General features: G+C 39.6%; 9 protein-coding genes and 1 long non-coding RNA gene across 19 annotated transcripts; 7 read left to right on the top strand and 3 right to left on the bottom strand.

The window, feature by feature from the left end:
• Positions 1-7,958: 7,958 nt before the first annotated feature.
• Positions 7,959-25,729, top strand: myzap (myocardial zonula adherens protein). 4 transcript variants are annotated; one of them, XM_074618257.1, is made up of 14 exons: positions 7,959-8,424; positions 9,168-9,248; positions 15,873-15,965; positions 16,712-16,876; positions 16,979-17,071; positions 17,180-17,293; positions 17,380-17,544; positions 19,311-19,436; positions 19,719-19,847; positions 19,932-20,026; positions 21,143-21,248; positions 22,528-22,611; positions 24,532-24,593; positions 24,697-25,729. In XM_074618257.1, exons 1-14 carry the CDS (start codon positions 8,347-8,349, stop codon positions 25,592-25,594), a joined length of 2,289 nt encoding a protein of 762 aa, XP_074474358.1. In that variant the 5' UTR covers positions 7,959-8,346; the 3' UTR covers positions 25,595-25,729. The 4 variants fall into 4 exon arrangements, with proteins under 4 accessions (XP_074474358.1, XP_074474349.1, XP_074474342.1 ...); XM_074618248.1 differs by having other exon boundaries at positions 17,392-17,544; positions 24,487-24,593; positions 24,697-25,728; XM_074618241.1 differs by having other exon boundaries at positions 24,487-24,593; positions 24,697-25,728.
• Positions 25,730-31,221: 5,492 nt separating this feature from the next.
• On the top strand, positions 31,222-38,113 carry polr2m (RNA polymerase II subunit M). The gene is made up of 4 exons (XM_074618281.1): positions 31,222-31,605; positions 33,790-34,371; positions 34,477-34,699; positions 37,399-38,113. The coding sequence occupies exons 1-4, from the start codon at positions 31,496-31,498 to the stop codon at positions 37,540-37,542; spliced, it is 1,059 nt and encodes a 352-aa protein (XP_074474382.1). The 5' UTR covers positions 31,222-31,495; the 3' UTR covers positions 37,543-38,113.
• A 44,593-nt stretch (positions 38,114-82,706) lies between these two features.
• On the bottom strand, positions 82,707-108,914 carry aldh1a2 (aldehyde dehydrogenase 1 family, member A2). The gene is made up of 13 exons (XM_074618228.1): positions 108,589-108,914; positions 100,481-100,585; positions 99,191-99,331; positions 98,654-98,783; positions 95,563-95,624; positions 94,739-94,867; positions 92,765-92,878; positions 88,224-88,326; positions 87,401-87,585; positions 87,130-87,294; positions 85,611-85,768; positions 83,892-83,966; positions 82,707-83,652 (listed from the first exon to the last, which is right to left on the bottom strand). The coding sequence occupies exons 1-13, from the start codon at positions 108,703-108,705 to the stop codon at positions 83,580-83,582; spliced, it is 1,557 nt and encodes a 518-aa protein (XP_074474329.1). The 5' UTR covers positions 108,706-108,914; the 3' UTR covers positions 82,707-83,579.
• Positions 108,915-113,675: 4,761 nt separating this feature from the next.
• Positions 113,676-127,968, top strand: aqp9b (aquaporin 9b). The gene is made up of 6 exons (XM_074618157.1): positions 113,676-113,918; positions 114,713-114,839; positions 119,512-119,649; positions 119,890-120,008; positions 121,025-121,242; positions 125,944-127,968. The coding sequence occupies exons 1-6, from the start codon at positions 113,817-113,819 to the stop codon at positions 126,104-126,106; spliced, it is 867 nt and encodes a 288-aa protein (XP_074474258.1). The 5' UTR covers positions 113,676-113,816; the 3' UTR covers positions 126,107-127,968.
• A 4,260-nt stretch (positions 127,969-132,228) lies between these two features.
• On the top strand, positions 132,229-142,245 carry lipca (lipase, hepatic a). 2 transcript variants are annotated; one of them, XM_074618216.1, is made up of 9 exons: positions 132,229-132,513; positions 134,484-134,668; positions 134,979-135,158; positions 135,320-135,437; positions 135,534-135,767; positions 137,691-137,933; positions 138,654-138,768; positions 139,171-139,389; positions 141,522-142,245. In XM_074618216.1, the coding sequence occupies exons 1-9, from the start codon at positions 132,432-132,434 to the stop codon at positions 141,634-141,636; spliced, it is 1,491 nt and encodes a 496-aa protein (XP_074474317.1). In that variant the 5' UTR covers positions 132,229-132,431; the 3' UTR covers positions 141,637-142,245. The 2 variants fall into 2 exon arrangements, with proteins under 2 accessions (XP_074474317.1, XP_074474324.1); XM_074618223.1 differs by having other exon boundaries at positions 132,231-132,513; positions 134,490-134,668.
• Positions 142,246-142,508: 263 nt separating this feature from the next.
• Positions 142,509-180,685, bottom strand: adam10a (ADAM metallopeptidase domain 10a). Its single transcript, XM_074618203.1, has 16 exons — positions 180,186-180,685; positions 171,920-172,070; positions 162,588-162,706; positions 160,951-161,109; positions 155,402-155,502; positions 154,961-155,119; positions 153,472-153,564; positions 153,035-153,218; positions 148,272-148,435; positions 147,961-148,144; positions 147,722-147,872; positions 147,423-147,606; positions 147,193-147,304; positions 146,782-147,002; positions 146,545-146,671; positions 142,509-145,216 (listed from the first exon to the last, which is right to left on the bottom strand). Exons 1-16 carry the CDS (start codon positions 180,235-180,237, stop codon positions 145,098-145,100), a joined length of 2,280 nt encoding a protein of 759 aa, XP_074474304.1. The 5' UTR covers positions 180,238-180,685; the 3' UTR covers positions 142,509-145,097.
• Positions 180,686-187,106: 6,421 nt separating this feature from the next.
• Positions 187,107-212,495, top strand: mindy2 (MINDY lysine 48 deubiquitinase 2). 2 transcript variants are annotated; one of them, XM_074618128.1, is made up of 9 exons: positions 187,108-188,116; positions 190,604-190,661; positions 193,126-193,190; positions 202,419-202,577; positions 203,780-203,882; positions 205,020-205,162; positions 208,535-208,708; positions 210,398-210,607; positions 212,162-212,495. In XM_074618128.1, the coding sequence occupies exons 1-9, from the start codon at positions 187,223-187,225 to the stop codon at positions 212,348-212,350; spliced, it is 1,995 nt and encodes a 664-aa protein (XP_074474229.1). In that variant the 5' UTR covers positions 187,108-187,222; the 3' UTR covers positions 212,351-212,495. The 2 variants fall into 2 exon arrangements, with proteins under 2 accessions (XP_074474238.1, XP_074474229.1); XM_074618137.1 differs by lacking the exon at positions 212,162-212,495 and having other exon boundaries at positions 187,107-188,116; positions 208,535-208,726; positions 210,398-210,535.
• A 983-nt stretch (positions 212,496-213,478) lies between these two features.
• LOC141757574 (uncharacterized) lies at positions 213,479-213,917 on the top strand. The gene is made up of 2 exons (XR_012591672.1): positions 213,479-213,620; positions 213,697-213,917. It is a non-coding gene; the product is annotated as an uncharacterized LOC141757574 (long non-coding RNA).
• A 4,056-nt stretch (positions 213,918-217,973) lies between these two features.
• sltm (SAFB-like, transcription modulator) lies at positions 217,974-231,882 on the bottom strand. Of its 2 annotated transcripts, XM_074618116.1 has the most exons (21): positions 231,668-231,882; positions 229,120-229,207; positions 228,979-229,034; positions 227,800-227,827; positions 226,316-226,467; positions 225,678-226,267; positions 225,048-225,091; positions 224,823-224,932; positions 224,069-224,218; positions 223,835-223,947; positions 223,595-223,755; positions 223,396-223,496; positions 223,231-223,287; positions 222,993-223,132; positions 222,708-222,888; positions 222,429-222,553; positions 222,028-222,201; positions 220,738-221,049; positions 220,464-220,620; positions 219,473-219,627; positions 217,974-219,236 (listed from the first exon to the last, which is right to left on the bottom strand). In XM_074618116.1, the coding sequence occupies exons 1-21, from the start codon at positions 231,800-231,802 to the stop codon at positions 219,125-219,127; spliced, it is 3,141 nt and encodes a 1,046-aa protein (XP_074474217.1). In that variant the 5' UTR covers positions 231,803-231,882; the 3' UTR covers positions 217,974-219,124. The 2 variants fall into 2 exon arrangements, with proteins under 2 accessions (XP_074474217.1, XP_074474208.1); XM_074618107.1 differs by having other exon boundaries at positions 225,678-226,467.
• A 5,072-nt stretch (positions 231,883-236,954) lies between these two features.
• rnf111 (ring finger protein 111) lies at positions 236,955-272,208 on the top strand. 4 transcript variants are annotated; one of them, XM_074618185.1, is made up of 16 exons: positions 236,955-237,092; positions 237,421-237,490; positions 241,693-242,652; positions 247,266-247,398; positions 258,775-258,929; positions 260,533-260,727; positions 260,976-261,367; positions 262,812-263,064; positions 264,207-264,570; positions 264,663-264,788; positions 265,123-265,240; positions 266,634-266,714; positions 267,578-267,673; positions 267,941-268,024; positions 268,425-268,528; positions 270,652-272,208. In XM_074618185.1, the coding sequence occupies exons 3-16, from the start codon at positions 241,776-241,778 to the stop codon at positions 270,767-270,769; spliced, it is 3,096 nt and encodes a 1,031-aa protein (XP_074474286.1). In that variant the 5' UTR covers positions 236,955-237,092; positions 237,421-237,490; positions 241,693-241,775; the 3' UTR covers positions 270,770-272,208. The 4 variants fall into 4 exon arrangements, with proteins under 4 accessions (XP_074474286.1, XP_074474271.1, XP_074474294.1 ...); XM_074618170.1 differs by having other exon boundaries at positions 267,938-268,024; XM_074618178.1 differs by having other exon boundaries at positions 237,023-237,170; positions 267,938-268,024.
• Positions 272,209-278,690: the final 6,482 nt, after the last annotated feature.

Genomic DNA, 278,690 nt, shown 5'->3' with positions numbered 1-278,690 from the left:
AGCCGACTACAGCAGAACAAGGAGGTGAATAGACGGCTTTCTTATTCACACTGGCTGACTGGCTATTGTTGGCAGGGCACGACCTTCATTTGTTGCTATTCTGTGTGGAACAAACAAATCAACCTTTCGAGTGCCACAGTATTATCTCTCTCTCTCACTCTCTCTCTCTCTCTTGTGTCAAGCCAAGCAGTAAACTAATAGGGGCTGCAGACTGGACGGCTTAAGAGGGGAAAGTTGTGTTTGTGCTTAACAAGGTGATCATTCCTGGGATTCCTTTATGTGCTTGAGTGACTTCAACCAGAGTGACCTCTGGGAAATAAAGAGGTAGACAGCTGACAGAGAGTCGTCTCAGAGGGAACTGTGAGAGTTTTCTAATGTACAGTCTAGTCTTTGTCACACGGAGCTCTTTATTTCACAGTTCTAAACAGGAAACATACAAGTTGAACAAGTCTTACTAGAAGGATCAACTCTGGCGGTTAAGTGTAGGTGGACAGAAAAATAACAACAGCTTGTGATCATTTCTGTTAAAATGTCACAGTGCCATGCTGCCCCCTAGCTGTAGTGATGGTACCAGGTTTCATTGTTTTGGTTCCCTGAGTAAGATTTCCTACAAACTATAAGAGGCATGGAAAAATTATATTAATAAAATAGAGATCTGAGCAGTATTTTGTCAGTAAATTGAGGTGAATTTGTACATTTGGAGTTTTGTAAAAGGTCCCATATTGTGCTCCTTTTCAGGTTCAAACTTGTATTTTATGTTTTTAGAACATGTTTACATGCTGTAATGTTAAAAACAACAACTTTATTTTCCTCATACTGTCGGCCTGAATATGCCTGTATTTACCCTCTGTCTGAAACGCTCCGTTTTAGCTCATTTCAATATAATTATGTTGCTAGGCAACAGCTTGGGTCCATGTTTACTTCCTGTCAGCTGATGTCATTCACTTATGGTGCCTTCAAATGGGGTCGTGTTTACCGTGTTCACAAGAAGAGTCCATATGAACGCCCCCCTCTTGTGGTTTTCACAACCTCGTAAGTGGAAAGTTTCTGAAAGCTCAGAGTTGTGACGTGTTTGTTGACGTTGTCAGAAATGGCTGAGGCCATGGAAGTAAATTTTTCGGTGCATATTAAGTGAATATATTGTCATTTTAGTCGTATATTGTTTTTCTTCGTAATTTTATAACATGTCTGTGGAAGATGTTGATATTCCCAATGGCCTCATCTTTTTCCTCTGTCATTATGGCTTTGCATTTCCTGCATTATGTTATCCACTTGCTAACTTACTAAATTGTTAGCCTCCGTGGCTTCTAGACGCCAACAGTAACTTTAATATTGCCGTTGCTTAGCAGCGGTGTTCTCACGACTTAACCACCTGAACGCAAAGCATATTGTGTACACGACTTCCCATGTTGTAAACACAAGCTCACGAGTTCCACTGAAGGCCCCAATACTCCACAACCGGATATAATTCAATGTTAAAATGTTTACATGTAAAACTGTGTAATTGTCTATGTATTGTAGATTTGTGACATCACAAAATTACAGAAATCCTGACGGCTCATTTTAAGGCAGAGTTTCTGAATACGAGCTGTGTGTATTTCTCTGTGGATTGAGCGTTTCGATTCTTTCACAATATTTATATAGCACCTAATCCTGCTAATTAATCAAAAAGACACAAAAAGCTCACTTTCCACAATGTGGGACCTTTAATTGCGTGCAAAAAAAGTGGTCACCATCAATGGGAAGGCCCGTTTCTGTGCTCCATTTCTTTTCTACATGTGTGAGCATTAATAATGAAGTGGTAAACAGTAAAAGGTCGGTAAGTGGGAGTGGAGGCAAGTTTTTATCACCGAGTCCAGCTGTCAGACCTCTGCAGACCCAGAGGGACATAAAGGGGAAGTCTCCCACTCCAACAACCTGTAACTCCCAAATACTTCAATCTGGATGATGAATAGTTGCTATGAGACTTTTGTGAGTCATTATTATGATATTTATGGCTGAATGTAGTGCGTAGGTGAAAGGTAGATGATCTTTTTGTATGTTTACATGCCGTGGTCTGACCTGCTTTCTGAGTGTAGTCATCATATTTTCAAATCTTACTGTTAGATCAACACCCGCATGAGTTTTTGCGTTGAGAAATACTAGTAGTAACACTAGTAATGCTGCTCAGGTTTTGTAGAATAACACAAGGTAAACATCCGCTGGACGCCTCGAGCGACGAATACCTCAGTACAGCAGGACAAACCTGCTTTCAGCGCTTGTGTCAACTCATTTATGATCAACACGTAGTTTTAATATTTAACTCGTATGTATTTTACACAGCTGAGTCCATTTCTGTGAAGTAATGCAGGGAAGCTATTGTTCAGAAATGTAGTCAGTTATGTGTAGGAATCATATATATTGGTATCATACATTTCAGTAGATTCCTCCAGCCAAGCAAATTGATCCATTATTATATACGATTATCAGATTATTAGTGTCAGATTATTTTTGCATTGATATGATTTATTGCAATGTTCTACAATCTACACAATATTGGCACAGTATCAATCATCATAGGCCTGAGCTATAAAAGAGATAACAGAGAGGGGGTAATTACACAGTGATAATAAAAAAAAGGCACTACTACTGTGCACAGGCAAAGCCACTTGTGATGTGTATTTCATTGAAACGTCAACAGCCAGCCAGTCCAATGTGCCCCTTCCCCTTTGGGATTAGGTCACTTAGATCAGTGGACAAGTGATTTATCAGAGGCTATAGATCCGTAAAGCTGTTGTCACTTCCTGCTATTTTGGCATCGAGCCTTTCCATTGGAAAACACTCTAATTTCTCTACACCATTGTGCTACAGTAGAAGGTTTTTCAACGATAAGTTTACATTTGTTCAAGTCTGTCTTAATACTTTAAGGGGAGACACCCCAGGTGAATAGGGTAAACAAAATGTACTAATGGATATTACCATGAAACCTCCCTAGTTGATTACTAACATTAAGACAATCATTTTTTGTATTACAAGTTTTCTGAAATTTTATGTTTAAATGTGCAAATTAGACATTATTGAATGCTAACTTTGGGTGAATTTAGGAGAAATCTACAGACACAAATAGACAAAGTAGTAAAATAAACACCTAAATGTGTATTTTGGATGTTTTCTCTCCACTAATCTGAAAGAAGACATGTTATGGGAGCAAAATAGCCCAACATCTCACAAATGACCAATGCATTGAAAATCAATGTTTTTGCCTTGGGTGTCTCGTCTTAAGGGGGACAAAATCTACAGTCCCAATTTGGTGCAAAAACACTTCAGCCAAAGATAATGAGGCTTCAGCAGTTACACGACTGAAGTAGGGATCTTCAAAATTGACTGTGTTTTCAGTACCAAATTCCCTCCACCCTTGTTCAGCAAACAAACTCTGTTTGTGGATACACAAAGAGGGAAAGTCTTTGACTAAATCTTCATATCAGCTTCAGCTGAACTTTAGAAGTAATTTTCACACAGAATGAGGACTGTGGAGTTTTTCCCTCACTCACTTACATGATACATTACTTTTAGAGGGAATCTCTTTGCAGCCAGTATGGACAAGAGAACCAACAACACTTTCAATGTACATATTGGACATAGTTAGTTTTGTTTTAAGACAGACTTTAAAAAACGTGAACCTATCCTTTAAAGAGTACACATTTGTTTGTACAGTAGTAAGTAAAAATATTCAGCCTCAAAATTGTATAATCATTCTGGCTATACATGTACTGTGCTATTTGTGTGCAACTGTCAAATAAATGTCGGTAAGTTACAACTGTCTGTTGCTTTGTAAGTTTGCCACACATCTGACAACAGTGCAGCATTGTGAAGCTGCGTCATTTCATCACAGACTGCACATTCGTCCATCAACAGTTGTACACTCTGCCAAGCCGTCGCTAAAACACAAATCAACCTGAATTCCACGGCTGCAGAGAGACAGACCACAGCTATTGTTGTTGGTTTCAACAGCGAAATCCTACACAAGCAACTGAACCCACACAATCTCAAACACCTGTAACCTGCATGCAGCAACACACAACACACGCAGCTCATTACTGGGACAAAATGAACTCCTAATTGTCTTCCAGTGGTGGAGAAAATACTCAGTATTAATAGTGTCACAGTAAAAATAAATTTAAAGAATTTAAAAAAAATCTTGTGAAGATTTGGACTTAAGGGAACAATGAGGATGGTTGGAAGGGTCGTGTGTGTGCGTGTGCGTGTGCGTGTGCGTGTGCGTGTGCGTGTGCGTGTGTGCGTGTGTGCGTGTGTGTGTGTGTGTGTGTGTGTGTCCTGTTAATTGTAACAGGTTAGATAATGCCACTCTTCTATGTTTGTATACACTTTCATTTATAATATATGCATAATGTATGATGGGTTTAATGGAAAACCAATACAAATTGCTAAATAAAATAAAAAAATACTACATTATAAGTAAAAGTCATGCATTGAAAATGTTATTTGAGTAAAAGTACTAATATTATTTGCATAATGTACATACAGTTAAAGTATCTAAAATGTTCCCTGTGAGTGTCGTACTATTATATATGACATTATTAGATTTTTAGTACTGATGCATTCATTAGCAGAATTGTACTGTTGTAGTTGGTCGCGCTAATTTTTAACTTTCTATATACAGTAGGGCTGCAACAATCAATTAATTATTGAAATAGTGAGAAATGCCTTTCATCATTACCCAGAGTCCAAAGTGACACCTTCAAATATCTTGCTTTGTGCACCAAATAATCCAAACCCCCAAATTACTATAGGTTACTATTACTTAATTACTATACATACTTTAGCATGAGGAAAAGCAGCAAATCATCACATCTAAGAAGCTCTAATGAGATCTAACGGTCAGTTTAATCTATAACAAAGCGTCATATCTTATAAACCCATCACATGTTATATATGTAGAATCTTAATATGAAAAGTAACTAGTAACTAGAGATCATTTCACAGTTATAAACATCACATTATAATGTGACCCAGTTTATTTCCTCTTGAAGTGCATGTGAATAACATCAGCTGACAGGAAGTAAACATGGACCCAAGCTGTTGCCTAGCGACACAATTCGGTTGATACGCTCTATAGCTGTCAGATAATTGTAGTGGAGTAAAAAGCACATTATTTCCCTCGTCGAGTAAAAGCATAAAGTGCCATGAAATAGAAATACTCAATTAAAGTACAAGTACCTCCAATTTGTACTCAGGTACAGTACTTGACTAAATGTCCTTAGTTACCTTCCCTAATTGCTGTTTGCATGTTGTTTATCAGCTTGTTTGCATGAATTAAGATGACACACAATAGTTCTTTTCAGTCATAAATCTGGTCGTTCTTGTAAGACCGGACCTGTGGAGTTAATCTGATGCTGAATCAAGATCTCATCACAAAACAGTGAGAGCACAATCACGACACGGAGTGAACATATGTTTATGGGAGAGGATTGTCCACATGACATTGGACTTGGACGGAGGCCAGGCCGAGTGACCGGCTCACTGATTGTAGGAGTAAAGAAACACCACTTGTTTGTTGTCTGGTTACTGATTAACCTCTCGGACCTGTAGAAATACCTCTTAAACTTTTTCTTTTCATATTTACTGACGTAGTTTGACAAAAGCTAACGGCTGAGCTTTGTTGTAAAATAATGTTTGGCCGAACGAGCTCTTGCTTGGCAACTTCAGCCTTTAAACTTGACTCTCCTTTCCTGTGTGACTCTAGTGTGTCTCTAGTTTCTATTAAGAGGGAGTGACTGCAGGCCATTCACAGAGGAATGTGATCTGGCTGTCAGGAGGATCGTCTGTCTGCTCCTTAAACATATTTGACAGGACGAGTGTGAGTATAAACTGATGATTGTGTCAAACCGAGTGAAGATGTAGTTGTGAGGCAGAAGGTAACAATAACATTAAATAATAATGTTGTCTTCCTTTTCATCACTATCCACTATCAACAGTATTAATAATGTATTGGCTGAAACAACTCCTGTATTAGAAAACAACTGACTGTATTTAATTGGAAGAAGAGGTTTTCATTCTCACAGCGGTAGTGCTGCAAGACGTATTCAATCCATTTTCTTAAGTAAAAGCACTAACACCCCGGTATCAGTGGTAGAAGAAGTACTCAGATCTTTTTCTTCAGTAAAAGTGTAAAAATACTCCGTTAAAAGTAAAAGTCCTGCATTCAACATTTTACTTAAGTAAATGTACAAACGTTTTAGCATCAAAATATAGTTAAAGTACTCATTATGCAGAATGACCCATTTCAGAATCATATCACTGGATTATATTTATTTATGCATTAATGTGTTCCTCACTAATGTTGCGGCTGGTAAAGGTGGAGCTAATTTCAACTACTGTAAATACTGCTGGTTAGCGTGACCTATAATAATACATCATAATTATTAGTTGATTATTTATTAACAATCTAAATCTGTAAAGTAAATAGTAACTAATGTTGTCAAATAAATGCAGTGGAGTAGAAAGTACAATATTAGTTTACAAAATGTAGTGGAGTAGAAGTTTAAAAAGTAGCATAAAATGGACATACCACTGCACACAATGCAAATACTCCATTATAAGTAAAAGTTATGCATTTAAAAGTGAAATAAGTATTAGCAACAAAATATATTTAAAGTATCAAAAGTAAAAGTACTCATTATGCAAAATGATCCCCGCAGTATTAGTTTTATATTATTATGTAACTGGATCAGTATCATTGGTGTATTATTATTATGTAATTATTATTACTGTAAGCAATACTTCTAATTGGTCAGGCTGGAGCTCATTTTAACTACTTCATAGTGTTGGGTAGTTATGTTATAATATTATGATATGTTATTTTTATAAAACGGTCACTATATCCTGACAGTAGAGCATGAGACAGGTAATCTGAAAAAAAAACTCCGGTGCTCCTAATGGCATCTGCAAGATTTCACAGACCGGAGTAAACCAACCAATCAGAGCCGAGCTGGAGTCCTCAAATGTTTTCAGAAACATCTTGTAGTGTACTGTTTAGCTGTAAAATGAGAAAGTTTGTGAACCAGCAGCCATGTGGAGATAAATTGAGGAAATATCAAGCACCGCCCACCAGCCGGAGCACAGCCAATAGGAACGCTCTCTCTCTCTCTGAAATGACCTTTGATTGGCCAAAGTCTCCCGTCACAGGCTAGATGTTTTAAAGCCTTAAAACAGAGCCATGAGGAGGTGCAGAAGTCTAGTTTTCTCTTAGAACACTTGAATTACAATATGCTGAAAGGTTATTATGGATTTTTTGCCAATGATTCCGAAAACGTTCTGCCTACTGCAGGTTTAATATGTAAGTAGTACCTGTAATTGATCAGGGTGGAGCTCATTTTAACTACTTGGGTAGTTTAATTCTGATATAAGATTAGCATATGTTTTGAGTGTAAAATCCTATCCTGAAAAGTGATCAGAAACAATAGCTGTAGTACAGTTCCCTCTGAAAGGTGGTGGTATTAAAAGTATAACGTAGGATAAACTCAAAAGTAAAGTATAAGTACCTCAAAATTGCACTTTAATACAACATTTGAGTGTTAGTTACTTTCCATCACATCACTGCACAGTGGTTGACCAAGCTTTTGATAAAAGAGTAAAAATCAGATATTATATAGCCTATATCTTGCAGATTTTGGGCATTATTAAGACTTTAAAAAGCTTTGCATGTATAACAGGTGGATATATATGTCCAAGTGTGACAAAGTGAGCAGTAAGTACCAGCTCCTCATATTAGCCACTCCTGTTGATAAGAGGGCCCCACCTGTCCTAGCCCCAGTAGAAGGCCCCGCCCTGTGAAAGTCCTGCTCTCAGGCCAGGAGGCACAGACCAGGCAGGCAGCTGAAATGTGGCCCGACAGGTCTGATGGGAATGCAGAGACACACACGCACACACACACACACACAGAGAGAGAGACAGAGAGAGAGAGAGAGAGAGAGAGAGAGAGAGGCAGGGAGGGAGGTTGCTGAGTGACTGACAAGCCTGTCAACCAGGTGCAGTTAGGAGCAGTCTGGCTGGAATTAAGACAATGACACAGTTGTGTTTGTGTTGCTGAGTGTGGAAGTGGACTGCACCTGATCATTTCACTGGCAGAGAGGGAAGTTCAGGATCCTGTGGACTTCCACCAGCACCACTAGCACCACCAGTCTTGACAGAGTGGAATTTCCCTCGTCTTCCCAGGCTGCATCAGCCGGGGGCAGATGGTCGCTGTGAGAGTCTGAGCAGAACTCAGGAAGGAGCAGAGAGAGGAAGGGTGGGAGGAGGTCCGGAGAGGGAGAGGAAGAGAGACGAGGAGTGGACAGAAGAAGAGACATGCTTCGCTACGGGTCAGGACGAACTGTTTCCACCACCACCACAACAACAGTGGACTCTCCAGACTCTTCAAGTGAGGTAAGAAGTCCCAGAGAAGTCTGTGAAGACACTGAAACTGCCTCTCCCCTTTTCTCTCTCTCCCTTCCTTCTCCTCTGTGTTTTGCAAAAAACAATCCAGTGTTTCGTCCTCCTCCCTCTTCTGTTGCTTTCCACTCTGTATAGCCACTTGTTTCTTGATACAATTCCTCAATCCCAGCTAACATTTTCTGCCCCCTGATCATCTGAAAGTTTGTTATATGATGTGTTCACTTGCAGGAGCTGTAATGGGAGCTGAGTGTGCAGGAGGCAGGACTGTCATGTTTATTTGAACAGCTCTCTGATAAAACAGGCCTTTGTACTAAACCGGCCTTTAAACTTATTCCCATTGTTTTCTAGGAAGGAAAGAACCCAGTAAACTGAGCATGATATGGGTTCATTTCTGCAGGAATGTTTTATTTTATTTTAAATAATGTCTTAAAATAAGATATCTAATTGTACAAATGTTTTTTTTGTTGCACAGCCAAACAAAGCACTCATTGTGGTGTAAATACGACGGTGTATCCGTAAGCACAGTTCGGTTTTGAAGTAATTTACATGAGCTTTGTTTGCAGCTCTGTTTCCATTGACTATAAATAAACTGTGGGAGATTTATTATATGCTTCAGTTTCACTGCTGTTTCAGTGTCAACTCTTCCATATCCTCTCATGATGACATGATCATGCAAACAGCCATTTGCGTGCAGAACATCATTTATTTGCTTTTTGTCTGTTTGTTTTGCTCAGAGGAGGATCAGACGCCTCAGGTTGACTCTACATGCGGGAGATCATGGAAACAAGGAGCCAAAAAGCACCAACTCAGACACAGTAAGTCTCCCTTTATTGCAATTCTGCAATTAACCATGCTACATCCTGCCTATAAGTCTTCCCTGACAGCCGTATTTAGATAAAGGTTTAATGAATAGAGTTAAACACACACCAGGGCGCTCAAATAAATAATGATGTGGGTGAATAATCTGAAAATACAACATGAATTCATCATATAATACAAATACAAGAAAGATGGTGGATCCACTGAGATTTATGTGTGTTTTATCATCTGGACGAGTTACGCAATCATGACAGGAGGGTGTGTGTGCATGTGATAATACACACACACACACACACACACACACACAGCTGTTTCACATTTACTTCAAAGCTCAACTCTGTTATAAATCTATTCCATACTACGGAAAGTATTTAAAATACTTGCTGAACAGACTTGATATCACACCTGAGACACAGTATGAACTCAAACACTGGGACCTAAACAAACAGTTTCTTACTGAAGTGCACAACTACACTCTGCACAGTCTGTTGGAGCGCATTATGATCATGAGTACATGCTGCAGGCAGTATGGCTGTTTGCTGTAGGTGTAGCTTTGTTTGTGTTCAGGACATGAAGTGGTGCCGAGGCTGATTGACAGCGAGAGTGTGAGAACTGATTGTGACACTTTGCTTATTGTTGGCACTGAGGAAGGTTTCTGGCCCCTTGAAGCGCTAAATCCTTGCAGAAACATGGCAGTTTGTTTTGTATGAACCTTGGCCAGGGAGCGTGGTGTTCGTCTAGTTACCACACCTCCACGCACTCCACTGATAGCACCGCCGCCACCGTAATCTCTGAATGTGTGCTCCCCTTTAGGAGGGTGTGACCAGGACTATTGGAACTGACAACAGAGTAGTGTCTGGTCAAGAGTGAACACAGAGTGGAGAGTAACGGACATGTGCTCGGTGATGACGTGTACTTCAGTGTGTGTTAAGTGAGGAAGCACACACCTGCAATTGTAACAGCAGAGCTGCACAACTGAGGTGCAATGAAACTGGAAGGGAGGAAATGAAGAGAGTGAAAACACAATAGTAAGAAAAGGCCTTAGAGGAATAATAATGGGAAAATCACTTATTCACTTTCTTGCCAGGAGTTAGCACAAAGACTGGAAACAAGGGGAAACAAGCTGGCATGGCTCTGTCCAAAGGAAACAAAATCGAAAGGAATGTTTTATCTTGTTTCCTTAATACTTACAAAAACTTGTAAAAATAACAATTTGTTGTTTTATGGAGGGTTAGGTGTAATTAATAAGCTTTAGAGTTGCTCATAGGCTGATTTTGTTACTTTTGGACAGAGCCCGGCAAGCTGTTTCCCCCTGTTTCCAGTCTTTATGCTAAGCTAAGCTAACCAGCTGCCGGCTTCATATTTATCTTACAAATGTGAGAGTGTTATAGAGAGGCGAAGAAGACCACCATGGGACCTTAATTTGGAAAAAATATGATATACAGCCAACGGCGAGAGGCAAATCATTTTTTTGATCCCGCTTCAATTGTGCCATGAATCACACATATGATGTTTGTCAATTTAAAACATAATTTTGCAAGTCAAGAAAGTCGCAGTTTGTTGTAGAACTGTTGAAGTATAAGACTGTGAAAATTCGTAATTAGAACGACGACACACACAAAAGTTGGGTAAGTAACGTCTCTCTCTCTGAAGCTACGATGCCTGTGCGTTTCGTACTGGGATGAACTCTTACAAGCAACGGGTGTCGCTCGTTCTTTCACTTCCTGGCTGATAAAAAGACCAGGAGTCGCTGGATAAAACACATCAAGATAACGTGTGTGGAACAAAGCTAAGTTAGCTAGCTAGTGTTAGTCAGGTATATTGTGAGAGAGATTCAGTGAGCGGTTTCACACAAAACGAAATGATACTACGACAAACTGCGACTTTCTTGACTTACAAAATGATGTTTCAAATTGACAAACATCATACGTGTGATACGTGACGTAGTTCAAACGGGATCATAAAAATATTTGTCTTTCGCCATTAACTACCGTTCCTATTTTTTCCGGAAAAAGGTCCCATGGTGTCCACCGGAAAGGGGAAGGACTTCACCTCTCTATTAAAAAAGATGCTTTATAACAAAGGTGACGCATTATAAGCTCTGCCAATGGTTTGAAATGATATACACTTCCTGTGGGTGTGGTCATGGCGTGTTCGCCTCTCCCTCACAACCCCATCCTCGTTTGGAAGTGTTGTGAACGTCGTGTGGATAGACGAAAGCAGACTTGGTTATATTTGCATAATGTGAGAGTGTGTTGCTGAGACAGAGAAAAGCCTAAAACAAAGTGAATTTTCTCCTGAATTGTCCGTCTGAAAAATGTAATTTCAGTGTCAGAATGTTGTGAAGACATGTGGCTTGTGAAAAATGTGTCCAATATATACTTTGGTGACTACTGAATCATCATAATCTACGTCCACGTTCACTTCTCCAATTGGAGTTTATAGACTCAGGACATGCCGCTAGCCTCCTAAAGGTGACTAACTCCAAGTGCACCGTCTCCTTTCTGACCTGTCTCCTGGATCCATCCTCTCATCTAACTCTCAGCAAGAAAACATGTTGAACTATAGGGGCATATAAGATCCAAAAGTTTCCAAAAACACAAAACTGTGATGGTGCTGGCCTCAAAACGTTTTTTTTTCACTCAATATAAGCCAATATTAATTCAATGAAGTGCTAAAACAAGCTAATATATAATTTGCCTGTGATACTGTGGTACAGTGTGGAAAAACATAACTTTGAAGAAGCGCTGTGACTACCTTATTGTTTTGATTGTTGATTAATCTGACGATTATTTTCTAGTTTTATCGATTAGTTGTTTGGTCTATAAAATGTCAGAAAATGGTGAAAAATGTTCACAAAGCCCAAGATGACGTCCTCAAATGTCTTGTTTTGTCCACAACTCAAAGATATTCAGTACTGTCATAAAGGAGTAAAGAAACCAGTAAATATTAACATTTAAGAAGCTTGAATCGGAGAATTTTGACTTTGTTTTTCTTAAATAATTACTCAAACCAATTAATAGATTATCAAAATAATTGGAAATTAATTTAATAGTTGAAAACTAATCAATTAATCGTTGTAGCTCTACTTTGAAGCCACTTCAAATCGAAGAGTAATATCAGGGTTGAAGAGGTTAAAGTGTCACCTCTCTGTGTCCTCTTCATGAGCTCATTATGTATTCAGCAGCGCTGAGCTCGGGGCTCTGTGCAGGTGCTGCTGTAATTGCTGTGACACGTAACTCTGCTGTTGTTGCAACAGCATTTAGTTGAAATACCAGCTCAGCGTTCAGAAGTGACACAGTGTTGAGAAGGCTTGACTTAACTTAGTTTTTTCCATTTAATTTATTTAAACATGGAGCGTCCGTGTCCTTTTTTGTAGCCAATGTGGTCAAATAAATTTCCACTGAAGTTGAACTTTGGTCTTAAACGTAATCTGGAGGGAAGGTCAGATGTAGGCCAGTTGCATCTTTTTGAGCGTGTATTTTTGTGACTGTGTGAAAAGAAAGGAAAAAGGGACGTTAATCAAGGAGGAAGGAAATGAGGGAAACATCCTCCGCCAGAGATATCCAGTGATGTTATGTTTCAGTCAGTGGGAACACTGGCTAAAGTGGTTATTCACCATAAAATTAGAACGGGTGTATCTGCAACCTGACACATCATGCACACAATCCAACCTGTGACTATGGCCTACATGAGATGAAATACATCTGCACCATGACACACACACACACACACACACACACACACACACACACACACACACACACACACACACACACACACACACACAGAGGACACACAGTTGGTTCATATACAATGATTGATGATGATTCAGCCCATTGAGATACATGAGAGGGTCTTTGTGTTGTGACTTCAAATACAACTTTCTTCTTTTGTGTCGGAAGTAAGGAGCTAATCTAATCAGTGGAGTCCTTCACAATGCAGTCTTATGATAAAGCAGTCAGTTAACAAATGACTGAGTAAACTGTTTGACAGTGCACTGACATTTAGTTATTATACCCAAGCGACAACGTAGTCGGGGGTATATAGCGCTCCGCGTGTCCGTCCTTCCGTCCTATTGTCCGTTCGTGTGTTACACTTTCGTTTCCGGAGCAGAACTTGGAAACTATTTAACTTAGGAACTTCAAATTTGGTATGATAGCTGACAGTGTGGTCTAGTTGTGCCTTTTGGGAGTTAGAAGTCCAGGGTGCCCACATTTTTTAAATTTTTCCAAAAGGGCAAAACCTTTGGTCCTACTTTAGTAGGGGTCAAGCAGTGAGCGGGGCTATGTGAACCATGCTCACGTTTGCCTTTTTTCAAAGCGGCGTTCCTCAAGGCAACAAAACAAAAGAAACCCTGCGTGCTCCTTCCAACTAAATCAGCTAAGCAGGTAAACATTGTCCACCAGTGTGCTGAATTATTGGCATTGTAAAATTCAAAGCTGAAGCGACAGCACATAGAGCATTGTTATTCTGAGGCTGAAGTGTTGTTAAAACATAAACATGGCTGTTATGTTCTTCCCTTCCATCTGCTGGAATTCACATCCGCCTATTAGAGCAGGCCTTCGCCATTTCTCAACAGCACGTCCTCTGTAGATGAAGTGGTGCAGAAATGTGAGGCTCGGCTCTGTTCAGGAGACAACAGGCGTCTTTGTTCTAGTTCCTCCTCACTCTTATCTCTGAGAGATGTGGAGATTGACGCCTCTTTCTCTGGGAAATAGGTCTATCTATCTATCTATCTATCTATCTATCTATCTATCTATCTATCTATCTATCTATCTATCTATCTATCTATCTATCCATCTATCCATCCATCCATCTATATATCTATCTATTAGTGCTGTCAATCGATTAAAATATTTAATCGCGATTAATCGCATGATTGTCCATGATTAATCGCAATTAATTGCAAATTCATTGCAAATTAATCACACATTTCTTATCTGTTCAAAATGTACCTTAAAGGGAGATTTGTCAAGTATTTAATACTCTTATCAACATGGGAGTGGACAAATATGCTGCTTTATGCGATGTATATATTTATCATTGGAAATTAATTAACACAAAACAATGACAAATATTGTCCAGAAACCCTCAAAAGTGCTGCATTTAGCATAAAAAATATGCTCAAATCATAACATGGCAAACTGCAGCCCAACAGGCAACAACAGCTGTCAGTGTGTCAGTGTGCTGACTTGCCCCAAACTGCATGTGATTATCATAAAGTGGGCATGTCTGTAAAGGGGAGACTCGTGGGTACCCATAGAACCCATTTTCATTCACATATCTTGAGGTCAGAGGTCAAGTAAGGTTTTCCTCGCCAAAATTGAGCACAGTTTGGAGCATTATTTAAAGTCCTTCGCAACGAGCTAGTATGACATGATTGGTACCAATGGATTCATTAGACGACACTGCTGTCTTTGTTCCAGTTCCTCCTCACTCTTATCTCTGAGAGATGTGGAGACTGACGCCTCTTTCTCTGGATAATAGGTCTATTTATCTATCTATCTATTTATCTATCTATCTATCTATCTATCTATCTATCTATCTATCTATCTATCTATCTATCTATCTATCTATCTATCTATCTATCTATCTATCTATCCATCTATCCATCTATCTATTCTAGCTATCTACCATCTATCCATCTATCTATCTATCTAGCTATCTAGCTTTCTATCTCTATCTATCTATCTATCTACCCATCTATCTATCTATCTATCTATCTATCTATCTATCTATCTATCTATCTATCTATCTATCTATCTATCTATCTATCTATCCATCTATCCATCTATCCATCTATCTATCTATCTATCTACTGTATCTATCTATCTATCCATCTATCTATCTCTTTTCAATTCAGAGTCTTCAACAGACATTGCATCACTGGTGGAAAAGACAATAAAGGTCCTCTCCCCATACTGTCCCTCCCACATGATCTCTAAATAACTAAGTCAACATTGTTATAGTTACACAATAAACAAACAAGTTCAGCTCATACAGCATTCCTCGGATGAACACACAAAAAACATTTTTGGAAATCTAAAAATATAGATACTGTATATCTAAAATATATAAAGACTCCAGACACTAGATACGAAATATAATATTCACATACATGTAGAAAACTATGCAACATAATCAAATTAAGACAGAATAAGGGCAACAACTAGGGCTGCAACCAACGATTATTTTCATTATTGATTAATCTGTAGAATATTTTCTCAATTAATTGATTAGTTGTTTGGTCTATAAAATGTCAGAAAATGGGGAACAATATCGATCGATTGTTTTATCGGGATCACATCATATTTGCACAACATCTGAAAGTACAAGCATGTTTAGTTTTATATTTTGTTCAAACAGAAGCAGAGGTATACATACAGATGAACAAAGGAAGACAGAAATAACATAAAAAATAAGATTGTAATCAAAGTAAAAACCACCACAAAGATGAGAAAAGAAACTTTGCTAATTAGAAGCTATCAATGCTGTGGAATGTTTGCACAAAATAATAACACTTATTTTGTACATTTTTTTCTTTCCACACCTGGAATGAATTATCCTCAACAGCAATCTTGAATATTTTTGTTGTTGTTTTTTGTTTGTTTCTGTAGTCTGAGAGAGAGAAGGACGTCAGTGGGACGTGGAAGAAGAAGAATGGGCTGATCCTGAGAGAGAGGCCAGCTGGCAGGGAGTCACCTCAGCAGGTAGACAGCCGCATCCAACACATGAATAATAGGCATGACACTGCTACTGCTTCAGCATGTGTGTCACTGACATCCCTCTGTAAAAACACGCCTCTGTGCATGCACCTTCAGGCTGTCATTAATAATGTATCCATGGATATTCAACATGAGCAGATGCTTGTAGACGACTGTGACAATGTCAATGTCTCAAGTCGAGCTGTACTGTATATAATTTATATATATACAGATAATTCTTTCTGATTTCCAAACAAAACATTGCACTGAAATATTTATAGAAACTGAATCTCTAAGTTTCAGTTCTGTAATTTATCTGCGCCCATGACTGTAACTGTCATTTGTTATTTAGCTATTGCTTTGTTTAAAATGCTGCCCTGCTGGTGTGCATCTGTTTTCATCGGTCGCCTGGCTGCTAGCGGTACAATAGGCCAACACGGCAGCAGCAGCTCATGTACTGGGTTGCAGAAACATGACACCTTCAATACACCCTGCTGCACTTTTTTTTTTTTAGCTGTTTGTTCCCAGCCTCCTGTTTCCAGTGCTCAGCAGCAGTAGTGCTGGAAATACCTGATCAAGAGTACATATGCAGGCATGTGCATCCACACACAAACATGTGATGCACTTAAAAGTGTGCATGCATGCACATACTGTAAGCGAGCACACGGACAAACAAACACAATGACAGTAGAAGTCAGCCTCATTGGAGGGTGGCTACAGAAACCTGACCGGTGCAATCCTGTCTCCCTCAGCACCTCAGAGACACGACCAATGGGGCGCCAGAGACCTCGCAGCAGAATCATGGGCCCAAAGTGTACGGCGTAGTGCAGAGGACGGGTTCGGACAGGCAGCAGGAGGTGATGGCGCGCGAGTGGACGGTCAATCACCTTCAGGATGAGATGAAGTACATCAGGGAGGTGAGTGGAAACTAAGCAGCCGGGCCTTCAGGTCAACACATCCTCTGTGCACCACTGTGTGGGATGTTGGGTAGATAATATGTGTATGTTCTGTGTATACAGGTGAGAGACTCCTTGGAGAAGGTGAGAGAGCGGATGTACGGGCAGTTCGGTGGAATGCAGCAATCAATGCAGAAGCTTTCACATGAAATCAGGGTAAGGAGTTATGTAACGCCGGGTGACCGCTCCAAACTCCCTCATCAAACTCCAGCCTGTGAAGCTGTGAATAAATCTGAACATGCGGTGTGCCATGTGTGTCTGCAGTCTGCCAATTCACACCGGAGGAGTCTGGAGTCAGAGGTGAAGGTGCGGACGGCGGCCATGGAAAGCTTCGATCAGATGAACAGCTCCCTTATATCTTCCAACATCGGCCTGCAGGTAACAAACGATTATAACTGAGTCTGTGACGGCCCGCTACACGACAGCTGCACGCCAACACAGGCTGGCTTGATAAGTAAAAGAAGCTTCCTTTGCAGAAATCCCTGCTGGAGAACTGTCAGAAACGAGTGGACACGAGAGACGAGGTGAAGAGTTTGCGGAGCACCTGTGAGAAAACACAAGAGAAACTCAGAGACAAGGAGATGGAGCTGGCGGCCGCGCAGGTTGAAAACCAGACTCTGAGACTTCAGGTAATCACTCAATCACACAAACCTTCAGGCATCCACAAAATATTACAGTGGAAGTACCTGCTCTGGCACATTCATTGAGATACAGGTCACCCAGATGGTGTGACAAGTGGGCTGCTCCAAAAGTTTTTCTCAATTGCTTTGGCTCATTTTGTCGAAACAGTCTTAACATTCTCTAAACTGTAAGTGCAACTGTCACAACTGTTTGATGTGACATCAGGACTCTATTGCATGTCTGCAAAAGGTAGTAACTCACCCAAAACACTTCATTCATGCTTCAAAACCTAGTTATTGTGTCAGTAAACTGGCCAATGCCACCAAAATGAAAAGTTGTTTTGTCATCATGTAAGCCGAATTGGTCAAAATGTTTTGACGTTTATTCACCAGTCAACCCTGGAAATGTTTCTTATATGCAAATCTCTGTTTTGTTCATTTTGTGAACTGACTGCTTACTGTAGCCACTATAACAGAATGTCTATTTTGTCTAGCTGAAGGCTATTGTAGCAGGTAAAAGTTTACTGGGAAAAGTCAATACTGTAGAATACTGTATACACAGAAACAGCATATGCAAATTTGTGTGTACTGTAAATGTATTTGTGTAGCAATGTGTTACATGTATTATAAACAGAAAATTCACCTTTGAGCTTTCATGTAAAGTCATATAGAGTGAACAGAAAATTTGCCACAAAATGACATCCGTGCCAAAACACAAACCCTGCAAAAACGAAAAAACCTGCTGATGTTCAGTAAAAAACAACTAATCGTACCTCCTCACAGTACATAACACCATTTCATAGGTATTTATGGAATATACATGTATATCTGACAGATTTTGATAATTTAATGGATCATTTTGCATGTGATGGTTCAAACTATGAGAGAATGCGTAGAAGTTGTGATGAGGATGGAGATTTCACTGAGAATCAGCAAATCATGCAAGTGGTTATTGTGCAAATTGTACTTACTCTTTTACACACATGTGCCAAAACACGTGCAATTTTCTAAAATCAATGAGAAATTCAAATCTGTCTTGAACAACAAACTACTTGTTCAGATATTTGAGCTAATATTTTGAAAAAGAATTTCAAGAAAGAAAAAAAGAATTGAGCCAAAGCGAATACCAGTGGAGAGGGTCAAGATGTGTCGGGGTGGCACGGTGGTCCAGTGGGTGTTCTCTGTCTTCTTCCCACAGTCCAAAGACATGCAGGTTAGGTTAATTGTTGACTCTAAATTGCCTGTAGGTGTGAATGGTTGTCTGTTTCTATGTGTTAGCTCTGTGATAGTCTGGCGACCTGTCCAGGGTTTACCGTGCCTTTGCCCAATGTCAGCTGGGATCGCCCCCCCCTCGCCCCCCTGCGACCCTGAACAGGATAAGCGGTTACAGATAATGGATGCATGGATGATACCTTATCAGTTTAGCATCTGGGCACTTCCTCCCTTATCTACAGCAGGTTAGAGTAAAATCAAAGGTAGAAATACAGTATATAACTGATCATCTAATCTAAGTAGTCCCAAACCCTCTGAGAAGTCATCGGTTCCTGTCTGTGTAACGACAGAACTGAAAAATGGTTGCTTTCCATTAAACAGCAAATAACCCCAATTTCAAGGAATTAAGACATATGAGAAACAGCAGATGAAGCACATTGATCCAGCAGATTTCATAACAGATCACTGCACTGCAGCACATTAACACATCAGCTGCATCTCCTACTCTACTGTCAATATGGAATAATCAGCCTCATTTTGTTGCTGTGCTGTGAATGGTCCAGGTGGAGTCTGCACGGGAGGCCAACACTCAGGCGGTGCAAGAGCTCTCAGCAAAGCTACAGAAGGAGTACGACGAGAAGCTGCAGGAGGAACAACGGAAACACAGGGAGGAGATTGAAAAGCTACAGGTCTGCATTCTTTACTCCTTATTCATTGACTCATCACATACAGTTTCAGTGTCAGTAGAAACCAGTACCTATGTGTCATTAGAACAGGATAGACGTGTGAGGATTAATCCTCAATGTTTCAAATGTTTTTGTTTTTGACACATTTTACAGAGATTATGATGGAGTGAAAATGTTTCTCTAAAGCAAATTCAATCTAACTGACAAACAAAAATGTAGATGCAGTTACATTCTTGATCATTTGATGAGCATCGTCTAAACCGAGATGTGTTGCTGCTCACGCAGGCCCAACTCGATGAGTATATCAGGCGACTGGAGGAAGCAGAGAGTAACATCAGGATCGCAGAGGCCAAGATTGCTGAGAGGGACCAGAGGATCATTGAATTGGAGCGTCTACTGGACTGTATGGAAAAGGTAAGGAAACATTTTTATAATAACAAAAATCCATCCACACTTCTTGCAGATAATAAACCTTTTAATGAAAACATATTTTTACAGGAAAAGAGTCAACTCCACAAGAAGCTGCAGGAATGTGAACAGCGTCTCCGCTTGATGGAGCTGACAGACAGAACGGATGGAAATGTGGCCAAAAGGTACAAAAAGAACAAACACCAGTGTGATGAAACCATCCCAACTCAAGGTCCACTTACTAGCTTTTAACTGTATCACGCAGACTTCATCAGCAGTTGGATTTTACTATGTTGGATCTGAAGATGTTGAAGCAGCTGAACAAGTAGAAAGCTTTAGAAACACTGACAAGAGGACCTTGAGTTGCGATCGACTATTTCCCATAAACTTTCATGCTTCAAAAAATAGCAGTTTTGTTGATGAAAGTGCAGTACAGACACTAGAGTAATAACATGAAGCCCCAGTAGTACCAGAGCATTTGTACTATTAAAGCAGCAGTTGGTAGAAATGGAGCAAATATGATTAAAAAAAGTTATTTTTTATGAAACGGTCACTATATCCTGAAAGTAATGCATGAGGCAGAAAATCTGAAAAAAATAATGTGCCTCTGTGTCCTCCGGTGCTCCTAATGGCATCTGCAAGATTTCACAGACCGGAGGAAAACAACCAATCAGAGCCGATCTGGAGTCTGCCGTCTCTGAGCAGCTGTCAATCACTCGCAAACTCTGATCAAACGGTCAAACTAGGCAGCGCTGATCAAATATGAATCAATATTCTGTTACTGTAATGCCTATTTCACGCCTCAAATGTTTTCAGAAACATCTTGTATTGCATGGTTTAGCTATAAAATGAGAAAGTATGTGACCGGCAGCCATGTTGAGAACAGTTGAGGAAATACCAAGCACCGCCCACCAGCCAGAGCACATCCAATAGGAACGCTCAATAGGAACGCTCTCTCTCTGAAATGACCTGTGACTGGCCAAAGTCTTGGGTCACGGGCTCGTTATTTAAAGCCTGAAAACAGAGCTATGAGGAGAAGCAGAAGTCTAGTTTTCAGTTTTACAATATGCTGAAAGGTCATTATGTTTTTTTTGCCCAATAATGTCAAAAATATTCTGCCTACTGAAGCTTTAAAGGCTGCAAATTAATCAGTGTGCTGCAATTCTGTTTTCCCTCTAAAGTTTGTTATCCTTGATCTGACAAGCATCTGAATTGGCTGCACATATTTGGAAAAGATAACCCCTTTTGACCAGCATGATAGATTTATATGTTTGGTGTAACTGTTTCCTGATGCTGCTTAGGTCCAAAGAGCTGCAATCTGAATCTGTGGATCTCCGTGAGAGAATCAAACACTTGAACGACATGGTGTTCTGCCAGCAGAGAAAAGTCAAAGGAATGATCGAGGAGGTGAGGAGAGTTTATTTATCTGCGGTCTTCTGTTCTACTTGTGTTTTGATAATGGATGTGGATGAGATCCAACGACAGCTGACGTAGTAGAAGTTTGTTTACCAACCAGAGTATCGATGAGTTCATTGCACACGAGGAATATTAAACTTAATCTGGCCCAGAGTCAATAAAGGGTGGGGCGTCATGCATGCCGAATGGTTAACATGCATACTCATGATTTAAAGATAAAGGGTTTAGTGATTAAAAGACATTATCAGAGTCTTAACGGGCCCCTCTTGAGTTCATAACTCCAAAAGGTTATTCCTTGTATTCATCATACTGTATCTAGCAGGATTGTTCTTGAAGTGTTGCATGGACTGTTTTTTGCCAACGGTAATACTTTATTTTATGGGTCAGTAATTTCTGAATAATTTCAAAGAACATTCCTGGAAATAACTAATAACTAACTAACTAAATAAATGTTGTAGTATATAAATGTTGTAGTAAATCTTGAAGTCGGTGCACAGCAGGTCAACCGGACATGCAACAATGTTAAATTTGTCTGCAGGCAAGCACACAAGTTTCCAATCATAAATTAATAATGAATGAAACTTGAAGGTACAATATGTAGGATTTGGCAGCATCTAGTGGTGTGGTTGCAGATTGCAACCCATTGAGTACCCCTCCACTCACTCCTCCCTTTTCAACACTGCAGTAACGTGAGCCACGGATTGCAAAATCGTGGTAACGTTGTTCGCCTCACTCAGAGGCCATCCTTACCTGGCGGTACCGCAGTTTTGCACTCTGCAGCTCACATTACCGCATTTTCACAAGCTTGTGGTCTACGGTGGCCTTCAGGTAACGTAAAAACGTGAAAGGCTCTCTCTAGAGCAGTGTTTGGTTTGTCAGTTCCTGGCTACTGTAGAAACATGGCGGAGCAACATGACTCTTTGTGATAAGGACCCGCTTCCTATGTAGATATGAAGGGCTCATTCTAAGGTAGCAAAAACACGATTCTTAGTTTCAAATGATTAAACACTAATGAAAACATAGTTATGAATATTACTCTATATTCCATTTCTGCTAATAGATCTAAATGTTACACACATTTAACTAATAATATAATATAATATAATAATTAGCACCAAATCACATAGTTATTTCCAGGAAACGTCCAAGAAATTTATTAGGAAATTACGCCAACAATCCATTCATCACAATATTGGATTGAATAAACTGATCAGAGAAAATATCTGGCTGAAAACTCATGATAATTGTTTTCAATCTTTGATTTGTGAAGGTTGGATCACTGCGAGCTCAAGTGGCTCAGAAGGACATGTTCATCTCAGAGCTTCTGGACAGAATTGCGATAGTGGAGTGTGAGGTAAGACAAATCCCTCTTTTAATTATGGTGTGGTGTGGAAATCTGCTGCATTGTCTGGGCTGCTGAGCATTCAAGATCCTGAGCTTTCAGCCATGTCTGTGTGGTTTGCTTGTGTCAACTGCACCTATCTATACTGCTAGAAATAAAAGGGTTCTTCCTGAAGGGCTGAGGTTCCACCCAGAACCATTCACTTCTGAAAAACGCTCTTTTGAAGAAAGGGTTCTTCGAGGGTTCTTTGTAAGACTAAAGACACGGTCAAACATGTGCAAAATTTACATTTGCCTCCCTTTCACTTCCATTTTATGCGAGCGAAGAGATGAAAAAACATTTGCTTCCAGTTGCAAAGCAAATTTGCATCTTCACATTCACGTAGAGTTCAACTTTGGTGAACTTTCAGGCAAATATCACCTTGGCAGTAGGCTTGCTGCGGTAGTCGGTGTTACCGGTGTTGCACAGTGGTCGGGCATACACCGATTACATAACGTACCCGACGCCCCCACTATTGTTTTGCTTTTTTTATAGAAATAAAACCCATTTAGTTCATTTTTGCATATCAGCGCCGTATTATCAATACATAGTCGGATGACGGACGCTACAATCTGAAAGTGAAAGTGTCTGCTCTGTACGGAGTCCCAGCTCAGAGTAGCAGGAGTTAGATTTAACACACACGGGACGAGAGAGAGTGGACAGACAAGACGATGGCGGAGGATTTAGTGTCAAAGTGAAAAGCAAAAGCCTATCGCCTATTTGGCAATATTTCGAATTAAAAGCCAATACTATAAGGGAACCATAATGTTAATGAGGTAATCGCCGTGCGGAAGACGGTGCGGTCACAGCCGGTGTGTGTGGCGCAGCGGCGCCGGGTGGAAACCTGCGGCCCTGCAGCAAAAGCTGGACCGGACAGGCCAGACACACAGCAAACCGATGGTAAAGATAAAAGTAAGCACTCTACAGATATTGAGCGCCAACTTTTCTTGTAAAATGTCCGGTGTAATCAGTAACACCGGTGTTGTCACTTGTTTATTAACCAGTGAGAATATTTCCTAACCGTCACATCCCGACTTGGCAGGAGATGGTTACTTGCCTGCATTCGCGCATGTGTGAGCCTGCCTTTTCATCCAAAGAACCCTTTTTGAAACAAAGAGTTCTTCAAGAATCGATCAAATCATTGATTCCCTCAGCCCACCCACCCCAAAAAAAACTATGATGGTGCACCATGATTGTTGCGGGTTGCACTTCTCACATCAGCCTTCCTGTATGTGGGTCCAACGGCCCCAGGCTAACCTGTTAAACTAAAACCAATGTTAGGATGGACAAAGATCTATGGGTAATGTAGTCAATCCTTGTAAAACAAGTTAAAATTCTTAGTTTATAGGCCAAGACTTCTCTGTCGACCCTTGGCTTAGACAGCAAGAATTCATCTTAATTTGACTGTATAATATAACTGAACAGCCTGGCAGAATTGAAATCCACTGCACCACTGAAATAGTTAATGCTGTAGTAGAACTAGATTCATGAAATCTCCACCTCAAAAACCGTGATCGTGAAACATGAGTGTTGTGGGTTATGATGGTCTACACCTTTAAAGCCTAATGGGCCTTTCATACAAAACGCAGTAGTACCACCACTTTGCTCTGAAACTCATTATTTCCAATGGTTTGCGCGGCACAACGACAGCTTTTCGCTGCGCCAAATGCACTGCCCCCAAAACTGTCACTGTGACCCCCTGGATGGGTTCTAGATGAAACCCACTCATAGGGGGTTTTGGGTGGAACCTTTATTTCTAAGAGTGTATTCACTTTCATATGTTAAGTTACCTCAATCCTTTGCATGAACCTGACCTGACAGCGTTGTTTCCTGTTTCCCTTTTCCTAGAATAATGAATTAGAAGACAACCTGAAGTATTTTATGTCCACACAGAATAGGCCGCGAGAGGTTTTGGAAACTAGGGAGATAGGAGTAGGCTGCGATCTGCTCCCCAGGTAAGAAGCAAAGTTAGACAAACATATTTAGTAGCATCGGGTTATATTTGGTGCTTTATTTGGCGGTGGTTTCTCACTCTCATGTCTGACTGTGCATCTGCAGACGTGAAGCAAAAAAGCATGATGTTGAAGCAACTCATCTCTATCCCATACATCGCCCACCACCTGTTCAAGCTCCACCACCAATGAAACCTCCATCAACCACTCTACCTCCATTCCCAACACAACCTTTATTCCCGACACAACCCCCATTCCCAACACAACCTCTATCCCCCACACAACCTACATCACCGACAGAACCTCCATTCCCAACACAACCTACATCCCCGACACAACCTTCATTCCCAACACAACCTCCATTCCCAACACAACCTAAATCCCCGACAGAACCTCCATTCCCAACACAACCTACATCCCCGACACAACCTTCATTCCCAACACAACCTCCATTCCCAACACAACCTAAATCCCCGACAGAACCTCCATTCCCAACACAACCTCCATTCCCAACACAACCTAAATCCCCGACAGAATCTCCATTCCCAACACAACCTACATTCCCAACACAACCTACATCACCCACTCAACCTTCATCCTCCATGCAACCTTCATCCCCTACATCTCCCAGTCAACATCCATTCTACTACCTAACAACGCCCACTAGACCAAGGACGTACACGCCTAGTAACCCTCCACCCAGCAGGTTGGATTCCAGTTTACTGAGGTTCACTCCTGTCCAGTACAGCCGCTTCCTGTCGTACAACCCCACAGTACCGAGTGGGACGTTACCCTACGACCACACGTCTGAATCTGAGCCTCCTGTGAATCCAGTCCAGTCCGGGAGGAATGAGGTGGACGCACAAACAAACAGAGGCATAGGATCAATTCCCAAGGAATCCACTTCTTCCCTGTCCTCTGCTCCACCAAGATCAAGAGCACCTCAAGTTTTTACTCCGTTCATGAAACTTATGGAAACAACACCAAAGATAAACACAGAGTGATCCTGAAGTGATAGTCTGACATTTAGGGAACTAAATTGAGTCGCTTTCTCGACGAGAGTTAGAAGAGAAGATGGATACCACTCAAATTTTTGAATGCAACTATGAAGCTACAGCCAGCAGCTGATTAGCTTAGCTTAGCATAAAGACTGAAAACAGGGGGAAAGAGCTAGCCTACAGGATTTGTCCATCAGTAACAAATTGCCTACCAGGGCTGTCGTATTTTTATTCAAAATTGTGTTCGAATGTCGGAAGAAATTAAATATTTCAACCATAATAACTTGTACAAATTCAAAATTTACAGTCTATAAGCACAGAGGTAGAGGGTGCTCTTGAAATTCACTTGACCGATTGTATGCCCCATTGACCTATTGGTAAACTTAACTAATAAATGAAATGGAGGACACTAGTGAGCAAAGCTGTGCTGACAACAATGACGTGGCGTGTTGAAGTTTTTTGGGCTCTAAACCGTAATTACCCAGAAAGATAAGTGTTTGCCGGCATTGTAAAGAGCAGCTGCCTACAATGACAACAAATCTGAGGACTCACCTGCTCGCTGCAACCCAGGTGGCAGTGGAGGCACCAGAAATGAGTGGAGCAACATCTACCACAGAGTAGTGTTGTCATGACACTGGAATTCCTAACTTCGATACCTTGAACAATATCGATATTTGATACCATTTTCGATACCACGGGGAAAAACTGACACGACATTGAGGGCATTACATTTTAGATTTTTCTTAAAAGATGAATAGCAGTGTGTGTGTCAATGCGCTGTCGGAGAGAAGAGAGAGCAGAAAGCGCAGCTGGTACTCGAAAATTTGATTGAAACCGTTTCAAATATGCAGTACCGATATGTATCGATACTTCGATACTTTTGACAACACTACTACACATCTTGCCAGACGTTCGTGAAAAGGCCACCACCGATAAGATAGCATTATTTACATACGAGTCCCATTGGAATTGTTTTGGGTCAAGGTTTTCAGGATAATGACAGAGCTGAAATCTCACAAGACACATAGTGGGGATGCATTACACTATATGAGTTGTGTTCTAAATAATTCAAACTAATTACGTGTTAGTTCTAATTCGCTCAAACCTGACCTTTTGAAAAAGTGTCAGTCCTACTTAAATTTATTACAATCCTCATATACATACAGGTACATACATGAAATTTGACCTCTGCATTTAACCCATCCTAAGCATTTAGGATGCAGTGGGCTTAAGGTCACTTTGACAGGCTTGACAATAGTAATCGGGGATCGAACCGCCAGCCTTGTGGTTACAGGACAACCCACTCAACCCACTGAGGTACAGCCGCCCACTACTTCCTACCAACTGAAGTGTAAAATACCCCAATTCACCATGTTACGGGAGTTATTGGAGCAACTGTGGAGAGTTGAGTCACTGATCTCAGCTCCAGAACCCCCCCATCAAATAGCAAATTGACGTTCAGTTTTTGTACAAATTACAAAATGAAGAGCTTAGGTACTGGTAGGCAAATTTTGATAGCTTTTGACAGATCAGTATATGCAAGTAATTCCCCTGTTTCCAGTCTTTATGCCAAGCGAAACTAGCTGCAGTAATATTAGCATAAAGCAAAGTTAATCTGTAGCTTGTACCATCATGACTGTACAGTAACATGTTGCTGCGGTTAAACTGCAGTTACCTTTTTATCATACAGTCATTGGTATTGATCCTCTCTTCTAACTCTTGGCAAGAAATCAAATAAATGTAATTCCTAAAATGTTGAACAATTCCTTTAAAACTCAGTTGTCTTTGTTCTTATTTTCACAACTAGTTATGTTTTTTAAAAATTACCATTTGTGACACAGATGAATATTAGTCCTTTCTCTGACACTTATGTTGGAGACCATGATTCTGGTTGATGATGTAAAAAGTCTTATGTAGGTTTTCAGCCTATACGTAGCACTATTAATGATAATAACATGTTGCTTGCTGTATAGGGTGTAAATAATCTGATGCTCTGTAAAAATATTTTGTAAGTAATGTATACTGAAGGATTATTTTGTTTACACTGAATGTAGCCTACTTATGTTGCTCACAGAGCTATGAGCATTCAGTCCTACATGAAGGTTGATACGGTTATTGTGTGCACATTCCTATCATTTTATATTGGCTCTGTACAAATTAAATTAATATCATTTTGTTATTTTCACATTATGTACAAAATATTTATTAACATGCTTGGTGCCTTTTGAACAGCCTACTATCTGATACTGGTGATGGGAATGAATCTCTTTAAATTGGCAACAGGGTAATATAGTAATATAATGTAAAGTAACTTTCTGTGCTATTGATAAGACTGTTCAATCACTTTAAAGATGTTATTGACCTTACTGAGGTGACTGCCATTCCTGAGCCACAGGCACAAGTATTATCCAGCTGTTATCTGCACTGCCACAACTGTGTTTGGAAAAAGCTTTATGATGTGCCTTTTCCTTAACGATACATATCATAACTGCGACTAATGATAAGAGGCCAGCGTAAGTTTGGATAATAAAGACTTTACTGTATACGTACCCCGACATCCTGATTGTGTTACACACCGTGCAACCTCATTCATTTCCTAAAGCTTGAAGCCTATATATGACAACTGCATTGTTCACTGATGTGGATCACTCTGTCTGCATTTATCACAGCTGGTAAGAAACACAAAAGGGGCTTTAAAAAATAGTTTGTATTCCTTCCATTTCTAATGATTCAATTTCACACGTAATGTCACTCATAAACACTGAACTCCAGATAAACTTTATGTCAAAATGAAAACCTCAGTGAGTATAGGAACTGTCTTCTGTATAGTAGGAAGAGTTCAGATAACTTACAGTAAATCAGTGATTCTGATCGTGAAATAATTTGCTGTAAATTATAAAACTGTGCTGTATCTTTAAAAAAGTCCATATCTACGGATGGGGGAACAAGCATATTGTGTCATTACTCCCACCCAAGTTAGCATTGGGCCAATAGAAACTCTGATATAGTTGTGACACAGCAATAAAGTCTGAAAGTCAGCTTTAGACTGGTAAGTTTAAACATCTGGATTTATTAGGACTATTCCTGTCCTGCTATTGTTCATTTTCTGAACGTTTTTAAGATCAATTACTTGAAATGTACATTATAGATGCTGTCAAGTTTAGTCCAAATGCAATCTGAATAAAATCACCTTCTGTTTAAAGGTATATACGTGGTATAACATTCAATAACATTGCAAATTTCCCAGCTGTGGGACTAATAAAGGATTATCTCATCTTATCGTAACATGATTCAAATTGAAATGTGTTTCTGTTTATCACTAAACAGAAACAGGTCTGAAGTATTTAGGTTGAAAAGTTTTAGAATACAAATAGTTCCAATGACCTCTAAGAGTACAAATGATAGTAAGCGTTATGCTTAATCAGTGTTACGATTGTGAGGGGATCCTTGGAAAACTTTCTCCCCTGAAAGGGGTCTTTGGCCACAAAACGTTTGAGAATCCTTGCAGTAAATTATATACATAGGCTTCACATTGCAAACCTGTAACACCTGGTAAAAACTCAGCTATTTCACTAAACCAAATATTATTTGTTATTGTAATTTTTACATGTTATGCAATGAAGATAGACTAATTCAGAGTGAGGCAAGACAAGGTGTTGCAAGAATTTGTTCATATCAGTGATGTTGCAAGAAAATTTGTAGATTGACCAAAAAAGCTCTCCAACATCTCCAAAGCTGTGTGTAGTACATTAAAACAAAGAGATAAAAAAGAGACATTTGGCAGATTTAGGATCAGGATTACAAGGACAAAATCTAAAGTGTGCAGTCAGTGATATTATCAGTAAAGTTCTTTCAATCCTGTGCTTCAGGTCACACTATCATGAAGAACACAAGTTAAACCTGTATTATTAGCTTGTGGGATTTTGATTAGAAGACAGAATGAGGGTACTTGTGGAGAAAACTACAAAATGTAAGAGAGCCATCAATGTTTCACAGTGTCTGGTGAGATCTGACTTGGTACACATGAGACGTAGATGCCTAATACAGAGTTGCAACTTAAATATAAAGATATATTTAAAAAGACATATCCATCCATCCATTATCTGGCTGGAACTGATTCCAGCTGACATTGGGTGAAGGCGGGGCACACCCTGGACAGGTCGCCAGTCTATCACAGGGCTGACACATAGAGACAGACAACCATTCACCCCTACGGGCAATTTACAGTCAACAATTAACCTAGCCTGCATGTCTTTGGACTGTGGGAGGAAGCCGGAGAGCCCGGAGAAAACCCACGAAAAAACCTGTGACCCTCTTGCTGTGCAGTAGTGCTAACCACTGCACCACCCTGCATAACTAAAAAGATATATATATAAGATATAAATTGAGAATAAGTCTACTGAGATTTAATTCCAACTGTGCAGCTGCAGCCAAACGTTGAACTGACTTTGAACTCTTGAGAGGGGCTAGAAAGGACACAGCTGTAACCTCTTGGTTGAAGTTGGGGTCATTGTTTGTTGCGCTCAATGACAAATGGGTTGGCAGAGTGGTTGGGGAACATCCGGACTGAAATGCTGCTATGGAAAATCTGACACTCTGAAGCCTGTTCAGGCTCACTGCATTGATTAGAAGAAAGAGAACAAAGAAATATCTTATATAAAGAACTGTCAGAAGATTACACACAACTCTTTGAAATCTAAACTAGTGATGTGTCGGTCTCAAACGAGCCGTTTCAAAGAGCCGGCTGTTTTAAGTGAACAATAAGAGCCGGCTCCCGTCCGAGAGCCGTTTTTTTTTTTTTTTTTCTGTAATTAATTTAAGGTAGTATGATAGAATGATCTTCTCCTCGCCACGGGTCACTGACTGTGACTGAATGTTGTGTTAAAGACGTCCGTGCGACCAATCAGGTGATGACAGACAAGAATCACACCATCAAGCAGGGAGGGGCAGGGGTGCATGGCGCGCTGACGGTCTACAGGTACAGAGCACGAGGGAGAGGAGGACAGAAAGAGAGAGAGGGGAGTGTGGTGCGCGAATAGCAGACAAGATGAGTGACAGTCGGAAATGAAGCAGCATGTAAAAGTATGGTATTCTGGAAATTATAAGGTTTAGTATGATTATATTGAATAATTTAAGTGATATATGTGCACACATACTAATCATAGGTCAAAACCGTTCTAAATTTGGCTGAATTATAAAAGGCAGAAGTGGTAAAATGAAGAGCCGTTTGGGAGCCGAAAGAGCCGGCTCTTCTTGGTGAGCTGAGCCAAATGATCAGGTTCACTAAAAAGAGCCAGAATTCCCATCACTAGAGTGGAGTTGGGCGCGTATTCTTCTGGTAGCTGTATTTCTAGTAAATTAAATATTAAATCAAATCTCTATTAAATAACAACTATTGCATACAATGATGCATAAATGTTATATGCTATAGCCCTCTGAAAATACATAAATCTTACAGGTTTTGAAGATTACACACAACTCCTTGAAATCTAAACTTGCTGCTGATGACTACATTTGACCTGCAGGGGGCAGCAAATCACCTCCAGTGGCTGTGACATGAAGCAGAGGTGCAGTACCCTGCTCTGACCGGTGGGGGCGGTGGGCGCTAGAGAGACACCTCACATGTTTCACTTCCGCTCACGAAGAAGGAGAAGAAGACTTTGAAATGTTGTTGTCTCATGTGTTGAAGAAGTGAAGCTGTCCTCTTTAGAGGTTTATAAACTCTCTAACTACACCAGAGTCATCTAACAAGTAAAGCTTTGAGTCGGTTAACATGTGAGTACAGTTTGTGTGTAACATTAGCGTGTTAAACTGAGAGGTTATCTATCTCACGGTGTTAGTGGATGGCTGTTAGCTATCTGTAGCTACATGTAGCTATCTGTAGCTAGCTGTCACTAGGTAACAGACATGTCCTCGTCGGGGACAGAGCGCCAGGGACAAGTGGGAGACCTGAGACAACGCAGCAGAGAGGAGCTACAAGAACTGCTCCAGCGACAGGAGAAGATCCTCTCTAACAAGTAAGACCACACTATTAGACCCAGGATGTAGGATGTTGAGTAACAGTGTGACACATAACTAAAGTCTGATGAGTTGTTATGAGAGCAGCTCCACCGTGACTCAGCTAAAGATACACTGATGTATTGTTGTCCATCAGTAGAGGACAACATGTCTGAGAACAAGACAAGAACTCCCCTCTTCATAATACTCCAAAACAAACCACCATAACTATCAAACCCCCACCAATATTAACCCATGATTACATTTAACTCCAGTTACAGTCCACACACCACACACAACCACTTCATCCTTTTATACATCATTCTTTTACTTCTATCTATCTACCTATTTATATTTGTTTTACGTTATTTTATCTTATTCTTTTTAATCTTGCATTAATTTGATTTGCACCCTGACTGACAGCCAACCCCACCCATCTCAAGCACGCACACTGTACACAGTCACATGATATTGATCTTGCCCAGTCATGTTGGCTTTTTTAAAGTTTTCTTTTCTTTCTTTCTTTCTTTCTTTCTTTCTTTCTTTCTTTCTTTCTTTCTTTCTTCCCTTCTTTCTTTGATTTTATTTTATTTTATTATGAGGAAAAGAAGGGAAAAAAAGAAAATATATATATATATATATATATAAAAAACAGGAAAAGAAACCCCCCCCCCCCCCCAAAACTCCTCAACTGGCCGGGTATGGGCTATGCTGCCTCAACACCAACTTGGCTCCTCCATCTCCTCTCTCCTCCCTCCAATGATTGCCTATGGATAGAAAAGGGCATAAGTCCCGAGCTATCAAACCAGGCTCACGAATTTACGATACAAGATATCTGCTCTCCCTACAATATATGTTTACAAAGCACAAATCTACAATTATCTATATATGTTTAATAATATGAACTAAAATATTGTTGTAGAAAAGCTCAAGGCTCTGTCATATGTACATTTACTGGTTGGTGATGAGGTCTACAAGTTTATCTCAGTCCTTTTTGGACTAACTGATGGCAGAAATGTGCTATGTTTATGATGCAGAGCCTATACTACCACTCTGCTACAACATAGCTAGACTCAAATTTGACTTATTACCTCTCTGGTTGTAGCTTTAAATTGAGTTTTGTTCAATGTGCTATGATGATTAGTTTTTTCCTTTAAAATGTACACAAAGATGTCAAGCCGGTTTCAAATGTGACTAATTATGTCAAACATGTCAACAATATATAATAATATTATTTTTATACAGCAGTATTATATATCAGATAGCAGGAGAATATGCAATACTAGTATGATTATACAACAATTTGAATGTTGGTTGCGACGTGACATAATTTAAGCCAAAATACAGATGGGTGAAAAAGAAAAAAAAGCTGACCAAATGAATGGAGAAACATAAGAAATGCAAATAATTTCATACAAGGTAAGTGAATGGTTTCATGAATAAGAAAATTAGGTGAATCAAATGCTACATCAACCCAACTGAACACCTATGGGAGAGTTTGGAGTGACTCCACCACCATCATCAAAACAACAAAATAACTATTACTTTTTGAAGAATGGTGGTCATTCTTTAGTATGTTAGAGATGCACCTATCGATCGGCCACTGGTTGAAACTGGCCAGTTGTCAGTTGATCGGCCATGAACAGTGACCGGCCGATCAGTCTCATATATCCGATTTATTACCGGTCAAATTTACACACGTGCTTGCATGATGGTTTTATGTAACGGCACAGACAGTAACGTCACAGCCACTCACACATCATGTCGTCGGTGTGGAAGTTCTTCAGCGTGAGTGAAGAAGACAATTTGTAACACCTGCTGTGGAGGAACAACCTTAAAACCAAGGTTTTGACAACAAGAAGGTCCTGTAACTTGGTGCAGTTTTGGAGAAAATGTAAGTTATTTAATAATTAATGTTTTATTATGAACATACATTGAATATCAATTTTCCATGAAAGAAAAGATACAGAAATATTTCTGTACGCTGTCAATTATAGTTCTTAGAAAGAAAGTAAATCAGCAGGTCAGAAATTGGCCACGGAAATTGCAATCGGTGCATCTCTATATTAGACTTAAAGAGACTTTTATCTATCTGTCGATCTATTAAAACATGTAATGTTTGTTTGTTTGTTTGTTTGTCTCCCATCTGGAATGATTGTTTTGAATATAGCATCAAATAATGCATTCATTTGTGTTGTCCGTAGGAGGTTTTTACAGAGTCTTCCTGACAAAGGGAAAAAGATAAAAGAATTTGCGGAGAAAGTGCGCTTGGCCATCGAACACCACGATGAAGAGGAGAAGAGACGGAGCTTGGGGTTTGCTGCGGGGACAGAGTTACAGTCCAAGTATCGGCAGGCTTTCACTTCGCAACAACGTGCCTCGCACCAAAACAGGCAAAGTGAGGCTGCTGCAGGCGATGCGGTGCAGGAGATGCAGACCTCACCTGTCTCAGCTCATGTGCAGGAAAACAACACTTTAGACAAGCAACAGGTCCAGTTAGCCTCCGGAGCAGCGGCTGGGGAACCCATGAAGATGGCTGCTGCTGCTGGGGCCTCTCTGAACTCTGATGAGACAAAAGAGGGTGACCTTGTGGAGGCCTTGGAACAGGTCAGACTGTCTGAAACTAGTACTGGTTTCAGTAGAGAGTCCACAGACCCATCAAACAGCCCAGCAAGAGACAATTACTTTCTCAGAAAGCAGATACCAAAACAGCCTCACTATGTAACTGTCCTGGAAAGAACAGAGATGACTTCAGCTCCCAGGAAGCACAAATTCAAACCAAATCAGTGAGTAGACTTTGTGTCATGATGTGATGATTACTCTTGTAAAAATGTATACCAAAAACACTTTCAGTCAGTAACAATAAATATCATCCTCCCAACTGTTTCCAGGTTGCCCCACAGAAGTGACATATCTCCATCAGGATCCTCGTCACCCAGCCGGTCGTCTGAAGGCTCATCACCGCTCTCTGCTCAGGCCAGGAAGGAGCGGGACAGAAAACACCTGGATGACATCACTTCAGCTAGACTCCCTCCTCTCCACCACAGTCCGGCCCAGCTGCTGTCTCTGGACGAGTCGGCCGTCCTCCTGAAGGATCAAGCCAAGAAGCAGCAGGTTAGTGTGGCCGAGTCCTGCACACACACTTATCCTGTACGTCAACTGGATACATTAAACTGAAGGCAGGCTGACGGGGTCAGAAATTTCCACTTGCCAAAAGCAAATTTTTTCTTGAATAAATGTATAAGGCTCCTGATTATGTTGGGCGGTCACATGTTGAGGTAAGAGCATTTGAATGCTATGGTGAATTACAAACATTTGGCAGGCATTCAGACCAAAACCGGCCCTTTGTTATAAAAATGCATGAAATCACGCTCCAGGAAATCCAGTTTGAGGGACAGATACACATTCTTTTGAAAGTATGTGTGCACTAGCGGTGTAAATCACAAGGTTTATCACGATACAATATTATATCGCTTCTTTAGACAATGATTCGATATTTGCTGATATCACAAAATTTGCCACGATACGATTTGATTCAATTCAGGGACCTGCGATTGATATGAGTCGATATCATATAACACACATTTAACACAATCAGTTACATTTATATTAACTCACAAAATGCAACTAAAGTATGATTTGTCAATTTTATTACTTGGCTCTTCCAGACTTTTTATCTTTTTAATAAAAAGAATAAATATAAAGTGGGAATTTCAAAATGAAGGCACATCTTAAAGATTCAATTCAATTTATTTGTATATAGCGTCAAATCAGTTATCTCAAAATGCTTTTCATATAGAGCAGGTCTAGACCGTACTCCAGGTCGATGTATCGTTACACACCTGGTGTGCACTTACAAAGAATTTGACCGTTTATGTTTTTGTGTCTTTCTCGATGTACTTACAGAGAAAATGTTTTCTATTGTGATAAAGGGTGTTACTACTCTGTTACTCACAGAGGTTTTATCAGAATGATTTTATCTTTATAACAATCACACTATAAACAATAGAAATCCGACAGTCGCGTTACTAAATAATTATGAGTAATTTGCACTTGCACATATTTGATTGACCACCACAGAGCCTTGCCGAATGACATGGCATTGCGGTCTAACAAAAGTTGAGCAGGTTCAATTATTTTGCAGGATCCTGCTTTATTGTGCCGGAGAGCCCTCTTCATCGACAACCCTGGAGAATGAGAGGTTTTTTCACATAGTGCCAAAGTTGTTCTGAACACGGCCTTAATTTTATAAAGTAAACAAAATACATTTAAAAATACATAAGGTGAAATATTTCTTTGAAAAAAAACAAAGCCATATAAATATCACCAGTAAAAAGTATAATTTGCACATACAGCTGTTGAAATTATTCCATCCACGATTGAGCTGCAACAATTAATCAATTAATTGATTAGTAGTCAACTATAAAATTAATGTTCAATTATTTTGATAATCGATTAATCGGTTTGAGTAATTTTTTAAGAAAAAAAGGTCACATTCTCTGATTCCAGCTTCTTAAATGTGAATATTTACTGGTTTTCTTACTCCTCTATGACAGTAAACTGAATATCTGTGAGTTGTGGACAGAACAAGATATAATTTTTCACCATTTTCTGACATTTTATAGACCAAACAACTAATCGATAAAAGCCTCAGTAGGCAACAATGTTTTGGCATCATTGGGCAAAAATTCCATAATAACCTTTCAGCATATTGTAATTCAAGTGTTCTGAGAGAAAACTAGACTTCTGCACCTCCTCATGGCTCTGTTTTCAGGCTTTAGAAAATCTAGCCCGTGACGGGAGATTTTGGCCAATCACAAGTTATTTCAGAGAGAGAGCGTTCCTATTGGTCGTGCTCCGGCTGGTGAGCGGTGCTTGGTATTTCCTTGACAAATCTCAACATGGCTGCAGGGTCACAAACTTTCTCATTTTACAGCTAAACAGTACACTAAACTATAGCGAACATTTTTTTAAAAATAACTTTTTAAAATCACATTTGCTCCAATCTCGCCAACTGCTGCTTTAATCGACAGATTAATCGACAGTGAAAATAATCATTATTTAATAGATGAAAATAGCAACTCTCAGTTTCTATGGAAATGTTATTACAACAAACAAATGTATTTGACAGTAGTGAGTTGGTGTTGATATTTCACCTGGATGCAAAATCTCAAAACTAATTTATTTTTTACAAAGGTGACTTGTGACATTTTCTCATCTAATCAAATGTGGAATTAATTGAGGCCGTTAGTCAACTAATCGTCAGTTTGGTCTTAGACAGCTAAGATTTCTTTAGTCAATTGGTCATTTTTTATGCTTTTTTCTAGCTGAATGACTTATTTCCAAGAAACTTCTGAGCACATCTCTGGTGAACACCTGATGATTTAAAGTGGTGCTTTTGTGTGATTCTTTGTGGAGAACCTCAGTTTTAAAGATCTGTCCATTAAATCCACTAATTGACAGAATTGTACGAGTGTTGGTCGACTAAGAATCTCTTTGGTTGAGGAGAATTTATTAATTATGAATCCAAGCTTGAATTGTATTAGAGTCTAAATCAGATCCCTCCTTCAGCTCTAGAGGGCAGCGTTCAGGCAGCGTAGTCTCTGTGAATCACTTCTCATCTAAAGTAATGACTTTAGAGCCAAACGTCAAACAGTGTGCTGTTGTCAACTTACGGAGGCCTGTTAAGCTCATTATCAGTCCTACTTTTGTTGAGGGTTTAATAGCTGTGGCTGTGCTGCTTTATAATAATGTGCTTGTTTTCTGTTTACCAGCCTATTCATGTCAACTTTCTCCTCTGTGTTTAATTTCAGGAGTTGCAGGCCAAGCTGGCGGCCCAGAAACTGTCTGAGGGATTGAAGATCTCTATGGGGAGCTACACTCCTGACAGCGGCCCCATGGCTGCCTACAGAGAGGTTCACGATGAAGCAGCCCAGCTCTCCTCAGAGGAGGACTGATCCGGGAAGGCCGGAGCTGGGGAAACCAGTGTGGCCTTGGCCCTGTAGAGAAACGGGCTTTGGACCTCGCAATCAGGACCCATCACACAGGATTTTCACTCCAAGGACAAGAATTCTTAAGAGAGGAAAAGAGTCTTTGCACCGTGTGAAGGCATAGTTGGTATCCCAGACTCGGCTCAGGAAACTGAATGGCGGGTTGTGAAACTAGCTTACTTAATTCTCATTCAGTTCTTAACTGGGTTCAGTTGTTTCAGTGTCCTGCAGGAATAATAATACCTGCTGTTGAGGACTCTTAAATGCTAAATTTGGAGAATGTATCATGAGGGAAACGTTTCCTGTCAGTTTACTGAAACTGATGATGTCATGGCTTTTTGAGCCTGAGAGGGTTGTTCAATGAAATTTCTATTTAAGTGTGTTCATTTTTATGCACTTAAAGCTCATAACCAGGTAGAGCAGACTGTTTTGGCACAAAGATGACTGTTTACAGACTTGTCTAGAAACATAAGCCTGCAGATTGTTGTGTCAGAAATAAAGTATTACAGAATTTAATAAATGCATCTGATTTCCCAAATGGTTGTAAAGTCAGGAGGTGATAATCATTTTTCCCTGAATTACAGACAATGTGAAGTGCCTCATCAAAATTGATCTATAAGAAATATTCTTTAATTTCTCTTAGAATGCTCACCGATGAGAGCATCAGGAAAACTGTTTCATTGTCTGGATGTTAAATTTACTGAACAATGTAGTTTCTTTAGTTGTTCGTCTTTCGGCTGCTCCCGTTTGGGGTCGCCACAGCGGATGAAAATAGAGAAAGAGTGTCAAGTCTAAAAACATTTAAGACAAAATTGTGCTAAAGTACACGAGCTGTGTATTTTGTTACTCTCCTCATCTGGTTAAGGAAATATCAAGTAATTTCACATGAAAAGTGCTCCTCATATATTTTCTGCTTTCTATAAACTGAATGAATATTTGAAAGATAAACAGTCTTGCCTTCAGATTCAGAGTATTAAATACATGCAGACTATTTTATTTTTGGACTTCCAGCCTCTTTTCATTCATTTATGTGCAACATAAATCTGCGAGGTGATATCAGTTTCAAATGAAGCTGTGGTCAGCTGCAGGCACTGATTTTCTAAAATCCTGTGCGATGTTATCGAGCAGGGATCTGTGACACACTTGATAAGATTAATGCAGCGGTAGTGAAATATTGAAGCTTGATGGCTGAGACATCTGGACTGCATTTGGATCATGTTGTTGCTGGGAATGGCAGGCGATGATGGGGACGGCAGCGAGCTAATGAAACATGGCAAATACCATTTCTCAACTTTACTAATACTGTATGTGGTAGATAAGAAGTGCCAGCTACGTTCAAACTGCCTTTCCCATCATCTCTCTTCAAGCTCTCACAGAACACTGCAGGCCATCTTAACTTAAACAGCCTGATTTAGGAGTTTTAATGAGGGAAAAATGAGGCCTGTTTTGGGGGAAATGAGGGTGGGTTCATGAAGGTCAGAGTCTGGTGGGAGATGCCCCTTGATAACCTTTGAGTTATTTTTGCTGAGGCATTGGTGGGAGATGTTTTAGGGGGAAAACACCCATCTGATTGCTGTGTATTTAGACACTGTATCTGATGGGCTCCAGAGTGGCCCTGTGGTGACGTCCAATAACAAATACATGAGCACGCTGCGCAGAAGATCCTCATTGTGCTGGGATTAATTACGGCCTACCTTGCTTACATAAATTCAGAGACTGTTACCAATTATGGGGCACATTTTTTGCTGCAGCTTTTCTCTGTGGTATCTGGCGTCAAACCTAACTCTGAACGTATGTTGATGTTGTTGAGGTGGAACCAAGCACACACTCTCTCTAGTCAAAGCTTTTCTTTTTCTTTACGTTGTCCATTGATGATGAGGTTGTTTATACTTCAACTTGAATCCCAGACCCCTTGTCTCAGATTAATAAGCTCCTCGTGAAGTAGTCTGCAAGTGATTTGCTCCAACTCTGAGTCCGAAATCACACGTCTCGCGGGAGTAGAAATAATTTGCTGTTTGGGAGGGGAAACTGGAATGTGATTTCAAAACTGCCTCTTCAAAGACCAGTCAGCTCAGCCTTAAATTAGATATACAGTATGATGTATAGACTGGCGTTAAACACGAGTTGGGCCCTCAGCAGAATGATTGGATTATATCTGCCAGGTTACAAAGTCTGAGGTCATGCTTTTTCCATTCTCTGATGCTTTTGTCATATTTTTTCAGGGCACATGAGGAGATGAAATAATGCAGCACACAGCAGCTTTCTGCAGATAGGGTTACAGCCTATCTCCTCATCCCAATTAGAACCAGCTCTCCCTCCTCTCGCTGCACTGGAACCAGTGGTGGAAGAAGTACTCAGATCCTTTACTTCACTTAAAGTACCATTACAACAATGTAAAGATATTGTTACAAGTTAAAGTAGTGCATTCAAAATCCTATTTAAGGAATAGTATAAAAATATTGTCATCTAAATGTACTTAAAATATTAAACATAGTTATACTTCTGCAATAAAATAATTAATCGCCAACTATTTCGATAATCTATTAAATCAGTTTGAGTACATTTTTTAAGAAAAAAAAGTCTAAATTCTCTGATTCCAGCTTCTTAAATGTGAATATTTTCTGGTTTCTTTACTCCTCTATGACAGTAAACTCAATATCTTTGAGTTGTGGACAAAACAATATATATGAGGACGTCATCTTGGGCTTTGGGAAACACTGATCTGACATTTTTCACCATTTTTTGACATTTTATAGACCAAACAACTAATCCATTAATCCAGAAAATAATCAACAGATTAATCAACAATGAAAATAATCGTTAGTTACAGCCCTAATTAGATTGTTAATATTGATGCCATAATGTGTAGCAAGTAGCATTTTACTGTTGCTGGTTGAGGTGGAGTTAAATACTTTATATACAGTTAAATAGTTTAGTCCAGCGGTTCCCAACCTAAGGGTTAGGGCCCTCTAAAGGGTCACAAAATAAATCTTCGGGGTCGTGAGATAATCAGTGGGAGAGGAAGGAGGAAAAAACAGTTCCGCAACACACATTTATATTAATTTTAATATTTCTTTTTGGGAAATATTGTATAATTTAACCTCTTTGGGCCTCAATCGGTTATTTAGGAAACCGCATGAGAAGGAAAAATGTCTCTTTGCAGAGCTGCTAACAACTCGTAGACATCTGAAACTTGACAATGAGACTCAACTGGACACCAGTTTTACATAAGTGGTCACAAGCCAAAAAGTTTGGAAAGCACTGGTTTGTATTTTATAAGATTATCATCAATCTGACAAGCAACTAGTAACTATAGCTGTAAGGAAAGTGCAGTGGAGTAAAAAGTACAATATTTCTTTCTAAAAAGTCCTGGAGTAGAAGTATGAAGTAGTAGTACAGTACTTGTTTAAATGTGCTTTTCAGCACTGACTAGAACTGAGTCAAGTGAAACTTCTTTTTCACTTAGTGTTTTTCTAATCTTAACATGTGGAAGACAAACCTCACAGCAAGTTGGAGAAACACAAAGCGGCTCATTTGTGTTTTTCTCAAGTGTGAAAGTTGAACAAATGTTTTATATGCAAATGATGCCCAAACAGCTGTGAATGAGAAACAAACTTTTGCATGTGTGTAACTTCAGTGTGTGTGTGTGTTCTCTCGACGCAGCGGCGAGGAAAGTAAATAGTTTCCTGACAGGCCTGTGCTGAGGTCTCCACTTATCTCAACGTGAAACGTGTGTGTGAGAGGAAGCTCGCACATAGTTCATGTCATGACTGTTGACTGCCAGAGGAAGCATGATATGTGGCTGCAACATTCATGAGAGTCCTGCAGCTGTCTCACCAGCCGATAGGAAAATATTCCCTGACTGGTGGGTGAATCTGTCGAAGGAAAGAAAAAGACAGAGGTGCCGGTTGTAAAATATAGTCAGGGGAATGATTTATTGCATTTTTACATTCTTAAGATTACGTTTTCTCATTCATTTTGTTTTACACTCACCAGACATGGCTAGTTTATTGCATATGAATGTGGTCAGAGCTTGAGTTTGACTGTTAAATACTGCACTCAGACACGGGCATTATAGTATATTAGAATCAGACCATGTTGTGTGCATTGTAGCTTGAACTGTGCCCGGTGTTTTACAGAGATTTGGTACATGTTGGTGTGGATGTTTACCACAATTTGATCAGATTTGTTTGCTAAATGTGAAATATTGACCTTCTGGATCTTAACCATTTTTATCTTGTCGGTCCCTCTCCACAAAGACGTCAGTGTGGAAGGTTTTCTACAGAATTTTTGCTTGATTGTAAATGGACCTCCAGCAGCAGAGCAATATTTGTATTTATTTATTTTATCTGTATTTGCCCAGATAAGTCGAGTAAGAACCAATTCTCATTTACAATGACGACCTGGCCATGAGGCAGCGACAGAAGGCAAGTCAATACAAGACATTCAAACATAGATACAACTAGTGCAATAAAACAACATTGGACACAATTAAAACATCACAATATATACAGTATACAACAATAGAGATCTATGCATTGTGTTCCAGAACAGTATATATTATATATACTGTATAGCTGGTCAGTCTCCTTGTTCACTAAATCATCCTGCAAATACATGTTGTTATCTCCATACACTATTCCTTCCATGATTGATGCCAACCCATACTACCTAGTGGTAATTATTAACAATTACTACATAGTGGTAATGTGTGCAGTAATTCCCCCCCGAAGAGTTTCAGGTAGTTTCAGTACCACAAAATTGTGCTAATGCAATTTTACATTTCAGTAAATGTCCCTTGTTACCTTCCACATCTGGATAAGGAAAAGTTGCACATATCATATGTGATTTATTGTAAACTAAATAAGGGCTGCACAATTAATTAAAATTGTATCAGTCGCAATATGGCCTACTGCAATTTTCAAATCGCAGTATTTGTTAAAATCACAATATTTGTTAAAGCCAAAATGTGTGTCAAAATACCATTTTAAATTGAATATTGTGGTGATGCAGAGATGTCCTGGCCTACACATTATATTCTACAGACTTGTACGACTTGTTTGATTCAGATCCCCACAAAAAACACACCAAAATATTTTTTTCAATAAAGATGAGAATAATGATGTAAAAATGATCATACCCACTAATATCTCAAATCATATCGCAATTACAGTATCAGTCAAAATAATCACAATTAGATATTTTCTCAAACTTTTGCACCCCTAAACTAAATAATTACTATAAACTAAAATATGCATAAGGTTAATAGTTTTCTGTTGTAGCCCCTCGTGGTTCCTACGCATACATAGATCCATTAGACAAACTCATAGTTTTCAACCATCAACTATCTGTGAACACAGTGAAAGTCTGTGTGGTCACTGGCAGCCGTATCCAATGTGTGTGTTTTTGTTTTTACACATGGTAAACTGTTGAGTGTGAAAAACTCAGCAGCCCTGCTTTATTTCACACTTTCAAATGTTGTTTGGAGTCCAGGCCCATTTCTCCGTCCCTAATAACAACATCCTTCTCAACAGAGCCTCCTTCATCTCCATCCACCTTTAATGAATTGGATTTAATGGGTGTAATCAATAAGGAATTACAGCTTTAAGTGGATTTTCTTTCTGTTTCAGAATGAGAACATGTGCTTCTAATAATCTGTAAAGCACAATAAAATGCACATGCACTGTTATTTTATTGTACACACTGCGGTTTTGATTATAAGACAAAGTTTAATCTGTTTTTTTCCCCCCACCAATACATTTTTTCCCCCCAAAAGTTAAGCGAATATACTATCTTAAATATAAGCGCAGTGAACCAGCCCTCAGTGAGATAAGAATGTCACAACACAAGCGTGATGTGTTTCCTTTTCCTTGGAACAATGTTTACAGTTCAAAAGCCATAAAACTGACCACAAATGGAAAAGGCATGGCATAGCTGTAATGAGTTATCCTTGTGTAGTCACGTCTTGCAGCAGATGGACTACATGTTTATTTGAGCTCTCTGCAGGTAGTACTCATAGTTCAACACTGGATGGCAGTAGTGTATCGTTCTTTGTCTGGGCTTTTATTCTCATGTCAACTTTTCATGCTAGATCTTTAAAAAACTGTTGTTTTACTGACATCATCGAGGCCGTTACTTTCTCCTGTGGATGTTTTTTAATTTGTCGTTGTGCATATTATCAATCGCCGTGCAACTATAAGGAACTTGTGTCAACCAAAAGATTGTAAAACCAGAGTCACCATCTCTGAGGGAATCTGAAGGATCAACAGCTGTCTTATTTGCGACAAAGAGCAAAAGTTACTGTTTGGTTCCAGATAGTGAGTCTCATAGTAAGTTTCAAAGGTGAGGCCACAGCCTCGCACCTGGCTGCCTCAGCCACAGATAACAGCCCGGACACTACATGACAGGAGATTGTGCAGATATGATTTGGATCTGTGCTCCAAAAGAACTCCCACATCTCTGCTTTGAAAGCTTTGCATAACAATACTGAGGCACTAGAAAGAAAGAAAGGGTGGACAGAGAGAGCGAGAGAGAGGGAGAGAGGGGGGTAAAATGGGTTGAGGCCCGTGATGCATGGTGTGGGCCAAGAAGCTGCCAGCATCCCAGCCGCTCCATGTCTGGCCTGGCACAGCATTAAGCAGGCTGTGTTGGGGCCTGTCAAAAGCTCATCATGGCAAGGAAGCCGTCTCTGTGGGGATGCTGCGGGGGTGCCAGGGCACGGCAGGGGGGAGAAACCAGAGACCCTGCCCGGCAGCTTGGTCATAATGAGGAGGAAAAATTCTTATTCTTGCATCCCCATTAATGTTACAACAACAATGCACTTTTGTCCAACTTTTTTTCTCTCTCCTGGAGCATTTTTATACTACACATTTTCTTTGTTTACGCCCGTCATCTTGCATTTAGTGAAATTTGAGTCCTGAATCATTTTTTTTTATAGTTGAATTATGCCTTCAACATTGTGATAAAGGTACCTCTTATATAATTAAAGGTATATATCTTGATACATGAATCTGCTTGTTCTCAGTGAACTCTTTAGCCATCCTTTTCCAACACAAGTGGAAAACACCGTTGATTATCTCAGTGTATTGTATTCAGTAATCGCCTGGACGAAGGATTATGAAACTCTGGGTAATGTCAGCTGTGGCAATCAAGCAGAGTACCAGTGTGTTAAGGTATAATTTCTTGGCCAGTTTTGTTTGTGACATCAATCTAAAGCTCTCCAGGAACAAGGGCGGACCAAAACAACCTAATTTGTCGTTACTGCTCGAGTGAAATCATGCCCCTTGATTTAAGAACATCCCCAACTAACAAGCACCAGAAGTGTAAATTCAGCCATTCAGAGTGCTGCCAAATCTCAGTAAAATATAATAATTTTAAAAAAGGATTCATGCCAAATGCTTTTTGTGGTGTGTTGCAGGTATGACACGGATATGTGTGGGTGTTGGAAATCACTTAAAGCTGAAGGACAGTTCACTTTACTTCCCAAACCAGGCTCACAGCCCTGGTGAGTCAGCGTAGAGCAGCTTTCTAGGTAATCCCTATTTGTTTGTAAAATGATGTCCATAAAGTCTGTGTTGGATGGTTAAGTTTGGCCTTGGGTCTTGTGTCGTACAACAATAGTAAAACGGTGCAGTAAAAAAAAGCAGAAATCCTCTTCAGTCCAACAATTATGGGGCCTCTATATGGAGTAGTTGGCTCGTTTATATGCTGTAATGTTGTGACCATTCCAAGCCCCGAGGCCAGGTGTTTTTGATTGCAGTACAGCACGTTGAAGCAGAGACTCCGCAGCACGGCTCTGGCCCCACAGGATGGTTGTATGATAAACCAGAGGAGACTGAGTGGGAGTGGGAGGCCCAGACTGTTTTCCTTATTTATTTATTAATGTTTTGTTTTCTCTGAGAGAAGCTGTCAGACGGACAGGCAGCTACACCCTCCTATTAGATGACTTCCTTCACTGTGTAAATATATTCCAGCTGAGATGTAACATTTCTGTGTGCAAAGTGTTTTGGATAAAGTACAGACAAGGACAACATTTGGATTTTATAACAAAAACAGGCAAAAATCTGTTTCAGGGGCAGAAACATAACAGACTAGACACAGCAGTGACTTCACTTTCACTCCATTAAAAACAATCTGTACATTTTCTCTGTATGTTCTAGTTCAGATCAACAACTTGATGGATGTCGGAAATTCTTCCTTCTTGCTCCACTCCTGGTTGTGTTTTCTGTAAACATCTCAGATGTCACTGCAATAGTTGTGTTTTATGGCTACATCCAAAATCCTCCTCTGAGAAATATACAGTATAAAAGTAAAAAGATCCAGTGAATGTTTAAGAGTTAGTGTTAGCTGTGTGGAGATAATGTGATAGTGTCGCCCTCTGGTGGTTGCATTTCCACCTCAGGGAGGGGTGGTTTAAACCCTCCATGAAATTTTATTTAGAGAAATATATCTTGTGCAACATTTTAATATTCAGGAGTAAGAGTCCTGTTTTCATAGATTCAGCCATTATTCATACATTCCTAGAGATTACTGTATGTTAACATTTTACTACCAAGTTTTGCAGAGTTGTAGAGATGCAATGTCACTGCTAGAACAAAGTCCAGTAGAGATGATGATGACAAACACACAGTTTTTAATCACGTCTAAATCACTGACATGGAGCCAAAAGTCAGCACATCTGAAATATTTGTCATAATCTTCCGTGCATTTAAAAACTATAATCTCAGCCACAAAAGAAATCAGCAAAAGAGCAGTGATACTGAACCGTACAGTAAATGTGTAGCCATTATACCAAAACAATCAGCTAAAAGAGGCTAAAAAAGATCCATTAAGCTGCAGAGTTGATTGGATGGTTTCCTGTTAGTGCGTCAATACGAGTGACGCTTTCATATAACATGTATTAATTACACCATAACACCATAGATTAGAGGCCATATGCTGTCAAGCAAGCACACTTAATTTATATAACACATTTAATTCCAGTTGGAAGCACAATGTGCCGTACAATGTGTGACCAACCATGGACGTGTGCAGCCACAAACACTATATTGACAGTGTTAAGATAAATCATTGTTCATGAGTAAACACAATTTAAACATGCACATAAACGATACATGTGAATTAAAACCCTTTAGAAGTAGGGATAAAAATGAATTATAATTAAGATCAGCAACCAACTAGTAAGAAGTAATAAGACATCAAATCAAATTTTTAAAAAATCAAATAATAATTTAAACCAAAAGTTAAACAATACAAAAATAAAACACGTAGGTTTAAACCAATAAAGAATAAGAATAAAATTAAATAATAATTTAGGCTACTAATCAAGCTACAGGTAAAATATGAATTTATACCACTTTTAATGAGTTTAAATTGATTAAAACATGATAGTGTAATAATAAAATAATAACACATTGTATTTGGTATTTGGCCTTTCAGGACACCCAAGGATATCTTACAATGCATAAAAAACATACTAGTTTGTTGTTGTTGGATGCGATTAGAGGAGGTTCAGACCACTGGTTCTGGACATGGAAAATAGCCAACAAAATGATTCACTTCTTCAATTTTGTCATTCATTATAGTGTAATATACGCTATGCATATACTGTATAATAAAAATTAATTTGTCCACATTTCTTTTGACCTTCTGCACTAGGAAAAGGGAGAACATATGTAAGGTCTGTACAACCTTTACAGCTAGACTTAAATTAAAAGTGACACTGGCACTTTGATACTGCCATTACACATCCAAAGTACAGATCAGAGGGTGTGTTCCATGTATTTGAGATGAAATGAAAAAATGATCTTTACATTACAAATGTCCCACCAAGTTACCAATCAAATACTGAAATTCAAAACATCTAGACCCCATTTACATTTCTTCTGACATAACAAAAATAACATCTGTGTGATAGCGGGCAGAAGATTATTCATTACTGTTGAGGGTACAGTGTCATCCACGCAGTCGCTTAACTAAATTCATAAAGGCTGTTTGTCTTCCTGTTGCTCTTTCTTCTCTGTCAGCATAAAACATAACAACATTACAAAGAGGGCCATGACCAATGAAGAATGTATCACACTCTGGCAAACATTTACAGGCTGCAGATGGTCCTGGTTGACTTGTGTATACATCCCTGTCTCAGCCCCTACAGGTGCCACGGCACCGGGTAATAAAAAGCAGAGTGTGGAGGAGTTGTGGGTGGAGGAGAGAACAAGGCTGTGCTCCTCTGTGACATGTTTTACATGCTGCATGGCGTGCTTCTTCAGACAGGTGCTGGTAGTCAGACTGTAGACATAACACCCATACTCTCTTAAAGGAACAGTGTGTAATATTTCAGGGGATCTATCTATTTTGAATGCAGTCACACAAATTGTTTTTAGATCATATATAAGTATGTCACATCAGGACATCTGCCTTCCATTAGGGATCAATGATGATCTGGTGACTGGGAATTATGGAAACAGTTCGAGGTAGTGGGATACAAATACTAAATATGCAAAAAGATTTGCTTTAATTAACTCACTGCCCACTTTATTAGGTACACCTGTACAATCTAATGCAATTCAATACAGACAGAATTCCACTAGGGATGCACGATATGGATTTTTTTCAGCCGATACGATAATCGATAATAACCTGCCTCTCATAGCCGATACGATAAGATAACCAATAATTTCACATTTTTGTATTTTAAATATAACCCGTAGATGTAGTGAGCAAATATTAATGATTTAATATTCCAAAGCTCTGACCAAACCAAATCTAACTGACATCACGGTTGTTAACACAACAAAAACAAAGTCATTACTGCCTCCTCAAATGTTCATTTATTTTTTCAAGTAAAGTATATAAAAAACTTGTATTGCAAATTGCAACTGTGTTGTCTTTAAAAAAAAAAAAAACATCCACGCCGGCATCGACATATCTAGTCAGCATGCTGAGCTTGTTCTTCCTCAAATCAACTTTAAAGGTGCTTACTGCCACTTATTGTATCAGAGTGTGTAGATGCTGCGCTTGTGTCGATGAAAGCAATTTGGCTTCGTATTATCGGCCGATAATCTATCGGCCATAATTTCATTATTGGAATAATACATGATAATATAAATTTCCCATTATCGGTCGATCATTTATTGGGCCCGATATATATATATATATATATATATATATATATAGTGCATTCCTAAATTCTACCTTATGTTTATTATTGAGGTTGTAGTGGTGTTGCACATGGACTGCATTATTTTGAAAGGTGTTTCTAATATTTTCCCCCACTCAAACGGAAAATGTTGGCTTTGCAAAAGTCAAATTCATGGCAGAGCTGTTGTACTGTATTGCATTACAGGTGTACCTAATAAAGTGACCACTGAGTGCATTTGTACAGATCTTGTTTAGCATGCTGGGTGATCTTTCAGGTTTTGTGCTTAGTTCAGCGCTCATGGTTTTGTTCTTATGTTGGATACATGAGGTTTTTCAGATGACAGCCATAAATACCAGGTCATGACGAACTGCTTTAATCAAGTCTGTTATAGATGCGTTGAGTCAATATCATGGTAATTTTCAAAGCCTTCATTTTTTATGAGCTTCATCTCACAACAGGTGCTCTGCGGTGCCGGAGCAGTTTGTCTGTGTTTTTGAACATGTAGGTCTTGAGGTGATTGCTGTCGGGTCGGACACATGCTGGGAATAGACAGTGAATGTAACATGACTCAGCTGTGTAATCACCTTTGTAATTTTGATGTCACCGCTTCAAAGTCCTATTTCATGTGTTTTTTTCATTATTTTGTTCTTATACCTCTCACACTGAGCTGGTCATAAAAATGTCCTGGGAGTCATTTCTCCAAACTGGGAAATTTAAGTCTCTTAACAGACATTATTGTAAAAGATGTTTTCCATTTTGCGCAGAGGGAGCTGCACAAAACCTGATAAAGTGATGTCACTTGAGTCGGCTTTGCTTGGGGTTGAAGACTACAAGTTTGAAAATGAAAACAAATCTGGGAGTGTGGAGTTAGGAAGAAGTAAGCTTATCAGAGCTCTGTAGCCCGCTCCTCATCTCGGCTCGAGGTTATACATAACACACCTGAAAGAGTGAATGCCATCTATGAATGAGTGAATAAGGGAGTGATTGCAAACCCAGCCAGAGGAAAAACAACAGTGAGAATACATTAACGGAATAGTGCACCCACAAAATGACCATCTCAACACATCCCAACTTGTCACATACTGAGGCTTTGTCAGATCCCTCGGTGTCACTTATTGGTGAATTAAAACTTGCTTAGCTTTGGGCAACAAAACCACTTAGCTAGATTTAGGAAAAACCAACATGGTTGAGCTTAAAATGACTACATTTGTAGAGTGAAATTGTGACTTGATGGTGTGAACACGAGACTCAAACGGACAGTTAATTGTAAAGTGAAAGTGAAACTGAACGCACAGGAGACTAACAGCGGTCTACTGAATGAAAGCCCTGTGTTTGTTGGACCCATCCACCTCCCTCCTGCCCGCCCTGTGTGTCTCTTTAGCTCTTCAAACTACGTCACCACAGCACTTTCCCTGAGCGTTTATTGTTGCCGTGGATGGTTTTACATTGTAGTTAATGGAAAGCCCTGTGCGTCTCATACCGGCACTAAAAGGTGCCTTGTGCGGCTGTATCGAACGCCGACGGCCGTGACAAAGTGTCGGTATTTGACCCAGTTACTCACCCCGTGTTGCCTTGAATTCTTGAAGAAAACTTTGTTTTTCTCGCATGCCTCCACGGTGAACCAAGAATCAAAAAATGGAGAAAAGTCTTGAGTAAATGGAGGCCATGTTTAACAAAAAAACTATATCAAAACATCCGTTTACAGATTCTCACACCCCTTATGCAGTATAACCCAAGTCTCATTTATCCAGTCGTATGCTCGCTACTTCTCAAACACACGCATCTTCGCTAAAACCGTACTATTTAAAACACTTCAGACTCGTCCGAACTTGTACGGAGACTGTTTATGTGGAAGTGTTTTTTGATTCTTTGTTCACCGTGGAGGCATGCGAGAAAAACAAAGTTTTCTTCAAGAATCTCGGGGTGAATAATTGATGTACAAATTATCTTTTTCAGGGTGAAGTATTCGTTTGATACAAACATTGTAGATGTGTCGTAACATTTAACATTTCAACTCTTTTAAACTGTATTACAAGCAATACGTTTTATTCGTCAATCTTACTATACTATACAGTACTATATATACAGTATACAGTATACTATATGTACACCCGGCAATGCTCTTTATTAGATGCACAGTGATGACAGTTGTAAGCTTGAAATGTCAGATCTGGTACCATCAACACTGTTTCTATGTGGAAAGTGACACAGTTGCCATGTACAGTGACGTGGATACGCTAAGCATTTTTTTTTGCTGCAAATGGTTGCTTATAGTTTTATAATGATGAGAACTGTGAGAGTCAACCATACAGTCTGTGTGGACCATAGTCTTTTATTTAACGTTTATATCTGCAGTTCACCTTTGAGCCACCTAAGGGAGCCTGAATGGTCGTATTGTTCTAATTGTAGCCTACTTATAACGCTGAATCTAATATGAAAGACTAGCGTACATTATGTTTATTTTACTGATGAGGGAAAAAACGAGAGCCTGTTAACTCCGCCTAAATGCATTTATTTGGTCTCATTTATGAAGTATTTAATATGAGTATATGTTTTCAATAACACATGCAGAAAAAAAAGTTGTGATTTATCAAATGTATATCTCTTCAAAATTGCTGATTTACCTATTCGAGATGATATAAGGTGATGCGGAAATGGCAGTAAAAATGGTCAAGCACGTTCATTTACGCACAAATTCTCTTCTCACGATTTATAGATAAGGCCTATTGTGAATTGGGTTTTGATGGTTTGTCATTTTTAAAAAGTGGGTCCCCAGAAAAAAAGTTTGAGAAACACTGTGTTAGACAGTCCAAGTGAGTAATATGTATTATATTTACTAAAAAGATTGACAATATACACTTAAATCAATAAAGAACACTTTGTCCTGATAGTATCCATTGATGTTGAATGTATACTGATGGAAATGTCAGACTCACCCTCTCTAATCCCAGTGGCTATCCAGTTTCCCTTTCGCCTCGAAGGAGTAGTGCTCATCACTGCCTCATATAATACCTCATAGTGGTTTTGGACTCAAGGTGCAAGGTAATTGTAATTACAACTCTGTTGCCCAAGTGCGATGAAACACTCATTCTGCGTCAGACTTACATGTGAAGTGTGGCTGGTACGTGCTTGGAACAGCTCTACACTGTATACAAGTGGTCCAGCACTCAGCAGGCTGATCTGCACAGTCTCATTTCACTGGCACACCTACATACGAACCCAAACTCCCTCAACAAATTATTAGATTTCCTCCCGGCCTTTGGTGTCAGTGAGGTTTTGAAGGAAGGTTTTGAAGTCTCTTTGATTAACTGATTTTGTTTTCACTATATTCTTTAGAGATCTTATAATGTAATCAAACTTAATTCTGTGTTTTGACAGGTAAAATGGCATTAAAGATTACAGTGTGTGTGATATTACAAATTATGTACTGCACACTGTGTTATTTACGTATGAAATCATATTCGCTAATCTTTTTTAATAGATGTTTCTCACAGCACTTCGACTTGTCAAACGCAGGCATAGTTAATAACATTAAAGCTGGCTTTATTCCATTTAGCTGCTCCAGTGCCAAGGTGCTGTTATTGTGCATTGTGGCTCACTGGCATCATGTCTTACTGGGGCACCTAAATGGAGCAGAGCCATCATTAATGTTACACCTGACAAGTCAGATTGTCTGCTGTGAGATCGATGTGATCATGTCCAGTTTGAGCTGCATGCTCACTTGTTGTGTCAGGTAGAATTTACCTCATAATGAACCTGGCTTATGCATTTCCGTAAATTTGACTCCCATATGATCTTATTACGCCAAGGAGGTTATGTTTTTGGTCCAGTTCGTTGGTTTGTTTGTCAGCAGGATAATGGAAAAACTGCTGGCCTGATTTTCATGAAACTTGGTGGAAGGATGTAGGAAGGAACCCATTCAATTTTGTAGGAGATTGGAGAACTCTTCTAGTTTCTTATTTGGTTTAGAGAAAAAAAAATGGAGAAATTTACTACAGTAGTTCTTTAGCTGTCCGTAATCCAAAGAAAATTAGAAACTTAAAGAAAACAGCAGTTTATTACAACTTGGGTTTTATTTCCATAGCTCCGGCCAACTGTTCTATCAGTTCTGATAACAGTGTTCACACTTAAACTGTCTATAATCACTTTTTATATTACACTTGGATCATAGGACTACGTTTACATGAAAGAAGTGATGAAATCTACAGAGAATTATTATCTGACTCTGCAGTTCCCTTCTGCCCCCATGGAGCTTTGTAGCGTGTTTCAGCTCTTTGTTTAGATTTTTGTTCTGACTTGGTTCCCTCTCACTGTTCCCATCAGCATTGTTTTAGTTCCCAGCAAAAGAACCTCTAAAAAACTCCTATATACTAACAGCAGACCGACACAGTTAGCAACTAGTTGGTGAAAATAGTGGTACATTTAGCAGCTAAAGAGTCAGTCAGTCATTTCCATCAGGAGTTGGTTGAGAGAAAAAATAACTCTTAGTGTTGCTAATAATCCGTCATTGTTGCAAACTGTAAGTGTACACAACTACTGTACGGCAAGTTACGTAGGTCAAAGTTGAAACAGGAAGCTGGTCTGTAAACTGTGACGAATGTTTACAAAGAACAGTGCCTTTGTTTTCAATTCCAAATAAATTTGGCTGACCTGTACGATCACGTCACAGCTTGTCTTACTTCCCCTGTCTGACCTATTTTTAGAAATTAGAATTAATTTGGTGAGGACAATGTTATCATAACTGACAGAAGCTATGAAAATAAAACCCAAGTTGTAATAAACAATAGTTTTCCGTTATGAAATGGACATTTACAGAAACAATTGAGCTTTTCTAGCTGTCATTGATGTCACCCAGAGAAGAGGGATTCTTAGGGGCGACATTATGCTACGTTTGGTTCATTCTCAGTGATGCCAGTCAGTACATGGGGCACCATAATCACATAAATACCACAGGGATTATTTGCTCTCTGCTGAGAAATGACTTTTATTTATTGGTTCCAGAAACACCGGCACAGGTCAAAGCTGGTTCTCAGAAAAAAATAAAGTTACATACTGTTTACTGACAGGAGGCAAGGTTATAATAGTTTTGAATTTAATTTAATTTAATTAGATTTTATTTTTAATTTGGTTTTGATTTTCAATTCAATTTTAGTTAGTTTTCAGAGTGCGTTGGCTAGTTTAAGTTTTGTTTCAGTTTTTCTGAAAGGTTTAGTTTTAGTTTTTCTATATTTAGTTTTGTAGTTTAGTTTGTTTTTGTTAGGGCCAGCTATAATGTATCAGAATGTATGAAGCTACATGCATACAAAATATATGGTTGGAGAACTGTGTAGAAATGACCATAATGTTTCATTTTTAATCTTTGCAATACTTTAGTGAAGCAATTGCAGCATAGTGCCGTCTCCTAGAGCGTCAAGTCCGTTCAGTTTCTGTGGTTCAGTGTCATTTAATATAGTTTCAGTTTAGTTTTAGTTTTTCTTAAAGGGCCAGTGTGTAACTATTAGGGGGATCTATTGGCAGAAATGGAATATAATATTAATAAGTCGTTTTCTTTATTGTATAATCACCTGAAAATAAGAATTGTTGTTACCTGTTGTTACCTTAGAATGAGACGTTCATATCTACATAGGGAGCGGGTCCTTTCTCCACGGAGTCCGCCATGTTGCACCGCCGTGTTTCTGCAGTAGCTCAGAACGGACAAACCAAACTGTTATCTTTTCCTGCTTGGACCGGAGTCGATGTTACTCGCTCACGTCGCCTCTGCTCTCTCTCTCTTGCTTCACCACTCACTTCCCACGTTCACACACTCTACGCACTGGCTCTGCTCCAAATACCTCTAGAGAGGGCCATTTGCGTTTTTGCGTTGACCACCATAGCTCTCCGGCACGCTTGGCTTCAGTTGGTTGCAATCTCCACACCTCACCGCTGGATACCACAAGATCCTACATACTGGATATAGTTTTTATTTAGTTTCAGTTTACTAAAAATATTGTTCACTGCTTATTTTCGTTTTAGTTTACTGTAATAATTCTGACAGGAGGCAGTTATGCTAAAAACCCTCAGATGGCTGGATGTATTTTTTATTCATTAGCTTAAAAGACTGTTTACGTCAGAGCAGTTATGGCAAAGCTCCATGTACTGTGGTCTCAACCCTCTGGAGGTCAGCCATTCGTCCACCCCAGCACTGGTACTACAAGACCATCACACTAAACAGAAAACAAATGGCGATAAAGGACCTGGCAAAAGGAGAGAAGCAGCTGTGACTGTGTCTGTGGCCCAAAGTCCTTTGAGAGTATTCTTTAATCCTGACACCTGCAAGCCATTTCATCATGATTTACAGTGGGGAAAATGCAGGCTGGGGGCAGGGAGGCCACCAGAGGGACTGTTTTCACAACAAATGATGAGGAACACACTGTTTTTTTCTTGCGGTTCCAGGCATTTGTAGTTTGTTGTTCAAAAACATGGATAACTTAATCTGACAATGAAAGCATTGACAGAAAATAGGCTTCTCAGGAGACCGTATGAATGCTCATTGTATTATGTATGTACTTACTGTCTCCAGTTTGAGAGAGCAAAGAGACAGGAGAGTAGAGGAGAGGAGAGGAGAGTGTGACTGAATGAATGAATATGTGTGTGTGAGAGAGAGTCAAACCAAGTAAAGACAAATAGGCTGGAGGTTTTGGGACAGGATATGGAGTTCACATGAATGATCATTAGCAGGATCTCTGCAGACCAGAGCAGCAGCGTTTAGTCGCCCAGCTGCTCACCCATAACATCTTGATATTGTGGTATTGTTTACATCCATTCACTTTCTCATGTCATTACTTGTGTGTGAGCTCGCCACATGCTGAATTACTTTAGGTTTTGGACATACTGAATGTGTTGTATTGTGTAATGTAGCAGCAGTAATTATCTGGGACAAACACTGTTCACATGTGGTGAAAGGATTTGGCTGAGTTGTCCTATCTGAACACATTTTAGAGTTTGTGTCTGCACATTACAAACACAATTATTGCCTGAGACGGCAAGGACTTACAGTAGAAGTGACGAAATTTCATGTTGTGAAAGTCATTTTTTGTGGAACTGAGCTTACTACAACGTACATTACTACAGTTAATCATTGCCTCGTTCATTGAAGTAGAAGTTGAAATACTTATTTAGCTAACATTATTATTATTTTTCCTGCCCTCTTATAAATATGATGGAAATATTAGTTATTATTTATTGTTCAGTGTAATCTTTAAATTGCATTTTTTGTGCAAATGTGTTCTCCGAGGTTTCTCTGCCCATTAAATCTGAAAAATGACAAACAAAAACACGCTAAGAAACTGAATTAAGAGCTTTCCTCTCTCAGCAGAGTGTCGTTTAATAGTAATCCCCAACCGTTACATTGACCCCTCCAAGTCTGCCCAGAAAAACACATCATGAGCAGAATCTTTTATTTGCCACTCGGCTCTCTCGAACCAGGGAGGCGTGGAGCTGAAAATGAGATCGTCAGGCTCCAGATCAGTGGCATTGCTACCTGTGGAGTGTGCACAGCTCATTGTATGTCCAACATCCTGCCAACTCCTTCAAATTGATCTGCTCCAAAACTTTTAACCTCCTGAGAAGTGCATTTTTTGAGCACCAGAAATTAAATTTAGTTAACCTCCATTGGCATGGCAGGATAATCCTCAGAGACAGATCTCTCAAAACTTGGATGAATAAAATCATAGCAGAGAAAAGCTTAAATACTACAAGAAATGAGTGAGGAAAAATATGATGTTGTTTATTTTATAACCAACCCTTAAAGATAATTTTTCCACAAATGTTCTTGCATGGTAACCCTGTCTCCTACAAAATTACGTTCCCATAAAACTAAATCGCATTCTCAATTAGGTTTCGAGGGAAATGTATTTTCTCCCAGATTACTGTCACAGTTTTAAACACGTTGTTGATGTTGTAAATTGAAACAAAACAAGACAAAAATGCAACAAAACTACTTGGTTATTTTTACCAACAAACTTACTTGGTTAGCTTTCGTAAAACATCCTGGTTTGGCTTAAAATAACTATGTTTGTTACGTTATTTAATTTACGGACATAAATTTAAAAAAAGTCAACAGTGACTTTTGGTTTCACACGAGACAAAAACAGTGGTCTCCTGGGTGAAAGTCCTGTATCTGACGTCCTCCCTACGAGGACTTTCGTGGACTATAATCACAAACGTATTTCATTAATTTTCTATATGGAATTGTAACCAATACTTAACTTAAATAACATAATTTAGATATTTTCCAAGCTTTTACATTAAGCAAATATCAAACAAAATATCTATTATTTTTATATAATTAGAAATGTTGTTGATTAAAACTATTCATTGTAATTAGAGTAATAGTCAGAGAGTGACCCGTGTCACATGACTTGGACTTGAGTCTAAAGTCATAACATTTGATAACTTTAGACTCGACAAAATTAAAAAAAAAGACTTGCAACTCGACTCGGACTTTAACACCAGTGACTCGTGACTTCACTTGGACTTGAGTCTTTTGACTTGAAAATACTTCTTTATTTAATCCTTTATTGATTTGTTTGGGAAGAGGATTTATTTGTGGGGGAAATAACTGAACTGAAACATACAAACTGAATTTCTATCTTTTGTAGCTTATTGCTCAATCCCTTAAAAAGTGGTGTTTTTTTGTTGAACTCTGGACTTTTTACTTTTGGTTCTTGGAACTTGCATTGGATTATCTTACACTTAACTCCCCATATCCACTTTGTTTGAACCAATCCAACAGCATCCAATCAAGTTACAGGAGAAAACCTAAAGAACTAACGTTACGTTACTGAGCAGCAGTTGGCACCAGTTACTCCGTTGTTAAAATTATATTACATTTGGTGAAGAGCGCATTATGACTTGTTTAGGACTCGAAACTCAAAGTTTAAGACTTGGGACTTGACTTGACACTTACTTATGACAATGCAAAACAGTGACTTGGTCCCACCTCTGGTTACAGTTTGGCTGCAAACAAGTGTTCAACTCACCAGAAATGAGAAAGCCAAATGAGGCACTGAGGACTGGTAATAGCATGAATGTCGTCTGTATACTTTACTCTGCAGACTTATAGTACCCCAGCTGTAATAATGAGAAAAGCTTTTCAATGCAACACTGGAGCTCAGATGGCGAGTTGGACAATCAACATGCCCTGCAGATCATTTGTTTCCACCACTCTTTATCTTTCCATGCCATAATGTAGAGTTGCGTAAATCACAGAAGTGGGCTGGTATCAATCAGCCCCCAAAAAATGGTTCCCTAACACAAAACATGTTCGGGACATTGGATATCTATCATGTGACCTGGAGATCTTTATCTCGCAAATTACAAATGAGCCTGATGGCAGTGAAAGGTTATCTAATATCCATCAGCTGACAAATAAATCAACCAGAAACAACCACAGAGCACTGGAATCACTACAAAAACACAAAATTGCAAAAGTGTGCGACAGAGGACCACAAACGTTACATCGTACATGACAGTTTTGGCTCACATCTCATTTTTTGAGACAATTTGTGATTGTAAATCTATTGTACTAATATGATTTTAGTATTTTGCTGTAAACGTTGAGAGGACTCTTTGTTGTTCTTTAGCTTAGTTTGGCAAAAGTAAAACTGGTTGCAAAACAGTTTTTTGGCATTTAGCTACAAGTCATGTTTCATAACTTTATTGGGGTATAATTTTCTTGTTGCTTTTCTTTGTTTTGGACTTTCATTGTGTTTTTTGGACACTTTGCTTTTCTATGTTTTATTGTGCAGATAAACATAATACAACATAAACAATAATGACTAAATATCACCATAACTGGAAATTTAACACCTCTTATTCTCCTCGGTATAATCTTAATATTTTCATCAGTTAAAAGGTTGAAATTCACCTTCCATCACTCTGAACTTACCTCAGGCTCTGCTTAGTTTATTTCTTATCTTCACACAGTTTTTTCTGCGCTCTGTTTCCCTTTTCTCTTCTTTGCGCTCCCTTCCCAGAGAGATGACACTGTCATATTTTGAAACATCTCTCTCTCGGTTGGCACTGCTGTGCTTCCCTCTGTCTCTCTCTGTTTCTCTTTTGTTAAGGACCACACAGAGGGATGACATGTTGGAGGCACATCCAGGCTGGGTGGCCCGGCTGCAGGAAAGATGTGGGTGACAGGATCAGCCTTCAACAGACTATGGGAGTAATGCGTGTAGACAGTGTAAAACCAGTCTTTTGGAAACCTGTAGAAAGAGCAACGCTGGCAATTCTGAATAAATGCATTTTGAAAAAAAGAAGAAAAAAGGTTCTTTGGGAGCCTTGTTTTATCTGCAGCCTCCTGCACTGCACTCCCATGCACTACTAATGTCTTTAAAACATCTTAGGCAATAGAAGTAAATCTAATCTATCTAACTTTCAATTCCCACCAATTTGAAAGATTCATCCAGGGAAATTTGGCTTGAGGTAAAAAATAAATAAAGGATAAAGCTCGGGAAATGAAATGTTGGCTTTTCTATTAATTGTTTTTACAAAAATGAATCTTAGTAAAGTTAGCTGGTACTGTTAAACACCAATATTTGTTGAATGAATGAAGCATTGAGTTTTCAGGAAGGTATTTCCAAATGTACCTTTCCAGCATCCATTACTTCAGTGTGCTTGTATTTTAACAATGCTTTTAATAATGTGTAATAAGTTTTAATGGCATTACATAATCTATATCGAGACAAACGGAGAAACAGGAACATCTCAAAAAGTTAAAGGGGAACAACACCTAAATAAAAAATTCAAATATGTTATTTCCATGGCCTAGTAAAGTTCAATTAATATGTGTGAACATGAGCTCCTCTCTCTCAAAGCCAGAAACCAGAGAAGTAAGTCTCAAACTTGTCATAGGGTATAAAGTCTGGAGCTGCTCCATAGACAATGAATGGGAGACTGATTTTGTGAACCCACAGAATGTTTTTTTTCTTTTTTATACCCAAATGAGCTTTATTCTATAGTAACGTTCTCAGTAGTGAAGCAGAAAATGTTCCCATATACTCAGATTATAGTCTAGAACATCTCCCCCTAATTCATTGTCTATAGAGCGGTTCAACATTTTATACCTTATGACATCACAAGTTTAAGTTTTAAAACTCTAGTTTTTGTATTTGGGAGAGAGTTGTTCATGTTTACTAATATTTTTTTGGACTGTCTTAGACCATAGAAATAACGAGAATTTTGCGTAATTGCCCTTTAATGTGTAGTTTTCTTAGAGACAATTATTTTTAAAGTCAGTTCATATTTTTTTTTTGACGTATTTTCATTTAAAATGCTCATACATCTGTGACATGTAGCTATAAAGCATTTTCTGGCTCACTGGTGGGCTCATCAACATTGAACCACTTGTGTGAAGTTCAAGGAGGCCTGAGAACTCCTCGAGCCGAGGTGTTTCCTACCAGAGTCATTAAAACTCTTTGGTTACTGCAGAAAGTGGGGAAGATCACCCCCTTTCCTGATAATCACCTTGTAGCATTTAGCATGCACTTAACAAAACAAATGGCCTGTGTGTGTGTGTGTGTGTGTGTGTGTGTGTGTCTGTGTGTGTGTGAGAGGGAGAGAGAAACCCACTGATGCTGGACTTTGTCAAGGCTGAGAGGCTGCAGAGAAAATAGATCAGAAGTGTCATCACTAACAGGCCCCTGGGTCCCAGCGGTCCGACAGCTTCTACATTCTTGCTCCGGATGAAGAATGGTGCGTCTGCTGATTGTTTATTTTGTTTCTCTATCTTGTCTTAGCAACCCCTTTTTAATGAGAATGTGCAGTTAAGCTCTGATCTCCCTTCATTTCTTGTTAACTGCTTTTGAGGCTATGAGAGAAAGATAAACATAGAAAATACTCTTTGTTTTTTTGCACAGCTGTGGAAATGTGCGAAGGAAAAACTTAAAACATTAAAATACACTTAGTTCTTTATCCAGTCCAAAACGCTTGACTTTGCACATTAGTTTGAAAATCTGTTTTTCTCAACAATGGCAGAGATAACATGAGTCATGAATATCCCAAGTGTAAACAAATCAACATGAAACTTCTACACCCAGAGGCCTCATATCTGACATAGATTATGAACAGACAAAACATTTGTAGATTATGATAACATGTCAGATGAGGTGGATACAAATGTACGGGTGTGTAGTCTTATATGCCATGTGAAATTAATGAATGTGCAGACTTAAAGCTGCAGTACGTAGAAATGAAGCAAATATGATTAAAAAACGTTATTTTTATAAAACGGTCACTATATCCTGACAGTAGTGCATGAGACAGGTATTCTGAAAAAAAAGAATGTGCCTCTGTGTCCTCCGGTGCTCCTAATGGCATCCGCAAGATTTCACAGACCGGAGGAAAACAAGCAGTCAGAGCCGAGCTGGAGTCTGCCGTCTCTGAGCAGCTGTCAATCACTCGCATACTCTGATCAAACGGTCAAACTAGGCAGCGCTGATCAAATATGAATCAGTATTCTGTTACTGTATTGTCTATTTCTCGCATAAAATGTTTTCAGAAACATCTTGTAGTGTACTGTTTAGCTGTAAAATGAGAAAGTTTGTGACCCGGCAGCCATGTTGAGATCAAGTTGAGGAAATACTAAGCACCGCCCACCAGCTGGAGCACAGCCAATAGGAACGCTCAATAGGAACGCTCTCTCTCTGAAATGACCTGTGATTGGCCAAAGTCTCCAATCACGGACTAGATATTTTAAAGCCTGAAAACAGAGCCATGATGAGGTGCAGAGGTCTATTACAATATGCTGAAAGGTTATTATGGAATTTTTGCCCAATGATGCCAATAACATTCTGCCTACTGCAGGTTTAATAATGGACAACAGCTTTACCATTTCAACAAGACTGAGAAAGAAGTCTGTACTTTAGTGTTTCAAATAATCCTCTGAGCAAGTAGCAGCCTATTACACACATTATAGTGTATGTGGTTTGGTATGTCAATGTAGAATAAAGCATGTTAACTCACTCTATAGGAAGGGGAGGAGACATAAAGAAAATCTGCTGTCACTAAACAGATAAAGACACAATCAGCAGTGTGTGCGTGTGTGTGTGAGTGTGTTCCCCGTGCACCAGTAGGCGGTCAGGTGGTCCCCTGTGCTCTCCAGTCAAGCGTCCCACCAACCACCCCGATGCCATTGTGCACCGCAGAAGCTGCATGACTGATGCGACAAAAGAGGAGACATTGATCTTCCAAGACAAGCTCTGCTCTCAGCACACTGTGTTGTGTGGTAAGGGAAATGAGCTGATCCTCTCGAGCAGACCGCAACTAAGCTTTGCCCCTTTTTTTTTTAACCGTAGTAGCACTTAATCCACAGCTCCTGGAGGAGGGAAAACTTGGGAACAAAATGAATTTGTGTAGCAGGCCTTGTAAGATCCAAGTAGACTGTGGTAATAAAGACTAGTAAGGAAATCCCAAGCTTTTACAAAGTACAGTAAATAAAACAAAAACTGGAATATGAATCTGAATTTTGTGTTTCGTTAGAACATTTGACTCGATGTGAAGAGAAAGCTTTCATAACACGTAGCCCAACCCGTCCACACAGCACTGACAGGTGTGGCATTTCTAGTGTACCCTTGAGCACGGTACTTCAGCTCACTTATCACAGCTTAATTCAATTGCTCCAATAAAACAATCCAGCTGCATAAACATGTTACAGAATGTGTGAAATCTACAACAGAGTGCATCTTTAATGCTCCCCGGATAACGCTGTCTGCTTCAGGGGCCAATAAATCATTTCACTCTGTAATGCAATGATTTAAGAGCTCGCTATTTTGTCACATTGTGGCACCATGCTGGGCCGAGGTGTCGTTTTCTTCAGTGTCCATTACTGTGAAAGTCCACTCTCCCAAATGGCAAGAATGGGAGGCCCCATTTGGGGTGGCTGGTTGAAGCTGTGACAGCATGAATCTGCGCTAAAGGCCTGGGCTCTTACACCTGTGTGTGACACAAGGGAGGTTCAGCAGTGAGTGGGAGAGTCGGCCAGCTGTGCTCTCTTGTGGTAGCTCCGGGGATAGCCTGGAAAACGTCAAATGTGAAATCCCTTTTCTGTAAGTCACTCTATGTGTTCATAATTCTCTAAACTGATATAAAAAACACTTTACAACTTCTGAAACACATGTTGTTGTGACTCAGTGGTCCTGATTTAGCTGCGTTTGGGCTTTTTTTTTTTTTTTTATGTAACTGCAGATGGAAGATCAGCTTTGAGCGCTCGCACTCAACATGCAAAACTTAACTTTTTGAGATGAGGTCACAAGATGAAGACTCATCTGGGGGGTGGGGCTCATTGCTATGCTCAGTGCTGCAAGATGTAATTGCTCACTAAATAACCATCTCTCAGGGGTGGCCAGCCTGCCATTCAGCACAGGTCTGCACAGTGTCCTCTCCTGCTCTGAGGTCAGTCCAACACGTACAGTGGCTTTCCTCTGTCTCCCAGGACAGCCCCACCAGCCGCTTCATCAAGGCTGATTGCTGGAGACATTCCTCTTCCAGCGACATATTCACCTGATGTGAAGCAGGCCTGTGTCGTGAACACTTACTGAGGCGGGGAAACAAGAGGAGTCTCCCTGCTGCGGGAACTGGAGGGTCCAATATGGCCAGACACCGCGGTCAAAGAGCTTTGACAACTGATAACTACACAATTACACACTATGAACTTACAGATCGATGAAGTCTTGCTGTGCTAATCCTCAGTTTTGTCACTGTGAAGTGCTACAATCACCCCTGCCAGCCAAGCTATACTTCAAGAAGAAACAACGCTCTTTTTCGTTATTATTTTTGGTTCTTATTAATAAGATTTGACTCCAGAGAGAGAGGCCTCTTCTTGTTTACGCAACACCTAATGCTGCTGTAGTGTTATTTATACAGAAATCGTTTCATCAGAGGGGGAAAAAAAAATCTTTATTTATGACCCCGACAATGACACAAGAATAGGTTCAAGCCCTTCTCCATCTGTTTGCAATCCCAGTGTAATGCTATCATCACCTGTTTCCATGGTCCCGGTCACATCTGGCTTGCATTACAGAAAAAAAAAAAAAAAAAAATTACACAAGGTGCATTTTTTCTTCCCTCTTTGTGTGTGCTTTACTTTAGTATTTGGCTTATATTTCTCAAATAGGCTACAACAACAAATTTAAGATCTGAGACATGGAGCAAAAAACACTTATATCGAGCAGCAATTTGCTTTAAATTTCAGAACCAGACTCCCTGGGGGTCTGAACATATTAAACGCAGGAGTTTAAGCGCTCTGCAAGGTTTATTGCAATGTAAAGCTAGTTTACTAAGATAACAGAGGGTTCAGTTCTCAGTGCTGGCAAGGACTGACTCCAATTTGTTTGTAGTTAAATCCATTTACTTGTAAATAAAGTGGAATCCCGTCCAATGTGTGTCTAATTTGAAGGTAGAGCTGTATTTCAAATAGTAGACCCAATATATCTATTGAGGGAATCAAAATGCATTGTAATGAACATTGTGGGAATGGTAGTCTTCTGATCGAATGTTAAATAGACATATACTGTATGTAGGGGAGAGCGGGTCGGACTGGGGGACAGTTGGGACAGTGTCTATTTAGCAAGTTAGAAAGCAACTATGCCTACATTCACCATGCCCATACTCATCCACAACCTCTACACTTTCAACCTCAAAGTGGAGACCCTCTGACTATTATTCACATTTTATCCATAGTTTTGAAAAGTACATAAGTACATTTTTGGCGCTTTTGTTATTTTTCTTCTATCATACTGTTTTTAGCTATGCCACATACAAAAAAAATATATTCAAAAATATCATCAAGGACATCACTCATCCCGGACGAAACCTGTTTAAGCCCCTCCCATCAGGCAGGCGCTTCAGAACAATCCGCACACTCACAAACAGACTTAAAAACAGCTTTTTCCCAACTGCCATAAACCTCCTGATCTCCTCTGTCCGAGATCAACACGTGTAATAAAAGAGCTGGAAAAAAGAGTCGGAATGTGCAATATGAATCTACTGTTTGCGGACATGTGCAATAATAATATGATGGACACTATTGTGCAATAATTATCTGATAGACACTGTGTGCAATCATCTGGCATCTGGCAAACTGGCATCTCGCCAATATACATGTTGTGTTTTTATATATTGTACTATCTTTTATAATTTTTATATTTATATTGTATTATCTCCTTTATAATGTATTATCTTTTCATTAGCACGTATGGGATTGTCACAATCTAATTTCGTTGTACTACACAATGAAAATAAAGGGCTTGAATCTTGTTGGAAAGTTTATTTTCTGGCCTATCAGTTGATGCTAGTGTTATGCTAGTGTTAGTGTTAGTGTTAGCTGTCTGAAGTTTTGTTGGTAGGAGTCCAAAGCATGTCTGCTCTCCCTAGGATGGTTTTGACAGTTACCTGGGGGCGGCAGGGACAGTATTGTTTATATATCCTACCTTGTTACAAAGCAACAAAAAGCAGACAAAACAAGACAAAAGCTTTTCCTAATTGAATAAGTCCCACTGTGAAGTCACTGAGTGAATGTTTGCTCAAGTGGCAGCCAGTCAGAAACCCTTTTTGGCAAAATTCTGTATCTCAGTAATTTATGAAAAATATAATAATTATACAAATGTTTTATTTTTGTCAAAGAAATTTGTGAACAAGTGACATTGTAAATATAAGGTCTTTAAATTTAGACTGCAGTTTTTTCAATTTAAATTATATTTTTTGTTAGCCCAGAACAAGGTGTCCCATCCGTCCCGGGGAGGCAGAGATTTGGGAAAATGCACTCCTTGTACATTTACAACTCATTCTCACTCCCGACTCATCAAATATCGCCACTCGGTCAGTGCCCCTCAGCATCGGAGACTGATGCACGGGGTACCCCTCTTGCGTTACTTTTGGTCGGACCGAGGACGGCGTGTCAATATACGCTTGTGGCTCGTTACATGCATATTATCCTTTCAAAATAATCTTCGGTTTTCATAGGAAGTAAGGTTTAGGAAACACAACTTAGGTAGGGTTAGGAAACGGTCATGGTTGACGTTAACGTCACTGACTAACGACTCATGTGACTCATGGGACTGATTATTTTAAACGACTCTTGTGACTAGCGACTCACAGGATTGATGATACTAATGAGTCACGTGACTAACGACTGGCGTGACAAAATAAGTCAACATTACTTTTACATTCACACGGGCCACGAACAGCGGTCTCCTGGTTGAAAGTCTTGTGTTTGTTTGACCCATCCACCACATCTCCTGCAAGCCCTTAGAGTCCACTCACACTATTAATACCACGCTCGGACTGTCGAATAACGCCGTGGATGGGTTTACATTGGAGTTAATTGAAAGCCCGGTTCGTCACATACTGTCGATGAAGGGTGCCTGCGTGTGTCGGTTTCTGATGCCGAGAGGCGCTGCCCAATCGGCGGTATTTGATGAGTTGGGAGTTGAAAATTGTGCATTTCACGTTTGGGTTGGGCTCTAAAAAACTTGATAAATTGTTAGCAGACACCTGTATCTGTTCGGGGATCAAGTTATTTTCATTACTGTTCCAGTAGTCTGTGAGTAATGGAAGGTTATTTGGTGTCGATACAAAAGTGTCCCAACCGACCCCGCTCTCCCCTACATATACATATACAGTATATTCAGTTGAAACATCATGCACACTTTTGATGGTCTTATATAGTTGCATGTCTGTGGTTTAAGAGGGGGTAACATTTGCCATATGATACCATAATCGTACGGACTCACAGTACTTTAAGAGACATCTTGCCCAAGGAAATGTATTTCCCCGCCTCATAACAGTCTGGAATTTGTGTATCCGCTCTGTCTCTCCCATGGACACTAGCTGTGCAGCTGGAGCTCGCTGGAAACTGCAGTTAGCCTGTAGTCGAGAGGGATTTTTAACACAATTCTCCCATGTGCATTCAAGGAAGCAGTAATGTCATGCAATCGGGGCCATGTTATCATTGTGTGAATCCTGGAGAGTGATGTCAGAGGAAAAAGGAAACTCGCTAACTCCCAAACTAAAAGAGCAAAGGTTAGAGGCAGGTTGGCAGAGGCCCAGATTGGCTTAAAGACTTTCCTTATTCTCTTTCCCTTTTTGCTTTCCTTAAAAGCATAGTCACTTCATCCAAATGGCTCACACGGACAGGATGCTGCTTCCTTTGGCATATCTGGTTATGAGCTGTGATTTATCATAATGGAGTAATAGTTGTCATTTTGGGGTTAAAGATAACAGCTTTTTTAAATGGAACATCCTGTGAGATGGCTCTGCATTGATGGAATACACTGTTGTAAATGGATGAAACGGAGACAAATGGATGAATGGACAAACTAATCCATTCGCTACATTAACGTGAGCTTTTCATCATCTGTAATGAAAAATCAACACCGGCTAATCTATTATGTGAAAGATCATTTTGTGTCCCTGGGATGTTCATATTGTATCACTCTTCTGGAGGGACGGATCAAAGCAGACTTTTTTAGAAATTCGAATCTCAGTCTTGTGTGAAGGAGTTCGCTACAATAAAATGTGTCACATGTCACAGTGCAGCTCACAACGGCAACTCTTTGATCGCTGGAAAAAACAGGCACGAAGTGTCAAACCATGTATTCCTTTCCATTCAGCAGCTTCATTATTTAGTTACTATATTATTTAGTTGCTATATTGTGGCTGTATGATGGCTCAGCCCTGCACCTCAACGGTGACAGATAACCATTTATGTTGGAATACGTTTTTGGCACACCTACATTGTACCAAATTCAGACTAGCACTTATTATTGGAATATGAAGTAATGGTCTTACTGGAAGACACATTTCAGTGATTCCAAGAATGTGAGTGTGTGTAGGAAGGGATTTCTAGCAGCATCTGTATGTCCAGTGTTGCATCACACATCAGAATCCACACTTCCCTCCTTTGAGGTTTCACAGATATCCGCTTTTACAAAATGCACACTGATACTTAGGAACTGTGATAATAGCACTACAAAAACACAACAAAATCTCATTGCCATGGCTTCAGTTTAGCATTTTATTTAGATTTTTGGCAAACAAGCCTTTATCAGAGCACTATGAGATTGGTATTCTCCTCCTTTTATTGAGAATAAGCATTACCAGGTGTGAAGCGGAGGTACTATCTTCTGTTACCATAATAAACAATGCAACCTGGTCTCACGGGAATGCGTATAAATAGCACGACATTACACAGACATTCCGTGTGTCATGAGGACGCATTTTAGGCTTTTTGTGTGTCATTTGCACGCCAATTTTCACGTGGCATTTTTATACCAGGCAACAAAACTTCGGTAATTTCAACAGTTAGGTTTTGGCAACAAAACCATTTAGTTAGGTTTAAGAAAACATCATGGTTGGGCTTAAAATAAGTACGTAAACTAACTAAAATGCGTACGAAACAACATAAGAATGGAAAACCAAACACCAGTCGTGAACACTGGTCTCCTGGTTAAAAGTCGTATGTTTGTTGGACCCATCCACCTCCTCACGCTCCCACCTATTGAGAAAGATATCGTACATATAGATAGGTTGGTGTGTGCAAATGTGTCAGCATAAGAAATAAAATGCTAAATTTAAGCCATACAGTGAGATTTTTTATGTCAGGTAATACGTTTTTGTCATTTTAGAACCACTCAGAAGAAGTACACCTGTATAGCATTGGACGTACACTGATACTTTCAGTACCAAGACTGGTTTACTGATGGTTCCAGATGGCCCCAGGTTGGCCACGTGTCTGTCAGTTTGGGTAATTTGATTAAATGCTAATTTGTTTGGAAAATGCGATATCAACTGAAACGATAGGAGCCTTCCAGCAGTAATATTCTGGCAGAGGGCTAATGTTTGGTTCCTGGTGGGCTGCAGGCAGAAAATACTGTAATTTAGGCATGTTCCTATCTGAGTCTTGTACCATAAAAGGCCTCAGATGCCGTGCAAACAAGTTGTGATTAAGTACATGCACAGAGTACAGAGTAGGAGAGAGCAGTAGTGGTGGAGAGGAAGGAGTAATGGGAGCTCTGCGGCCGTTATTATGTACTTTAACTGATTTCAGGCCCTGCAGAGACTTGATACCGTAGATTTTAATGACTTCCTGCATCTACTCTCTATCAATGTCTTAAAGTAATGTAATTAAAAGGACGTTTTGATAAAATCACGTTTTGTGTGAAAAAGGCAGCTTTGTTTTGCCGATTTCAAAGGTAAGCAGATAATGTTGATGCAGCCAACTGGACTTCCCTTATTTGGTTTTGATGGCTCACAGCTTGTGCTGTCCTGTCTGCAAGGGGAGACAGGATGTAAAAGAAAACAACTTCTTGGTGCCATTGTATTGAACTGTATTTAACACCAAGACTGCTGTTGGACAATTCAACATTTCCTTTTTCTTTACAACAACGCTGTGGTGGTGACCTGTCAATCACAAGGTAGCCACACCCTAAAGCATACCCTGCTTTATGGTCTATTTGACTCTAAATGGGACCATAATTTACTAAATGAACATCATGCTGTATTGAAGAAGACTTGAAACTAGCACTTTACAGTGTTTACTGAGGTAATAAATGAAGTGAGAAGTTGGGTCATTTTCTCATAGTCCTCTATACAATCGGACTTCTTCAATTTCAGACCCTGGAGTTACACATACACATGTCCTGGAAACCACAAATACAAGAGGAACAGATACTGAACGAAAACAAAAAACTGGACTGTAATAAAATGACGTAAAAAACCCACTAACCCACCAAATGGTTTCGGTTACTCTATTTGTAAAACCCAGTCCTGGTTCTATAATACACTCCAGTAGCGCTGTATTATGAACAGAAACAAATAGTTCAGTACAGTAAAGGCTCCACTGGAGATCAACTCCTACATGCTGCCTGTTGCAACATCCAAACATGTAAACAACGCTAATTTGTTGTAAACATTTAGAAGTTTCCGTAGGAGTTCAGTGTTTGTACACTTTGGTTAGCAGAGTTATTCTTTAGGTTTAGAGGCAAGATTTATTTCTTTTCACTTTTCTTTTTCCGGGCTGTTTGAAATTTGCCATAAACATTTTTTTCTACAGTTTTATAATGTTGGAGCACATGTTGGGGAATGTTTCCAGAATAATGAAGCTGCTAGAGAAAGTATTCATAAAACAGATTTGATAAGGGAGACTACAGGATATGCAGCGTTTGTTTAAAAGAACAGTGTGGAACATTTTGGGGGGATCTGTTGGCAGAAATGGAATAGAATAATCATAACTATGTTTTCATTAGTGTCAAATCACCTGATAATAAGAATGGAGTGTGTTCGTTAGCTTAGAATGAGTCCTTCATATCTATATAGGGAGCGGGTCCTCTTCACATAGACCGCCATTTGTTGCTCCGCCATGTTTCTACAGTAGCCCAGAACAGACAAACCAAACACTGGCTCTAGAGAGAGCCTTTCACGTTTTTATATTACCTGGAGGCCACCGTAGTTCTGACACGCTTGTGAAACTGCGGTATCGTGAGCCACAGAGTGCAAAACTGTGATACCGCCACCTGCCGTCTGACTTCTGTTGCTCCTAAAGTAGTGTTATTATGGTAAGGATGGCCTCTGAGCAAAGCGAACGGCGTTACCACAGTTTTGCACTCGGCGGCTCACGTTACCGCAGTCTTGGAAAAGGAGGAGTGAGTGGAGGGGTACTCAGTTGGTTGCAATCTGCAACCACACCACTAGATACCACCAAATCCTACACATTGCAGCTTTAAGGCTGAGAGTGTAAAATGACTGATACTGCTGTACTTGACAATCATGTAAAAGTGTATGGATTGGCTTTGTGGTTGGAAACTTCGGCCATAATTTTCTGCATACACTAGTAATAGCAATAAACTTTACTGATATATTGTCAACATCTTTCAAAACACTGAAAAGACCTGATTTAAAAGACTTTTAACACTAAATGCTTTCTGATACTGTTTATCATCTAAATTTCATTATTCAATTTATCATCTGCATTTGGGGTACCAATACTTAATAATTACAGGATACATTGATATTGTGACAGAGTATCAGACAGACAAATTGGGAAAAAAATGGTATCGGTGCCGATATTGCAATCAGTTTAGTCATGGTGTCATTACATTTACTTTGGAAAATTAGATTGTATAAAGCTTTAAATATGGAGTACTTATCAATTTTCTGTTTCTTGGAAACAGCCTTAGTATTGTACTTCTTCCCTTGTACCCTCAGGTACTGCTGGTACCAATAAAATCTTTAAACTGTAGTTTGCGGGCTATAATCAAAAGCATTACAGAGAGAGAAAGAAACATCCATACGTCCTTCTTTGACTCATACTTGATCGTATAGACAGATGGAAACTATTTCGACATCATTAGTGACTGTAAGCATTATGATCATTGCACTGACATCACTCTGGACACAGGCTCGTAGTTATTTTTGGATATCCTTTGTGAACAAATTGACACCCATCCCAACATTCAGAAATAGTTCCTGCTGATGTAAAACATGATGTATATGAAGTATTTTCTGCTGCGCTGTCATTACCAATTGGAGAATTTGTTATATTTCCAAGCCAGCTAAGCCTACACAATTAGGTGTCTCCACCTCAAGTAGGGAAGTATTGAAACCTCCCTCTGGGTCAGTCTGATAGGCGTCATCTTCTACCTCTCTGCCCCCATTGTATCGAAGGGAGCACTACTCAAGCTCGGCCATAGACATGTCAAGCACAAATTTTATGATGACATTCAAAGCCGCAATGTCACCATCTCATTTAAGTCCTTAAGGTACAAATGAGTCATTTCATTAGTCCCAGAATGAATTTGGCACACCATGGAAAACCAATAGATCACGTCAGTAATTCTGTTCTTGAGGAAGTTATATCTCAGTGGTCGCATCTAAGAAACTGTGCTGCAAAATTGAACCTTTGAGGCTATTGAGCAGATGGAGAGATTAACATGCAAATGGCTCTCATAGATCATCTTTCTGAGCATAGGGTAATGGCTGGTGAATGATACTTATCAAGCTCCATAAGTGCTCCTTCCAATAAATACATAGTCCAGGTCATTTGTATTGGGATTCAAGTGTTGATGGATATGGGATTACCACTTAACCTTGGAGTAATTCCAAGACACCGCTTAAATCATCTAATACATTATCTATCCCATAACGGCTTGACCAGTCTTTAAGGATATCACTTCTTAATGCAAAATATGTTTTATGTGATAAATTAAACTGGAGGTGTTAGTGACCTATTAATCACATAGAAGTACATGTGACAGAGCATCACTATCCTTTTATTTTCAAAAGGTTGTTACTGTATGCATCTTTTATGTACAACAATGGTCCTGTGATGATCATTATTTTGACCTTTGGTGCATTGCACACAGGATATGAGACAATAAGGAAACTTTATGTTCAGGAAGCACAATGAATTTAACAATACACGAAACCAGCTTCTCCAACATGTTTAATCTTCTTCAGGTTAAGCAGGTTTGACTCTGCCTACTAACAAAGCAGGACACTGATATATGAAGGTTGATTATTATCATGTGCTTCTTGTCGGAGACCCGGCTCTCATTTCCCAACCAACACTTGACCCTGACCCTGCCTGCCACAATTATATTTGAAGGGTTTCATTCCAAAACACTGTATAACCACTTTGGGGGAGAAAAAAAAAAGTTTGGTCTCTCACACATGATCCCTCAGAAACATAACTGCTTTTTATGTGAACAGATAAAGCTGCATTCTTACTTTAATAGGCTAGTTACATACTTATTTTTTGCAGGTGAACGATCTGAATACAATACTCACATGCTCACATGTACGTTGAGAGAGTTAATAATCGCCGTAATTATTCCTCCTCTCCATACTCGCTGTGAAGAGACTATCCTATGGCAATACCATCCTATGTGAATCTGGGAGGGGAGACAAAAATCCACAGTCCTCAATTTCCGCAAAAATGCATTCTCAAGTTCAGCTGAAGCTAATAGTTTCCGTCTTTTTGGAACTAAATTTCCTTTCTGTAAAGATAAGATAAGATATACTTTATTTTTATTGTCCCAAGGAAAATTTTGCTTGGGGAATAGTACTGCACACAGCTGCTTTCCAGTGAGGAGCAAGTTTTTGTTTCGATGTAGTGGGGTCATTTAACCACACAAGGTCTCCAGAAACATAGGGAGTGTGCTTGACACGCTTGTCATACTGTCGTTTCTGCTGGCTGTAGGCACAGTCTCTGTTCAGCGCAGCAGAACTGAAGACTGAAGTTTTTGAGTCACTTGTGCAGCATAGTCAGCAGGAGAACCTCGAGTGGATGAAGATGGTGTGTTGTTAGGCAACAGCAGGTTAGCAGGCATCCTGGCTTCATGGCCATGTGTGAGGAAGAATGGAGTGAAGCCCGTTGTAGAGTGAGGGCTGGTGTTGTAAGCCAAAGCAACTTGGTTGAGGCAGTTATCCCATCCACCAGGCTGCTGAAGGAGTGACTTGGCTAACTGATCAATGAGTGTTCTGTTGAATCTCTCAATCATGCCGTCACACTGAGGATGATATGGGCTGGTTCTCGTCTTCTGGATGCCCAGCAGTTGACACAGGTGTTTCACTAAGTCAGACTCAAATTGACGACCTTGATCAGTGTGCAACATTTCTGGGATGCCATGTTCCCAGATGAAGTTTTCAAATAAACATTTGGCAACTGTTGTGGCGCGCTGGTCTGGCATGGCATAGAGGTTGACATACTTGGAGAAATAATCCTGAACAACAAGCACATAGCTGTTGCCACAACTTGTGATGGGAAGCTCAAGTATGTCAGCTGGAACCTTTTGGATTGGCTCAGTAGCAACAATTGTTTTCATTGGAGCTCTCTGGTGAGGTGTGGGGCTCCGTCTTGCATCACATGAAATACATTGCTTGCACCACATCTTGATGTCACGTGGCATAAATGGCCAGTAGCACAGTTGCTGAGCACGTTTCAGGACTTTATCAGCAGACAGGTGACCAGCTACTGAATTTCCATGCAGCATCTGTAGAACAGTGTCTTTCAAGTCATAGGGGACAACAACTTGCTGCAGCACTGACTTGGTGGATGGGTTGAAAGCTTTGCGACACAACAAACCATCATGAAAGTTAAATCTGTGGTACTCTTGCCAAAGTACTTTCTCAGCAGGTGTGCTTTTTTTCATGTGCCAGTATGGCGGTTTCTGTCCTTTAACTTTCCAGCTTATGACCTCTGACAGTATGCGGTCTTGTTGCTGCTTCTTTTTAAGATCATCCTCAGGGAGTTCAAACATAACTGCAGAGGAGACGGGCTGTGTATCACACTGTAATTCTGGACCAGGAGGTTGTGGTGAGGTCTGGTTAGAGAAAACAGGATTTGGATTGATAGGAGCGGTGCAGGAAGTGATCTGCTCTGTATGTTTGGTGTCTGCCGGGCGACGGGACATAGCATCTGCATTGAGGTGGCTGCGGCCTTCTTTGTAAAATACAGTCCACTCAAAAGGATCAAGTTTAAGAGCCCAGCGTGCATGACGACCAGTTCTGTCATTGTCAATGGGTATTTTTCTGAGACCCAGGAGAGGTTTGTGGTCTGTGACAATAACAAAGGGCTGTTTGTAGTGATGATAATGACGAAAGTGACGTACCGCCCACACAATAGCCCAGAGTTCCCTATCGTAAGTTGACCATTTCCTCTCTGCTTTTGTGAGAACATGGCTAGCATATGCAATTACTTTCTCCTGATTTTCCTGTCTCTGAGCTAGCACCGCTCCTATTGCAGAGCATGATTCATCTGTGTAGAGTGAGAATGGCAATGTAAAATCAGGAAAAGTAACCACTAGAGGGCTTGAGAGTACATGTTTCAGGTTAGTGAATGCATCCTGACATTGAGAAGTCCATTGGAAGACAGCATTCTTCTCAGTGAGTGCATTCAGTGGAACACTGTGATGTGCAAAGTTCCTGATGAACTAACGGTAGTATGAACATAGTCCCAAAAATGATCTCATTTCTGTTGCTGAGCGTGGGAACACTTTTCACATTTCGTGTGTCTGCCAGAATGCCATTCTTGGACACAACATCGCCCAAAAATGTGACCCGATCTCTGGCAAGACAGCCAGTCAACTTGAGGCAACTTGACTGGAATCTGGAGAGGATTTCTTCCAGGTGCTGGAGGTATTCACTGAAAGAGCGGCTGTAAATGAGAACATCAATCAAATAGACGACGCAGGTTTTCCAAGGGAGGCCACGCAGTACCATCTCCATCAAACGTAGGCATGTGGCTGGAGCATTGGTAAGTCCCATTGGCATAACTTTAAAGTGATAAAGTCCACTGCCTGTCGTGAAGGCTGTTTTTTCATAGTCTTTCTCTACCAGCTCAACTTGCCAATATCCGTGCTGGAGGTCCACTGTGGAAAACCAAGCAGAGCCAGACAGAGCCAAGCAGAGCCAGACAGAGCATCCAGTGCGTCGTCGACTCTTGGAAAAGCATGTGAATCTTTAATTGTCACTGCATTGAGTTTTCTGTAGTCCAGGCAGAAACGCCATGTACCATTTTTCTTTCGCACCAAAACAACTAGGCCAGCCCAGGGACTGTAGGTTTCCTCGATAACATCTGTTTTCAACAGTTTTTCAACTTGATCCTGTATTTCAGCGCACACTTCAATGCCTTCCACAATGGCAAGAATATTAGAAGAAACAGCGGAATCAGGCTGTGCGTCACTGTCATCAAGCATTAACTGCAGGGTATTGTTCTGGGGCTGTGATGCAGTAGCTGATGTTTGCCCCTCAACAGCAGCTACTCGAAGTTTCTCTGTTGGTTGGAGCTGGAGTGAGCAGGCCTTTCAGGAGACTGGAATCTAACACTACCCCTAGTGTGTGGACTTGCATCTCTATTTCTCCGTGGAGCTGGACTAGGACTAGGAATGCGTCTGTATCTGTAAGTCTCATCGTCATGATGACCGTACCTGAAATACTGGTTGGATGGGCGTGATGGAGAGTAACCACGGTCATGTTTGTCAATGTTGTCCCAGTCATTGCGTCTGTGGTGATCACTGGGAGGAAGACGACGATCATAGTGGGACTCTGGATCACGACTGGAGTACTGCTCAGGTGAGTAATAATCTCTGTGGTCGTGTCTTGTATGGTAGGGTGAAGGAGAGGAACTGCGTGCATTGTATCGTGTATCACAGGAGGAGGAGCGGTCTGATCTGGAGTCCAAATGCTGAGCTAGGTAACTGTATTTCCCTTGTAAATGCTGTACTTCACTTTTCAAGCTGGATACAGTAAGAGTTAGCTGCTCAACAGCCTGAAAGAGTTTGTCATCAGTAGGCTTAGGGCGAACCATTGCTACCTGTTCCGAAGACTGGGTTTACAGGAGTCCTGCAGTGGGCAGTTGAAGTGCTGCACGTGCTCTCTCACAGCGGCTGGCAAAGCGCACGGCGTCCTCAAGGTTTTTTCAGCACCCATCTCAGGAATTTTTGACTGTAAGGTTGAGTCCAAGCCGGCAACAAAACGGCGGAATTGTTCACCTTCTAGTGCATTGTCATCATAGTTGGGAAGAGCTTCTAGCACAAGACGAGTGATATCTGCACTGTACACATCCAAACTCTCACAAGGTTTATGAGGGCGAGTATTCACAGTTGTTTGGAAGAATGGCAGGGAGTATTTTGGCCCAAAAACATCTTTGAGTTTGTCCTTCACTGAATCATAGTCACTTTGGGTTGCAGCAGGCAGACTGTCCCAGTACAGAAATGCAGCATCAGCCAGGCAAGTAGGGAGGACTGAGGCCATCACTGTAGATAAATCAGCATCAGGTGAAGTGACAGCTTGCACTGCTACTTCAAACCGTCGAGACCAACTTGTGAAAGATTCTGTCCCATCTCCCTTAAAAGCAGGCGGAAGATCAATTTTCAGAGCACTGAAGACAGTATGTGGGGCCACAGCAGCAGCGGCCGTCTGTGTGGCATCAACTGATCTTTGTTGTTGTGCGTGAGCCGGCGGCAAATCATGCGCCAATAGACTTTCATCATCAGACATAGCGGGAGAAAAATGTCTGGTTCAAAAAGCACAAGAGCATGAAAAAAAAATGGCAAAAACTGCTGAAATCCCAAATATCTCCAAAACGTATTTCTTTCAGTTCATCTGCTGTTCTCAAAGAGTGGAAAAATCTCGGTAGCACAAAAAGTGATGATATCCACAGTTCGGGGATCAAAACTCACCAAACTTTCTAGACCACCAAAATACCATCCCACCGCTGCCACCAAATGTAACGTGAGGGTAACGTTGTGTGGTGGCGGATCACTCTTTAGGAGAATAAACATGCTGGATGGAGACGTATAACTTTTAAGCAGCCACTTTACTGTTCTTTCCACTTCATCAGTTTCACAACAACAACAACACTTTCTTGTTCCTAATTCACATGTCGTAGAACTAACCAATCAGAGGCCAGAAGGACCTGGACTAAGGTAAATGTCAGGAAGATACTTACAGGCCAATTCAAGATATTATTATAACTATTTCAAAGATACATGTACATATGTAAATAATTACCTTGTAAACATTGTAGATATATTTTTAGTAACTTAACTCAAATATATGAATTGAATTCTAAACCTTACAAAACAATACATAGCCAACAAGACATTAGTAGTACACCAAGACACAGTGGAAAAACAAGTCAATTATTGCACATTCCCTGAGAAGGCTGTAGCCTATACCTTCCTCTATTACCGTATCCCTCTACTGGAGCTCAGCAAGGAAACACTGTCCATGAAAACACAAACAGGGAATTTCGTACAGACGAGACTATGAGTCTATAGCCATGCTAGCGGCTCTGTGAGGCTGAACTTCTGCACAGCAGTTAACATCAGCGTGTTAACATGCTCACAGTGACAATGCTAACATGCTTATGTTTAGCACAGTCACTCCATAAGAGGGTCAGGACCAACATGTGGGTCGCTGGAGGTTTTATTAGGGTCACCAAATGAATTTTCATAGTGTTATTTAACATTTAGATCTGCAGTTCACCTTTGAGCCACATGAGTTCGTATAAGGGTAGCCTACATATAACATTGAATCTAATATGAAAGGCTAGCATACAGTACGTTCTGTTTGTTTTACTGATGAGAGGAAAAAAACGAGAGCCTCTTAACTCCTAAATGCATTTATTTGTTCTTATTTATAAAGTATTCAACATGTGGATATGTTTTCAATAACACAGTAAACACAGTAAAAATGGTCAGGAACTTTCACTTATGCACAAATTCACTCTTCTCGTAATTTATAAGGCTTATTGTGAATATGTTCATCATGGTCGCATGGTCTTACTTTAGTATGTTAGCATGCTAATATTTGTTAATTGGCACTGAACAAAGTACAGCTAAGGATGATGGGAATGTCATTATTTTTGCAGGTATCTGGTCATAAACCAAAGTGTTGGACAAATAAGAAATTTGACCCGATGATGGCGCTCCATGAAAAGTTGAGGGATCACCGAAATTGTTACAATTCATCTTCTGGGCATCACGAATGTCTGTACCAAATTTCATGGCAATCCATCCAATAGTAAACCACAAATATGAACCTCATGTTAGCGTTAACGCCTCATTTCCACAGTTTTGTGTCTGTAATACCGTATAGTATACCAAGTATATCCCCTAGTCTTCAATGCAAGACAATTATATGGGAGAGAAGTTAATTCTTTCTTTCGGCGGCGTCATATAAACATTTTTTCTAAGTGAAAATTTCGTAGGCATAGCTAACTTTGATAGCATGCTCGCCGTGCACAGTGCATAGTGGTTTATACATCCTTGGACATCCTTTAACAAAATATTTCACAAAACTGGCTAAATATGCTGTCAAACTTTTCACATAGAAAAAAAATTATAAATAGAGCTGAATTTAGCAATCAGTATCTACCGCAGAAATAAAAAATGTTCAATGTACATTACTTGAGGCAAATTCCGGGCCGAAAAAAAAAAAAGTAAGGAGTTTTGCAAATACGTCGGAGAATACGAAGGTTCCCATAGGAATGAATGAACTTCTGGTTGAGTCACATACAGAGCTATGTGGAAACGAGGCCTAAAGGAAAAATTATGAAAGTCTGTAAGATGAGTCCTCTGGGGACAATGAATGTCTGTACAAAATGTTGTGCCAATCCAAAGATGTCGGATATTCCAAATTGCTAGACCGACTAACTGATCGACCGTCAGACTGCATTGCCATCCATAGAGTAGATAAAAGAAGAGATAAAAGACTGAAACTTTAGAAGTTCCACTTATTGTCTTGTTTAGCTTTGGCTGAACTCGTAATGCATTTTTGCACAGAATGAGGACTATGGATTTTTATCCCTTTACAGTGGGTTTGCACTCACAAAAAGGAGTTGTGGTTTCACTGATTAAGAAATATGTTATTTTCCGTAACGTTAAACAGTCTTGCTATCTTCACTCTCATGCAGACGTTGGGTTGTCACAGCATCACTGTGTGGAGGAGTCTCTGCTCTCCAAATCTGTTCTCCCAGAACTTCCTGACTCACACTACACTGGAATGAGAAGCATGTAAAGAGACGCTTGCTCAACATTTTACTGAGAAGAATCAGACCTCTCATGCACGCACACACACAAACACCCACACACACGGTACTGCAATGCAATAGACTACATATCTGTAAAATGTCTCTGAAAACAAACAAAAACTAAACAACAAATGCCCTTTGAGTGACAAATGAAGAGGACCAGACAACATCACACACTTTTCACCAGGCACAGAGAGACGTGTCTGTTTGGTCAGTTAACTTATGTGAGAAAATATTATGAAAGAAGAGATAATAGGAAAAGCAGCGTTATAATGCTGGAATATTAACTGAAGCTATAAACATGGCTTTTGCAGGATAAGGGTCCATCTGGACAAAGGGTGAATGTCCCTGTCAGTGTGTGGTCTGTTTCCAAGCTGATGTCCTTAACTGCGGGGTTATGCTTGTACACACTAAGAAAATAAGGCTTTCTAAAAGGGTTCTCACTGAGGAGATGTGCACCCGATTGGATTGATTTTTCACAAAATGCTTGCATGTAAAAGTTTCTTCTTTTCCTTTTAGACGTTAGATTCAGAGAAGATTTTGACAACACATTTTTCCACTCAGTACTGAAACATTAATCCAGGCATGTTCACTAATACGTTCTGATAATCTATTCTTAAATTTGTCTTTTACATAAAATTCCAATGACTTTAAATAATGTCTAATGTGTAATGTTGCGGTTGATATGTTTGTCATAAGTAAGTTGTAAAAAAAAAATGAAGGAAGCTGTTAGTAGATTAAAAAGTTAAAGGAGTTGAAGAGTTAAAGCAGCAACCTAAAGTAGATATATTTGAATTAAATAAATACAATTTAACACTTTTGTTGTGCACTTTCTTGTGTGAGACCCAGTGCGGCCTTATTTAATTATTTCTCTTGCTAGAAGATACATAAAGGTTCATGCCTGCACTTTTAACTTGAGAGTGTGTGTTCATAGTCTGCACTGACATTCCCTGTTGTGTTAACAGAGTGCTGCAATAAGGAGATCACTTTTTCATCTTCTCTTCGGAAAGAATGCAGATACCAACTGGGAAGGGAATTGTGGGAAAATGTGCCCTGATAATTTAAAAGCTGATTGCCAAAGACAGGCTCCAGTGCAGTGTCTTTATATCTGTTCATCTCCAACAAGAACACCAACACCAACCTGACTCATATTTCTGTTGTTTTAGCCGCTCTCAATGGGCACATGTCCACACCTCTCTCTTTTAATATATCAAAGATGGCAGTGGATTAATGTAACTGTGTGTGTGTGTGTGTGTGTGTGTGTGTGTGTGTGTGTGTGTGTGTGTGTGTGTGTGTGTGTGTGTGTGTGTGTGTGTGTGTGTGTGTATCAAATGTAAGCTAACATTCATGTGGAGGAGCCCAAAATCAGTGCTGATGCTCTGATTTATCTTTTTATACAACATACTGAAGAAAAGTGAACTTTAAACTGATGTTGTTGCCTCTGTAGTTTACTTTCAACAGCATAAGCCATGCCTACATTTTTTTCACTTGAAATCAACGTTTTTCAGACTTCTTTTCCGTAGGACTTTTTCACTGTTTTCACAGACAACTTTTTGACACAGAAGGAAAAGTACAGGTTTAGATAATATAATAAATCATGGCTGAATTCCATTTAGCTGATTCAATTTCAGGGTCCTATAGTGCATGCTGGCTCACTGTCAAACTGACTACGTTAACATGCACAAAATATTAAGTTTTTTTGTCCTTATTCCAACAAAGACACTATTCCTACTACTTAGCTAATGAAAATGAATATTCCACTAATATTCCCATTTACATGCAGCCGTGCATACTCGATACGATTAACGTTTCATTCCTCCAACCACCTTCTTGAAAAGGTTGGTGTTACAATTTTTGCGCATGTCCAAAAACCTGTTGATATCCAAGTCTTTCATAATGTTTAAAAGAATGTGTGTTTCTCCTTCCGACCAGAAATGGTTTCTGTACAACACACAGAGCTGGTTGTAAACAGGCAAGAGTCCGTGTGTCACAAACTGCCGTAAAAACCCAAATTGAGACGCATATTCTGAATGCGCTGTATACACGTCCAAAGAATGCTCCTAAAATTCAAATAATATCAGCCTATCCCACATGTTTTAATCATAAAATGCTCCATTCGGAATAAGGCCTAATTCAGGATATCCAAGCGGAATATGCTGTTTACATGATCCCGTATCAAATTCACAATATTGTCATATTCGGAATAATAGTAACATTAGTGTGTAAATATAGTCATTGTCATACTGGGACACTTGAATACAACAGAGCCATTGTTAATGTTTTAAGTAACACTAGTGGTTTTGTTACAATAACACAACTAAATGTCTGCTGTGAGAAAGACCTGTTAGGTTGACAGACCTGAATCAAATATTTTTTTTGAGGAGACAAAAATATCTGTATTTAATCTTTTGATCAATGTTCACGTAATCTATTCTTACACTTTTTCACTTCACTATATTTGTTGACTCAGTGACTCTGAAAAAGTCTAAATTTAGACACCAGTGCAGTTATGTAACTAGGTTTATAGGTCGTACATGTAAATGTCAGAAGTTGGTATTAAGCAACTCCTAGCCTTGGAAGTTGCTCGACCCACCCTCCTCCCCCTCCAACCATCGAAACTCCTGTGTTTCTGAGTGTATCTGATCTGCTGCATGTTCAGCTTTGAATTTGTTTGTTTTAGATCTCCTAAATATTTAGATTTTTTTTGTTTCTGTTTCGACCTATCTGTAGTTGTAATTTTATGTACTGTACTACAATTAATAATAATATTAACGATACCAGGACCCTGAACCCGATGCAGCTAAATAGAATTCAGCCACCATTAATTTCATTATTTACACCTGTACTTGTGTCAAAATACTGTGAGAGGCTACCTGCCCAGTAGATGGAGCTGAACACTGTCTGAGAATTTATAACCATTTATCTATTTAAATATGTATTTCATTTAGAACTGCAGCAATTCATCTTTTAGTTGTCAACTATTGAATTAATCGCCAACTATTTTGATAATAGATTAATCTCTTTGAGTAATTTAAAAAATAAATAAAGTTGAAATTCTCTGATTCCAGCTTCTTAAATGTGAATATTTTCTTTACTCTTCTATGACAGTAAACTGAATATCTTTGAGTTGTGGACAAAACAAGACATTTGAGAACGTCATCTTGGGCTTTGGGAAACACTGATCGACATTTGTCACAATTTTCTGACATTTTAAATGTATTTTTAATTAAATCATCTATTTGGGCCAGTTTATTTCCAAATGAGATGAATCAATACAAGCATTTTTACTAATTCAATAATCAATGTGTTTGTTCTGTGAGGTTTAGTGGTAGACTTTTTATCTCCCAACTAATGTGTGAGTACCAGACGTCTCGGTCCTGAATGACGGAGTCTTAATAATGTAGAAAACACAACAAACAGTTTTCCAGTAAAAAAAAGTTTTTACTGAAAAAAACTATGGTCATTTTATAATTTTATAGCATATGATTGTATAAACATAAACATAGATGGACATCGATGAAAATCAGTTACATAATGTTTAAAATACATCTACTCCTCTTTTAGCAGGTGAGAGTAAAATGCTTTTAAGAGGTTAAAATCTTCACGTTTACATCAGTCAAAGGTTGACATACAGTGTTAAGTCATACAAGCTAAAATATAAACAAAGACAATTAGAAATCCATTTTAATTCTGAATTAACATTTCATCCATTCATATCTGAGGCTGACAACATCAGTGGTCTTGAATGAACTGACATGCTTGCATAAATTCTACCAAGAAAATGACGCATGAGGTTTTTTGACGATCATACCGCACAGTACAAAGAAAAACTGCCTCCCAACACATGACAAGTTGCTAGTAAAGGGTTGATTGCAAGTGCGGCGACTGAGTCTCTGAGCATCCAGCATCTGGGGGGAGTGAGGATCAGGGTGTAGCGGCTGGGAGGATGGGGTTGTTATTGGGGTTTGCAGTCAGAACAGCCTCCCCATCGTCTCTGTGAGTGCTTTAGTGTAGTTAGTGGAGGAGGTATACATTATGGGGGTAGTTCAGTGGTTTTCAGTCCACAAACTCAAGGCGGGTGGAGATAGCTGGACAGGGATTGGCTGACTGTCCGTGGCGAGCAATGTGGAGTTGATGCAGGAACTGGGAGGGCAGCGAGTGGTCACAGCCTGTAGTTACCGTGGAGATAACGAGTTTTGATGGTTAATGTGGTTTGCCACCGTGGACGGACCGAGAAGAGGCAGGTCAGTGATGAGGAAGACGCTACCTCCTTCCAAAAAAAGTGTGGCTGCCTTAAGAGTTCTTGGAGACGATCTTCATCGTGATGGTCTTCAGTTCTGAGTACTCCTTCAAGCCGCTTTCTCCCCTGGAAACAGGAAATAGTTACAATGCTGCTCATTTTGTTTAAACTATCATGCTGACGGCAGCATTGAAATATAGTGTATACACTGCTGGAGGCAGAGATATTGCAATGTCCTCTTAGATTAAGATTTACGGGATGTTAAGCAATTTTGGAAAGTAGGTTTTCAAAACACAAAGTCAGTATTAGTAATATTGTGGTTAATTTGTGTATATTCAGTGGGCAGGCAGTCAAGTCATACTCACAATTCACGTCCAGTGCCAGACATTTTATATCCTCCAAATGGACACTGTGTGCTGAGAGCGTTGAAGCAGTTTATCCTGGGAAATACACAAAACATTGATCATTCTTGTGCGTTTGACTCCTGTGGTTTGATATTGTTAAAATGGTGCATCATTTTGTCCCAAAGTATTAAAGCTTCATTCAGTGGGCTGATTTATTGTCATCGCCGTTGCTATTCTTGAAACCCTCTGGAATTAACAACATAATTCCATTATTGTTTAGCAAACACAGCTGAAAGTTGTCAGGCTGTATATTTGTGAATTTACTGCAGTCTGAGTTTCAGTCTGAGACAATGTAATGGAGTAAATGTAACTATTTGAGGTCAGTTTATGGAGGAGAGATGGAAGAGAGAAAATGATATCTTGTTTGTTTAATCTGTACAGAGAAAATGTAAAAAGGACATGTTGCTCCGTTACAGAGTGTTATGACTGTTAACTTCCTGGAGTCTTGTCATCCAACCAATCCATCTCACGGAAAGAAAAATTACATGGACATTACGCACGTCATGAAGACGTATTTGAGGTTTTTCGTGTGTCATTTGTACACCACGCAACAAAACTACGATAACGCCCGCAGTTAGGTTTAGGCAACAAAACCACGTCATGGTTGGCCTTAAAATAAGTATGTAAAAAAATATGTACAGAAACAATGTAACATTAGTATGGAAAACACGGCACTAAAAAAAATGGTCAGCTACGTAAATTGCAAAACAAAACACCGATCTCCTGGTAAAAAGTCCTGCATTTCTTGGACCCATCCACCTCCACATCCGCCCACCATAACCGGTCTTTCTTTCGCTTTTTATTCTAAGTCACTAGCTCTGAGCGTAGCATATTTACACAGATTTTTTTACATTGCAGTCAGTACAGACTACATGGCGTACAAATGACACGCCATAAGCAAGGAAGGTGTTCTTATTGCACGCTCAATGCCTTGCACATTATCGTGTCAAATACGCCTTTTCGTGCGTGTCCTCACCATGAGGTTGCCAACAACAGACAATGCAAAAGTCATCATATCTATAAGATCAGGAGACGACTCCTGATTGTCTGCGGTCACTGTGGTCGGTATCAGCAGTGAGGTGATATTGTTTAGAAGAGGCAGGATTTGTCGAGGAAGAAAAGAAGTTTGGTCCTTCTCAAAGTACCAAACAAAATCCTCAACAGAGGAAGAGAAGTGATTGGGCGGCATCAAGACTGAAGGACGAGGTAGAGAAATGTTTCCTCAGCTAGCAGAGGATTGCAGTCAAGTGTAACAAGTGGTGAAAAATTCTTGGCAGACGCTTTATGTTAGCTATAACTCTACCCCTACTCATGGCCATCTGCAGGTAATTACAAAAGAAACAAAACAAGTTTAGGTGAACTCAAGAACTAACATTTTATGATCATTTCATTTATACAAATTATAAAATTAGGGTTTCAGTTTACATTTATAATTTACATTTTGCGCTGTTGTCTTGCACTGGCACGTTGCGTTTGGTATTTTTATAACTCAAATGTCTGAGCTGAGGGAAAAAGTGGAAAAAAAGGAAGGAAAACATTTCTTTATGGTTTGTGTAATGATAGTGAAGTGGCACATCGCCAGCTTATAGTTTCTGGATGCCAGAAACTGAAATGGTTGATACTTCCCACATGAAAAATATGACTGATTGCAGCTAAAGAAACACAGCAGATGAAACTTACCAGACAGTGCCAGCCTGCATGGCTGTGGTTATGGTCATGGCCTTGTTGATGTTGTTGGTGAATACAGCCGCAACCAAACCATAATCTGAGTTGTTGGCTCTTTCTATCACTTCCTCGATAGTTTTGAACTTCATGATCAGCTGGACTGGGCCAAAGATCTGTAAATAGATAAGAATTTACAGGTTCATTTATTTTCCTTATTTGTATATATAATATTTATATGTTATTGGTGACATATAAAGATGTGTGAAGGGTTAAGGAAAGAGTTACCATCAATCATCTTGCACTTAAATTTTATCCAGAATGTATTTTCACCAATGTTGGAAAGTAACAATTACTGTATTTAATTACAGAGCAAGTAATAGTAGTTAGTTAGTTTTGAATTTTCGATTAGTTTTTATTTTATTTTACTTTTGACTTTTCCATTTCGTTTTAGTTTAGTTTTAGTTTTACAGTAGTTTAAGTTTGTTTTTGTTTGGGCCAGAAGTATGCAGCTGCATATACACACAAAATACATGGTTGGAGTACTGTGTAGGAATGGCCATAATATTAAATGTTTAATCTTTGCGCTACTTTAGTGTCCGATGTGAAGCAATCGAAGCATAGCGTCATCTCCTGGAATGTCTAGTCTGTTCAATGTCACGGAAGTTGATGGAAATTATTTCATTTTTATTAGTTTTTTAACCAGGCATTATTGTTTCAGTGTAGTTTTAGTTTTCTAAAGGATATAGTTTTCATCTAGTTTTAGTTTACTAACAATATTTTTCCACCTCTTATTTTCCTTTAGTTTCAATTTTAGTTTGCAATAATGACCTTGGTACAGAGGAACTTTACTCAAGTATTTTTAATTTCATGCTACTTCATACTTTACCTACATTTCATAAGGATTGCTGTACATTTTCCCATTTATTTGAATTTTTGTTTGTTTTTTCTGGCAAGATAATCTTTAGACCCATTAAAAAATCGGGGCTTTGCTGACCATTGTCGGGGGGGGGGGGGGGGGGGGAATCGGGCCCAAAATCATCTTGTTTTTTGCATTTAGTGTGTGCCCAGCATTAGTTACTAGTTACTCTGCAGGTCCAGTTTAGATACAACACATAATATCAATAAATAAATTATAACGCATTTGTATAGATAATTAAGTTACCCAACAGCATACAAAATGCTCCTTGCAAGTTAATGCATCGATCATAACATTCCAATATTATAACATATATGATAATATAACTCTCTGAAATAGATCATTTTGCATTATGAGTACTTTAACTTTTGATACTTTAAGTATATGTTGCTGATAATACTTTAGTACTTTGACTTATGTAACATTTTTAATGCAGGACATTGACTTTAATTGAGTATTAGTATATATAATATACTAATATATAGTATATATATTGTGGTATTAATACTTGTACTTGAGTAAAGATTCAGAATACTTCCTCCACCACTGCTTTTCACACTGGTATACATGCTTTAGTTGTGCTGAAGTTATAAATATCCCTGTTCTTTATCATCGTACCTCCTCTCTGGCGATGCGCATGTCGTCCCTCACATTAGAGAAAACAGTGGGCTCAATGAAGAACCCCTTCAAGCCCAGAGCTTTGCCTCCACACTCCATCTTAGCTCCTTCACTGAGGCCGCTCTGGATGAACTCCAACACACGGTTCTGCTGCTCAAGGCTGATCTGTGGAGGCGGAGGACAGACGAAATATGAGAGGTCAGGACAGAGAAGACAAATAAAACATGATAGAAGAAAAGGGGAGATACAGCTATAGATCTGTTGTCCTCACCTGTGGACCCTGCTCAGCGGTGGGATCGAAGGGGCTGCCGACTATCCTCCTCTTGGCTCTCTCCACACTCCTCCGAACAAACTCATCATAAATGGGTTCCTCTACAAAGATGCGAGATCCTGCTGTGCAGCACTGGCCTGCGTTGAAAAACACGCCCTGATGGGCCTGCTCTACAGCCAGGTCCACTGGGGGAAAAGGGGATTTTTAGTAAATCATTAACTAGATCAAATTTAAAAAAACTACACCATTTTCAAAGGTTCATTTTTAAATAAGAAATAGTAAGTCTTGAATATGAAATAAATCTAAATTTAATGTTAACAGACACTATCATCATCACATCTACATGCAAAAAAAGAGTAATGTGTGTAGTATATTGTTACAAAATTTGCCCCAATATTTATTGGAGCTATCCTGTGCAAATCTGATACCTGACACCTGAGAGACAGGACCCTGCTGTTGCGTACGAAGGGTTAACGGACCCCCGTGATTTATGGGTCTCGGCTGAAGCGCCCGACTGAGTCAGGGTCCATTCTCCTGATTTACAGACCTTAGGGAGCCCCTCTCACGGCTGCTGAAAGCATTTGAAAGCCTCGGCACCCCCAGTTTGGTGAGCCACTTAGAATTCATATGAAAGCCATCCATCCACAGGTTTTCATAGCACTACAAAGCTTCTGAGCATTTTAAGAATCTCAGTCTATGTGTGTTTATCCACAGACCGGAGGTCCTGAAAATGGGACACATGACTAAACAAAACGGTGATAGTGACGGACCACCTAGTGAGGGTGGCGTTGAAATGGAGCACTGAATAAAACATTAAACTTACAATCAGCATCTGCAAAGATGATGTTGGGGCTCTTTCCTCCCAGCTCCAGCGTCACTCCCTTCAGGTTACTCTTCCCAGCTGCTTCTTGGATCAGCTTGCCGACCTAGCGAAGGAAACAGATCTGGGGTTTACTCACAGAAACGCAGGCCCGCGGCCAGATCAGTAAATCAGCTGGATCCATTAAATAGCTTAAAGAGGTTGGTTAGCTCCAAACAGGGAATGCACCGGTAGGCCAGCTGAAACATGAGTTCTGCAAACACACAGGATGAATATCTATTACAGGTTTTTGGAGACGGCAACAGGAAAATAAAATGATGTTTCAGCCGGGAACAGCATCTGATGTCTAATGAAGGGCAGGAAGGAGCGACCACAAGGTGTGTGGGTGGTGATGTAACCATCTAGGTTGGTTTGAAACGGGTCTGGTGTGTCAATAAGGAAGACGACGAGGGATTTGCTGTGTTTTTCTTTATCTTCCCATCATCCCTATTTCTACTTAATATGATGTAAACAAAATTAAGACTAATAAATAATAGGCATTGCTTGATAAGGGATTCACATATGTAACTCATCTTAGGGCGCTTTCACAAGCCAACATTTAGTTTGTTTTAATCGAACTCTGGTGCGGTTTGTTTGGGCAGTTGTGAATGCAGTAATCGTACTCTGGTTTGGACCAAAACAACCGGTCCCAGACCGCTTGCGAGAGGTGATCTCGGACTGTTCCCAAGCAAACCAAAACACAGGCTGCCTGTGCGGGCATTTGTTGAGATGGATACAGATTAACATGTGTGGGAGAGAACTGACTTGGATTTCTGCAGAAGTCCGAACATACAGAATATGCTAAATGAAGTCCACAAAAATTGGGACGTTTATAGAGTCAATCTAGATAAAACTGGAGGAGAAGGGATTTGTGCGCACAGTAGATCAGTGCCGAGTCAAAGTGAAAAAACTTCGACAGTAATACTGTATATCAAAGTCCGTGATTGGAGTCTTCCACAAGCTGCTAGCTTGAACGCTGTGAGAACTAATAGCCATGTTTGTTGTTTACGTTCATTATGATCATTTTGGCGGAGTGGCTTTGGAGTGCGACCTGAAGGGACGGACTGTTAGTTTTGCCGACTTGGACACTTTCCCTCTAGATATAGTGATTTATGGAGCTAGTGCTGCTAGCTACTTTCATTGGAAAAGAGGTGGCAACACTGGGCTCAGTTTTTTGTTTGGATAATTTGTCAAATCTAGCGTACTCTTTTAGTTTCTTATCATTGCCGACCCTACCTTTTGAATGACAAAAGGAAATAAATGGAAACCTTTAGATGCATTGAAGAGTAGCCAAGATACACTTAAACAGTTTGCAAACTTGTTTGTTAGTTAGTTAGAATATACAGTAAAGTATAAGTAATTTGTAGTAGATCCTGTAGGCTAAAACATGTGAAACCACTGGTAATGTGCTTATTCACTTTCTTTCCGGGGGTTAGATAAGAAGATTGATGCCACTCTTAGATATGAGTGGTATCAACCTTCTCATCTAACTACCGCCAAGAAAGCGAACACATTTCCCAAAATGTCGAACTATTCCATTAAGATTGATAGAATATGGTAGTCCCATTTATCTAAATTTTTTTTCACAATCATGTAATTTGCTTTCATTTAAGATATTTTCTCAATCAATCAAAAGTGTTCTCATGAGTCTCTACTGAGTCTCAACAATAGAACGAATCAGTTGCTTTGTATCAACTCCAAAGATTACAAGCCTGAGAAACCTCACACACCTCCTCCTCACAACCCTACACCCTAAACAAGGATTCATCTTCCTGTTACTCATACAGCCTGTTTTATTTTCCGTGAGAACTGACAAGATAAAGCGGAAAAATCCCCTCTCAGTGTTAAAGTTAAAAAAAAACACCTCCAACATGGAAAAGACTCATCTTCTCTCACTATCTTATCTCTAGTGTCTGAGTCGCTTTAAGATACTGAGATATAACAGGGAACAACAGGATGGATCGGCATCAAATGCCGTGCTGTGGCTGGTACCGACGCTGTATAACAACAACACAATACTTGGCGTGGCTTCAGTGTTTCTGATGTGTTTTGTCTGTCTTTGATGAGAAACACAAAGCGGCTGACTAAGGGGAGGTTAGCGTGTGTTTATTCAGGGGTAAAGGAAACACGCTGGGCTGCGAGACTCTTCCATGTGGAGTCACAGCCACATGAGAGTTAGTATGAAGATGAGTTGTGGTCCTAAAATCCACCTGTAGCTACACTGCCACCTTCCACCCTGTGAGGAGATGCTGTGGTGGCTAGTATCCCCCCACCACTGCTACTACAGCGTGGTGGTGACTCACTGTCTGGGCATCAGCAGGCTCTTACAGCACTGGCTCATTCTCTCAGTAATTGACTCCAGATCACATGAAACAACAGGAAAACTAGTAAAAAAACAGGGCCACTCACAAAGGAAATGTTCAATCAAGACGAAATGATAAAACAAAGAAGATGTTTGTGTTAGAAGGTGCATTTATGTCAGCTCGCGTGCACACACTGATTGGGTGTGTGTGTGTGAGAGAGACTGGAATAGGAAAATGTATGTTTTATGTTTAACTGTGCTGGAGCCGTTCAGACACAGGATGAGTAGATATGTCTCATCATGCTGTCTAATTTTGCTTTTACTTACTGTGTCCGTTTGTCATCAGGAACCGTAATCTATGATGTCTATACTTGTGTGGGCTTATCGGAGGTTGCTCAGGCTGTTCTCAGACACCGTTTGTGGCTATACCTACGAAAAATAATGCACTGTAATTTGTATATATCCCACAAAATTAGTTGTTTTTTTTGCCTAAACCAACACGTTTTCACACCCAACTCGTCAAATACCGCCGCTTGGTCAGTGCCCCTCAGAATCAGAGACCGATGCACAGGGTACCCCTCTAGTGTTACTTTTGGACGGACCAGGGACAGCATGTCGATATGCTTATTACACGACTTTGTTGAATACTCGATCCTGATTGGTCAATCACGGCGTTCTACGGTCTGTTACTTCTATATAGCAGACCGTTGCTATGGCCGCAGTTCTGATGTCGGACTCTCGCAGACCGTTTTCGTGTCAAATTATTGGTTTCTTAAATAAGTAGCCGTGTAATAAGTGGGATAATGTACAGCTAGTGGCTCACTGATGTGAAATAAACCCCTTCAGAGCAATGGACTTGTATCACCCTGAAGGGGTTTACTTCACAACAATGACCCGCTATCTGTATATTATCCCCTACTAGTTACATGCACAGTGTCCTTTCAAAGTTAACTTCCGTTTTCACAAGAAGTTAGGTTTAGACAACACGACCACTTAGTTAGGTTTAGGAAACGGTCGTAGTTGACAACTCACGTGACTAGAGACTCAAATGACTGACAATACCAACGAGTCACGTGACTAACGACTGACGTGACAAATAAGTCAACGTTACTTTTAGTTTCACACGGGACACGAACAGTTGTCTCCTTTCTTGTGTTTGTTTAACCATTGCACCAACTTTCTCGCCCACCCTTAGCGGACTCTCACGCTATTAATACTACATCACTTGCTCCAACTGTTGAATAATGCCGCAGGTAGGAGTTAGTTTTATAGTTTGTCACATACTGACGCTAAATGGTGCCTCCGTGCATCGGTTTCCGATGCCGAAAGGGCACTGCCCAATCGACCCAATCGGGTTTCCTAAACCTAACCAAGTTGTTTCCTGTGAGGACAAAAGTTTATTTTGAAAAGACTGGAGTGGAAATTGACACAGATAGATATCATACGAACCGTTTTATGAGGATACGTTGCATATACCGTACACACTGCCTCTCTAACACACCGCCAGAGTCAAAACAGACATATCCTTGAACCACAAGGCTAATCCGAACATTACATAAACTCATTCACCGAAGATACACGTGTGTACCGGCTGGTCACATCAAAACATAAATTCTACATTAGGATTGCCGTAAATAGTTTTACCAGCGGGGTGAACTTGGAGTTAGAAATAACAGATGTTTATAAATGATCTGCAGTTAAAGAATCTGCTGTCACTCTGGCTGTTCCCTCTGGCCAGAGGAATGCGATCGGACCGCAACACCTCCGAGTGCTCAACACCTAACATGGTATATGTCCTTGATGATCTAGCTTTCCATTAACTACGCCACGGTTCTGCAAAGTTACATCTTGATAGTAAGTTCAATGGCAGGCACTGTGGAGGTGCGTTAATACAGCAGAGACAGCAGAGGGAGAACAGAAGAGAGGCAGTGTTTTCACAGAGATGTGTTTGTATACTCTTGACAGCGCAAATATGTGCATGTGTGCCAGATAAAATCAGAGCCTGCTGTCATGCATAGTAATGACAGGGCACACAGCATATGCCATTTGTTTGTCATTTAGACTTCAATACAGGCACACAACATCCCCTTATTACCCAGCCTGCTCTAATATGCTCTGCACATGTTGGTCACTGTGTCACTTGTGTTAGCTGACAAAAGCGAACAGTAGGCAGCTGTTGATCTGAGTTATGAGAGAAAAGTACCTCGGTTGATCCTGTGAAAGCCACTTTGTCTATGCCCATGTGCGAAGCAATCGCAGCTCCTGCCGTTGGCCCGAATCCTGGCAAAATATTGATGACTCCCGGTGGAAACCCGGCCTGTCAAAACAATATGAGAGGAAACAAGCTTTAGCGGAGATGACAGCAGAGCCAAGCAAAACCACAGGCGGTGTGGGGGAATCCGGACCCAACCCAACCTCCCTACCAGCAGAGAACAGAGAGAACATCAAAAAGACGAAGGCGACAGACAGATAGTCTCCAGAAAGAGGCGAGGCCCGAGAGGGCCGGGGGAGACAGGGAGGATGTGGACACTGAGATTTGTACATCGTGATCAGGTTTTTCTACATTAACATGTGATGCTGCGTTGTTCCCATCTTGTTTCACTTGGTCTCTATTGTACACAACTCGCTAACCCTGCTGCTACTGACTTTGACAATACAACGCACTGCTACACAGATACCGCATTTTGGATTTGACTTTACTACATACTTGATTTATAGCAGTATTTCATGTTGACTTCCGTCTTAGCTTCACTATATAAGAAGCTCTGTAATGTTTTCTCAGTGCTCTTTTGTAATGTGTCAGCACTGATATTCAACTTCCTATTAACTTTGCTGATTACAAATGTTTTGTTCAGTTCCGTTTAAAGACTCGAAGTCGCTGACTAAGTAGCTTGTTCACTTTTTTCACATCACCTTTCAAATGCACTTCAGTACGTACGTCATTAAAGGAGCAGTGTGTAGGATCTGGCGGTATCTGGTGGTGAGGTTGCAGATTGCAACCAACTGAAGACTCTCCTGTGTGCCATGAGTTTAGGAGAACTACGGTGGCCGACACGTAAACAAGGATAGTCCTCTCTAGAGCCAGTTGTTGTAAGAGTAGAGTGTGTGTGTGTGTGTGTATGTGGGAAGTGAGTGGTAAAGCAAGAGAGAGAGAGAGGCAGCATTGGGAGCGAGTAACGGTATCATCTCCGGCCCAAGCAGGAAAAGTTTGGTTTGTCCGTTCTGGGCTACTGTAGAAACATGGCGGTGCAACATGGCGGAGATTATCTTGCTGAATAAAACATGTAAGTATCATAAACGTATGTTTGCCACAGAGTTTATTTTCTGCAATAATCCAAAATACAATAGAAAATCCCCGTTGGCTTTTTGTCGAGGGAACCAGGGCGATGCTAACTTCCTGGTTGGCCAACAAAAATACGTCATCGCTGCACCACTATATAGACTCTGAATTTGAAGTCGAAGACTGGAGTGAATGTTTTTTTTCCCACTCAGCTGCTCATAATTTTGGTTTAAACGATATGACGTGAATGCAGCATAATAGTTTAACAGCCTACAACTATTTGCAACAGTAATAACATTATGATTGTTTCTGTGGCCTTGTGCAGTCTTTTAATAAAGAAAGACAAAGACATGTCACTGTTGAGTTTTTAAAGTGGAATTTTTCAATGCTCTAAGGACCAGAAAACAAAATGATATTGACTTTCATTGTATTGGGGTAGCAGCAAAAAAATCTCAGAGATTGAAATCTCAACGCTTTAGCTGATAAAATCAGAACTATCTGCATGGCTACATACCACTACGCGCAAGAGATAAAATGTTGGGTTTTTTTGTGATTTAGTTGAACTGACCCTTTAACTCTAGCAAACGTGTTGTCTGGTGTTAATCTGAGGCTGGAAAATTAAGATTACAGTCTCTGAAAAGATCTGCCAGATAGACAAGTGACACTTTGCTAAACATCTGTTCTTTGTCGCCATGTGGTTACGTTAATATTGGATTATCCAAATAAAGTGTTGGCCAGATTCATAGTGAACACTGTGTTCTTGGCAAACTGAAGCCTGCAAGTGATTCGGATTCAGTTATTGGGGAGTATTAACGTTTGACTGCCCAAATGAAATGTTGGCAAGCTGCCTCGTGAACATATGTGTGGTTGGTTGGCAAAGAGATTCATGTCATTTACCTCCTTGACGAGAGCTGCGATGTAGAGACAGGTGAGCGGTGTCTGCTCAGCAGGTTTGAGGACAACAGTGTTTCCACATGCGATTGCTGGACCCAGCTTCCATGCTGTCATCATCAGAGGGAAGTTCCACTGTGCGTGACACACACACACACACACACACACACACACACGGAAAAAGACATCATGCATCTGACTGACACACTGGGTGGTCACAAGTCAAGCTCAATAACTCATCGCTCTTAAGTCACTTACTCTCATTTTCACTCTGTCTAAACATAGTCAAGTGAGAAAATGTTCTCGGCACTTGTACAGTATTTTCTCTTCCCACAGTATTCTGAGAAAGCCGGGAAATTGCAACACATGTGCAATAGACCCATATCACTGTACAAAACACAGGCCTGTGTTATTTCTGCTTTACACAGGAGCCCATGGGGCTCAACGCAGAACCACACGCTTTCTGAATTCTTGCACAATCAACAGTGTCTCTTTCTCCTTGATCTTTTCCTCCTTTCTCACCATTCTCTTTCCCTCAAACCCACTCGGTTAAATCCGTCAGTTCGCTCTTCTGCTTCTCACTTCTCGTTCTCTATTAGTCAAACTCACTGTCATTTTTGGGGGCATACCAGCAGGATTTACAGGCATAAACAGTGACTGTCAGGGATTTACTGGAAAATGCGGAATGTAATTCAATAAACAGGCCGGACTAGCAAACAACGACATCTCTTTAAAACTCGATTCGTTGTTATCGGTTTTGTTTTTCTCTTCTTCTTTTGTCTCCATTTGTATGCATCTTGCATGTCACTTTTAGGAAGGGTTATACTCACAGGGATAATTTGTCCACAAACTCCAATGGGCTCATATCTGGTAAATGTCAGATACTCTCCATCTGTGGAGGAACACACACACACACACACACACACACACACACACACACACACACACACACACACACACACACAAGAGAAAACAGGGTTATTCATTTCGAGCTTTAGTTTAAACCTTGTAAAATGCCCGAAAGACATGAAAAATGTCACCATGCATGTACCTGATACCCCCGGTGTTGTTGACTCAACATGTTAATTTGTAAATGAATCCACACGCAACATTCCTGGTTGCTTTACCCCGGTGAGAGATTACATTTCTTTTCGAGCCTCCTACAGCACAGGCATGTGTGTAGCTGTTTTAGGTCATAGAGATGGGTGTTATGCTGGAAATGTTTGCTCATTCCTCTTGCATTACTTAAGTAAAAGGAGGTACTTACAAAGGGTGTGCCATGCTTGTTCATTCTCCACAAAAAACAATTGATATTGAGAAATGTGTATAAATGTGTTACAACAGTCGTCAGCTGATGAAACATTGCCTCATGTTGCATTTGGACTGGAATGACCAATGGTAGATGACGAGCCAGATAATCATTTTCATTGGGACGCAGTGGAAGTATGACAATGGACAAAAAACTGCAGCACAGATTCTCATATGTCAACCTTTCCCCTTAATTCAAAAGTGGATGTTGGGTCTTTCAAAACTGTTATTGTGTGGAGAGTGAAACTATAAACCTATTAGACATGAGATTTTCAGGAGGAGCTCAAGTATCTGTGAGACTTGTTTGAAAGTATGACTCCTACAAGATGACTTGTATTTCAATTTGGAACAAGCAATGTAAACGATACCAAACTGTGTAGCCAAAGGTGCTCCACATAATGTCACTCCCCATTCATTTCACACTGTCTGTGATACAATTTTAACACAATAATCTCAGCATAACGTGCATACATGTTGTTGATGATAAATGTGATGCACTTTCATCCTGACAGGTGAACAAACACGATAACTGACAGCCTTACATCATACAGGCTACAGGAATAACCTTGTTTATTTCCTCTGAATATCTACTAGAGCAATGAAGCTTAAACCAAAGCCCTGGCTAAATGCTTACCGCGGTTAGTTTGGCAGCAGCGTACAAGAGAAGCTTTGAGAGGGACAATGTGGTGGTATCAGGAGGTTTCCCATGTCCTCTCTCTTATTCTATTTTCCTTTTTTGTGCTTCCTGTTGAAACAGACAGCCAACTTTCCCCTCTCCCAACCCCCAAATTCAACTGCCTTAGAGAGGCGACACTGGTGGCAGCCTCCTCGGGACAATACATGTAGTGTTTGGATTGATCGCCAATTTGATACCTTACTTTGCTGAGTATAAGTGTGTTTTTTATACAAAACCTTTTTTTTATCCAAGTAAATATGCAACCTGATCTCACTGGAAGGCGTATAAATAGAGCGACATTACAAGGACATTCCATGTGTGATGAGGACGCATTTTAGCCTTTTAACATGTCATTTGTACACCTCACAACAGAACTACGCTAACGTCCGCAGTTAGGTTTAGGCAACAAAACCACTTAGTTATGTTTCAGAAAAACGTCATGGTTGGGCTCAAAAAATAAGTATATAAACTAAGTACATACAGAAACAACGTAACAGAGGTACAAAAAACACGTCACAAACGTCACTAATGTAATTTCAAAATAACTCAACAACACTTTGGGACAATAACAGCGGTTTGGAACACCAGTCTCCCGGTTGAAAATCATGTGTTTTTTGGACACATCCACCTCCCCTCCCATCCGCCTGCCATAAGCAGTCTTTCTCAGTTTTTGTTCTACGATACTAGCTCTGAGTGTGGCATATTTATGCGGATGCCTTTACATTGCAGTCAGTACAGACTACATGACGTACAAATGACACACCAAAAGCAAGAACTGCGTTCTTATTGCACGCAAAATGACTTGCGAATTACTGTGTCATTCATACGCCATTTAGTGGGCTGAAATATCCAAAACAGCAGACACTGACACAGTTAGTGAATAGCTGGTGAACATAGTGGAGCATTTAGCAGCTAAAGAGTCAGATATTTCCTTCAGGAGTTGGTGGAGACCAAAAACAGAGTTAAAAGAGAGTGAATATTGCACTTATAATCATCAGGTGAATAGAAACACAACTCAAAATAGTAATGATTCTACGTAACTTTGTTGATAAGCAACTGTTCGCTAACAAGTTTGACATATCTACGTAAAAGATGATGATATGTCAACACGTTCTCCCTTGACGTCCCTTTCTAATGCACTGGGTAGCCAAACTATGATGCTCCACTAAGGTCGCAGTAAACACGTGGCTAACAATGTGAATTCAAACAAAAACACGCTTAGGTTCAGGCAACAAAACTACATAGTAAGGTTTAGAAAAAAACATCATTGTTTGACTTAAAAGTTCCATGATTGTAAATTGAAAAAATAAACTTAACATTGGTTTCACATGGGACACGAACTGCAGTCTCCTGGATGAAAGCCCTGTGTTTGTTTGACCCATTCACCATGTTTTTTTCACTCTTTAAACTACGTCATCACACTCCTAGACCACTTTCTCTGAGCTTTTAATATTAACGTGGGTTTATATTGTACTTGAAAGCTCGGTGCGTCTCATACAGATGCTAAAAGGTGCCTTCTGCATTGGTATCACACACCGAGGACCGTGACAAAGCCTCGGTATTTCACGCCCAGGGAATAACAACGGGCTGGTCAGTTTCGTGTTTACAGTTTGTTTTCACTGCCCCCAAGAGGCCAAAAAATAAGCTATTGCAGGTTTGAAATGCATCTATGTTTAATGTCTTCACACAAACTGTTGTTCAAGAATTTTGTCTGAAAAACAATTAACAAAACTATGATTCAAATCAAGGCACATCTGATCCTCATAGCTTGACAAAGAAACCAACTTTTGGTACTCTAGTTTTATTACTTAGCGAAGACACAATTCAGTGGATACTCAAAGTATTTCGGTTTAATACCCAGCCATAGTAGCCAGCACCACTCTGCCTTCTGTCCATTTCACTAAAACTCTGCTGTAGCACTCAAAGAGGGATCTTACCCATTGGAATGGAGGTGCCGTGGATCTTGTCTGCATATCCAGCAAAGTATCTCAGTGTCTTTATGGTTCCTTGGAGGTCCACAAACAGGGTGGGCAGGAAAGGCTTCCCACTGTTCAGTGACTCGAGAGTCTGAAGAGAGACGGGGGAGACGTTTTGAGAAATATGTGATATAACCTTGTGATCCTCACATAATTCCATACTGTTTCAGTCTTTACACTCTCCCGCGGGTGAAATGTGACACTAAGATAACACTAAACTACAAATACAGACCCTAAGTTACAGTTATATGTTCTCTTTAAGTTTATTAGCATTTTAAAACACAGCGACAACTCAAAGTGCTTTGCAGAAGGTATACCATGTAATAAACAGACAAAGGAATAATTGTTATACTACCCTGCAGTTACAGTGCTGTTGGGTAACAATCAAGTGTAGAAGAAAACTTTTTGTGATTATCTCCATGTGGAAAATAACATCCTCTCTAAATGAAAAAAAGTTATTCACATTAATTCATTCAGAGACATGCCAATATAACTTACAGCTAGATAGACGCTGTCTCTCTCCACCAGGTCAGCCAGTTTGGAGAGCAGACGACCCCTCTCAGATGCGTCCATCCTTCGCCATACGGAGCCCAAAGAAAAGGCGAGGCGAGCCGCTTGCACCGCTTTATCAACGTCAGCCTTTGAGAAAAGAAACATACTAATTATCTAGCCTGATCCACTAAACGGGTGTCTTCTTGCACTTTTCATGCCAGTAGCATATCTGAATGTCTTTGTGATTCTTTTTTCTTTTTTCTTTTTTTTTTTACTCAACATTGCTGAAATAGGTACGGGTCAGAACAACTGCACGCTAGTTTACACATGTATAAAGAACTAAAAGCAAGATTCAAGATTTTAGGCGGTCGTGAGAAGAAAAACTGAAGCTTGATTTCCATTGTCAAACTATCCAGTGGTGGAAAGTACATTTACTTAAGCAGTGTGTACTGTACAATGTAGATTATTTTATTTACACTCTACTACATTTCAGAGGGAAATGTTGTACTTTTTACACCGTCACATTCATTTACTATTCAGATTAAGATTTTGCACATAAAACATAAACTCAGTTTACAAAATATGATGCATTTTTATTGATTAAACCACTCAGCAGTATATGACGTAGTTAAAATTTGCTTCATCTTGACCAACTACAACATTAAAGTACTGCTTAAGTGTTAATCTATCAATAATAGTGATCCAGTAATATAATATTATTAACACCAACAGGGTCCATTTTGTATAATGAGTACTTTTACTTTTGATACTTTAACCCATTTGGAAAAATGCCACAGCATTTGTTCTCAAAAGTTAAAAGAAATTTGGTACGGACATACTTTGGGCAAGTATCTAACAGTACAACTTTGAAATAGTTAGATCACATGAAAAATCACAGTTTTATTGTCAAAATCTGAATTTTTGAAAAATAAGGAAAACCGCTTGTGTTTATTAAATGTTGTAAAATATAGTTTTTCCACTGCATTGATGTTTAACTTGTTAACTTGAGTTAATCATAAATTACAAATATTTGATTGAGCTCCTTGCAGTTTCTAAGATTCATCCATTTTCTTATCATACTATATGTAGTCTTTGGGCACATAATGGAGCTACTGTTTTTCCCTAAAATAAAATGGAGTCTATTGCAAAAACAGTAGTCCCATTATGTGCCCAAAGCCTAGATATAGTATGATAAGAAAAACTCACTTTTCAGCTAAATGGTTTGACTGATTTTGAAGTGAAAAATTTCAGTTGCGGGCACAAATGTGTTAAGATGCCATGCTGTAGAGCATTTACCTTATCGGCTTCCTGAACCTCACAGATCTGCTCTCCAGTAGCCGGGTTGTAGGCAGGAAAGACCTTCCCACTAACAGAGTCTTGCCACTCATTGTTGATGAAGATCTGCAGGGGGAAAAAATGCAGTTTTTAGTATTTAAGTAAGCAGAGGCAATAAATAATCTGAGTCATGAATGTAATTTCCTTTGTTTGAATTAAATGCACTAATTGATTATTCAAACTAGCTTAATAAGCAAATGAGCCACCTTTTTTATTTTAATTTTTTTAATATGTTAAGTAATCTGTTAAGTAATCATTTCATAACATGCTTGTAGTTGGGGCTGTGGGAGACTAGCAGTCCCAGCTCTTCCAGGCTCTTGTGTAAGGGATATGGGAGAATCTCTGGAAATCTGGACAGAGATTCCTGTCTGTCCTGCATTGCTCTCTGGGGAGTGCTCCACCATCCAGACAAAGGGGTGGGGTGGGAGGGGTGGGGGTTGCAGATAAATCCCTATCAGACACCAGACCCCCACCCACCAACCCACCCCCAAGCACACAGACACACGTTTCACAACATCGCTGCTCGTTTACGAGATCATAAAACACGTGCCGCGCTTGGTTTCTGTGATGCGTTAAAGCAGGTCTTCCGTTAAACAACCGCCTAGGATTCCAAACAGGACATATTAAGACCAAAAGAAAAATAAATGTTTACAGAGTCGCATAGTTGAGAATTATGTCACAAAAACTACAAGCAAACCCTTCATAAGCTGATGAAAAGTGGAACAAAATGCAAGGTGTGATTTGAAACTTGCAAAAACGCAAGTAAGGTCATAAGAAAAAAGCTCCTTCCTCGCTGACATGTTTAGATCCATTAGGCAGACTGCTCACACACTGTTTTTAATGGCTGTCAGTCTGCCTGATAGATAGAGTGCAAGGAGAACATCTGCTGGCACAAATCCCTCTGTGTATACATATGCTCTTACCGTCCCTTTACTTTAGAGGAGTTCAGATGCACTGAGAGCAAACCTGAGAGCAGGGTTCAAGTATCCCACTGGCCTAAGCCTCCCTAAACTCTCCAACATGTTTACCTCCATAAACGCCGGGCTTTAAGCACTATTTAATTGGCTGTAAACTGTTGCCCGTGTTTACTTTCGGGTTGGTATAAAATGCCAGGGAGTCTGAAAACTGTTGGAGTCGCAGCAAACACATCACTCTGCCTCCCTCCTCCTCTTCATTCCCACGGCTCACATGCAGCCTCATAATGTGGCCTCTGCGTATGAATAACTCACAAGCAGACGTTTAAGGTGTTCAGTATCTGTGTGTACCACCCCACAGAACCATACGTTACAGACTCACTCCTCTACGTTTCCTTTGTACTGGTCACACACACCATCCCCCACACACCTTAACAGATAGACGAGGCCGGAGTGGCTTCTCTCTGCCAGCCGAGTGTTCTCAGGCGCCTTCCATCAGAGTCCACCTTTAATCTGACGCTCATTAAGAGCACTTCATAAAATTGTCAGTAACGATAAGGAGCAGAGGGCCAGCTACAAAAACAGAAAGTCCTGTAGAGCACTGAATTAGTTTTTAAATTTATAGGGGCCACTGAAGTGGGGCGCCCTAAATCAGAGGAGCCCCCTGACAGCCTCAACAGTCCGAGCAAGAATGCAGACCATGGGTAGCTTTATGCATGGCGTAACCCCTCTCACAAGACGCTGCTAAAGGAGAACGGATGAAGCACGAGAACAGTGGAGCGGGCCGCCACCTAAATCACGGCCAGAAAAGGACAACTGTCAGCCGCCGTTTGGCTCGGCCCTCTCTCTGGGCTCGGACTGGTGTTAGACTTTTGTCTCGTTCCATTGAGAGACTTGATTAAGATGACAGGGCCGCGGCGTAAATCAACTCTTGAGGTTTCTTAAAATTGCTTTTAGGATCATTTGGACGAGGGGCAAAGAACACAAGAATGAAAAAGCAAGTGCAAAGGGTGCACATTTTCAAATGATAAATCGTGTTTTCTTTCCCATTCCCCGCGGGGTCGTGACTATCCCTTCACATGACGGTTTCATGTTTTTAAAAATCTAGAGTGCTTAGAATTAACTTGGTGTCCAGATGATGACAACATTTTCAAAATGTTCTGCTCTTGCATTGAGCAACTTTTTAAATGATAAAGTTTTCAACATTTTGTGCTGCCGCATTAATTAAAAAACGCATTCGAGCGGACAAAAAGCTGTGATCTGTGATGCCTGACGCATAACGAGGAGGCCTGATGTGGATTAGAGCTAAGCAGTAAGCATATAGGTCAAGACTTTCTGCATGGGCCACAGGGCAGCTGCAAACATTTAGCAACTCCCAGGCTTTTCTGCAAAAGCTGTCAGTCACTTCATCCAGAGAGAGCCTGGCCATGGGGATAATGAAAAGATGAGACATGATACACAAAGTTGTTTTTGTTTTTTTGCTAATTTTTCTATTTAAAGCAGAGCCCTCAGTCACCGTCATGCATTACACAAAGTTTTACTCAAAATAACAAATCAAGATTTGTTCACCTTGCACTGCGTCAAATGTTAATTTCCTTCATTTTTTTCATGTTAACAAAACTTTGCGTGATTTTTTGTGATTTTTCTAGGAGTGAACTGTGGTGGGAAGTAAGAAATGCCAAAATACTTTCTGCAGCCAACAACACATCTGTTTGGCTCTTTGCTTCAGCTCAGATGCTAACGGCTGAAGGAACATGTAATGCTAATGCGGGAGGTGGGGCGAGTTGGTATGAGGGGGGTGTACGGGTTTATAATATGTGTGTGTTTATACACAACACGCCAAGATTCCACAGCCAGACGAACCCTACCCGGGCACCTGCAACACTCGTCTGCGCAGGAAGTTTCATATCCTCCCCTATCACAGGACCTCTACTTCCTCTCTGGATGGGTTTCAAAAGTCTTAGAATTACTACTGTTACAAGTTAGTGGAGAGCATGTGAAAGTGGAGACCAGCTGGTGTTTTTTCCCCTACTCCTCTCCACATGTCTGACACCATGGAGCCGTCATGTTTTTCATTCACACACCCACAGACAATGCCACCCTGCGCTCCTGGGTTTGGCGAGGGCGACCTCGCCGTCACTGACTGGCACACGTCTTTGTCTCGTCGGTGTGTGTGGGCAAGTGGTTAAAGTTGTTCATTCTGACTCAGAAGTTATGTGAGAAGCCCTAATTTGACATAAGGCTGTAATTAAAAACAACTTCTTATGCACTTTTTGATGACACTTCTTCCAGTAGTCAGAGACACTGTGCACGTCAATGGAGACGTATCAGTTTACATTAAAGCCTTTTTCAGAATTATATGATGCTAATTTCTTAATACCTTTTTAAAACCCCACAAGGGACATTAGATTTCACTTTTACAGCTATATACATCCATTTGATAAAGTTTCTGTGCAGATTCTTAACCAATAAATGCATTTTTTAAGTCAGTTAAGTCATTAATTTATCCCATGAACCCCGAAACCTCCATTTTAAAATAGCTGAGTAGAGCAAAATACCACTTAACACAAATATATCACCTTTCAGAGTTATTTACGACACAAAATATATCAAAACTCAATCTACAATCTTGATGAAATGTTCAAATTGCTAAGAGGCAACGATAAAATTGACCTCTCCTCTCACTACTGGGGCTTTCTTTCCCTTGGAACATCTGAGGTTTGATGGGTTTCCTGTGTACTTAACCATTCTCTAAATCTCAGGTCAAGGAGAATGTTTAAAGAACAGTAGTTTTACTCGTGGGATCAGAGGACAGAGAGGAAGTAATTTTTAAAGCAATGTGACGCTTTTCCACAGACAAATAAACATCTAGAGAAGCACTTCTGTCTCTGCTGTGTCCCGTGCTCGCCGGAGAGAGAGCCTATACGCCAACAGATTTATGAAGCCGAGTGTTTTTCATAGTGACACCGAAAGGATTTACACGTTGCTTGTCAAGAGGGCCGCAGACGCAGAGGTATGGGAAGTTAACAGGGTAACCTCGCTGTCACTGCTCTTCCTTAAACAGTGATTAAGAGACAGGGGACATGATGTTGACGTGTCTGCTAAGATGATAATTTACACTCGCTGCACAAGTAGGCATTTCACACCAATGGACATATTAATGGCGGTGCACACTTACCCTGTCACAATCAAAGAGATGTGTTCTAGAGAGTATGTGGCCATGTGTGTGCGAACAGGGAGATTGTGTAAGCAAAGAACAGAGGAGGAGGGGGGAGAGTTCTCGCTGTGCTCGTTGTGATAAATCATTTAGTTGCACAGTATCCCCTAACTTTGGCTCTGTTTGATCTTGATCGCAGTAAGATGGTGGTTTTGAAGTGAAAAACTCCAGAACTGCAGGTCAGGATCTGGCGAGGCAGGGCCACTAACCCACACAGTGAGACAGGGTCATAATTTACACCCCGGTGGACAGCACCCCAAGCCTCCATCTGTGCTATCTCAATCAGTGACAGATTGATGGAGCCTCTTATTCATCCAAACTGAGTGGATGTCTCTGCATAGACTGCTTTACAAATACTTGGGTCTTCAGCAGACAGGTTCTGCAAAGGTTCCTATGGTGAAAGTGCACTAATGCCACCGTGAGCAAAGCAACAAAGAAAATGTATAACTGTTGATTAGTTTGAGATCTGTAACTCAGACGATGAACAAGGCCACTGAATTGGAGCCCTCAATCTTTGTTAGTTCTTTATATTTGTAGCACTGTTTTAAATGTTGTTACTCTATTAAAGAATTAGGCAACAGTAAAACCGAACTGGAAAACACATTTTAAAATGCAGATACATTCTTATCATTATCTTTTGTGGAGGGTAAAACAATGTGCGCACTTTCCACACACTTTACAGACTGCTCCTTCAAAGTAAAAGCAGCAGAGTTATTTCCATTCCTGTAAAATTTGTCCCACTAAGTGGTTTAACAACTCATCATCACTGAACGGTGTGAAAAACCCACAAAGGCCAGAAGTATCGGCCACTAAAAAGAGCAGGAAAAGTTTCTCTGTTTGCTTTAACTATTCATAAAACAGAGTCTCTCTACTCCACGTCAACCACAAGTGGAAAACATCAATAAATAGCTATCATGGCTCTCTTATTTATGGCTTCCTTTGTGGTCCTATCAACCTTTAAACTGTTTCGGTCTTGTAACCCAGCTGTTGGAGCCTTCTAGCGATAGAAATGTGGGGGTAGGGGACAGGATGACCGAGAAGACAACTTTCCTCCTCCAGCTTAAGAGAGAGGGTGTATGAAAACTACTAATTCTGCATATGTAGATATCAATAGACTAATAACAATCTTATATAGATGCACAGAAGAAGGAAGATATCTTTACTGATGCTATCAGCGTGTCGTCGACGGTGAGAAGTTCATGACTCGGTGAAAAGGACAAGGGGCAAAGCTTGACTGCAATAACCCTTTTTTTTTATCACATGCTCATGTTATAGATGCAAACCTAGTGATACTGTATCAGCCATATCTCTGTCTCCAGGGTCGCTTACATTTAATCTTTGCGTTGCAAAACAAAGCTTTGTTTTTATGTAAGTTAGGAAAAGCTTAATATTGTAGAAAAGTTGATAGTAAAATCTGAGGAAAAAAATCTGTGCCTGGAAGCTTGCAGCCCCATCCACACGCCCTGCAGGCCAGTGAACAGCGTTGGTTGTTGGGGTGGTGAACAGGAACAGGGTGTGAGCAGAGCCCACGCCAGGGGTTCCCATAAATCAGGGCCCTTCTGCCCCCTATGTCCACCAAACCAACAGGGACTGGATGATCCAAATTCCTAGGGGTTAATTCACCAAGTCGTTCCCTAAAATTTCCTTCTGTATACCATCGTGTCCAACCCTTTAACTAACACTCTGTAAGGGAATGGAAAGCTTACTATAAAACATTTACCTTAACTGTGGTGCAGCAGCGTGACCTTTGCACTTAAAAACACCAAGGTATGTGTTAACACAGAGCAATTATAGCGCTGACTGAACTTACACCACGCTATCATGCATCTGACCTCTATGTGACGTGCCCTTTAATCTTGGTAATCATAAAAACACTTGCACTGCAGCTAAAAGACCCTTTCAGTAGCAACACAACTGCAGCCGGCTAAATCCTATAAACACAGTACACATTAACTGATGACTTAAATTTACTACTAAGTGTCCCAATGTGTGCATATGTATATGTTTAAATAAAAAAAGAAGATAGAAACCCTATCTAGACATTGCAGAGATGTTATCAAACATATGAGAGCTATTTTCAACATGTGTGTATTGACTCCCATTGAAAGCACGAGGGCTCAAAAACTTTAATGAGAAAATAAGAGACTGTGATTTACTGATTAATGATTGCTTTGATTATGTAAAAGTATATTTGTTGCAATGTTTTTATCACAATGACAAAATGTTGAAGCAATTAACTACTGATTATACTGTAGGACTTACATATAGTATCCTCGCCAGATGTTTTAATCAAAATCTTTCTGAAAGCCTATTTTTTCAGTCGTATCTACAACATGATTTGTTTCACGAGATGTTCTTTGTTTGACTCAAGCTCCTTTCTCCAGCTGTTTCTGCATCCCTGTTCTCCCACCCACACACTTCTGACTGTAGGACGATCCAAAAACTACTCTGATTACACATTTCTTCTTTTCAATTCATTCACTAAACAAACTTGCAGTCATTTAATAATCAAACAATGCCTTTAATTACTGCCAATTCTTTGGATTTGACTAAAGTCTGTGTTGTGTCATTGAAAGAAAAGACTTCAAGACCTGGTTTATACACAAACTCAGCCTTTGCTGCTGATAGCTATCATTGTGAGCTATCAAAGATAAATTAAATTCCTTTACAACTCATTCAATACCACAAAAAAAACACTTAATTGAAACATTATAATCATAATTAAAAAAAAAAAATTAAAGAAAGAGAAAGATTTGGGTCCAACCTTGCAATAGCCTATTTCCAATTTTTCCAAAAGTATCCCTTTAATTACTTTCTTTCAACTGTTAATTGAAAATTAAATTGTATTAATTAGCCTCCCATGCAGTAACCTGAAATAATGTTGGTCTGTCTTCAGGTGCAATGTGCAATCAAATTATAATAAATATTATAATAATAATAGTATGATGAAATTATCCACTTGATTCCTTATCAATATTTTATTGTGCCTCCTATAAAAACAGCAATTATAGCTGTAATAAATAAGTCTTTATCTTAATACCTGGTTTATGCAATGACTCAAATTAGAAAATTTGTGAGTTTAATTAAAAAGTGATACCATTAAAACACCCAAAAAACAGTATTGTTATATATACATGCTAACACATTATACTAAACAAGCTCAAACTATGGCACGCCCTTATCAATATTTTATTGTGCCTCCTAAAAAAAACAGCAATTATAACTGTGTTAAATAAGACTTTATCTTAATCCCTGGTTTATGCAATGACTCAAATTTGAAAATTTACTTTTTTTAATCAAGTGAGATCATTAAAACACCCAAAAAACAGTATTGTTTATACAAATCTACTTCTTTTGTTTAATTTATGTTGTCCAGGGATTATTGGTTTATGCAATGACTCAAATTTGTACTTTTTTTTAATCAAGTGATTAAAAAGTGAGAACATTAAAACACTCAAAAATCAGCAATTATAACTGTGTTAAATAAGTCTTTATCTTAATCCCTGGTTTATGCAATGACTACAATTTTTAATCAAGTGAGACCATTAAAACACCCAAAAAACAGAATTGTTTATAAAATGTCTGTTATCTACTTCTTTAGTTTAATTGATGTTGTTCAGGGATTATTGATTATTTAATTCAGAGCTGAGCACGTGGACGCAAGAAGAGACAGTTTAATCGTCAGTTTATCAGCTAGAAAGTTGAGTCTGGAGAAGTTGCTCATCTCCAGCTCTGAGCTCTGAGAGCTGCTTGGTCTGATACTGAAGCTTCTGCCGCTGACGCACCAAAAGTTTAGTTCAAAGTTCTGCTTATATGCACAAACACGATCGGACATCTCCGAGCAGAAGAAGCGTATGCGTCTTTACGCGCAGAGCGATGGAGAGTCGGTGTAGAGAGAGAAAGCGTTGAGAGAGTTGTGTGTGTAGAGATAAACCGACCTTGGTGTAGTTGATCTCCGGGTTGTGTACCGGTGAGGGCATCAGCTGGAGGTTTGCCATGAGAGCAGCCGGGTCGCTCTTCATCTCTCCGGGGATCTGGATCTTACTGGAAGTCATCGGGTCCTCTCGTCTGTCTGTCTGCTGCTGAGCCTTTCGGGGGTTTTTACAACTAGATGTCTGATTAGGACTTTGGGTTTTCTTCCTGGGTTTATAGCCCAGGTGTCAGCCGAGGTTCATTCTCATTGGGCAAAGAAAAGGGCCGTCCTTTTGAAAATTAAATTCATGCATTTACATAAACGACTTCAGCAGCCATGCGTGTTGAGGAGGAGAAACACATCCACCCACCCACCTAACACACTCCTGGTACACACTCACTTTACGCTGCTCTCACCAACAGACTTTCTACAGTAAAAACACACAGTGCCATGAATTATCGAAAGAGTTTGCAATGTATCACTGTGTTAATATTGTTATCTAAACGCTCAATAATAAGGCTGTAAGTTTTAAATGACAGCCTTATTATTACACTTATTATTACACTTTATATAATAAAGTGGTATCTAAACTCTCAATAATAAGGCTGTAAGTTTTAAATGACATGGGACCTATTTTTTTTAAGGGTTTATAGCCTAAAACAGATATACTATGTGGAACTTGGAATTTGGAATTTGTGGAACTGTATAGTTCCACAAACTTACTGCTGCATAATAGTTTAATGAAGCCTAGATATTTTTTTCTGGTAAAACAAGCCATCACCATTAGATCTATTTAGTAGCTGTTTTGGACTTTTAATGCTACCTAAAGATCTTCATCATGCAATTAGTAGATTCTCAAATTTCCTTTTTTTCTGAGCACTTCAAGGATTTCTCCTCCATGTTGGCACAAGAGTTGAGATTGAAAGTTTCTTTCTTGACCTTAACGAACAAGTTCTCCACCAATACCACTCACTTTCCACTGTTTTCACCAACAGACTTTCTACAGTAAAAAACACACAGTGCCATGAATTATCAAGAGTTTGCAATGCATCACTGTGTTAATAATGTTTTCTAAACTCTCAATAATAAAAGCTGTAAGTTTTAAATGACATGGGATCTATTTTTAAGGGTTTATAGCCTAAAACAGACTATATAGTTCCACAAATTTACTGCTGCAAATAATAGTTTAATGAAGCCTACATATTTTTTCTGGCAAAACAAGCCATCACCATTAAATCTATTTAGTAGCTGTTCTGGACTTTTAATGGTACCAAAAGATCTTCATCATGCAATTGTAGATGCTCAAATTTCCATTTTTTTCTGAGCACTTTAAGGATTTCTCCTCCATGTTGTTACAAGAGTTGAGATTGAAAGTTTCTTTCTTGACCTTAACAAACAAGATCTCCACCAATACATATGTTTACTGAAAATATAAAGTCATATCCTTACATCATCATTAACCATTTCCTAAGTGACATAAAGGTGTCAAACTATTTCCCTCAGCTCGCTATCACCCTGTGGTCTTTATTTGCTCCCCATGGTCTAAGATGTTATGTAAATGTGGACTAGAGATGGATTGCTGCTACTTGCTGGGTGTTGTTGGCAGAGATTTGTCCTGAAGGTGATAATTCCTTCCAGCGCCTCCTTTAAACATCCCAATAAACATCCACCAATTATCATCTGTGAGAGAGCCTGTCTCAAGAAAACTAAAGGAATTAAAGCAAATCCAACAACAACTCATTCAATACCTCAAAAAAAAAAAAAAACACTTAAGTGAAACAATATAATCATAATTAACAAAAATGAAAGATTTGGTCCCAACCTTGCAATAGCCTATTTCCAATTTTCCAAAAGTATCCCTTTAATCACTTTCTTTCAACTTGAATTGAAAAATAAATTGTATTAATTAGCCTCCCATGCAGTAAACCTGAAAGAATGTTGGTCTGTCTTCAGGTGCAATGTGGAATAAAAATTATAATCCGCCCACAACAACAACAACAAAAACAACTGCATCCCCTCACACATTCATGAAGGTATAACAATAGATGGCAAATCACAAGTTTATTTGTTTTATAAATAAGTAGAATAATTTGAAACAAACTCAGGATTGTTGATATTCTCTCAAAGAACAATTTCCTCAATCAGCAGGAAGTGGCTTTTTAAATGTTAGATGTTCATAATGTGAGCCTCTTGACAGGACAAAGGAGTGAGGAGACAGATGCAGGCCCATCATTTGCAAACCCCCATCAGGAGGAGGATGCTGTTTCTCCATCAGCACATCAGCCCTTTTCTCTCAGCATGGGCGACACTCTCAAAGTGTCTGTTTCACATCAAAGAGGACGTGGCTGAATAACGGTGACATTGATTAATGCATTGAAAAACATCCCAACCTTCAGCCTGTCGCCTCACCTTTTCACAGAGCTCAGTGAACAGAAGATAAGACACACCGGTGTGACAAAGTTTACAGCTCCAAATGTATTCATGGAGCTCCCTCTGTTGGATGGAACTGGCCTCGGAAAACACTCACACATATCCAAAGTTTTAACAGTATTAATAAGATAAACGGTGATTGTAACAACAAGGAAGGAACAAGACAAGATAAATGGGAATATGACTGATAATCACAGTATAGCTGCATGAGGAAAATGGGTGAGTAAGAAAACTTTCCAAACTTTCTGATATGACAAAAAGAAAAAGTGCCAAAAATGCAACGAGCTCTCCATGGAAAAGTTGTTTCCCCGACAAATTAATAATAATAATAACAGGCTAATAATAATAATGAAAAGGAATGAGAGGATTCTTTGAAAATGTGAATGTGGAGTTTTTTTTAAGAGAGTTGTAAATTTGTTTTTATCAACTAAAATTCTCCTAAGAGACAGAATTTATTAACAACAGAGTTGTTAATATTTAATGCCAAATTACGCACAGAGGATGTCATGTTAAGGAGGTCTTGTAAAGAGCATAGCTGCGTTGTTGTCTGTCAGATTTGCTCACATTATGTTCTCCTTGGTTATGTGTTGTAAACTCAACATATATAGTATAGTAGGCCATTATGTAAAAGACTCTTGGGATCAACAGCCTGAAGGCAGACAAAGCGTGAAAACGGACACTCGCTCACTTTAAGTCTGAAATATAAATGTTTTTTTTTAAATATATACATCACTCTGGATAATTAGTTTTTCTCTTGGCTTTAAGCAATATATTTTACCAGCATTATTTAAACATTCTCGTGAGACTTTTAACCTGGCCGATTCATGCAGGCAAATTTAACTTTTTTTTTTTTTTTTTCATTTAAAAAAAAAAAAATGTTTTAAATGATAAAATGAGGCAAAACTGTGCATAATTTAAAACTGATAAATGTATTATCAGCTAAAACTAACAAGTGCACTTATAATCTGAAATGACACAATTATTTTTGCCTATTGAAAATAGGAGTTCAATGATCTGTGATTCTTTAAATTAAATATTATCCACATGAAGTTCTGTTGGAAAATATACAGACTGTAAAAATAATCCCTTCATTTTAAAACTTTTTTAGAACTTTTTTTTAAGCCCACATTTTTACACTGAGACAAGTATAGTTATTAAAACTTCATCATCATCTTAAATTGTTGAAGAGTTGAACCTCTGAATGGACAATTTAAAAAGTCCAAGCCATATTTTCACTGGGCAGTATTTTCAATAATAGAAGGCTAAAGCTGCTATAAACTTAACATCATTTGAAACAAATGTTCTGATTAGAAAAGTCACAGTTGGTTTGTAATTTTGAAGGTATAATGTAGGTTAATTGTTGGTGCATGCTGGGTACATTTGAGAATTTCGAGCTTTAAATCCTGAGTGAAAGTTGTTTTCATATCTTTCTTATTTATTCACATTTAATGTTGGACATCAGTGAGTCTGTGAGTTTAGTGATCTATAGGCTACTAAAATATCCTTTGGGATGAATATCTTCTATCCCATCTTTCGTGGTTTTATTGCCAAAGAAAGCAACCTATTATTTAAAGTGGTAATCTCGATTTTAATTTAAATAAATGTCTGTTAAGTCACTATATCTGTGGCCAAATGAGGTGGTGATGAAGCCTATAGGGCCCACTGATGAAAGTATGGCAATATTTCTATATATGCAGTATTATGAAATGGGTGGTGACCAGATGTAAAACAGTTTTATAACTGTGGCTATGGTAGTAGTGACATTCCTGGAAAAAAAATGCTGTATTACAGTTTTTCTCCATTGTACACAGACAAAAAATGACATTACATTCAATTCAAACTTTATTGCAGACTCAAGTACCAGATAAGAAAAAAGAAAAAAGAAATACAATACATTTCATATAATACATTACAATACAGGAAGCACTATTAAAAGTCATGATTAAAAGATATAAAAAATATAAATATTAAAATATATATACATGCATCAATGCCTTACATATAAATAACTATACCAGTGCCTCCACAGCTGTTAACATTATTAACTACAATTAAAAAAAAAAAACTTTAAAGGTCCCATATTATGCTCATTTTCAGGTTCCTACTTGTATTTTGTGTTTCTACTGGAACATGTTTACATGCTGTAATGTTAAAAAAAACAACTTTATTTTCCTCATACTGTCAGCCTGAATATGCCTGTATTTACCCTCCGTCTGAAACGCTCCGTTTTAGCGCATTTTGACGGAATTGCAACAGAATTGCGTTGCTAGGCAACAGCTTGGGTCCATGTTTACTTCCTGTCAGCTGATGTCATTCACATGCCGATTCACAACATCGAATGTTTACGTTTAAATCTGATTAAAGGGTCTAAATATTGTATATTCGTGACATCACCAATGGGCAGAAATCCTGACAGCTTGTTTCAAATGCAGAGTTTCTGAATACGGGCTGTGTGTATTTCCCTGTGGATTGAGTGTTTAGATACTTTCACAGTATTTATATAGCACTTAAACCTGCTTTATAATAAAAAAAAACATGACAAACTCACTTTTTTATAATATGGGACCTTTAAATTTAAATGTGAACAAAATAGAGGCTACCGTACTAGGTTGAGCAACTGGTCTGTATTTCAGTGCAATCATCTGGAGCCTGTATTTGTAATAAAAAGTAGACCCCTTGTGGTTATAAAGGGAAATAGATGCAGAGAGCTTAACCGAGTGGGAGGCGGCAACCTGCACAGACAATCATAGACTCTCTCAGAGCTGTTATAGCTGTTTGTTCTGGTCGGAAGAAGTCATCAAGGAGCCTGCAGGAAGAGAAAAGATGGAGAATGAGAGCAAGAGGAAGATGAAGGAGAGATTTGGCCTGAGGCGGGACATCTTTAAGGAGTTCCTGGCTGAGTTTCTGGGGATATTTGTCCTGATAGTGAGTACCTCCCTCTGCACCTGTCATCCAGCTTAAACAGCCGCTTTAAAGCTTTGAACCAGTATGCTAATAAGGTGTCAAACTGGGTCTCCAGGGGACTCTGGCTGCTGTCTCTCATATGTCTCTATTAACAGATAGTATATTCTGGGAATAACAGACTTTGTCTTTGATGTGCTGCAGCTGTAATTTGCTCCTGACAATCATAACAAGATGTGACTGATGTGGGGACTGGCTTTCTTCCTCACAACTCCTCCAGAAGTGCAATGTGTAACATAAAAAGATGAATCATTATAACTGTAATGAGTCACTGTCTCATTTATGAGGTTATGGGGGAAAAGAAATAAACATGGGATTAAATTAATTATAGCAGCTCACTTTGTTGTATAGACTTATATTGTTTTTCTGCTTACTGATCATTCCTTGAAAGAGTTGTCTGCTTTTCAGTCATTATGTGTCTGGACTGTCCTCATCTCCACCTGTCACCTCTGAGCTCCACCTGTCACCTGTGACGCCATATCAGAGGAGTGATGCAGCTTCCACAACAGCTCCTTTTTTTTAACTGCTCTCCTCCCAACACTTTAATTTGGTCTGAATTACTTCTGCATTTTACCTAATAACTGGGGGGATTCATTATTTTCTTTCCGGGCTCAAAGCAGGACAAATTGCTTGTGGCAGTCAGAGGCTGTTGGTGGACAAGAGGACTAGTGTTAATGGCGGGTATAATTGGAATAATTAAACACAATGAGTCTTTCTACCTCCACCCTTTTGTGTTTTTGTTCTTGTCTGTGTCCTAGCTCTTTGGATGTGGTTCAGTGGCCCAGACGGTGCTGAGTAGAGGGACTCTCGGGGAGCCCTTGACCATCCACATTGGTTTCACTCTGGGAGTCATGATGGCTGTCTACCTGGCAGGGGGAGTGTCAGGTAAAAGTAGCCCACACTTTGTATGGACACATGCACATCAGCTCACATTCATTACAATACTAAATCATCCACTTTCTCAACTCTTGCAACTAATGATTATTTCCATAATCAATTATTCTGCAGATTATGGCTATACAACTAATGATTATTTTCATTGTTGATTAATCTGTTGATTATTTTCTTGGTTAATCGATTAGTTGTTTGGTCTATAAGATGTCAGATAATGGTGAAAAATGTCGATCAGTGTTTCCCAAAGCCCAAGATGACGTCCTCGAATGCATCCACAACTCAAAGATATTCAGTTTACTGTCATAGAGGAGTAAAGAATTTAAAAAATAAATATTCACATTTAAGAAGCCGCAATCAGAGAATTTTGACCTTTTTTTTCTTAAAAGTTCCTCAAACCGATTAATCGATTATGAAAATAGTTGGCAATTGATTTAATAGTTGACAACTAATTGATTAATTGATTAATTGTTTCAGCTCTACTGCGGATTAATCAAATAATCGGTCATTAAAATTCCAAAAGCCCATGGTGACATTTATATATTGCTTTCAAAGATATTCAGTTTACAGTGTTGTAAAAGAGAGCAAAGCACACAGACTCACAATTAAGAAGCTACAAAGGGATGTTTGGCATGTTTACTTGAAAGAATAAGTTAAGATAGTTGGAGATTCATTTTCAACGGCTGATTGTTTGAGTGACTAATTGTTTCTACCTGCAAGCATGTTGACATTAATGCCAAGCTTTCTCTTTAGTTCAGCTGTTTTCTCCCTGAAAGAAAAACAAGGAAAACATACAATAATTTGATATTTCTGCCTGTAAAAAGCTACAAACACAGGCTGGTATGAAGGTCGTCACTCAGTGTTTGTCTGTGGTAGAGATGCGATCTTTGGTCGTGGATCTCTGGCCGTCTCTTTGCTCTTACAGCGCAACAATGATTGATATTACTGCCCACTGATCTAGAAAAAGTGATGGCCTAGACCAGTGCAGAACTGTTATGAACTTGCAGTATTACATAATGGAGAGCATTCAACATATAGTAACCTCTTTTCTAGTCTAGAAGGAAAGAATTAGGCTCTTACTCCATTTTTTTGTCCTTAGCTTTTGTATGTGAATTAGTATTTTTTATATGTATGTTTAATTTGTTTTTACATGTCCCATTTGTCTACTTCACAAATGAAGTCCCTAATGGAAATTAAAGTAATTTGAATTTAATTTATCAGTGTAAGAGTGGTGTCAGTGTGCTTAAGTTCTGGAGATATTGTATCCTAATGTCCAAATGGGGTACATTCCTCCAGGATTACAGTAAGATGAGCCCTCTGTGTGCTGCCAGCAATGATAAGGATAGGGAGGGATAGTTGTTAAATGTCACAGTGCCTCTCATGGGCTTGCTGAGCCAAAACGGTGAGTGTCCATTAATCAGCAATCAAGGGATTCATTATGTCGAAGGTTGCGTTGTGCAGGCTTCATGGTTTTGTGGTAATTTCCAATAAAACATGATAAGACAAGGACATCCAATGTCCAATAGGATGGGTGCTGGATCAAAGAAATATAGCAGAATAAAACAGATTGATCTGCACACCAAATAGCTCACGTTAGACTGATTTGTATTATGCTGCATCAGGCTCTTCCTCAGACTTCTGTGTGGTCATTTCCACCACTGTTGGGAAGTGAAAAATCATCATCAAAAGAGAGTTAGATAGTTTGACATTTTGGGAAACACACCTTTTGTTAAATATGAAGTTACAACCAGCAGACAGTTAGCTTAGCTTAGCATAACGACTGAAACGGGGAAACAGCTACCACTACTAGCACCTCTAAAGCTCATTAATTCACACATTATGTTTTGTTTGTTTAATCCACACAAAAGCCAAAGTGTAAAAACAAAAATTATTATTGTTATTGGTGCCTTCAAATGAAACTCGTGAACTCGTGTTTACAACATGGGAAGTCGTGTACACAATATGCTTGGCGTTCAAGTGGTTAAGTCGTGAGAACACCGCTGCTAAGCAACAGCAATATTAACGTTACTGTCGGCGTCTAGAAGCCACAGAGGATAACAATTTAGCAAGCAAGTAGGTAACATAATGCAGCAAATGCAAAGGCATAATGACAGAGGGAAAAGATGAGGTCGTTGGGAATATCAACATTTTCATCCGACATATTATAAAATTATGAAGAAAAACAATATACGACTAAAATTACAATATATTGAGTTATTATGCACCGAAAAATGAACTTCCAAGGCCTCCGCCATTTCTGACAACATCAACAAACACGTCACAACTCGTGAACTCTCAGCTTTCAGAAACCTTCAACTTACGAGGTCGTGAATACGACATTAGGGGGGCGTTCATATGGACTCATCTCTTGAACGCGGTAAACACGACCCCATTTGAAGGCACCATTTGTGTCATACTACGCTATTTCTTTGCTCTGAGCAGTTGCCAGGCAACCAGCAGAGACTCCGGGAAGTTACTGATCCCGGTCAATAAATATGAAACAGTATAGCCTATAGTTATTTTTACACTTCGGTTTTGTACGGATTAAAGAAACGAGATGTAACATGTTAAATAGTGAGCTTTAGAGGGGCTGGATTTTGTTCCCTTTGGACAGAGCCAGGCTAGATGTTTCCAGTCTTTGTGCTAAGCTAAGCTAAAAGACTGGTTTCAATCTTCTCATCTAACTCAGCATGAAAGCGAGATAGCGTGCTTCCAAAAAATTTTGAACTATTCCTTTAAAATCTTAAAAAGACCATGCCATACAGGCTTTGTATACCTAAGTAAACAGTCTCGGGATGGTACAAATGATCCTGTGTCATGTGTTTTAGTCCATTAATGATTAGGCGGAACTAATATATTTTGAGTATTTGAAGAGATTTCAAATGATTCATGAGAAATTTAACTTCAATATAGGATGGAAATATGTGGAGTGAAACAGACTTTACATCTCTATTTTGCTTAGGATGGCTGTTGTTGTTGTTGGTCATCCTGACTATACAGTGTTACATGTTTAATGAGAAGAGTTGTAAAGCTTCAGAGGAATAGCAGAAAAGCCCGAGGACAGAGAGGTTAATATATGGAGAGCTTTTGCTGCATGACTGGGCCATTCAGCCCCGGGGTCCATAGCTCAGTGGGAAGCTTCTGTCCAACGACATCTCTGAAGATGATCATAGGTATTGGACTAATGAGCTTTACTGGGGCATGGGTCTCTGGAGAGGAGGGGGGTCAGGTGTGACAAGCCTGGCTTACTAGGCTTCCCTGGCAGGGCGGCCCCATAGGAGAAGAAAACACAATTGTTTTCACTTTGTAGTCCCAGATTTCAGATGACAGTGTACCGTAAGCGTGACACATCATGGTCACTCTAATGACCTGCAGTCTACGTGTGCCTTAAGCAGATTCAGGCAGATTATGTCACATGCAATTCAGACAGGCCGGTCTGGCTGGTTGTCGTGGTTAGTGTTTGTGAGCAGGATGGGGAGATTAACAATGGGCGCATGGCTGATACCCCCAGTGGTGTTACCACAGCGAGGTCAAAGCCAAGATCCCAGAGTGTTAAATAAATGATCCCACACTGTCATCACAGCCCAGTAACATTTGGCTGGAATGTGTTCAAACACGCCTCTTAAAGACAATGTAGAGTATAGGAAAACAGGCCGACTCTGACGGCACACAAACCCAGTGCTCTTTGTTTGAAAATATCCTGAAAGTTTTGAATGAATGAGCACCAGAGGGTTTGAACACAGGCACTAAATGATCAGACAGCCTTTGTTTTAATCCACTGAACTCGGTTTACTTTATCTCGTAAGACACAAGCGACTTTTAAAATGCTTGGCCAAGTCGTCCTTCGCAGCTTGGTCACAGATGTTTGACATTTAGAGCTGAAACGATCAGTGAATTTATCAATTAGCCCATCGACAGAAAAATAATTGGCAGCTATTTTAAAAATCAATTATCATTTAAAGGAGAACTACATTGATTTGTATACATCAAAGGTCTTTTAAAAAGAAGTTCAATAAAGCTGCGTGAAATCTGATAAATTGCCTCAAGTGATGTCACTTGAGTCAGCGTCGTTGGGGCAAGTTTGAAAATGAAAAAAATTGGGGGTGTGGAGTTCGAAAGAAGTGCACTTACCAGCTCGAAGCTACATTAGCCGCTACTTGCATAACATACCTGGATCTCTCACCAAACTATCGGCAGTAGAGTTGCATTGTGGGAAATGTAGGTGCCAGGTTTTGACACGGAAGATGTAGATAAAGACCATAGCTCTCATTCTGCTGCATAGATTTCGATAGTTTTTCATCGCGAGTCCGACAGTGTTACAGCAGTCCGATGCTAAATCGTTGCTCCTTTTAGTCATTTCTCAAGCAAAAACACAAAACATTTGCTAGTTCTAACTTCTCAAATGTGAGGATTTTCTTTCTTTGTCTTATGTGATAATAAACGGTCTTTTGGTTTTGAACAGTTGTTTTTTTTCACAATTTTCTGACATTTAAACGATTAATTGAGAAAATAACTGGCAGATTAATTGATAATGCAAATAATCTTTAGCTGCAGCCCTAATTCGATTTTTTTAATGTTTTGAGTCGTAAAAATGTTGGTACATTTTGTCACTTCCATTTGTTGTTGTTCCTCGATTTTGCTCATCTTTTTTGTCGCATTGTTCCAGGAGCCCACTTGAACCCTGCAGTCTCTCTGGCCATGGTGATCCTGGGGAAGCTTCCTCTGAAGAAGTTCCCTGTGTATGTGGTGGCACAATTCCTGGGGGCTTTTGCTGGATCCTGTGCTGTCTATGGGCTGTATTATGGTGGGTGCAAATGTGTAAATGTCATCACTACCAGAGAACTGTCTCAGAAAGGATTATCTGGATAACCTTTCAGAGGAAACCCAGAACCCCATCAAGACTGAAGAGAGATAATCTGGGTAGTTTAAGAATCCTCCTGCAAAGTTTTTTCCTTCTTTTATCTGGATGCTGTTTCTATGTCTGACTTATTAGTAATAATAGAATAAACATTTGCTTATCTTTATTGTATTTTTTTTTCCACAGATGCTTTGATGGACTATACCGATGGAGAATTTGCTGTTATTGGTGCAAATGCCACAGCCAACATATTTGCCTCGTATCCTGCAAAACATCTCTCAGTCGTAAATGGCCTTGTTGATCAGGTGGGGCTTAAGACTAACTTTATGAGTAATTTCCCTATGATACACATAGATAACAATATCTAAACCAAGTTATACAAACTGCCTTATAACATGAAAGGAAATATGTTTTGAATTTTGTGTCAGCTATTAGCTTTAGAGGGCTTTCCCCCCTTTTCTATATGGAATTATTGATGTCAACTGCGTATATTGAAGCCACTAGAGCATACAGAGATGCATGCGAGTTTAGTGCAGTCATGGATGACTGTAAGCATAAATGGACATGGGAGTTGTTTGCTGATGTATGAACAATTCTGCTCCGATGCTGAGAATAACTACCATCTGTCCTAGATGCGTACGAGGCGAGATGCACATGTTAGTTATTGTATTTGTGAAGACATTAAAGGTCTAAGCAGTATTTCTCTTTTGATCATATGAATTTGAGGTATGTTCACATTCATAAGAGGTTGTGTTTTAGATGAAAACTTAGCATTATGTTATATGATTATATTTCAAAATAACGCTATAATTTATGCCAATGTTTACAGGCATTACTAATGTAAACAAAGCGGCTACGCCATCAGAAACATTAATAGTTCTTGTTCAGTTGTTATGTAGAGTTATGACGAGATCTACCAATGAATTTGAGAGTAATAGCAAGTGCATGGTGATATTTGGTAATGGGCATTTGGCATTTTGTTTGTTCACAAACGAGTGCCTTTAAATGGTTAGAGTCTGTAAAATGAAACAAAATCTATATTTTTAGATAATATGTTTATGATGTGAAATATACAGCCATTTGGGGCTGTGTAGTAAAGCTGCCTAACACAGACTGAAACCAGGGGAAGCCCCATAATAAGCTTAGACAAACTAACGTAGGGCAGAGGTCACCATGAGGATACTCAACAACAACAACAACAACAAAGACATGTTCTTTTATTTTTATATTTCAGGATTGCTCAATTCATATAGAACTGTTTGTGTTGTTGTCATCTCGAATTTTGTGAATATAACTGATACGTGATGCTTTTGTTTTTAAGATAATTGCAACTGCCGCGCTGATCCTGTGCATCCTGGCCATCACTGACAGGAAGAATATCGGTGCTCCAAAAGGCATGGAGCCTCTGTGCATCGGCCTGATCATCATGGCCATCGGAGTGTCCATGGGTCTGAACTGCGGCTATCCAATCAACCCGGCACGAGACCTTGGCCCACGGTTGTTCACGGCTGTGGCCGGGTGGGGGATGGACGTATTCAGGTAATTTTACTCTTAAAGGACCAGTGTGTGAGCGCCGCTGTAGCTCACCTGGTAGAGGCGTCCCATGTACCAAGGCTGAGTCCTTGCCGCAGCGGCCCGGGTTTCCAATCCGGCCTGTGGCCCTTTGCTGCATGTCATCCCCTCTCTCTCTTTCTCCCTTTCAATACTACGCTATCTCTGTCAATAAAAGGCATAAAAAGCTAAAAAAAAAAATAATCTTAAAAAAAAAAAAAAAGGACCAGTGTGTAATAATTAGGAGGATTTATTGGCAGAAATGGAACGAAATATTAATAAGTATGTTTTCTTTAGTGTATAATCACCTGAAAAGGGTATTTTTTGTGGGTCGTCTTCATGGAGTCCGCCATGTTTCTAATAACGGACAAACCAAACTGTTAATTTTCCTGCTTGGGCCAGAATCGATAACTTTACTGGCTGCCGTCGCCGCCGCTGCTCTCTCTCTCTTGCTTCACCACTCACTTCCCACGTACACACACACTCTACTATACGCACTCTACTCTTACAACAACTGGCTCTAGATAGGGCCATTCACGTTTTTGCGTCGGCCACCGTAGCTCTCCTACACGCTTGGCACACAGGAGAAGCTGTAATCTGCAACCTCACCGCTAGATACCGCCAGATCCTACACACTGTTCCTTTAAAGAAACAAAAAGGTGCCTGTCCTTTTAAAGCACAGTGTTTGAAAAATGCAAATATTAAAAAAGAAAGTGTTTAACAGTTTCAAATATCCAGGACTATGTTGGGGATTATTATCAGAAAAATGGAAGACATTTTTGTCACCTGCCTGAGAGAACTATTAGTCCATTATTTACTGCTGCTCTCACTCTCACCACTGCCTGAGACGTAGTAGTAGATGTGTTATGTAAGAAACTCTGCTTTTAACCAAGTGGCTGCTCTCTTCTATCCCACATTAGGAACAGCGTTTGTAGCTCCAGCTCTGCTCTCTTGACAATCTGAATTAATATTTCAAAGACCATTCGTGTTTTTTCCTGCATTTTTAAAAAGGGCTTTGGGATTTAAGTGAATATGAAATATTCAATGCTTCATTACTCAAGTGGCACGATTGTATGTTCCTCAGTCTCTCTTTCTTCTTTTTACTCTCGCTTTATTATTGCACAAAGTTCAACCACAATTTAATTTAACAAAAAGCAATAACATCACACAGCGAAGGTGCCACTCTAATGTCACCGAGTCCTACACTCAGATACTGTCTGCATGTTGCAAACACGAGGGGGGACAAGGTGCATCCCTGTCTCACTTTCACTTTGGACTTTGTCAAAAATGCAAACAAAGCTGTCACGCTGCATGTATATAAACTAAATGGCTCACAACAGCAGACTTTGTATACTGTACTCCTACAGGATACCTCCTGGAGCATTTCCAAAATCTACAAACTCATATAGGGTGGACAAGCAAAGTGGTATGACCTCTCGATTGTCTGTGCAGGGCTAAAACGTTGTTCCACTGTTCTGTGACGTGGACATAACTTCTTTCCAGTATCTTGATTCAATGTATCCTCATACCCTCATACAACGGTGCCATACCATTGTTTCAACGGCCTATTATTCCGAAAACCCAATAGTCCGAAAAATGGCCCATTGGACCGAAAGCCCATAAAGCCCATTTGTTACACTGATATTCTTACCTTAAACCTAACTAATTCCACTCCTCATGCCTAAACCTAACTAACCTAACCAACCTAACCAACGGAAGCAACGAGCAATAAGAGTTAGAGTTGTGGGTCATGCCTTTGTCAAAAAACACAGGACTTTCACCCAGAAGACCGCTGTTGGTGTCCTGTGTGAAACTGACTTATTTTACCTTTGTTTTCTTACATAACTTCCGTACTTCACTAATGCAAGTTACGTAACAAACATACTTATTTTACATAACAAACATACTTATTTTAACCCAAACCATGATCTTTTCCTAGGTACTTTTGTTGCCTAAACCTAACCACATAGTTTTGTTGCTTAAGTAAAACTGAAATCTAAGTAAACCTACGTTGGAAGTTTATTTTGAAAAGAGACTGTATGCATGTAACGAGCGGAAACTGTACGTTTCATGTGAACACAAAGTTTATTTTCAAAAGACACTATGGCATGTACCGAGTCTAAAGCTGACGCTAGAAGGGTACCCAGAGCATCATAGTTTGGGAGTTGGGAATGACAACGTGATGGCTTGTTTGACCCATCCATTCACCCAGACCTCCTGCCTATATACGTGGAATTTGTCACTCTATATACTACATCACATGACTTCCTTAGAGGCAGCCCTGCACGTCCTGGCTCATGATTACGTGGGTTATATACGAATCACAGTGTATTACTTCTCATAGGTAGAAGTACAGACAGTGAATGAGAACAGCCTGCTTGATTTAAGCTTTAATTAGTAGTGTGATCCCTTGGAAAGTTGGAACGCATTCCTCTGGTCGCCTTTTACAGGCTCTGAGGATGACAACGTTGGCTAGTCAGTGACTCGGTCAGTCGGTCGGACACTTGTGCCAGTTCTGAGACTGTTTTATCCAAAATCACTGTGACACTGACAAGGCACGTTAAGGGTTGCACCGTAAAATATTCAAAGCTGATAGCATTTCAGGAGTTGATCTCAACCCCTGGCACCCATCCTAAGAGGAGCTTTCTCACTAACCGATGAACTCTGCCAATGAGATACCGTAGGCTCGGAGCTTCCAGATCTTCCCAGGTCACGTTTAGTTTCTCAAAGTGTTTATTTTTCACCAACTTCTCCAGATGAAGTCAGTGCTGTCCTTGCTGAGAACAATGTCCTGTTTTCTGCTGAGATGACGAACGGTTTAACAGAATATCTTTGAGGTGGTTAAAAGATGTTCTCTGACTGTAGTTTCTCAAACTCTAATACTGGGGCTTTTACAGACAAACGTCAGAAATTGGAACCTTTTTGGCTTGACGATGGGTCTCTGAAGCCTTATTTCACTGCCATAGTTGACCGTTTTAACTAGCAAATCAAAGCTTTTCTTTTATTCACGTGTTAACATTTATACATTTATGCTGTTTTTGTCTTTGCCATCAGTGCTCTGTTTATCACTGGCCCTGCCTTGTTCCTTTCGCTTTAACCCCTGCCCTCAAAAGTGTCTGTGCCTGCCACTTGCATTAAGAGTGGAGAATATGTGGTTGTCAAACTAAGTCCAAAATATAGCTTGGATGAATATGACACTTTTATAAAAGCAACATAAAAGCAGGCCTGAGTGTTTTTTGTTTTTTTAAAGGAGTACTTGATTTACCTTATTTGATTTAGTAAATAACATAAAGAAGGATTGAAGGCAGTCTAAAGGCTTGCTATGGTACAGATACTGTGTCTCCATGTCACAATTATTAAGTATCACCAGATGGCTCTTATATAGATATGCAGCAAGATTGCTTTAATGCACATATAAGCCCTTCGTGCTATCATGTTCATATCATGCATAAAGTGTTTGCTAAATCTAACATAATCTTTTACACTTATGATATAAATACAGCGGCTACAAATGCAGTCCGATCCATTGGAGGGTGGCGCTTGGCTCCATACAATGTCCACATGGTGTCAATGTGACCCACTGTCTCCTGGCCTGATCATCTTAGCTGTGGTCATAGATTAAAGTCTATAATCCAGCCGCCTTCCCTCTCTAGTCTACTTCCTGAATGCCTACAAGGCCTATGGAAAGGAGGCTGGGTCACGGGCTGACATGGGTCTTGGGGTATGGGGTAGAACACATGTGCAGTGTAACTGAAGCTGCGGTCGTGCGTTGCGATCGGCTCAACTTCGGCGAGTGCAGACCAGATTTTACTGCGCATGTGTTATACCCCCAGAGATGTGACGCCTGACCCAGCCTCCTTTCTATAGGCCATGAATGCCTACAGAAGAGAGAGATGACCTGCTCAGATGCTTGTTTACTTTCAGGCCTGTGCATAAACTCTGTTAACTGAAGTCCTTTCACCTGCAGTAAAAGCTGCTAACAGCAACATTGACCCGCAGGAATCTAATCTCCCTGCTCTGTCTGAGGTCGGCCAGAGTGAGAATGAGGACACATGCAGTAGGTCTAACGCACAGAGCTACTTAAGACTTGACTGTAATCTGGGATAACTCGCCTCTGGTAGGATGATACTAACATAAACATACAGATCGGAGAGGCAGTGTACATTATTTAATTTAAAAGAGTACTCCGGCAGTATTTCTATAAAATTGGGGGACTTGCGAGAGACAGATAAAAAGAAGAATGGTCAAAAGTGAAGCCACGGTTAAGTTATCCTCACTTTTAGTGGCTAGTATGGATCAAGCTGGATGCTACACATAATGCAACTCAATCGCATCTTTCATTATGTCATATCTGAGTTTTACATCCCAGTCATAATTATGATTGGAAAACTTTTGGGAAATCTCCGATATATTTGACGTATAATGTGTCAGCACAAGTGTATGACAACCAAACCAACATGGATGGTAAATATAAAGGTATGGACAGCAGCCAGCTATCTTAGCTTAGTTTACCACAAAGAGCAGTGATTCCAGCGAGCCAAAAAGTAGTCTGCAACATAACCATATACATATATATATATATATATATATGGTAAGATTTTATTCATGTAGGATGCTGTGTAAATCATAGTAAATACATTGAAATTGTATTTTGTGATATTTATTAATGTGTATGGGTCGTCTCTGCAGAGCCGGAGGTTGCTGGTGGTGGATCCCTGTGGCAGGACCCATGGTGGGCGGAGCAGTAGGAGCGGGCATTTACTTCCTCTTCATTGAGTTGCACCATCCTGAGCCTGAAAAACAGGAGGAGAACAACGTCCAGGACAAATATGAAATGATAACTATGAGTTAAAATTCAGATCAAGGCTTGCAAAGCAACAACGCAGCTGGTTTTCACCCTCAGAAGGCAAAAATGTTCATCTATGAAGCGGTTTATACATTTGTACAACAAAAAGTCTGAGAAAATGTACAGATAATGTTTAATATAAAGCATTCATCTGACTATACAATTTTGTAGTCATTTATAAAATATGCATGGATGTTTTATGAAGCCTTTAAATTCTCTTCTGTTTTTTCTCTTAGAAGGACTGGTCTATTTCTAGGTTCCTGGTTTTATCTGCCTGGGGCTCTTTCATATTTCAAAATATTAGACTTGCTTGATGAACATATTCTCTTTGGACATCAAGCTTTACCTTTAATTCTATGAAATCATAACCTACTATGGAGAGTTTCCTCTGCATTGTAGCTATACACTTTTCTTTTTTAAAGTCTCCTATTTCCTAACTGGGATCGTCTCCTCTCGTTAGAAATATTTGCCAAGTTTCTGTACAGCATTTTTGTTTTTACTACTGTCTACCTAACAAACCGGGGCATTACATATATGTAGCACTTAGGAGACAGTTGATTTAATGTGGAAATATAGTAATTTATATTACTTTTAGCCAAGTAATTATGTGTTTGGTGGAGTGACTTCCTTATTCTATTTCACTTCATCCTTTGCATATGTGTAAAAAAAAAAAAAGTGTGATTGATTGCTTCATCATGCTTACAGCGTTGTAGTTTTTATAACACATTATGTAGAAAATCCAGCCTTAAATGATTCTACTGGCATGCTTACTTTGTCATCATCTCCTTAATTTCGTGGCACACGAAGTTGTGTTATATTGCTGGATTACAAATTTACTCGTTACAGACACCCTTGGTATTGAAAAGCCATAACTTACATGAGTGTAAAAAATAAAATAAAAACATGTTAATTTCCAGCAGAAGCTTTTCCTAATGTTTCAGAAATCCTTTTTGAATTGTGTCAGTGCACATGCTGTATCAGGGGCAATATGCAAACACTGACTTTAAACTGTTTACATTAAAAACTCTTCTGAGCTGAGGTAAAATGTGTAATAAAGCACAAATTTAGGAGTTTAGCTTTGTTTCCAACAACAAATTGCAAAAGGGACAATACTACTTGGAAATGTAAAATGGAATGACCTTTATTAATCGTGTTTTTGTGATTCATAATGCTTCATATCCTGTGAGCACAGAAATGTGAATTTTAAAGACAGGCCATGATTTAGAATAATATGACTTGTAACCCAGCCTGGAAGACAACAGGATGCATATAGACCTATGCTGATGTTAATGCAGGTATCTGACATTTGAACATGCATTTGTACATACACAAATTGTGAGATTATATTGCACTGCACTGAATGTCATTTTACAACACATGACAATTGTTTGGCAATATGACAATCATTTAAATTTCAGGTTTTTTGTTTTGTTTTTGTGAAACAGAAGCCTGAGGCACACACGTGAAACAGAGATTTTTCTATGACGTGGATTAAACATGCAGTGCATCTTTTGGTACTGCTTTCACCAGAACCATCGTTAACACTCATGCAGAGTGCCCATTATACTTCAAACCCTGTTTGTGGCTTACATTTGAATCAGAATAATTACAGTATGCATGTTTGAAAAGCAGTTGAAGGTGTTTGTTTCACTGTTGTTCAGTGAAATGGCGTACACTTGATGTCAGTGCTTGGGCCAGAGTGGCAGCCTGTCAGGAAGTAAAACTTTATCTTTTTGTATGTTTTTTGTTGTTGTTGCTTATTTGCTTTTTCTAAGGTAGTTACATAAAATGATCTGTCTTTGTCTGTCTGAATCAACTGTTTGCCCTTTTCAGTGTAACTTAATGTTGAATAAAGTATGTTGAAATTATTTGTTTATATTGTTATGTAGATGCTCAAAAAAAATAACAACAAATGAAAAAAAAATAACTTAAAAAGGTCATAGTTTAGTATGTCAAAAAAAATAAAAAGGCATAGTATTAGAAGTTGTCGAAAAAATAAAAAAGTCATAGTATAGCATGTCAAAATATTTCATGAAAAAAAGTCATAGTCTAGTATGTCAAAATATTTCATGTATAAAATAGTCATAGTATAGTATGTTGAAAAATTTCACGGAAAAATTAGTCATAGTATAGTATGTCGAAAAACATTCATGAAAAAAATTCATACTATAGTATGTTGAAAAATGTGTATGAAAAAAAGTTATAGTATAAATTGTCGAAAAATGTCTTAAAGAAGTCATAGTATATCTAAAAATCTCATGAAAAAAATCATGGTATAATATGCCAAAAAATGTCATGGAAAAAAAAGTTATAGTATAGTATGTCGAAAAAAAAAAATGAAAGTATAGTTTGTTGAAAAAATAAAAAAAATAGTCATAGTATAGTATGTTTAAAAATGTTATGAAAAAAGTCATAGTATAGTATGTCGAAAAATTACATGGAAAAAAGGTCATAGTTTAGTATGTCAAAAAATTTAATGAAGAAAATTCACACTATAGTATGTTGAAAAATTTCATGAAAAATAGTCATAGTATAGTATGTAAAAAAAAAATCATAGAATAGTTTGTCAAAAAAATTAAAAAAGTAGTGGTATAGTATGTAAAAAATAAGTCATAATATAGTATGTCGAAAAAATTTAAAAAGTCCTAGTATAATATCTTGAAAAAGTCAGAGTAAAGTATGTCGAAAAAATAAAAAAAAGAGTCAAAGTATAGTATGTTGGGGAAAAAAGTCATAGCATAGTCTGTAAAAAAAAAATAAGTATGTTGAAAAAAAAAAAAAAAAAGTCATAGTATAGTATGACATAATAAGTATGTGGAAAACTGTCAGGGAAAAAATTATAGTATAGTACGTCGAAAAATATCATAAAAATGTCATATAGTATGTTAAAAAAAGTCTAAATAAAGTCATAGTATAGTATCTCATAAAAACATCATAAAAAGTCATAGTATAGTGTGTCATAGAAAACTGCTTTTAATCTCAACTACACATTTATTACGTTTCGTAAGTTTTCGTGCATCTTGCACGGTGGTGATGCCGTCACGGTGACAAAATCCGCTTCTGTGGTAGTTCCTGCTAGAGTTGTCGCCATGAGCATATTTTGCCATGATGACACACTGTCACAAAGTGAAAACAATACCAGCGTCACTGTCACGGCTGGTAATTAGGGGTGTAACAATACATATTTACTGTATATATATTTTGTGATACAAAAGTGTGATGATATGCAACTATGATGTCTCCCAAAAGGTAAACTGATTATAACCACTACTATTGCAAAGGTCAGAGTTTTTTTCTTTTTAAGAAAAATAATAATGTGTGCTAGTCCGAGGCAGGAAATGTAAAATCACTTTCTGTGTAAGATAATTGGGTTTTGTTGCCAGCTGAGGTATTTGAAGGGAGAATTTTTGACCAATCAATTTCTGACATTTGCTCTTTATTTGAATGAAAACATTGCCAGCCAGCATTGTTATAATCCAATGGGAGAAAAGGGCCTTTTCACAGAAGACCTATTTTTTGTCACATTAGAAAAAGCGCAGGTGTAAATAATAAAATGAATGATGGCTGGATTCCATTTAGCTGCTTCACTTTCAGGGTCCTGGTATAGTGCATACTGACTCAGTGTCACACTGTCATGACTTACTAGGAATACAACGGAGTGGGACAAGTCAAAATGTGTGTCTGCGAATCCAATTGAATTTATGTAGGTAAGATTTTGCTTGTGAACAAAAACAGAAACATATTGTACCCATTGAAGTGATTTCAATATTTTCATTTTATGCTGAAATCTGGAAAGAAGTTACAAAAACTAAGAAATGCTGAAAATTTAACACACTGGTTTGAGACATGTTATGCATAAGAAGGAACACATCTTCAACTGTTTATTTATTTGTTTTATTTGTTAAAGATATCATGAAGCTCATCGCTACACTCCTAGAAATGATGTTAGTTTGATGTCTTACTCTCAAAAAGACATTTGTAGATGTGAGGAACGGCCAATATGTCCCCACTTCCAAAGATGTCCTCACTCTAAATTGGACTCAAATTAGTCCTCACAAAGACAGATGTAGAGCACTCAAACGCACTCATTCACACATACTCACACAAACAGTTTGTTATACAGTAGACAAGGCATTCATTCAACAAATGAAATCTTAAATCATTACTCAATCGCCCAAGTAAATATACACAACCATCAATACGAGTAGAAAGTACAGCAGAAAAACATTAAAATTTAAAAGAAGACGACTGGAAAAGCTTATATAACTTCATGGAGAATGGATGAAGAGTGTATTTTTGCGGTTCAATGGTTTCAGAGCTCTTCCCCAGATTGCATCGTCTCTTTGACTTTATGAACGTCTTAACATATTAATGGACCATACTGTACATGCTCATATGAAAGTATTCCTTCAATTTTTTGTCCTTAATCTGAAAAGGAATTGTGTATTTGTACCCTTATGGCAGCCTTGATTCATTCTCATTCTTTATAGTAGTATTTATAGTATTGCTTTTTTTGTCTGAACTGGATAAACTGTTATATTTGTGTACATTTGTGTACATTTGTGTACATTTGTCCATAAAAGCAGTGATTGGCTGCCAAAACAGCATGCCCATATATACACACACAGTTCTCGGAAAAGCAAAGGTCCATCATGTTTGCTCTTCCAAACCGTTCCTCTGCAGATGTTGTGACATCACACATTAGACAAACTGTGGCGTTAACTCTTTTGCTGCTGGACTGAAATGAGGCTTTAAAGAACGTGATTAGAGATCGTTGTTCTGTTCATACTTATTGTACCACCTGAAACCTGAACAATAAAAACTATAGGTGTGTTTATATGTATGTGAATGACCTGATGTGGGATGGTTCTTTAGATAGATAGATAGATAGATAGATAGATAGATACTTTATTGATCCCGAAGGAAATTTAGGCATCCAGTAGCTTAAACAACACATCCAACACCAATACACCTTAACTTTACGGGCATATTACATAAATACATCCATGGTAAATGTTTAAAAAATATTGGTGTTGTAAATGCATTTAAAGTCGCTGGATAATTCATATTACTTTTATCATAGAAGCTGATATAAGAACATATAAGCACGCTGTTACATGGTACAACCTGAGTTGATTTAATTGCAATTTGATTTAAGCATTAAATAACGATATCGCACACACTCAGTGACTATATTTGAATTTCCAAAGAGTCTCAGAAACTATTGAATGGGACCTATACTGATTTAAACAGCATCAGTTATTAATCTAATAATTTGAGATTATGGTCAATGGGACATTTATTCAGAACTCAAATTGAGATTTCTCCTGGTTTATTTCAAAATAGAGCAATACAGGAATGTTAAATGACAATTCCTTAAACAGCTATAGTTTATTTCTGTCCATGAACACGCAGAAAAATATCAAAACAAGCTGACGGATACACAGACACCAAAATATAGTAGGTTTGATGGTATGTTGGGGGGGAAACTGTTGTGTTTCTGTTAACCCCTTTCCATCGTTTGATTCAGTGTTAATATCAAAGATATTGATTCATGCAAGTTTAATCTATTTGAGCCCAGCACTGAGGCGACTTAGTATCAGTGTATTCATTTAGAAAGACAGTATTTTTTTTCATATTTGTTTTGTTCAACAAACAACCTTTTTTGCGTGCTGTGTTTATTCGCATAATTTACCTGACTGGGACAAACTGACACTTGAAAACAGTCCAGTGAAACTGTAATAGTACATGTGTATATTGATTTTGTTGCAAAAAAGATAACCGAATACAGAATGTTGTTAGACTGAGATCACTGGGTACATGAAGTGCTATTTTCACCTGTTCAAACAGGTGTTGTGTAATTTTTGGACTGCATTAGTCACTCATGTCCATACGCTAAATTGTGGCTTGAAACTGGCAGTTCTATACATAAACTATCCATATAGAAGGACATTTCTAACTCCTATAGGCGGGACATGTAGAGGGTTTGAATGAAGGAACTGATTCTACCTCTCAGTCACTATCAGTTCATTGTAGCAGATCCCCTCCCCGTTCATACCTTTGCTCTTTCACAATGTTTCGATCTACATGACCCAGCCCCCAGCCAATCAGGGTGCCCTTATCCATAAACCATGACTCCTGGTGTCCCCTCTCTTTCTGTACAAAGTGTTTCCAACTCTGACAGCAATGAGGCTTCTTTAAAACAGCTTCTACACACGCAGACAAAAGGATCTCACCACCAGACTCTACATTACCCAGACTCAAGATTTTAAGCATCACCTATGGGAGAAGTGTTGGTTCAAAGGAATAACCAAAGTGTCTGTGCGTCACCATGTCTGTGGCCAAAATCCTGTGCTGTTTGCTGTTAACGTACCACCTCAATGAGGGGAAGAGAATCAAAGAAAGCAGAGCAGGTGAGTGAAAAAGAGTGTGATAAAAGACATTTGTTTCATAGGTTCAACTGGACACCCTAAACTGTACAACTCAAAATCAGCCATGTCATGCTGTCAGTTCACATATTCAAAGCAGCAAATTATGTAATCAATATCAAGCTCCTGGTGACAGCTTTCAAACTGGGGGCACCAAACTGAAGTTTAAAAATTGGGCCTTTATCCTCTTAAACTTGATTTTTTTTTCTCCCAAATTTGCAGTGACAATAAATGTACAATGAAAATATTGCATATTCTTTATCTGAAATTATATGATGCTGAGTGACGTATTTACAACAAGACATTATTGTTTTAGAGCCTAACCATTACCTCACATAGATATATCCAAGTTGTACTGTGAATAATCTAACTTTAATTAAATTTTCCATGGTAATGTTGGGATCTTCTCTCCTTTAGAATCTAAAATAAACTTCTGTGTGTTTGGAACAAAGTTCAGCTGCGCAACACGTATTTGTGAAGATGAAGCCTCCAGTTGGCTCCAGCAGTACCTCGTAGCTTTAGGGTGTCAACTTTCAGATCTCCTGTTCTATCTGGTTTTATTGTTAATTTGAAGACTATTGATTCAAAATACATTTAATATCAAACAATTCATCAAATGTTCTGTCTAAAATCTACTGAACAGCACAGAACACCTCTTTTGTTTTGCTTATACTCCTGAGAGAATACTTTTTGCCATTAGTCAAAACTCAATTGACATTCCTACAGTTTAAACTTTTTAAAAAATCTTTTAAACAACTAAAATAGAAATGGAAACAACACTCTACGGCTCTTCTTGTTGTATTCTGTATTGAAAATGTTTTGAATTATGACACTATTAATGTTTTGAATTGAATGCTGAATGACTTGTGACATTATGGTGGCTGTTGCTGAAAATATAGAGGATACAATAACCAAACAGTTGAGAAATATTGCTGGACATTAGCTGTTTTATTTAATGTTTCTAAAATATTGCCCTTTTTTCTTAAATCTGCTGATGCTGAGTTTGTCCATAATAACTAACTACTAATTATGTAAATTGCATACCACCCAAGTTTTTCCCACAATCATTTAATTTGGTGAATTAACATATAAAATATTACAGAGTAAAAAATCTGTCTCTGGGCCGCAGTGCATGCGAACACTGCTGCAGTTTTCTTTTTTATTCTTCAACATTATTGCAGAAACCGTATTAAACTAATTACAGTGTGAGATTTGTAAAGCACACTCTGGTGCTCTGTTACTCATGAGTCAGACTGTTTTTAATTGCTCTCCGTGTTCTTATGGATAAACAGTCATAAAAATGAAGAGACACACTGATGAAAATGTGGGATTTAATGAGCAGAGGGGTGGATGATGGATGATGGATAATTACTTTTCATTACTTTCACTGTGGAAAAGTTTTCCTCATATCAGCAACCAGAGCTCATCGGACGGCAACTGTATCACCGAGCGTTCAGGCGCCTGGGTTTCTGGCATTATTAACATTAAAATGTTAGAATAACAAATATGCTGGACACGAATCAATGATGAAACATAGAGGAAGCGTAATGATAGATGTCTTTGGAGGACGATCTACAAAGTTTGTGAGTGACTGTGGGCTGTGGTTTTTAAAGATGTTGAGGGAGGAGGAGTTTATATAAGAAATTACGAGAAGAGTCTGGCAGAGATTCACTTGATGGAACTTCTTGTGATGTGTTATCTGTGTGCATCTGCCAAAGAGGTCTGCATGACCTGGAAACACAGCAAAGTGCTTCTGGAAGGGCGTTAGTCAGCCTGCAATCCAAATGGGCCTCAACAGGAAGTGTCTCCCTTTGATAATTTTATCAATACATAAATTAAAACATTTCTTCTACTCTCGAGTGCACAGAGAAACTGAATTTTCATGCGTTATTTGTAATCATTCACCTCAAAGTAAACACATCAGAAGATAACTCTTGTGCTGTTTGATTTCGGAGGTGCAGCGGATACAGAGCAGAGTGTAGTCCTGAGGCTGAACGAGCCGTACGTCAGCAGTTCAGCCTTCAGGATGTTTTCAGAAGGTGAGGACAACTGCGCACTGGACCCTCTGCAGCTGCACACGCTCACCTCCTGTGGATTCAACAGCAGTAATCCCCTCATCATCATCACTCACGGGTGGTCGGTAAGGTCAACTTTTCTTCCACTTCACTGACTTGAGCCACTGCATACAAAACATGGAACTCTGGGCCGGTATGGGGGAATTGCTGCTGGCATAGTTTCAGATGTAAATGTTGCATATGAATCCCTGAGATATATGAAGTAAACATGCAGAGACACTCTGAAAATGCCTGCAGAGACCCATTTAAAACTGAGGTCAATTAAGTTACACATCAATATTTAAACCTTCTTTCACTGGGTGCAGTTAGTTGAACTTGACAAGGTTCTTTAAACCATAACACTTAGGAGTTACACTGTGTCTTGTTTTTCCTAAGGTGGATGGTATAATGGAGAGCTGGGTGCTCAGGTTAGCCGCAGTCCTGAAGACAAGTCTAATAAACGTCAACGTGGTGATTACCGACTGGCTGTCCCTGGCTCACCAGCACTACCCCACAGCTGCACAGAGTACCCGCACTGTTGGAAAAGACATAGCTCACCTGCTGCAGTCACTTCAGGTCAGGGGACATTTCTCTAATGAAGGCCACTGTATTTTAAATATCATGCAATTAAGTCAAGTAAATTGGTGCATTTTTATACTGATGAGGCAGCTTTAAAAATGCCATGCAGGTACCACATTTACATTGTTAAATAATATAGCTGTCATAAACCCCAACAGGTACACTACCAGTTCCCAGTTAGAAAGGTTCATCTGATTGGCTACAGCCTCGGCGCTCACATATCTGGATTTGCCGGAAGCTATCTGGAAGGTTCGGACAAGATTGGAAGAATAACTGGTGAGTTTAAATCCACTGGCCAAAACAAATAGAATTTGCTAAAGTATATTTGTGTTTTATTCTGTAACAAAACGGTTCTCGATTGTATCTGTCCAGGTCTGGACCCAGCGGGGCCGCTGTTTGAAGGCATGTCTCCCACAGACAGACTGTCTCCTGATGATGCTGAATTTGTGGATGCCATCCACACCTTCACCCAGAAGCGTCTGGGCCTCAGCGTGGGCATCAAGCAAGCTGTGGCACATTATGACTTTTACCCCAACGGAGGAGAGTTCCAACCGGGATGTGACCTGCATAGCATTTACGAGCACGTATCCGAGTACGGGCTCAACGGTACGATAAAGAACTCACTACAACACCTTAGAAAATGAAAATATATTAAAAAAAAATACATATATGTACTTACTATATAATATGGTCCTCTGGGGACAATAAAATCTAAAGCCCTGCAAGTGGCCCCTAGAGGCTGTAATGTTTAATACACATTAAAATATATAAAAAGTGTTGGACAGAAAGAACTTCCTGTTCTTTTTATTGCAGTAGTGAGGCTAAAATGTCAAATTAGCCCCGAGAGTGAGGTTAACAAGGAGGTTTATCTTCTGGGGACCTTGAATATGCTCAGAAATTTCCATGTTATATATATTTCTTTTCCACATTTTTTTGTATACAAATTGACAGATTTGGCCTCATGGAGATGCTATAAAAAGGTCAGGAAGCCATTAGTTTTGAAATATCTTTAGTACAAAGCTGACTGTGGATTTTGATATTTCTTGTGTAAAGTAGAAACTTTATCCTGACGGTGGCGTCAGAGAGCTCCACAGTTACCAGAAAGATCACAATTCAACCTCTGAGAACCATGAACATCTCCTGGCCAGTAGATCACAATTGAATAATCTATATTGTAACTAAGGATGCAAAACCGAACCGCAAAAAGAAAACGAGCCGTTCAATGACGTACAAAACGAATCGTGGGATTGTTGAACCGTTGCACCACTACTAAATTCAGGCCTGCTAGTTATTTGACGAGTTGCCAGAGACATAGAAGAGGCAATTATCACTTATATACGTCTTTATTTTTATTACTTTGGTTTCATATAATATAGAAATATGATTTATTACTATCAATCAATCAATCAGTTTATCTATTAATATATTTTGGAGATCAAACATGTTAGAAATGTTTATGTTTTTCTTCTCCCTAATGTGCAAAACTAACCGAACCGAAACCGTGACCCAAAAACTGCAATACAAACCGAAGCGTGGGCTTATTGAACCGTTGCAGCACTAACTGTAACCCACTGTTACAGTTCTGACTTTAGAAAAAGTCATCTACAGAACAGGAGTAGAATATTTGAAGATTTCAGTGTCTTGAGAACGGCATTTAGGTTTCAGTGATTTCAGCACACCACCTGAAAAAAGAACATTGTGATGAGACCAAACCTAAATATTTTTAACATTTCTACATCTTTTCTGAAACAAATAGTCTGAAACAAATCCAGACCAAAAATACCATTACAGTTACTTCTCAGGAACACCATTTATATTTTCAAAGTGATATGTAATGGTGCTGCTCTCATTCAGGCCTGAACAGACTTGCCATATTCCGCTTTCTGTGTGCCATTTACAACCCTGCATCTGTAGAGAAAATGTGTTCTGCTGCTTAACCGCTTACTGGTTTGCCTCTTCCTCTGCTCTATCATAACATTTTTTTTTGTCTTAATTGGTCTTGCCACCTCAAAACACTGGTTCAGAAGGAATATCTTGGGCACCGATTCATCATCTTTTGCTTGTTGACAGTTTCTCGTTCTGAGTTTAATTCCCTCCAGTCTAACACAAGTGGCTCTGGGATTTATGGTGCTTCTCAATCCAAAACACATCCGCATAATATGACAGCGAGAGCCACATTAAAGCATCTGTCATCCTCGGGAGTTAATTAGCAACATGTGCCTTCCTCCGCTCGGTCCATCCCTCTGAGCTGAGCTGCCTCCAGGCTACAAGAATCTACACAGAGAAAAGGCCTCCAGAGAAGACCAGTGTCACACATAATGAGACGCTTTTAGGAGACATGACAGCAGGACAGTCTGATAGATGTCAGGCTTTGGTGATAATGAAGTCAATCCGCAAATAATGGTCAGACACTATATGATTAAGATGCTCCACCGCCTCTCAATGCACAGGAGAATACTTTGTGTGGAATTGATCTGTCAATGTCTCACGTTTTAAACGTCCACCATTTTTTAAAATTTCTTCCCATAGGTTTCCAGCAGACCATCAAATGTGCTCATGAGCGGTCCGTCCATCTATTCATGGACTCTGTGCTGAATAAAGACAAGCAGAGCATGGCATACAGGTGCAGGGATAAAAGTGCTTTTGACAAAGGCATCTGTCTGGACTGTCGGAAGAATCGCTGCAACACACTGGGCTACAATATCAGGAAGGTTCGCAGTGGCGCCAGCAAGAGGCTCTACCTGAACACACGCTCTCGGATGCCTTACAAACGTATGTGTTTGTCCTCGTCATTTCAACCAAACGGCCTTAAAGGGGACCTATTATGCTATTATCCTTTAGTGTGTTATATAGTTTTTATAGGCATGTAAAAGGTCTGCAAAGTTACAAAGCCCAGGCCAAAGAGAGTTACTCTCCTTCACAGAAACACTGCTCCTGAACCGCCTGAAACACCTCGCTTGAAGTCCCGCCTTTTCTTCGGTAACATGGTGATGTCACCAAGTAACACATTTGCATAATACTCGCCTAGCGGCTATTTTGGCACACCCTCAAACAAAGCTAGTTAGAGCGGACAGAGGGTGAAAAGCGGTGGTGCAGCACAGCCGCTACGAGAAAAATTAAGCGTTTACATTCAAGCATGTAAATATGTTCTAGTACATACCCAAAATACAAGTATGCACCTGAAAATAAGCATAATTTGTCCTCTTTAAGATACATTTATATATCTGTAGTCATTATATCATATATCATACTGTATACTATAGAGCAACAGTGCTGTGTGTCTTTCATGCAAATTCAATAATTCTACAATGTACTGTGTGTGTACAGTCTTGAATGATCATCTGAGACGGATGCACAAGGCGATGACATATAAATCAATGACATTTAATATTTAATTAAGTCTGATGATGGTTTATATATTTCTTTTTGTCAACAATATCCCATGAAAAGATCAAAACTAGCACCTTCTTGTTTCCGGTTCCTTCTCTGCAGTCTATCACTACCAGTTCAGGATCCAGTTGGTCAACCAGATGGAGGGGATTGAGCCCTCTCTCACCATCTCCTTCACTGGAACAAAGGAGGAGAGTGGAGACCTCCCCATCACCGTGTGAGTACTGTACCACCTCCCATCAGGCTTAAATTACATCACATCTACGCTCGGTGCACTCGGGCCTTTGACACATGCAATATGCAGCTGTGCTCTCAGCCCTATAAAGAAAGAAAGCAGCTGACACACATGGAAACAACTGGAGCTGCTGCATGAAAGAGATCTATAAATGGGGATGATGGAGTGAATAATTTATTCAAGACACTATTCCCTATCTGTGTTATCCTTCATGTTCTGTGTATCAAAGAGCCAAACCAGTATAAGAAGAGGAAATCTCATGTGCTGTCCTGCTTTAGTTGCAGACCATCATTTTGTTTTGTAATAAAGAAATGTGTCAGCCTGTTGCAAGATGCTTTCTGCTGTAATAATCTCACCTCTGTCTTCCTTTTTAAACTCTAACAGCACTGGAAATGTATCGGGGAATAAGACCTACACCTTCCTGATCACCCTGGACAGAGACTTAGGGGATCTGATGTTGCTCAGATTGCACTGGGAGGGACCGGCTCTGTGGAAGAACGTGTGGAACCGGGTTCATAACATCATTCCCTGGGGCGGCCAGAGGAGAATCCCACTGCTGACTGTGGGCAGGATCAGCATCAAAGCAGGCGAGACGCAGGAGAGGTACAGCTCTACCTTACAAGTATCCAGATGTTTTAAAGTAGCAATACTTCAATGTGAAAATACTCCATTACAAACGTTCATTACACCATTCACTACATTCAAAAAATGTACACGTTTAGAAGTATTATCAACAAAACAGTATAAAAAGTAGAAGTATCGTTAATGCAGAATGGCCCCTTTCAGAGTTTCACTGTATATCATTATATATATTTCAATAATGGATCATTATTACAGTTGCATTAAGATGTAAGCAGCATCTTAATGTCATAGGTGGTAAAAGTGAAGCTAATTTTAACAAATTTATACACTGTTGGTAGTTTAATATATCAGTTTCTTATTTGAGAATGCAAACACAGCAGAGTGCAGACTAGGGCTGCACAATTAATCAAAATTTTATCAAAATTGCAGTATGGCCTACTGCAATTTTGAAATCGTAGGATGAGGAGGAAATCACAATATTTGTTAAAGCTGCAGTGGGTCGAAATGGAGCGAATAGTAAAAAAAAAAAGTATAGTCACTATATCCTGACAGTAGTGCATGAGACAGGCAATCTGAAAAAAATCATGTGCCTCTGTGTCCTCCGGTGCTCCTAATGGATTCTGCAAGATTTCACAGACCGGAGGAAAACAACCAATCAGAGTCGAGCTGGAGTCTGCCATCTCTGAGCAGCTGCCAATCACTCACGAACTCTGATCAAACGGTCAAACTAGGCAGCGCTGATCAAACACAAATCAATATTCTGTTACTGTAATGCCTATTTCTCACCTCCAGTGTTTTCAGAAACATCTTGTAGTGTACTGTTTAGCTGTAAAATGAGAAGGTTTGTGACTCGGCAGCCTTATTGAGATCAAGTTGAGGAAATACCAAGCACCGCCCACCAGCCGGAGCACAGCCAATAGGAACGCTCTCTCTCTGAAATGACCTGTGATTGGCCAAAATCTCCCGTCACGTGCTAGATTTTCTAAAGCCTGAAAACAGAGCCATGAGGAGGTGCAGAAGTGTAGTTATCTCTCAGAACACTTGAATTACAATATGCTGAAAGGTTATTATGGAATTGTTGCCCAATGATGCCAAAAACGTTCTGCCTACTGATGCTTCAAAGGTGAAATTTGTGTCAAAATAGCATTTTAAATTAAATATTGTCATGATGCAGAGATGTCCTGGCCTACACATCATATTCTACAGACTTAAGAAAACATATTTGTTTGGTTCAGACCCCTGCAAAAACCACACAATCATTCAATCATATGTTTTTCAATGAAAATGAGAATAATGATGTAAAAACTATCATACCCTCTAAAATCGCAAATCATATCGCTATTGCAATATCAGTAAAAATAATCGCCATTAGATATTTTTTTCAAAATCGTGCAGCTCTGGTGCAGACCAGTGGGAGCTCAGACACAAGTTCATCAAAATTAAACACAACTGTTCCGCAACACACCATGCTTTACTCCCCAAATGTTGTCTATTTGTCTGGGCCTCAGCGTTTCTAGTTTCTTTTTACACAATCCATCAATTAGTCATGTGACTTATAAATACTGCAAACACCATATATAATCAACATTACGACCATTTTTTTTCAAATGTCCTTTTACAGTTAGTAAGTGCTTTGAAGAGATGGTTGTGCATCATATTTTAGAAACATTTTGTTTGGAAAATCTCACTTTACAAGAGATGTGGTGGAGCAGACCTATAGAGTACCATAAAATGGAAAAAGTACATCAAAACTGTACTTAAGAACGGCAGATGAGTAAATTCACTGTATTTATTAGTATTAGAGGATTATTACTACTTGAGTATTACTGTTAAATGTATATATTTAAAGTAGCTGTCACATATCATGTACTATTTGAGTGTGCCAAGTTATAAATCCTACTAATTACACAAAATACACATTAACACATTCGATAAAGAATAATGTACTCGTTTGCAGATACAATAACATGTTGCACTCTTGACAGCAGAAAAGCCTTCTACATTTACCCCATCACAGGCTTGTAATGCCACCTAGTGGATTATTTCACACACACACAATTTGAATCATTTATCATGATGGACTGACCGCTCTCTCTGTTCACACTCTTTCTGTTTGACAGCACCACGTCAACTACATTGTTTCTGTTTTGTAGGACATCTTTTTGTGCCCAGACAGATGATGGACAGCGTGTTGAAGCGTCACAAGATACTGTGTTTGTTCGCTGTAAAGAAGACAAACAAAAACAGCGCAGAAGAAAGCACAACTAATAGACTCGTGTGGGTTCCTTATTAATCTGTTCAACGGACTGAGGATGTCTGATGGATGGCCACAATTAGATGAAAGTCTGTTAACTCCTCAAAGTGTGGCTGTGCAGATTTAGGGAGTAAATATGAATTGTCTGAAAGATGTGGCAGTGAAAAATATAAGTGACATTAAATTAAATAATTCTGGGAAACTGAAGCTAAAAAACAAAAAACAAAAAACAACTATTGTAAACTGTGTTTACAAGTTACAGAAACATCTTTAAGTTTGATTATGTAATAAAATCATTAAGCCAAGTATTACACAGTGTAGTTTTAAGAACCAGCCCATATTTACATTTCTGTCTACATACAAAATGTCTTTCAGTGGAATGAAGAGTTGAAAGTTTGCCAATTCAAATGTTAACCAAACAGACAGTGAACACAGAGTCGGACGTTCAATGACCTTTTGATGACGTTAATTCCAAATTGTGTAAATGTATTTTTTTCTGTGTGTCCTATGCCAAATTATCAACCTCATTATTTAAAAACCTACGTTAGTCTTGCCAGAAACATCATATATATATACAAGTGTTAATCAAACTCAAACCAGAGCAATAAATATACTCTTTTCTATTCTGTGTTGTGGTTTGTTTGTATTTTAACGTCTGTATGAGGCAGGTTTAATCACAGAGAGCTGAGTAAACTCAAGCTCATGTCAGACCATCCTGTCCTGTCGAGAAAGCTCCAAAATTGGACATGTCATCGCTTCCCTGAATGTCTAACTTTTATGGTGTAATGAAAAAATGTCTTAAACATAAAGTGTGAGATGAACTCAGACCTGTTGAACAATCATAATACTACCTTTTGCTGTTACACACAAACAGTGAAAACAAACATTTGATCAACTCTGGTTTATTAATGCATTTCAAGTAGTTCAAAAGAAATTATATTTTTGCACAATAACTTTGCAAATTTTGTAAATTTTTCAAAGTAAGCAGAAGAATGGGAAACAGAACCAAAGAAAAAAGTAAATAAAAAGACAATTGAAGACACTGTATAAAACACAGGAGACATTAAAATCAGACAGTAGTACTAAACTTATACCATTTGGGATTCTCCGTTTACATCACTTACACTTCAGTGCACATTTTCTCAACATCATAGCAACACATGTGAAAGACCGAAAAAAAATCCCAGAGCGTATAATCCCCCCAACACCCAGTATTGTCCACATCTCACCATATCAACAAAAAAAGATAAGGATGGTTCAGCAAAGCAGCTCTCACACACACTGACAGACACACACAGACACACACACACACACAGCTTTAAAATTTGCCAAAGATAATGAAAAATATACTTTAAGCTCCGACCGAAAAGAAAAAGCACTATCAGTAGCACCAGAAAGACAAACAAAACCAGGAAAAGAAGCATCAGAGGTTTGCCTTTGTGTCTGTTCAGAAACTTTGCTGCAGCACACAGACACTATTTTGTTATGAAAACACAATAGAACAGTCCATGAACCCATTTAGGAGAAAACATTGAAGGCATATCTCTGTGAAGAGGCTAACTTGTTCGCTGTTGAGCTCTGTGATACTCTGCATAGAATCTATCTGATCGATAACACGACATCCTCACACCCGCACAGAAAACAATGCCGAGCTGCAGCTGTGCTCCAAATAACTCTTTTGCAAAGGTAAGAAGAAAAAATAAGTCTGTCTTTGCTCCACCAAGTTTCCTCCTAAAATAATTTTAAGAAACTATACATATATATATATATTTATTTATATTCTGCCAGTAACTCTGCACTCTCTCCCCTCTGTTAGTGAAGTTTAATCTGATTGGAGACGAATGAAAACTCAAGTTAAGCCAAATTAGAGCTGGGCAATATTAGAATATTATACATATATACTAATATATTATATATGGATTCAGCCTAGGTAAAGATCACTGACACTAGTACACCAACTTCAGTCACACTGCTCTGAGTAGGCACATTTTTAATGAAATTAAACAAACCAACAGGGTGTAACAAGGGAAACAAAGTTCCTTGAGTAATCAGTAGGAAGAGAAAGGACAGAACAGAACAGCGGTGGATGGCTGACACATAGTGATTGTTCGCTCAGGTAAAAGTCTGTTAACAGCAGCAACAAAGCAACAATCAAATTAAAAGCTCTAGTTTTCCTCAATTGATTCAATTCCTCCACATATACAAATAATCTGAACTGCAAGTAACATCAATAAAAGCTAAATCACATTTGAACCAGAACGGTTCCTCATCGGGCAAACAGAGGCCGAGAGGATCCAACTGCTTTTGAGTGGTTTTAACAGATTTTTAAACGACTGCCAGTGTGAAATTCAAAAACGTGGCCAGAACACAAGTGAAAACGTGGGCAGGGAAATCACAATAGGACACTTCTTTTCTGTATTAACTTCTTATACACGCAGCAGGCTTCTGTCCCCAGAGTTAAGTTCAAACATATTCTCCTTTTTGCTTCCTCACTCTGAATGTAAAGAAACTCTCTGTAGCACTATATCTTTATGTAAACGCAGCTGCAAAACCATATGACCACAAGAAATATACATATCCAGATAATCAATCTCCCCCTCCACTTGATAACAGATAATCTTATTAAGCTCATTTATCTATATTCTTGTCACACAACCTGTTCTCAACCTCCCACGGCAGCCAACGTGAACCCCTTCTGTACAGGCGATAGCTAGGAGGGACTTTACCCTGAAATACGCATGCAGCCATCTTTTCCACTCAATACACTTGTCTGCTGTTGTTTTATTAATCCTGAGAAAGTGAATTAAAACAGTAAATTATCTTAAAGAAAATCTATTTCATTTGAAAACACAGAAAAACTGCAATATCTGTACAACTGCACAATGAAAGAACATGTATGCTTTAGAAATGAAAATGCTTTGATGGTGTTTTTGATTTTAAACAATCTAATTACATTGGCAAAAAAAAAAGTTTTCTTCCAACTGAACGTCTCAATGTTGTTTTTGATTGGCAGCAAATACCCATGTGAGTTGCAGTGCTGCCATCATGCTGATGGTGGCAGAACTTCAGAGAGGAAGAACAGGAAAGGAAAAAGGTAGTACAGATGAAGGACAGAGGAGGGCGACTAACACAAAGCTGCTTCTCTCTCCATTCTGGTATAAAAAAAAAAAAAGCATTTAAAGATTAAGACTACATAACATAAATCAGTGAATTCCTCTTCCTCCTCTTTCCTTGGAAAAGTTATTTATTTCCTATAAAAGCTATGTGAACCACTGCTAATCTGGCTCTCAGAGCAGAGGTGCTAAGTGAGTTTGTTAGGGCCCAAAAAAACAAAACACTTTGGGCTTTGTCCAGTAAAATCGATCCAGTTGCAAGTTCTTTGAATTCTGCAATAGGTGGTAAAGGTAACTCTTTGGAGTGAAGTGCTCCCATTATAGGCACTAAGAAGAACCAAGGCAAAGAGCGGACCAGAATCTCACTGTCTCAGCTGTGCCATTTGATAGTTCTCTCTGTTCTGACGGTGGTGGCGCTGGCCCTGGCCCTGGCCCTGTGCCTGCCGGGCTGCTTGCTGCTGCGTTCTCCTCTTCAGTGTACCTACAGGACATCAACATCACAGTGAGGGTCAAAAAAGGAACAATGAACACTAGAAACTAATGCTGCTCCTTTTCTATACCATGAGAGACGTTTCCACAGCAGAAGATGAGGCAAACACAGCATTAACATGTACAATCTTAAAACATTCAAGACCTCCATCATAAACAACAACTAAGAGTCTTTCAGAGGCTGTACTCAGAGAGCTACCGGTGTCACATGAAACTAGAAAACCTAAGGAATCCATTAGTACCAACTATGTCATGCTAGCATGTCGGGAAGGAGGCTAAATAAAGCTCCAAAGTTGGGCTAAATTTTAGCGAGGACAAACTTGCATGGCCATTTTCAAAGTGGTCCCTTGACCTCTGACCTCATGATATGTGAATGAAAATGGGTTCTATGGGTACCCACGATTCTCCCCTTTACAGACATGCCCACTTTATGATAATCACATGCAGTTTGGGGCAAAACCATGCAGTTTTTTACATACAGTATAAATGTGTTATTTTCACCTATTCTAAAATGCTGTATTTGAATATTTCTGCATACTGGGGTCCCTAAACAGTCTGAGAATTACATCAATTGGGTATCACTGTAAAGCGGAGACTCTTGTGGATCCAATGAGCCCAACCGTATTCACGTGTGATGATGTTAGTCCAAACTACGACAACCACAAACTAGAGACCTAGGGCATTCAGAGGATGGGTGGCTTTCCTAGGTAGATTGACAATAAGAAGGTTTCTGAGCAGTTTCCAGAACAGAAGTGCTCGCCATCCAATCGCAGAAAAATGCAATTCCTGCAGAAATCTTAAAATGTCAAACGTTTTTGGTACCAAATCAAAGCATTGCTTTTTCTATGGTGTTCCTCAAGGTTTTGTTGTCTTAACGTGGTATTTTGGAGGAACTTTTTATCATATTTATCAATTCTCGAGTGGTAAAAGATGGTTGAATTTAGCACCAAATCTGTGTAACAAATGGTTCAACCCAAAAATTACTGCAACAACGTATGAGACATAATAGAGCATGGGGATGGCCATCACATACTTCTATCATCATTTTTTTTTTTTCTGATTTATCACAATGCTGAGCTGCATCTCAAATTATTCTTCGGGTTCCCAGCTTTCAGATGATGTTCACCACTTCTATGTGACATCTACTGTTGACCTGCTATCTCCCCCTAAAGACCCCCCTGTACCCCCTAAAAAAAAGACAAAAAGGGATCTACGGTAGAGAGGGGTGGAGTGGAAAAGGTTAAGCTGCATTCAACTATCTATCTAAAGTGGGTGCATGTGAACATACATGTAAATATAAACACATATGATGTACTGTACCTGGCAGTGGCTTTGGTGGGGGCAGTTTGGGGTTGCTGCTGGGGGTGTGGACGCTGCAGATCTTGATGAAGCCAGCCATTAGCATAATAAGAGCGATGCCCATCAACAGCACTGCCCACCAGTGAGCCTGGAAAACAGAGGATATATTAATTAAAGGATCTAAAAACATCGCAGAATGTATGTTGGTGTCATTGTGTTGACATGTCTTTTCTGCGTTTCCTGTACTGGGACACTCACCACTATCCACTCTGCAATATTCTCGTAGAGTTCCGCATTGAAGATTGCTTTCTTCAGCCTTGCCAGAGGCCCATCGGCGTCCACCAGACGACACCTCATGAACACATCACAGTAGCCCTTAAAGTCATTGCAGGGCGAGCCGGGCTGCAGCGTCGTGATCTTCTTGTTGAAGAATTGGGCCAATTTCTCTGAGCCTGTACTGCTGCAGGTGTTGGGCTTCACTGAGGGCAGAAGAAGAGGGAGTGACCTTTGAGATACTGACAATAACTCAGTCCTTTAGCCTGAAGATGACACGACTAAGAACATAAAGTAAGACAAACAGCCATTGATGGCATCACATTATTCTAGCTTAATATTACTGCTGTGGTTGTGTATTTTGATCCATGAACAGTTCTGCAGCCTGCCACTCACTTTTGTCCATGCAGCACACGTGGCACAGCTCAGCTGCCTCATCCTCGCTGTTTTCGCTGGCACAGGTGCATACCTCCAGACCATACTTCTCACAAATGGAACCCGAGCATACCTGGTCCAAACAAGCAGGCAGCAGGAAAAAAAACCAATTTATTTTAAATAAAAAAACAAGCTCACAAACTGCACATACCAGACACAGAACAGCAAGAGGGTAACTAATACTAACATACCCCATTGAGGCAGACTTGTGTTTCGGAATGGCAAGAGGTGAAGTTTGCCTTTGGTTCTGAGGAAGGACACAGAGGAGTATTTCCATTGCACATCCCCCTTTCGGCGCACTCGGAATCCTCTCTGCACTGGAAACTTGTGCTCTGGTATCCACACTGTACTGTGCAACATGGGCCTTGGCTGGGACTGTGGAATAAGAATTACAAATATGCAATCAAAAATCAAACAACGGCTATGATATTAACAGCAATATTTGTGCTAAATAATTCGACTGAAGAAAGGCATTCTAATCACATCTGACCTGCAGATTTGTCCAGTTTGGAGTTTGCACCTTTTGCCCTCCACTTCATTGGCATTATAGCAGCAGGTGTCTTTACACTGATCACTGTAGCCGCAGTCACACTGTTCTCCATCTTCCACTATTCCATTACCACAGATAGGCTGGCCAGACTCTGTACACACAGACACAACAGCATGAAGACAGAATCTCTCACACACACACACAGACAGGAAGAGATAAGTTCGAAAGAGAGAATTTACCAACAAAACAGTCATTCCTCTTCTTCGTCAGAACAGCGCTTATATTGCGGATGCTGCAGATAGAGAACTTGTTATTGTTGAGCTTGTCCCCTGATGTGGCTCTGGCGTACATGATGTAGTTGCCCTGCTCCTTTCTGTCCTGCTGCTTAGACTCTCCAGGGGTGCATTCGATCCCAGAGTCATGCTGTAAAAAAGCAAGCAAGTAAGGCACAGAGATACTTGAGAGAGAGGTGCATATAATATATGGCACAGCTTGAGAAAGAGAAAAGTGTGTACTGGCAAAGGCCAGTGTTTTAAATCAAAGTACTTACAGGAGAGCCAAAGTTGTGCCCAACCTCATGAGCGAAGGTAATGTGTGAAACCTTGGGAGGGACGTGGGAGGCGTAGTTCTGCACAGTGATGATACCAGTGTTCAGAGACTTCCTCTTCCCATCAGAGTACAGTTTGCTCCTCTCACAGATGCCCCCAGAGCTTCCTGTGGCAGGAGAATAAAACGTATAAGAGCAGAATGGATTATCATATTATTTAAATCCTAGACAGTATTTCACAGATATTATTTGTATTTTAACATTGGGTTAATTCACAGTCGCAGACTGAAGTTAAACAATCATCAAATAGGTTCAATCGGCTTCAGTCAAAAGCACGTTGTTCCTGTGGTGTTAAGAGTTAGGTGAGGTGACCATTTAAATCCTGCAAACAGATACCCTAACAGGTTAAAGCTAGGCTTGGTTATCTTGAGAAACTAGCAAGAATACACCAGAGCTTAAAAATGATCCAACCAAAAAACCCAGCCCAGTGTTCCCAACTCTTTTCCAATGAACATAGCTGGCAGCACTAGCTCCAAAGGCCCTAAATCTAGTGAGAAGGTTGCCAAGTCGGCAAGACTGACAGTCCAAACCTTCAGGCCTCCCTCCAAAGCCACTCCCCCACAATTATCATTATGAACATAAGCAGATCATATTGAACGTGAACAACAAACATGGCTAATGTTAGTACTCACAGCTGTCAACTAGCAGCTTGTGGAAGACTCCGCTGATGCGCAATGAGTGCACGGGCAGAGTGCGTGTAGGTAAGCAGGCATGTAGGTAGACAGGCAGGCCGGTAGCCCACATTAAGTGATTGGACGTGTTTATAACAGTCCTGCGACAGCAACAGATACCAATTCTTTTTTTTTTTTGTCAGAGCATTTGATTTACGGTTGCGGTCAGGATGTAATGAGAATTTCAACTAATATAACAAAAAAATGTTTTGGAAGATTACCAAGCCTAACTTTAAACACCAACACAAGTACGCACACACGCACACTAAAACACTGACACAGGAGTCACTGTTCCACATTTCACAAAAACACTACTAGTGTACTTCTGCATTCAAGAGAAAATCCCTGAACCATAAACTACAGTAACATTAACAGACGGAGCAAGTTACTAGTGTATACCGAAGTGGCTGATGCATTAGTCAAGTCTCTGCAATGTCAGCTTTACCACAAAACTAAAACTAAAATCAATTTAAAAAAAGGGGTCAAATGAAATATCACAAGTGTCTCTGATGCCATAAAACATTTAGTATTTTAGTCATTTAGTTTATCACTACCATCACTTTTCTGCATCAAGCAAAAAAGAAGCAGCAAAGTGATCTTATTAAAAATGATCTCTCTTTAGGAAAATGTGAGCCATTTTCCAGTTATACAACGTGGTGCCTGAACTGAAGATAAATTGGTCACAAAAACAACTTCATTAATGTGGAACAGGAAACATTAAAGATCATAGCAAATGCGAAACACATACCAACTACATCAGCAGAAAAACAATTAGTAACAGAGAATATAGATTCTAAATGGGCACTCTCAATCACAATATTAGCATTTTTGTTTTTACTTATGAGGTCTTAATGTCCTAGTTTTGGCCATATTTTTGTTAGTTACATCAACATATTCCATGTAGAGATTCTGAAATAACTAGACACAACTTTATCATTCAGGTTCATGAGCACCACTTAGGTTTTAACGAGAGAAACACAACCATTGACGTACAGGTTACATGTATACTACATGTATAAACCACCAAAAAGTAAACAAAAGAAGTGAAATGTAAACCAAGTAACTAAACCAATGATTTGAAAAGTGAAAAAGTAAACGTTATAACCTGACATGTCTGTAATAACTACCCAATGCATTGCCTCATCGCGCCTTGGTTCAACATGTACAAATGACCTACTGTAAACGTTTAGTTTGTAGTGCTAGTTTACTAGAAACTGGATTACATACATGATACATGATAGCTTATACAAAGGTATCACTATAAACATAACTGTGCAAGCATATCTATACATGGCTATATGAAGATATGTAATAAAGAAAATTAAGACGCATATTGTGGGGAAAAAAAAGAAGCATAAAAAAACACAATTAATTGCTGTTTTTTCTGTGCTTTGAATTATCTAAAATTAAAATGCCAAAGACAAGATGAACTTGAAAAAAGCACTGGAAACCACTTGCAGCCACAGTCAACAATAAGCATGCCTGCAGTGCTGCCGGTTTTCCCATAATCCATAAACCCAGTCATAAGGAGGCAACTTATGCTCCTCGCCGCACAGAAACAAAGCCCCGAGACCAAAGCACTTAAAGCCATAAACAATGTGTCCATTATGTGTAAGTGGACACGAGTATGGTTGCACATTATATGTTTGTTTGCTGCATGTGTGTGTGTGTGTGTGTGTGTGTTTAGGTCCTCCACTGAAGCAACAAACAGCTGGTCACATCAAATAAGACACACATTGGTTGTGCTCGACCAGCATCCCTGACGGCCGTTCGTTCTAGCCTCCCTTTGTTCAAATAATCAGCCCACAGCTCACTGCAGCCCATTCTTCTCTCCATCTCTTATCTTCAATCGATTCTTTCAGCTTACAGCATTGACAATTTGCACGTATTGATTGTCTGTGTGTGTTGCTGTATTCTTTATGTTGAGATGGTGGTGTCTGAACTTAAAAGGAACAGGAAGGAGAAGCCAGCATAACTGTCATTCATACATGTTGTGTCTGGAACGAAGGAACCAGTTTAAATACAAATTTTGTGGGAAGAACACTTTATAAATCCTGACAGAGGACGAGGTATTCCCTCTGGTATACATTACCACATAAAAATATCATATATTATTTCTTAATATCTTAGTATATTAACTTCAGGGTGGAGCACATAGCTCCTATAACGCGATTTCCTCCATGCCCCGTTTCCACCTTGTTTAACATTAGGAGATAAACACATTTAAGCCCCATTTTGAGGAACTCATTGCATTTCAACCGCAAGGATCAGGGTCTAAATTAAGTTCCCTGGACATTTTCTGGAGACGTTTTACCCCAAAAATGGCCCTGGTTGGGAGGTAGTTCTTTCTGAAAGTACAGGAACTTTCAGGATGGGTTTGCAGGGATGACCGTTGCTGATTGGTAAAACACACACAGATGAGGGGAGAGCATTTTTCTTTGTTTGCTAACATTAAAAGTAAAGTTATGCTTTGCTTTCGGCTTCCGACTCTTTAAAAAAAAAAAGAGAGAGAGAGAGAGAGAGATTGTGTGAGTGACCTCAGAGGGCGAGCTGGACAGACGCCCAGCGGTGCCGTGAATGAGAGAAAAAAAAGTTATTTTAAAGTTATAAAGCACAAATAAATAACCATCAAACACTCATTTACTGTGGAGATAGATGCTCTTAATTTCATTTTCCTCCTCTGCATTTCATTCATTACATCAACGTGCATCAGTAAATGCTATGCAGCACTAAATGCCGTCGAAGTGAGACGAAACCCAACGTTCAACTTTTTTTCAATGTGTTTTTTAGATGAAATGGGCAGACACACTGAACTGCAGGCTGCACAGTGTGTTTACCACTGCGACCACCAGCAGCCCTCACCCCATGTCATGTTGCTTTTCATACGTCAGCGGACTAATTTGCCTAATCTTCGCAAGTCTTCAGGCCAAGGTGGAAACGCAGACAATAATGTTACCAGGAACTTCTTGGTGGAAACCCGGCTTTAATGACTGGCTGAGTGATTATCAATGTGAGATAATGTATGTTAACATTTTAGCTACGTATTGTAGCAGCACACACTGTATTTTGTTCAGAGGCCTTTAAAGCTCCCTTTCTACCGTTGCACCCCAAGTCTCAAAAAATGAGCAGGTTATTAATGACTAAAACATAAATGACTTCTAATCAGTGCGACAATTAGGTCACTTCTTCTTTATTCCATGACCAGACTGACCATAATGTTTGTGCTGCTATGCAAATAGCTCTGGAAGCCATTTCGATACCTTGGATAATGCAGAAGATTAGTGTGTTAAAGTAATCATTTTGGTATATTAAAAAAAGAAAGAAACCAATATAACTTGTTCTGTTCATTTTGGCATTAAGATATATTCTTCATAAATCTCAACTTTCAATAGGACTTGTTTCTAAGTTCCCTACTTCGCTCTCAAAACGTATATTCAGTTTGTTTTCCTTTGAATTACTTACGTGTGTGTGTGTGTGTGTGTGTGTGTGTGTGTGTGTGTGTGTGTGTGTAGGTGTGTGTGTGTGTAGGTGTGTGTGTGTGTGTGTGTGTGTGTGTGTGTGTGTGTGTGTGTGTGTGTGTGTGTGTGTGTGTGTGTGTGGTGGAGCATTGGGTTGGTAATAGAATGACTGAGATGGTAAGGCTTATCAGGGTCTGTTGGGGTTAATAGAGACACAGTGCTACTTCAAGGAACATCGGTACGGTATCATGATAACAGGGGCCGGGTTAATCCAACCAGCAGTCCAGCCTCTGCTTATTCTGCTCAACACAGCATTCTGCTAAAGATGTTGAGATCTTGGATCTTAAACCACAGTCATCTCAATTTAACAAAATACCAGATGAAATGACTAATCAAGGATGAGTATTACCCTACATAACTGGCAAAAGATCAGTGTAGCAAATGGGAAGAATACTATTCAACTGGATGACATGGAGTACTGTAAGTCCCTGCGGTAGAAAGCACCCACCCAGCTTAAATGTCTCTCAGCAACACAGGAAGACACTACCAGGGTTGTGTGGTTGTGTTGAGTACCTACCTGTAGGAGCCCCAACCCAAGCCAAGCCAAGAACACCATCATCAAAGTCCCTGTCGGAGAAGACATAGGCCAGGCAGTAGTCATCGTGGTTCTGCTCAGAGTTAAGCTCCAAAAACTTCTCCACTCCGATGTTGGCAAAGCGAAAAGGATTGGTGGGATTTCTTGCCTCTTCGGTCGTATTTATCTGAATAAAAGAGAGTTGAACAATTATACAAGAGGAGCGAGAGAGGAGAGAGACTCCTACACTGACAAAGTAGCAGATATAGCTAACAGAAACTATAAAGCCTTTAAAATGATAAATATTCACACTGAGGAAAGTCACAATGTTCACTACTAAGAAGACAGCTCAACAGTCTCCACTCATATTAGCACCCGGATTCCTTTCAGGTCAGTTGTTACATAAACTGATTCTCCAGCAGCACTGAGATTCAACTCACCCTGATCCTTTTAACCATGAAGGCGATGTTTCGGATGCCCATGAAGTCTGTGGCCTGGTAAATGGAGTCAATAGCCTTCACATGGCTGGAGATCTGTAGAGAAAGTGATGGTTTAGATCCGTAGTGGAGCAAATTCAGCAGTGGAAAATGCAACATATGATAGCTCTTCTCTGTTACTTCCACTGCTTTGAAGAGACTAAGCTTTGTCACATTCCTAGAGGCTGCCATTTTAAAGGGATGATTCTCTTGCTAATCAGACCTTTAAGTAATTCCTTCATTTCAGAGCAGGGATGTCCCGATCAAGTTTTTTTGCCCCTGATCCGGATCCGAGTCATTTAATATTGAGTATCTGCAGATACCGAGTCCCTATCTGATACTTCTATTGTTCAGCACAGTGCTGTATTAAGTATATGAAGTTATTAAAATCAATCCAGTGTATATGTTTAACAATTGAATAGCTCTGTATTGCATTAAGAAAAAATGCCTGCATCCAGTTCCTTAATATTTTTAAAATAAAATAACAAACCCTCTCCTCTGTGATCTTTTTGGCCTTGTCGCTGTCTCGAGGGAATTTCTTTCTCCCTTAAAAAGTGTCCTCCAGTGCTGAGAAAGCCTCGGTTATACTCCCACAGCTGTAGACACCACGAACGCGTAGTAGTTCTGTTTAAACTGTCCGTCTGGAGAATGCATCGAGGCATGCACAGTAGATTGTGACGCTTCCACTTGTAGCGTAGTGGCTGCAACAAATTGTCAATATGCCGACGTCCGCACGGCGCCAACGAATACACCCTCTGATTCTGATGACCAAATGTATCTCAAGCGGACCCTAGCGTACACTCGGAAAGTATAACTACAGTTTTTACTTGAATCAGCTGTACTCCGTTGAGTGTTTATTTTCGTCAACTGTACATATTTCGTGCGGATTACATTAATAAATTACTCTTATTGGCTTTTTGCTCGCGGCGCTTTTGTTGCACTTGCAGTGGCGTGGTGAGAGTGGTTGATGTCGGCTGTCCATCCCTGTCTTTCTGTGCTGTCTGTGGTGAAACACCATGCACCATAGATGACAGCAAAACACATGAGACTCTCACACTGAGCTGGAATGAAACTAGTGTACATAAAGTAGGTAAATAACCAGTCTCATACTACGTTTTGCTGTCGTTTATAGTGTGCGGAGGAGACACGGACAGAGTGGAGGAGACACGGACAGAGGAGAGCTGACGGCAGCTGCACTCGTTTCATTGCTGTGCATGAAAGCTTTGTGAGTAAAAACACCTGTGTGACAGCTGACGTATAATGAAGGATCGGATCTGGCTCAATAGCTCAATATAGCCGATACTGATCAGTTAAAAAAGGGCTCGATCGGTCCCCGATACCGATCTTTGAGATGGCATCGGGACATCCCTATTTGATAGATATGTGATTGAGTTTATAGGTTCCAGCAAAAGAGCCTCCCGACTTATGTCACATGTACACACTGTGTGCATACCTGGGCAATGACAGCCTCTCTTGTGCCGTAGTATTTGAAGAAGAAGTGGTCAGTCTGGATGAAGAGCTGGCAAGTGTTTTTCTCTTTGGCTGCTGCCCTCTTTTTCCTCAGAATAACAGGACCCTGGGAGCTCTCGTCCTCCGACACACTGTTCACCGCCTGTACAAAAAAACAACCATCAGGATCAAACAGAAAGAAGATGGAGTGAGGACACATTGCCGTATTTGAAATGTTGAGCATGGCTTCAACATAGCAAATAATCAGGTGCCAGATTGAAAGCATATACACCTGTGCTAAAAATATACACATGCTCCTACTGTTAGTGTGAGGTTGGTTGGATATGAGATGAGATGTTTTTAATCCCATGAGCCTTGTCCATCTGTGTGTTTAATTATGAGCTGGAAGGAGGGGGAGGGGCTTTGTTGTGATGCTGGCACTTACTTTGACTGGTTCCTCCACTGCAGTTGCCTGGTACTTCTTCATCCTCTCATACACTGAGTGGTCAGCGCAGCCGCCCTCTGAGCCATGCTTATGAGGATAATCTGTCAGATAGGGAGGAGATAAGGGAATGGTTGTCAAGGGCTTACACTGCCATCATGGATCTCTCTAGAACCATGTGTGGTGGGCTGGAGAAGGTGAATCAGGGTGAGTCGGGGTGCAAGAGTAACTGCATTACATAAAAAGCTTGAGCGATGTGGTTTTTCTCTCTACAAATCCTAACTGACAAATCAGCGTTATCTTCCTCTCTGAGCAGCAAAAGGTATTACCCATGAGCTGCCTCTACTGATCGAAAACATTTCTTCTCTGTTCAAAACAGCCCTTTTCTGCTGTGTAACAAAGTTCTCTCCAAGCTAGTGCACGCACTGTATTGAATTTTAAAGGGCAAATGGGATGGGGCTTCAAACAAACTCTGTGTACAAATGAATTGAACTTACGGTGTTTTGATTTAAGCAGCTCTGATCGAGAAATGCAAAACGATGCTACTATGTTACACTAATAGACCACTCAGGGAATTCTCACAGTATGCTACCGATAGTGCCTCTACTCCACTCAACATAGGGAGTAATACATCCCTGTATACCAGATGATGTCATATTCATACCATGTATATGACATGCAATGTCTTCAATGAATATGGTATATGTCTGTACGCCAAATACTAACTTGAAACTTGCTGGTATATTATTCATATCTATTAACATCACATTTGCTCAATTTAAGAAAATGATATAACTGCATTCTTGGGGTCTCACCAAGGTGGCTCTAGATTGTATATGATATGCCCTGAAGATGTATTTTTCATGCATATTTGACCAGATATGAATGAATGAATGAAAGACTTTATTTCGAACATATAATAAATAAAAACAGATACAAAATAATAACAAACAAAACAAGAGTTATAGTGTCCGAAAAGGAGTAGGTAGAAGAAAAACTTATATTACCCTACCCCTTTCTCACTTCTCCTCTATTAACTCATATATCATAGAATGATAATATAATATAAAAACTATATATATATATGAGTCATAGACAGTATATATATATATATAGATGGACGACGCGTCTCCAATTCCTCCCACTGTGAAGCCAAAACATCCCGGATACGGGAGCTGCCGTCTTCAGATTTTGACGTCATTTGGAGCCAGAGTCTGCGCAGTAGTGATCAGGGGGCCTGGAGCCTTGGTATCGAGGTCCCGCCCACAAACCCATCCAAGCCAATCACGAGTCAAGTATGGTCGCCGCTTGCTTGCCACCTAGCTGCTTTATTAGCACCATGGTAGCTGTTTGGCTAGAAAGATACAACAACTAACCATAATATCTCTACAACTACATTCATGATCAAATTGACACATGTTCTATGACACAGACTCATGACAGTTATGGAAAGCTAAAGTTACATCTACTCTCTCTCGTACAATCCCGAGGCTACGGCTCAGATACTACGCCACTCAAGAGTAGCTGTCAATTACAGCTGTCAATCATGACGTCTCACCCCCTTTTTATAGCATCATATATATAATTAAAACCAAATTTATCAGAAAAATTAACACTTGAACACACATCAGCGCGATACGAACTACCTAAAATAACAGAAACCATAAATGGCTAAAATTTATTTGATGTGAAATTTGACTTTTTAGTTTGGCACATGTTCCATCTGCCAAAATGGAGGGGGCGGGATTTATGACTTATACTGCAGCCAGCCACCAGGGTGCGATCCAGATGTTTTGGCTTTACTTTTGGGGAGCAGTCATGTCGTCCATCTTTATATATACAGTTTATGATATATGCCAACAAAACTCTGAATATGCATTGGAAATGGTCCATAATCTCTAGAGTATCCAGAGTAACGCTGTGACATTCAGTCATGTATAAATTCAATATAGACTGTATGTTTGTGCAATGACACACAGATATGCCATAGATACAATTGATATTTTAGAAAAATATTGAGCTTGGATATTTCGAGACATGACATAAGGTCATATTTGGAACACATATTTGACCCGATATGGCACATATCGACAAAACTAAAAGAATATTCATTAGAAATGGTCCAAATTCTGGAGATTTCCAATCGTAATATTTCTAGATTCTGGCTCTTTTCACAATCACAATCTCCACTGCATTCATATCTAGACTGCACACAGTGTACAGAGTGACTGCATTCTTCTGTTTTCATATAAACAATACACATTTCAGCAACAACGTATGAATCCGTGTTCCACTATGGCCATATGGCTTCAGCAGCTGGCTTTACTGGATCACAAAAACACAATGGGATCAGTCTTATGATACACAATCACCACCTCTGCTGAGAGTCACAACACAGTTCACCACTGGCCACACCCATTTGGCAAACCCATATCAAATAAAGTATGATTCGATGTTTCCCAGCATCTTTGAAAAAGCTACTTCAGATAAAGAAGGCATGAACAAACAGACAAGGAATATATCATGTTTGTTATGGGCTTATCTAATGTGAAAATATTACACTATGAAAATAAAAAGAGTATTATACCACTAGTTGTTTCAGCTAAGAAGCTGGTGCAAACCAATTCATTAAAACTATGAAGTTAACGGCAAGAGTTGTCGCTCATAGCCAAAGTAAATAGCAAACTGTCAACTGTCAGTATTATGTCTTAATACTTTTTTAGTTAAATCAATGCGCTCTTATGATTTCGGTTTCAATCAAACTGTTGTAAACTAATTGGTCACTTGCATCTGAACAGCTTGTATTCGCAAAACTTATGATCCCATTAATGGTGATGCAGGACATCAGCCTGAATGTCTCTCAACCACAGTTGGACATTCAGTAAAGAGACCAGTCCTGTGCTGGTTACTGAACTGACTAACTGGACACACACTGAAACAACGCATTCAACCTCTGACAATGTGTTTTAAATTTTTTCAGAGAAAGCCCTCTTTGTCCCTAGAGTGAATGCCGTCTCATTCAACTGCTAATCAAAAGGCCCTTGCAATTTGAAAATACAAAAAAAAAAAAATACAAGAAAAGCCAAGTGTCAGTAGTAGGGACCATCATTCCTCCCTCTTTTCCACCGATACCAGCATCAACAACCACAGGGAGACTTCTAAAAAACAAGATTTCACAGTTGGTCCAATACATAAGTAATGGCAGACAGACATGAGTCAAATCTTAAAATGTAGTTTTATTCTGTGAGACGACTATTTGAGTACAGCTCAAACTGCTCATACAGTGATTCACTTTTACAAGTATAGTGTCATCTGAAAAGTCAACTAAATATCTTAAAATAATCTAAAGTTAGGGTGCACTTCATCTATGTTAAAGATATGAATATTCTTTAAAGCATAGGCTTAGAGAATAGGTCCTTTTGTTAATGAATGCATGTTTCAGGTATTGTTTTCTGTTCATTAAACAAAGATATATAAATCACAGTGCATATTCTATCTTTTTGTGTCTCTGACCTTTACAGCTTAATGCAGATGTGAGGAGGGACCATCTGAAAACCCTGCCTACACTGTGTATTAGGGTGCATGTGGGACGGTAGGAAAATGTGTTAATTTACAGAATAAAAACCTATCATACACTTTGGAACACATCCACAAGTTTGTAAGGGTGCACCACACTCCTCCTCTACTCAGTCAGCAGTAACAAGCAGACGACTAACAAATCAGAATTGACTGGGAAAATAAAAGGCAAGAATGAAGATATAAGATGAAGTCAAAAACATTGTTTTTCTTCATCTAGTGGGTTTCACTTTTACTCATTTGTTCCTCATCCTGCAACCTTTTGTTCCATCCAACCAGCTTCCTCTCCATCACTACTGACAGAATGACTGTGGGCTGTGGGCGGATGACTTCACCATATCGTACACCACTCAAAAGGCCTTTACACACTGGGGGCATGACGAATAAATCACACGAAAATAGAGCTGAACAATTAATCAGAATTTTATTGAAATCGCAATATGACCTACTGCAATTTTCAGATCACAGGAGGCGCAATATTTTTTAAAAGGCAAATGTGTGTCAAAATGCCATTTTAAATGAAATACTGTCGTGTTACAGAGATTCCTGGCCTACAAATCATATTCTACAGACTTAAGGAAACATCTTTGTTTGGTACAGATCCCTGCAACAATCACATAAAATAATTTTAATATGTTTTTCAATGAAAATGAGAAAAAAATTATCATTCCCCATAAATACTAGCCTGTGAATATTTTATGTCTAGGGCTTTTATTGTGAAAGGTAAGAACAGAATGAGTGGATCTCTGCACTGCCTTTGTCGAGGTTGAAAGGAGTAATAAAGTTTGTCATCTTGGTTCAGACTACAGCGCCTCTGTGTTGTTGTTTCATAAATATAGCATATAGGCGCAACTCAACCCGTTCTGCACAATGTGATTGATGGCTTTATTCCTGGTGCAAAAACTGAGGAAAATCAACCTCGTTCCGAAATAAAGTATGCAGCTTTTTGGCTGGGTAATATTTGTGTTCTGTGTGAAAGTATTCATGACAAAAACAACAGTTTGAAATAATGTGTTGGCATGACCGATGTGTAAAGGCCTTTAGGGTTACTAAATAGGTGCTTTTATCTAAAAGAAATTTGCAAATCGGTTTCAAATACATTTGTTTAAAGTTGTTTAAAGAGTGGGTGTTTATGCATGTTTATGCATATTTTTGTGTGTGTGCGCACACACACAAAAACACACACACACTCAGAGTGCAGTGAATCAGCCAACCCAAAGCCAGGGCGGGGTTCATATCAAACTCACTGCCCGCCTGCTTATTACAGTTGTTCGGGCTGGAATCATGAGTCTCTAGTTGCTGGATTGTGTTTCTACTCGTGCAGCTACGTTGTGTTCACCCACCACAGCCACACCTTGCCTATCTGAAATCTACTCATTGCTCCCAAACATCTTCAGAGTTGACTTGCAGTTTCCAAACTGAGCATCCATCAGTTGGTTGTAGTCTGATCTTAGCAATGGATAGGATATTTTTGCTGCGTCATGCTCCAATACTGCTTCCAGTATAAATACTGACTACCCGCCCTGGCCCAGGACCCAGAGCCAAATCCTGCTGCTACAAGTCTGTCAAACATGACCTTCTCTCCAAGCTTGTCAGGCTAGTCTATGAACTGCTTAACCATCACAACCTTACTTCACAACACCTGCCCCACCAACACATCACAATTCTATTGATCACAGTGTAAAAGCAATGGTTTACTCAATATTATCCTTCCCAAATATTAATATTATTCCAGCTTTTTTGAACAACAAGAAGTCATGTAAAATCTTTAGCTAATACATTCCTACAAAGATGCATTTCAAAAAAGGTTCCTGTTAAAAAGTATTTTTACTACAACTAAAAAGCCACGTCTGTGGCATATCTAAAGGCAATGAAGTCACAACCTTTCCCCATAATTGTGAACATTAAGTGGACATGAACTACCTCTAGACCACACAGTGTGTTTCAGTAAAGCAAGTGCAACAACAGATACTTACGGATATCATCCTCGTGGTAGATGACGGAGTGGAAGGGCACATCCTTGTTCTTTAGGTACCTCTCCGAGGGTTCAACATAGTATGTTCCTTGGTGGGTTTTAATGAAGCCCTCAAAGCGCCCATCAACCACAGAGCCATGGGTCAGCGTGTCCTTTTCACCTGAAGCACAAAAGAGAGTGAGGATGAGCAGAGGAAGAAAAAAAAATAAAGGGTGCCTTTCAAATCACATACTTTTTCTTTTTACTTCAGTATGAGTAGTACTGCAGCTGCCCTTGCAAAGTCAATACTGTTGCATGCAGTATGCATATAATGGAACATACTACTTCCTCTTAACATTGCGCCTTGAACTTTGACCATCTTGCTCATATATCCACTGCGCAGAGGATTGTGGGTCAGAAAAGCAAGGCGTGCATACTGCAAAATGCAACCGGATGTAACAGGACATCCTGGTATTTATGGCATACTGCATTTGACATACTATGTATTGGAACATACTAAATCTTTTTCTGGCATATTAATGAAGTGTGGTAGTATGGTGTCTTGGAACACACATATAGCATTTGTCTGTAAAGAAACTGAAGACAACTCTTATTATTATTGTTTTCATTTTAAAGAATGGCTATGGTTACAGTGATACTTGTTTACACAACCTGATAAATAAATAAATGTTACGTGATAAATTAAGGGAATGGTGCAGAAAGGCATGGCTTCTTAAGGTACACATGAAAAACACCTATCTAATCCAAAAACAGTTGTCACACAGACTGCACAAGAAGTACAGTGGTCAAGTTTGCATAAATAAAGCGATGTGAAATTGTGCTTTGTGCTGAATCTGACCACATCTTAATTTGTCTGGTTAATTACAAACAGTTTCTTGTAAACTAAAATCCATAGCATTCCCAAATGTTAGGAATATGGTCAACTAAAAGTATACAAAGCAGGATCATACCGCTCAAGCTGCCACATTATGATTAGAGGCATTCCTGAAATGTCTCCCATGAAATCACAATGTGTGATCAAAAACTAAATGTTGTGTATGGGTCAAAACATTTGTTTAGATTTCAACAGCTATATTTTCAAACTCACACTTTATCATTTCTGAAATTGCTAATCTGATAAAAGATTGTGATGGTGCCTTCCTCAATAAGAGAAATCTAGATCTTTCTGTTTCTAGGTCCCCTTTCTCTTTGTTTCGCAAACACTGATCACAATAGGACAAACAGGCTTGTTGTTTCTGTTGTTCATTTGATCTCTGCTGGAGACGGGCAGCAGGAAGACATCCAGGAAGGGAAGGGCTTAAGAGCGGAAAGGAAAAACTGGATGAAAGATAAAAGTATTCCCTGTGTGTGATGGTTTGTGATATGATAAATACTGCACAAAAACAACCTTTAAATGATTCTCTCATACAATATTCCATAATGCTGCAGAAGAAAACATTGTCCCTCAGTTAAAATGTTTGACAAGTCACTCGAGAGATGATATAAAGGATAATGTAGGGATGCTACACTGACAAATGAGGATGCAGACTTTTAATTTAATTGAAAAATAAAAGCACCATAATTGTATTAGAGACATTTCCTTTGAAGAAACTGTGCTTCCGCCCAGGATGTGTGGTGTTTGGAAGCAGCTGGACTTACCAAAGATTTCTCCACTGTAAATATGTGATGTATCGATGGGTGTGTCCTCTCCTGATATCTCAATGATGAGATCTGGGGAAAATATGGATGTTTCTCTCTTCATCCGCAGGTTAAAATGTCTGAAGAGAATAAGAGGAGAAAATGAGAAAATGTGTTATTAGAATAAGCATCAAACACCAAAGGCACAGTCGTACCTTGACACACCCTCAACCCTGGTACTGTTAATGTCATCTTTTACCATGGTATAAAGGATGGCACACACTGGAAAGCTGAGACAGCAGCACACAGAAGATTTAGCAGAAAAAGCAGCATCATTCACACATTTTTTTCCTGAGCTTCACAATGCTGCTGTGCTGGTTGTTGCTCAGTACTGCTGTGCTCAGTGAGTTAGAAGAAGAATTGTGTCAGGAGGAAAAGCACATGAACATTTGTGCACAGCCATACTACTTTTTTTGTAATCCTTTCGTTAACATAACCATGATGTCAAAGAAAAAGCATCACATGAGGTGCACATGAGCTACTGGCTTCCCAAAACCCGAGGCAATGTAGACAATATTTCAGAGGGAAAACCCTCTTTAGTAATCACATGGCTTGGTCTCAAGGTGTGAGCTTCCTCCTGATGACTCAAATGATGTTCACATTGCTACCTCATACTGAGTCCTTTATGGATTGCACCATTTTTGTTTTCTTACATTTGCACAATTCAAAAGAGGGAAAATAACATTTTAGGGAAAATTTTGATTAAATGTTAAATGTCTAAACTCTTTTTTAAGTGGTCTACACAGTGAGCAACCTCCGGGTCTGAGAAGTGAAGCCAATGCGGAAGTGCCTTAAACCTGCATTCTTTCTAATAGCCAGCAGGAGGCGACTCCTCTGGTTGCTAAAAGAAGTCTGAATGTATAGAAGTATATGAGAAAATGACCCTACTTCTCACTTAATTTAATACCTCAGTAAACATTGTAAACATGAGTTTATGGTCTCAATCGCTAGTTTCAAGTCCTCTTCAAGACAGCATGATGTTCATTAGGCTTGCCACGGTAGTCGATGTTACCAGTGTTACATGGTGAGCATCAGCACCGTGTAATCAATACATAGTCGGACAACGGACGCTACAAACTGAGAGTGAAAGTGTCTGCTCCGTACGGAGTCTCAGCACAGAGTAGGAGGAGTCAAATTACCCAAACAGGACGAGAGAATTAATGGACAAGATGATGGTGGAGGATTTGTTTGTCAAAGCAAAAAGCAAAAGCACCTATTTGGCACTATTTTGGATTAAAATCCAATGCTATAAGGGAACCATAACTTTAATGAGGCAATCACCGTGCGGAGGACGGAGTGGTCACAGCCAGTGTGTGTAGCGGAGCGTCGCCGGGTAGAAACCTGCGGCCCCGCATCGAAAGCTGGACTGGAGAGGCCAGACACACAGCTATCCAACGGTAAACATCAAAGTAAGCGCTCTACAGATACAGAATGTCCGGTTTAAATCGGTAACAGCGGTGTTGTCAACAGTTTATTAACCGGTGGGAAAATTTCCTCACTGTCACATCCCTAATGTTCAATTAGTAAATTATGGTCCCATTGAGAGTAAAATAGACCATAAAGCAGGGTATGCTTTAAAGCACGGCGAGCTCGTGATTGACAGGTCGCTACCATGGCGTTGTCCGGTCTGGGAGTTGTTCTGTGATTTTGTCTCATAACTTTAACCCTTTCACAGTGTGTTTTCAGTTCATGAAAGTTAATTATAACCTTTTTGGTTGCCTAGAAATGTCTTATTCAGCGTTCAGTTGTACTTAGTTCCACCCTCTTGTGTCATTTCTGGTTGCAAAAAACCTAGATGGTGACAGCCACTCGAGGCTTCAAAACGGCAGTCCACAAACCAATGGGTGACGTTACGATGACTACGTCCACTTCTTATAAACAGTCTATGGGTCTACAGCTTGCTCTTTTATTTTTTTAAAACACCTGTCCCTTTGTAGCCAGGTAGTAGCCTCATATAACCCGAGGTCAGGCATTGTCAGGTAGGAATACATTGTTTAGGAAGCATAAGTGTAGTAACTGCCTCTGTTTTAATAATGTATGTATTGGTTTTAGTCCATAGTATGGGTTGAGCTCCAAAAACACTGGATCCCACATTTCTCACAATCAATAATACATTTTGTTTGACCCCCACCCCACCTGGTAAATGTCCATGTAATGTAAACTCATCCAGTTTGTAACACAGGCCATTTGTTGCAACTTGTTTGTTTCCAAGCCCAAGATAAGATAATGTGATGTGATCAACAAGGTTATTTTTTCAGACTTTGGAAAGCTCCCTCCAAAGCCACAGAGGAACCAATATGACTGTTTTCACACGCTAGGTAGCACTCCCCATGACAAGCAAACTGGCCTTTATGTATAAACTCTTTGGAGTGCCCCTTTAAGCTTTGTGTAAAACTTGGGGGCCAGACCAAAAGTAGAGGGCTATTTCCTCTAAGCAGCTCAGAGACATGGTACACCATTAACACAAGTCCCAAATGTTTTGCAGAAGCAGGTGTGTTCTGGAGGAGAAAAGGGGCTGAGGACGTAAAGGCAGCCTTACTAGACTGCAGGAATGAGTACAGGAAAAACATTAATAGAGCAAAACCAAGAGAAGCTGAGCACAAGAGACAGACAGTAGAATGTAGGGAGGAGTGGAACAGAAAATATGAGATAATGTTGAAAAGGTCAGACACAATCCAGGATATCCCTGTGCAGGATGACGCATCGACTTGTCCCCAGTATTCAGTTTTTCCTTCATCATTCCTGTTCTCATTTCACACACACCCCTTGTTGTTATACTTATTATATCTTCTATTCAGGGGTTCCTTTCAACTACGTTTTTTTACAAAATGATTATTCATGATGAAGTAACCTGATGTTTCTGGAACATCAACCTGATGTTTCTGGAAGTAAATGATATCATTTTGTAAATGATATTATTTTGTTGCCTTCAAAATCTGTATTATGAACTGAGAGTCTTCTGTCAGAAGATCATTTCAAATGAAGCCCAGAGACAGAGAAAGAAAAAAAAAAGACGAAAATAAGTTGAACCATAAAAAGAGAGAGAGAGAGAGAAAACTGTTAAACATGTGGAACAAAGACTGCAATATGTTCTACTCTTTGAAGTCAGCATTTTGACACAGAGATCATCTGGCAATAGATTTAGTATAAATCCCTCTGTTTGTTATTCATCCTGGCACACCCATTACGGTTCCACCTCTTCCCACTATAACAATCAATATGACCTCATGACTTCATCTATGCCCCCGTCAAAAGCTCAGTCAACCCATGATACCATCATGGCACACTGGTCACAGACACAGATTTAGCCATAAATAGATTATTCAGTTAGAAATGTAATCTACATTATCAGAGATCTGCAAAAGTCATTTTTGATGTTCATCGTCATTGATCGTTACTGCATTGTGCAACTTTTTGCATGTTTGATTACTCACATCCTCCTTCATGACAACTTCCAAATAACTGAAAACCAAAGGAAGTCAGTAATGTCATAACAGCTATGAGTGACGGTTATTCTGTGAATTACTATTATACACTTGCTTTTGTTTATAAAGCTACTTTAACCTAAGGCCCAGAATCCCTATATCTTTAGACCATGATTCAAACCTAAACGCCAAGCCTGTCTTACCCAAAGTCACAACTCCTCGCCCAGAGCCCATTACGAATGGACACATATAGTATGAATACTGAAATCGAGGCTGAAAATCTGTCTCCTGCGACTCAGATTGCCCCCAGTCTACATCCAGCCTTTTGAACCAAATCATAATAAGTACCCTGCATACCCAATGACACACAAAGGGGCTAGGTCACAAAGATGGACTAGCTTCTGTATTTAGTGTTTAAGGCTGTATGATTACCATTGAATAAATGTACAATGTCATTATGCAAATCATTTTTCCACTCAGGAAAAAACACAAACTTACGAACCCCCCAAAGGGTCACAGTATTTTTTTTTTCTTAACTACTTTTGCATTGCCTCTCATTAAGATTACACAAATGATTTAAAAAATATATAAAAATATAAAGAATAATATAAAATATAAAAAGTATAGCAAAAAATACTGCACGGTTTGCATTTCCTTGCAATATTTGTTTAATTCCCCCTGATCCATATGGACATTTAGTGTGTTAGTGTTCCAGTCCAGTTATACACTGCCAGTTCAGGGAAACGCTCTGCAGATGCTACTGAAAGGAGAGGTGACGTGACACTTTACATTATACATTTATTGCTCATTACTCAAAAGGCTGAGCTCGCTCCAACAGTATACAGCCACTGGCTGTGAGCTTGACTGCAGATGCTCTGCCTGGCTATGGCGGGTGAAGCTGCGACTGTGGATATGGTTATTGCTCAGACTACGGCTGCAATTGTGGTTAAATCTATGATGCTGTGGATATGGCTACTGTAGTTAGTGTACACACATAAACTGACGTGTCACAGCCATGGTTACAGACACAATCACAGCAGGACCCAACAGCCAAAGGTATATCATCCCATGGCTAAAGTCATAATCACAGCTACACAGCAGTCACAGCTAGCTATACTATACTAATTAGAGATGTTCCAATACCATTTTTTCCTTCCAGATACCGATTCCGATACCTGAACTTGCGGTATCGGCCGATACCGAGTACTGATCCGATGCCAGCATGATAAGAAAAATATAGTTATTATTATTGTTTAACAGCTGTGACAAACTACCTGCGATCAGTTCTTCTTCGCTGCTCTAAAACAGTAGTTGCCAGTGGCAGCTATAATACATCCAGGGCAACAGCACAGTGAAGTGATAGTATCGGATCGGTGCATAGACTGGTGTACTCACCGATACCCAATCCCGAATTTTGGGCAGTATCGAACGCATTTCCGATACTGGTATCGGAACAACTCTAATCATTCACAGCTCAGCCTTTCTCTATGCATCAGAGGGGATGCAAAACGTATTGAGAAGTAACACAAAATTTCAGGGGGAAAAATGATGTTCACGCTAACCAAGCAAATAAGAATAAACATGAGTGGATTAAAATTAGGAGAATATTAAAAAGGGAAGGAATTGACATGAATAAATTTATGCCAAGAAATCACTGAACAGAAAAGAGAAAGAGAATCACTGCATCATGTTCCAGACAAAAAAACCTGCAGACGAATAAACATGGCTTGCAACAGACAGGAAGAGGAGAGACTGTGGATCAACTCATCTCACAGAAGCAGCTGACTGATAAATTATTCAGACATATCCCAAATGCTGAACATACTGACTCAAGCATCTGACAGTCATACACTTTGCTCAGTAAGCAGGCCGGCTCAAAGAATGTGAGTGCCCTCAAGCCTAGAGAGCTGGTATGCCTACAAGGAGGCCAATATCTACACTGATGTATTACAAAAGGGAAAAAATACATCTCACAAATGAGTCTTATTCCTCGAAAGGTGGACACTAAACTGAAGTATGAATTGTGTCACTCCCCTCAGCATTGTATTGTAGCCAATGCTTGACTACTTTTTGGCACCTCTCTGTAAAAAAGCCCTCCACACGGACAACTGTCTGCCCAGCCTTGTTCCGTCACCTGATCCAGACACAAACACTCATGTGAGTGGGCATACACAAGAAAGCTTTTCTCTTGTTACAACAAACCTCTAGTCTATAGTGCCACACAGCCTTGCCTTGGGTTTTCACAGAGGGGAGAGTGCACATGATGCACACATCTAATGTGAACCAAATGAATTCAGTGAGGATATAAAGAATACAACGCTAGCTTTATGACCACTAGCTTGGTTTAACTTCCTCACTATTAGGGAAAACACAAATGCTAATGTTCAATATATGACGTCAGTCAACACAACAGACGAGAGTCAAAATCTCTCGGACACATTACAAAACAATAACTAGAATTACCGCCTTGCGGTTGTATGCCTTCGCCAACCAGTCAAGTTGCAATGTCTGTCCAACATGTCATCACTTCATTTTATCCTATTAAGCATATGAGTCATGGCCAAAAAACATTTTGTGAGGTCACAGTGACCTTTGACCACCAAATGCTATTATCAGGTGGTATTTAGACTATGATATTGGTTTGCATTCGCTTGAGAAAGGAAATATATGATATTGTGTTCACTCCTGTGATGCTGCAGAGAACTGGACCATTTATAACTGGATTCAATAATGTGAAGCTAAACTTCCTTTAGCTTCCTCTCCCATGACGTCAACATACGTCAATGAAAATTCAAAAATATTTGTCATAAATGTCATTTATATTACAGCCAGAGGGACTATTAACTATTAATATTTTGACACGTCCTCATTATTATGTCCTCATACAGGTCATGTTAACTGCTCATGAATCTCTCATTATGTACTCTTTTCCTGTTCAGTAAACTTCAGCACTCCATATTGAAAATATCTAGCCTGCTCCTCTACATGTCATGGATGGTGCAGTTCTTTTCTCCGCTACTTAGAGCATCCATGACAGTTAGTTTACAGAAAATACACTGCAGGTCCTTTTGGCCAAGATTCTGCATCATACTGCAAACCAATCTCCAATTCAACTTCCTCTACAAAATAGTGTTTATGTCCTCTTTAGACACTACAGTGTACTCAGACATCAAAAATAATCATGCTGTATGACGCTGTGGTTACCTCAACAACACAGGCAGCGCCAACTGTTTCTCAAAGACAGGAAAGAGCACAAAAACACAGGAAAAGGATCTGTTTGACAGGGCCTTGATAACCCACAACAGACAGGCTTGGTAAAGAGGAAAGCAGGGGGAGCTTGCTGAATAAACAGTGCTGCTGAGGTAAATTATTGTTACACTGTTCAACGGGGCAGAAAATGAAAAAGGGAAAAGCAGATAGAAATGAGAGAGAGACAGAAAGGGACAAACGGAAATCCATGTTAGTAGGAATAGCCTCAGAAGTGCACTGGGATTAAAAGACAGTATATTAAAATATACTTTACTGTGTGTGATTGTGTGAGGATACCGAAGAGCTGATATTCATATAGAAATTAAAGGCAGCAGAAAACAAACTTCTTTTGTTAGTGAGTCAAGGCAAGCCAGCTAGTCCACATTTTCTATGTCATGTGTTGAAGCGCTATGCAGTCCTAAGCTAGGGTCAAGTAAGAGAAAGGCAGGCATGACTCCATAAAGAAAGAAGGACTATCCGTCCCTTCACACTATCTATGAGAGTACTGTTGTCAGACATGCACAAAGACCTCTGAATTGACCCGTCACACATTCTGTACTCTGAATACAAACTATTACTTTCAGGGAGATGTTACAAAGCCAGCAAATGTAAAATCAATCAAAATTCTTTACTCCCAACGTCTATTAACACTACTCAACAAGAAAACAGGTTAATCATTGCTTTTGTAGTTCACAGGAAGGAGGCACTGTTGAATTTTGTTTTATGTATTATGTCTCTCCTTTTATGATTGTCTCCTGTTTTATAATGTCAATCTTCTTCTCAGGGCATGTGCAATATTTCACCTGTTTTTCTACTGCGTCTTTGGTGTACCACTGTAATGTCTTGTTGGCTATGTATTATATATAACATTTCAAGACAATAAAGTATATCTAATCTTATCTTACATTCCTTGAGTACAAGATCATCAGCTAGGTCACTGTGAACATTTTAAGCTATTACTTGTTCATATTTTTGTTCACTATTGCAAGCCATTTATTTCCAAAAGCTTTATTCACACACGTTCTGCTGCAGCCGGCTGTCACTTTATACCAAGTGACAAGAACTCAGCTGATACAAATCTGAGAACAAACAGCTACAAACAGTGTTACTGCCTAAAATAATCTGTTTCCGAAACAGGGGTGGCACGACTGTACTCAGACTATTTGGCCTTGACAAGGGCTCATCTCGAATTTCCTGTCATTTAAAACAGAATCAGAAAGAGGTGGAAAGAATACAAGAGGACTCCACTGGCAGAGGTAAAAAAAAGAGAAGGATTCGATTACAGCTTGCAATAATGTGGTTAGTCTTGTCTTTTCAGAGATTCAAATAACCACAATGTGGCCGCCAGTGCTCTCAGAGAAGCCTGCAACATGGAGGCAGGTGTCATTTATACCAGGTATAAAAACCACTCAACACAGGATCAATGATGTTCCCTCAAATTTCTATGGTTAATTAAACTTTCACACATGTCTTGTCTAATGCAAAGAAAACAGCAGCTACTTTCTCCACAAGGGGACTTTTAAGCTCTGGTTTTCAGTTCTGATGCAACTGCCCAGTATTATGTGATGGGGAGTTGCAAACTCATTTTCGTTGTACCTGTTCAATGACAATAAAGGAAATCTAATGTAATCTAATTATGGTAACATGTATTTTGTCTTTGGCCACAGCTTTTTTTATCACCAGATGATTCAATAAGGAAATAGTATAATCACGTCATAAATAATATGATTTGACTGGAGGAACTGAACGAACATTTCCATATCCATTTCACATTCAAATGCATTGCCTGTCAATTATTATTGCAAATGAAGTATAGATATATAATCTTGTGGTGATGACATGGTACTGTTAGTAAACACAATAAGCCCAGCCCAGCCCAGCACAGGTCAATGAAAAAAATGATGAGATAAATGTCATTAAAGTGGGGGTAGGCAGAATATTTTTGGCATCATTGGGCAAAAATGCCAAAATAACCTTTCAGCATATTGTAATTCAAGTGTTCTGAGAGATAACTAGACCTCTGCACCTCCTTATGGCTCTGTTTTCAGGCTTTAAAAATCTAGCCCGTGACGAAAAACTTTGACCAATCACAGGTCATTTCAGAGAGAGTGTTCCTATTGGCTGTGCTCTGGCTGGTGGGCGGTGCTTGGTATTTCCTCAAGAGATCTCATCATGGCTGCCGGGTCACAAACTTTTTCATTTTACAGCTAAACAGTACACTACAAGATGTTTCTGAAAACATTTGAGGAGAGAAATAGGCATTACAGTAACAGAATATGGATGTGATGAATATGATGTGTAGATTAGGACATCTCTGCAGCACCACAATATTTAATTAAAAATGGTATTTTGACACACATTTTACTTTACATAAATATTGCGATTTCCTCCTCATCCTGCAATATGAAAATTGCAGTAAGCCACAGTGCGGTTTCGATAAAAAATTTAATTAATCGTGCAGCCCTAAAAAATCAATAACAGCATGTGTTCACAACTAGAGTGCCGAAAGACAAATAGGCACAAAAAGCTCACGCATCATAGTACGAGGTTATGTTGGAAAACAGAAGGAGAGAGTGAATAAGTGAGGAAGACAGTGTTTGTGTTTGTAATGAAACTGACCTTCCATGTGCATGGAAGTCCAGATGCACGGTCCTGTCTTGAGGAGAGAGAGCCCTCTTGGCTCTCTGGTGATTGTTGTGCAGGGCTTCTGTGTCATATGATAAACCCTCATAATGGCGAATATATTTGTCCAAGGGGTTCCCGAACTGACCTGAAAGAGAGTTCAGAGGCCCATCAACATTTGTCAACAAACATTTGCTGCAACATTTTGCTTTCTTATTTTACTTTAACTCCTTGGTCAGTTATTAGTCTGAGTAGTCCTCCATCCTATATAGAATCTGACACAACAGACAGATATTGGAGTTTGCAACGTGTTTGTTTCCACAAAACAAATTCAAGGAAAAGTTCAAATAATCACTTCATGTTTTGATCCTTTTGGTGAATCTTGTTTACAACTAATGGACTAATAAAAGGTGCTAACGCATTTCATTCAGAGCATATTGTATATATCAGCAATAAGCTCTTTTTAGAAAGGACAAATTATGCAAGCAACAGCAAAACAACTGCACATGTACATCTGCAAGAAGAGCTAGAAGATATCGCACATCTCTCTGTGCATTTCACCGACATTTTCACTTGTCATAGTAGGAAAAAACAGGTTTTACTAATAATATTAACAATGGCTCTGTCCTATTCAAGTGTCCCAGTGAGCTGTGACACAAAGCCAGCATGTGCAATACCAGGACCCTAAAACTGAAGCAGCTCAACAGAATTCAGCCTCATTAATCTTATTATATACCTGTGCTTTTCCTACGGTGAGTTGTCAAAATGTCTTTCATTTAAAGAGGCCTATAGAGCGAGGCTGGTAAAACAGGGATGAATCTCTACCGTAGTGGCCAGCTATCGTACAAGCTGTGCTTAACAGGCTTATTCAGCTTATTGATGTGACCCCCACAGAGGTAATCCTGCCAGCTCTCGTACTGACCATTTCTTTGTTCTTTTCACAAAGACAAAGAAAGTCAGTTTAAAGCGCAAATGAGGAGCACATGATGCACATCAGGTGACCGAGGTTGTGTTTCAGTACTACTGTATTGTCATTGTGCAAGAACAGTGACTGAACTGGCTGCAGGCTATTTAAATGCTAATCTACATTCCTAAGGCAACACAGAATGCTACTATCTAAATATCTGTCTCAAGTTTTGGGTCATAAGAGGAAACGTTCTGTTAGAAGTTACAAATGCTAAGTTTGTGTTTATTGTATGGATGCTATTATTTGCTGGAGTTCAGTGAGGAACATATTTCAGTGTAATGTTGGGTAATATTGTTAATATTTGGTGTGATTTCATTCCTGTATATTTTGACCACTGTGAATTTGTCATCCTGTGCGGCTTCCGTACGAATGTGACAACCGTTGCCGCTGCTACATGGCCGACTCAACGCGTAAATCACTCTCATGTCATCCTTGAAATGTGGTTATTGACAGAAAGTAAGTTAAGATAAAGATAAGAACAATGAAGACTACAGATAGCCACTAAACAGCCTTTGGAAATACATTCATTAGCAAGGGCTCCATTTAAAGTGCTGGGACTTAAGCAAACGGAGTAAGCAAACATCTCTAAGAGACTCCCACAGGCCAAAAGGCGTAAGATATGTATGTGCTCCAAAATCTCCTGTATTTGTACATGTTTTCGTTCATTACTGTAAGGCTTTCATAAGGTGGGAATCACAACTCCCCAAACAGGGAGTGGTTGTACAAGGCTAGTGGCAACTTGTCCATGAATGCTGTGAGTAAATATTCCAATCATCAGCTTCTTCTTTAGCCCTTCTTCAACACTGAAAATAAAGACAGCAAACCAGACTGAACCAACAACTAGCCTGAAAATCAACAACATGGGGCTTTGGGATGAGAGAGCGAGGCTGTAATTAATCAGGGAATATGTTGATTCTGTACAAAAACAAACTCTGCCAGTTCAGATTGCCCAGATCTGCCTCCTCAGTAGGATGTGACAACGCTATTAAAATGTAATAATTTGACAGCACAAGGCTGATTTATGAACAGACGATGGCTTGCATAATAACTTAGCAGTAAGTCTGACATTTCTGGAGTATTGGAACATTTCTGCTCATCAAAACATAGGAAAACAATATCATAAAAAAGGAATGTAGCAGCTACAGCATAATTTTACATGCACACTAGGTTATTATCAGGTCTACTGGAGTAACCTGTTTGTTTGAGCATGTAAACATCCTATCCTGGTTTCAAATACCCGAATAAGCCCTCATCACAATGACAGAGACAGAGACTGACAAAGATGTCAAGGAGTCAAAGACACACCTCGACAGAGGCAAACAATCAGAAACCTGGATAATGATCATCTATACAGGGCAGGAATCTGAGTTACTAGGTTACTTTGTGTTCCATGTAAACATCTCATCCTGAATATGATCAAAACTGGGATACTAGTGACAGGCAGCTCAAAACAGTCATGTTTTAAAATGAACATTTTTATAATTACAACAAAGAATTTAAACCTGCTGTCACTCACGTGGCACTTAACTGACACGTCTTTTAATACAAAGGCTAACACTGGACAACAAGAAAATGTACATTATTAAAAGAATTATTAGCAAGTTAACCAGATCTCTCAAAACTCAGGGAAACTGGTGTTTTCCCTGAATGTGATGGTTATGCCAGGATTTAACTCTCAACCATGGGGTTCAACTGGTGTTACAACATTCACACTAGTCTGAAACACAGCATTTCCTTTGAAGGGCTGCCCCCACAGCCCCTAGACCTAACATGGGCGACACGCCACCTTAAATTCACAAGTCATGACAATTTAACCTCATCTACCATTATCATCAGGGTTATGAATGCATGTTAAAAATATAAAGCTCAGTTACAATTCACAAAAACAAATGATCGCGACTGTATAAAATGAATCTTAAAATATCATATAAAAGTCATGCTGCTTGAAGAATTCTTCAAAATTACACATATTGGCTTAAAAAATGTATCACCTCATATTAGAATGCATTGGTTCTTTCTATAATAATGTCATTATTTAATGAATTTATATTTCCTTAAAGGACCGGTGTGTAACATTTAGGGGGATCTATTGGCAGAAATGGAATATAATATTAAGAAGTATGTTTTCTTTAGTGGCTAATCACCTGAAAATAAGAGTCATTGTGTTTTCGTTAGCTTAGAATGAGCCGTTTATATCTACATAGGGAGCGGGTCCACTTCATGGAGTCCGCCATGTTGCCCAGAGTTGATAATGTTACTCGCTCCCATCACCGCTGCTATCTCATCACTCACTTCCCACATACACACTAAGCACTAAGCACTCTACTCTTACAACAACTGGCTCTAGAGAGGGCCATTCGCATTTTTGCGTCGGCCACCGTAGCTCTCCTACACGCTTGGCACACGAGAGAAGTTGTTATCGGCAACCTCACAGCTAGATACCGTCAGATCCTACACACTTTTCCTTTAATTGCAATTGCAACATATCAACTCAATCCTCACCAAAATGGATTCATGAAATATATAAAAATAAAATAATACTGTATTTGACATTTAAGAGCATTCCATTTTGCCAATTGTTTCAAACAAAATTACTTTATGTGTGGCAATTATTTTTAATCTGTTTAATTGCATTCTATTTAATTGTTTTAATGTGTTGTTAAATTAATCACTTTTTAATTTGTTTCTATAACACTCACCCCTTTTTCATAGGGGTACCCTTTGTTATTACTGTACTGAAAAAATACACTGAATAATCATCTGACCTAACTAACAATCCTACTTTATTTGGGCCTAAATATATGACCTCACTAGTAGCTGAAATGTCTTAACAGACCGCAACAAAAGCTGAGAAAAAATCTGGCAGTCCATTTCACTGTAAAGGCTATGTCATCGAGATTTTAGTGCAATCTGTTTCAGCCTCAAGAGTCTCTCGTGCAATTCTTGACAGAGAGGAAACCGCTGACAGGAACAGAGGAGGTGGTAACAGCATGCATCACAACTGATCTGAGCCTCGCATTACCATGCATGCGGGGTGATGGCAGGCTGGCTAACACGACACATCAGACACCCAACAGCCCAGGGCACCTCAAATCCTCAACTTGTGTATCACACAGTACTGGAAAAATAACAGTAAGAGGGGTGGTTGTAACCTGCAGGCATCAAGTCTGACAAAGATAGTCCATCAAAAAACTCCATGCTACATTACTGAAGAAAATTCCTCTGCAGCGTACCATCACTGTAAGCAGGCCAAGTAACGGCAGCTGTGTCGAAAGTGAGATAACCTGGTTTATCTGAAACACCGAGTTCCTCAGAAATTTTCACCACATTCACAATCAGCAGATAGCTGTCCAACATGCCAGTCATACATTTTAAGGCAGTTTGTGGTTTACTGGAATGAAGCAAAAGGTCAGGTGTTGACAGCAATTTAGGTTCATATCGGTACGTCTTTGGTCCCATGATCATTCCTATCCCTTGAGAGTATATGAACGGTTTCTTTCGTTATTTTTGTGCACATGGTCCCTTGATGCAGCTGAAGCACCAATATATGTTTCTGTCTGGTCAATGAATGGAAAGATGTAAGGTAAAACAAAGTGAAAATGGAAGGCTTTCTCACCTAAAGTTTCCACATCAACTAGCACTGCAGAATAACTTGTTTCGGTTGCTAATATGCCAGTCAGAATGCAAAAATGGTTGTGCAGCATTACGCGTCAATCATGGCTTGTACAGTGAAGGTTTTAAACATATAAAGTTAATGTGTATGAACAAACAAAAAGGGTAAGCATCATGAAACATATCTGAAACAAGCTATACATTTAGGCTTTTGTACACCTAAGTCAAAGAATTACATTCTTTATAGTTAGAGCTCCGTTCTACAGCACGTGGAGTTTAAAGGTCTTATTGATAATATTTTTATGTAGAGAAATATTTTTGGGGAAATAATACATCCACGGAGCTTTTAGAAAGCTGCCGAACAGAAGTATGTCTTTTCCTGAAAAGAAAATAATATTATGACTGTGAATTAATCATTTTAAACATTTTGCCAGGTCCAAAATTAATGTTTTGTTTATATCGTGGGAAGATATTTGATGTTTGGTTCCCACTTCTAACAAGGCTTGTGAGACAATAGTATAATGGTATCATGTGGTATCTCTGGGTTGTTAGTTAGTGTGGAAAAAACAGATAAATTGCTGAGATTGACGGTAAGTGCCTGGCAAAGGCTTGTTTTGAAGTACATGCAATGGAACGGGGGAGGGAGAATGTGACATCTATGTTATTAATAGCACCTTTAAGCACAAATGCTCCAACAATAAAAAAATAGCATTTTCCTATAAGACAAAGTCAACATGCAATACTAACCCTGACATCTCCGCACCTTTTATGAAAAGTGATCAAGCTTACATTCACCAGTGTTTAAAGGAGACTATGAAGTGAGGCATAACCATTAATGTATAAATGGAAAGTGTGACAGAAATCCTGCTAACTCGTGGTTTTTAAAGTAAGCCGTTCTGCTCTGTACCAGTGTTAAAACATGCATGATAAAGTAAAAGCATGAAAAAAACTCTCTTTTTTCTGTCCTGGTTTCACCCTGCGCCATTAAGACTTATGTTGCTGGGTTCTCAGTAATATCAGTGTCCTCAAGGGTTATAAAGGTTATAAATTGCTGAAATGATTACGTTCCTATGACCATATTGTTTACTTGTACCTCCAATATCCATTTCTGAAAACAGTTTAAACTAGTACTTTTAGCATTTTCTTAATGTGTCTGTTTTTATGTTTTATCATGTTTGTAAATAGGGATGCACCAATATTGATACCGGCTCCGATATCGCGCCGATACTGACACAAATAGCTGGATCGGATATCGGTGACAATGGGGCCGATAATTCAATTCAATTTTATGTTTATATACTATATACTGGAATTTTAATTCCTGTTTAAGTTTTGACCTATTTGTTGCCGCATTAAAAAAATGTTCACTTAAATTGTAATTCCTGTCCATTTTGAAGATTTTCTACCAAGTAGCTGGAGTACGATTTATTATTTTATAATGAACAATTAAATAAATTTATATCTATGTATAATGTATTTATGTTTATATCATTTTGTTTTACAGAGTTAGAAAAGAAATGTTTAAGTCAAGCCTGATGTTGCCTTACACATACAGTAAAAGAATGAGTCACTTCCTCACAGCGAGGCATACAGCTTATTAACTAAACACTGGTATCGGATCGGTACCAGCCAATACCAAAAGTCCAGCTATCGGGACTGAAAAAGTCGGATCAGGGCATCCTTATTTGTGAAGCACTTCTGGTTGTTTAACTGTATGAAATCTAAAAGTAAAGTAAAAAAAAAAAAAAAAAAAAACCTCAGCATTAAGCATTTTATTTTAATGATCTGGGTGACACAAATCTTCAGGTCAAATCAAATCACTTGTATTTTCATTTCTACGAATTAAACCACAGTGGAAGTTTTGCTCTGCTTGTTTGACTAATGGTGACTCACTGAGACCAGGAAACTATGACTGAAATACTAACTAACTATTTCAAGATTCAAGTTGTTTATTGTCACGCACGGTTATACAGGTACAGCTTTTTGCTGGGAAGCTCCATTAAAATAATAAGTTATATTATTATTATTATTATTATTATATCTACTGAAATAACAGCAAGCTTTTGTCTACATCAAAAACAGTCCTCAAAGAGATTGTGTGTGTGACACTGCTGTGTTGTCCTTAGAGAATATTTCAGGTAATCATTAGATTAAATTATTGAGTTGTGACAAGCACCAAGTAATTTAATAAAAGTAATGTGATTTTCCCAACACAACTTATTAGCTTGTTTACTCATCTCTGGTGGAGAACAGGAAAAGGATATTAAGCTGTTGTGAACAACGCCCGTAGACCAAATACAATTTAGGTCATTAAAGGTCAACAGTGGTATTTATTTATTTAGTCTTATCTTTTATTTTATTTGTTTTCTTTGTTAGATATGTGATATGTCTCTTTCTTTGAAATTCTGACTAAACATTTTATTGTATAATTGAATTATTAATATTGTTAGTCTGTCTGTATGTGTATATATGTCTATATGTCTATATGTAAAATTCAATAAAAATATTGTTTAAAAAAAAAAACAGTCCTCAAAGAGATTATGTGTGTGACACTGCTGTGTTGTCCTTAGAGGAATATTTCAGGTAAACATTAGATTAAATTATTGAGTTGTGGCAAGCACCAAGTAATTTAATAAAAGTAATGTGATTTTCCCAACACAACTTATTAGCTCGTTTACTCATCCCTGGTGGAGAACAGGAAAAGGATATTAAGCTGTTGTGAACCAAAGGAGCAAATACACTTTAGGACATTAAAAGGGCAATAGTGGTATTTATTTATTTATTTAGTCTTATCTTTTATTTTCTTTGTTTTCTTTGTTAGATGAGTGAAATACATGAAATGTCGTGTCTCTTTCTCTGAAATTCTGACTAAACATTTAATTGTATAATTTAATTATTAATACTGTTAGTCTGTCTGTATGTGTATATATGTAAAATTCAATAAAAATATTGTTTTAAAATATTTCAGGTAAGCATTAGATTAAATTATTGTAAAGTGGTTGAGTTGTGACAAGCACCAAGTAATTTAATAAAAGTAATGTGATTTTTCCCGACACAATTTATTAGCTTTCTCTGGTGGAGAACAAGGAAAAAGGATATTAAGCTGTTGTGGACCAAATACACTTCAGTTCATTAAAGGTCAACAGTGGAAGAATTAGATTTAGCTTACAGTTGATTCTGGTTGATGTAATAATAACTGTTAGCTGTTATAGGGGGCTCAGCATATCATGTATTAATTAACCTGCCAGCTCAAAGTACTAATAAGTTGTTATACAGCTATTTGCCAGTGCAACTAAACTTAATATTAAGCTAAAACATGGTAAACATGTCTGTAACTTCAGACTCTACGTCCCCGCCATTCAGATAGTCGGTTAGCACAGTAATGTTAGATTATTACCTCTCGGCTGTTTTCCTGCGAGAGCACTCAACCTGTATCACTGTATAACTACCTGATAGCAGCACAGCACAGGCAGGATGTGGGTAACTAACTCTACTAACGAGTTAAACCGTGAAACACAAGTTAGCCGCCACAAACACACAGTAAACAGTCAACCACTAACATTAGCCAGCTAGCCAGCTAGCTAGTTAGACAGCCAGAGTAACCACTGTCTGATCCGATTAGCGCCACATAGCTCCACTGACCAAACACTTTCCTCTCCGTGTGAATCAATAGCAACAACTTACCTGTGATGTATCGTAGGCAGCAAAACAGGAGAGTTAGTTTAACAAATACCATATCGAAATATCCCTCTGTGAGCCAACTAAACTATAGCTAAAGACCCCGCGATGTGTGCCGCCGATACTGCTTCTTCTTCTTGTTTCGCTTTCTTTCACTTAAAGGTATAGTCGCCCTTCCTCCTAGTTAGCTATAGCTCCCATCACAAACACACCAACATCAACACCGGCTCTAGTCCTGTCTACCGTCTCCCGCAGCTCGACGTCAGACACACAGACAGACAGGCAGACAGATAGAGAGACAGACAGACAGACAGGCCCTCCTCCCTTCCGGCGTGTTTTGCCAAGAGAGAGCCCGGACACACCCATCCTCCTCTAGTCTGTGGTCATAGGTCGATAGACTCTACAGCTACAAACCACCTCTAAAGCACCACTCACTTCAACACAACGACAGCTAAACATTGCGGTGTTAATGGCCTGGTTGCCAACCTGAAAACATACTGAAGACATACTGAAAACATGCATTAAACTGATGTATTTTAGGCACTGTTATCATTGATCAGGCTGCAAGTTGTTTACTTCCGCATATCAGGACTTCCGGGTTTACCAACTGTTTTTGGAGGGTTTCTCCACACAGTGGTGGTATGAGGTAAAACATGAGGTCTAACATGAGGTCTAACATGAGTTATGTATGGAGGACAAAATCTGGTTTATGAAAAAAATAGAAAATAATAATAATAATAATACATTTTATTTATATAGCGCTTTTCGAATAGATTAGAATAAAAAGCTTTATTGTCACTGTATTAAATACAACAAGATTCACAGTTACCACTTCTGGTCAGTGCTTTAAAACAAATACTTGACAAGACTAAACGAGGCAGATAAAAACATATAACAGGTAAAACACACTCAGTTATAAAGCAAATAAAACAGGTAAAGTAGATGTAATAAATAAATATAAACAGAAGTGTTACACTAGAAGTATAACATATACAAATAGATGTAATGTAAACAGAGGTAATTGCCCTTGTAAAATAGGTATAGTAGATTATATAGAAATGGCAACTAACTTTAGCAATATATGTATAGGCTACAATAGTATAAATATACAGTATATACTGTGCAATAATTATCTGACGGACACTTTGTGCAATAATCTGGCAAAACTGTCATCTCATCAAAATACATATTGTATTTTTATATTTTATATTGTATTATCTTTTATATTTGTAATACTTATATTGCACTATATTCATTTTACCAAACTGTTATTTAGGCACTGTTATCATTGATCAGTCTGCAAGTTGGTTACTTCCGCATATCATGACTTCTGGGTTTACCAACTGTTTTTGGAAGGTTTTTCTACACAGTGGTGGTATGAGGTCTAACATGAGGTCTAACATGAGTTATATATGGAGGACAAAATCTGGTTTATGAGAAAATAGAAAATAATAATTATAATAATAATAATAATAATAATAATAATACATTTTATTTATATAGCGCTTTTCGAATAGAATAGAATAAAAAGCTTTATTGTCATTGTATTAAATACAACAAGATTCACAGTTGCCACTTCTGATCAGTGCTTTAAAACAAATACTTGACAAGACTAAACGAGGCAGATAAAAACATATAACAGGTAAAACACACTCAGTTATAAAGCAAATAAAACAGGTAAAGTAGATGTAATACATAAATATAAACAGAAGTGTTACACTAGAAGTATAACATATAAAAATAGATGTAATGTAAACAGAGGTAATTGCCCTTGTAAAATAGGTATAGTAGATGTAATAAATAAAATGTAAACAAAGTTGCACTTGAGGTGTATATTGCATCAAGGATATATTGCACAGATAAATGTATTCACATTCAGTGTATTAATATTGCACAGATTTATTGTTTGTTCTGGATACTCAAAGACACTTTACACAGATACAATTATCATAAAAACAAGGACATCGTAAAAATATAAAACACACTATATTAATTACACATTAAAAGCAGTTCTAAAAAGGTGAGTTTTGATTAGTGATTTGAATGTGGACAGGTTGGTGCAGTCTCTGATATGATGTGAAAATGAATGATTATATAGAAATGGCAACTAACTTTAGCAATATATGTATAGGCTACAATAGTATAAATATACAGTATATACTGTGCAATAATTATATAATTATCTGACGGACACTTTGTGCAATAATCTGGCAAAACTGTAATCTCATCAAAATACATATTGTAATTTTATATTTTATATTGTATTATCTTTTATATGTGTAATACTTATATTGCACTATATTCATTTTACCAAACTGTTATTTAGGCACTGTTATCATAGATCAGTCTGCAAGTTGGTTACTTCCGCATATCATGACTTCTGGGTTTACCAACTGGCTTTTGGAGGGTTTTTCCACAGTGGTGGTATGAGGTCTAACATGAGTTATATATGGAGGACAAAATCTGGTTTATGAGAGAAAATAGAAATGAATGATTATATATAAATGGCAACTAACTTTAGCAATATATGTATAGGCTACAATAGTATAAATATACAGGATGTATTTAATCTTTAAAATATATTGAAAGATCAGCTGGTAGTGATTCTTTCATTGGGAACTCCGGCTTTTATATAGCCTATACAATTTTGTATGTTTACATAGTATGTTACAATTAGAGTTTGATTAGAAACAGCTGACTGGTTAACGTTTATACTGTTTCTTTCCCCCAATAAGGGCAATAAACTAGGGGGGGAAATACAAACAATGCACATCCTTACCAAATAGAAGTTTATTCAAGTGCGCTATTTCTTCTAAACTTTTTTATTTTTTTTAATTTTTTTATTTGCACATATATAAAACTGCACAAAATCCAGTCAATGAAAAAAAAAAAAGAAATGTGTCAGGAGAGGTCAAGAAGCCACAGGCTTATACAAAGGACTGTCCCCCCCAACCCCAGGAGAAAAAAAAAATAACAAAAAAGGAAGAAAGATCTAAACTAACATAATTTAAAAAATACAGCAAAAGTTAAACAACAACAAGAAGTATACAAAATGTCCAGAAAAAACAACCAAACAGTGGAAAACAATCCAATAAAAACAATGAAATACATACAAAAACAGTACAGAAAAAAAGAAAATATATCTAAACATATCAAAAGATAATTAGACATCATGAATTAAATGTGATGATAATTTCCTTTTAAAATGTTCTAAGGATAACGAGCTGTTGATAACTTGTATTTTGGTGTTCCATATTTGTACACCACGATATCTGAGGGAGTACTGGCCATGTTTTGTTTTGTATACTTAGTATAAGAGTGTATGCTTTCAGTTTACTTTTTAGTCTAGAAAAGTCTAAGTATACCTGGCTTTTACTGACAAGTATACAGAAAAGTCTATATATTTCATCTATACTGTTGTGCTTACTTTTTGATAGAGTACCCTATTTAAGTGTGTGAAAGTTTGTAAATGTATGCTTTGATATGAATTTACTTAAATCTACATTTTTGCTTTCTCCGTTCACTAAGGAGGCATGCAAGAAAAAAATGTTTTAATCATTTTTTAAATCTCATCACAAAACATCAAGTCAAATAGCCATAATAAAATGATGTAAATACAAACGTGGGTGGCTGCATCACTTCCAAACATTTTCACAACTTTTGTATAATGTTTGTGCCAAAACAACTGTGATAAATTTAGCTGGCCCGTAAGAGGAAACGTAGCATGGAGTGGTGCCACTTGTCACCTGCAGATAATAGTACAGCCAGATGCACTATTTGTGACAATAAAGTGCCACACGCCGCAACATTAGTCCCTCTTCAAACAATCAAAAACTTATAAAGAGGCATATTTTATAATCATAATATTTCTGTAAAGTACTGGGCTATTTATTTTACACTTAGTGGCACAAACATTTTTATTTGACTGTACTTATATTTGCTTTTGTAATAAATCAGTAATTAATGGCCTGTATGTGTCACGTGACTTGCCTTTGAGTGTAATGATCTTTTCTGTTTTCTAAAAAATGATTATTTTGAAAAATGACATACCCATTTAAGAAATTATCAGTATCAGTATCATTAAAATTATGACAAAAAGTATCGGTATCGTATCGAAATTAAAAAGTTTGGTATTGCCCATCCCTACTCTGAACTGTCACTGTGGTACTGTCCCTAACAACACCTCTACAGATGAAATGCTTTAGGTTATGGGTTGTAAAGGTTAGGCTGTGTTTGGGTATGGGATGGAGGAAGGGTTTTTAATGCAGTCTGATAAGTAAAGTCAGCCTATAAATCTCTATCAGTGAAGAGCAATGATGCTCTAATTCTGCTCGGGCGAGTCATTGCTGCCATCTAGCCACTGTAAGCAGTTACTGCATGTGTGATTGATTGAAGCTTGAAGACTTCAGAAACGTGGTGGATAAAAAGGTTAGAAAAGGGCGGAGATACAGTTTGCTGAAATAATTTAGAATCAATAAATCATAATGAGGACAATGGAGTGGAAGCGCTGCTGGGTCTCTGTGGTGATCACATACAGGTGCTCTTTGGATCCTTCAGGTGTATTGGGCTTATTCAGAAAAAAATGCCTTTATTTTACAAAATAAAATAAAGGCATTTTAATTTTGTTCAAACACTACAGTGTGGCTTGGATTATTTTATAGGGAGACTTGCATTTTATACTTTTTTCCACCCATGCGATGAGCCCTTCACAAGACCGAATGAGCCCAATAAATCATATTGGTTTGAATTAAGAATGATTGGGTTTTTGCACTAAACTAAATAAATACAAAAAAATACTTTTGTTTTCATGTGTTCAAACCAAATGTGGTTAAAATTCACAAAGAATGACTGACTCATAATTTCCAATGTCTATTTTATTCGGACAGTAATACCAAAGAGGTTACAATGACTATTAATTATTGATCATAGTTACTGTTGTTATTGTGAGCTCTCTGGTAGTACAGAGGTCTGGTATCGCGAGATTTGTATGCTCTCACAAATGCGCGTGCACTATGGCGTGCACTCGTACACATGATCCAGGCCACGGCAGGTTCCGTTCAGGAGTCCTCGTAAAAGTAGGAACTTTTCAACGGTTTGCAGATACAGTCAGTTACACATTTATCTTTAAACATCCATGTATGTAGGGGATGTTATGCTTACGGACACACAATAAACAATCTGAACAGTAAGTTACTACTTTTGTGTCTGTGTGGAGGTGTACATAGATGCAGAGATTATACACCCACTGTATACAAAAAATCGTCAAAATACATTAAATGGCCACTATTTTCAATTTCAATTTGCTTTTGCTTTATTGGCATGACTGTCAGGTGAACAATATTGCAAAAGCGTCAATTCAATAATAAATAAAAATACAAAAAGAACAAAATAAAAAAACAAAAACATATATATATATATATACATATATACAATTCATTAAGCAAATCACAATATATAGATATTTAAAAAGAACATGCATGTAAATGGAATAAAACAATAAAGAAGCAATTAATGTTTGTTGTGTCAATAAAACAAACAAACAATTAAATAACAATATATTGCAATATCAAAGGATAAATGTAAAAAATAACAAACAAAAAAAAACATGATAACATATCTTGTTTTGAGGTAGAAATATTACAAATTCGTCTGTTTTAATGACTCGTCGTCAATGAATACTAGCTTAAATGTAGTAGTTGACATATAACCTCGTCACCCCAGTCATTAAAACACGTTTTGAATGAGTATAGTTCGTTTAAAATGTATCGGATGGACCACATATTTTGGAACAGAGTGATGCAGGATATGTCAGTGCATGTCACAGCCTTAGAGACAACGACAACAACACATGATAGATGTAACTCACACTCTGCCTTTTATTTACTCCTCTACTTCATGGGGGGGTTTTTGTTGTTGTTGTAGTTGTTGTTGTATGTATATATATGTTTTTGTTTTTATTTTGTTCTTTTTTTAATTTGTATTTACTATTGAATTGACGCTTTGGCAATATTGTTCACCTGACAGTCATGCCAATAAAGAGATAATAAATTGAAATTGAAAATAGTGGCCATTTAATGTATTTTGACGATTTTTGTATACAATGCGTGTATAATCTCAGAATTTATGTGCACTTCCACACAGACACAAAAGTAGTAATTTATTGTTCAGATTGTTTATTGTCTGTCCTTAAGCATAACATCCCCTATGTCCTCAGCAAGGCAGCAAAATACAGAATATAAAAAAAACGTTTAAAATATTTCCACTGGCTCAAACCTTTTATTGTTTTCTTCCATACATGTTCTTTTGAAATACCTATATATTGTAATTTGCTTAATGAATTGTATATATGTATGTATATGTTTTTGTTTTGTTCTTTTTTTATTATTTTTATTTATTATTGAATTGACGCTTTGGCAATATTGTTCACCTGACAGTCATATCTACTACATTTTAGCTGGTATTCATTGAAGACGAGTCATTAAAACAGACAAATTTGTAATATTTCCACCTCAAAACAAGATATATGTCATCATGGGGTTGTTGTTTTTTTGTTATTTTTTACATTTATCCTCATATATTTTCAATATATTGTTATTAATTGTTTTTTATTGTTTGTTTTATTGACACAACAATCATTAATTACTTCTTTATTGTTTTCTTCCATGTACATGCATGTTCTTTTTAAATATCTATATATTGTAATTTGTATATATGTATATATATATGTTTTTGTTTTTATTTTGCTCTTTTTTTAAATTTTGATTTATCATTGAATTGACGCTTTGGCAAATATTGTTCACCTGACAGTCATGATCAATAAAGTAAATTGAATTGAAATTGATAAACTTTTAGAATCAGAAGAACACGAGCTCACTTGAATGCACCACCGCCTAACCGCCCCCCCCCTCTTTGCTTGGCCTGAAAGCAATTCACTCTGATGACGTCACTCTCGGAGTTGTCATGGCGTCTCTGGGACTGAAGCTGCTGCTGCTGCAACTGAGCTAAAAAAATATCTGTCGACAGTCTGTTACAAACATCTCGAAATGGAGAAAAATGAGAACCTGCATCGAGACACCGACGGCAGCTCTTTGTGTGCCACGATAGCGACAGAGATGTGCGACGGTACGGCTGTAGTCGGAGGAGGAGTAGTGAAAGGAGCAGCCGAGAAATGCCCGAGTAGTGAGCCGCCTCCTCTCGGCACTTTAACGGTGAACGCTAGTTGTAATAACAGCAGCACCGTGAACGTTACTGCTCCAAGCAGCGCCGGTAATGTCAGCTCTAGTGCCGGGAAGTGTGTGCCGGGAGAAGTGATGGGAGTCCTGGTGCAGCAGGAGGACAAGAAGAAGAAGAAGGACAGCACCAAGACGAGCAGCGGGATCAGTAACGGGATGGGTCATGATGACTCGGTGCTGGCTGCAGGAGATAGCGAGGGTGGCGCCTCAAAGTTAGTAAACAACACACCCGGTGGTGTGTCTTCACCTGCCGGTAAGGAGAGCATCGGTGAGGTGAGAGCTGGTGGAGAAAGTGAAGCGACAAAACTTGCCAAACCGACTCATCTGTGTCCGGACAATCACACCTCCTCGGAGGGATTGCCGAGTGGGAGTGACCCCGATGCCAGCCTCGGTGGAGAGTCCCGCAGCATGGATTCACTGGAGTCCTTCTCCAACCTCAACTCCTGTCCCAGCTCAGACCTGAACAGCGAGACAGGACCGGAGGACAGAGGACTGGCCCTGGCCCTGCTGCAGGGCGAGTACGGGGCTGATGGGACAAAGACTGGCTGCGCTAAGGACCGGGCCGCCGCACAGGGCCAGGGCCAGTCCATCTACCACATCAAGTGGATCAAGTGGAGGGAGGAGAACACGCCGATCATCACCCAGAACGAGAACGGACCATGTCCGTTACTGGCCATTATGAATGTCCTGCTGCTGGCATGGAAGGTAAATCAATAGATCAATAGAAACTTGATTCTATACCTACAAGTAGACACACATATTGTAAGCTCTGTTAGCAATATATGTATAGGCTACAATAGTATAAATATACAGTATATATTTAATCTATAAAATATATTGAAAGATTAAGCTGGTAGTGATTCTTTCATTGGGAACTCCAGCTTTTATATACAATTTTGTATGTTTACATAATATGTTACAATTAGAGTTTGATTACAAAACAGCTGACTGGTTATACTGTTTGTGGTTATGTTTACATATTAGGCCTATATACATTTAGGCAATTAAAGGCTACTTCTTTCCCCCCAATAAGGGCAATAAACTAGGGGGAAAATACAAACAATGAATACCCTTGCCAAATAGAAGTTTATTCAAGCGTGCTATTTCTTCTAAACTTAATATAGAGTGCATGCTTTCAGTTTACTTTTTAGTGTACTTGGCTTTTACTGACAAGTATACATAAAAGTCTAAGTATATTTCATCTATACTGTTGTGCTTACTTTTTGATAGAGTAGCCTATTTAAGTGTGTATTTAAGTGTAATATTGTAAGCTCTGTCAGCAGTTAGTATATAATTTCAATGGGAAATTTGTCGTTAACATTTAGATGTGCTAATGGTTAACATACCACATCTAACACTACATCCATCAGTCTAAGTCATCCTCTATCCCTCAGCACTTCCTGTCTGAAAACTCATTTCTGTCAAGATTAGTGATGGGAATTCTGTCTCTTTTTAGTGAGCCACATCATTTGGCTCAGCTCACCAAGAAGAGCCGGCTCTTTCGGCTCCCAAACGGCTCTTCGTTTTACCACTTCTGCCTTTTATAAGTCAGCCAAATTTAGCACTGTTTTGACCTATGATTAGTATGTGTACACATATATCACTTAAATTATTCAATATAATTATACTAAACCTTATAATTTCCAGAATACCATAATTTTACATGCTGCTTCGTTTCCGCACATCACACTCCTTTCTCTTTCTCTCCCCCTCCTGCTCTGTACCTGCGCGCTGCCCACCGCCGCCCCTCCCTGCTCGATGGTTTGATCCTTGTCTCTCATTACCTGATTGGTCGCACGGATGTCATTAACACAACCATCAGTCACAGTCAGTGCATGGAGTGCACGTGGCGCAGAGAAAATCATCCTATCATTCTGCCTTGAATCAATAGTAATAAAAAAAAAAAAACGTCTCTCGGACGGGAGCCGGCTACCATCGTTCACTTAAAAGAACCGGTTCTTTGAGCCGGCTCGTTCGCGACCGAAACATCACTAGTCAAGACATGTTAGCATTAGGTTTCAATTTATATCAACATGTCAGTGCATGTTGAATGTTGACATAATGTGGTGTTTTACAAACTGTAACACATGGGTCCCAACTGTAAATATTTTTGTCCTGTTTTTTTTTTTAGGGAAAGGTGCATTGATTTCATTCATCCACTAGATACTTGTCTACTGATACTAGATACTACACTAGTCACATTCTCCCTCCCCCGTTTCATTGCATTTACTTCACAACAAGTTGTTGCCAGGCACCTAGCGTCAATCTCAGCCATTTATCCATTTTTCCACACTAACTGACGACCCAGAGATACCACGTGATACCAACGTCAGTGTAGTGTAGAGTGCTGCAGGGATGACGTATTTTTGTAGGACAACCAAGGCCTATGGAAAGGAGGCTGGGTCACGGGCGGACATCGGTCTTGAGGTCTGGGGTATAACACACGTGCAGTGTATCTGAAGCTGCAGTCATGCGTTGCGATTGGCTCAATTTCGGCGAGTGCAGGTCAGATTTTACTGCGCATGCGTTATACCCCCAAAGATATGACGCATTGATGACCAGTGACCCTGCCTCCTTTCCATAGGCCTTGAGGACAACCAGGAAGTTAGCATCGCACTGGTTTTCTCAGCAAAAAGTCAATGGGATTTTTCCATTGGGTTTTGGATTATTGCATAAACACACGTTTATGATACATACACATTTGGTTCAGCAAGATAATCTCCAATTATTGATGTATTTTATGTCGTAGAACAAAACCTTTAAAATCTCTTAAGCTTGTGTTAACCACAGAGCTTATTTCAGTCATCTACCTAAAAACCCAAGTCAAGGGAACCAGAAGTACTAACTCATTTCCAGATTTGAGGATTCATTCCTGTAGCACTCTATTGGCTCACAAGCCTTGTAAGAAGTGGGAACTGAATGTCAGATATCTTCCACAGAGATAAACAAAAACATTTATTTTGGACCTGCCAACATTTTTAAAACAATTAATTCACAGTCATCATTTTTTTCAGAAAAGCCATACTTTTATTCAGCACCTTTCTAAAGGCTCTGTAGATGTATTATTTAAAAAAATATATATTTGTCTACATTAAAATGTTATCAATACGATCTTTAGTTTTTGTTGCAGTGCTTTGTTTGATAAATTTGTACTGAATGAATGAATGATGGGTGTCTATGTCTCTGTTGCAGGTTAAGATGCCACCTATGATGGAAATTATAACTGTTGAGCAACTGATGGAGTATCTTGGTGAGTGGTTGTAGCTATTAAACCTATTATACAAGAGCAAGTTGATGCCATGTCATTGATCAAAGGGGGAAAATGCAATAATGATATCAAGCCATGATATTTCATTGAATATGGCCCTCTTCTGCTTTTTTTCACCTGGCTTTACATTTACAATAATGTTATATCTTTGCAGAAGATAACAAATGTATAAAGTAGCTTACTTCAATACTAATATGTTGACCTGCTTTTACAGAGTCCGCACTTGTAAACAAACTAGCCCGTAAAGCCACTGGCTCTGAGTTTCAACACTCCTAGTAAACATTCTTGTGTTTCACGTCCTCTCAAATTTGAGAGGTCAGAGATATATATATTCCAGAGTCAACAGAGGAAGAGACCAGAACAGGGGAATCCCCCGTGATTAAATCTTCGGAAACCGGAGCTATCTCTTCCATCTGGCTGTGTCCTGCCCTTCATAACTAAAATTACTCTACAATATCAAAGTAGAGAGTCTGATTACAGCAGGGGTTCTTTAGAGGTAGAGTTAGTAGTGTCTCCTCTCAGCTCTGTCAGGGCCTTCAGTATCCACCTACCACGAGCAGACTGAAATAATCAACATCACAGCACTGTATGTGAACTCTTTTATGGTAGATGTTAACCCCCTTACTGTGATTGTTGAACTTGTTTGTGTTCATGGCTCAAACTGTGCTCTCATCTCCATAAATCACAGTGAAATAATGAAGGAATTTTCGCATCACTATGTACATTCTTTCTCTCCGAATGTGCCCACTTGTGTTGTATTTGGGAGGATGAGTTCACCTTGTGCTCGCATGTTATTACGCACACAAAGTTGTTCACATCTTGTATCATGTTCAGGTGCTGCTGGATGACTTCTAAATTCGGCAACACACAGACACAAACACCAAGGGTGATGATGGTTGATGAAGTTCAGATGTGGTGTTTAAAGTGGGTTGTCGCAGTGTAGCATAGCCAGTGATTCATAGAGGCAGATGGATACAGATATTAACAAGAGGACCAGAGTTGAATGAGTCCACAGTTCACTGGAGTACAGAGCGGTGGCGGCGGGTTTTCCCTGGCATGGACTTGCTGTAGTAAAACCACTCCGCTGGCTGGCCCCCTTGCTTGAAAAAATCTCGACTTGCACTAAAATCTTCATGTAGGGCGACTGCATGGAAATCAAGCCAGACATGTTTTTTAAACTGCAACCAGCAGTTAGTCTCTTGTTCAATCCGAACACCTTGTAAAACTTAAGTTCACATGTTGCAGAACGCAGCTGCAAATCGTCTATGAGCCTGACTATCACTTTGTGCACTAATTAATAGAGCTAAACAAGTCTTTACTTTGGTCACATTAACTGTATTTTGTGCATAGATAGGCTAGTTATGGATTGGACAGTTATTTCTCACAGCCTGCACATGGAGAAGTCATCGTGCCTTTTTAGGTCAGTCATTACAATTATAAAGCAGAAATGACAAAATAATAGCTCAAACGGCTATTTTCCCCCTGGATATACTCCATTCATTATATTCACTTGAGCAAAATACACATGACAGTGTTTTTTTTTCTCCATGTGTGGCTGTTTTTACTTAATGTAGCTGTTGACAAGAGGTCGATGGCATTCCTCTGAGCACTACTCAGGAAAAGTATGTGTTGAAAGTGCAGCATGATACTCTGGCCTGTTCCTAATAAATTAATGATTCTCTGTGAAGCGTTTTGAAAAACACTCACAAGAGTTTTAAAAGTAAGGACTGCAATACAAGAATATATTTGCACGACTTCCTTTGCTGTTGAATCAATGTGAAATGCTGAAAATTAGGGCTGACTCAAATGCTTCGAAGCTTCGACTGTTGCCATGGTATTCAACCTCCAAATCAATATTCGAATGCTTTGTTTTTTTAATATATGTATGTATGTATGTAATAGTAATGTATAAATCCCCAAATAGCCCATGAAATAAGGAATAATCCCACAACATTATTCATTATTATTAGTTATTCTCAGATGGATATCGCCGTTTATCGCTACTGCAAATGTTTCTAAAAAACAAATGGAACTAAACAATTGTATAAGCAATATTCTATTTAAGAGAAAGGCAAACTACAACCGAAACAAACATGTGGCTTGAGGTGTCGTGGTCAGAGAAATAACCACCTACGTCTGATATAGTGTAAAGTCTAGATTTGGTTTTCTGCAGCATGTTTGTAGCGCTGATCTCTGCTACAGAGCTCTCAGGTGACACCGCAGCGGACAGGGACTCAACCGATGCTTCATGTTTGGCACAGCCTTCTCTTTGCAAACAGCTGGCCGGTGCTAAACCATCCCAACGGCTCTTTAAAACATCTCAAAACATCTGTCACCTTCTATACAAACGCTTGAGTTATGAAGCCATTGTGATAATCAGTCAAGGTGGGGGATTGTTTTTGCTCTGCTGTCGAGTCAACATCTCTTTCCCTCTGTCACTCTGCAGGAGACTACATCCTGGAAACCAAGCCTAAAGAGATATCAGAGGCTCAGCGGCTAAACTATGAGCAGGTAAGGCCTGGCTAATCACCGCGGGATATCATTATTATTAAACAGGCATGTGTTTTTGCTTATGTGTGTGCATTAGTAAGCTGCTGACTGTTCATGGTACTTAAGGAGCGCGGGGCTTTTGGGATGAACTCCCTCTCTCTCTTCCTCTCTGCGTTGAAACCATAATTGTGCAAGTTGAGCTCTCACTCTGTCTCACCGACACACTCAAAATACCTCAGCTGTTCCTTGCCGTCGTCATTGATGTATTTTCACCACAGTATACAAAGTGAGGCGCTCTGATGTGCGTTCAAGTAGCTGCGTGCTTACACTAAAGCAGGTTTTGCACATTTGCATCGAGGTAGCGGGGAAGGTCAGCGGATGTTTCATAATATGGAAATAAGCATCGGGTTGATTACAAACCACATAAAACTGCAGCTTAGCTTCTTTTTTTTTCACTGCTCTATAGATTACATAAACTGTGTCTTGCAGGGGCCCAGGGAACAACATGGGTCAGGAGTGTCAGATTATGTTGTTTCACATGACTGTGAATGCTTAGAGACGCATGGCTGGGTTCAGCTCCGGGCTATTACTGAGGCTGTGTGTGCGTGTGCGCGTGCGTGTGTGTGCGTGTGAGAGAGTGGCACTTGGAGATGGAGCTCCAGCTCCCCTGCTTCCTCCCATCTCCACTGCCTGCCTACGGTGTGGGAGCGGCCCTGCCTCTGCCTCTCCTCCTCCTCCTCCTCCTCCTCCTCCTCCTCCTCCTCCTCCTCCTCCTCCTCCTCCTCCTCCTCTTGCGTGGCAGAGCACCAGCACATCTGTGAATGATTTGAAGCCACACTTGTCCCTCATTCAAAGAGGAGAAAAAAATAATGTGCAGTCTCCTCGTAAGAAGCTCGCTGCAACGGTCTTTCTAAATTTAAGTTGAGCTGAAATACAACCTCTTAAATAAATCAGTGGTGGCCCGAGCATGCACGGTTAAAGTAAGGGAGTGGTGAGAGTTTGTGTTGCATAGTTATTATGGCAGTCTAATCCTAGACACTGGCCTGAGAGCCCTTCTGCATGTGGGTGTCCTCATGTCTGAGACTACAGTGGGCTGGGATTTGGGATCTGAGACATGTGTTTATGTGCATGTCAAACAAAAGGTGTCCTCTTCTTTATATCTTAGAGAGATGTGCTTTCATTTGCTTATTGGATCGTTATAAAATACTCAAAACTGAAGCCACCTTGACTTTGAAAAGAGCTGTATGAGTTCATAACAGAGTTAGTTCTATTTATAAATTCAGCTTAAAAAACATCATCTGCCACGGGAGCGTATGAGGATTAAAATAGCACTTGCACGGCTGCTCTTCAGCTATTGTTAAATATTTACTCGGAGGAGCTGTGGAAGTGTAGTTTTGCTCCGCTTTTGGCTCAGTGGACCCGGCTATTTATCCATGATGACTGTTCAGCCACTGGAGGAAATGGGTTATCATGTTTAAGAAGCCTCTTTTGTTTTAATTTGGTGTCATTCACACTAGTGGGCCTTGAGTTCATAAATGTTTCTTAAACCTCTCTGTTGTTCTGAGTAAAGCAGATGAAATCCCAACGTGGCATTCAGAAAGCATGACTCTACTAACCCCAGCCTGTTTGATGATGAACGCAAATTTTTCATACATAATTGTTTGGTAGACGCCCTGGTAATCATATTAAAAGGCCTTCTGAGCAAGAATCTATCTCTAATTGCGTAATCAGAGACATTAAGTGAGACGAAAACATGATGAGAAATTGCTGATGGTGATGTTAAAGACAAAGAAATGGTTTGAAAGCTCATAAGAGGAGTAAAGGGAGAGGCTGTGCTAGCAGTACAGGTCGTGGTGTCGGACACTGATTTAATTCAAGCAGGATCCATCTAATTATAAGATCAGAGATTAAGTTATACGCAGGGTTATCAGTTTGTTAGGTACACATGTACAATTCGATGCAATCCATTACAATAGCTCCACTGCACGAGCAAGAAGGGCTGCAACTAACGGTTATTTTCATTGTCGATACGAGGAAAACATCCAAAATACACATTTGGGTGTTTATTTTACTACACTTTGTCTATTTGCGTCTGTAGATTTCTCCTAAATTCACCAAAGGTTAGCATTAGATAATGTCTCATTTGCATATTTAAAGGACCAATATGTAATATATTTACTGTAATAAATCATAAAATGACCATGACATGTCATCAGAGATTAAGGGAACATGATCAATTTAAATACTGGCTTTTCCAACAACAACGTTACAGCCAGCATGTTGCCATTTTTACCTTAGTCCCCTGTGGTGTCTCCCCTTAAGAATCTCTTTACTATACATTTTTCCAACAAATATGCATGCCTTTTTCCGTCACATATTTTTGAACAGCATATAAAAATCAGTATGTAAACAAAAAGTTAAAACCCATCCCTCACGTTCTTTCTACTTTCATCTTACCTCTTTTTACATACACCTAAATAATGTCAGTGACATATACAAAAAATAAAGAAATAAAAGAAAACGTGAAAACTACATAAATAACAGAGCCAGCATTTCACCCCTTATGAGGTATTATATTACATTTTAGGGCTGCAACTAACGATTATTTTCATTGACGATTTATCTGTCGATTATGTTCTCGATTAATCGATTAGTTGTTTGGTTTATAAAATGTCAGAAAATGGTGAAAGATGTCGATCAGTGTTTCCCAAAGCCCAAGATGACGTCCTCAAATGTCTTGTTTTGTCCATAACTCAGATATTCAGTTTACTGTCATAGAGGAGGAAAGAAACCAGAATATATTCACATTTAAGAAGCTGGAATCAGAGAATTTCACATCTTTAAAAAACAACTACTGAAACCGATAATAGATTAATCAATTAAACGTTGCAGCTCTATAAGTATGTATCTTTATGAAGCTCATATGTTGAGGTGTTCTGTCCTCCTTATGTGTGTAAACAGGCTGAAAATATAATCTCTAGCTCATCCAAGAGAAATGTAGAGCAGTGACAGCTGCTGATGTGTGCCAGGATTCATAAAAGTGTGACCCACATTGTTTGTGGGACATTACAGTCTTGTAAACTGTTCATTATTTACAGCTCCCACTGATGGGTCATGGCGTTATGTAATGATTTACTTTGTGCTCCAGTGATTGACATGTTTTTTTAGGTTCATGGATCTGATGTGTATATTTTTATAGATCTACATGAATGCAGACAGACTCATAAAGTTTGAATCAATATGCACGCACATGACAAAGATCTGACAGTTGCATTCCCTAACAAAATCATTTAGTTTATTCAGCAATAACAAAATTGAGCGCATTATATCAACCATACTATGTATTCTCAACCAAAAACACTCACAAGATAAGTTTTGGTTTTAACCTCCAAATGCAGCGCAAGGAAAATGACTCATTCTCCCAATAATCTTGTTTTTAATTATTTATTGGCTGCAGGTTTTAACTGCCACACATCCATTATCACCTGGGACTCTCGTGTTAAGAAATGAAAGCTTTGGAACCAAATCCCTCATCTTGGCACTTTAATGCCATAATCTGTCAACTACCAGTTAATTACTCAGGACTTTGTTTTTTAGATGAATTTTGGGTGAAAGTAAACACAGAATTGATCAGAGAGGCCTTTTCCTTAAACACCTGGGCTGAAGAAGAGTGAAAGTAAAAATAGAGAAAGGCCTCAGCAGATTACTGTGCCAAGGGTGGAAGTGCATCCGACACAAGCACAGATGAATGCAAGTGATGCTTTGCTAATCATCTGATCTCTAAGCAGCGCTCATCTGCTGTCGGAGCCCTCTGCCCTAAAGTGAAGAGATGTGGTCCATTACACAGCGCTGCTAATCCTGCCCTCACTGCTGCTCATAAGCGTCCTAATCCACACACACTCAGATGGGCCAGCTGAAGGCTTTTCACCTCAGCTCTCCGCATCAAAGCTGGAGGAGCTCACCGTTCATGAGATGTACAGTAGCTCTACTGTAACCTGAAAAACAGTCCGCACAGTGTTTGAAACAGTTCACTTGAACATTTTTGCATGTGACATTTCATTATGCGTACACACACACACACACACTCACACAAGAGGATTGCAATACATCATGGAAAATAAAGAGACGTTCAATATAGATTTTTTTTACTTCATCAAAAGTGTGTCAAAGCAAGCTGGTCGATATATGTAGTTGAAATATTAAGTTCTGCAACAATTAATTGATTAGTTGTCAACTAATCAATTAATCACCAACTATTTTGATAATTAATCGGTTTGAATAATTTTATAAGAAAAAGTCCAATTTCTTTGATTCCAGCTTCTTAAATGTGAATATTTTCTGGGCTCTTTACTCCTCTATGACAGTAAACTGAATATCTTTGACTTGTGGACGAAACATTTGAGGATGTCATCTTGGGCTTTGGAAAACACTGAATGATATTTTTCCAGCATTTTCTAAACCAAACACCTTATCGATTAATCGAGAAAATAAGACAGATTAATCGACAACGAAAATAATCGTTAGTTTGCAGCCCTAATGATATTAATCAGAATGTAAACATTGTTATGCATAAAATAATCTAATTGATGTGTAGTGCATTGAATTGTGTTCCAATGTTATAATTTACACCAGACCAAACTCTTCGCACTTATAAAATAAACACTTCTATAACTCATTTTGTAAGGTTTTATATATACACTTTGGTATTGGACGGTGGTATTAAATTGTCATTCAGCCATGTTTCAAAGCTGGTTAACGGCAAATAAATCTGCAGTTTGTAGACTCAGGTTTGTGCTGTTCTGGTATCTGTTGAGTAACTGGCTTTGCTTTCAGGTCATTTTTCTCATGTCTCTACCACCTCTAGTAGTTTATTGTGAAAGAGTTGAAATCAAATGGAAATCTCTCACAACTACACACCCGTAATAACAGAGCTGTAGGGCTCAGCTGCACGGCTTATCTTGATCCCAGACTTAAATGACAGCAGAGGTTTAGAGCCAGCTGGGAAACATCGCTCCGAGACTTCATGCAAGAATTAGTCCGTTTCGTTGGGTTCTCAGGTGTGTGGATGCATACATGCATCATATACGGCATATATGTGATGTGTATGTAAAGTCTCTAGTGTTCACACAGTGCAGTAAACGGTTGGTCTGCTGATCTTCACTCATAATTAACAGGATGAATGGAGTGGAAACAGATCAGTCACTGAAATAAAGGAATTTCTTTCTAAATTTGTATATTTTTGGCAGTTTTTAAAACCCTTTCCTAAATAACCAGAGAATAATTTCAAAGTCAAACCTCACAAAACAAAGTTCTGATGTTTTCTTATCAGTGTTAAAAGCAAAAAGCAGCACGGAGAGGTATTTTTCTCAGCTCCGTTAGGGCCACATGAATACCGGAGAAGACAAATCCAATTAAAACCCACAGGAACAGAGTGGTAGATTTATTTTTAATGAAACTCGTAAACACTCTGCAATTGTTGATGCCATTCTTCTTCTTGAGGGCTTAAAAGCTGCTTTAAAAAAAGAAAAACGTGAAGTAGGATATTTCTGTAAATTGGATAATGTTTTTGGGAAAATCACAATTGCAACAATCAGCATCTGCACAGTGTGCTTTCAGCTGGGTAACACGTACAGAAAACACTGGTAAGGCGATAAAAGGCTGTTAAGGAATCAGCGGCACAGATTTAGAGAGAATTGAGGCAGAAGTTCTTACAGACTGCTGAAGGCCAAGGAGACGTGAAGCAAGGTGAAGCAATACTTTCAGGGTCTGTGTAACATTAACAAAGCAAGCACTCAGTAGCATTTCAAGCTGCCAACCATTTTGACCAGAATGATTTTTCCAGGAAGGTTTTGCTGAATTAAACCCAGAACAGCTCTTTTTACACCACGTTGTGTTCTGGGTTTTAGATAAGACCGTAAACCTGCTCCCGGCGTCTTCATGCCTTCAGGCTTTGTTTTGTGTAACTCTACTTTATATACGTCAGCTTGATTTCTGTCTATATTTCTATGTCCACAGATCGACCGTCTCGCACATAGCATTGTAGACTACAGCGATTAATCAATTAGTTGTCAACTATTAAATTAATTGCCAACTATTTTTGATAATCGGTTTTAGGTTTTTTTGAAGAAAAAAGTAAAAATTCTGATTCCAGCTTCTTAAATGTGAAGATTGTCTGGTTTAATTTACTCCTCTATGACAGTTAACTGAATATCTTTTGAAACAAGACATTTGAGGACGTCATCTTTGCTTTGGGAAACACTGATTGTTAAGGTGACCAAAGTGGCGAGGGCTAGGGATGCATTGACACCGGATCTGATATCAGACGGATAACGACTCAAATGGCTGGATCGGATATCGGTGACAATGGGTCCGATCTATTCAATGTTTATATACATTATACACAGTTTTGACCAATTTGTTGCTGCATTAAAAAGGTTTATACTTGAATTGTAATTCCTGTTAATTTTGAAGAATTTTTGCCAGGTTGTTATTTTATTAATAAATAAGTTGAAGATTAATTATATGCACATCACAAGGCTATCAGAACAGCGTCAGTAAAGAAAAAGGAAACGCCTGCACACTACTCCATGTCACAATATTTGTATTGACTACATTTTGATCCTGCTTGGATCTTTGTCAGGTCAAAAGGTTTGAAAAAGTGTTTGATGGGTGTGGTTAACACTTTTTCAAACATTTTGACTTGAAGATCCAAGCCTGATCGAAACATGGTCAATAATATATAACAATTCACAATTTATATCTATGTACATTTGGTTTTACAAATTTAAGAAAGTAATGATTAAGTCCAGCCTGATGTTGCTTTACACATAAAAGAATGATCTCAGTCACTTCCACACAGTGAGGCATACAGCTTATTAATTAGACACTGGTATCGGATCGGTACTCAGTATCGGCTGATACCCAAAGCCCAAATATCGCTATCAGGACTGAAAAAGTCAGATCAGTGCATCTCTAGCGAGGACTGGAGACTCTAGACATTTAGACAACGGATGTGAGGCAGCCAGAATCAGGAAGAGAGAGCCAGGAAATTCCACCAAAAAGGGCTTTCTTTATTCACAGAGGAGTTTCCCCTTTAACTTCATCAAGTGGTGTCTGCATCAATACACAAACAAGGAAGATGCATGACATCAGCACAGCAGCATTGCACAAGCCTTTACTTTACAATGTAATCTTAATTATTAAAGCAAAGTCAGGTAATATTGAACAAACAAACAATAATTGGTTATAAAGTGAACAGAGACATGAAGAACTCACTTTAGATGACGCACTTGATGAAGGCAAGGGATCAGGTCTGGCTGGTAGCATTCAGGGCAAACAGAGAATATTCTTCTCCTCCCCTCCTACTTATAGGAGCACTGATTGTGTGCTGATTGGGCTCAACTGTGCCTTGTTCAGAGTTAACTAGGCACAGGTGAGCCTGTGGCTGCTCTCGGAGCTCATTAGGATGTAGGTAGACATGAGTTTTCAATGAAAATAATCATTAGTTGCTACCCTATTGTAGACTCTGATGGTCTTTACTTTGTTCATAATGAAGGGTGATGGTGGTATCATGTGAAAAAGTGATGTCAATACATACCTTCTGCCACAGTGAGTCATCTCCCATCATCTGGACAAGAAGACACGACAATGTCTCTAGTTAAAACCATTTAAAGTTCCCAAAAGAAGTGAATATCATGTGTGCTACCCATCCATTTTACCTAAATTTATAATTGTTTTGTTGAGATGGTTTACTGACCTTCTTAACTAATTATGGCCCACACTAGAGGTGCCGGTGAGATCGAAGCTGTAGGATGAACTCTGTAGTGGTTTGTTAACTGTAACATAATAATGTTGAGAAAGTATTAAAAATGGGCACTGATTTCTGTGGAACAACTTCCAGTGCAGTACAATCCAAGTTAACGGACTACATCCTTAACATGGCCGCAGAAGTGAACCATCTGTCTGAAAATGACTGTACAGAAAACTTAGCATTTTGGGGGCAACCTGGTGGGCTAGGCGTCTAGGTTGCTGACCATGTAGTCACAGCAGCTTTAGGCTTTTTCAGATATTAAAGCTTCAGTAGACAGAACGTTTTTGGCATCATTGAGCAAAATATCCATAATAACCTTTCAGCATATTGTAATTCAAGTGTTCTGAGAGAAAACCAGACTTCTGCACCTCCTCATGGCTCTGTTTTCAGGCTTTAAATAATCTAGCCCGGGACGGGAGACTTTGGCCAATCACAGGTCATTTCAGAGAGAGAGCGTTCTTATTGGCTGTGCTCCGGCTGGTGGGCGGTGCTTGGTATTTCAACAGATCTCAACATGGCTGCCGGGTCACAATCTTTCTCATTTTACAGCTAAACAGTACACTACAAGATGTTTCTGAAAACATTTGAGGAGAGAAATAGACATTACAGTTACAGAATATTGATTTATATTTGATCAGCGCTGCCTAGTTTGACCGTTTGGTTGGAGTTTGTGAGTGATTGACAGCTGCTCAGAGATGACAGGCTACAGCTCGGCTCTGATTGGTTGTTTTCCTTTTGCAGCTAAAACCTTAATTTATGACCATCTTGTTGCATGTCATCCCTCCTCATTTCCTTTCATGTCTCTACTGTCCGCTATCAGAAATAAAGTCAGAAATGCACCAAAAATAAAATGAAAAAAAGAGGTTGTGTTTATTGCAGGGCTAGTGGATTGCATGATATCGTCAAGTGATTGTGATATTTTGTCCACCCCGTGGTAATATTATCAAAGGAAAACATCATGTCTCATAATGATGAGCCTGATAGCTTACTCAGAAATGTAATATATCAAACGGTTTCCTGGCAGCGAGCTCCATTTCTTTCTGTGGTTGATTGACAGTAAGCAGAGCAAAACCTAGTAAGTGCAGTAAATATGAAAACACTCAATTAAGTCACAGTGAAGTAACTCTAAAGCAGGAATATTTGACAAAACACATGTGTGGAAGCTTTGTTTTTTTTGTATTGTACATGAATAAGTGGCAGCTAATGGCTTCTTGTAGAGGTAGAAAAATCAATCCCTGGTAGCTCGAGTTCTGCTGACTGTGTGCAGACAACCAGGAATAACGTAACAGACAAAGACAGCTCATGAAAACAGCTGGATTGGACACAGCTTTTGATTTTACATAATGTCTACACTACACAAGCAAATACTGTATGTCTTTTTCTAAGAGATTTGTTTGTTCAAACCTCAGAAATGACCCGTTGTTCTCTTTGTTTCCCAGAACATGAGCGATGCCATGGCAGTGTTACACAAGCTGCAGACAGGTCTGGATGTGAACGTGAAGTTCACAGGGGTGCGAGTCTTCGAGTACACCCCAGAATGCATTGTGTTTGATCTGCTTGACATCCCTCTCTACCACGGCTGGCTGGTGGACCCCCAGGTGAGATGGACCTTACTCATCATCACTGCTATTTCTCTCTACCTCCCAGAAACAAATGTGTTTTATTGCCCACCTCTCTATCCTCGACACGCCTCTTTCAAATTGTAATGAAATATTCTACCTGCCAATTCTTGCAGTTTGTCTGAGGTCGCTTTCACACTTATAGTATATCTATCCTTTATATAACCAGGGGAAAGTCACGTTGAGATTAAAATCTCTTTTTCAAGAGCGACCTGGCCAAGAGGGCAGCACAAACATTGTTATTACAATAAACACAATGAAAGCAGACAACTGTCACACACTACAAGTGAATGAGCACAATATCCAGTTAGTATGCAATACAAAAACAGTTATAATGCATAAAACTGGTCAATTTAAGAGCAATCACATTGACTAAGAGTGCTATTTTCTCGGTCATTTAAAATGGACTTCAATTCCCCCCCCCAGTAATCAGCTCTGACAATTTCAGGTCCTTCTGTACATTATTCCAGGAAGAAGGAGCCGTTCGGTTCATAATTGCCTTCTTGCTTTTGTCTGTTTTGTATCGTACTACAAACAAACCAAGAGGTGTAATGATGAAGTCATACACACTGAAACCCTTCATCATCCTGCATCATCAGTGCTACATGAACCCACAGGACTGAGCTATACTCGGCTTTAATGTGCCTCATAAAGCTAGAAACAGGACGAAACCCTGACGTCTTGCACCATACGGGGTGGATACAGCAGTTGTTATAAAAGTGTGATCTCTACATTTTGCTCACTTAACCGCCAATCGTACATGTTATCATGGTTACCAAATTATTTTGGATAATTATACAGGAGACCACTTCCTTGACAGTTCCCACAATCAGCAGATGGGTTGCATACATTTAATTTAGCTCTTAAATTCATGTCATATCTATTACTACACAGTACTGGTTCATCTGGTTTGCGTTGCCGCACAAACCAACAGCTCAAGAGCTCTCTTGGAAGCAGAAATTCAAATGACAGCGTTCACACCACCCTAAATTATGATAGTTAACTGTACCAAAAAAGGGATCAAGTTTACACAGTGGTAGTAGTTTAAGTATTAAGCCCTCGTCTGCAGAATGTTTGTCTCGGTTATAAACTTTGTATAAATTTACCGTGGCTTTTAGTAAAACAGCATCAAAGCTTGGTGAATGTTCTCTCCCACAGTTTTTGTTGTTTTTTGATTGCAGATGCATGACATTGTCAAGGCAGTGGGCAACTGCAGCTACAACCAGCTGGTAGAGAAGATAATATCCTGCAAACAGTCCGACAACAGCGAGCTGGCAGGGGAAGGTGAGCGCTTTCTGACCTGTCTGACCTCATCTCTTCTCCACCCCCCCTGTGTACCTGGAAGTGGACAAAAAGAAACACAGTCATGCATTTTGGGGAATAAATTAAAGTAAAATAATCCTGAGCAAAAAGAGATTAACATTTTGATCTAAATAAAATCCTCTTTCTCTCAATATTGACTCTTTAGTTTCATATCTAGCAAGTACAACAACAACTGTGCATCGTGACAGTAGTTCAGTGGCCCATTCATTACATGAGATATGTTCACTGGGCTGTCCAGTGCAAACACATTCTGCACAAAACCACAGACCAAGTTCAAATGAAACCAGGACATACATGACATCAAATGACCTACTTCACACAGCTCACACTTTTCCCACCAGCTGCCAGTAACATCTCCACTAAAAATATATTTGCTCATTCAACACTGAGCTTCCTGAGTAGTTGTCAGCTGGTCTGCTGCCAAGTCGACACATCAAAACCTTTAGTCGATGATGATATTGATATGTGGGATTCACTCCTTTCTGTTGTATTTCTGCATTTGTAGCAGAAATATTTCCTAGGAAGTATTCAATAGTTCTTTTCCGCCAGTCTCTAAAAGTTGTGGCTCGGTCTGGGGTATAGACCGTTTTCTGTCTGTTTTATTATCACACTGTGTTTGCTCCCCATTGAATGCCGCTCAGTCTTACAGATGTCACTCACCATCTGCCTTCTCAGCGTATATTGAGTTCACTATAGTTACAGAATGAGTCACAATGTTCAAATAGCTACTACAGACATTACAGCAGCGTTTCCAGCATGCTTTCCAAATAGTGACCGATGAATGAGTAAGGACTGCTTGATTGTAGTGCGGATGACTCATCCAGTGGTCTGTGGAATTCATTTACAAGTGTACATATGAAAGTTATGCTCCTTCCTAAATAACCAATTATCTTCATCACTACTTAAGTTACTCATAGTTACACTCAATTTCAAGTTGATTTTTAATGTCTGTATATTCTGCAAAATACACCGACTAAAAGCATAAACAAAGATACGATAAAGTATCAAGCAAGGGTCCATGTTTCTGCATTTGCTCAAATTCAATCTCTCCTTCTTTGTTTTCCTGTATGTTTCTTCCTCCCCTTCTCTCGCCCCCAGGCATCGTGGCAGAGCAGTTTCTGAGCAGCACAGCCACTCAGCTTACGTACCACGGCTTATGTGAGCTCACATCCACCGTACAGGAGGGAGAGCTCTGTGTCTTCTTCAGGAATAACCACTTCAGCACGATGATCAAATACAAGGTAAACACCGCAAAAGTACTGAAAGCACCTTCCCCCGAAAGTGTTGTTATAACCCAGCTCAAAGGTTGCAACAAAAAATGGGAGACCAGACGAGTTTTAAAATAGTAAAAGGCATTTATCTGACAAACTAACAATAAATAACTAAATAAATGTGGAAAGTCAGTAATCGGTAATGTAGGCATGTGTGGGTGTGTGAAATTGTCTGTCGCAAACAAAACTAAAATAGGTGTGCCAGCCAAGGTAGAGAGAGACATCTGTTGAAAGGTAGAGAGCTTTTATCTTCACCACACCAAGTCCAGGTGTGGCTCATCAGCCTGACAACCGTCTCTCCTGCAAAACAAAGGAGAACCAGCAAAAACACACGGGACACCTAGTGGAGTGGAGGGGTCGTCACACCCCCCTCCATAAAAATGTTGTTCCCACCGGTAATGCCGACAGACAACAGTTCTAATAAAATGCAATAAACTACATAGCTTGATAATTTAAAAAAAATAAACCTTTCATACTGACCAGTTCTGAAGTGTGTCACTCAGGCAGCCAACCAATCACCACACTGCAACCCAGCAACTCCAACACCTGGAGAAGCATTTAAGAATTTACAGCATAGAGATAGAGGACCAGAGAGATTAGACAGTAATCAGAAGATTGAAAAGCAAGATGTTCTTTAGAGGGTTGGCGCATACATGGAGATGCAAGACCAGGTGGTGAACATACAGATTGCAAGTGTCAGACAATGTGACGTGCAAAATCCCAGCTTCCAAAACATACAGAACTGGACTTGCCATAAGCTCCAGCTACCAAAACACACAGAGCGTATATAAGCGCTACCCAAAAGTAGCATCCAAAGGTTCCTCTACAACAAGGGCTCATAGCCAACCAGGTCGTCCCAAGATGCACAGCACAAAGAGGCAACCACACTACAACAAAGCTCACACCAACTCATGGCATGAACTGTAGCGCTTATGTTCCCAAAACTAACAGGCCAAGCTTACTTGCCTACCATATGAACCACTAACCTCCTGCAACAGCTATCTTCAGGTTCTCACAAATGAAGCACCTTCAGTGTAACTGGGTCCAACTACCCAGAAACCCTCCAGGCTGTGCAGGACTCTCATAACTGGGTCCAACTACCCAGCCATCACACACTATTGTTCTAAAGGCACCAACAGAACCAACAGACCGTGTTGACCAGGTCAAATAGTGCACAAAAGAGAACATGTCTCTCCAAACTAATGTGGAAGTCTCCCCCTACCTAAACTACCTATCTCAAACTAATCTACCTCACTGAATCCTAATCTTCATGCAGATTAGCGGGAGGCTCTTTAAACACTTAAACCCGTAGCCTCGGTTAGGCCCCCAGCAAGCTGGTTACCCACCTGACAGCTCTGGATGTGTCCCCGAGACAACTGCTCTGACCGCACACCTCACTAAAATAACACCAAAAAAAAAACAACGAGCCCAAATGGACCACGTTGCTATGCCTACCCAGGGAAACTCCATAAAAGCTAAAAGTTACTCACTGGAGGACCCTTCAATAACTGTCAACACTGGCTGCAGGACCAACAGAACTCCGTGCCACAAAACCACCAGCATGCACAACTCAACAACACAAACACACCAGAACAAATCAGCAACTTGTTATCTAATACAGCTGCTTACACCTGAAAATACGAATCGTTGTGTTTTCGTTACCTTAGAAAGAATGTTTCCCCCTCGAATAGTGTTTCCCTTTCCTGTTAAAATGATAGCTCCCCCCTCATTAGTCAGGATTACACTATGGACAGACTGGGCACATCAGCAGCGCGTTGCGGCTGCCTCGCTGAACTGCTGCGTCTCACGCGTGTGGTGTCCACACTGGCAGCTTTTCTGCTGCTGCCAGCCGTTTTTTTTTTTACATTGAGTTTGCCTTTCTTAATAGCAATTTCATTTCATTATAAACGTCAATTATTTTTGACTTTATTCATTCATGGAGCCCTGCAAGTCACGCCATGTTCTACAACACTGTCCTGCAAATATTTCAGAATAAAAGCCTTGTGTTAACAAATTAAGGAATTCTGTCTTCAGAAAAAACGCTTGAGGGTGTTGATTTAAAAATAAATCTTTACTTTTTTTTATGTCTGTGACAAATTCTACAGACACAGACATTAAAACCTCGCACGGCACATGGTAAAAATAGGTGTGACCTCGAATCTCTAGAATAGACGCAGCCGAACCACGCTGCTCATGCGGGCAGTGTGGCTGCTCTAACCTGTTAACATGGACGCCGAAATTAAAAACAACTGGTTCCACCGCCGCCACGCTCTGCTGATGTTTCCTGTGTGGGGAAACACACATAACGATGGGAAACAGTACTCAAACACACAGCCACCATGTTTCTACAGTAGCCCAGAAAGGACAAACCAAACACTGGCTCTAGATTCACATCGGCCACCGTAGTTCTTCTCTACGCTTCGCACACGTGAGAAATTTCAGTTGGTTGCAATCTGTAACCTCACTGCTAGATGCCACCAGATCCTACACACGTACTGCACCTTTAACCCTCAACCTGTGAAGGTAGATTTCTTTCTGTTTCATTGCTAATGTTCATATAATTTAGATATCAGCAAAACTACCTTTGCAATCTTAAACAGACTGCCCTGTATCCTGTCTGTGAGCTAAACATAATTAACTTTAATTAAATGCCTCTCTGCAGGCTGTTCAATGAGAAATAGTTCAGCTGCTTGCTTACTCTTTGATGAATAGTTGACTTTTGCGGAAAAGCCTTTGAGTAATATTTAATTGAGTTTTTACATTTATAATTATTTGCAGTAGATTAAGAAAAATAGCTTCCTATCAAGTGTTGCCATCAACCTCTCCTCTGTTTCTCTTCCCGTTCTGCTAAAGCACCTCAGTATTTTCCCGTAGTGTTAGCCGCACAGACTTGCCTTAACATATCCTTCAAACTGATGAAAGCTCCGTATTTATGTGTAATAGATTAGACCAATCAGGATGACCCTTTAAGAGGTCTGCGTCCCATCTCTAACAGCCCCTATAAACAGCTGGCATGCCATATCACTGCAGCTTGGACAGACCTTTCCTGTTATCTGCAGGAGGGGAAATAGAGCCTGCTTACCTTCTTTTTGAAAAGTACTCTATCGTCGCCAATGTAAGCAAAGCTGTGTGTGTCACCTATAACCCTCAGATGGCAGCCTAAGTTCTCTTACAGTCACTCGGCTGCACTTGTACATGTACACATACATCCACATACATGTACACATACATCCAATCACACATGATAAACAGCCATACAGATTGTGAGGGTGTGTAGAAACCACGCAGTCCTGTATGTCTGATGAGATGTGTGTATGTAACGTGTGTGTGGTTGTTTCCTAGGGCCAGCTGTACCACCTGGTCACAGACCAAGGTTTCCTGACAGAGGAGAAGGTCGTCTGGGAGAGTCTGCACAACGTCGACGGAGACGGCAACTTCTGTGACTCCGAGTTCCGGTTGCGGCCTCCTTCCGATCCAGAGACAGTGTACCGCGGCCAGCAGGATCAGATAGACCAGGTCTGAGCACTGATGCAGGCAAGACAAGCAGAACCAGCAATTATCCACTCCAAAACCATGATTGTGCTTAATCATGATGTGCTTTTCACACCATCAGTGTACCACAAAAGGCCATGACAGAATCTAAGACCAGTAATGCCTAGTTCACACTGCAGGACTTTAGCCCTGATTTTCCGCTCCCCGACAGTTTTTGGAGCTTCCAGACAAAAGCTCGAGATCAGAGGCTAAATCGGCGTTGGCTTGCCGCTCGCACATCTGCGCTCAAGCGTCATGTGTGAGCTCCTCAAAGACGCGAGCAGAGAGGCCCGCCGACGCGAGCCGATACCTCGCAGACACATTCCAGATATCTAGACTAGAATATCTGGACCTGTCAGGGACTCCGGCCACGAACTGCAGCCAATGAGAGCGCAATAACTTATTGTAGGTGTTGCATTTGCAACACAGAGCAAAGTTGTTGTTGCACCTTGAGGAATAAATAGTAAATAGGAATGTGGAAACAGACTATTTTGTGAACACATGCCAACAACAACATCAGCAATGTGTCTCGCGTATGGTATCATGTCATTTACCGTGTATTTTTTGCGTGTGTTTTTGTGACAAAATGTAGTTTGGAGACCTCATCGGGGATTACTCCCGGTGAAAGATCTAGTAGTGTGTGACCTCCTGTCTCCAGTCAGTCATGCAGAGTGAAAACCACAATGACTTAAAGACTCCTGATTACATGAGAGCAAGTTGTGTAGTGTGAACAGTACAGCGATCTGACGACTTTGAAAGTCGTGTAGTGTGAACTTGGCTTAAGGTCATACTGGTCTTCAATGTATTACTATACCGAAATTGGAGAAACACTGGTGGAAAGGAGAGACTAAAAGAAACAAAACACATGACATCAAATCTCAGGAAACACCAGTTACAAAAAAAAAATCAGCTGTGCACCATCCCAGGCTAAAAAAAGGAGAAAATAAGGGAAGTTTCTCAATAATAGATGTGTTATAGTGTATCCATACCAGCTTTTTAAACACACATACACATGACAGCCTGAAAAGCGCATGTCAGGGTTGCATGGCGCCCCCCTCCGTTCTCATCCATGCTTTGCTGTACCAGACCGTCTCCACACCGGCTCCCAATGCGTTGGGTTTATGTCTCCCGGCTGGTTTCACAGCTGTCTGCTCATTGGTCGGCCAGAGCGGTCCAAACGCAGAGCTCGCTGACAAATTGTCTGCCTTTGCTCCCACACACACAGACGAGACAAGAGCATGGGGGCTATTACTTTTTATTCTCCTTGCTTATCTCCAAGATGGGGTTGGTGAGGAAAAAATCCATTCAGGCAATGTTCTGCACTCATAATCAATTCTGCTTTAGATTGGAGAAAACTTGTAATGATCGCAGTGCGGAAATTGTATCTTTGTCAGTGACAAGTGATAGCGCCAGCATAAAAGACGTTTTTTAAAACTGCACCGCAGCTAATTACTACAAAAAGTAGAATGAAGATAGTACAGCAAATGAAAAATGATTGAAGACCGTCAAAAATGGCTCAGTTAACAAGTTAGGAATTGTGGTGGTGGATTGCGGCCGTGCTTGCGTGTGGATTGGTCTGTTTGCAGTATAGGCTGAGGAAGTTGCATAATCAGAGAGACCGCTTTGCTCATAAATCATCAAGTCTTTCTCTTTGTGCATGTTCATGTGTGTCAGGACTATCTGATGGCGCTGTCGCTGCAGCAGGAGCAGCAAAGCCAGGACTTACAGTGGGAGCAGCTCCCCGAGGGCATCAGTGACCTAGAGCTGGCGAAAAAGCTTCAGGAGGAGGAGGACCGACGAGCCTCCCAGTACTACCAGGAGCAAGAGCAGGAGCAGGCGGCAGCGGCGGTGGCGGCGGCGGCAGCAGCAGCAGCACAGGCACAGGTGGGGAGGGAGGAGAAGTAGGACTTTGAACAAATGTGGGGCATTTAATGTAACACAGAGGGAAGATGAGACAGATGGATGTCTGCATCAGAGAGTTTGAGCTATAAAGGAGGAATTGAAGATGAAAAGGGATTCTTGTAATGCTGCCTCCTTTCACTGTGAGGTCAACACACAGGCATTGAGCCTGGAGCTGCTTAGACACTTAAAACAGTTATTATACCTCCTTGTTGTAGATATGTGAGGTATACAGTATTCTGATATGACATGATTTCTATAAATGACATAATTAGAATCAATGTAGCATTGCACTTTTTTAAGAAGCTCCTGGTTTTGTTAGCTTTTCTGAAAGATATATCTCTCCCTCTCTTCAGCCCTGTTTTTTTAAGGCCACACATCCCAATTTTGAGATTTGGGGCTATTTTGCTTCCATATTATGTCTTATTTCAGACTAGTGGAAAGAAAACATCCAAAATACACATTTAGGTGTTTATCTTACTACACTTTGTCTATTTGCGTCTGTAGATTTCTCCTAAATTCACCAAAGGTTAGCATCAGATAATGTATCATTTGCATATTTAAAGGACCAATATGTAATATATTTACTGTAATAAATCATAAAATGACCATGATATGTCATCAGAGATTAAGGGAACATGCTAAATTTAAATACTGGCTTTTCCGACAACAACGTTACAGCCAGTATGTTGATATTTTTACCTTATTCTCCCCTTATGATTAATTTTACTATAAATGTTTCCAACAAATATGCATGCCTTTTTCCATCACATATTTTTGAACAGCATATTAAAATCAGAATGTGGAAACAAAAAATTAAATCCTTCTTACCTCTTTTTACATACACCTGAATAATGTCATTGACATATACAACAACAAAAAATAAAATAAATAAAAACAAATGTGAAATTTACATAAATAACAGAGCTGGCATTCAACCCTTTATGAGGTATGATATTACACTTTAGGGCTGCAACTAACGATTATTTTTTTAATCTGTTGATTATTTTCTTGATTAATCGATTAGTTTGGTCTATAAAATGGGGAAAAATGTCGATCAGTGTTTCCCAAAGCCCAAGATGACGTCCTCAAATGTCTTGTTTTGTCCACAACTCAAAGATATTCAGTTTACTGTCATAGAGGAGTAAAGAAACCAGAAAATATTCACATTTAAGAAACTGGAATCAGAGAATTTATAAATTTTTTATCTTAAAAAATGACTCAAACTGATTAATCAAATATGAAAATAGTTGGCAATTAATTTAATAGTTGACAACTAACTAACAATTAATCTTTGCAGCGCTATTAAATTTGTATTCAAACATGACCCAATACCTAATTTATGAGGAGATTCCCAACATCGCAGTGTCTTAAATAAAAATTGAATGGTTTCCAGATTTCTTCATAAACACTTCTCAAAGTGTTTTAACATTAATATTTGGCTCATAACTTTATTCCACTTCAGAGCAATAAGTAGCTTTTTGCTTGTAATATACACTTGTAATATGTATTTATATTCTTCTGGTCCTGTTTGTGCAGCAAGGCCAGCAGGAGCCCGCCGAGGGAGACGAGGCGGACCGGGGAGGTGCAGGAGCAAGCGGAGCAGCAGCCGGCGCCGGGACGGCAGCAGCAGCCGGAGCCACGCCCAGCCCGGGAAAACAGTCCTCTAGCGGGGAGCGCAAAGCCAAGAAAGAATCGAAGGATAAAGACAAATGTGTTGTTTTGTAACATACAGCGTGTCTGTGTGAGTGTTTTGTGCATTTGCTTATCTGTGAGGAAAAAGGGGACAGCGTTGGTTTCTCTATGGACTGGACACGCAACGCGCAGCCCCCCCCCCGCTGGACGACAAACAAGGGAAGGAGACACTTTGAGGAGAGACGAGACTAACAGAGGATATGCTGTTCCCAAACCACTGGTGCCTGCTATCCTCTATCCTCAGAGGAAGGGACACTACAACGACAACTACCCCTTATCTTTCATAGAGTCGGCCAAACTTTGTTACAAGTTGCACAGTGCACTATATTTGTGATGTGGGGTCAACTTTATTCGGGGTGGTATATTTTATAGCAAAAGACATAATCTGAAGAAATGAAATGTCACCCTCTCACCATGTTCTTTTACAAAAACAAATAATTTTTCATTACTGCAGTTCATAAGCTTTTTTGTACGTATCAATATTTACAAGATAGACAGACCTACATTTTTTTTTTTTAAGTTGATGCCAAGATTCACATTTTATTTATGTGTCTGTGTAAGAGGTAGCTTTTGGGAGAGGTTTTAATTTGTTTTCTGTAAACTGAGAAGGATTTGCTCATAATATTGCCTGTTGGAAATCAGTGTAACACTATTTGTGTCCCCTCCGAAACACTAGCTGCCAGATACTGTAGCTATGGAACAATACTATTAACGGCTTGCCCTGTTCAGATTTGCCTTACCAGAGTATGGCAGTGTTGTATTCTGCTCTGTTTGAATGTGTGTGTGTTTTCATGCAGTACACGTGTGGTATAATGGTGTCTAAGGTATACATGTCTCATTTACTGAGCATTGCTGATGTAACAAGTTTCAATTTGGAAATAGCCAAATCTTTTACGCTGTATTAGTTCAGCCACAAATTCATCTCGTCTTTTATGTTGTTAAATGCGATTCTGTTTTACAAAACACTAACATTGCAGATTTTAAAGGGTCAGTGTGTAACATTTCGGAGGATCTGTTTGCAGAAATGGAATATAAGGGGAAGGGTGAGCAGAGGGGTACCCAGTTGGTTGCAATCTGCAACATCACCACTAGATGCCACCAAATCCTACACACTGGTCCTTTAACTGAGCTAATTTGTCTGAATCTGAAGTTGTTTCTGTGAGAGACACGATTATCTTTTGGCAGTTTAGGTTTGTATTAGATCGCACCAAGTTAAGAGTGTATGTTGGTTCTGAAAGCCCCTTTTCTTTCTCACAATCTCTTCTTGCAGCTTCCTGAAGAGCCGCAGTGTGTGTGTGTGCGTGTGTGCGTGTGTGCGTGTGTGCGTGTGTGCGTGTGTGCGTGTGTGCGTGTGCGCGTGTGCGCGTGTGCGCGTGCAGGCAGGCAGGCACTATCATGATCTCCTCTGTTTGGTTCTGGATGTAGAAGTTCCACTGCAGCCAGGTTTTTAAAAAGAAATACTGCAGAATTCAGTAATTTGCATGCAAATATCCCTCTAAACTAGGAAAGTTCAATTCATATTTGTGAACATGTGCTATTCTTTTTCACACCAAAATGTACAACATGAGTTTCAACTCCTGTTACAATGTTGGAAACCTGAGTTAAAGGACCAGTGTGTAACATTTCGGGGGGATCTATTAGCAGAAATGGAATATAATATGAATAAGTATGTTTTCTCTAGTGTTTAATCACCTGATAATAAGAGTCATTGTGTTTTTGTTACCTTAGAATGAGCCGTTTATATCTACATAGGGAGCGGGTCCTCTTCACGTTTCTACAGTAGCCCAGAATGGACAAATCGACCACTGTTAACTTTTCCTGCTTGGGCTGTTACTCGCTCCGAAGTTAACCCCCGTCACGCCACTCAGCCGCGCGAAACAAGACACAGTAAACCTCTGTTGGTCTTGAAGAGCTGCACCATTTATTTCTGCACAAACTGCAACTCATTTGATATTCTCAAAGCTAAACTTACTCTGTTCTAGCTCACTTGTTTGCTCACACAAACATTCGCCGCCTCTCTCTCTCTCGCTTCACCACTCACTTCCCATATACACACACTTACACTCTACACACTGGCTCTGCTATTCTCCAAATGACCTACGCTACTCTTAACAACTGGCTCTAGATAGGGCTATTCACATTTTCACGTCGGCCACCGTAGTTCTTCTACAGGCTTAGCACACGGGAGAGGTTGATATCTGCAATCTCGCCGCAAGATGTTACACACTGTACCTTTTAAAAGTCGCTTTTCCTAGCCCCCCTCTCTAAGTAGAAATTTTACAAATGTCAAATTCAGAGAGGGATACGTCTGTTATTTGTGGGAAATAAGGCCTAATAATGAAAGTTCACAAACTGAGCTGTCCTATCCAGGATTCACATTCTGAATTCTGCGGTTACACCTTTTAACTCGTGTGCATTTCACTGCAGCGTGCAAAACACATGATGTACATATTTACCTAATGCATTCTTATAGTGGATTTAGCTAGTGGTTTGTGCCATTAATCGTACCATGGGACTGCCTCCTGAGAAACTTTTCTATCTATACATTCCAAGTGGATGCCTTGACTCAAGCCTTCTGTTACAGACTGAGGGAGACAGTTGTCACGGGGGGTCTTTGCAGTGCTCGTAAAGCGGCCTCCATTATGTTGTTCAGTGAGAACAAACTCACTGTCGGGACGATTACATGGAGGCAGCAGGCTACCTACTGTGTGGGAACCCTTTCTTATGGGCTTCATGTGACGGCTGGAGTTTGATGTTTGTGTGTGGCCCTAACAAGGCTGTGTTTTTGTACATATATATAAAACGCCTTACAACATTTCAACATATTTTATAGGACAAAAGGAAACGGGCGTATTACCAGAACGAGACAATCCATGCGTTTTTTTCACATCAGAAATACTCAGGCCTTTTGTGAAGGGACATATCCTCCAGTGTCTTTTATGTATCGGCACGGTTCCTCGGCCTGTAGTCACTTCTGCTTATGTATACACTATTTTGACACTCTGAAGGACACTATTATTTAAGACCCTCATTGTTGAACTTCACACTAAAAAAAACTGAATCAAGCTGCTCCTCCTGTGTTAACTTGGACTACCTGATAGAAAATAAAAACCCTGGACAGGGTTAAGAGACATTATTAATTATGTATACTTTTCATTGACTCAGCAGTTTTTTTTCCGTGCAGCTTAAATAAATAACATATAATCATAAGGTGAACGCAAGAAGGCAGAGGGGACGCTTTCGGCAATATTGTGCTGTTTTGTTTTTTTGTCTGTCTGTTCTGAGTTTCACCTCATTTATATCTCGGCCCGTCAAGTGAACATGCTGATTAAACATTCCTGTGGAAGTTTAATAAATGTAAACGTCACTTTAGGGCCGTTTGAATTGACGTGGAAAGTTTTAAGTTGGTATGAGTGTGTTTGTATGAGTGAAAAGAGGAGTGCCACACATTATTATTTCAGATTTACTACTGTGCATTAGCTTGCTATCCCTACTCATTACTACCAGGATTTGATATTTTGTTTGTAATGTGTTTGTTTCACCCCTAGCTCCTAAGACGAATTGATCAGAAGGATAATGTGTGTTCAATGTCTCAAAGTGGTTTTTATTGTATGCCTTGTAAAAGTGATGGTGGGGTAAATGCTGTAAAAAATTTGTGTTTTGACAAGGTGGTCGTTGAACAAATAGTCGTTGTAATTGGTTTTGCACTGTTAACATTGATATGCACTAACAGAAGAGAAACATACCTCATTTTATACCGAACATAAATTGTGCAAGAGTGCTATTGTCATTTGGGTACCTTTTAAAAGCTGAATAATGGCCAAAAGAATTATCTCAACATGGTAGCGGTGTCTTAAACCAGCTGAATAATATTAACTTGTAAAAAGTATGAAAGGGCTGTTGAATTTTTTTGGCGTAAAAAAATGGAAGTGTTAAAAATAGTACCACTTCAATAGAACTTGCTGCAATTTGATATATTAAGGTTAGTGGTACACCTATACCAGACAAAAGGCTACCAGTGCAAAGGCCTGAGTACCAGCACACAGCTCATAGATGACGAGGACGATGGGACTCGCAACAAGAGATAGATGGATGTCATTTGAATGGTCTAACAGAAGCAGTTTTTCTACAAAGTACGGAAGAAAATATGTAGACAACACTGGTACTCGACTCAATCAGCAAAAAAATGGTGTAGGTGCACCCCTAATTCAGGTAGTTCTTTTTCCAGTCCAGAGTCCATCATTTAACACACAACTTTACACAAACACGCTCAAACTTTGACAAACAAAAAAAGGGGAAAAGGCTGCTTTCTAAGGATTTGAGTGTTGTCATCTATGTAGCAGAGGGAAATGTTCATTCTTGTTGTATGAGACTCACATCCAGAGTGCTGAACAATCTAAAGGGAGACATTTTCTTCAATGCAATATCAAACTCCCAGATTGTACTTTGTGGTGCATGTACAGTGTGGACTGAAAAGTTAGGCAGAGGAAACATGTTATTATGAACTACCCCGAGGATATCATTTCCACTGTACGGCCCATTCTGTTTATATTTCACGTTCAAGCAAAAGGAAGGTGTTTGTGAATACGGGAGGTTACTCATTTGTGTTGATTTCAATGTTCATCTATTTACATAAATGACCAAATAATGTATGTAGCCTTTCACATCACAGTCACATAATGTATATGGTGATATATATATATATATATATATAAATATATATAACAAAATGCCTTATAGACGAGGGACATTCAACCTGATTAGAAGTACCAGGATAATAAAAGACTAAGATCATAAATTGGCTTGTTGTCGTTTGTAATGAGCCCCTAATCCCTCTGAGGACAACCGGATGAAATGTATTAAACCTGCAGTAGGCAGAATATTTTTGGCATCATTGGGCAAAAAATATCCATAATAACCTTTCAGCATATTGTAATTCAAGTGTTCTGAGAGAAAACTAGACTTCTGCACCTCCTCATGGCTCTGTTTCAGGCTTTAAATAATCTAGCGTGACATGAGACTTTGGCCAATCACAGGTCATTTCAAAGAGAGCGTTCCTATTGGCTGTTTATTGAACGGAGGCAGCTGTCAATCACTCACAAACTTTCTCAGTTTGTGACCCGGCAGCCATGTTGAGATCAGTTGAGGAAATACTAAGCACCGCCTACTAGCAAACTTTCTCATTTTACAGCTAAACAGTACACTACAAGATGTTTCTGAAAACATTTGAGGAGAGAAATAGACATTACAGTAACAGAATATTGATTCATATTTGATCAAAGCTACCTAGTTTGAACATTTGATCGGAGTTTGTGAGTGATTGACAGCTGCTCAGAGACGGCAAGGCTCCAGATCTGCTCCGATTGGTTGTTTTCCTCCGGTCTGTGAAATCTTGCAGATGTCGTTAGGAGCACTGGAGGACACCAGAGGCACATGATTTTTTTCAGATTACCTGTTTCATGTACTACTGTCAGGATATAGTGACCGTTTTATAAAAATTAATTTTTTTAAATCATATTTGCTGCATTTCTACCCACTGCAGCTTTAAGCATAAACTTCAGCATCAACAATTACAGAACATTTTTACCCAGGGTTAATCTGCTCATGACCGGAGGGGAGACAATGAGGCTACTTCGACAATCAGCACACGTCATTCTGCTCATCAGTTTTCTTTAATCAAGCTTCATCAACCACTTCTGACAGGTGTGTAGTAAAGAGTGTGTTACAGCCTAACTACATGCAGCGCAGACCTCGATGTGTTGGTCCAACTGTACAAAAGACAAAACAACTCTGAACAGTTCTTAAATTAAATTAACAAATAAAACTGAAAAAGCATTATGGAGGTTTAAGGTCATTGTTTAGTCACGGTTGACACTTAACCGGTCGTATTTTAATCAACATGCAGATTTCATGCTGTGTGCTGAAACTCTGCAAGCTGCCATCAAAGTACTTCCTGCTTGTATCACAGGGTTAATTGACATAATATCATGTGATTCACAAAACCATATCCTCCTCAAATTCAAGCTACGGACTGACTGAGAAACCCAAACTGCCAAAATATGAGACATTACTTGACTGCCTGGTGTAATCGAATTTGCAGAATTGTTGGAATAACAATGAGAAAACGTAAAAATACAACAATAACGATGTGTTACGGTCCTCTCAGGTACGCCATTGAATGCTCTGCAGTAACAGATGTGAAAGCCAGATTTTATTTTAGACACAGGCCTGTATGTAATTCAACTCATGGCCTATGTGAGGTGTTTTGCTACAATGCAGGCTAGTTTACAGTTTAACATTGTTTTAGCAAATCCAACTACTCTTTACAAAACAGGACGTCCACACCAAGTATGACTTTTTCAAAAAGAAAATACTCCTATGTCATTTCTCAGAGATACATCCAAATGAGTGAATGATCCCCGACACTAAATGAGCTCTATAATACACTAAAATAAGACATTACACAAGAAAACTGAGTGTCACTAGGCTATTGAAAATATACATACAACACTCAGTTAGAGGAGAGGTTGATACCATCACTGGAAAACTTATTACAAAGACCTAGGGCTGTACAATATCTTCCTAAATGTCAAGTAAAACGTATGCACAGGGTTGTTTAACGGTAACAGCAGAACTGTCGGGAAAAACCTTACAACGAGGTAAACACTCTATACAAAATAAAATAGTGTGATCAACCTCATGGCTACAAATCAGCCACCTAAAACAGTTGATATTCTAAAAATAAAGAGTTCAGAAAAGTCTTCAAATTTTCAGGTGCTTTTTTTAAGTGGCAGAATTTGGTGGCGGTTAGAACTGCCGCGGCGTTCCTTTGAAGGGCTTGAATCCGCCCACGTTGCCACCGCTGGGAATGGAGTTGTTGGTGATCTGTACAATTCGGTTCATTCCAGACGAAGAGTGACTGCACAAAGAGGAACAAAGCCCAAATGTAAGACGGCTGAGAAAAGGATCATACTGTTCAGTTTTGTCATCACTTTTTTGTAACAAGGAGGTTGTAAAGAGGAGCTGTCACACATATCATTAGAGTACAACACATGTTTACGAAATTGAGCAAATAGCAACACTACGCCATACCCCATAGCTCAACACCATGTCCCAGTGTCTTTCAATAAGCCTTGGTTTGTAAATTTGGCATACCTGGAAGGAGCCATCATGCTGCCCCGGCTGTCTCCCATTCTGCGATTATCTTGGTAGCCGCCGCCCTGGGAGCTTGACGCACCGTGCCACTCCTTCCTCAGTCCCTGATCCCTGCTGTGACGCTCCACCACGACCTGGCGGCCGGAGCTGAATGGCTGCAGAGACAGAAGATATTTAGAGTCAGGTGCCAGTCTTCTATGAACTGTTAAATGTATATATGTGTGTGTGTGTGTGAGCTACAGCTTTAAGAATGAAACTTTGTTGTTAAAAACTCCAGGCATATAGAGTGCTTAAAACTGCAGGACTGGACTACCATTTCATCAATAACACTGGTACACAATTCATTTTTAAGATTTTTTTTAAAAATTGTTTTATTCATAAATTAGTCATTGAAATGTCGAAAAAAAGTGAAAAATGTTTTTACCAATTCCCACAGCTGAATGTGAGGTTTTCAAACTGTTTGTTTTGTCTGATTAACAGTTCAAAACCAGTTCAATTTAACATGAGATAAAAAAGAAAAAAAAAGAAAAGCAGTAAACCCTCACATTTGAGACTGGACTCACTGAATGTTTGTAATTTGTTTGATAAATGACAAACAGTTAAGGCCCCCCTCCAGTGTATTTTGACATTTCCATGATATTTCATACATTTCCTGACTAAGTTGATTAGCCACACTGCTTCCCAAAATGTTTTGACAAATAACTTAATTTTGTGCTCAAAGTAAAAAAAACAGAAGGTTGTTGGTAAAATGGGAATATGACATGTGACTATAGTAGAAGCTGCAAGTCATACGTCATCCTCCAAGCTTGCGCAGGCACACTCATGCTTGTTTGCGTCTGAGGAGGGTGACTTTAATCCCATTTATGTAGATTGACTAATCGTCACCCTTAAGACATTTTAATATTTTTTGCATAACCTGTCAATCTCCTGTACCATTAGAACATGGGAGCTAAGAAATGCACTCAAACTCCTAGTCAGAAGATAAGCTGACCTGATCATTCATCACCATGGGTCTTCCTCCAGATCGATCATTAAAGCTGCTCCTTCCACGGCTGGCTGAGGAGCCTCCTCTGAGTACAGGGCCTGGACCTTCTCGCCCTGATCGCTCTGGACGCATGCGCATAGGTCCTCTACTCAACCCGGCATTACTGCAGGCGAGACATTTAAAACAAGGGACTTAGCTTTCACTGATTGTAGGGGGGGGGGGGGGGGGGGAGACAGTCAACTGAGGATGCTTATCATTCAAAAACTGCGTTATTTTTTACCGTATATCTCCCTTGTTAGTGTTTATGCCACCATCATTCTTCCATCCATGCCCTCCATCCCTGGGTGAGCGGTTGTGCGACATGCCAGGCATTGTAGCTCTGGCTCCCATAGGGCGATCATGCATGGGCACAGGCCGCCTCTCATCTCTGTCCCTGCGGTCGGTGTCCCGGAGTTCGGTGCGTGGAGGAGGTGGCGGCTCAGCTCTGCGGACTGTTTCAAAGGTCTTGGGATAGCGCTCAAAGCCAGAGCTCTCTCTGTGAGGAGCAGGGCGACTCTTCTTAACCTCTGGCTCACCGTCAAACCGGTTACGTCTTGCAACAAAACAAAGACCCAAATGGGTTTAGTCACATTGCAAAAAAGTGAAATTAGCAAAAAGCAGCATAAAACAGATTATCTGTTAGGCCAGGGACACAGAACATAAATACTGTACTACTACTAAGTACTTTATTATTTACTAGGGTTTCAAAGTTAACGTGATAACGCGCTAATGCAATTTTTTTTCAAAGCCACTAATTTCTTTAACGCAATCAATCTTTTGCCCGGCTCAGTTTTAAAGATGGAGTGAAGATACTGGTATCATATTAGACTAGAAAACAGAAGGAATCCATTGGTACCATTGTCATAGGAGGCTAAATAACACTCAAAACTTGCGCTAAATTTTGGCGAGGAAAAGCTGGCATGGCCATTTTCAAAGGGGTCCCTTGACCTCTGACTTCAAGACATGTGAATGAAAATGGGTTCTATGGGTACCCACGAGTCTCCCCTTTACAGACATGCCCACCGTATGATAATCACATGCAGTTTGGGGCAAGTCATAGTCAAGTCAGCACACTGACACACTGACAGCTGTTGTTGCCTGTTGGGCTGCAGTTTGCCATGTTATGATTTGAGCATATATTTTATTCTAAATGCAGTACCTGTGAGGGTTTCTGGACAATATTTGTCATTGTTTTGTGTTGTTAATTGATTTCCAATAATAAATATATACGTACATTTGCATACATACACATATTTGCCTACTCCCATGTTGATAAGAGTATTAAATACTTGACAAATCTCCCTTTAAGGTACATTTTGAACAGATAAAAAATGTTGGATTAATTTGCGATTAATCACAATTAACTATGGACAATCACGCGATTAATTGCAATTAAATGTCTTAATCGACTGACAGCCTTATTCACACAAGTGGTCTTCCTACGGTCGTGTGTCAAAATATCTTCTGTAAAAAAAAAAAGCCTCTAGTGACTAATATTGTTTCCACAATGGAGTACCTCCATTCCTTGTACCTGTCATACGTGTTGGGCTGCTCGGCAGCAGCCTCTGGAAAGCGACCCCTCTCTCTGGGAGTGAAGTTTGAAAAGCGGTTCTGCTGCCGGTTGTAGTTGGAGCCTTGGTTCAAACGGACATCAGACTCCGACTGCATCTTCTTGTTGCCATTCCAATAGGAATCGTCTCTGCGGCTGAAACGTTAAATACAAACATACCTAGTGAGTAATGAGCTTTGGTTGGATCAAGATGTATTCAATACTGTGGTACCATTTCTAAAACATGCAACATTTCTCAAACAGATAAAATGCTAAAATATAATACAAATAAGTTTGTGAACCACAGCCTTACAACGAGTGCCCACTAAAGTCCAACAAATAAAATCGAACAAAAATCACAAAAATGTAAATAGTGTTTATACCCATGTTCCACTTCACGGCCCCTTTTGAGGTTGTTTCTCTTTTCTTGCTCATAGCGGAGCTGCTCCTGCTGCCTTCGCAGCTCCTCACGTTCACGTGCCATGCGCTCTGCCTCTTTACGTCGTTCCTGAAAGACGTAATATTGATTTACTGAGAGACGTTGATATGGTTATACAATTACAAGCAGTAAGAAAATCACAGTTTTCAGAGAAGCCTGAAGATCTGACTCCAGAAAGGTGTTTACTTTTACAAGCAGGTGAATTCGTTCATGCTCTCTGTACCTGCTCAATACGGATTCTTTCTCTCTCGAGCCTCTCCCTCTCCAGGCGCTCCCTTTCCAGTTTTTGTCTTTCCATCTCAAGTCTCTGGCGCTCCCTAAGCAGGTTCTCTCGTTCTTCACGCTCCCGTAACAGACGGATGCGCTCCCGCTCCCGACGTTCTTGTTCAGCAATTTCACGCCGCCTAAAAACAAAAAAAATCTCTCGTCTTAGACCTCTGTGACAATAAATAAACAATAATTAACAACCATAATAATTCATTTTAAACTGTGCGCTATTGCAGTCTACCTGCGCAACTCTACGGCTCTACGGACACGCTCGAGACGAGCCACCCGTTCACGCATCCTCTGTTCCTTCATCTTCTCAAAAGGCAGGATGTCTTCACCCTTGTTTGGAAAATGACGCTGTTTGTCTCTCATCATCTCTAACTGGAAGGGGAAAATAGAAATGAAAGTTTTTCAAATTAAAGCTTAAAATGTGAAGCATGTTAAAAGCAAATACTAAAATATGTCCAAGAGATTCCTACCTCTTCAGGAGGAATCAACCATTTTGGCCGCCTTTGGACATTCATGTTGACAAAGGGCTGAAAGAATGTATCAAACAGAATCTCATTAAACATCCTCTGATGGAAAATGTAAAATAGTTTTTACAAATATAATGAAATTCAATCAAATACAAATAAAGGTCTTACTTTATCAAAATACCTTCCCCTTCTGAAAGGTCTCATTTTGCCAAAATTATAATCTGCTCTGGGATGATGTACCATCATCATCTTGCCTGGGCTCTTTGGCCCTAGAAAAACACAAAAGATAAATAATCAGAGAGGACGGACATTATTGATTAACTCAATCAGATTCCCTAAATTAGAAATAAAGAGGAATAAAACGTACGGCCATATTTTCTGTCATCTTTCTTCAAAAGATCTTGTCCCGAGTTAGATGAACCAGACTCAGATTTTCCACCTCTGACCTCCTGTTTCTTGGATAGATCTTTGTCCTTTTCTGAGACTTTGTCCACTTTCTTTTCCTCTTTTTTGTAAGATGGCTGTGCTCTACACGTAAGGAGAACAAAAGGTTAAATGTGCTTTCAATCAACAGAGGATTAACTTTTCAACTTTTTCTGTCACGCACTTGTTAGTCGGTTTAACTCCAGTGGAACTGCGCTTATCACTTGATTTGCTGGAACTTGCTTTGTCCTCGGCTTCCTTCTTTGAGCCCTCTTTTTTGAACGGATCATTTTTGGCCTGAAAAAGAGCAGCAGTGAGATATAAGTGGCCCACGTTTTATTCCATAAAAAAAAGGGTTGCATTAAACCATTCAAGACCTTGAAAACAATTTTAACTCTACATCTGCTTCTTAACTTACCCTTTCAACATATATCTGCTGTCCGTGGAGCTCTGTACAGTCAAGGTGGGAGACGCACCGTGTCACCTCTGTACTGGATGACATTGTCACCAAGCCATAACACTTTGCACCAGGACTGCGAGCATTTGTAACCACCTTGGCGCTCAAAACCTGTTGGCAAATTTCATTTCAATATTTTTCTACAACACTTAACATAAAGTTACAGTGATTAGTTTAAGACATATTCAAAATAGAGTGCTCCAGGGATGACGTATTTTTGTAGGCCAACCAGGAAGTTAGCAGCGCTCATTCGATTTTTGTCAATGGATTTTGGATTATTGCAGAAAATAAACTCTGTGGCAAACAAACGTTTTGTTCAGGAAGACAATCTTCACAAATTAACACCACTTTTATGGTTTTTGAAATGTAAATGCAATCGCCAGAAATAAAAAGCATGAACGCGAGTATACACAACGAGACTGTAAAAGCGGACGAATCGGCATGATGACGTTTACTAGTCTCATTTAGCCACTTGTTAGCAACCGCCTCCTTTAAGACACGTAAAAGCTTTAAAATTCAAGTGGGATATTTATTGATCTATTTTATGTCGTAGAACAAAACATTTAAATCCCTTTAGCTTGTGTTAACCACAGACCTTATTTCAGGCATCTATTGGTGCTAAATTGCTAACTAATTTCCAGGTTTTAGGACTCATTCCTGTTGCATTCTATACGCAACAACTAATTCCCCAAAAGAAACTGAGCACGTTATTTACCTTCCCATATTTGCCAAACAGGTTCTTTAGATCAGCTGCTTTGGTGTTTGAAGACAGGCCGCTCACCCATATGTTACGAGAAGAGCTGCTGTTGCTACTGCTGACGACTCCTGATAAACACATTCGGCAGTCAATAGGTATGAAACATATTGCATCAAGTTGAATGAAATGGGAAACGTGCTTCCCTGGGTTTCATATTTCTAACAACATTTGGACAATTCTTACCCTTTTCATCTTTTGCACCTTTTCCATCTCTGTCTCTTGAAGAGCTACAAAGTAAATGTTGCAACAACAAACAGAGGAAATGAGAGAAGGCAAATAAAACCCTGTGTAAAATGTTAGGCATACATCTAGTGGAATAAAACACCATATTTTGTACTTTTCAGAAAAAAAATCCTGTGGGCAAAGCGTGGATCTGAACCAATGTCTCAAAGGCTTCATTGCTTTTCCAGTGGTGAGATGAATCAGGTTGACAGCCAATTTATTCCCTGGACCAATGAAATCTTCGGAGGTTTGTTCAACTTCACAGCGAATCATTTGACCAAAAAGAAGAAAAAAAAAACACTGCCATCGCGGGGACTAATGCTGTTTTACAATGCCTTGTGTAGAAACTGGAAATGGCTTTAAAACTGCTGGAAAGGTCAAAGTAACAAAATAAGAGGTGTTTTCTCAGCTCCTGGTTAATGCCAAAATTTAACCAACTTCAGAAAAATAAATCAAAGTAGTAAATGGCAGGATTAGGTACATCAGTGAACAATTCCCTTATGGCAAAAAAAATCTTGAGGCTACCCACAATGTTGCGTTCTTAGTGAGCTGGACTTGGTAGTATCAAAGAACTGACATAGAAAGACAAACCTCTTTGCTTGACCTGATGCCCCAGTAGCGGAGGGGCCTTTCTTCCCAGAATCCTTTTCTTTGTCTCCCGTTTCGGCTTTCTTCAGGGCCTCTCTGCCGTCTTTCTTCGCGGGCTCACCCCTGGATCCGTCATCTTTCTTACCATCTCTGTGGCCCCCGGTCTCTTCCGCCTTCATGTCATCATCTCGGCCCGTCTCAGCAGAGGCCTCTGGCTCATCAGTGCCCTTCTCGGCCTCTGGATCTGGAAGTTTCACATGTTTACCTGTTTCCAGGAGATCATCACCATCAACATCTAGGGTGATGGCATCCTCATTTGGGATTGAGACGGATAGGTGATCGTCCTCTGCTTCTTTAGAGGAATTCATGGCATCATCATCATCCATCTCATCCAGTTCGGTCTCCACCTCTGGCTCAGCCTCCCCATCCATCTCTGGGTCGGCGTCCTCATCCCGCTCTGGGTCGGCGTCCTCATCCACCTCTGGGTCGGCATCCTCATCCTCCTCTGGGTCGGCGTCTGCATCGACCTCTAGCTCAGCATCGATGTCTAGCTCAGTCTCCGCATCCACCTCTGGCTTGGCCTCTGCATCCACCTCTGGGTCGGCCTCTGCATCCACCTCTGGGTCGGCCTCTGCATCCACCTCTGGGTCAGGCTCTGAATCAGCCTCAGCCGCCACAGCTTCTGACTCCGGTTCAGCCTCAGCCAGGGCCTCAGCCTCAGGCTGAGCGAGGCTGTCCTCACTGGGTGCAGGCTTAGAATTTTCACGAGTACCATCATCTGTATCAGTTATATCTGAGGGATTTAACAAGGATAAACATGGCAAAACAACTTTTAACATTGACATGTTGCATGTTACTTGACCTACAAAGTAGAATAGAAAGCACATTTAGTGTTAATGGTCATCGAGGGCGTAGACACCACAGGAAGACACAAAACACACACTCTTCACTGAAAACGGATGATTCAGTGGTCTTCATTTCTTCACACATCTAAAGTACTTGAGTAATAATTCATACTGAACGTGCAATTCCAGATGCTTCCTACAATGAGTGGCAGTTCTCCAGGTGGGAATCTTGGGACAAAGTCCAAATGAGAAGGAACAACTCGTCACTTCATCCATCAGTTTTTCTCCATTGTGCGAAATGCATCCCCAGCTGTTCAGTCCATGGAACGTCATCTGAGGTTTGGGAAATCTTAAATATCTTCTGAAATTTCTTCAATAGTCAATGTCATCATGGTCATATCAGCAGATTTCAGAGCACTCTGTAAAAGTCTTTCATCATGAAATCCAACCGGCTGTTAGGGTCCAGTCAACTGTACAAAAAGTGTGTCCTTCCAGTCCCAGGCCACGCTGTATGTCAGATCTCTTCACTGCACACATCATGCTGGGGCTGCAGTCAGCTGGCAGGAATATGTGCAATTTTGATGGATGTTGCCTGACATGTATGAAGTCACTTGATTTTTCAGTTGCCTCCTGAGTCGAGGCTTCTATATCTTTACAACGTGTTTGGAGGAGTCTAGTTGTCCTTGAGCCACCCAAATCCCAGCCTCATTCACAGGCCGTCTCACCTGCCAAGACCTGTAATAAGGTGTCTGATTCCTGTGGTATAGGGAGCGAAGTATTCAGACCTGCCCAGTGCACTTGTCTGTCCACCAAAGTTGTCGATCAAAGTGTCAACAAGAAAGTGCAATGATCCTCAAGTTCTACATGTTGTTGCTTCTACCAATTCATTGGACATAAAATGTCGGCTTGTTTGTGAACCTTCACTTGTTTCCCTGGGCAATGCGGGAAGTTGAATGCAAGAGGCAAAGGAAAACCCACAGATGCAAACAGAACTTTTCTTTAAAATACGTTGAGTAATCCACGGACCCACATCCAATGACTCGTGTGTACCAATTACAAAGAACTTGAGCTGGTCGTCAGAAATGTCTTCATTAAGCATATCCTTGGTGCTCTTTTTAGCACATGATGACCTACATATTGCAGTAACTTGCAGAAGCATGAAATACCACTACTAGATGTAGGTTATGCATTCTACCAGGAGTCCTGTCATCATACATGTTAACTGTAAAGAAGAAACGACCTATTCTTAGCACTGGGCATTAGCATGCCAGCATACATACCTTTTTCGGATTCATACTCTTCAGTTTCCTAGAAAAGAAAACACTGAGGTGAGCTGACAAATATTTCAAGGAAATAGGCGGAGCAACAAAAAGGTCATTATAACTAAATGTACAAATATGATTAACTGCAGTATTTCAGTGGCTTTCCTATATAAAGTATATGCTTCTATTTTACGAATCCATGAAGCATCAATCAAATCTCACAAGATATAGCACTTTTAGACTTTCTGAGGTTCTAATTTCTATCCAAAAACTACAAGATGTGGCTTTAAACTAAGTGCTGACTAATACACCGGCTATGTTTTTTCCCAATAATTTTACAGAGTCACATGGAAGAAGTTATCTTAACTGCCTTTTGTCAAAAAACAAACAAAAATGGCAGAGAAAATTGCAATCGGTGCATCTCTTCAAAAAGCAACAGAGGTATGTCAAACCATAGAAATAGAATAGGAGTAGAACAGACATTGAACTATCTGGCGTGGTCATTTGACTAGGTCAAAACGGCAATTGTTAGTTGCTATGGTGACAACACACGTCAGTGCGGCCGTTAAGTATGTCGCACTCACTAGTTTGAGACCTCCGTTTTGGCCGACCGTCCACGTTAATTCGTAATTTTCCATTTGACTGTCTCTTGTTGATGCTCATCATGAAGTAATCCAAAGCAAAGGAGATTGTGCACAAATTACCATATCCATGCTTCGTAATACTCCAATGCTTGTTTGGTCATTACTACAAACCTCACATCACCTCAGCGAGTCCGCAACTTGCCATAAGTCGATTTATACAGAAATTAAACCACTACAACGGTTGCAATGAGAAGGGTCTATCTGCAGTCTTGCAGGCTACATGACACTTATTACTTATTTTAACCCAAACCATGGTGTTTCGGTTTTATGCCTATACCTAACAAAGTAGATTTGACGCCTAGAAGTTTTGGTGCCTAAACCTAACCAAACTGCAACAGTTTCGAGGCTGTGTCATGTAGTAGGCGTGTCCTGTAGCACTGTGGATCCGCAGATATACCTACTTGGTTGCAATGGCAACCAAGTAGGGTGGTATGGTAAATACACCGCTGCTGACCATCCTGCTACGTTGATTTGAATGGGAATGTCTGTTTTTACTCCTATTCTTTTTCTATGTGTCAAACACTTATGCAACAGAAATGTATGCCATAGTCACCTTGGAAAGCACATCTTCTTCCCCTGTAGTGTCCGCATCTGAATCCACTTTTTTCCCTGAAAGGTGAAATTCATAGCAAAAAATAAATAAATAGAACACATAGCCACCCCGTCTCATTGATTAAATCAAAAGCAAGATTACCTTTAACTTTCCCACTTTTCCGAGTTGACGTGTCAGTTGAAAGCTGGATTTCAATATTTTCTGTGTCTCCATCTTCATCCTCAAGAGCCTTAAAAAAGATTTAATAAAGAAAAAAAAAACAGTTTCAAATACTTTCCTCCCAACACACAGATGCTTATTTTCAGTCGTCACAAATTGTCTAGTCAACTGCAAACACACTTATCTGCCTGGTAAGACAGAATAAACTGTGAGCTAGATATGATAAACGATTAAAATTAGTTTGAACCTTGGCTATGTTTGCCTTGTTTGTTCATTGTTCATCTCATCACATCACTCTTGTGAAGTGAAGTGATGACCAGAGCAAGTAAGTTGTTTTATGCTGTGTGGGACGTGGTTCAGGCCCAGGCTGAACCAGTAGTAAACACCACATAGTCCTGATGTATTCTAACTACTGATGGAGCCCAAACTGTGCTTAAGACTGTAGATGAAGGCACTTATTTGGCTCTTTTTTTTTCTTAAATCAGCCCAGAGTCCATTTGCATATACATAAAAATGGCTAACACACATTGTATTGTTTCTGCCTTCTTATCAGGCAGCAAAAGCTGATTATAAATCTCAATTTGTGGCTCTTTTGGGTGCAGTCAAAAAGGTGAAAAATGTGAGGTTCTCTTATGGATGGCTTTAGATAGTGAATATAACATATGACCACCCTAATATTTGAAATTAAAGACAAATCATTACAGTTTAAAGTTTGTATGTGACCTAAAAATTGTTGAAAGCGAAACCAAAACTATTTAGATTCAATAAGGAGATTTGACACCAAAGATTCAACAACATGTTATCAAACCATAACACTATTTAAATCTAATTATGAATGTTAGAATACCCCAAATTCAATTAAAAACATTCAGGCATATTGCTTCACATCAAATATGTTCAGATGAATCTATGTATTTTCAAAATGCGCAACTAGAAAGGCAAGGAGAGATCTTCTCTCAGACTGATATCATTAGATGTCACAAGATTTAGTAGAATTTGTAATTTACATATCATCATCATCCAAATGGCCACCCAAGCACATCCCTTCATCTATTCATCCAGACAGTCCATTTCATCAATTGAAAACATGTCATGGATAAACATGGAGGATATTAATTTTATAACCCCGAATGTAACATAAGGCTAGTTCATCGTGATTAACTCTGGACTTCTACTAAAGAAGCATGTGGTGGTCATCAACGCATTTAACAATTAACGTCCTTTAAATTACACTTTACATTTCAACAGCTGCAATCTATCATGTGTTATCTGTTAATGTCCAATAAACACTGAACTCATCTGACATCGTAGCACTTTAAAGACTCAACAAAGAGACATTTCCACACGTTATTTGGATATAACAGACAGCAGCTTACACAGACAGGCCTTTAGATACCTGTGTGCACCACTTGATTTAACACTAACGAGTTTGTCCACTACTTTAAAGTCAAAACTGCTTCACCAAATGATAATCTGCTCAAAGATTGTAGGTCAACCCCTTGAGAAACTCTATGAATCAGCCTATCATAATAACATCATAAGGCTGGCTAACACCATCGTCTCTGACCCCAACCATGTTTTGAACAGTGAATATGAATTGTTATCATCAAATCAGGGAGATACAGGGTTCCACTATTTAGCAAGGTTAGACTGAAGCACTTTTGTGCACCAGTCAATCCTAAAACTACATATGGAGCCTAATCCCAGATCACATGTACGTTGGGCCCTGAATATCGTCTTCTGTGATTGTAATGTTTAAATGTACGTATCCTTGTTTCTTGTTTTTGTCCTTTCTATGATGTTGCAAATGGAGCTGCTGTGATGCAAAACACATGTCAGACCTGTCTGACAATAAAGTACTATCGTTACAGTATCATGTTCTCCCAGCAACGTTTAACGTTATATCATCACAAGCTCGAGTATCGTTAGCTAGCACTTGTTTTCCTACTGGTGTAACTATGTGTCTGGTGTTAGCAGTTTAAACAGGGTGCAGCTGCAGAGCCTCAACTAAACAAAGACATTTCAGTGCAACAGTTTACTGCTGAACCGACTACTAGACGCATGTCAAAGCTTGGACATTGCATCTATTTGCACAATGATGCCTGGACACACTCAACAGTGTTGATAACTCACTAATGGAGGAGTAGGGACAGCATCAGTCACAGCAGACGACTCTCATATGTGATATTGTCACATGCATTTTGTGTAATAGGGCGTTAAGAACATTACGTTTATTTATTTTAAAGTTGCATAAAATAAGCAAGATACAAATAATGTGAAACAGTTTTTTCTTGCTCTATTTTTTTCTCATAAATTATATATATTTATCTCATTGCTTACAAATACATATGTAAATATGTACGCATGGTATTTTATAATCTACGTTAGCAGGAAGTCGGTCACAACGGCAGCTAACAGCTAACGGCTAACGTCTGCTCTTAGCTACCGTTAGCATAGCAACCGTGTATCGCATTCCCGTCCCGCTTGGTTACCGCTCTTTACACATATTAAGCATGTATTTTTTGGTTACCTGTCTCAATCTCGTTTGCAGAACGCTCTTTACACCAGTTGTGTCCAGACTCCTTCGCTTGAGCTCTGATTTCAGGTCAACAACTCTTAATTCTGATATTTTCTTGGACTCCGCGGAAATGGCCCCCGTCGCCATTTTACCTCAATAACACAGAACCGTGCGGTGCGCGCGCAGACCGTTTTCTTCCAGCTTCTTCTTCTTCGTTGTCTTTATGTGTGTCGTCGTTAAATGACGCAGCAGCGCCAACTGCTGTGGAGGGGGAGCCAGTGAACACATTAGCAAATCAAAACATTGAATTACAGGAACAGAAAATAGTTTAAAGGTCCCATATTATAAAAAAGTGAGATTTTCATGTTTTTTTTTTTTTTTTTATAAAGCAGGCTTAAATCCTATTTAAATACTGTGAAAGTATCGAAACACTCAATCCACAGGGAAATTCACACAGCCTGTATTCAGAAACTCTGCATTTGAAACAAGCCGTTAGGATTTCTGCCCATTCGTGATGTCAAGAAATGGACAAGGACCTAGCTACATTGCTAACTCCCTTACAAACTACACACCAGCTAGAACACTGCGATCATCAGATGCAGGTCTATTAGAGGTCACCAGAAGCAGTCGTAAGAAAATTGGAGATGCAGCCTTTGTCAACTATGCCCCAAAATTATTATCTTTTTACCAGAGCATTTTACTAATCTTATCTTGCACTATAAATTTTATCTTGCACTATTTATAAATGTTTTATTACTTTTATCATGATTTTGTTGACTCCATGCACTGCTCTTGCTGCTTGTTTTTTATTGATTTTATGTAATGCACTTTGAACTGCAACTCTTCTATGAAATGTGCTATATAAATAAAGTCTTGCTTACTTACTTACTTACAACATTTAGATCCTGGACACAATTTGAAACGTAAAACATTCTAAATGTGTCCCAGTTTATTCCTGGTTGCAGTGTATGTGAATGTCATCAGCTGACAAGAAGTACACATAGACCCAAGCTGTTGACTAGCAATGTTAATGCAATTCTGTTGCAATTCCGTCAAAATGCGCGAAAACGGAGCGTTTCAGACAGAGGGTAAATACAGGTATATTCAGGTCGACCAGTATGGGGAAAATAAAGTTTTTTTTGAACATTAAAGCATTTAAACATGTTCTAGTAGAAACACAAAATACAAGTATGAACCTGAAAGTGAGCATAATATGGGACCTTTAAATGCCATTAATTTCATTCAACCACGCGTTATTTTCTTAATTCAGTGGGAAATAAAGCAGAGGAAACTGTATTCTTGGCATAGAGTGTTAACTTCAGCAGCTTGTATCCAACACATTTTCACAAGCAGGGGGTTAAAGGTCCCATATTATGTTCATTTTCAGGTTCATACTTGTATTTTGTGATTCTACTAGAATATGTTTACATGATTTTACACTTTATTTTCCTCATACTGTCAGCCTGAATATGCCTGTATTTACCCTCTGTCTGAAACGCTCCGTTTTAGCGCATTTTGATGGAATTGCAACAGGATTGCATTGCTAGGCAACAGTTTGGGTCCATGTGTACTTCCTGTTAGCTGATGACATTTACATACACTGCAACAGGAAATAAACTGGGACACATTTAGAATGTTTACGTTTAAAATTGTGTCAAGGGTCTAAATACTGTATATTTGTGACATCACAAATGGGCAGAAATCCTGACAGCTTGTTTCAAATGCAGAGTTTCTGACTACGGGCTGTTTGTATTTCTCTGTGGATTGAGTGTTTCGATACTTTCACAGTACTTATATAGGACTTAAGCCTGCTTTAAAATAAAAAATCATGAAAATCTCACTTTTTTTATAATATGGGACCTTTAAAGCCTTTCCTCTACAATGGGCAGAGTTTTTAATTCAATTTGAGCGCTTTGTCTACAAAAGATTTGCCATTGCAAAAAAATCCGCTACACAGGCCTTGTTATTTATTATCTTGGATATAATCTTTAGCCAAGTAAGCCTCGTGAAATGTACAATTCAATTGAGAGTGTCATCCTTTCTTCAGTCCATATATTAGTGCACACACGTTCCCAGCTGTTGATTCTACATAGACTATATTCAGCTGCTTCTCTTGTAGGTCTCAAAAGACATTTAGACTCTCCTCTAGACCCAATCCTGCCATACCAATCTCAGATAACCTACTTGTAGAGTGTACATCTCTCACAAACTATGTGTTCTGCATTAAACACAAGATCTTGCTTTGTGTTGTCCTGCACCTGTACTTTGTTAATCCTGTGCTTTATAAATGTCTTCTTGTCCCAGCCTACCCATATTGAAGCCACTTCATTTGTATGTGTAGGCCTAAATTTGCTTGGTTAAACAGACAGAATTGCTTCCCTCTTTCTCTGTCATTTCAATTCAACAGAGCATCAGCAGTTTACTTTCCTCTCTTCTGTTGGGACAACAGCTGGTGCTCCTTAAATCTTCTTCAGCTCCATCTTAGCTGTGAAATTGCCTCTGGTCAAGAGTTAGGCAGAAGGTCAGTGATGGATTCAATAATGTCTTTAATAAGTACTAGGATAATAAAATGTCATTACTCTGTGGAATTGTTCCTTATCATATAATAATGACGATAGTTGACAACACTGAAAGACCTGCTGTCATGGTAAAGACCTGTCAGAGACACAAACACATTTTAATTCGATGTAACACTCACACAATCCCAAATTAATCTCACATGCACACCAAACACAGTAATGTAGCATGCTAAACTTTGACATCTCACTGAAAGATAATCATACTGAAACATTACCTGTCCTTTATCATTTACATAAATAAGTACATCTGCATGTTTATTATGTGTGATCACCGATCAGGTTTATCTCTGTTAATGTGTACCTGCCAATTGAATGTCATCGTTCTCTACATTTCAATTCCAGCAAGCAACAGTCAGCACCCGCGTATACAAAGGGGTCACAAGGTAATACTTGGATAAGACATGTATTCAAACATAAAAACATGTTTATTTTCTGGCAATTCTCTAATCTTTGCCCGTTTCTCATGAAATACTGCACAATTTTACCTCTTCGGGCATCTAAAAATCATTCTGTGAAGGGAAAATCACACTGATTGAACTGTTCACTACGTAAGGGGTCACAAGTAGACGTGGCTTCACTGACACATCGTCGAGAGTCAAGACGCTATGTTTCTCTAAACTTCATTATTATTTAATCTGTGTATTTGTCATAAATTTTAAAAAAACATTGTCAATGTTCAGTTTAAATATAGCCTGCTTATTTCTGCAATGTGTGAATATTCGTGGTAGTGGGAAAAGTCAGTGTATGAGTTATATGATTGATTTTAACCATACAGTAGTTAATAGGTCCTTGGCCCATAAAAAAAAATGTAGACATACATGTAGGCCAACTTGCATGATTCTTGCAATTTTGGGGTTGTATCCACATGGTTAAATTATTGTAGGCCTAAATCGACTTGATAAAAGCGTTGGCTAAATAAACGTAATGTAATAATCTAATGTTTCATTATCGTGTGACAATGACAATATAGTGTATTAGTTATTTTAACCATTCTGTGGTTAATAGGTCACCATCAGCTTCATCTCAAATAGTCTTGAGGGTTGTATACGTATGTTAAGCTGCCTGCTACATGAATAACCTACACTTGGTGGGATTCTTTATGCTTCTCAGTGACAGTATTTGCTACATGCTACATCTACATAGTGTTTTGCACTATGGAACTGGGATGCTGGAAACTTGAATTTCCCTCGGGATTAATAAAGTTACTATCTATCTATCTATCTATCATATCATCTGTCACAGACTGAATATTAATCCGTTCAGACCGCACCTTGGCCATAAAAAAAAAACATTCTCTGTCTCTTATTTTCTCAAGGCCAAATGCAGTCTTTGAAGCAGCTCAGATGAAGTTGTTGCCCGATTCTTGCAATTTGTGGGGTTGTATCCACATGCTTGAAAAAAATTATTGTAAGTAGCTTTGGATAAAGTGTCAGTTAAAGGTCCCATATTATTAAAAAGTTAGATTTTCATGTTTTTTTATTAACAAGCAGGCTTCAGTCCTATATAAATACTGTGAAAGTATCGAAACACTCAATCCACAGGGAATTACACACAGCCCGTATTCAGAAACTGTGCATTTGAAACAAGCTGTCAGGATTTCTGCCCATTCGTGATGTCACGAATATACAACATTTAGACCCTTGACACAATTTTAAACGTAAACATTCTAAATGTGTCCCAGTTTATTCCTGGTTGCGGTGTATGTGAATGTCATCGGCTGACAGGAAGTACACATGGACCTAAGCTGTTGCCTAGCAACGCAATTCCGTCAAAACGCTAAAACGGAGCGTTTCAGACAGAGGGTAAATACAGGCATATTCAGGCTGACAGTATGAGGAAAATAAAGGTTTTTTTGAACATTACAGAATGTAGACATGTTCTAGTAGAAACACAAAATACAAGTATGGCACTTGAAAATGAGCATAATATGGGACCTTTAAATAAATGTAATGTAATAATCTAATGTTTCATTTGTATGGTATATTTAACTAGAGATTATGTGATTTCTGCCTTCCGTTTTCCTTATCACATTGTCCTCTTTTTTTTTTTATCAGTATGCTGAATTAAAATGTAATTTCTAAGACAATAATTTGAGCAATTACACATTTGGGATTTATTCATAGGGTTTATTTCCACACGTCCAATTCATCCACTAGTGGGCGCGCCAGTATTTGTAATGGAGGATTTGGGATTTAGGAAGATGATAACATGCAAAACAATGATGTATGAAGTTATATTATCATCTATACACGGATGCCTATAATTACACAGAGCTTCCTCATGCTCTATTGTCGACAAGAAACAAGACGAGGAGAGTGTTAGAGTATTTGTTATCTACACGTTCTGCTTTGAAAAGTAAAAGGGATTAAGGGCAAATTACACATTTGGGGTTTATTCATACTGTAGGGTTTATCACGGGCTCTATATTTTCATTTCCACACGTCCAATTCATCCGCTAGTGGGCGCGCCTGTATTTATAATGTAGGATTTGTGATTTAGGAAGATGACAACATGCAAAACAATGATGTATGAAGTTATATTATCATCTATACATGCCTATAATTACACAGAGCTGCTCATGCTCTATTATCGACAAGCAACAAAGACGAGGAGAGTGTGTCTACTCCACATAAAGAGTATTTTATATCTACACGTTCTGCTTTGAAAAGTAAAAGGGATTAAGTGAAGCTGTCGCAAAGTGTCGAAAAGCAGCTGACGTCTCTGGCGCCCCCCTACGGCAGAGAGCGTAACAACGGCTGTTGTATCCGTAGCAGCCAGCGAGCTGACTGACGACCTGCTGGGTAAACAAGAGTGGATGCATCGACAGGCAGTAATGGGAACTTCGTCGAGGGCTACTAGTGAGACATTTCTATCTTGTCAAACAGAAACATAACAGAGATATCGCACTATGTTTTAAGAGTCGAGCGGGTTCCGTTGTGAGTCAAAATGGCTGAGTATAATCGGGTATTTAGCTGAGTGAAGTGGAACTAGCCTCTTTAACGTTAGCTTAGCTCGTAGCCGTCCGCGGCCCATTGCTGCTCTCGGTCTCAGCTCAGGACTGTGTTGTCAGTTTCACAATCCCACAGCTCACTAACGTAGCTCGGATGTCTACGTAGGCCTGCCTAGTTGCAGCTAGGGGTTAACATTTTAGATAAATGCTCAACACTTTGTCATTATCTCCCACAGGATTTAACCTCACATGTTACAGAAAGGACGGTGACACATATTGAGAGGAAAAAAAGGACGTATAACCCAGGTACGTGTTGTCTTTGTTGTCTTCTGTCTGGAGTTAAGTATGTATGTGTCAGGCTAGGTTGTGGCTAGCTGTCCACTTTCTCTCGATTCCCTAATCATCTCAACATAAATTAAGGCCTGCTAACAGCTGGTATATATTCATATTTTTAGTGCTTCTTCTCCATTAGTTCATCTTGGAGTCACTCCAGCTGCGTTTGTGTTTGCTACAGAGAGACAGACAGACAGACAGCAAGCCGAGCTTATTGTAATTGTTAAGCGTTGTAGAAACTATGCTTAGCCTCCGTTTCCAGGCTCGATACTGTCAAGCTAAATAAATCCATGTAGCTCTTGTTTTTGTGTGCCTAGTCAGAGTGGTTTGGTAGTCATTTCACAGACAGAAAGCACAGTGATTGTCGTTATAGCAGCAGCAGCTCAGCAGTCCTGCCTTCAGTCGTACATCTTGAATTGGGTTTACTGTTGCACCATACATTTGCAGCTATAAGTAAGCTGGTTTTCACTTGATAGTATCTGCAGTACCTGTCGTTATTTGGGCCTGTTTAATGAGGAATATTCAGCCTTGGTGCATGGGGGATTTTTTTTTCCCTTCAGGGCTGTCCTCTGAGGCCCCCTGAATTCATGCTTGTCATTGCGCAGCTTCTCTCTGTGGCATCTGAAGGACTCTCACTTATCACTGAGTTGCATATAAAAGCAAGAAAGAGCCTTATGTTGAGCACCATCAACCTCATCAGCCCTATCTCATTAAAAAAAAAAAGCTGCAGCTCCAGGTCAGGTGACAACCAGGCATGTTATTATGAAATGAGTTGTGAATGAATTATAAAAATGACATTGTTTTCAGTCTATAAGAGAATATCTAATGCAGTGCAAACACACAGGAACCCGATGAACACCTGTACAATCTAGGGATGTACCGAAACCGGTATCAGATATCGGCTTATACTGACTCAAACACCTGGATCAGATATCGGTGGCAATGGGGATGATCTATTCAATTCAATTCTATGTTTATATACTATATACATTATATACTGAAATTATAATTCCTGTTTTAGTTTTGACCAATTTGTTGCTGCATTAAAAAGGTTTACACCTGAATTGTAATTCCTGTTAGTTTTGAAGATGTTTTGGAGAAGTTGCTGGTGTACGATTTGTTATTTTAATGATAAATAACAATTCACAAATTGTATATCTATGTATCTATGTTACATTTTGTTTTACAAAGTTAGGAAAGCAATGTTTGAGTCAAGCCTGATGTTACCTTACACATAAAAGAATGATCCCAGTCACTTCCACACAGTGAGGCATACAGCTTATTTATTAAACACATGGTATCAGATCGGTACTCTGTATCGGCCGATAACCAAAGCCCAGGTATGGCTATCGGTATCGTGACTGAAAAAGTCAAATGCAGTCCAATACAAATACACTGCAGCAAACACTATACCAGGAATCTTGTTGTGTTACATTTTTTACTGAGACTGACAGAGAGACTGTGATAGAAAGACTGTGACGGAGAGATGTGTCCTCTTATAAAGTCTATACGACTCTTGAATTTGCCAACAGCTGTACCACAATGGAATAAAAATGTCTTACAATGCCTTAAATGCAGATGGGCTTTGTTTATAAGCAGTTTGATTGTGATGAAGGTAAGATTACATAGGGATGTTGAAAGACGCAAGACATCCAAATTCCTTAACGTTGTGAATAGTGTCGTTTCAGCCAACAATGTGGATGAGACTAGCAAAGCATTGGTTTTATTTTCATGAGTTGCGTTACATCACTTGTGCTTCCAGATGGCCAAATAGACGGGGTCAGTACAATATGTTCCTAAATCACTAGCTGAAATAGTAGCTCCATGATTTTGTTTTCTGATTACATCATATCAAGAAGTGTGGTTGGCTTGTTGCTGTGGGCGATATCACCACGTGCATATAGTGCATTAAGCCTGCAGTCGTCTTCACACTGTCCCCAACGTCATTAAAACACACTTCATCAGTGGACATCACTGCAGATAGGCAACGGGCCGTTGTGATTAATGACACTGTGGTATCTGCAATAGCGATATCCATAAAAATTTTGATCACTCCAATTAGGAGCGATCAAATTTAATGTTTCTGCTATGGAATTTGTTTTTGCAACCCATGAACTCTGTCTGTGTATGTATGTGTGTGTGTGTGTGAGTGTGTGTATGTGTGTGTTTGCCTAAAATGCAGGATCGGTGTTGGAGCAAATCAAAGTGTTAATGGATTAGTAGTAGCTGTATAAAGCCTGAACTATTAGAGATCCTTGGTGAATTGAATTGTGATCCAGGTACACTACATACACACAGCAATATCACAATATCTTGCTCATGATAACAATGATATTACCATTGGATCATATTGGATATGAGATATATTGCGAGAAAATCTAGTGTACATCAGGATATCTGTAAAACAGAGGACGAGTACATACCCATAAAATATCACAGTTAAATATGTAATAAACAAAATGTATTCATTGCATTAAAAAGAGCTTTCAGGTTTATTGACAGCTGAGGGCACAGAGACTTTTTTCTTTCTTACACCTTTTCCCCATTATTGTAATCCTAATCAATGCTAACACCACTTATGACTGGCAGAGGGTGTAGTTAGTCATAATGTGCCATCTGAAAATACATATGGAGTCTTAACAGAGACACAAACATTTTGTTGTATTATTTACGAAAAAGCCTGTATTTCAGCAATGCTGGAATTTGGCGTTGCTCCGGGAGACCTTACACCGCTGTGAAAAATCTTCCTCTGCAGCACGCCTAAAGAGTCCCTTTCCCTAGGGAGTTATTTGTTGGTGCACACACTCAAATATAGACAGAACTGTCTCAAAGTCATGACATAAACATGAGAATCGGTTTCATGGTGGATATCCCCTTTGGGATCACATATTAATTTAGTCTGATTGATGCGTTTCGTGGAATCAACAATAAAGCAAACACATCGGTATTGACTCAGCCATTAATTTTGACTCAGCCTGTGGGTATTTATTTTCTATCTTTAATCAGCAGCCTTGGGTCACGCTGTCTTAATTTGCACTAACAAACAGATTGACTGTTAGTGAATGAACGCATTGCCCCACATTGAACACCATGAAGTATCGTCATGGGCGTATTAATGTTTGTTTTTAGGTCTGCATGCTGCTGATTGATCAGTGATAAACTAGAAAATAATGTGTTATGAAATTTTAGTAATTGATCATTTGATATGCTCTACTGTAGGTTAATTTCTAAAGGGCTGATGTTGAACAATTTAGTGAAGACTACATAATGAGAACTGCTGACAAATTTAAAGATAGATGCAGTAGTCTGTAATCAGCTATTAAAGGTTCAGTGTGTAGAATTGGAGCAAAATATTAAAAATAGTTATTTTTATAAAACGGTCACTATATCCTGACAGTAGTGCATGAGACAGGTAATCTGAAAAAAAATCATGTGCCTCTGTGTCCTCCGGTGCTCCTAATGGCATCTACAAGATTTCACAGACCGGAGGAAAACAACCAATCAGTGCCGTCTCTGAGCAGCTGTCAATCACTCACAAACTCCGATCAAACGGTCAAACGAGGCAGCGCTCATCAAATATGAATCAATATTCTGTTACTGTAATGCTTCTTTCTCGCCTCAAATGTTTTAAGAAACATCTTGTAGTGTACTGTTTAGCTGTAAAATGAGAAAGTTTGTGACCCGGCAGCCATGTTGAGAACAGTTGAGGAAATACCAAGCACCGCCCACCAGCCAGAGCACACATTCTCATTTTACAGCTAAACAGTACACTACAAGATGTTTAAATGATGAACACATTTGAGGTGAGAAATAGGCATTACAGTAACGGAATATTAATCATAGTGCATCAGCACTGCCTAGTTTGACCGTTTGATCAGAGTTCGCGAGTGATTGACAGCTGCCTCCGCTGAATAAACAGCCAATAGGAACTGAAATGACCTGTGAGTCTCCTGTCACGTAGATTTTTTAATGCCTGAAAACAGAGCCATGAGGAGGTGCAGAAGTCTAGTTTTCTCTCAGAACACTTAATATGCTGAAAGGTTATTATGGAATACAAAATATTCTGCCTACTGCAGGTTTAACTGATTTTTAGGCTCCTAAGGTCTTAATCCTGTCACTGACTTAATGATTTGTCTTGAGCTCCTGTAACTCTTTTCCTTTCTTCTTTTTTTCAGGTTTTGTGAGATGCAGCACATAGCCACCTAGGAACTGATGCGAGTGCACTTTCCGTTTGCCCTTTGAGGACGGACCTGCCACCATGAAGAGTGAGGTGCCATCTGAGGCCCCCAGCAGACAGGAGCATCTGAAGGAGCCACTGGTGAACCCAGAGCCCATGGAGGCAGCCAAGAGCTTCCCTAGCAACATGGAGGTGATTGGAAAGGCAGGCAGCGAATTTGAAACCCTGTGTGAGTCCAGGCATCGGCCCCTGAGGGACACAGGGACACATAGAGACCCAGAACGGACCCTCCCTGGGCGCAGAAAAAGAAAAGGCCAACAGGCGGGGCCGTCAGACTGCTCGCTGAAGGAGGGCCACATCAGTGAGAGTTCACTGGCCCCTCAGCGTCCCAGAGTAGAACTTTTACAGCACCCAAGCGAGGACGAACACAATCACGAGTCCTCTTTTAGTGACTGTGCTTCCTCCCCTTCCTCGAGCCTGCGATTCGGGGACTCGGACACTCTCAGCTCAGAGGAGGAGGGGGAAGCTGGAGCAACAGGGGGCCAACACAAGGCTCCTGCCCTGACAACAGGAGGAGCCGCTGGAGTTGGCCTGCGCCCTGTTCTGGGTCGAACTCGGGGGAATCGCTCTCATAAGTGGGTGCGGTCTGAAGCTGAGCCAGTGCTGCTGAAGCGGCCGTGTCTGAGCGGCCGGCGGCCTCTACATAGGAAGCGCTTTGTGAAAACAGCTCCTGGAGGGGGTCAGCGGACTCAGAAGCAAAAGGAGCGACTACTACTGCAGAGGAAGAAACGTGAAGTGATTGCACGTAGGAAGTATGCTCTACTCCATAGCACCAGTAGTTCCAGCGAAGAGCTGAGCAGTGACTCTTCCTCCCCCACTTCTACTGAAGCAGAAGATGAGCTGTATGTTGATGTCAGCAGCACTAGCAGCCAGCCCAACAGTGCTACTGTAGCCACAGGTAACCGCCCCTCTATTACAGGTATATCTTTGTGTTGCATTGTATTCTCTGTATATATCTAACAACTCTTGATTTACAGCATTTGGTGGCATTGTAAACCAGGAGAGAAGGCTTACGTAGCATAACGCTATGTGATTGCACTGTGATCACCATAAGACCGTGGACTACAGAGGCCAGACTATGCAATCAGGATCAGTCATTATGGGTTGTATTCAATGTATGAAATTAACTTTTTTGTCTAATTATGTGTCCTAAAGCTCATAGTCACCAGGATCTCTAACGTTGCCAAAAAAAACACACAATCCAGTATGAATTAACATTTTAATTGAAGGATGTTGATGCACTGTGAATTAATATGCACCGAAAAGCAGAACAGAAAAACAGAAATGGCTGGTGAAGAGGTTGAAGAGAGTGTTGTGCAACTTGCAATAGCAGCTGGATTTAGGCTTTTAATCGCAGAAAGGTTGTTAGTGTGGTATATTGTTTTAGAATTTAAATAAACTTAATAGGCATTCATTGTCAGAATTTATCAAACTTTTTAAACCTCAGACTTCCAGTTCCCTTCCCTTCTGTACAATCAGAAATGAATTGTCTATAGCAGAAGTGTGATTACGTTAAGCGATCTCACTTAATGTGTGTTTACTGAAGCAGGATAAAGAGTCAACCAGAGAAGGGGAAGTAAACGGAGCACTCACCTTGCCTAGTGTTTGGCTGTAGTGAAATAGGGCTGCAACAAAGGATTATTTTCATTGTTGATTAATCTATCATTAATCAATGATTTGGTCATGTCAGAAAATAGTGAAAGATGTCGATCAGTGTTTCCCAAAGCCCAAGGTGACGTCCTCAAATGTCTTGTTTTGTCCACAACTCAAAGATATTCAGTTTACTGTCACAGAGGAGTAAAGAAACCAGAAAATATTCACATTTAAGAAACTGGAACCAGAAGATTTTGAATCTTGAAATTACTCAAACAAATTAATCGATTACCAAAAAAGTTGGCGATTAATTTAATAGTTGACAACTAATCGATGAATCGTTGCAGCTCTACAGCAAAAACATGCTCACAAATAGCTCTTGCCCTCCACATGGCAGCCTATTGCTGCTGTAGTGTGTCCCAAATCTATGTAAAAAAAACAACAACAACTAGGTGAAAAATGTAAGAAATAATTTTGACTTCCGTTTCCCATGAACATGATAAATGTTGCAACATACATAAGAATATTGTGTGTATGTATTTGTACTGGCTTGGGCAAAGCTGATAGAGGAATAGCTGCTCCCCTCTGCTTTTTATGGCCACACACCTGGCAGGCTGTAATGGAAACTGCAGCCCTCTGTACCTGCTGGAACAACCGGTTTATACGGCTCCTAAATCTAAACTTTATGCTCTCATTCTCATCAAAGTTGTACAGCACAGTGTGCATAAGAAAGGCTCCTTCTGTCTAAATCTGATCTTAACTGTTCCAGCATTTACAACAGGAGTCAGTATATCCTTTAAAAAGCCCCACCTCTACCTGGGCTCATTGTTTTCCTCGTGTAGCCATTTAGCCTCAGCAATATTTCTGCTGCTGTGGCCCTAGGGGAGAATGGAAAGTTAGTTGTTGTGCCTCTATGGTGGGAGGCAGGTGGGAGAAAGCCTTTGCATAGAAACAGCAGGTCTCGCAGGGAAAACAAGGCATTTGTTTACAGCAGGGGATGGCATGGAGGCAAGTGATGAAACCTGCCCTCTAAATGTCCAGAGTTGGAGCAGGTGTAAATGAATCCTACTGCACACATGTGATGATTTGCCACACTAAATTATTGGCAGTTACAAAGGATGATTGTTCAGTCTCAAGCATATTGCATGTCCTGTTGCTACCAACCGATCAAGTGGCTGATTGGACTTCAGAAAGTCGTCAACTTTTTTGCATTTTTTTTTTCAGAATTTGTTCTAAAGTTTGGTCTAACAGCAGTAGGTATTTTTTTTACCTAACCAAACACTGCACACATTGGTAACAATCCTCTACAAGTTGTAAGTAAGGTGTTGTTGTTTGTGTAACCCATCTGAAGACTTCACCAGAGTGCCAGGCAGCTCGTCTTGCAGAGGGTGCTAAGCAGCAGTTCTCAGGAGACGATTGGAATAGAAATCACACTGGGGAATTATAGCAAGGCACTTACTGATGTTCATGAAAACACAGTATACACTTCCGCAGCAAAGGATTTAGTTACTTTGTTAATCACTCACACGAGTAATGTACCTTAAAACTTGTGTGTTTGTTATTTTAAAACCTGTTAGCCAGCGTTCCCAGTTCACATTTGGCTTTCAGCTGTTGATTGAATTTAGTAAAAGGCTTTGCTCACAGTCACTGTACTGGTAATCTACTATCTGCCATAAAACGTTGGTTGAAGATTTACATTGAAGTCTTAAAAATGTGGGAGAGAATTAGTAACTTTGACTCATACACTATGAGTCAACAACTCTCACTTTACACTGAGAAACTGTGACAGTAATTGGAAACAGGCATGACACTATAAGATCAAATAAACCTTTGCTGTCTGTAGGGCTGACTCGAATGCTTCAAAGCTTCGACCGTTGCCATGGTATTCGACCTCAAAATCACTATTCGAATGCTTCGTTTTTAAAAATGTTTATATTGAAGTATGTAATAATAATGCATAAATCCCAAATAGCCCATGAAATAAGGAATAACCCCACAACATTATTCATTATTCATATTCAACATTCATTATTATTAGTTATTCTCAGATGGATATCGCTGTTTGTTGTGTGTAGAGGTGCATGTGTGTGTACAGTAGGGGGCAGTGGCACTGAAACGGGGGGAAATGGAGACAGACAGACAGAAGAGCATAGCCCAAAAAATGGTATTCGGGGCAGCCCTAGTTGTCTGCTACTATATGCTGTATATCAGGGGTCTCCAACAAGTAGCTCGTCCCCTGTTTCTGAGTGGCTCGCTAGAGGTTCAAAGAATATGTACATAAATTTGATAACACAAATTCACTTTGTAACACTGTTTAAATTTCTATTCAATACTTCCGGCTCGTAGCAGTCTACTAACGGAGAGGGTAAAGGAGCTGAAAACGACGCTCAAAAGACAACAAGTCTCTGTTTACCAAACTGATGAAGAAGGCCAACACAACAAAAGAGGCTTCGTTCAGTGGCGTACATCCTAACGAAACACAAAAAGCCCTTCGCTGTAATAGAGGTGATGACTGCGGTGGCTGAAATGTTATTAAAGGACCATAAAAGAAAGACAGAAATTATATCTGCTATTGGCAATGTACAACTTGGTGCTATGAGTTGATCTTGGCCACTTTAATTTTGTCAAATCAGCTCTTAGAGGAAAAACAGTAGGAGACCCCTGCTGTATATGATCTTCATCACTGGTGGGGACTAAAATAATATAGTTATGCCTGAGCTTAAAATGAACCTGTAGATTAAGCTGTGTGTTCAGTTATAGAAAAAAACACAACACAGAATCTATTTGGGAAGGCAATACCCCCAATTGGCCCCCCATGGTCTTGGCAGCGGCTCCATTAAGAAGGCTAGGGTGAATGATGCGTTTGTCTCAAATTAGTTTGCCTGTGATGAACTTGGCCCCTTAATACACACGCAGGACCTCTAGAGGTGAAGTATTGACAGGGATCTTCATTGAGTTCATGTGATCAGTTTAATTTAGAAATATCCACAACACCTATCTCATTTTGAAATATGAAAGATTGTTTGAAAGAATAAATAATTACAGCGTACTGGTGTGTAAATCATGAAATTGAAATTTAAAAAACTCATCCGCAAACCGTATGGACAAATAGTAGGTGATAAATAAACATTTTGGTGCTCGAGTCTTTGACTGTTGCAGTCTTTACAGTCAACTATGGTGCCACGATACAAGTTTTTAAAAACACTGAGTGCTCCTTTTATGAAAATTGTGATAATTTCAAACCAAAATGTTCAAAGAAATAGTCTTTAATTATTGTCATTGAGAAAATAACTACCCTCAACTCTCTTCTTTCTGATCTCCTATTGCAACCATCTAGTCTTAGTGAACACACCTGAGGGGGCTCTTGTGGTATTTAGTCCAGGCATAGATGAAGGGAGATCTAGTGCACAGGGAACCAATCACAGGGCAGATTTGGGAACGGTGACGGAAAAAAACCAATCCCAGTGCAAACAGAGTTGAGCACTGATGACCTACATTTCTCCTGTTAAACTGTTGAGCCTGATGATACTGCTGTTAGTATTTCTCCAGTTTCATCATGCTATCTGGCCACTTACACAACTTACTTGGTTTTGGACTAAGGCACTGAAAAAGAAAGGGAGAACTGTTTTTGTTTTTTTAAATAAAAGGAAGAGTGTGAAGTCTATGCTGTATGAGAGTAGATGCATATGACAGTATGCACAAACTGAAATATGTTTATTTGTACCCACCTTTAATGTGAAAAATTACTGATTAATAGATGTAAAGTGTCATAATCCAATGAAGAGTAGTTAGTCTACACGTTTTTGTTTCAAATATGTATTTTCTGTTGCTTTTATTGAAGTTGGCTGCTTTTCTTTTGCCTTTGTCAGATTGTGTGGTGTGTGTCTGTATTATACTAAATTCATCTGGTGTGCTCAGGTGCCCTGGATGAGGATGTGGTGGTGATTGAGGCAACTCCAGCTCCAGCTCCTGCTGTCCCGGCAAGCGAGGAGATCAACGTCACCTCAACAGACAGTGAGGTGGAGATCGTCACAGTCGGAGATGGTTTCAGGTAGGCATCTCAGCTTTTTCAGCAGGCATTGAAATAATGAGCTTCTATTAATTCAGCTCAACAGACAACGAATTTCAGTCATAGTGGTTTTTGCTCCTGCCAGTTATACTACGTTCCCCTGCCTTGTCTGGTTAACCACTAAGCTGAATGTCAGCCTTGTGTAGTTGATAACCTAACGCCACATTTCCACCAGATCCGGTGAGGTTCCGGCTTTACTAAATTGGCCGCTTGTGGCCGCTTCCCACTGATGACGTACTCTATCGTGGAATGCGCCTTTCGGTGCCTGGTTCTCTGCTCGCCGTTTCATACAGGAAACAACATGGCTGCTGGCTGGCCCATAAACTTCCTGTTATTCTGTCTAAACAATCCACCAAAATCTATTTCTGAAAGGATTTGTGGCAAGAAATAGGCAATGCCAGGCGTGTTTGCTGGACGGACTCCTTTGCATAAAGTTGAATCTAGTCTACTTTATGTAAATACAGAGCAGCAAACGCAGCGCAACCCACCTCCAAACTCACCGCAACACTCCCACCATGCACTGCGCGACTGCTTCTTCTGCTCTTCATAGGAAATTAATATAAAGCGTCGTCGCCGGATCTGGTGTAAATGTGCTGTTAGGGTATAGGGGTCTCTATCCATAACAGTATCTTGTATGAATTTTTATTGTTGTTGGATCACAACACCAGCAGGAAGGTTTGAGAACATATTAATTCTAGAAGTTCTTTTACCACTATGCAGTATACAGTATGTCAGCAGACAACATAAACACGTTTGAATGCATTAGTGAATTGTAACCGTGGACATGCCAGCCAACCTTATTGGCAGAGCTAAGTATTTATGATAACAACTTTATAGCACTTTTGTGAAACAACATAGAAAATGTTTATTAATGTGTTATAAAGAAATTGTATACAAAAGGATAAGAAAACCCTGTTCAACAAAGCAACAAGTGCAGGAGCAAGAGAGTTACAACAGGCATAGATGACCCTTTCCAGGTCTGCAGGAGATCAAAAATACTAGCACGATTAAACAACTTTTTTGGTGTTTTAGTTTTCCTATTGTGGGGAGCATCTACAGACTAAAATGTTTAGGACCTAATATTGGACCCTGAGGTACACCACAAGTATTATTACCAAATGAGGAACTAAACTTGCCTTTTTTAAGAAAGCAAAGTGCAACCTGCTTCCGTAATGGTCTTGTAATGTTTTATGCTGGAACCCAATGTAGTTTTGCATCCAGTAGGACTAAAATTAAACAGCAGATTGATGCAAAACCTGTAAATCTTTAGTAAAAAGTTTGAGAAATGTGGTTGTTTTTCAGAAATTTTCATAGCATTTTTCTCTTGTGAGTAATCAGGTCTGTTGGAGCCTGAGGACAAACTCTTCAGTATCTTTTGCATGACTGGTCATGTGGTGGTGTTCCCCTTTCTTTAGAGCACAAAGAACCCCCTTTCCCTGTGCTGCTATGCTAGCTGGTTATGTTATTTATGTGTTGTTTACTAGGGTAGTCTTTTGTCTTTTTAAAACAATAAGTTGCAATGTTTTATTATTAATGTCTGCTCTTAGTGGGGTTTTATATGTGAACTTGGATGTTAGTCAATAGTATGCCCTCTCGCTAGCAGAGTATCACTCATCCAATAATGTAGCACCAGTGTATGGGATTATCATGAGTCTGTCACACTTGTGATTGCGCTCGTGAAGCAACACACGGAAGCAGTGAATTTAGCAATATTCTGGCAAACCAGTGGGTTTGGAATAAATGCTGCATTTGGACGGACAGTGGAGTAGCTGATGTTGCAAGAGAAGTCGAAAAGTTTATATAGACATTTAGATTTCTTATTTCACTAGCCTATGAAACCTCTCCATTGATATATACTGTACACCGATCAGCCATAACATTAAGATTACTGACAGGTAAAGTGAATAACATTGATTATGTCGTTACAATGGCACCTGGCAGTGGGTGGGATATACAGTATTAGACAGCATGTGAACATTTTGAACTTTGAACTTTGTGTTGGAAGCAGAAAAAATGGGCCAGCGTAAGGATGTGAGCGATTTTATCAAGGGACAAATTGTGATGGCTAGTCGACTGGGTCAGAGCATCTCCAAAATTGCAGCTCTTGTGGGAGGTTCCGGGTCTGCAGTGGTCAGGACCTACCAAAAGTGGTCCAAGGAAGAAAAAACGGTGAACCGGCGACAGGGTCAGACCCGAGGCTCATTGATGCATGTGGGGAGCAAAGGCTGGCCCGTGTTGTCCGATCCAATAGAAGAGCTACTGGAGCTCAAATTGCTGAAAAAGTTAATGCTGGTTCCGACAGAAAGGTGTCAGGGTGCCTATGCTGTCCTAATGTTATGGCTGATCGTGTATTTTTACTTGGATTGATTCAACGTGACCATAGAATTTAAATAATAATTAAGCTAATTCCAAGATTATGAAAAAATCATCTGAGGCACCTAGTTTATTCCAATATCGAAGTGACCGTTGTTTGTGAAGTCTCGTTCCTTTCACTGTTGGTTTTATTGAAGTAGCTTCTATTCTATTACCGATGGGAGCCGTTGGTCTCAGGTTTTAATACTCGTTGAACCTTTTTCAGGGTGAGACACTAATGGAGGATTGGAGGTTGCGTCACTATGAATATTCTTGTTTTTTAATAGCCACACGGACGCTCAATTGTAAGTTAAATGCTCGCGTAAATGCCTTTAATTTGATCAAGACTGTAACCACGGTATGTGGGAGCAAATGCAGATTGCTGACTGCTTGTGTTTAAAGGTCTTTACTGTACAGCCGTTTTCTCATATGAACTCCGGAGAATCAGGTCCGGTCATTGTCCGGAGTTGCCCTTTCACACACGTAGCACACAACAGGAGATTGTCCGTGTCAGACGAGTTCTCACCTACTGGAAATATTCTGTTTGGTAGAGCGTGCTTGCAGTTCCTTGAATTTGTCTGTCGATTTTACCGTCGGCCCTTACAGACAAAAGTCTCAGAATCTTGTCTTGTCTCTCCAGTTAGACATTTTCGTTGGTGACTTTGTGTAAATGACCCCTCTTCTTCACCCTCGGATGTTTGTATTCTTCAGGTTTCGCGGCAGTCGCATGGAAATGTCATCAATACGCTAACACGTTCGCCGTGAATTCTCCGGACAGTGACCAGCAGTATTCACACATGGGCTCAATCGGACATTACACAGACGTTGTTCTAGGGAGCTTGCAGGGTGAAGTCTGTTTGTTGTCTGGTCCAACTGGACATTTGCGTTTTCACATACAGCTCCTACTGGTAATGTCTAGCTAGGTTCAGGGTTGCAGTGCATGTGTGAAAGGGGCTTATGGTTGTCAGGATGAAAGAGCAGAGGGCGGGTGGGGTGCTGCTGCTTTGCTCATGAATTCCATAGCTTACATTGCCCAGAGAAACTAGGCTGCATGCCTCGTTGTTTATAGCAGTGAAACGAAACCACATCACGCTGAAGGGACCTGCTCAGTGCCCATGTTATTTAACTCTTTCTATAAACGGCACAAATAAAGCTAACTGCTTCTGTGAATGATTAGGCGGTGTCATGGGTGGACAGCTTGAGAGGTAGCGGCAAAAAATGTCCCAAATGAGCAGGTTAAAGGGTCATTTAGTTATGTGCCACCTGCATATTAAAACCATATGTTACCATTACTAGTTTATTACTTGGTACTTAACACTAACGGTGACAGTGAAGAACAAGTGTCACAGGAAGTGAACAAGGGTTGGAATCACCAGAGGCCCCATGATATGATATTACCATGATACTTAAGTACTTACAATACGATCTTATTGCGATTTTAATTATTTTGCGATATGCTGAGTATTACAATAAGATATATTGCCATTTATTACCTTTCTTCAACCGCAAATTATGCAGTTTGTCAACATCTGTTTTATCTAATAAGATACAGTTTTGACTCTGTTCATCTCAGAGTTTTCATTCACATATCTTGAGGTCAAAGGTCAATGGACCCCTTTGAAAATGTCCATGCCAGACTTTCCTCGCCAAAATTCAGCGTAATTTTGGAGCGTTATTTACCATTCTTCCCGAGAAGCAAACATGGCATGGTTGATACCAATGGATTCTTTATGTTTTGTTCATGCTTCATATGGTGCCAGTATCTTCACGCTAGCTTTAAGAATGAGCCTGCTACAACCTCTGAAAGACAGAATAGTGGCCTTGTCCATCGGCGGGCCGTTGGATTGTTAATAGTTTATATAATAAAAGATTCATACCTGAAGTCTGTGTATCGATACGATATTGTCATTGCAAAATATTGTGATACTATGCTGTATCGATTTTTTTCTCCCACCCCTAGAAGTGAAACACATTTGGTATTTATTATTTTATAGATAAAATAACCATAGTGTTTCTATCCTATTCTCTAGCCTATTTACTAGAAAGCAGGTATACTTTGAATGTTTTTTATTAATTTCTATAATGTGTGAAAATCAGTTTGGAGAGGCTTGAAACGAGCGTGAGGTAGTTAATAATTTTCAGTAACCATTGTCAAAAAATCTCAACTACCATTTTAAGTAGACACACACAGTGGTATGAGTTTTTCACTGGTAATGACAGTGATCTATGATACTGAGAGGTTGCAGAGGAAAATGTCTGACAAGCTACTTGCTCACTGGGATATCTCTGACAACAAGATCAGTACAGAGCCGATGTACATCAATCACTACCTGTGAGTAACTTAAAATACGTTCTATACCAGAACAAACTGTACAGCCAAATCCATATCATGGCTACCACATCATCGTATAGATCAACCTAACTGGTGTCGTTCTTTTTAAATGTTAAATAAGGTAGTTGATGAGGCCTAAATAGATATGCAGAGGATTAATAAGTGGACAATGTAAGAATCTGTTTCTCAGATATAGTATAATAATATAATATTTACAGTGTGAGAGCAATACATTAGATAGATACCTCCCACTGACGTTCTCTGCAGCCCACTCCATTTTCCTCACCCCATTGAGAATCTTATTTCCCCATTCTCATAATATGACTTCCTGTCTCAATACTCCCCTAATTCCTCATGTAGGCGATTATGCAGCTGTGTTAGCCTCTATCGGTATCCCCTTTTTAATCTTTCCTTCTTCCCTACTTTACATTAATGTATCAGTATTATCTGAAAATAGTTCCCAGACCAGAAGTGATCGCAACCGGCTTGGAATGCTACAGCTTGTCTAATCTTCCTGTTTTCCCGGCTGTCAAAGATGTCCTAGCTCGCTGGAGAATGCAGGGATGAGCTTCCCTGAAGGGGGGATGGGCGGGAGGAGGGCGGGGAACCAAAGGCCAACAGATTGAGCAATGAAAGCTTTGTTGACACCGCCAATGGTCCGTGTTTGTGTGCAGTTTATGTCCATATAGGCACAATACATGTGCACGCATAGACAAACACACACATGATGTATGATGGCCCTGGCTTTTGTTGGTATTGTAACAGTGTGTTGAGGATAACTCAATTAAGTATGGATTGATTCCCCCTGATCCCTCTTATTTAATTCTGTCTATGTGGAAATACCAAGTCCATTATGATATTTACTAACCTTCATGAGGGTTATAGTGTTCAGTTTTTTGTTGAAACTGTTTTAGAGACGTTCAACTTTATGGTCATACAATACAGTTCAACAACACCCTCCAACTCATCCTCCAGAATTATCGTAAAGTTGAATCAACACAGTTTCAACAAAAACTCAACATTATAACCTTCATGGCGGTGGGAGTTATTGCAGGACAGTTGTATTAGACTGTAGAGCTGCAGCAATTAATCAAGTAGTTGCCAACTATTAAATTAATCGCCAACTATTTTGATAATTGATTAATCGGTTTGAGTATTATTTTTTTGAGAAAAACAGACAAAATTCTCTGACTCCAGCTTCTTAAATGTGAATATTTTCTTGTTTCTTTACTCCTCTATGACAGTAAACTAAATATCTTTGAGGTGTGGACAAAACAAGACATTAGAGGACGTCATCTTGGGCGTTGGGAAACACTGATTGACATTTTTCACCATTTTCTGACATTTTATAGACCAAACAACTAATCAATTAACAATGAAAATAATCGTCAGTTGCTTCCCTATTAGACTGCATTAGTATTAGCTAGGTGTGCCTAATAAACTGGCCACTGAGTGTAGGTTGTCCTATATAATTCAGCTGCACAATGCACACGTAGCCTCAAGTAGATAAAGAAAATTCTCTCTTTTCCTGTGGTGTTAGTGTCTAGTAGTATTTTTCTTTCATGTCTGTGGACAGAGGGTTGTCTGTCTGTGACTTGATTTGGACAGTGTCCCCTCTTCATCCCCAGCTTGTACAAAATGTGCAAGTTCAAATGCAGTTTTCAACCAACAGCAGCATGTTAGGGACATGGTGCGAAATGTTGCTGAAATCGGGGCAAAGCAACCGTTTCTAACCCAAACCTGCTCTTCTCACGTTGCTCAGTGACATGCTTTCAGTATGGATATGTTTAATTTGAACTGCTGCTGGCTGTTTATTTGTTCGTGTCGCTCTGCAGTTCGCTCACTTGCGAAGCAGTGCATTAGGAGAACATTCCAGTGTTTTAACAGTGCACTGTGGGCGTGTTTGGCAGCGGTTCTACCCAGAGCGCTGTGAGTTACAATAAACAAGGATTAAGCAGCTGATATGGTATAAAAAGAAAAACCTTGATCAGCCCCTGCCCTGATTCTGCATATCAGCTCAGGATATGCTTAGTAGTAGGGTCACAAAACTTTTTGAATGTCATTAGACTTTCTGTGACTACGACCCATACTGCCATCAGGATTCCAGTGTATCCATGTACAAAACAGTAATGTTGTGCCTGAATTTGAGATAGCTACAAACAAACAGGTATGGAAGTCACTTGCATTGAATGTCTAATCCACAAACATATCCCGTCAACCTCAAATACTATTCCACTCAAGTTGGAGATTAAACTGACGTTCAATTTGCAGTTTTAAAGGTGCTAAATTCGATATTCAGAGCATTAATATAGCAGCAAACAACTATTGTCTATGTAAAGATATAGAGTTGTAATGTCTACCTGAGCAGAGAATGAAATCACTCTCCTTCTGTGTGTGTTTTAATCCGAGCTTCTTATCACTTTTCGCGGTTGTTTGCATTGTTAGCACTGATAGCGTCGTTAACCGTCGCCATGTTGAGAGCTGTTGAGAGGCAATAGAAAGGCTTCCCAATCCTGTATTTGGCACCTTTAAGTCACTTTAAATCCAAATTTAACTTGAACAAAACACATGGCAGCGGTCGTAGCCCGAAACAAAACCTTGTACTCGATTACGCTCACATATTCATTGGCTGTTTATCATATTTATAACCTGTCTTTATTTATACATTATATATATTTAACTATATATTTTCTTTCTTGCATTATAAAAGGTTCAGCAGTTTATCGTCGATTCATATTTGCCGCTAAGTAAAAGTACATTTTATGAGGCAGTTTTGTATGTATATATCACCTCGCGTTTGATAAGGATGGGCTCAAGCAAAATGTGAAGGGCTTGCAATGCCGCTCTGTAATTATAATGAGACGTTGCTGAAAGTTCAAAAGTGACGTCATCGTATCCTTAATTGTGAAGACAAAATATATACTTTCATCATTGCAAAGCTTGATTGCTCAAATTGTTTACCACACTTACACAGTGCTATTCCTGCTGTGTATGATCTCATTCCTTTTGACTCCCACACCAGTAGTTTACTCTATATTACTGCAGCCCTCAGCCCTCCTCTGATCCCCGGGGCACATGGCTCACATCACTTCGGTTTGGCACAACCTCAGGTTTGCCAAGCCACCCATTCCCTTAGTGTTCATGTTTACAATGTATTGTTTTCCTCTTGGCAAACCCCCCCTCCTCCCTACCCTCAGGAGATCATGGTGGTAAACAGATATTTACAAAATAATCCCAGGTCTACTTAATTAGGAGCCCCTCCCTAGTGGCTCGCCTGCTCCCTGGGATCAACCCAGAGCTGAGCAGCCTGGCCAATTATACACCAACACAACCACCATGTGCCCTCTCTGCATACCCACCCTCAATGCTGTGTGTTTAGTGGGTAGTCACAACTGTGTGTGTGTATATATGCATGCGTATGGGCACGAGTTTGCTTTAGCGATTTGTGAAATATGAAAGCTAATAAGCTTCCTCCTCCTCTATTCCACTTGCATTGTGCAGCGTGTCTCACAGGAAATTGAATTGGAAGCAGACAGTATGAGCTGATGGGAATCCCCCTTATCACAAACAGCAGCGAGAAAGGCATTTCCTCAGTTAAAACGCATCTGAGGAATGTGATCAAAGCTCATAATCTTTCAGCGTAAAGAGGAACAGATCAGTAATTTAACCAATCCATAACATCACATGCTATTATTTATGCATTTACACTTTTACAGTATAATCTTTGAGTCTTTGAGCTCATGTACTCACATTTTGATCATCAATAACTAAGACACCAAATATTTGTTGTATTCCATGTTATGAATGGCTCCATTAGAGCTGCAACTCATTATTTTCATTGTTGATTAATCTGTTGATTATTTTCTGAATTAGTTGTTTCGTCTATAAAATGTCAGAAAATGGTGAAATATGTTGATCAGTGTTTCCCAAAGCCCAAGATGATGTCCTCAAATGTCTTGTTCTGTCCACAACTCAAAGATATTCAGTTCACTGTAGGGTTTGTGCAAAATAGTAATGCCTCTATGGCAATATGTATTTAAAATGACCAACATGGGTCTTCATCAGGGACACTGATGAAGATGGAATGAGCACAGTACACCTGAAGGATCCAAAGAGCTCCTGTATGTGATCACCACCACTAATTCCAGTTATTGAAGTTATTAAAATAGAAAATCATAATAGAAGACAAACATTTCTGTAAGTTTTGCTAAAAGTTTAGCTCCATAAAGACAGGACCAAAAATGTAATTATTGATACAATAATTTTTTTTTTCAATTGTTTCTTTTATTGCTAATTTTATCAAGTGCATAGTTTCCATTCATCTAGTCCTTGTACCCACTTTTTCCTGTTTACAGTGGTGTGTAGCCTGTTTCCATTGAGGGAAGGTCTGCGAGCAAGTCATTTTTTTGAAATATATTGGAGGGGATCTACTCCCAGCACCACAAACAATTTTGAGAATGTGCATGTTTTCCTCTCCTTGAAGGTCTGGGAAACACAAAGGCTAAGACAAAGACACATTATGTTACATATGCATTGACTCCAAGAGCCAGTTGAAAGTTTTCAATTCACCTGTCTGTCTTTGGTCTGCAGGAAACCCATGCAAACACAGTGATTTATTGAACCATTTCATCATTTCTTATGTTTCTATGATTTAACCAACAAGAATCACTGAACTAGTCCTTGGTTTAGTTTGACACACCAAAAGCTTCGTAGCTACGATGAAGTTGTGGTTAACAGGGCAGTGCCTTTTCTTTCTGCTCCTGTGCATTTGTAACCACTCTCAGGGAGCAGCAGTGAAATCCCCTAGCCACAAAGCTCCATGGTATCCGGCTTTACGGCACTCACATATAGTCTCCAGTCTCTTGTCCCTCGAGCTCATCCCTCCTCCCTCTCATCACCTGGCTTTACGGCACTGTGGGGGGAAATGCAGCTATTCCCTGGCCTCTCACTTCAGTTTCAGAGAGCGAGGTATCAGAGTGACAGGATCCTTTGAGAGGTAAATTAAAAGGAAGAAAAGAGGATGGGCCAAAGGCAGGACAAGAGAGGTACAGAGCATTGGAGCGAGATATAGGAAAAAGGAAGGTGGGTGGAACGAATGATGAGATTTAGATGGAGGTGGTGGAGGCAGAGCTCCATGATGGGCCCCCAGAGAGAACAAGCTATGGTCGTGTCTGACAGAGCTAATCTAAACATTTATAGTCACAGTGTATGTTTGCTTATGTGCTAATGTTTTTGAGTCAAGTTGTGTACTGGGTCTACATAGTCCTACCATCCTTTCCAGCAACTCACAAAGCCAGACTGATTTGATACTCCCTTAACAGGAAAATCAGTTTGGACCACAAACTGTTACACGATCAATTGTGATACATAAAGCACCGTCATATACATGCACATACATAATTAAGACACGTACGCTAAGCTTCGGATTTCCATTTCCGTTTCAGGTGTATGTGTTGTGTTCAGCTAAACCTACCATAAGTCTGAGCTGGCATTCCTTGTGAGTGACTCCCTGACGAAGGCTTTATGCCGAAGCGGATTCTCTCATTTTTTTATGTTTAAAAAATGTTTTAAATTGTCTAAATGTTCTGATGTAAAATACAAAGACTGTCTTTACATGGATTCCTTGGTTTGCGCCTGTTGTCATGCTAGAAATACAATTCACACTAAACAAGGGCCTCTATAAGTAATCATATGAGGATCGATCATCATGTTAGCTCCCAAAATTAAATAAACTGCGCCAGGTGTGATATTGACACTTTGCACTCAGAGTGCCAGCTGTGTTGCACAAAATCAAGCCCTCTCTCTATAACCTTCCATTACTGTGGACATCTAGACGAGAGCTGCAACGATTAAGCAATTAGTTGTCAAGTATTAAATTAATCGCCAACTATTTTGATAATCGATTAACCTGTTTGAGTATTTTTTTCCCAAATTCTCTGATTCCAGCTTCTTAAATGTGAATATTTTCTGGTTTCTTTACTCCTCTGTGACAGTAAACTGAATATCTTTGAGTTATGGACAAAACAAGACATTTCAGGACGTCAACTTGGGCTTTGAGAAACGCTGATTGACATTTTTCACCATTTTCTGACATTTTATAGACCAAACAACTAATCGATTAATCAAGAAAATAATCAACAATGAAAATAATCTTTAGTTGAAGCCCTACTGTATTTTAAACATGTCAAACACAGATGTAAATAATAACGTTAATAAAAGCACCATTCCATGTATGTGTGTCAGAGCTAGAGGACGCTGGGATTATACTGACATACCCAAATATGTTAGAGACATTATTAATGCATCAATGCTTTTCCTGTTCTGTCAAGATGTCCGTAATGAAGAAATGTGAATTCTCAGTTTGTTTAGACAGTGTGGTTCTATTTTTCTCACAAAAGGTAAATGTGACAAATGACCTAATTGACTACAAAATAGTTTTTAGAGACTGCAGTAAGAACTACTATACTCACTAGGTACCAGATCTAAATGCTTTTGTCAGAATAATCCACTGTTGCTTCTTCACCTACCTTTGCACCAGCCGCTGTCCTGGAAGTGAGCCGGAGAGTCTGGCTCTGGTGAAGCAAACGCTTCACTGAGCTGTGAGAATATTCCTGATGAGACCAGCGGTCCTCTACTGCTGCAGTTGGCCGTAATATTTTTTTTTATGTCTACAGGTCACGCTCAGTGGGGGGTCTTAGCCGGATTTGGAGTAATAGTTGCTCCCAGAATCGTCTCCAGGAGCCACGGGGACGTCACCGACTCTCCACCGTCATCCAACCACTGCGTCAGAATGCTGGGGAGGTGGTGGACCTCACTGTCGATGAAGATGGTAAGAATACACGTAGTCAAAACTCCTTCATCCAAGTACTTTTTTAACTTTGTCTGTTTAAAGGATAACTACGCACAGTTTCACCACAGGTCTCACTTTTCAAGTCATCTGCCAGCAGTGATGCCTTAATATGTTGCTATGTCTTCTGCTGCATATTCTTTGGTAATTTCTCAAGTCATCAGTGATATTAGCTTTGAATTTATACAGTCAAAGCCGTGACATTAGTGACAAGGTGAGGAAATACATCTTAACAACTTTAATGTCACGAAGGTGCTTCACAAAGGTTGACATGGAGCTCTTTTTTGGTCACTTCACCCTGAAGATAGGAGCTTTAAGCCCTGCCCCTAACTGTTTACTACAAGAATAACATGTTGTATTCAATTACTAGTTGTTTTTTCTTTTCAACTCATCCCCCACTCGGTCGCAGTGTGGACATCAATGGACTGGTTGGCAGCTCAGATCCTTCTGGACTCACAATTACACTCTTTAACTCTGGCAAAGTACATCTTTTGTACATGTAACTCATAATAACATCCATTTTGCACACCTTACATCAATTTGCACATTGTATGCATGCACATGTTTAAAGGGCATACTTTAACTTATTACTCTTATGTCAGTAGTGGTGTTAAGGATATTTGATTCTTTGCACTATTCATGTTCAGAGCAGGGATAAATAAGGTATCTATCAATTTCTATTGACGGAGCAATCATAAAATATAGTTTTAGAAATGTGCTAACGATAGCCGTTAGCAAAAAATATATTTTAGAGCCTGATATTTTGGTACCTAAGTAGTTTAAATCAACTAATAAACTAAAAATGGGTTGTTATTATGCTTTAAATATTAACACTAATGTGAATCACTTAACAACTCAGTGATAAGAATAAAGAGTGTGTTGTTCTACATTAACCCCTTTTTACTTTATTTGCTGTAACCTTATGCATTTGTGTGACTTTCTTCATCAGCCAACGGCCATGACTGATAGTAAAATGGTAAAGCAGTGAGTATTAGAGTATTTGCATTTCTGAGGAGAAAGAGGGGAAATTAATTTGTGAATATGAAAAGCACACACTGGAATGCTAATAAGGTCCGATCTTCTCCTCGGCTGCTAAGCCTCTGCAGACAAGTACACACATGCTTTAGTCCAGGCTAGGGTTATTTCTTCCAAGTTGGATATGAGGTTGTCACATGAATTGTGATGCTTTTTAATTTACAAATAACAACTGGTACATCATATTAAATTCATAAGTCTTAACTTCAATGAACTATTATTGTAAATTTCTTTGAAAACTAACGTAGCATAAAATAAATTACCTTAATAGTAGGATGATGCTTTAGGAAACAAAACCCACACAGTCGGATACAGACACATCTCCTTGTAGTGGGTTTAGATTTTATTATCAAATATTTACAAATTAAAAAAAAATTCTAATCTCTGTCTCTAATCTCGAGAAATGAAAGCTAACTGTTGTTTTGTCAAGGAGCTGTGTGCTCTTTATTTCTCTCCTTTTTAAATGCACAGACTCTGGTGAAGTGACGCACAATCAATGCTCATTAATCCTCCTTTTCTAAATTATCACCTGACTTTTTTTTCTCCACAGATCTCACAGTTGTGCCAACAACCTCTGGCAGCATTCACCCTCAAACAGTCAGGTCGTCCTCTTCATCATCCTCCCATCATGCCTCTACCTCAGAGCTCAATGATGCCCCAGGCCCTTCCACTAGCTGCCCAGGCTCAATACCTGAAAGTATGCACACACAGAGGCCCAGTGGCTCCACTCGCACGGCCACAGAGGGTAAGACAGGACATGGCATGTTGAAACCAGCTGCTGTAGACCATTTCATTTAGACTCTTTTCATGAGGCAGCTTTGGTTCAAAATGACTTACTCTCAGCTGCTGATATTACTAAAAACATTTAAACATGAAACTGTAAAAAGGTGCCATATGTCACCTTTATTTAAATTTAACCTTTTAACCTTTAAAAATGCTAACCTGCTGTCTCATTCTATATTTTTTCCTAATCATATACCTTCCTCTCATCAGATGACAGCAGACCAGGCTTGTCAGGTACAGCAGGAGATAACGCAGGTGCTGCCATGCCCAGACTCCCATCCTGCTGTCAGCAGCACTCCCCGTGTGGAGGGCCCTCCCCCGGTCACCTGTCCCTGAGCCACTCCCATTCAAGCTGCCTGCAGGCGTCGTCCTCTCAGCAGACCAGTGTCTCTCAGCACGGTCACGGTCACAGCCACGGCAGCGCTCACCACTTCATCCACCATGTCCATCACCCAGCTCCACAGCCCCCGGGCACCCTGCCCTTTCAAGATACGAGCTGCCCTGTGGAGCGCCCCAGTGCTCTGCCCGCATCCTGCGCTGGAGTCAGCAGCAGCAGCAGCAACAACAGTAGTAGCAGCAACCCAGCCCACTACCATGACCAGGTATGCCCACGCTGCATTCAGTAACAACATACTGGAGTTGTACAATTGTTTTTGAATTATTGCTGTTAGTGCCGTTTACTGTACTTAAACCTGGTATCCCTGGCCACCAAATGAATGAATTTCATAGGCCTGTCAATTTATTAAAATATTTAATCTAATTTATCACACATCCGTTCAAAATGTACCTTAAAGGGAGATTTGTCAAGTATTTGATAATCTTATCTTAGTGGACAAATATGTTTGCATTATGCAAATGTATGTATATATTTATTATTGGAAATAAATGAACACAAAACAATGACAGATATTGTCCAGAAACCCTCACAGGTACTGCATTTAGCATAGAAAATATGCTCAAATCATAACATGGCAAACTGAAGCCCAACAGGCAACAACAGCTGTCAGTGTGTCAGTGTGCTGACTTGACTATGACTTGCCCCAAACTGCATGTGATTATCATAAAGTGGGCATGTCTGTAAAGGGGAGACTCGTGGGTACCCATAGAACCCATTTTCATTCACATATCTTGAGGTCAGAGGTCAAGGGACCCCTTTGAAAATGGCAATGCCAGTTTTTCCTTGCCAAAATTTAGCGTAAGTTTTGAGCGTTATTTAGCCTCCTTCATGCCAAGTGGTGTGATATGGTTGGTACCAATGGATTCCTTAGGTTTTTCTAGTTTCCTATTATGCCAGTATCTTCACTCTCTTTAAAACTGAGCCCGTTACAACCTAAAAATCGAAAGTTGGGTTAATGCATTAAAGAAATTAGTGGTGTTAAAACAAATTTGCGCTACCGCGTTATCTTTGACGGCCCTAAACATTTATGATAATTTTAGCAAAGGAAGGCACCATTAGCAGCCTCTAAACAGCTAACATTGTTACCAGTAAACTTTACTTTTACTTTAGTGTAGTGGTGGCCTTAAGGCTAGAGAAGGAGGCTTGTGACTGGAAAGTTGCCGGTTCAATCCGCGTGGACTGTTGGGACAAATGTTGGTGGGGAAAACAAAATCAAAGACCTTAACCCCCAACTGCTGCAGTGGAGCAGCTCATATCAGACTGTGGGTTGTACTGGGCAGCTTCCAGGTGTGAATGTGTGTAAGTGTGAGCTTGATAAGGGCCCTCCTGAGAAAGAGAATATCCCTCTCAGTGAAGCTAAATATCTAAATAATTGTTAAAAAGGTGAATACCATATAAACCCAATGCCCAACGTCAATTAAAAATGGTCTTGCCACAATTTCATACTATGCTAACTTCTTCCTTTACTTTGTCAAAGCTCAACTATGCATCATCCTCTCCTCCTCCCCCTCAGTTAGTGAAGGTCGTGTTCCAGCACTAATGAAGATGCTCCATCTTGAAAAAGCATTTAGCTCGAGACTGAGGGAAACAGAATACATAAAGGAGAAGTTTGTCCTTCTTTCTATAACATCTCCGCCTTCCTTCAACAGCAAACTCTGCCAGTGGACCTGAGCAACAGCAGTGTTAGGACCGGTGGAAACAACGGGGCTAGTTTCCATGGCAGCACCTCGGCCTTTGACCCGTGCTGCCCAGGCTCCACCTCACGGCCTCCTGCTTACGTTTCCCAGGCCACCCCTGGGCCCAGCCAGCCAGCTGTGGTGGACTCGTTCAGCTCCACCATGGTGGCTCAGCCCCAGCCACAGACACAACCCCAGCCCTGCAGGCATTACATGCACCCCTCCTGTGAGTATACCGCCTCCATGCAGGACAGGAAACCAGACATTCACCACTGGTTTCCCCCTTTTGGTTTCTGATTTTTTTCCTCAAAGGAGAACACAGGGAAAGTGATTTACAGAGCAGATATGCATGTATGCTGTTGCAGACAAATAATGGGCAATGTAATTTCAGTTGGACCTTCCAAGTGTCAGCATGGTACTTGCGAAAATTGGCAGACAGCTGCACTTCTGGAATCTAATGCTAATAGTAATTAACAGAGCCTGGTGGTTAATGTGCCAAGTGCTGTGGGAACGGTACCAGGCAGAAGTAGTTAATTGCTCATTCTACTCAGAGTAGCTCAGTGTGGAGAGTGACGCGGTGTGACAAGACTCTCTGGTGGGGATGTAATAAGAGAGTTAGTTGCTGCAGGAGCCCACGCTCACCTCTCTCAGGCCTGCATTGCTTGGACGAGTAGCAAGTCTGCACCCAGAAGAGCTCCCAAAACAAAGGAATAATGAATATTTATTAATGACTCACAGGAGTGAACTCTGATCGTTTTGTTTTTGCCAGAGAACAGAGAAGAAGGTTTGTGTCCACAACAACATAAAATGCTACAAAGGCATCATCTCTAACATGACGATGTTTGTAATTAAGTCTGGTGACATTCTGTATTAATGATAACAAATCCCACAAAATTACCAACACCAAAAAAAAAACCAAATTGATCCCATTAAGATCCCAGCAAGTGTTTCCTGTGTAGCCAAAGCCTGATGTAGCTTAATCCTCTGTGTTGAAGAGCTCCATTGTTGCTCAACGAAAGACATAAAGTGGGATTTGTGGATCCAAAAATGATTAAAAACATGTCAATGAGCCACATTGTTTGGACTAGCTGACATGTTTTTCTTGATTTGCAATGAACTCTTATATATACTCATTAATGCCTTTTTTTTTTTTTTTTTAATTAAAGTAAATATTCGTGACTAGTTTTTAAAAATGTACACCTTCAGTAAGAATGAATGGACTTGGGGTTGAGTGCCACATACAGGCTGGAAAAGTCTGAAAGTATTGACGGAGAGACATTGTTGGCTTTGGTCTTTCCATGGGATTTGTTAACAATAACACAAATATAGAGTATCTTATCCTTATTTTTTCCTTTTCTCTTTCCTCAGATGGCTCTCTAGCACGCTCACTGCACCATCAGCAATCCTCCGCCTGTCCCCATTCCCATGGGAACCCCCAACTTACACCTCAGCCCCCTCCCCAAGGCGATTATGTCATTCCCCACACGGTCACCTTTCATCCGCCACTGCCATCCCACCCTTCAGGCCACCCCGTGCCCCCTGCTCCTCCCCCTCCTCTATCTACCCACCACCTCTCCAACTCAAGTGCCCCACTGGCCCAGCACCTGCCTGCGGACCACCAGACCCTGCCGCACCACATGCCGGCGCTGGGGGCCTCGGTGCAGAGGCTCCATCAGCACGAGATGCTGCAGAGGATGGAGGTCCAGAGGCGCAGGATGATGCAGCACCCCACGTGAGCACCGCCATCACCTAGCTGTTTTTCTCCTCATCCTGAGCGTTCATATTAGTGTAAAAGATAAAACTGTGTTTTCCTTTTACCCACAGACGAGCGCATGAGCGTCCGCCGCCACACCCCCACAGAATGCACCCCAACTACGGCCATGGACACCACATCCATGTGCCACAAACTATGTCTTCCCACCCTCGTCAGCCTGAGCAGAGAACAGCATGGTCAGTACCAGAGGCAGATGACTCGTTTTAGTTTAATGTCAGCTAATCAAATATTACACATTTTGAATGGTTGTTTAGTTTTATGTTCAGATTAGAGACATTTTTGATGTAATGACGACTTATGTTTTGTGATTTTGATTCTCAAAAACACTTATCGATTTTTAATTAATAGTTTACATATACCAGGACAGTTTTCCTAAAATTTTATATATTTTTTTTAAATCGCAATATATCGCAGTATATTGAATCGTATCCCCCGTATCATGATACGTAACTTATCGCCACATTCTTGCCAATACACAGCCCTAATGGTTTGTTATGTGTTTGTCAACAGGGAGCTTGGCATCGAGGCTGGAGTGACCGTGGCACCGTACCCTTCAGGACACCTGCACTCCCACCTGCCCCACTACCACCCTCCCCCCAGACTGCACCACTTCCCCATTCCCTTCATGGTGAGAGAGAAGCCCTCAGCGCACATGCATACATTAGCATAAATGAGGAAGAACCACTTTTATATGAAGTCTGGCTTAGATTAATGGTGTTGGCCCCTTATTTATAACATCAGTTATTTCAAGGATGGTTTGGTGAACCACATGAATAATGCATTAGCAATTAATAGTATCTCATCAGGCATTTCAAGTGCACACTCAACAAATCCACAGGCCTTGAGACAGACCATGTGCGAATGTAGTCGACAGTTTCCTGAGGTTATTGCTTTTTTTTTTTTTTTTTTTAACTTGGTCACCCTCAAACATCCGAACATTAGTTGTCTTCCACAATCAGTTCTCCTCTGTAGCATTGATGCAAGCGCACAGAAAGTCAGGTTGCTGTTTTGCCAAATGCTTTGAGCATCACAGCGTGCAGGCTCAGAATTAGGAACCAAAGGATATGCAAGTGAATTTTGATGAACATTCTCGGCAGAGTTCATTAGTTTTAATTTGTATACATCTATGACCTTCATCACTACATATTTGCCATGTGAACACATTCAGAGGCCCCTCTGATTTGCTTTGAAATAAATGATCTTGTTAAAACTCAACTTAATTTTAGAACTGCTATGACCACTTACAGCATACACAAGGTAATAGTTCAACTTAAAGCGGCTGTGATCTATATCAAATGGTAATGCAAAAGGGGTCGTTCATAATGATGAGCTTACAAAAGAGTTAACGTTTGAATCTGCGCCTCCCATCGGCTTTACGGAGCTTTATAGTAAGTTTCAGCTCATTGTTTAGCTGTCCGGCCCACAACTTTACTGTTTTAGTTCACCCTCGCAGCGTCACAGTACACTGCTCAGCACCAAACAGTAGACAGACACAGTCAGCGACTAGCTGGTGATCATAGTGGAACATTTAGCATTTATTCATATTAATGTAATAATTATTTCCCTCAGAAGAGTCCAAAAGGAGAGAATTGGACAGTAAATGAATCAGGTTGCCAGAAACACAACTCCAGATAAATGCTAATGTTGCTCCGTAACTGCTGGATGTATACATAAGCAACAGTTTGCTAAAACTAACAACTTAAACTGTGTTGATGTTGTTAACACAAGGGGACAAAATATTTTTATTTGCAGGTTTAATGTTATTCTCAGAGAAAATGCCAGTTACACAAATACATTAATACAGCATAGCTCAAAGTCAGATGACTCAGGCACTAATAGCACGCATTTTATTGAACGCTCACCAGAAGCTTAAGAGAAATATATGAAATTAAAAATGTATAGGAGCTCTTTGATCCAGAAGGATTAAATGCATTCAGTTATGAGAGAGACATGCTGAGATTATCCTGAGAAAATGTTTTCCCAAAGTTAAACAAAATGTGTTTTCTTTTGTCCCCTCACAGCACACTGGCATATCTGAAGTGACCTACCCGCACATCCGGTACATCTCATCTAGAATGACTGGCTTTGGAAGAACCTACGAGGTGAGTTTAATCAGTCCCGACACAACTCGGGCAATTAAGAATAAATGTATTACTGTTTTATTCATCACTGCTGTCATCAATATTAACTTTATAATTGCCTTGACTCATCACCGCATGACTGATCACTGTTTTCATACTGTTAAAATGTGTCCTCATTATAACAGTAATAACATTATACACATTAGAGTTTATTTGTATCCACAGTCCACAGCTGTCAAAGGGAAAGCGGGTTATAATGATATAGTGGAAGTGCATACAAAGAAAAGGTTTTATGCCTTGACAACTATGGTCTGCTACAACCGTGTCCTCTTTTAAAAGCAGACTAAAAACCTCTTTTTTCGTAAGCATTTAGTTGCGATTAGTATATGGTTAACTTTTATTATAGAATCTGTATTATTATTTCCTTTTTAATAATAATGATGATAACACCTTATCTTATTCCCTTTTGAAAAGCCAAGATTTAAAGGGGATATATCATGAAAAACTCACTTCTTCAATGCTTTTATTCATACATTTGGGTATCTGGAGTACCCACCAACCCACAAACTGTGAAATAAGACAACCCAGCCAGATGTTTGTGAGCTCATTAGAATATTTCGCCATCGGTTTCAGAACTACTATGAGAAAAATAATGTGTTTCTTGAACATTATAGCATGTAAACATGTTTTAGTAGAAACCCAAAATACAAGTATGAACCTAAAAATGAATGAGCATGATATTTCCCCTTTAACTCTGAAAAAAACACCAATGCAGAAAGCGATCTACCCAGGTGTGCTGCAGAGAGATTTTAATCCGCTACAGAGCCAAAATGTGCATCTGTGCATCGTTCTCACAGCAGTTTGTTTGTAATGCATCCATTCAGGACCTGCTGCATTTAGAGGAACGATTGGGGACTGTGAACCGAGGAGCCTCTCAGGGAACCATAGAGAGGTGCACTTACCCACACAAGTACAAAAAGGTGAGAACCGATGAGTATGTGTGTGTAGCTATGTATGTATTGTTTATAAGATTTTGCAGATACTGTGTATAGTTGTGCATGTCTGTTACAGTTTATTCTGGGACAGAGTGCGCAGTGGTCTTTTGTGCTCATTTCAAACGTCTGATGTTTCAGCAAAATCCTGTAGTGTGTTTTAGATTGCAGCTGTGAAGACAAAAGTTTCCTTAGAGGTTTCCAAATGCATCTAAACAAGCAATCTATCTAACACCCTGCCACCCAATACAGAAGGTGTTGGAGAGAGACATTGACCAAGAGTTAACCCCTGAAGCTTGGGCATCTATTGGGAAAAATATGCACGCAACCCCAGAATCGGTGAGAAATAATGAACAAATCAATTTGGAAACATGTCTCTGCTCACTTGTACAGTTAGTAGTAGTTAGTAGTAGCCTTGGGGGCCAGGGAATTCGGCTCTAGAATAACTTTGATTTGGATCATTTTTATTTGTTTAGCATAGAGACAATAGATATAAAGTTTTCTGTTTTCTGGACAAAATGACCATTCTCTCTGTCCCCAAAGGAATTTGTTTTTTTGTTGAAATGTTTGTTCTAAACAATTATAACTCTTTATAGGCAATATTATACTTTTATACAAACCTAATATGTACTTGTAATGTTACCACAGTGTTTAAGTTGAGCAGTTTAAATGTGTTAAACAAAGTGGAGTAATTAATAAGATGTTAATAGTCATGTTTCCAAATGTTTCTCACAAACAGAGAAAGCTGCATATTAAGCAAGACGAAGACGAGGGGGCAGACGAAGACACAGAAGAGAAATGCACCATCTGTCTGTCAATACTGGAGGAAGGGGAGGATGTCAGGTAAAGAGCTCCCCTCCTGGGTGTTTGTTGCTCACAGTTTTGAGTGTGCTCAATTACGCTTCCAGGGGCGTGACATGTGGGATGGCAGGTGTAGTTGTTCCATTTTGCCACCGTCTCCCGAGATACTTATTCTTTTGAACCCAGAGGTATAGTAATCAGCAGAAAACCCCAGAGTGCCTTAAAATTACCGGCCTCATGGAGCTGCTTTTTGGCACTCGTTCAGGTTTTTTTTTAAAGAGGAGTTTCTGCCCTCTGTTGGTATAAAAGGAGGTGATGAATTTAAGAGGTTTTTGCTAAATTATTCAGTCATCACCAATAGCATTTCAATGATTTTGAGTATACATTTCCAAACTGGTCATTCAGGTAAAACGGACACAAATTTATGTAAATTTTTTTATTTTAGATTTGTTGGTTGGTTCATTAATCCTTCGTCAGCTAAATAAATAGGTTTTGCACATTTCTGATGTTGATCTTGTTGACGTATTAATGTTTTCCTTATCGCTAAACTTTGCTGACTAGTAAAATATCGCTTAAGTATCTCTTCACTTGCGTTCATCATTTCTACTTGTTAAAAGTACTCAATAAAGATCAGAGGGCAGCGGTCTCTGGTCGGGCCTGGTCTGTCTCTTAAGCTCATTTGTTCCTGATATATAGGGATGCACCGATCTGACTTTTTCAGTCCCAATAGCGATCACGATACCTGGGCTTTGGGTATGGACCAATACCGAGTACTGATCTGATTCCAGTGTTTAATTAATAAGCTGTATGCCTCGCTGTGTGGGAGTGACTGGGATCATTTTTTTATTTGTAAGGAAACATCCGACTTGACTTAAACATTGCTTTTCCTAACTTTGTAAAATAAATAAATAAATAGATATAAATTTAAATTGTTATTTATTATTAAAATAATAAATCGTACACCAGCAACTTGGTAAAAAAATCTTCATAATTTAACAGGAATTACAATTCAACTGTAAAACTTTTAAATGCAGCAACAAATTGGTCAAAACTTAAAACAGGAATTAAAAATCCAGTATATAATGTACACTATTTAGTATATAAACATAGAATTGAATAGAATGGCCACATTGTCACCGATATTTGATTGAGTCAGTATCGGCCCGATATCAGTATTTGTGCATCCGTATTAATAAAGATGAACATCTTTAAAAATTGGGTCAGAAATAATAATATATGTTTTTTTTGGTATAGGTTTGTAACATATGTTGCTAAATAATCAGCAAATAGTGCATCTATTGGGGACTAATTTCAGCTGTGGATTTGGTGCTCCAGTGAGTATTTACTGCAGCAGGACAGTGTATGCAAGAGTGATCAAAATAAACAAAAAATGGATTACAGCAGCCCACCGTGATGAAAATGAAGGAAAATGTCTCCTAGTGTAATGGTGGGACTCACTTATGTGTTTAATAGTTTCTGGACAACAATGGAGCTCTATAGAGTGTTGCAGGAATGAGTCCTAAAACCAGGAAATGAGTTGGCATTTTAGCACTTCCGGTTCCCTCGTCTGGAAGTCAATGGGTTTTTAGTTAGATGCCTGAAATAAGGCCTGTGGTTAACACAAGCTGAATAGATTTTTACATTTTATTCTATGATATAAATTTCGTCAGTAAACATCCCACTCGTGAATTTTGAAGCTTTTACGTGGCTTAAAAAGGAGGTTGCTAACAAGTGGCTAAATGAGAAACATCATCACGCAGAACACTAGTCCCCCTTTAGCTTAGTGGTGGTGAGGTGAAGTCATGTGACCCTAGTGTAGTTCATCCATAGCCCAACGTTAGCTTTTTACTTCTGGCGATTGTATTTATGCTTAAAAAAAAACATAAAAGTGTTCATTTGGGAAAAAATTCCTGCTGAACAAAACGTGTAAGTATCATAAACGTTTGTTTGCCACAGAGTTTATTTTCTGCAATAATCCAAAATCCAAAGGAAAAATCCAATTGGCTGTTTGTGGAGGGAACCAGGGCGATGCTAACTTCCTGAATGGCCTACAAAAATCTGTCATCCCTGCAGCACCCAGTATCCAGAGCCTGAGCTTATCCCCCTGTGCCATAAAGACAGTACTTGTTGGTTTTAATCTATTCCTCTGTGTGTCTCCCCTCCAGACGCCTACCATGTATGCACCTCTTCCATCAGCTGTGTGTGGATCAGTGGCTCCTCACCAATAAGAAGTGCCCCATCTGCAGAGTGGACATTGAGGCGCAGCTGTCTGCTGAGAGTTGATGCTGTTTTTCTAAACAACCCCTTTTGTTGAAAAATTTATTTTGAGATCATATTAATTTTCTCTTCAGTACTGCAGTCAACCAAAGATGGCATGAATTACCTGCGCAGCTCTACTACGAGAAAATAAAAATAAAACACCTGACAAAAAAGCATTGAGCCTAGAGTGCCAGCTATCACATATTACTACAACAGCTAGAATTCTCCATTAAGGGTTTAAGATTTTATTGTATTTATAAAGCTTTTATGTAGCTTTTGATTGTTTCCTCAAGTGTCATTTTTGTTTTTCTGCATGTTTCCTTGCAATGCATTTCTTTGCACATATAACGTGGGCTTAACACGGCCTAACAACTCGCAGGTGAGGATAGCTGCTCTAGTAAAGATGCATTTCTGTAAACCTAATGCCTTGCTTTACTAGAAATGTCACCCTCCAGTTTAAAAAAAAACATTGCAGGATTCATTTTACCAATCATTGTATTGATTAGTTTATGTTTAGAAGATGTGGATTGTTAGTGAAAGATGTTTTTTAAGTAAATCAAGACATTCCTAACTAGGGAAATATGTTAATAACAGATCAGCTGCTGTATTAGTGCACACCCAGTATTTCTAGAGTGGAAATAAACTCCAATGTTCACCTCACCTCCCAGAATATGCACATGCTTTGCTACGATCACACCGTTCCCTCCAAGCACCTTCATTTGACTAAAAAAAACACACCGTTATCACCGTCATCTGATGTATTTTAGAGAACAAAAAGAATGTCACACCCCTCTCTCTTGACTGTTCCTTCTAAACTGAGCGATTGTTGCTATGAATCTTCATTTTGTGCAGATGGTTATCTCGGTTTCTGTAAGATGATCTCAGGTCTACGTGTGTGTAAGACGTTTCACATGAGCCTGCAACCTGGGATCGTTTTTGTCAATTTGATACCGGCAGTGGCGTTGACTTTTAAGTTCCTGTGTGTGTGTGTGTGTGTGTGTGTGTGTGTGTGTGTGTGTGTGTGTGTGTGTTCAGAGGGAAATACACAGCTCAATTTGGGATAAATATTTACTGTTTGTTCTCACACTTCAAATACCATTTTATCCACCCTCCCTTTTGTCTCTCTGTAGTTGAGCAGCAGCGTCCATTTTGGCTGCCGCGGAAAGAAAAACGCTAATACTGTTGACTAACTCACTCGCATAGACTTGCACAAGAGAGAAAAAGGTAGGAGAGTAGTAGTGAATATGACAGTGCACTGAGGCCATGTATTTCCACTCTGATATCTGAATATTAAAAAAGGAAAAGAGGAAAAAAAAAGAAAAAGATATTTTGAATGGAGTGTTGAAATGCAGTACTTAAAGCAGGTATCCATGCATTCATTGACTTAAAGGCACCAGGATCATATTCTGTGGGATTTATATTAGTTTTAAAAAATAATATTAATAAACTTGGATAACTCTTAATTGAGTCTTTTCCTTGGTGTCCTCGTTGGAAGTCAGATGTCTGAGTGAATGTTGATGAAACATCTTTTTAGGAAATGTCATTGAGAACACTGTACAGTATGTCGTAAAAAGACGATGAATCTGAATCAATTCAAATAGAGTTTAAAGAAAATCATGAGCTTGTTCAAATAAATGATCAGATGCTGCCCATTTAAAATGCAATTACAGTTTTAATAGTTACCCTGGGTAGAAAAAAAAAGCTTTGTTTACATAGAAAAATAGTTAATTTTGTAGAATATGTTCTCTTTTTCTGAGTTGTATTTTTAAGATTTCACCATTTCAGTTTAAATGTTCATGTACTTGTATATATTTATTCTAGTTTTAAAGGGGATATATCGTGAAAAACTCCCTCTCAGTGCTTGTGCTCATACATTGGGGTATCTGGAGTGCCTCCCAACCCACAAACTGAAATAAGACAGCCCAGTCTGTTTTTTGTGAGCTGCCTTGTAGTGTTGCAGTGAGGACCCTGGATTTTATGTCAAGATCACAACTGCGGGGATAATAGTAAATTGTTATATAACTGTATAATATGCAATGAAAGAGGTGAACGAAGAGGAATCTTCATTTGTTGTCTGTGGATGTGGGTCTTTCTGATCAATTTGGTTTGCATGTTCCACTTACCTTAAGTGTGTCATGCAGGGTGGGACTCGCACTGGTCTGGTGTTGGTCTTACTGTAACTCGGTCTCGCCCTGCCTTGGTTTTGGTTTTCGACTAAGTCTCAACCCCTCAACAGTCTTGGTCTTGACTTGGTCTCGATACTCTCTGGTCTTGGCTATGATTTGGTCTTGGTTTAGGTGGTCCTGACTACAACACAGCTGCCTAGATCAGAAAACATTTGAGTCAACAAACCCTTCAGTTTTAGCTCCCCTTCCTATGTCACATGTAGGCTCATTGGAATATATCGCCCACAGCCTGACAACTACCTTTGCAAAGGTGCGCCATATATTTCTCACAAGCCAATCAGAGCAGACTGTCTGAAATGTTCCATATTAGCACCCGTCTCGTTAGACCCCAGAGGTTGAACACAGGTATATTCAGACAGACCGTATGAGGAAAAATAAAGTATTTTAAACATTAAAGCATGTGAACATGTTCAAGAAGAAACTCAAAATACAAGTATGAACCTGAAAATGAGCATGATGTGTCCTCTTTAACTTATTGATTTAGCAGCCAGATTTAATATGTAAATGCAGTTGGCACAAAAACAATCCAGATATACAGGATGGCAAATTCCTCTTTTCATCAAATGGTAAATCCTTTTTTTTTGTTATCAAGTTGCTTATTCTACAAAATACTAATAAGTATTTAGTATAAAATCTATAGTGTGTAAGTTGTGTTTTGTGGAACAGCTTCAGCATCCATGACTTAGAGCGGTGGTTTCAGAATCCTCTACGCTCTTTTGACAGCAGCTATTTTGACGTCATTTGTTGATGTCATAGCAGAGTAAACACAGGTGTAATTTGAACAAATTAATTATACCATTCTGTTTAGTAAACTACGTCACTGCAGTTCCAGTGAGACAGCTTGTACAGTACCATGGACCTGGACCACGTAAATGGAATAGGGCTATAATTAATGTTAATAATTACACCTGTAGCCTGTTGGCCAGGTATGAGTACACATACCAGGAATTTTCTGGGCCTTCGAATGAAACTCGTGAGCTCGTGTTTACAACATGGGAAGTCGTGTACACGATATGCTTGGCATTCAAGCTGTAAAGTCGTGAGAACACCGTTGCAACGGCAATATTAACGTTATTGTCAGAGTCTAGAAGCCACAGAGGCTAATGATTTAGCAAGCTAGCAAGCAGGTAACATAATGTTGTAAATTCAAAGGCATAATGACAGAGGAAAAAGATGAGATGATTGGGAATACAACATTTTCCTCAGACATATAAAATTACAATATACGACTAAAATATACAATATATTAACTTATTATGCACCGAATAATTAACTTCCAAGGCCTCCGCCATTTCTGATAACGTCAACAAACACGTCACAACTCGTGGACTCGGAGCTTTCAGAAACGTTCCACTTACGAGGTTGTGAATACCACAAGAGGGGGGTCGTTCATATAGACTCTTCCCGTGAACACGGTAAACACGACCCAAATTTAAAAGGCATCATCTGACTCCTGTTATTATTCCCAGTCTCTTTGGCTTGTGACCACTTAAACAAAGCGACGTCTACCTGCTAACGCCACCCTTCAGCGCAGGTTGCCCTCGTCTGCCAGCGGCGCTACTGCAGTTGTGACCAGTTCAAGCAATTAGTTCATTCCTCGTGTTATTTAGAGTCCTGAAGAAAACTATGTATCAAACGATTAGAGGAAAAACATAACTGTATTAGAAATGTTTTATCAGCTCTCGTGTTAATCATCTTGCAACCCCTTTAGATTTATCTTGGGGTCCTTGTGGGGGGTCACATCCCACAGGTTGGGAACCACCGCTGTCACCATTCTCACAAATTTTGTCCAAAAATGAATTCTGTTTTCCCCATAACCAGTAATCAAACTGTCAGCCAAATGAGTAAAATCACTTCTAATTTTAAAATGAATTAACTACGTGCTTGAGATTATATTTCTTTTTAAATGGTGCCCGTTTGTTTGGTTAAGATTGTTTGGAATAACACTTCTCCCTCGAATCAATAAATAAACCATCTAGTAAAATATCAGAAGATGTGTATGAAGAAAGCCTGGATTATGGACCAAGTGTAAGGGATGATTCTGTATACATTATTAAACAATAAAATCATCTTAATCCTTTATTTTGAAGGCATAAAACACTGAAACCGACATACTGGGATAATCCTTAGAGAGAGGAGGCAACACAAAGATTCACCTCTTGTGCTTGAAAACAGTATGACTGATTTAATACAAGATGTAGCTGCAACAAAACTGAATGATGGCCTGAAATATAGTTAAAGTAAAAGAAAACTGTTCAAATGTTTCATTTAATCTGTGGCTATTCTAATCACTATTAAAACACAGATCACAGATGGTCCCAGTGATGTCAGCTTTTTGAGGTGAAATAAAGGTTTACGTGTCCACAGTCCAGCTTTGATGTTCAAAGAGAATACAGACACATCGTCTTCAAGAGTTGGCCTGACTGAGGAATTCAAATGAAACCTGAAGATTAAAGCATCTGAGAAAACACAAGATCAAGTGCAGACAGTACCTGCTGCAGCCACAAGGTGGACATAAAGCACCAACAATGTATCAGTGGAGCACAACAGACACTTTGAGACCAGAGGAGCTGCACCATATTAAGACTTTGAGCAATAATGTGACAATGAATGAACTAGAAAACACAGCCTATACCAGGGGTCAGTAACCTGCGTCTCCGGAGCCACATGTGGCTCTTTATCTCCTCTCCAGTGGCTCCATGTGGATTCATAAAAATGGAAATGAATAACTGTATTTTTGTTTACATTTTAATTTATATTTATCATTTTTGTAGGTCTATGGTACAACGGTACGAGTATTAGGGCCACATTGAGGAAAATAAATAAATCTGAGATTTCAAGAATAAAGTAATATTACAAGAATAAAGTCATAATATTATAAAGTAGTAATTTTACGTGTTATTTTCTTTCTTTTTTCCCGTAAAGTTATGACTTTATTCTCGTAATATGACTTTATTCTGGAAATCTCAGATGTTTTTTCCCTCAATGTGGTCCTAATACTCCGTAGTACATTTGCTCTTTGGCCCTCACTGCATTAAACTTATATACTATATACTTAGACTATAAACTGTGTTACCTTCATCACAATCCTCAAATGTTGTTTTTTTATGCCTAAAATGTCTCTCTTGATAGTAAAGGTTGCTGACCCCTGGCCTATACAGACGAACACAGCCAGACGTACTGCCCACAGGAGCACATTGTGTACTTTATTCCGATAAAGTAACATGTAAACAAAACCAAATGTCAACTTTCTGGTAACTGAAACATACAGCAATTAAAACTGAATCAAAATTCTTCTGTATGTATAGTTGAGCAAAACTATAAAGAGAGTAGATTCAGGTCTGAGTAGAGAGGAGATGTTAGAGAAATACTGCAGGTCCATGTGTTATAATACCGTTACTCACCCAAGATTAATAATCCAAAGGACTGTTGCTTCAGATGGACCTTTTCACCAGCGGACAGTTTGACTAGTGATGTGAGGAAAAGCACAGGTGTTACTAATAACGTTAGCGATGGCTCTGCAGGGCAGGTGTCCCTCCTGACAGTTAGGCAGCAATCACTTCACCTGTGTTGTTCCTACTGTAACACGTCAACATGCCTTCCATGAAAAAGGCCTATTGTGTTTATTGTCAATAAAATGCCTTTAGCTTAGTGAAAGGTGTCACATAAAGTTAGATCAAAATGTATTATCATAGATTATTATCATGTCATCTGTTTGTTTGTTTTTTAACTGAAATGCAGTTTACATTACACAATTTCAATTTACACTTTATTTATTTTTGTTCTTAAAGTGACTGTAAGAATCAGAAATGCTTGTTAACAGTGACACTTGTGGCCGTTAGTCAACGAAAGTCAGCCTCGGGCTCGCGCTTGCTCGCTCTACTCAGGCTGTTTTCGAAACCGTATACTGCATACTACTGAGGAGCGCAGTATGCAGTATACAGTACATACTGCATACTGCGTTCCTCAGTAGTATGCAGTATGTGACAGTTAAAGTGATGTATTTAGCAGTATGCTAGACGAGGCTTAAGCCTTCAAACCAGCTCTTAAAGCACAGGACAAAAAAACTAACTTGTACCACTATTACAATATTATCAAAAAATACAACTTTGATTTTGTTGTTTATGTTGTGCTTGTTTACTTTATAAGATACTGCAGGTTTAAACTATTTATTCTGACAGCTCATAAAGAAGTCCGACAAACAGGATCATCAACGAGGAGAGACGGGAAATATAAAACATTCATCCACAACGTTTACTTTACTCAAACTGCTTTTTCAGTTACAGCAAAAGGACTGATCTCCCTCCAGATATTAGAGACATGTTGTCTCATCAGGAATCTCTCTGCCCCGTCAGAAGCTGCTCTTTCCCTCTCCTCTTCTCTCTCCTCTCCTCTTCTCTCTCCTCTTCTCTCTCCTCTCCTCTTCTCTCTCCTCTTCTCTCTCCTCTCCTCTTCCCTCGCCACTCTGCAGCTCTGCAGCCGCTCTGTGAGCGTCACTGGCCGGCTCTCCAGCGAGCTACGCCCGCGGGTGATTGTGGAGCTTTTTAACTCGAAAAAAGGCAAATAAACACAGGTTCCTGTTAATTTATAATGGACATCTGTGTTGTGATATTTAAACAAACTATCCGTCAACAAGGAAATCAAAGCCTCTCTTCTACAGACCGGTCTCTAGAGAGCTCCAGCAGCTCATAGCGGTCTCTGAGCGTGACTACCCGGCTTGCTGGCAGCGACCCGGGCAGGCGCTCGCTGGCTGTCACGGTATTCTGTGGAGCTTCTAAACTCCGACAACGGTGGAACAAATGTTCGATTCGCCATCTAACTTCGTAAAACTGCCGATATTAATAATCTACACAGTTGATTTCTCGCCTCAAAAACGTTCAGAAGTGAATTTAGTGTTGAAATGGCTACAGAAAACGTAAAAAAAGAGCAGCTTCTGGCTGCTGTTTTTATACCCGTAGCCTGTGCTGTTCCGGCGCTTTGCATTGTGGGATACAGTAGGCGAGATAGACTGGTCCGATGCATACTGGAGAATTTTTCCAAATCAGTACGTCATCCGGGTATTTCTGGCATACTGGAGATTTTGCTTTTGTTCGCATACTGCATACTGCATACTACATTTTGGCCAAATCAGTACGTACTACTAGTATAGTATGCGGTTTCGAAAACAGCCTTAGACATGAACGAGCATCGCTCAAAACAGTGAGGTGACACACGTCAGCTAAAACCACAATATCACTCTATATTTCACCTGCTTGGCAGTAATGTTAGCTGACCAGACGAAGGTCTCTCCATGAATCACTGCTGATCCTAGTGTTGGCTTTTCCTGCCTCAGCCTCCCGACCGCGGCCGGGGAAGGAACAGGGAAGACACCGGCACCCGGTCGGAGATGATAACGTTTCTTGCTGAGGAGCCCCTTCACTTCACAAGACACGGGAAACCTCTGTTGGTCTGGAGGAGCTGCAGCATTTATTTCTGCACAAACGTCCACTGTACATTCACTAGATATTCTCAGAGCTAAACTAACTCTTCTGCAGTGTGTAGTGTGCGCGCATGAACGTGAGGTGGAGTGAGCTGAGTGAAGGCAAGCAGGCAGGCAGAGGAGCAGAGTACAGCAGAGACTCCGGCCCTGGAGACCAAAGCTACGGTCTCCCCCGCGTCCTCTGACCGTGGCCAACACTGTTTAACAGACGGGCTTCACTACATATACCTTTGCGTTTTCGGTGCTTCCGTGTAGTTTGTGTTGGAGTCTGAGTCTGAAC

The sequence above is a fragment of the Sebastes fasciatus genome, chromosome 2, assembly GCF_043250625.1.
Source record: "Sebastes fasciatus isolate fSebFas1 chromosome 2, fSebFas1.pri, whole genome shotgun sequence".
NCBI classification, from domain to species: Eukaryota; Metazoa; Chordata; class Actinopteri; order Perciformes; family Sebastidae; genus Sebastes; species Sebastes fasciatus.
Note: the sequence above shows the minus strand (reverse complement) of the source record. Positions and strands in the feature narration are given on the sequence as shown.

Coding starts and splice junctions, on each gene's coding strand:
- myzap (XM_074618241.1), top strand. CDS start 8,347: ATGCTTCGCTACGGGTCAGGACGAACTGTTTCCACCACCACCACAACA. Junction 17,072..17,179: donor AGCTTTCACATGAAATCAGG/GTAAGGAGTTAT, acceptor GTGTGTCTGCAG/TCTGCCAATTCACACCGGAG. Junction 19,437..19,718: donor AGGAGATTGAAAAGCTACAG/GTCTGCATTCTT, acceptor CTGCTCACGCAG/GCCCAACTCGATGAGTATAT.
- polr2m (XM_074618281.1), top strand. CDS start 31,496: ATGTCCTCGTCGGGGACAGAGCGCCAGGGACAAGTGGGAGACCTGAGA. Junction 31,606..33,789: donor GAGAAGATCCTCTCTAACAA/GTAAGACCACAC, acceptor TGTTGTCCGTAG/GAGGTTTTTACAGAGTCTTC. Junction 34,372..34,476: donor CACAAATTCAAACCAAATCA/GTGAGTAGACTT, acceptor AACTGTTTCCAG/GTTGCCCCACAGAAGTGACA.
- aldh1a2 (XM_074618228.1), bottom strand. CDS start 108,705: ATGACTTCCAGTAAGATCCAGATCCCCGGAGAGATGAAGAGCGACCCG. Junction 95,625..98,653: donor CGGCACCTCCATTCCAATGG/GTAAGATCCCTC, acceptor GTTCCTCCACAG/ATGGAGAGTATCTGACATTT. Junction 83,967..85,610: donor ATGCAGGCTGGCACTGTCTG/GTAAGTTTCATC, acceptor TGTATTTCCCAG/GATAAACTGCTTCAACGCTC.
- aqp9b (XM_074618157.1), top strand. CDS start 113,817: ATGGAGAATGAGAGCAAGAGGAAGATGAAGGAGAGATTTGGCCTGAGG. Junction 113,919..114,712: donor TGGGGATATTTGTCCTGATA/GTGAGTACCTCC, acceptor TCTGTGTCCTAG/CTCTTTGGATGTGGTTCAGT. Junction 114,840..119,511: donor CCTGGCAGGGGGAGTGTCAG/GTAAAAGTAGCC, acceptor GCATTGTTCCAG/GAGCCCACTTGAACCCTGCA.
- lipca (XM_074618216.1), top strand. CDS start 132,432: ATGTCTGTGGCCAAAATCCTGTGCTGTTTGCTGTTAACGTACCACCTC. Junction 137,934..138,653: donor CTCTCGGATGCCTTACAAAC/GTATGTGTTTGT, acceptor CCTTCTCTGCAG/TCTATCACTACCAGTTCAGG. Junction 139,390..141,521: donor GCAGGCGAGACGCAGGAGAG/GTACAGCTCTAC, acceptor TCTGTTTTGTAG/GACATCTTTTTGTGCCCAGA.
- adam10a (XM_074618203.1), bottom strand. CDS start 180,237: ATGGTATTTGTTAAACTAACTCTCCTGTTTTGCTGCCTACGATACATC. Junction 155,120..155,401: donor CAGTGGAGGAACCAGTCAAA/GTAAGTGCCAGC, acceptor TTTTTTGTACAG/GCGGTGAACAGTGTGTCGGA. Junction 147,003..147,192: donor CGTGTGCTGCATGGACAAAA/GTGAGTGGCAGG, acceptor TTCTGCCCTCAG/TGAAGCCCAACACCTGCAGC.
- mindy2 (XM_074618128.1), top strand. CDS start 187,223: ATGGAGAAAAATGAGAACCTGCATCGAGACACCGACGGCAGCTCTTTG. Junction 188,117..190,603: donor TCCTGCTGCTGGCATGGAAG/GTAAATCAATAG, acceptor TCTCTGTTGCAG/GTTAAGATGCCACCTATGAT. Junction 203,883..205,019: donor CAGCGAGCTGGCAGGGGAAG/GTGAGCGCTTTC, acceptor TCTCGCCCCCAG/GCATCGTGGCAGAGCAGTTT.
- sltm (XM_074618107.1), bottom strand. CDS start 231,802: ATGGCGACGGGGGCCATTTCCGCGGAGTCCAAGAAAATATCAGAATTA. Junction 226,468..227,799: donor AGAGTATGAATCCGAAAAAG/GTATGTATGCTG, acceptor TAAATCCCTCAG/ATATAACTGATACAGATGAT. Junction 224,933..225,047: donor AGGTGCAAAAGATGAAAAGG/GTAAGAATTGTC, acceptor TGTGTTTATCAG/GAGTCGTCAGCAGTAGCAAC.
- rnf111 (XM_074618170.1), top strand. CDS start 241,776: ATGAAGAGTGAGGTGCCATCTGAGGCCCCCAGCAGACAGGAGCATCTG. Junction 258,930..260,532: donor CCTCACTGTCGATGAAGATG/GTAAGAATACAC, acceptor TTTTCTCCACAG/ATCTCACAGTTGTGCCAACA. Junction 268,025..268,424: donor TGCACGCAACCCCAGAATCG/GTGAGAAATAAT, acceptor TCTCACAAACAG/AGAAAGCTGCATATTAAGCA.